Here is a 250,757-nt window from a genome sequence, read left to right as displayed (position 1 = left end):
TGTTTTTTAAAACACTTGCTCATTTCTACTACTTCTCTCATATATTTCAGCTCCTCAACATAAAATACAAATGATATTTTTCGATGAAACACATGTTTTCTCCACCCTTTTAGGTTCTCAACTGTATTCCAAGTCGGATTTGTTTTCCCGTTTTTTGTTGTTGTTGTTGTTGCTGCGTGTTTAACGAGGTAAAAACATGCCAAAATAAGACAAATGTCATACATTAAAACAATCATGGCGGAAAAACTCTGTTTTTCAGGCCCTCCGCAGCAGTTGGAGACCTCGGAAGGCCCTGATCCCACCTGGGAGGTCGACCGTAACAACTTTGATGGACAGATGGTTTGATTCTGTATTAAGGCAGCCTTATGTGTCCAGATGTTTCATTATTAGGAACAAGATAACATTTAATTATTCTCCCGTTCTGCAGTTGGGGGACACATCTAACCATTAAACTCCAGTCTTGACATATTTACCTTTTCCCCTAGAGTTGAATCTGTAAAGTTGATCACCTTATAAATTTAGCTTATCCTTCCAACCAGCGGGCTGCATATCCCTGGGGGTCCACAGAAGCTACAGAGGGGGTCCACAGCCTTTCCCTTCTGGCCAAAGTGTGGCCTGATCATCTACTAAGTGTCTTCATTATGCTCTGTCCTGATTTATGACTCACCCTCTGCCTGGTCACTTCCAGAAAAGATTATATAGACCTTGAATGAAACACAGTTGGTTGTACAGGTGTCACTAGACCCAAGTTTTGTTCTGCTGCACCATGCAGGACTCTGACACAACGCTATCGGTCATCTACATGTGATTCTTGCTCCAAATATTTGTTAGCGATGCTGAAATGCTCTGCGGTGGTGATTAAGCTTTTGGGCTCCATGCCTCGTCCCAGGTGATTGAGAAATCCCAGGCTCCAGGGCAGAGTCTGCCCTTACTTTTTTTATTCCATTGTCAATCCTGTTGAATTCAGATCGCTTTGAACTCGATTCTTCCTCTCCCCCCCCCCTCCTCATTGAAACAGGAAAGTTTTCTGCATGTGGTTAGGGTTTCTTTTCTTGAAGGGGGGAGGAGCCAAGCAGGGAGCCTCTTTTCTTTCTTGGAGGGGGGTCGGGGGAGAGGATCGAAAAAGGCAGAGGAAGGAGGAAAAATCCAGGACTGACAGAAATTGAGAGAAATTAGGGGCTTCTCCTTTAAGGCAATTGTGTCACATGACCAGGTGTAGCCTATCAGAGGTTCTCTACCACGGAGCTTTCTTTCCCAAATGGATATTGAGGATTAAAAGCACTCTGAGATATCGCAAAATAAAGGTAGGGTCACACCGGATCAATCCTTGCTTCAGAAGGAAATTTTAAATCGCCCCAAATCCAAACGGAAATCGCATTCTGTGTAGAGGGACTGAATCGACCTGGGGTTGGAATAAAAGCTCCGTGCAGTTTACACCTAGGGCAGAGTCTGCACTTACTTTTTTATTCCATTGTCAATCCTGTTGAATTCAGATCGCTTAGAACTCGAGTCTTCCTCTTCCCCCCCCCTCCCCATTGAAACAGGAAAGTCTTCTGCACGTGGTTAGGGAGGCTCAGAAGGGGGGAGGCAAATGGAGACTCTTTCTTTGTTGTCTTGAAGGGGAGGAGAGGATCCAAGAAGTCAGAGGAGGGAGGAAAAAATCCTTTCTTTTCTTGAAGGGGGGGGGGAACGAAGAAGGCACAAAAAAAAAAATCCAAGGCTGACAGAAGTTGAGAGAACTTAGGGGCTTCTCCTTTGAGGCAGGCTTGTCACATGACCACCTGTAGCCAATCACGGGTCCTCTACCACGGAGGAGAGCCCAGATTCAAAACAATGCGATTTTCTGAATATATTCAGGATTAAAAGCACTCCAAGATAAAGCACAATAAAGGTAGGGTGACTCCGGATCAATCCTTCTTGCTGCAGAAGGAAATTTTAAATCGCCCCAAATCCAAACGGAAATCGCATTCTGTTTGGAAGGCAGGGACTGAATCGATCTGGGGTTGGAATAAAAGCCCCGTGCAGTTTACACCTAGGTCTCCATGACCTATACACATTATGCCAAACTTCGTGACAGCTCTCGATCGCTCCCACCGGCCATCATCATCAGAGGGTGAAAAGAAATTGATTTGGCTCTTCCATTCGGCTTGCCAACTGTGGGTTGAGAAATTCCTGGAGATTTGAGGGGTGAAGCCTGAGGAGGGGCCAGGGTTTGGGGCGGGGAAGGGGACCTCTGTGAGTATAATGCCATCCAGTCCACCGCCCCGAAGCAGACCCCACGTGGGAGCTCCGATTTCACTGATTCCCAACCGAGATAAACTCTCTAAAAGCTATTTGGCAAACCACCCAATCTCTTTGCCAAAACGTGAACGGGCTTTCATCATTCACTGGCACGTTCTCTCCTATTGGCCTGCCCACTGACCCCACTAGTTCTAGCCAGAAGATCTACTAAAGCCCGGCCCATGGAGGTTGGCACACTGAAGTCTTCACGATGCATCTCATGCTCAGGAGCTGCAGGCTGACCATCGCCGGGCTGGCTCGCCAGGCAATGCCTAGATGCAGACCTCAAGCGTTGGCCTGCCGTAGGGCTTTGCTGGCTTCCGTTGTGAGTACCGTGAGGATCGGGAGGTGAACATGGGCTGTGTTTTGCCAGAGGCAAGGGTTTTGTCAAGGGCTTTGGGTGGTCCAAGAATGTCAGTGACCCAAGACGATTGTACTTCAATAAGAGAAAAGAGAGAATTGGCCCAGCAGGATGGACAGCTGGTTCTGATGGCTCTCTGGTCACTGGTACTCAGTGAGGCCTGAAGCCAGAACGTGGTCACCTGACCACACCGTTGCCTAAATCTTCCTTGGGGGGTAGGGGGGGCAGTTCTGGGATGGTGCTGCAGTTTGCAAATGATTCAACAATGGCTCTTTATTGAACTGGCAGTCCCTTGTATGGTGTGGTGGCAAAGAAAATTAGTGCAGCCTTCTGATTGATCATACAGTTATTAAGAACATCCTGTCCTGTCCTGGTTCAAGTCTTTGGATATCTTTATAGCACAAATATGAGAATATCTGTACTAACCCTGAAATATTTTTGTCATCTACAGCAGGGGTAGTCAACCTGTGGTTCTCCAGATGTTCATGGACTACAATTCCCATGACCCCCTGCCAGTGTTTGCTGGCAGGGGCTCATGGGAATTGTAGTCCATGAACATCTGGAGGACCACAGGTTGGCTACCCCTGAACTACAGGATGTTGTTCCCCCCTGATGCGTGATAGCCATTGTACATATGTATCTTTATGGGATCTGTGTTTTTTAAAATATTTGTGGGTGCTTAATACTGACCTCTGAGGTCAAGGACGTCTGTCAAGGTCGAAATATGACAGCTGGGTACATGTAACTCATGCACGTGTGACCTATAGGAATCAGTATCTGTCTGTTGTGAATTTGTTGCCAGTCAGCTTAATTTATACTCTGACATTGGGCTGTTCTGGCCGGTTTGTAATCTGGCAAGCCGGGATTGATTCCCCGTTCCCCCACATGCAGCCAGCGGGGTGACCCTGGGCTAGTCATAGCAAAAGCAACCTTCAAGATCCCTGGGCCAAAATGGGTCGAAAGGTGACATCAATGTTTTAAATAAAAAGGATTTAGCATTACATTCCAGATGCGCAAAAAGGAATTGCTTCTTTTCACACCGTTAAATACTCTAATACCATCTAATACTCTGCCTTCTAATGCTCGGATGGGGGTTCTTGGCATTTATCTCACTTTTAAAAGCTGGGGGTGGGGGAGAAGAGAAAAAACCTACAAAGAGTGATCGAGCAAGGGCCTGCAGAGAATAAGAGATTTTTTAATAAGGAATATTTGGAACAGGGAAGCAGTACGTGAGCATAATTAACACACAATACACATTCATGTTGGATCGCATAAGAGTTGTAAGTGACCATGTCCTCATTTGTTGTTGTTAGGTGCGAAGTCGTGTCTGACCCATCGCGACCCCATGGACAATGATCCTCCAGCCCTTCCTGTCCTCTACCATTCCCCGGAGTCCATTTAAGCTTGCACCTACTGCTTCAGTGACTCCATCCAGCCAACTCATTCTCTGTCGCCCCCTTCTTCTTTTGCCCTCAATCACTCCCAGCATTAGGCTCTTCTCCAGGGAGTCCTTCCTTCTCATGAGGTGGCCAAAGTATTTGAGTTTCATCTTCAGGATCTGGCCTTCTAAGGAGCAGCCAGGGCTGATCTCCTCTAGGACTGACCGGTTTGTTCGCCTGGCAGTCCAAGGGACTCGCAAGAGTCTTCTCCAGCACCAGAGTTCAAAAGCCTCAATTCTTTGACGCTCGGCCTTCCTTATGGTCCAACTTTCACAGCCATACATTGCAACTGGGAAGACCATAGCCTTGACTAAACGCACTTTTGTTGGCAGGGTGACGTCTCTGCTTTTTAGGATGCTGTCTAGATTTGCCATAGCTTTCCTCCCCAGGAGCAAGCGTCTTTTAATTTCTTTGCTGCAGTCCCCATCTGCAGTGATCTTGGAGCCCAGGAAAATAAAATCTGTCACTACCTCCATTTCTTCCCCATCTATTTGCCAGGATGTCCTCATAGAATTCCTTTTGAGATGGGGGAGGGGGGGCAATGAAGCTTGTAGCCAGACGCAGATGTTGGATTTTCGTAGGGCAAACTTTGATAAACTCAGAGACATGATGAGTGTCATACCATGGACGAGAATGCTGGAAGGGAAGGGAGCATGTGAAGGGTGGGCGCTACTCAAACAAGAGCTATTGCATGCTCAATCAATGACTATCGCAGAAAGACGAAAACACCGCAGGAGTGTCATGAACCCCCCCCCCCCGATTCATGCCATCCTGGCTCTTTCCATCTCTGCATATTCTCACACTTCCCTGCCTTCTCCGGCGGGCTCTGGCCAAGGCCGTAAAGCAATAAACCTGTCCTTTGAGAACTTCACTCCCTTCCTTTCCCAGTGGGTGAGGCTCCGACCGAATGCATCAATCTTACTGTAAGTGTCCTTGCGGAGACAACTCAAAGTCTCAACAAAGTGCCAACCGCTTGATAAGGTTCCTGGCCATCTGGTCGCTTGGGAACAGGCTTTCTCTTGTCACCTTTTCTGCTCTCCCGCCGAAATGCCTTCGGTCCCCCTCCCCTATCTGGTGAGCCCTATAACTACCCCGTTTATTCCTCTTGTACTTTGTTATTATCAAGATCTTTGCTTAGGAAGATCTTGGCCTGCTTTAGCGAACTGTGGACTTTTGCCTAATAAAGCCACTTTTGGAATTTGCAACTGGCTGTTGGATTTCGGATGCGCTTTCACCTGGGACTCCACGGGCTGATTCCTGACAAGGAGCTCTGAGAAGCCTATTTGGATGAACAAAGAACTTCAAGAGGAACTAAGAAAGAAAAGGGAAAGCAGAGGAAAGGACGCGCAGTAATGGGTTTAAACTACAAGTACAACGATATAGGCTAGATATCGGGGGGGGGGGGAAATTTCACCATCAGAGTAGTTCAGAGGTGGAATAGGCTGCCTAAGGAGGTGGTGAGCTCCCCCTCACTGGCAGTCCTACGTCCTTCTTGAAGTGAGGCCTCCAGAACTGCACACGGTACTCCAGGTGTGGTCTGACCAGTGCCGTATACAATGGGACTATATCCATCTGGATAGACGATAGGTTGATAGACCAGTGGTCGGATTCGGAACAGGACAACACGCTTTGTTCAAACGTGCTGAGCCTCGTCCCCCTTTCCCCTTCCCGTCCGGCTCTTGTTAGTGCTGACCTGTCCTTTCTCTCCCATCCCCAATTTTTCTTTTCAGGCTCATCTCAGTGAGTCCAAGGAGGCCAAGGACTATTCCCTCCCCAACTCTACCTGGAGCCCAGATCTGATGGCTCAGTACAAGAAGTACACGGAGATGTCCAAAGACGGGACGTGGGAAAGATTGCCCTCCTACAGGGACGTCCTGGATCATTTGCCAGGCAAGGACAGGTTGATTTACACACATGCCCTTTTCCGTCCCACTTAAAAGCTCCACATCCTATTTTCTTTATGCCCTCTTTTCTTCCTTATCAGGGACCCAGAGCTGCTTTTGAGTTCCCCCACCCCTTCCCCACCTAATCGTCACAACAGCAATCTTGTGAGGGTAGGTCAGGCAAAGAGACCATGATGGGCTCTAGGTCACCTGTCAAGCTTCCATAGGTGAGCGCGGATAGGTCAGGCCAATGGCCCAACCAGTCCCAGACATCACAATGTAAGAGAAGCCATATGGGCTCACATCAGTGATGTATCCTGACTGGGTCCAACAGGACATCCACCAGCAGGGCCCTCCCACTCTTGCCCCACAAGCAGCAAGAAGACACGAGAACATAAGAGAAGCCATGTTGGATCAGACCAAGGTCCTATCTGATCTAACACCCAGTGTCACACAGTGGCCAAATCCCAGGGGCCATCAGGAGGTCCACCAGCAGGGCCAGAACTCCAGAAGCCCTCCTGCCCCCCAAGCACCAAGAAGACAGAGCATCACTGCCCCAAACATGAGAACATAAGAGAAGCCATGTTGGATCAGATCAAGGTCCTATCTGGTCTAACACCCTGTGTCACACAGTGGCCAAAACCCAGGAGCCATCAGGAGGTCCACCAGCAGGGCCAGAACTCCAGAAGCCCTCCTGCCCCCCCAAGCACCAAGAAGACAGAGCATCACTGCCCCAGACATGAGAACATAAGAGAAGCCATGTTGGATCAGATCAAGGTCCTATCTGGTCTAACATCCTGTGTGACACAGTGGCCAAAACCCAGGAGCCATCAGGAGGTCCACCAGCAGGGCCAGAACTCCAGAAGCCCTCCTGCCCCCCAAGCACCAAGAAGACAGAGCATCACTGCCCCAGACATGAGAACATAAGAGAAGCCATGTTGGATCAGATCAAGGTCCTATCTGTCTAACACCCAGTGTCACACAGTGGCCAAATCCCAGGAGCCATCAGGAGGTCCACTAGCAGGGCCAGAACTCCAGAAGCCCTCCTGCCCCCGAAGCACCAAGAAGACAGAGCATCACTGCCCCAAACATGAGAACATAAGAGAAGCCATGTTGGATCAGATCAAGGTCCTATCTGGTCTAACACCCTGTGTCACACAGTGGCCAAAACCCAGGAGCCATCAGGAGGTCCACCAGAAGGGCCAGAACTCCAGAAGCCTTCCTGCTCTTGCCCCTTAAGAGAAACCATGTTGGATCAGGCCAGTGGCCCATGCAGCCCCTCACTCTGTGTCATACAGTGTTCCCAAACCCAGGGGCCATCAGGAGGTCCACCACTACGCCTCACTATTATCTCTTCTTCCTGCCTCCACAGAAAGGGTGAGGCTAGAACACGCACAGAAGATGAACCACGATAGAAGGATGTTCCTCCGAAACCTGGATGAAGAAGGCAAGGGTTTTGAGTATGTTATGTTCCTGAACTCCTTGGAGAATAAGACAATCTCTGTGTTCCAGCTGGGACCCTACCTGGAAGGACCCCCAGGGTAAGTCTTGATATGGCCTGAAATTCCTTAATTGGGTGGGGAGGGGGGAGGGGACTGGACTACCGTACTCCAGGAAAAAATTCACAATGTGGTATATATATAAATCCAACTAGGAACATAAGAGCTCTGCTGGATCAGACCTGCAGTCCATCTAGTCCATCTAGTCCAGCCTCCCATCTTACACAGGGGCCAGCCAGGTCCTCTGCAGGGCCAGCCACAGGGCAGAGAGGCCGAGGCCTTCCTAAAAACACCAGAAGAGCCTTGCTGGGTCAGACCAGGGGTCCATCCAGTCCAGCCTCCCGTCTCACCCAGCAGCCAGCCAGTTCCCCTGGAAGGCCAGCAACAGGGCAGAGATGCCAAGGCCTTCCTAAGAACATCAGGAGAGCCCTGCTGGGTCAGACCAGTCAGGGTCCCTCTAGTCCAGCCTCCTGCCTCATGCGGTGGCCAACCAGTTCCTCTGGACAGCCAAGAACAAAGCAAAGAGGCCAAGACCTTCCCCTAATGTTGCCTCCTGCCTCTCGGACTGAGAAGCTTAGCGACTTCAGTTGCCGTGGCCAGTAATCACCGATAGATGGCAGTCCATTCCATGTTCTTTTTTATCGCTCATTGCAAAAAGAAAGAATTCCTCTTTTGTCTGTTCCGAAATCTCCTTGTATTCAGTGTGCTTGGATGCCCCTTGCGTTACAGTATTTTGGGAGAGGAGGGGGAGGGAGAAAGTTCTCTTCGCCAGCTCTTCCCAGTCATTTATAAATCTCTCGCATGTCTCCTCCCACCCCTTCGTGATCTCTTTCCTAAACTGAAAAGTCCTAAATGCTCCAGCCTTCCCTCATAATAGCGAATTGCGACAAGCGGGGTATAAAACCCAACTCTCCTCCTCCTTCTTCTCTTGTCCTTTCCTTTCCCTCCTCCAGGTTTGCACACGGGGGCTGCATTGCTGCCATCCTGGACACCACCTTTGTGGGCTGCGCCTTGTCCTTCGTGGGCCAAATAATGACCGTAAACCTGAACATAAACTACAAGAAGTAAGGCCCTTTGGGGAGGAAGGGGGGTGAATGTCCTGAGCTGAGCCAAGAACTGGGGACAGACCAGGCAGAACGGAGTGGGGAGGGAGCTGTTTGAGTCAGCTTTCCGCATTTCCTGTGTCGAGATTATGGGTTGCTTGCAAGCCGTGACTTCTTCGGGATTATGGGTTGCAAAAGCCTTCCACTGTGCTGGCTTGGGCCGCTGGGGCAAGAGGCTGCTCATGAGCAAGGACTGGCTTTTGTAGTCCGGTTACAGCCGAGCCTTATTTGGCGTCCTCCGGAAGTGAAGCGGCCCAGCCTGAACGCAGCCCATCTTTCCGTGCCTTTTTGAGGAAATGGGCTGGAGAGAAGATGCAGCCGAATTACAGCAACTCCGTAAGGCTGGGATGGCCAAACTGTTGCTCTCTAGGTATCCATGGACTACAAGTCCCAGGAGCCCCCCTGCCAGCATGTGCATGAGAAAGGAGGAGTATAAATAAGGCAGATTCAAGTGGGTAGCTGTGTTGGTCTGAAGCAGCACAACAAAAGAAAATCAGAGTTAAATAGGTAGTCAAATAGGGTCAAAAAGGTAGTTAAATAGGGTTAAAAAGGTAGTCAAATAGGGTTTTCAAGGCAAGTTGGCCTCCTCTGCGTAGAATCACTGTTATTCCGTGGTGGCCTCTCTTCCAAATTCTGACCAGGGCTGGCTCTGCTTGGCTTCTGAGATCTGAGGATATCCAGGTAGCCTGGGCAGGCCAGAGTGGATGTTCCTGGCTATACCAAACCCCAGTCCTGAATGTTTTTCTCTTCCTCCTTCTCCACTGCTTGAGTTCCTTCCCTTTTCCTGATCCGGCCAGGACAGGAAGCCAGGTTTTATCAAGAAGGAGATGTGAATGTAGGCAGATGATGAGTGGGTGGGCAGAAGGGACTGTGTCAGTGCTTGGCTCTTGTGGCCCGTCACTTCCCAGGGCAGGCTGCCTAGGACAGCGATCCCATCCTTGTCCCAGTATTAAGTCTGCGGGTTCAGCGATCACAGACTCCAAGTCTTCAAAACAGCTCTTTTTGTTTAGCAACTCCAGCAACAGACTAAAACTACTGAACAGAGAAAAACAGGCAAACTCAGGCACTTTTCTACCTTCCAGGCAGCCAGCTGCTGCCTCTGATTGGCTCTAAGTACTGCACGAAAAAAGTGGACGATTCCAAAATTGTAACAAAGGAGAGACTGAATCTGTCCAGTGGCTTGATTAAGTATAAGAAGATAAAAAGTCTCTTATCTCATTTATTTAGACTTTGACTCTGCCAAAACGGTCTCTAGATTCATTTGTTTTCCGTTTTCAGTGTGGCTTTCGTCACTGGCAATGAGTCCGTCCTTATTAATGTTTGAAAATATAATGAGGCAAATGCTCTTGTATAATGGAGAGTCAAGGCTGTGAGCTCTTGGTTTCTGATTGGCTCTAAGCAGAGCAATCCGATTACAGAGCAATTTGATGGGCCCTAAGCAGAGCAATCAGGTTCCTTTGATTGGTTTGTTCCTTGGATGACAGAAGCCCTCATTTGCATCAGTAGCCAAATGCCCGCAGACATAACACCCAGGGGAATGCTGATCGCCAATTTGGGATCAGAAGTCGAATTTCCTCCAGCCCAGACTGACTTGGGATTCTGGTTTTCAGGGCATCAGCTGGGCATGAAATTGAAGTCACTGTAGATGAGCGGGTAGTTGTGAGTTTCCGGCCTTCTGTGGGGGGTTAGACTAGATGACCCTGGAGGCCCCTTCCAGCTCTGTGATTCGATGATTCCTCTTGCAGCCCTGTCCCGCTGGGATCGGTCATCCTGACAGAGAGCAAACTAGACAAGGTGGAGGGGAGGAAAGTGTTATTCTCTGGCCAGGTGTGGAGTGTCGATGGAGAGACCCTTCACGCAGAAGCCACAGGTAAGTGCTTGACTTCCCCCAAAGCTTGGATGGGTATAAAGATCAAAGGGGAGGCCCTCCTGACTGCTCCACCAATCAAAGAAGCTCATCTGGTGGGCGTGAGAGAGACAGGGCCTTATTGGTGGCTGCCCCATGACTGGGGAACAACCTCTGCATAGAGCTGTACTCAGCCCCTCCTTCTACCCGAAGGAGTCTCAAAGCGGCTTCCAGTCACCTTCCCTTTCCTCTCCCCATAACAGACACCCTGTGAGGGAGGGGAGGCTGAGGGAGCCCTGATATTACTGAAGAAGAAGAAGAGTTGGATCTTATATGCCGCTTTTCCCTACCCAAAGGAGGCTCAAAGCGGCTTCCAATCCCCTTCCCTTTCCTCTCTCCACAACAGACACCCTGTGAGGTGGGTGAGGCTGGGAGAGCCCTGATATCACTGCTCGGTCAGAACAGTTTTATCAGAGCCGTGGCGAGCCCAAGGTCACCCAGCTGGCTGCATGTGGGGAAGTGCATTATTATTGGGTTACTGGTACATTATTGGGCTCTCGTCAAGAACTTACGTATGTAAATGACTCGTGGCATTAGAAGCCAAATGGCTGGTTGCACAATTGAATATGAACCGCATACGAAGCTGCTAGAGCTCGCTGTGCCCTTGAGATTACACGATGGCGGGGGCGGGGTGAGTGAGAGGAGTGAGACAGAGCTGCCCAAGAACCAACAGGTTTTGAACCAGAGTTAAAGCACCTTTGTTTGTGTGCCTGCTAAATCAGCGGCCCCCAACCTTTTTTAAGGCTGGGGGCCACTAGCAGGGGTGGAAGGGAGAGGGCGGCCCGGCACCGCCGTACACGCATGGCAGCTCCATGCAAATGCGCATGCGCAGACAGTTGTGCGCAAACATGCATGCGCGAAGCGACGCGCCTGTGCGGAGCTCTGCGCAAGCGCGTTTGCGCCCGCTGGCATGCCAGCGGCCACACCTCCCTCCACGCAGAGTGCCACGCTGCGGAGGGGGAGGGAGGCGCCTCCCTCTCCTCCACTGCAGCCCGGTGGAGAGGCTTCTTTCGGACCACCACCGGGCCACGGACCGGGGGTTGACATCCACTGGTCTAAATGACCTGTTAAGTGAGACTTCAGATGGAATACGAACAGCTTACACTTGAATTTGAAGACATGAGCAGTGACTTAAAAAAGCTTCTACAGTTGGTTTGTCTTTCAGGCAGCTTTTCTCAACTTTCTTACTGTTGAGAAACGCTTGAGACATTCTTCCGGCTTTGAGAAACCCCAGCAGGGGCGCAATTGTGCAGAAATATGGTTAGGAAGCACAGCTGTGAACACGCCCACCCAGGGCCCTTCGCCTCCCCCCTCCTCCTCCAGGACCATCCTTGGCCATTTTGGGAGGAGAGGCAGTTCAACATGACCATAGATGGTCACATCACCCAGGAAATATTTAACAGTTGTAAAAGATAAAAAATTAACTCACTCGCACCCATTCGGGAAACCCTGGTTGAGAAACCCGGCATTAAGATGTTCCTGGATTCTTGCTCTTTTCCACTGCTAGGGACAGACTATCTCACTTTTTCTTTTTGCCTCTTCTCTCTCATTTTAGCACTGTTCATCCAGCTAGCTTCACAGGAGAGGTCCCAGCCGCCAGAGCGCTCCAAGTAACCCAACCGAGTACAACGGAGGGACCAGGAACCAGGTGGTTATGAACAGACCGAGGCACGTTCTCTGTCAAGATCTCTGCCCCTGCAGACGTCCTTCCGGATATGAACTTGCATAACGTGGCAAAGAATGCACCGTCTGTGCCTCTTTTGCCAGCCTGACTCCAGTTTATTCTGGCCAGGAGCTGTTTTCTGTTACACAAAGCGAGCATTCCAGGAGCTGAAATCCCATTTTTTGGCATGCTCAGATCCCCTCTCAGTCGTCTCCTCTCCAGGCTAAACAGACCAAGCTCCCCCAGTCGTCTCCTCTCCAGGCTAAACAGACCAAGCTTTCCTCCTACATTCAGAAATCTTCCCAATATCATCACCCAGAACCCAGGGACATCCCCACCCCCCTTGCCTAGATTGTTCACCAATCCAGTCAGCCACAACCATTACAATCAACCCCACCCTTTTATTCACCATATCACTGATATTACTGAAGGAGAAGAAGAGTTGGTTCTTATGTCTCACTTTTCTCTATCCGAAGGAGTCTCAGAGCGGCTTCCATTTGCCTTCCCTTTCCTCTCCCCACAACAGACATCCTGTGAGGGAGGTGAGGCTGAGAGAGCCCTGATACTACTGCTCTGTGAGAACAGCTTTATCAGTGCTGTGATTAGCCCAAGGTCACCCAGCTGGCTGCATGTGGAGGAGCGGAGAGTCAAACCTGGCTTGCTAGATCAGAAACCGCCGCTCTTAATCATGTCACCAAACTGGTTAGTACTTGGAAGTGAGGCCCCACTTCCCGCCCCTCCCCAAGGAAGTCCAGGGTTGCTCCACAGAGGCTGGAGATGGCAAACCGCCTCTGAAGCTCTCTCTTCCAGAAAACCCTGTGGGGTTGTCGTAAGCCAGTGGTGACTTATAGCACTATTCCACCACTGAAGTACAGCTGGACATCCAGGTAACACGCTATATGGTTAGGTTTCACCCGTTCTCTGGGATCTGAATCCACCTTTAGCAGCTGAGGAGCCAGCCAAGAATTTGCACTAGAGATAACATCAAAAGATCACTGCTTTAATATTAAGTACGATGCAAAAGAAACAGACAGCATTCCCTTGGCCCATTGTTTCTTCTGATGTGGGGTTGCCTGGGGAAGAGGGCCTGGTGGAGGGCAGGGGACCGAGGGGGATATAATGCCACAGAGCAGAGAGGGTCAAGGGCCTCTCTGGGTGCCCATGGACTACAATTCCCAGGACTCATGGGAATTGTAGTCCATGGACATCTGGAGGTCCACTGTTTGGCCCCCCGTGCCATAAAGTCTGCCCTCTAATGGAGCTATATTCTAGGAGCCTAGGGAGGGCAGAGACCTCTATGGAATATAATGGTATAGAGGCCACGGTCCAGAGCAGCCTTTCAACCTTTTGACCGAGGAGGCACTGCTGAAATATTGTTCAGGGTTCAAGGTACGGAGAAGAACGCTGGCCACGTTCTCCTGGAAGTGATGGAGTCTTGGCCAGGGATCCTCCCCTTCCAACGCCCTCCAGGAAAGTAACTGGCATTTTCAGAGAGTGTGGGTATACCTGCCCAAATAAGGGGAGAATTTTTTAAAAATTAAGAAACCCGTTTTCTTTCACAGGGTGGGAAGACCCTCACTGGCCGCCATTTTGAAAAAAACCGCCCCCGAGGTGACCATTGAGGGGTCTTCACGGTACTGCCTGGTACCTTAGTACCATGGTTGGGAGAGCCTACTCCAAAACATGTCTCTTCTCTTGAGGAACTGAACTTGGTAGTCTGGAGATGAGCTGTAAATCTGGGGGATCCCCAGGTCCCACCTGGAGGCTGGCATCCCTTTCCTCTAGGAACTTGCAAAATCAGATTATCTTCGGAGAATGCCTCTTTTTTCAAGCAGCGAAATTCAGTTCGGTGCTGGAGGAAGGAGGAGGTAGAAATCCCTCGGCCATCTCTGCAACAGCCTTAGCACATTGGAGACCGACGAGTTCGACTGGTAGTCCTGGAGTGGCGGGGGAGCGAGTGATCCACACTGGGAGTTTAGCAGGCTTCAACCAACATGACAAACTGCAAGTTTCAGGATGTGGCCCGGCAAACACTCACAGATGAGAGAACTTCTTTGAATCCAGTAGGATTACCAGAGCTAGACAGGGAGAGGAAAACGAGAGAGAGAGAGAGAGAGAGAGAGAGAATGAACATAAGGACCCAGTCCTGCTGGGTCAGACCAGAGGTCCATCTAGTCCAGCATCCTGTCTCACACAGTGGCCAACCAGTTCCTATCTTCCCCAGGTGTTGCTTCATACCTTTGGGGTTCAGCGGATTAGTGTCTCCGAATGTGGATGTTCCCTGTAAGACCACGAGGAGAGCCCTGCTGGATCAGACCTAATCCAGGATCCCTTCTTGCAAAGTGGCCAACCAGATCCTCCAGATGGCCAACCACAGGCTATAGAAGCCAAGAAGCCAAGGCTTTCATAAGAACCTAAGAAGAGCCCTGCTTCACACAGTGGCCAGACAGTTCTTCTGGAGGGCCAGCAACAGGGCAGGGAGGCCGAGGCCTTTATAATCCTCGGAAGAGCCCTGCTGGGTCAGACCAGGGAGGGTCCCTCCAGTCCAACCTCCCATCTCACCCAGGGGCCAGACAGTTCTTCTGGAGGGCCAGCAATAGGGCAGGGAAGTCAAGGCCTTCTCCTGATAGGAACCCAAGAAAAGCCCTGCTGGGTCAGGCCAGGGAGGGTCCCTCCAGTCCAGCCTCCCGTCTCCCCCAGGGGCCAGCCAGTTCCTCTGCAGGGCCAGCCACAGGGCAGAGAGGCAGAGGCCTTCCCCCGAGAAGACCCTCAGAAGAGCCCTGCTGGGTCAGGCCATGGAGGGTCCCTCCAGTCCAGCCTCCCATCTCCCACAGGGGCCAGCCAGTTCCTCTGCAGGGCCAGCCACAGGGCATGGAGTGCCTCTGAATGTGGAAGTTATCTGCTATACCTTGTAGTTTTCCCCAAATAACTGGAGCATCGCCCCAGTGTCCCCAACATCCCTACATCACTTTTGGGTCATGTTGAAATTTTGTAGCCACATCACTGATATGTTGGGTGTTCTTCCTTTGCTTTGGGGATAATTCTTCCCTCCAATCACCAGCCAGCTCATAAGCAGCCGAGGGGCAAGGGTCCCTGTGCTGTGCAGTGGCAGCTGCTGCCAAAGCAATGTTTTGAAGGAGAAAAAAAAACTGCAACGCCAAACAAATCTCCAAAGGCCAATCAAATGCCTTGCTGGGCAAAATTACCACCTGGCCCCACCCACTTCCTAAAGATAGGGAAATTGTCAGAGGGCACTGTGTGCTCACAGTACCATAGGGAGGAGGGTGCTGGAACCACTTACCTGTGGCTTCTGCATAGATGGTCTCCCCATCGGGGCTCCTTACTAGGCCGGAGGTAAACATTTTCTTCCCTTCCAATCTCTCGACTTTGCTCTCCACCAGGACTACCGTGCCCAGGGGGATGGGGCTGCAGGGGGAAAACACTTCCTTGTCACTCCTCTCCGTTTTCCTGTATCAAAGCTGAAATCCGCTTCCCATCCCCACATGGTGTCCTGAGGGTAACTCCTAGTTTTTCTGCCTTCTCCTTTTAAGTTCCTGCTTCTTGGAGGGAAGCAAATTTTCCATTCCTCCCTCCAGTGGTCAACTCAATATGACAACGGTTTGTGTCAGTCATCTCTTCCATCAGCTTTCAACTGCTGGTTTTTATGCAGGGCGTAAACCGATGTAATATCGAATCGGCCACTAGAGGGAGCGAACCTGATGCAGAACAGGAGGGGGAACCCCGTCCTCCCCAAAGAAATAGGAACTTACAAGTGAAGAAAATACAGGAAAGGCCTTAGGATGTCCTAGATAGAGATTTGGGAATGGAGCCTGGGGAGGGGGGAGTTTGAAAAGAGGATATGCCTCAGCAGGGACGTGGTGCAACAGGGTATACCATACAAAGCTGCCATTTTCTTCAGAGGACTCCATATCGTCAGCGGACTAAGGGGACATGGGAAAACTCCTCTCCATCTTAGCTATCTTGGCCGTCTGGTTCCAATACCAATGTTAGCAGAGCTCATCAATGTGCTCCAGAGTATGTAATATGTTGTTACCCTCCCTGAATGTTTAGGGAAGGGCGGGTTAAACATTCAAAAATATTCATTTATTCATTTATTCATGTATCTATTAGACTGGTCATCAATATTAACAGTACACCAGGATCTGCTCACCTCTTAAATGTGATGTTGAGATTAGCCATTAAAGCGCCACCAAAGGTTATGAACGCACACCCCATCAGGTTGTTATCAAGAACAGTTGCGACAGAACCACCATGCACACAACTGAAAAGGAACAGGAAAAGGAAGAAGAAGAAAAAGAGTTGGTTCTTAGATGCCGCTTTTCTCTACCCGAAGGTGTCTCATAGCTGCTTACAGTCGCCTTCCCTTTCCTCTCCCCACAACAGACAACCTATGAGGTGGGTGAGGCTGAGAGAGCCCTGGTATTATTGCTTGGTCAGAGCAGTTTTATCAGTGCTGTGGCGAGCCCAAGGTCACCCAGCTGGTTGCATGTTTGGGAGTGTAGATTCAAACATAGCTCGCCAGATTAGAAGTCCGCACTCCTAACCACTACACCATGCTGGCCAGTGGTGGCCAAACTGAGACTCCAGATGCCCATGGTCTACAATTCCCATAAGCCCCTGCTGGCACATGGGAATTGTAGTCCACCGATATCTGGCGAGGCACAGGTTGGCCACCCCTGAAACAGACCATCACACAGAGCTGGAGGAGAATGTTGTGCTCCCTCCAGTGGCTGATTCAATATTACATCGGTTTATGTCAACACCATACTTCTAAGCACGGAATAATTCCAAGAGTGGATTGCAGGTAAAACGGACAGAGGGGGATTGCAGGACCTTGAGACAGAGTTGGGTTCGACGGGCCAGCTTCTTTTGGAGACACAGATGGAAAAGAAAGAGAAAAGCCTGGCAAAATAGCAGAGAAGGAAGACGAAACTGATGTTCCCAATATTCTTGGCAGAAGATCTAATAAAACTAGAGTGTTCAGGCTAAACCTGACAATTGGTGGGAAGGTTGGAGTTCAGGTACATGGTGCAGGACAGTGGTGCAGGCATGATGAGGTCAATTCTGGGGGGGGGGACTTCTGGGGGTAGTTCTAGGAGTCACTAGAAACTCTATGGTGAATTGGTTCACAGTGGCGTTTCCAGCAATTCCTAGACCTACCAAACAACAGTTCTAGTTTTCCCCGGAAGTGACATTATCACACTTGCAGCGCTGCCCTATTTTGGTTTCCTCCCGACTCTGCTTGGAAATGGGAGTTCTGCACGAGAGGCTTCTCTGCCCCAACTAGGGGTAAATGGCAACACAAAGGCAGATTTCTCTAGAAGGTGGTGCAGAAGACCTCCACTGGTATCCAAAGGCAACCCATGAGGGCTATAAAGAAGGTGAGTACTCTTCGTTGGTGACACCTACGGTGTCTATAGTCAAGTTGTTCCTTGATTTCTCAATCCTTACCCTGGAGGCCCTTCTAGATAAGGACCCGGCTGGAAAAGGCACACCACCCTTTTCTCCGTGAAGTTGCAGAACATTACGTATTCAAATCCCAGGCCTTCGACGTCAATATTCCTACTGAACAGGCGGGCCTCTGTCTCCTCCTCCTCCTCTTCCTCGAGTTTCTTGCCTAGCCATTCTGTGGAGTTGTGAGAATCAACAGACAATGGCAGCGACTCAGTATTGGGACTCTCAGACTAGATTCGGTCCCGAGTCCCTCCTGAGAAAAAGCGCAGCTGAGTAACAGCATTTTGAAAATATGCAGTTATTAGTTACTTTGGTGGATGAGGCCCAGATCCAGACTCACAGTACTTTGAAGAAGAAGAAGAAGAGTTGGTTCTTATATGCCACTTTTCCCTACCCGAAGGAGGCTCAAAGCGCCTTACAGTCGCCTTCCCATTCCTCTCCCCACAACAGACACCCTGTGGGGTGGGTGAGGCTGAGAGAGCCCTGATATCACTGCTCAAACAGTTTTATCTGTGCTGTGGCGAGCCCAAGGTCACGCAGCTGGCTGCATGTGGGGGAGCGCAGAATCGAACGCAGCTCGCCAGATTAGAAGCCCGTACTCCTAACCACTACACCAAACTGGCTCTTTGAGATTTAAAAGAGAGAATCTTTACTGGAAAAATTACTTACAGAAAATATATCATATCCATCTGGTTTAGTCCCCTTACTGGAGCAGAGTACAAAAGCTTAAAGTTACAAAAGCAGTACATTGCAAGCCTCTTGTGGCTAGGCTGCAGACAGGTTACTTCTCACATGTCAACCAAGAGCCTTATAAAGGAGGACACTGTTCCTTGCTTCAGCCAATCACACATTAATCTCCTCTTCCAGAAGCAAGAAGAAGTAGGCAGGAGCCCATCTTAAACAAATCCCTAGGACATGTGATCAGGGTTTTTTCGATTGCAACCTCACCCGTGCCCACTTGATTTACTAGTGAGCACACTACATCTCCGCTGCTTAGACGTTTTAACACCAGCCCTTCAAGGTTGACTTCACCAGATTGCTTGCTGAGTGCAATTCTAGAACTCAGAGCATCTTCAAGACAACTCTCACTTTCTCTGGCCAATAAAGTTGTTGTTGAAGAAGAGTTGGTTCTTATCTCTACCAGAAGGCATCTCAATGTGGCTTACATTCGCCTTCTCTTCCCTCTCCCCACAACAGACACCCTGTGAGGGAGGTGAGGCTGATATTACTGAAGAAGAAGAAGATTTGATTCTTATATGCCACTTTCCTCTGCCTGAAGAAGACTCAAAGTGGCATCCATTCACCATTCCTTTCCCCAAAACAGACACCCTGTGAGGAGGGTGAGGCTGAGAGAGCCCAGATATTACTGCACAGTCAGAACTGTTCCATCAGTGCTGTGAATACCCAAGGGCACCCAGCATGTGGAGGAGTAGCGAGGAATCAAACCTGGCTCTCCCTGCCCCCGCCTTTTGTTCTAAACATTGCAGGGCTCCTAACAAGACACCGTATCGGACAGCAAACATTTCTGGTGGGGGAAAAAAATGTAAGGAGGCCTTGCCTGCAATATCATACTTCACATTTCGGTAAGAAGGGATCCTGATCCATGTCCCGTCTTTGCACAGCTCCGTAAACTTGTTGAACTGATCCATCATGTCCTGGCTCCAGCTGGGGTTGGGGAGGGCGTAATCCTTCCGCCGCCTGGACTGGCACAAGCAGGCCTGTCAATGAAAGCAGAGGAGGGGTGCACTTAGGAGAGGTGAGTAGATCTCCAGTGTCTCTTTGGAGTTTGGCCCCCTTTCTGACTCCTAGGCCTAGTCTGCACATATAGGATAATGCACTTTCAATGTGCTTTGGTAGCTGGATTTTCCTGTGCAGAACAGGAAAATCTACTTCTAAAGTGCATTGAAAGTGCATTATCCTATGTGTGCAGACTGGGCCCTAGTCTGTTTAAAGATCGCCCCAAAAGCTAGTAAGAGGGGTTTTTTTTCCTCTCAAGGCAACACAGGTGAGCTCTTTGTGATGTCATGTGAGTAGGTTCCAGTGTCTCTTTGGACTTTGACCCCTTTCTGACTCCTAGTCTGTTTAAAGATTGCCCCAAAAGCCAGTAAGAGGCTTTTTTTCCTCTCAAGGACCGTTTATGCACTGGAGGATTCATGCCGGGCTGCAGGCTGGAGTTTTAGTTGTGGCAGGTTGCCCCACCTCTTCCTGCACTCACATGGGGGAGTACTTGGCCTGGTGCATCTCATCCACCCCCGATCTGTGCTCCTGACAGAGGGGTGGGGCAGTGAAGTTGCCAGTGCATAAACGGTCAAGGCAACACAGGTGAACTCTTTGTGATGTCATCTCAGTAGGTCTCCAGTGTCTCTTTGGAGTTTGGCCCCCTGTCTGACTCCTAGTATGTTTAAAGATCGCCCCAAAAGCCAGTAAGAGGCTTTTTTCCCTCTCAAGGCACTAAGCCATGCACTTTTAACACACTCCCATAGAATCACAGGACAGAGTTGGAAGGGGGCGTACGGGCTGTCTACTTTAGAGGCTCCCATAGTGGGTGGTATGCCCCCCCCCCGGAGCAGTGGAAAGATCCAGGGAGGGGTCAGTGAGGACTTTGGGGGCATTCGTCTGATTCTTCCTGCTGTGGCTGCGTTCTCCTAGCGAGAGACGCTCCAAGATGGCTTCCATCGGCTTCCTTTGGGTAGCAGCGACCCTGGACTTACTTGGTGGTCTCCCACCACAGTGGTGACCACAGCCAACCCAGCTTAGCTTCCTGGAGAAAAAGACAACTTCTGAAGGAATGATGGGTGGGATCCTATTCCTGCTGGTCTCCTTCCCCTCCTCAGACTCTGTCCTTCCCAGAGGGCTGCCATGTTGGTCTGCTGTAGAAGAGCAAGCCCTGAGTTGAACACCTGCATTTCAGAGACAGGTCACCTCCAAGAGCCAGGAGATGACATCGAGGGAGACAGCCTCTAAGAAATGGCTGTTGTCCTTCCAGTGGAATTGGTTGGCCACTCTGTGAGGCAGGAGGCTGGAGGCTGGACTTGATGGGCCACTGGTCTGAACCAGCAGGGCCTCTCTATCCTGTTCTTGGACCACCAAAGGAACAGGTTGGCCACTGTGAGGGACAGGCTACTGGACTTAGATGGGCCACTGGTATGATCTAATGTTCTTATGAAGGCCTCAGCATCTCTGCCAGGTTGTTGGCTCTCTAGAGGAACATTTTGGGCACTGTGTGAGACAGGATGCTGGACTAGATGGACCCTCACTGGTTTGATCCAACAGGGTTCTTCTGGTATTCTTAGGAAAGCCTCGGCCTCCCTGCCCTGTTGCTGACCCTCCAGAGGGACTGTCTGGCCATTGTTTGATGCTGGACTAGAAGGACCCTCACTCTTCTGGTGATCTTACAAAGTCCTGGTCCTCTCCGCCCTGTTGTAGCCTCTCCAGGTGAATTGGTTGGCTACTATGTTTAAGGACAGTGGCACCTTTAAGATCAACAGTGTTTTATTAATGCATGCCCCCAAAAGCTTATACCTTAAATAAAGTGTTGTTGGTCTTCAATGTACCCCTAGGCTCAAAATTTGTTCTGCTGCTTCAGACTGACACAGCTACACACCTGGATTTTGCCTAGTGAGTTGATCAGGAACATCACAAGTCATATTCTTAACCCCTTCACTATACTCCAGTCCCCATGTACATAATGACTTCTTTCCATCTCTTCCTGACCTGCACTACATTTGCATCAGCAATCAACTGCATGATTGCTTTCTGAATCCATTGCATTACCGCCTTGCCCCTGCCAGGAATGGTGAGATATGAAGAAGAGTTGGTTCTTATATGCCGCTTTGCTCTACCCGAAGGAGTCTCAAAGCAGCTTACAATCACCTTCGCTTTCCTCTCCCCACAACAGACACCTTGTGAGGGAGGAGAGGCTGAGAGAGCCCTGAGATTACTGAAGAAAAAGAAGAAGAGTTGGTTCTTATATGCCGCTTTTCTCTACCCGAAGGAGTCTCAAAGTGGCTTATAATCGCCTTCCCTTTCCTCTCCCCACAACAGACACCTTGTGAGGGAGGAGAGGCTGAGAGAGCCCTGAGATTACTGAAGAAGAAGAAGAAGATTTGGTTCTTAGATGCCGCTTTTCTCTACCCGAAGGAGTCTCAAAGTGGCTTACAGTCGCCTTCCCTTCCTCTCCCCACAACAGACACCTTGTGAGGGAGGGGAGGCTGCGAGAGCCCTGATATTACTGTTTGGTCATAATAGCTTTATCAGTGCTGTGACTAGCCCAAGGTCACCCAGCTGGCTGCATTTGGAGGAGGAGGAGCGGGGAATCAAACCCGATTTGCCAGATTAGAAGTCCGCACTCCTAACCGCTACACCAAGCTGGCTCTCTACAAATAAGTAAACATAACGAGGATCATAAACCGACGGACCAGGCAGAGAAAATTTCATATACCGTCATCACTTAGGTGTTCTTATCTTTTAAACATATAAATTTGAAATAATACATACAACTTACTATTACCCTTATGACATCTTCCAAATGACATGTTACAACGAAATCATTTGCTACGTTCTACCATGGCTTGAAGAGCCTCTTGTGGCGCAGAGTGGTAAGGCAGCCGTCTGAAAGCTTTGCCCATGAGGCTGGGAGTTCGATCCCAGCAGCCGGCTCAAGGTTGACTCAGCCTTCCATCCTTCCGAGGTCGGTAAAATGAGTACCCAGCTTGCTGGGGGGTAAACGGTCATGACTGGGGAAGGCACTGGCAAACCACCCCGTATTGAGTCTGCCATGAAAACGCTGGAGGGCGTCACCCCAAGGGTCAGACATGACTCGGTGCTTGCACAGGGGATACCTTTACATTTACCATGGCTTGAAAAGAATCTGTTCCGTGGTTTTATGAAGCGTAATCTAAAATTTAATGCAATAGCTATTATGCCATCCGCTATATAGAATCATAGAATCATAGAGTTGGAAGGGGCCATAGAGGCCATCTAGTCCAACCCCCTGCTCAACGCAGGATCAGCCCCAAGCATCCTAAAGCATCCAAGAAAAGTGTGTATCCAACCTTTGCTTGAAGACTGCCAGTGAGGGGGAGCTCACCACCTCCTTAGGCAGCCGATTGCACTGCTGAACTACTCTGACTAGATGAACTACTCTGACTGTGACTATATAAAAAAGGAGGAAATATTCACCGCCAATCTTTTAAGTCTTCATTTAAGCTTAATTTTCCAATATTTTTATTTTTAAGGCCACAGCATTTGCCCCCCCCCCCCAATCCTGTTTATAATATCCCCAGTACTCACTGTAATATTCGAAAATGGCAGGCGGGCGGGAAACGACACAAACCTTCGACAAATTACGACCCGTGGACCGCATCTCAGAGTCACCCGCTGGTCCGGCTCCTTCGCCAGGTGACCGTGGCTCTTCAGTGCATCGTTCATGTTGGAGGCTTCGCCTGAATGTCTTGTGGAATAAACCTGTGCTGCAGCCACACTGCTCTTTATTTCTGTTTTGATTTTCTTCCACCCTTTCTGAAAAAGACTCAAGCCCAGAAACTGCCGGTAGGCAGGCGGATCCTCCCAGATGCGAAAGATTTCCCCACAAAACGTCACGTGTTCCCGTGAAACCGTTCTTGTTCTGCCGCTTAGCTGGACTTGCAAGAAAGCCGGAGTTTTGCACCTACTTTCCTGCTCTTCTATCCCTGGGGGAGAGCTCCAAGGCAGGTCCCCTAAGAGATGATCCAACTACCTTCCTCCCCAAGTAGTAATTTGAACCCAAGTCTCCATGCTGGGAGTCCCGAAACACTCCTCGGCGATGTTTGTTATCTTGGGCTCACTGACTGAGAAAGGCAGAAGGCAGCGAGATCCCTCAACATGTAACCACCTGCAGAACCTATACCTGGGTTGCTTAGCAGGCCAACCCCAACTCCCTGGCATGGGCCACGTCACGGAGACCGCAGTCATACGCCTTCAGGCCCCGTTTAACATCCTTGCATCAACGCGAGGCGCATAAATTGAATGCCAGCCGATGAGGTGATGCCTGGCCAGAGGAAATGGACCAATCAGGCCTCGGCCCCCAGTAATTACAGTCAGGCAGGTGGCAGGATTCGCATGAGATCTCCACGGGCAGATGGGGAAACCGGGTCCCGTTTCTGGCAAATCCTGACTCGCCAGAAAGCACAAAGAGCTTTGCATGCGTTTTGCTGGCTATGAGCGCTTTTAGTTATGTAAATCTTGGATGCATTGGGGGGGGGGGAGGGGGGAGGAGCTGGGTAGGCCTGAAGAAGCTGAGCACAGGTGGCGTCCAGAGGCACTTTGAAGAATGGAAGGCGGGTATTGTGGGTAAAGCTTTTCCACGTGCATACATATTCCTTCACAGAGAATAAACTTTGCGTCCAGATGACCCAGGAGGTCCCTTCCAACTCTAGGATTCTATGATTCTAAATTCCGCCTAAACCTCCGGAAGAAGTTCCTGACAGTCAGAGCGGTTCCTCAGTGAAATAGGCTTCCTCGGGAGGTGGTGGGTTCTCCATCTTTGGAGATTTTTAAGCAGAGGCTGGAGAGCCATCTGACGGAGAGGCTGATTCTGTAAAGTCTTAAGGGGTGGCAAGTTACAGTGGATGAGCGATGGGGTTGTGAGTGTCCTGCATAGTGCAGGGGCTTGGACTAGATGACCCAGGAGGTCCCTCCCAACTCTATGATACTATGATTCTTACCTTCCCCCATTATAAGGATACCCAAACATATTGGGATGACTCGCTGCCTACCGCATTGACCACCCGTGGGCATAGGCCCACAATAGGAAGCCTTCACTCTCCCACAGATGGCCAATGCTAGGTCTACCCTGTCCTGTCCCCGGTCGACTCCCCCTTCTTCCAGCCAGAAGAAAAACTGGCCCACTCGGCTGGCCCAACTTCGAAAGTTAAACAAGCCGGAGAGCAGGGGACAGAGGCTGGGCTGCAGGCCAGCCCCAAAGAGCCCTTGCATGCCTTCTACGGCTGTCTGGCTGCCTGAAATCCTTATGGTGGGGGTGGGAGGCCAGGAAATGGCCACCCGTTGGCCCAATACGACCCGCAGCTGCCTGTGGAGGCCTCCCCACAGCCCAGCCCTCACTGGGGCAACAGCAGGGGCCATTCCGCACTCGTCCAAAATAGCACAATGGTTACAAATTGAAATCGCTACAGTTTTGCCATTATGCTCAACGTCGTTGACAATCTGCAACACTCCTGAAACCGATCCGCAAAAAGTGCTTTGTTGTAGCGCTTTCAGGGAAATCCCAAAAAGTGGATTCACCCTCCGGAAACCGCTACACTCTTGCAACCAATCAGCAACACTAGCGAAAAAGTTCTGTGCGTTACCATTGTTGCGGTTTCTGCAAAGTCCCGCCCCTTAGCTCTCTCCTCTGATCTTCCGGCGAAGTGATAGCCATTTTTTTTTCTCCGAGTGAGCGGAGATCAACGCACCGGCAAGCCTTCGTTTACCCAGTGAGGCTTCCCTGGCTGCAGAGCTGTTTTAAGTCACTAAGCACGAAACAACACACAGCCCCGTTTGCTGGTTTATTTTCCCTTTATTTTTTACTGTATTTTTGGCCGGAAATCGTGCCAATGCCGGGGGGGGGGGGTTTCACTCGGGGGAGCGTGGCAATGATGAAACGGCAGCTCAAACACCACCTGCTACCTAGATGGGTTGCAATGAATCAACACAGATTCGTTGGAACATGTGTTTTTTCTTTTTTTAAACTTCCTTAAAGGGAAAGGGGCTGTTTGGGAGCATGCTAATGGCCGCCCATTGGCTGCTTGACGGCCGGAGGCGGGACGAGCTCGGCAATATCGCTTCCTGGCTAGCAATTTTTGCTGAGACCGGAACCCTGTGGGAGAAACGCAACTGGATTCCACTACAAAGGCAGGTATGCATAATGACGAATTCCACTATTTAAAATGGCATTTTTTCGTCCCGCAACCAATTTGCCACATAGATCCTGGTGCGGAATGGTCCCAGGAGTCTAGAAATGGCCACCCACTAGCCCAAGATCCTGCAAGCAAGGGCAGGAGGCCCAGGAGCAGCCTGCCCGGTAGCCAGATGGGGCTCCCAGTTGCCTGCAGAAGCCTCCCCATGGCCTGTCTCAGGCTGGGACGGCTGCAGGAGCCCAGGAAATGGCTGACTCAGTAGCCTGTAGAGACCTCTGCTCTGGGGTAGATTTGGGGCACTTCCCTGCTGCTCTCCTAACTGTGTGGCATCATGGGAAGCCTGGAAATGACCTTCTGCCAGCCCTATGGGTGCAACTCCATGGCCCGTGTGTGTCTGTGTGTGGGGGGGGGTCTTTTTATCTTCCTTCCTCTCTCACTTCCTGTTTTCCTTCCTTTTTTCTGTATCTCTTCCCTACTACTTGTTTTCTGTTTTCCTTCCTTCCTCCCTCCCTCCCTCCCTCCCAATATTCTGGACACTGCATCTTCCTTCCTTCCTTCCTTCCTTCCTTCCTTCCTTCCTTCCTTCCTTCCTTCCTTCCTCCCTCCCTCCCTCCCTCCCTCCCTCCCTCCCTCCCAATATTCTGGACACTGCATCTTCCTTCCTTCCTTCCTTCCTTCCTTCCTCCCTCCCTCCCTCCCTCCCTCCCTCCCTCCCTCCCTCCCTCCCTCCCAATATTCTGGACACTGCATCTTCCTTCCTTCCTTCCTTCCTTCCTTCCTTCCTTCCTTCCTTCCTTCCTTCCTTCCTTCCTTCCCTCCCTCCCTCCCTCCCTCCCTCCCTCCCTCCCAATATTCTGGACACTGCACCTTCCTTCCTTCCTTCCTTCCTTCCTTCCTTCCTTCCTTCCTTCCTTCCTTCCTTCCCTCCCTCCCTCCCTCCCTCCCTCCCTCCCTCCCAATATTCTGGACACTGCATCTTCCTTCCTTCCTTCCTTCCTTCCTTCCTTCCTTCCTTCCTTCCTTCCTTCCTTCCTTCCTTCCTTCCCTCCCTCCCTCCCTCCCTCCCTCCCTCCCTCCCTCCCTCCCTCCCTCCCAATATTCTGGACACTGCATCTTCCTTCCTTCCTTCCTTCCTTCCTTCCTTCCTTCCTTCCTTCCTTCCTTCCTTCCTTCCTTCCTTCCTTCCTTCCTCCCAATATTGTGAACAAGGCATCTTCCTTCCTTCCTTCCTTCCTTCCTTCCTTCCTTCCTTCCTTCCTTCCTTCCTCCCTCCCTCCCTCCCTCCCTCCCTCCCTCCCTCCCTCCCAATATTCTGGACACTGCATCTTCCTTCCTTCCTTCCTTCCTTCCTTCCTTCCTTCCTTCCTTCCTTCCTTCCTTCCTTCCTTCCTTCCTCCCTCCCTCCCTCCCTCCCTCCCTCCCTCCCAATATTCTGGACACTGCATCTTCCTTCCTTCCTTCCTTCCTTCCTTCCTTCCTTCCTTCCTTCCTTCCTTCCCTCCCTCCCTCCCTCCCTCCCTCCCTCCCTCCCTCCCTCCCTCCCAATATTCTGGACACTGCACCTTCCTTCCTTCCTTCCTTCCTTCCTTCCTTCCCTCCCTCCCTCCCTCCCTCCCTCCCTCCCTCCCAATATTCTGGACACTGCATCTTCCTTCCTTCCTTCCTTCCTTCCTTCCTTCCTTCCTTCCTTCCTTCCTTCCTTCCTTCCTTCCTTCCTTCCTTCCTTCCCTCCCTCCCTCCCTCCCTCCCTCCCTCCCTCCCTCCCAATATTCTGGACACTGCATCTTCCTTCCTTCCTTCCTTCCTTCCTTCCTTCCTTCCTTCCTTCCTTCCTTCCTTCCTTCCTTCCTTCCTTCCTTCCTCCCTCCCTCCCTCCCTCCCTCCCAATATTCTGGACACTGCATCTTCCTTCCTTCCTTCCTTCCTTCCTTCCTTCCCTCCCTCCCAATATTCTGGACACTGCACCTTCCTTCCTTCCTTCCTTCCTTCCTTCCTTCCTTCCTTCCTTCCTTCCTTCCTTCCTTCCTTCCCTCCCTCCCTCCCTCCCTCCCTCCCTCCCAATATTCTGGACACTGCATCTTCCTTCCTTCCTTCCTTCCTTCCTTCCTTCCTTCCTTCCTTCCTTCCTTCCTTCCTTCCTTCCTTCCTTCCTTCCTTCCTTCCTTCCTTCCCTCCCTCCCTCCCTCCCTCCCTCCCTCCCTCCCTCCCTCCCTCCCTCCCAATATTCTGGACACTGCATCTTCCTTCCTTCCTTCCTTCCTTCCTTCCTCCCAATATTGTGAACAAGGCATCTTCCTTCCTTCCTCCCTCCCTCCCTCCCTCCCTCCCAATATTCTGGACACTGCATCTTCCTTCCTTCCTTCCTTCCTTCCTTCCTCCCTCCCTCCCTCCCTCCCTCCCTCCCTCCCTCCCTCCCAATATTCTGGACACTGCATCTTCCTTCCTTCCTTCCTTCCTTCCTTCCTTCCTTCCTTCCTTCCTTCCTTCCTTCCTCCCAATATTGTGAACAAGGCATCTTCCTTCCTTCCTTCCTTCCTTCCTTCCTTCCTTCCTTCCTTCCTCCCTCCCTCCCTCCCTCCCTCCCTCCCTCCCTCCCAATATTCTGGACACTGCATCTTCCTTCCTTCCTTCCTTCCTTCCTTCCTTCCTTCCTTCCTTCCTTCCTCCCTCCCTCCCTCCCTCCCTCCCTCCCTCCCAATATTCTGGACACTGCATCTTCCTTCCTTCCTTCCTTCCTTCCTTCCCTCCCTCCCTCCCTCCCTCCCTCCCTCCCTCCCTCCCTCCCTCCCTCCCAATATTCTGGACACTGCATCTTCCTTCCTTCCTTCCTTCCTTCCTTCCTTCCTTCCTTCCTTCCTTCCTTCCTTCCTTCCTTCCTTCCCTCCTTCCCTCCCTCCCTCCCAATATTCTGGACACTGCATCTTCCTTCCTTCCTTCCTTCCTTCCTTCCTTCCTTCCCTCCTTCCTTCCTTCCTTCCTTCCTTCCTTCCTTCCTTCCTTCCTTCCTTCCTTCCTTCCTTCCTTCCTTCCTTCCTTCCTCCCAATATTGTGGACACTGCATCTTCCTTCCTTCCTTCCTTCCTTCCTTCCTTCCTTCCTTCCTTCCTTCCTTCCTTCCTTCCTTCCTTCCTTCCCTCCTTCCCTCCCTCCCTCCCAATATTCTGGACACTGCATCTTCCTTCCTTCCTTCCTTCCTTCCTTCCTTCCTTCCTTCCTTCCTTCCTTCCTTCCTTCCTTCCTTCCTTCCTTCCTTCCTTCCTTCCTTCCCTCCCCCCCTCCCCATTAAAGTCTATCAAGGGCACATGTGTTCAACTTCGCCCACATTTTTGAGTGAACCCCCATATTGTTTACCTCAGTGACTGCCTTTAGGTGCTCACTCAGTGCAGGGAAACAAGAACTAAGGTTCCTCCTCCCTTCTTTCTTCCAGGTGTTTTCTCTAGAGGAACTGGTGCCTACAGATCAGGCGTTATCCCCAAAGATAACGGGGAATTTGGAACGTGGACCTCTGCTCACCCCCCATCAACTTCCAGTATTTAGGCAACAGGCCTTTGGACATTCCCCCACCCAATCCCAACCCCCAAACATTTCTTAATTTAAGGGAGGGCCTCTGTGTCAGAATCGCCCAGCAATCTGTCATGATGATGGTGACTGATCCATTTATTGGCCTGCTTTGTCAGCATGTGATGCAACCCAGTTTATGAGCTGCTTTGCACCCAGACAAACTTGCATTCATAACCCATAGCTCAGCCTCCCTGTCCCACCCACACCTCTGTACTTTTTGTTATGATGTTATCCGTTCAGTCGTGTCCAACCCTACCCTTGGGGATTCTATAGGGAAGTCTTCACCATGGATAAGGAGGTGGATAAAATTGAAAGGGTACAGAGGAGAGCGACGAGGATGATCTGGGGCCAAGGGGCCAAGCACTGTGAAGATAGGTTGAGGGACTTGGGAATGTTCAGCCTGGAGAAAAGGAGGTTGAGAGGGGACATGATAGCCCTCTTTAAGGATTTGAAAGGTTGTCACTTGGAGGAGGGCAGGATGCTGTTCCCGTTGGCTGCAGAGGAGAGGACACGCAGTAATGGGTTTAAGCTTCAAGTACAACAATATAGGCTAGATATCAGGGGGGAAAAATTCACAGTCAGAGTAGTTCAGCAGTGGAATAGGCTGCCTAAGGAGGTGGTGAGCTCCCCCTCACTGGCAGTCTTCAAGCAAAGGTTGGATACACACTTTTCTTGGATGCTTTAGGATGCTTAGGGCTGATCCTGCGTTGAGCAGGGGGTTGGACTAGATGGCCTGTATGGCCCCTTCCAACTCTATGATTCTGTGATTCTATGACTATACGTTTCTTTTAATGTCTGCTTCTTTTAGTTGTTCCATGGTCACTTCTGTATCGTCTTTGATTGTGTCGAGCCAGCGGATCCTTTGGCGACCACGTTTCCTTTTGCCGCTGACCGTGGCGAGCATTAATGATTTTTCTAGTGAGTTTGATCGCATGATGTGTTCAAAGTAAGTGAGCCTTAGCCGTAATATCTTGCCTTCTAATGACACGGTTGGTTTGCTCCTCTCTAATACCGTCTTGTTGGTAGTTTTGGCTGTCCATGGTCTTCGCTGCATCTATTCTCCTCCTGTCTTCCTTCTTCAGGGTCCAGCTTTCACATCCGTAGGTGGTTACGGGGAAGCCCACGGCGTTGACTAGCCGGCTGATATCCTAACTCTTCCATATTCGGTTCATGCCTAACATTGCGTTCCGGCCCAGTCGTATTCGCCACCTGATTTCACAGCTGACATGATCTTGGTCTTTGAAGTTTTAGTTTGCACCAAATGTTTGGGCTCCTTTGAAATGCAGGCCATCACCTTCCCAAGGGAGGGGGTGTGTGTGCTTGGGCAGGGGTAGTCAAATTGCGGCCCTCCAGATGTCCATGGACTACAATTCCCATGAGCCCCTGCCAGCATTTGTAGTCCATGGACATCTGGAGGGCCGTAGTTTGATTAGCCCTGTGTTTGGGTTTATCAGAGGAGTTTTTTCCATGCTTCCCCATTCCTGCCTTTGTAACGATGTCTCCGAATAAAGGAGCTTTCTTTTAAAGAAGCTTTCCTGTTCAAGTTCACAAGCACGCTTACAACAAAACCAGTAGCACCTTTAAGACCAACAAAGATTTATTCAAGGCGTGAGCTTTCGAGTGCAGGATGCACTCGAAAGCTCACGCCTTGAATAAATCTTTGTTGGTCTTAAAGGTGCCGCTGGACTCTGATTTTGTTGTGCTACTTCAGACCCCCTGGCCACCTTCAGTTTTGCTTCTGCTCCCAGGTGTGCTTCTGCAGGTTGTCTGCCAAAGCTGGGAATCCATTTGCTCATGGAATTGCCCCTGGTGCCCTAAGGGCAGCCAAAAGAACAGCACACCCAAAGATGCCTTCAAGAACTGGCACAATTACTCTTATGAGCACGCTTGATCAGAGGCATGAAGCGTCGTGCTCCGTCAGCGGAAATGTGAAGGCCGGATCGTAAGAGGTTCTGGATGCCAGCCTCCACCCCAAAGGGGCACCCCAAAGAGAGATGCTGCGTGGCAGAAAATACTAATTACAGTACACTTCAGATAACCAGCTTGTCCTAGTTGTAAACTGCACGGAGCTTTTATTCCAACCCCAGATTGATTCAGTCCCTGCCCTCTACACAGAATGCGATTTCCGTTTGGATTTGGGGCGATTTTAATTTTCCTCCTGCAGCAAGAAGGATTGATCCGGAGTGACCCTGCCTTTATTGTGCGATATCTTGGAGTGCTTTTAATCCTCAATATCCGGATTGGGAAAGAAAGCTCCGTGGTAGAGAACCTCTGATAGGCTACACCTGGTCATGTGACACGCTTGCCTTAAAGGAGAAGCCCCTAATTTCTCTCAACTTCTGTCCGTCCTGGATTTTTTCTCCCTCCTCTGCCTTTTTCGATCTACCCCCCCCCCCCCCAAGAAAAGAAAGAGTCTCCCTGCTTGGCTCCTCTTCCCCCCCCCTTCAAGAAAAGAAAGAAAGAGGCTTGGCTCCCCCCCCCTTCTGAACTAGACTTTCCTGTTTCAATGGGGGGGGGGGAAGACCTGAGTTCAAAATCTGAATTCAACAGGATTGACAATGGAATAAAGAAAGTAAGTGCAGACTCTGCCCTAGATTCTTCTTTCAGGGAAACATTTAATTGATAGTGGGATTTGTTTGAAGAAAAAGAAACTGAAGACGTTTTCGTTTGTCCCTTCTGTTCAGTTCAGTAAATCTATTGACAAACAATTCTACAAATATACAATTTACAAAAACTTATACTAAAGGGGAGATTTTACGTGAGTACATAAGCAAAAAAAAATCACTATTCAATTTAGACTGAGATGAAAATAAAATGATTAATAACATCTATCAAATTATACGATAGATCAGGCTTTCTCAACCAGGGTTTCCTGATGGCCCTGGAAGGGTGGAAGTTGCAACCAGGAATGCAATGGGCACTAGGATCCAGGAGACACCGGCAGGCACAGATCTCTCTTTCTCTCCATCGCAGCAGGAGCCATAGGCGGTAATCAGGGCTGTTTGTACCAGGGAATAAGGGCTTGTTTGGGCAGCTCTCTCTGTCTCTTTCTCTCTCTCCATCACAGCAGGACACATAGCAGGTAATCAGGGCTGGTTTGCGGTTTGACAGGGTTCTCTGTCTCTGTCTCTGTGTCCCTCTCTCAGGTGTCTGAAAGCAAAGTGGCTAGCGTCCAGGGAGGGAGGGCAGGAGCTGTAGGTGCAACTCGGACAGCCAGGACAAGCTCCACCCCCAGGGCTGTTTCACAAATATTAAGAAGAGGAACAATGAATAAGGATGGAATATATATAAAATGTTAAACATATATTTGGTGATATGACCATATATGATCATGTCAACCTGCCCTCTCCCTCCCAAAACGGCCAAGGTTGGGCCTGGAGGGGGGTGGGGAGGGGAGAGGCCCCAGGTGGGCGTGCCCACGGCTCTGCTTCCCAACCATATTCTGCACAATTGCATCACTTCTGAGGTTTCTTGAAGCTTGAATAATGTTTCTCAACAGTAAAAACTTTGAGAAAGGCTGTAATAGAGGAAAACATCTTCTAGGTTGTTACATAGTGATGAAAATGTAAAGCGAAACCTCTTCAATACAGCAAAAACTCCCCCCACACAATATAAACTCACCAGAAATAGCTGCATGTTACAGTCAAACATGTAAAAGGTGGTTGAAAAATACCCATTAAAGCAGTGGTCCCCAACCTTTTTTAGGCTGGGGACCGGCAGGGCAAATGCCCTGCCCGCGCATCGTGCCCGCGCGCCATGCACGACCGAAATCGCGCATGCGTGGCACTTTCGCGCATGCGCGAAAGTGACTCGCATTCACGATTTCGGCCGCACATGTGCGCGTGTGCGCGTGTGCGCATGTGCGCGTGTGCGCATGTGCGCATGTGCAGCCCGGGCGCATGTGCAGCCCGGGCGCGCATGCGCAATGCGTGGGCGCAGCCCTGATTCCCTCTCCCCCCCTCCCGCAGTATGAAGCTTCCCGGGCCGCAAGCTTGCGGCCTGGTAAGTTTTTTACTGCGGGGGGGGCGGGGAGAGGGAACCGCGGCCTGCAGGTTGGGGACCACTGCATTAAAGTGAAAAATACCCATTAACGTCTATCAAGGGCACATGGGTTCAACTGCACCAAAATATTTGAGTGAACCTCCCCATATTTCTTACCTCAGTAACTTCCTTTATGTGCTCACTCTGTGCAGGGAAACAAGAACTACAATTTAAGAAAAATGAATAATTGAACCGGCTGTTGAAATGAGTTCATAAACTGCAGCTGTTCCTGCTTAGAAAGAGCAATCAGATCTACAAAGCCATACCCTGAATCTGCTACTATCAAAGGCCGGAGGCGTGTTCACAAACCACAAATGCTTAAAGGGGATGTGAACAATTAGCCAGGTATGTGGGTCCTCATTCAGTTTGTGTGAAAAATCACAAAAAGAACAAGTCAAATCCAGAGACCAGATTGTAAACCACGTCTTCTTCTGTTAGTAAAAATCCAGAGAACAGTCCCCCAGGAGAAAATGCGGCATTTTTCTGTGCAATCTGGAGGGGAGCTGTAATTCCAGGGGATCCCCTGATCTCACCTGGAGGCCGGCATTCCAAGGAGGGTGGGGTAGAGTTTCTAGTTCCAGGGATCCCAGTAGGTTACAATGCCATATTTTCAGCTTGGTGTAGTGGTTAGGAGTGTGGACTTCTAATCTGGTGAGCCGGGTTTGAATCTGCGCTCCCCCACATGCAGCCAGCTGGGTGACCTTGGGCTCCCCACAGCACTGATAAAACTGTTCTGACTGAGCAGGAATATCAGAGCTCTCTCAGCTCTCTAGAGAAAAGCGGCATATAAGAACTAACTCTTCTTCTTCTTCAGTAATCTCAGGGCTCCCTCAGCCTCACCCACCTCACAGGGTGTCTGTTTTGGGGAAAGGATAGGGAAGGCGACTGTAAGCCACTTTGAGCCTCCTTCGGGTAGAGAAAAGCGGCATATAAGAACCAACTCTTCTTCTTCTTCAGTAATCTCAGGGCTCCCTCAGCCTCCCTTCCCTCACAGGGTGTCTGTTGTGGGGAGAGGAAAGGGAAGGCGAATGGAAGCCCCTTTGAGCCTCCTTCGGATAGAGAAAAGCGGCATATAAGAACCAACTCTTCTTCTTCTTCCACCTGTCAAAGTGGGCATTTTCTCCAGGGGAACCGATCCCTGTACTCTGTAGATTTGCTGTGCTCTTAGGAAAGATTTCCCATCTATCCATAAAAAAAGACTTTGTGCAATCAAAGGAAAGTCCAAATTTAAAATGGAAGCAACATGAAGGAAAATGTTTTCTGTAAATAGGGTTGGGAGGTCCTTCCTGGCCACTGACGGGGAATGGGAAATAAGGCTGCCCAATCCAGGTTGGCAGATTCCTGGAGATTTGGGAGTGAGGCCTAAGGAGGACGAGGATCTCAGTGGAGTACAATACCACAGTCAATCCCCCCTCCCTCCCCAAGTAGTCCTTTGTTCCCGGGGAACGGATCTCTGTAGTCTGGAGATGAGCTGTAATTCCGGGGGATCCCCAGGTCCCACCTGGAGGGTAACGATCCCATTCATTTCGGGCCAGCAGAAAAATTCTGGCACTCTTTGGAACAAGACCTCCTTGGCGATATGAACCTAGTCTTGGCAAGGAAGAAAACGCCACACTCAGGAATCAAGTGGGTGAAGAGGAACAGGCTTCGGTTGAGGAATCTGAAGGCCAGAGTCACTCTGAAGGGAACAGACTCCAGGACCGAGGAGAGCAAAAGATGCCAGTTGTGAGGTTTGGTTCAAGACAAAGACAGCTGCTGCTCCTTAACCTGCTTGCTGAAGTCCAGTTGGAGGATCAGAGCTAAAACCAAGAAGAAGGAAGATGGTGGGACACTTCGGTCAAGTTATATGTCATAAGAACACGAGGACATCAGAAGGGTCAAACCAGAGGTCCATCCAGTCCAGCCTCCTGTCCCACATGGTGGCCAAGCAGTTCCTCTGGAGGGACAGCCACAGGGCAGAGAGGCTGAGGCCGTCTCCTAAGAAGAACCTAAGAAGAGCCCTGCTGGGTCAGGCCAGTGGTCCACCTAGTCCAGCATCCCATCTAGCACAGTGGCCAGCCAGTTCTGTTGGAGGGCCAACAACAGGGCAGAGAGGCCATCCTTCCCCTGAGGTTTCCTTCTAGCACTGATATCCAGTGGCTCTCTGTCATTATGTCCTACTGAAGACCCTCTTCTCCCCCAAACCTGAGCTTTCTCAGGCTGTCCCCACGGAATGCAACTCAGCAGCCGGTCCTCAGAACCAACACAGCGGAGTCCCAGGGAGAAGGACCAAAGAAGACATCAATCTTAACTGAAGGCACTTCACAGGACCAAGCACGAGCAGCAGGAACACACAGAACCAGGGAACTGGCAAAGACTGGGTACACAGGGAGAAGGGGTGGAGGTGGTTCCCAGGGATGCAACAGTTCAATCAACAAAGGTGCAAAACTTGGAGAGTAGCCGTCTGCTCCGTGCCTTTAGCAGCTTGTCTTGATGTTTGCACCTCAGAACAAGGCCACTCAGTTCACATTTCACAATTACAATTTACATTTCACAAGACCTAGCCAGAACAGCGGGTGAATGGGAAAACACAGAGGAAACCAGAGGGGAGGGATTGAGTGGAAGAGCCCAAATCCAGCCCTGGAGAATCCCAGGAAGGATTGTCATGTCACATGACACTTGCCCATCTTTATGGGGGACCCTCCAGGGCAGTGGTCCCCAACCATTCTGAGGCTGGGGACCGGCAGAGCAACTGCCCCGCCCGCGCATTGCGCATGCGCGGCCAGGCCGTGCACCGTGCATGCGCCACGCGTGGCCAAAATCGCGCATGCACGGCACTTTCAGGCATGCGTGCATGCGCAAAAAGTGCCGAGGATGCATGATTTCGGCCGCGCATGCGCAGTGCGCGGCGTGGCCCTGATTCCCTCTCCCCGCCCTCCCGCAGTAAGAAGCTTCCCGGGCCGCAAGCTTGCGGCCTGGGAAGTTTTTTACTGCGGGGGGGGGCAGGGAGAGGGAGCCGCAGCCCGGCGCCATGGCCTTTGCGGCCCGGCACCGGGCCGCGGCCCGCAGGTTGGGGACCACTGCTCCAGGGATCCCGTAATCATGGCAGCTGAGGACGAGGCTTGTTGGGATAAGCCTCATGAAACCTGCAAAACAGTCTGGGAGCGGACCTCTGTGTCCACCCATTCATTAGCAGAGTCAGGAAACCCCTTCCGAGCAGCCAAGGGTTGCGAACGCCCTCTATGCACCCTTGGGTCCAGCGCATCGGAGAGTCCGTCGTGAGTCTCCACCCCCATCATGACAGGCAGAGCATTGGGGTGCCACTTATTTGGGGCTGAGGCCTCCTTCAGGAGGCTGATGTGAGACACGGGGTGGACTTTGCAGGAAGAAGACGTCCGCCACCTCATCGATCCTCTCCGGGATTTTAAAGGGGCCCCACAAAACGTGAGCTTCATTTTTGGCAGGGCGGCTCGTTCTTGAGATACTTGGTAGAAATGAAAACCATGTCCCCTACCTTGAACCCAGGACCTGGGAACTGGTTCAGCTCTGCCCATTTCTTGTAGTCATCTTTAGCCTTATTATTATTATTGTTGTTGTTGTTGTTAGATTTATTAGATTTATTATTAGATTTATTACCTGCCACTCCCAGACAAACTGGCTCGTAGCAGGTGACATACAAAGTGCAAACAGTACAATCCCTAATTAAGGTAAAGGTAAAGGTATCCCCTGTGCAAGCACCGAGTCATGTCTGACCCTCGGGGTGACGCCCTCTAGCGTTTTCATGGCAGACTCAATACGGGGTGGTTTGCCAGCGCCTTCCCCAGTCATTACCGTTTACCCCCCAGCAAGGAAGCTGGGTACTCATTTTACCCACCTCGGAAGGATGGAAGGCTGAGTCAACCTTGAGCCGGCTGCTGGGATCGAACTCCCAGCCTCATGGGCAAAGCTTTCCGGGGGCTGCCTTACCACTCTGCGCCACAAGAGGCTCACCCCCATTAAAAACCCATTAAATTAGAGAAAGATATAAAACCAAATGGCGGAAAAAAACACACATTATCTAAGAGCCCCTACTGACAGCCAGGTGACTGGAGAGGGGTGTGACACCTAACCACGCCAAAAGACCAGCGTGGGAGCATATCTTCCAGGGGGGAGTCCCCCCAACTGATCTTCTACTAGGATTTGCCCTGACCTCAACCATAGACCTGGCGGAAGAGCTCCGTTTTGCAGGCCCTGCAGAAAGCTGAAAGCTTTCTCAGGGCCTGCAGCTTCTCCGGGAGCTCCTTCCACCAGGTAGGGGCCAGGACCGAAAAGGCCCTGGCCCTGGTCAAGGCCAGACGTACCTCTTTCAGGCTGGGAATAATCAATAAGTTGGAACCTGCAGAGCGCAAGGCCCTGCAGGGGCCGGAGGGTGACTTCCAAGATTCTACGTGACAAGCGGTCCCTCAGATACATGGGTCCCAGACCGCAAAGGGACTTGCGCGAGTCATGGGAGATTCCATCACCCCATCCCATGACTTGCACACCCTCACTGCCCACTCCTCCACGCCAGGGGGAACACCGCCAGGGCCCGCTGGCAGGGCCTCCAGTGCAGGAAAGGGCCACGAGGCATATCCATAGATGACTTTGAAAGGGGAAGATTCCGGTGCACTGATGGGGGACATTGTTGTATTCTGCTGTGGGGAGCACCGATGCCCAGTCATTCTGCTGTTGGTTAATGAAGCAACAAGCTGTTCTAGGCACTGTTTGACATGCTCTGTCTAACTATTAGTGGTGGGGTGATGGGCAGAGAGAAGCACTTGATCCCCCCCCCCCCCGCCAGCTTGAGAAGGGCACCGCAAAATTTGACAGTAAGCTGGGCTTTGTGGCTGGAGTGGAGGCAGAGAATGAGCTGCACAAACAACTCTTCCAGGCACAGGTGAGCAGGAAGGGAAGCACAAGGCATGAAATGAGCTTGTTTAGAGAACAGATCTACCACCACCCAAATTGTTGTTTTACCACTGCTGAGCATGAGATTTAGTTAGTTAGTTATACTTATAGTCCGCCTTTTTCCTTGGTGGAACTCAAGGCAGATTACATGAAAGCCCATCAAATCCCTGATCTTTTAAACCATACACTGGGCTTTTTTGCCTCCCCCTTCCCATGTTTTTTTAGGAGATCAGCCAGGGGCAGGGCAACCTGGGAGATGTGGGGTTGGAAATTGCGGTGGAAGTTTGCAAAACCAAGGAAGAACTGGAGCTGCCTGCAAGTGCAAGGTGAGACCCAGTCCAGGACATCCTGTACCTTGGCAGGGTCCATCAGGATGCCTTCTGAGGACACCCGATGCCTCAAGAGGTCTAGGCTCTCCTTGTGAAATTCACACTTGGTGAGTTTAGCATAGAGTTTGTTGTCTAAGAGGTGTTGGAGGACCTCCCACACAAGGGGCACATGCTCCTCCAGCATGCTCATCAAGTTAAACAACAACACCCCTGTAGAGTAGGTCATAAAAAACCTCATTGATTACATTCATCAAAATACCAGGCATGCCACTCAAGCCAAATGGCATAATGAGGTGTTCAGACTTCCCCATGGAGCATTAAAGGTTGTTTCCCCTTCATCCCTAGGGGCAATTCTCATCATGAAATAGACCTCCCCCAGGTCAGGATTGAGAAATACTTTTCTCCCCCAACTGTTCCAACAAGTCCTTGATAAGGGGGATGGGATATATGGCATTGATTACCCTGTAGTCCATGCAGAGGGTCCCATCCTCCTTGGTGAAGAGGACCGGAGTGGCCATAGAGGACGTAGCCAGGTGAATGAAATTGTGAGCAAGATTTTTGTCTCTGACTTTTCTAAAAGCTTGCTCGCTAAACAGTGGAGCCTCCATGTCCAGAAACAGTGCACCTTTGGCGCCAGTTAACACCCAGTTCCTTTACTTTGGAAGTGCAACATTACTTTGCTAGCGGAAGACTGACTTGGTCTTATCCTGAAAGGTAACCCATGGTAACCTACTGGGCTACATAATTTATATTATTATATGCTTTCTGGCCATAGGATAAATAAATAACTAAATTCCCTTGGTGAATCTTTGCTTCCCTCTAGTGGACAGTTCGTGCCATGCTCTTATCTATCATCAGTTTTAGTACAGGAACAAACTGCACAATATTGTAGAGTTGCCAGCTCTGGGTTGGGAAACCCCTGGAGATTTAGGGTTGGAGGCAGGAGTGGGTGGGAGTGGAGCATAATGCCATGGAGTCCCTCCTCCAAAGCAGCCATTTTCTCTGGGGGTACCGACCTCTTTGGAGATATAATTCCAGGAGATTCCCAGGTCCCACCTGGAGGTTGGCATCCCTGTATTATGGCCGATGCCATTTTTACAATGGAGCAGGGCCTCTGGCTATCTGATGGTACACCTGTCCCACAGAGGCCAGCCTTCAAAGCTCAGGAGAAGGACAATCCAGCATGTACCTGTAGCTTCTGCATGAAGAGTCCTTCCGTCCACACTCTTCACAGGACCCGAGAGGAATGCCTTTCTCCCCTCTACCCTGTCCACTTTGCTGTCGACGAGGACCACAGAGCCCAGCCGGATGGGGCTGCAAACAGAAGAAGTTGGGGCATCAGTACAATCTGGTGGGCCTCCCTGCTACTCAAAGCCCACCGTGCCTTCCCCACCTGGTTTTGAAGAAGTCAGCTGGGGCCTGCAGGGGCCAGCCTCCAAGCTGTGAATTCAGAGATATTCCATGCAGTGGAGAAAGTTGGGGATTCCCTGACACCATGACAACTGTCATTTCTGCAATAGAAGGGCAGTCAAATACTCCCACAGGTCAGAAAAGACAGCGAATCTCAATAAGGCAGCCCTTCTGCTGCATCAGACCTCCAGTCCTATTGAGGTCTGTATTGTCTACTCCAGGCTGTCTCAACCAGGTTTTCCTGAAACCCTGGGGTTTCTTGATGGCCATGGAAAGGTTTCCTGAATGGGTGTTACATTTTAATATATATATTTTTAATTATTAAATATTTACTGGGTGATATGAAGAAGAAGAAGAGTTGGTTCTTATATGCCGCTTTTCCCTACCCGAAGGAGGCTCAAAGCGGTTTACAGTCGCCTTCACTTTCCTCTCCCCACAACAGACACCCTGTGAGGTGGGTGATGCTGAGAGAGCCCTGATAGTACTGCCCGGTCAGAACAGTTTTATCAGTGCCATGGTGAGCCCAAGGTCACCCAGCTGGTTGCATGTGGGGGAGCGCAGAATCGAACCTGGCATGCCAGATTAGAAGTCCGCATTCCTAACCACTACACCAAACTGGCTCTCATTTGACCATTTATATGACCTTATGACCATATGACCATATGATCATTTGACCATATGACCATTTATGGTGATGTTGGCCTGCCTCTCCCTCCCAAAATGGCCACTGATGGGGCTGGAGGTGGTGGGAAGGGAAGGGACCCCAGGTGGGCATGGCCACAGCCCTGTTTCCCAACCATATTCTGCCTGATCACGCCATTTCTGGGGTTTCTTGAAGCCTGGAGAATGTCTCAGGGGTTTCTCATAGGTAAGAGCTGCCAGCAGCAATCTGGAGTTCTGGCCTCACTGGTGGACCTTCTGATGGTCCCTGGGTTTGAACTGGACGGGCCATTGGCCTGATCCAAGATGACTTCTTATGTTCTCATGCCCTGACCTAGATAACTTAGGCAAACCCAACCTCATTAGATTTGGGAAGCTACGTAGGGCTGACTATGGCTAGTATTTGGAGGGCAGACCTCCCAAGGACTTGGGTGATGGTTCCTCCAAGGAAGACTAGGGTTCATGACAGAGTCAAGCCATGCCAAGCCAGCTCTGCACATCCCTTGCCTGGCTTCCAGACAACCAGGGACCTTCTGCATGCCAAGCAGATTCTCCAGTTCCAGGTCCCTCCCTTGTCCCACTTACCTCTTATAATTTATGCTCAGGTTAGCCGTTAGGATGGCACTGGTGGCAAAGAGGGCACACAGCGACAATGTCGCGTCGAGAATGGTGGCGATAGACCCACCGTGCACAAACCTGGAAAGCAAACGCCAAACAACTAAGTGGAGAGGAAAACGGTGGTTTTCTGACCTAAAGGCAGAACAAGGCCTGTAAAACAGAGCTCTTCCACTAGGCGTTTGGCTGAGGCCAGGATGCCAGGAATATCCAAGAACACCCCCCCCCCCCTGATGAAAACACTCCCTCCTGTACCATCTAGTTCTAGCAACCCATGGGGGAGCAATGTGGGTAAGATGGAATCTTAGAATCATAGAGTTGGAAGGGACCTCCAGGGTCATCTAGTCCAACCCCCCGCAATATGCAGGACACTCACAACCCTCTCGCTCACCCACTGTCACCTGCCACACCCTTGAGCCTTCACAGAATCAGCCTCTCCGTCAGATGGCTCTCCAGCCTCTGCTTAAAAATCCCCAAAGATGGAGAACACACCACCTCTCGAGGAAGCCTGTTCCATTGAGGAACCGCTCTGACTCTCAGGAACTTCTTCCGGAGGTTGAGATGGAATTTAGAATCATAGAATCATACAGTTGGAAGGGACCTCCTGGGTCATCTAGTCCAACCCCCTGCACTATGCAGGACACTCACAACCCTATCGCTCATCCACTGTATCGCTACTTCCACTGTAGGAAGTATAGGGCGCTGATTTTTAGAGAATTTATAGAGTTGTTTTAACTACATTGGTTTTATTTAATGTATAGCACTGCGAGATGGCTGGGCCAAGAAGGGTGGTGGTGCTATAAAACCAATTATAGACTCCTGTAATTCGCTCTATGCTGGCCTACCCTTGCCTTTGACCCGGATATTACAACTGGTACAGAATACGGCTGTACAGGCCCTCATTAGATCATCGTGGAGGAACCATGTCCAGCTATTGCTGAGGCAACTGCACTGGTTGCCAGCCTGTTTCCGGATCAAGCTCAAGGTTTTGGTTCTGACCTTTAAGGCCATACACGGCTTGGGTCCTACTTAATGTGGGACCGTTTACCTCCTTATGCCCTCTGCAGGGCAATTTGCTCTGCAGGCATGAATTTGCTGATGGGCCCGATGGCCCAGGAAGGACGCGTGGCCTCAACCAGGGCCAGGGCCTTTTCAGTCCTGGCCCCTACCTGGTGGAATGAGCTCCCGGGAGAGCTGCTGGAACTCTCTGGGTTCCGCAGGGCCTGCAAGACAGAGCTCTTCCGCCAGGCATTTGCCTGAAGCCGGGCGTGATGCGTACTGGGGAATAAGATCAGCCCCCCCCCCTTCCCGGATTACAGGCTTAGGTATGTGACCAGCCTGGACCCACTGATTGATCCACCCCTTGGTTTCCTTGTGTTTTATTCATCTCCAGTTTCTTCCAGCCCATATTGGTTCAACTACATTAAATCTTGGAAGGAGTTTAATATTTATCCGCCATTTGGATATCTTTTTAAAATCTCTCTTGGGGATTATTGTTGTAATGTTAAGATGTTTTAAATCAGGGGTAGTCAACCTGTGGTCCGCCAGATGTCCATGGACTACAATTCCCATGAGCCCCTGCCAGCATTTGCTGGCAGGGGCTCATGGGAATTGTAGTCCATGGACATCTGGAGGACCACAGGTTGACTACCCCTGTTTTGAATGACTGCGGTATATAAATCCAGTTATAAGCGGTATATAAATCCAGTTATAAATGAATAAATAAATTATACGCCTCTCATTCCACAATGCCATGATTCACAAAGCCTTACCCAGGAGGCCCTTCCAGGTAGGGGCCCAGCTGGAAAATGCCCACCATCCTTTTCTGCGACGGGTTGAAAAACATCACGTATTCAAAACCAAGACCTTCACTGTCGATGATTCTGCAGAAGTACCGGGTGTCTCTTTCCTTGTACCGATCCTCCATTTTATGCTTCATGTATTCTGGGGAAGGGGTGGGGGAAGAAGCAATGGAGCAGTTAATGGCAGAGGCCTAATAATGTTAAGAACGTGCCTAAGAAACTAGATATTTCCTGGTCACTAGACTTTAGCCTCTTGTGGCGCAGGGTGGTAAGGCAGCCGACATGCTGTCTGAAGCTCTGACCAGGAGGCTGGGAGTTCGATCCCAGCAGCCGGCTCAAGGTTGACTCACCCATCCATCCTTCCAAGGTCGGTAAAATGAGTACCCAGCTTGCTGGGGGGTAAACGGTAATGACTGAGGAAGGCACCGTATTGAGTCTGCCATGAAAACGCTAGAGGGCGTCACCCCAAGGGTCAGACATGACTCGGTGCTTGCAAAGGGGATACCTTTACCTTTAGACTTTAGCACCCTTTGGAGGAGTTCCAGACCAATTAGGGCAGGCTTTTTCAACCATGGTTTTGTGAACTCCTGGGGGGGTGGGGATTTGATGACCCCGGAAGGGTTTCCCAAATGGGTGGAGTCAATTAATTTCTAATACATATATATTTAATTTGTTAAACATTTTTGGGGCGATGGGACCACCGATGGTCATGTCAACCTTTTCTCCCCTTCCCAAATGGCCAATGATGGGCCTGGAGGGGGTAGGAAGGGGAGGGCCCTGCGTGGGTGTATACACAGCTATGCTTCCCAACCGTTTCTGCACGATCATGCCCCTTCTGGGGTTTCTTGAAGCCTGAAGAATGTTTTAGGGCTTTACAATGGTTAAAAAAAAAAGTTGAGAAAGGCTGGTTTAGGGCTTTGAGGGTTAGAACCGAAACCTTGAGCTTGATTTGTTCCCCAATCTGGCGAGAATGCAACTCGGCAAACAACAGTTGTGTGCGGAATCTCCCTGTAAGGACCCGTGCAGAGTTAATTCTGCACCAGTTGGAGTAAGTTCGACCAGCTGGACCAGTTGGATCAAGTTACAATAATCCAGTCTGCAGGTGACCATTGTGGCTAGGTCAGGTGTCAACAGATTGGATGCTATCGATCACATGGGCACCTATGAAGAGCGTTTTTGCTCGACATTACGTGAGGATCCTGGATCAGACCATTAAGACGAATGCGATATCTTTCACTCAGACCGAACGAATCAAACCAGAGGTCCTTGCCTGGAGCGCTGTCCTCCACACGACGGTGCGAAGGGATCCTTCTCCACGTCCCACCTTCAGACATCGCCGTGAACTTGTGGAACTGATCCATCATGTCTGCACTCCAGGAGGGATTCGGAAGGGCGTAATCCCTCGGCTCTGAGGACGGAAGAGGCCTGACCTGAAGGTAGAGGTAGATATGCATTAGGGTTGGATCAGACCAACGTTGACCTCCTTCATGGGCAAGAAAACAGAAATTGCAACATTTCATTTCCTTTCACATGCATGTTCTTCTATTCCTAGCCTGTAAATCAAGGGAGGATGGGGACATAAGAATGAGCTTCAATTTAACACCATGGACCAGAAGTTCTTATGTCCTCACAGCTTCCCGCCACATGTGCTCTCTACGAAGATGAAGAAGAGCGGTTTTTGTGCTGTGCTTTTCTGTATCTTAAGGAGTCTCAAAGTGGCTGACAGTCACCTTCCCTTCCCCTTCACACAGCTTTCCCCCCACAATATCCAGAAGTAGATACAACCCTCGATATTTGAAAGAATCGCCATCAGTAAGTGTGCAGATTTCTGCTTTTTGCAAATTAACTTCCTTCCCTGTGCCTTGTAGCAAAGCAGACTTCCCCGATTGGCCAGGGCGTCAGTTCAAAGACTTCCTGGTTCCCAGTTACAAGGCTTGTCTTAAAGTGACTGCGCTCCAGAAGCCATAACTTCTCTCAGCAGACATTTGCCTCTTGGATTCATCCCCCCTTCCTCTGCTGTCTCCAATCCTCTCCCCCCTTCCTCTTCGTTCAAGAAAAGAAAGAGGCTCCTGCTGCACTTGGCTCCCTTCCCCTCTCTGAGCTTCCCCAATCAAGTGCAGAACATTTTCTGTTTCAATGGGGGGGGAGGGAATAGAGGAAGACCCGAGTTCAAATCGTTCTGAATCCAGCAGGATCCACAATGGAAAGAAAACAAATTAAGTGCGCAATCAACCCAGGTCTAGATAGATTCATGGGGGAAATGATTACCCCTATGAGGTCACTCAGTATTAACCTTCTGCAGGAGATGGCCCCTATGCTGTTGGTCCGCTTAGAGAAAATCCCTTGTTTTATGCTCTCTACAATGACTGTAATTTCCTTGAGGGCTTGGAACGGGATCTTCATCATTCGTAGGTGCTAGTCACCTTGGGTCCATGTTTTATGGGCTGATCTTACTTGGTTACGAGATAACCTTCCAGAGCTCCCTGTTCTTGTACGTTGGCACGTGGTCCTATCAGGTTTTCTGCCCCGAGCCATTTCTACGAGCCTTATCTGTCTGGGAGCAGTGGGTATCATCCTGGTTTGCAGAAAAGTGACATTTGCTCTCTCTCTCTGTCTCTCTCTGTCTCTCTCTCTCTCTCTCTCTCTCTCTCTCTCTCTCTCTCTCTCTCTCTCTGCCATATGCCATATGCAGAGATGTTGATGACACCATTCTATCTGTTATCAGACTTAACAAAGTAGTTTCTTACCACAAAGCAAGGCCTAATATTATATTTTTAGAAGAAGAGTTGGGTTTTATACCCCGCTTTTCACTACCCAAAGGAATCTCAAAGCAGCTTACAATCGCCTTCCCTTTCCTCTCCCCAGAACAGGCACCCTGTGAGATAGGTGGGACTGAGAGAGCTCTGACAGGACCGCTCTGTGAGAATAGCACGATCAGGGCTGTGACTAGGCCAAGGCCACCCAGCTGGCTGCATGTGGAGGAGGAGCAGGGAATCAAACCCGTATCGCCAGGTTAGAAGCCACCTCTCTTGACCCCTGGACCAAACTAGATCTTAGACTGTACAAGCGCATTTAAATTTATTTGGACGTTGAGGAAGAGCCCTTTAGGGGTCTAAATGTGTCTGGTTTTGGTTCCTTATCTGCTCCACGTGTTATTGCTCATTCTGTAATTGCTGCACTACCCAGTAGATAGAACTGAGATTTTATCAGATAGATGCAAGTGGGTAGCCGTGTTGGTCAAGTCAAGTCTTTATTATTACGGTACTAGACCAGTAGTCAAATTACAAGGTACATAAAAACATCTGGCATTAACAAGACAAAAGAATCATTGATAACTTAAATATTAGAAAAGATAAAAAACATTCCAGCTATAAGAATCATTCTGGTTTTAAAACTCACAAGCATAATCTCAAGCAATTGAGACTATCTCTACCTAAGTTGCTCCAAATCCACCCAGCTCTTCCTTGTTATGATTGCTCTCCAAGCAAATCTGGCCACAACAGAAGTTATTTCTGTGCTTTTGTCTGACAACATGTCTGTGATCGCCTCTGAGTTGGGCTTATTCTGTAGGGAAGGTATAAGTTCTCCCCTGAATTGATCGTAGAGCCTGCATTGGAGCAATACATGTTCAGATGTCTCAATCCTCCCATCCTGGCAGATGCATAAACGATCACAGATGGGTATTTTTTTGAATAAGCCTTCCCTAAAAGCGGATGGGAACAAGTTATATCGTAAGAGAGTAAATGATCTCCTATGTTCTGGGAAAACAAGATTAGCTAAATAAGGTAGTGGCCTCAAATTATTAAGTGGAGGCATTGGAAAAAGTGGATTTTTTACTCGATTGAAATCCTGTTGGCCTCAAGCAGCACAACAAAACAAAATCAGAGTCCAGTGGCACCTTTAAGACCAACAAAGATTGCACTCGAAATCCCACACCTTGAACAAATCTTTGTTGGTCTTAAACGTGCCACTGGACTCCGATTTTGTTTTGTTGAGATTTCGGGTCTCCTGAAACACGAATGGACTTTCTTGCTTTCGTTAGCAAAGGCTCGTGTGGAGTTTACTCAACTGGTTTTACTCAATTCCCCGTCACAATTTAGAAGTGGAATGATTAGGTTATGACCCCAGGACAAAGGTTATGCATTTATTGTCTAGGCGCAGGGGTAGTCAAAATGCAGCCCTCCAGATGTCCATGGACTACAATTCCCAGGAGCCCCCTGCCAGCATTCGCTGGCAGGGGGCTCATGGGAATTGTAGTCCATGGACATCTGGAGGGCCACAGTTTGACTATCCCGGAAGCAATTCTACGGCCCGCTGTGCTTTCAGGGCTTGGAAGTAACTTCCTGCTCTTTTAGAGTGCTTGCCCACAGATTAAAAAAAAAACTGGGTTTCTAATACCCACCTGTACAGTCTCCCCAAAGGAGCCCTCAAGCAGCTTATAAATACCTTCCTCTCCCCACGACAGACACCCTGTGAGGCAGGTGGAGCTGAGAGAGCTCTTTGAGAACTGCTCCACAAGAGCTGTGAGGACTAAGAGGGCTGGTATACAAATCCCACCCCCCAAATAAATAAATAAACATGGTCACCCAGTTGACTGCATGTGGAGGAATGGGGATTCGAACCCGGTACTCCAGATTAGAAGCTGCCTCCATTATTACATTTTGCAGCTGCAGGACATGCTCAATGTTCAACGCATGTGTCATTTTCTCCTTGTTGCTGTTTGCCAAAATCCTTACCACTTTGTAAGGTGGCTGCTTAAAGCCACGGAGTGCATTCAAAGCAGAAGAAAAACCAAAATTGAACTGGCCGCGTTCCAATTCACAGGCTCCTGAGAACCGAATTGCAGTTCTCTGAAACTAGGGGTGCCAATCTCCAGGTGGGATCTGGGGACCTAACAGAATTCCAAGGCTACGGAGAACAAAGAATCATAGAGTAGAAAGGGACCTCCTGGGTCATCTAGCCCAACCCCCTGCACTATGCAGGACACTCACATCCCAATCGCTCATCCACTGTATCCTGCCACCCCCTTGAACCTTCACAGAATCAGCCTCTCCGTCAGATGGCTCTCCAGCCTCTGTTTAGAAATCTCCAAAGATGGAGAACCCACCACCACCCGAGGAAGCCTGTTCCACTGAGAAACCGCTCTGACTGTCAGGAACTTCTTCCGGAGGTTGAGATGGAATTTCTTTTGCATTAATTCCATCCCACTGGTTCTGGTCCATCCCTCTGGGGCAAGAGAGAACAACTCTGCTCCATCCTCCACATGGCAGCCTTTTAAATACTTGAAAATGGTTCTCAGATCCCCTCTCAGTCGTCTCCTCTCCAGGCTAAACAGACCAAGCTCCCCCAACCTTTCCTCCTACGTCTTGGTCTCCAAAGTTCCCCTGAAGAAAAGGGCTGCCTTGAAGGGTAGACTCTGTACCATTAGACTCCCTGTCCTCCCCAGACCCTCTCCTTCATTCACCAGGAGTTCTCAACTTGGATCTGGCCATCCTGCACCCCCGTCCCCCAGGAATGCCAGCCTCCAGATTACACAGATCAGTTACCTTGGAGAAAAGAGATGCTTTGGAGAGGGGACTCTGTGGCCTTGCATCCCACTGAGGCCCCCAGGCTCCCCCCCAAATCTCCAGGCATTTCCAGCCTGAATTTAGCAACCCTGCCCCCATGCCCCTACGGAAGCCAACCTCCAGGTGTGACCTGGGGAACCCCTGAAAATACAGCTCCCCTCCAGACGGCAGAGCTCAGTTCCCCTGGAGAAAAGGGCTGCGTTGGTGGGTAGACTTCTGTCGCCTTGTACCCCACTGAGGACCCGATCCTTCCCGTCCTCCATCCCCAAATCTCCACGCTTTTCTCAACCTGGATCTGGCAACCCAATCCGGAACCTTCTATCGTTACCAGAATGTCAGTCTAACCAACCTGGCAGTATCTTTGGGGGCGTACAAAAAAAATAAATATTTCTCCCAACGGAGAAGATGGGATTGACAGTCCCTCGTAAAAGCAAGAGCGCTCCTCGCCTGTCTGATTCCGGCCTACGCCTGTACTCACCGTGGCACCGGGGAAGGACACGTCGGTGGGATGGGGCAAGACCCCTTGGGAGGCGGCCGCCCGGGAGCCCCATCTAGAGGCCCCCCAGCCCTCGAGAAGCTTTGCCAGGCAGCTATAGCTCCTCAGCATGGTCCTTGGGCTTCTGCACTTGTGGCTCAGGGCGAGGGAATGAGGAGAGGAGGAGACGTTGATCCCACAAAATGAGGCCTGGTGGGTTCCCCAGGGGACTTGGGTGCCAGCGGGCTCCTCCCAGAGACCGCAAGATTGACACCGTGGCAGGGAATCTTAGAATTGCAGAGTGGGAAGGGGCCATGCAGGCCATCTAGTCCCACCCCCTGCTCAATGCGGGATCAGTCTCCAGCCTCCAGGAGAAGGATCTGTCCAGCCGCTGCTTGAAGACGGCCAGTGAGGGGGAGCTCTCCACCGCCTTAGGCAGCCCCTTCCACTGCTGAACTGGACACCTAGAATCCTAGAGTGGAAACGGGCCATGCAGGTCATCCAGTCCCACCCCCTGCTCAATGTGGGCTCAGCCTCAGGCATCCAAGACAAGGATCTGTCCAGCCGCTGCTTGAAGACGGCCAGTGAGGGGGGATTCCCCACCTCCTGAAGGATTTTCTCCCAGCTGCTGCTACCTGAGACCCTATAACTAGAGAAACTGGGGCTTGAACCTGTGACCTCCCACATTCCAGGCATGTTTTCTACCCCTATGCCAAACCTTCTCCTCAGTCTGAAGCTTCTCTCTGGGTCTGATTTCAACTTCTGAGCAGGTCTTTTGAGCCTCAGGCAACACGTATCGATGGTGGTGGAAAGATCTGCCAAGTCACAGCCGACTTCTGGTAGACCCCAGAGGGTTGTTCAGAGGTGGGTTCGATTCTGCACTCCCCCACATGCAACCATCTGGATGACCTTGGGCTCGCCATGGCACTGAGAAAACTGTTCTGAGCGGGCAGTACTATCAGGGATCTCTCAGCCTCCCCTCCTTCACAGGGTCTCTGTTGTGGGGAGAGGAAAGGGAAGGCGACTGGAAGCCGCTTTGAGACTCCTTCGGGTAGAGAAAAGCGGCATATAAGAACCAACTGTTCTACTCCTTCTTCTTCTTAATTAATTTAATATATTTTTTTCAAAAATTGTTAAACCTTTATTGGATGATATGGTCATATATGGTCATGTCGACCTGCCCCCTCCTCCCAAAATGGTCAGTGATGGCCCTGAAGGGCGTGGGAAGGGAAGGGGGCCCGGGTGAACATGTCTACAACTCTGCTTCCCAACCCTATTCTGCACAATTGCGCCACTTCTGGGGTTTCTCAAAGCCCGAAGAATGTTTTGTGGGTTTCTCAACGGTAAAAAAGTTGAGAATTAGTGGCATATCAGAACCAACTTTTCTTCAGCTCCTCAAACTTGCCCTGAACTGCAAATCCTTGGAACAGGCAAGCCATTTTACCCAAAACCCTTGATATGAACCAGGAAGTAGAGAGAGCCTGTGAAACTTTTCTAGCTGAGCTCTCGGTTAGGGATTTGAGTTGTGCACTTTGGCTTTCATATGAATGTTTGGCTATAATTCATGTAAGAAATGCTACAACATGTTGTGCTTTGGTGCTTCAGGTCAAAGTGTTCTTGATCCTGAATTGCATTTTGAACTGTGCATACTTTGTGGATTGGCAGGTGAAACACACTCTTGGGACATGTGGGTGTTAAGTGTTGGCCACACGCTGGGCCAGAACGTTAGATGTGGAAATTTAAGCTGGGTAGGCCTGGATATCACAGGGCCACCCTACTGAGGATATGACCTTGAAATGTACCTGTCACTTTTCTCAGGTGCTCAGTGAGGTCGCCTATCATGGCCCAATGAGGCTGGGTGTGACATCCCAGACCCCCCACGTGAATCGAGCCCCTCAGTCACTTCAGTAACCGATTGAGGAGGGTCTCCTGTTCCTGCCTAGAGAATCGTGCCTGGAGATTTCTAGAGAGCCAAATTGGTGTCGTGGTTAGGAGTGCGGATTTCTCATCTGGCGAGTCAGGTTTGATTCCCTGCTTCCTCCACATGCAGCCAGCTGGGTGACCTTGGGCCAGTCACAGCACTGAGAAAGCTGTTCTGACCGAGCAGGAATATCAGGGCTCTCTCAGCCTCCCCTCCCTCACAGAGTGTCTGTTGTGGGGAGAGGAAGGGAAGGCGATTGTAAGCCATTTTGAGACTCCTTTGAGTAGAGAAAAGCGGCATATAAGAAGCAACTCCTTCTAGAAACTTCTGCATTTCCATGTGCCTCTTATAACCCTTGTCTAAGGCTTCTCTAACTTAATTTTTCTGTACAGCTTAAGAAGGTATTTCTCATTGCCAAAGGCTTAGCTGTTGATGCTGAGAAACTGTCGTGGTTCGGTCCTTGGTGGCTTGGGAACGGGACCGAACCCCGCCATCAGAGGCGCCCGCGATCACGGAGGTAGGGCATGGTGATCATAGGCAAGCCGGCAGCTGGGCGCCCCACCCGATCGTTGAGGTGGCAATGGCCGCTAAAGAACCTCAATGTCCCCCTCCACCTTTTGTCAAGGGCCCGGAGATGGCCCTTTGTTCCAGGAAAATGGGCCATCAGGAACCCCGGAAAACCTCGCATATGTGCATGAGTCATGATTGTATCAGCATGTTCCCTCCGCAAGTACTGGGTGGGGCAATACAGCCTAAGGAGGTGGGTTTTGTATAAAAGGGAGCTTCCACCTGGAGTTCGGTGGAAGCTCTTACTCCATACCAGCGGACTCCACGTTGCTGAAATAAAGCTTGTTCCTGTTGTATCGTTCACCAGGCCTGGCGTGACGTTTTCTTCAAAGGGGCACCCTGTTTTTTCAGTTAGCAAGCGGGTTCCCGACATCGTAAGAGCTTCCCTCCGAACTCCAGGGTCGGCATCGCATCCGAGCGCTTATCGGGACGGATCCAGAGATGGCGTTTTCAAGCAACGGGGCGGTCTCGACCCCCACGAACCCCGGGAACATGAGTTTAATGTCCCCGGGAGATTTCCTCCGAAAATCGGGGGGCCAGGAGCAGCTGTCCGGGACCCCGAGACCCTCGGCAGCGGCGGCCAAGGGAAGGCGCCGGGCCATGGGTTTCCCAAGCACGGCGGGGAGTGCGCCGAGGTCTGGGGGGTTGGCCCCAACCTGGGACACCCAGCTGAGGCAGGCGCTTCGCCCGGTAGGACCTGAGGAATCCCTAGAGGACCTGCGGCGGGCCATGGCGGACTTGGCCAGGCGCTTGCAGGCAGCTGAAGCCCGTGAGCAAGCTCGGGCCGGGCCCGGGGGGACTGGTAATACAACGGCGGAGGGGATCGCGTCGAGTGAGGACGTCTCCAGCGACGAGGACGAGCCCGGTACTGGTGAGCGGGCCCCGGACCCCGACCCGGAGCAGTTTTCAGTCCCGAGTAGGCGAGACGGCCAGCGGAGAGGCGAGATAGCAGAGGATCTCGGGGGAGCGGGTGAGCCGGCGGGGCGGCGAGAGCCGGACCAACGCAGGAGCGACGTGCAAGGCAGGGAGCGGCACGGCGTCGTTGGGCAAGTTGGTAGCCGGTGGAGCGGAGCAGGACGAGACGGCGGACGCCGAGAATCCCGGATCCGGAGGGGGTCGGACTACTCTCCCAAACGTTCCCCCCCAGAGCTTAAGGCGCGTTTCGACGGGACGCCGGACGACCTCCCGCAGTTCCTCCTCCACGCGCTGACGCATGCCCGGAGGTATGGAGACCGGTATGAGGACTCCGAGGACTTGGTCTGGGGGGTGGCCTCGTGTCTCCAGGGCAAGGCGGGTCAGTGGTACCTAGGGTTGGCCGAGCGCGGCGACCCGGCAACTCGGGACCTGCAGGACTTCGTGGTCGCGCTCCGCCGACGATTCCAGGACCCCCAGGCTGAGGACAAGGCAAAGAGTCGGATCAAGGGACTTCGACAGGGTACTAGGGGGGTTATGGACTATATAGACATTTTCCGGAGGGAAGCAGGCAAGGTGTTCTCCTGGAACGAGGAGACCCAAATCGAGTACTTCCGGGAGGGCCTTAACCCGAAGCTCAGGGAATGGGCCGTGATCAAGGGGACGGAAGAAGATCTGTCTACACTGGAGGGGTGGTGTTTTGTGGTCGCCAAGTTGGAAGCCAGCCTGGGTTGGGCCGCCGCACCCCCCCGGGAGGCCAAAGGCGGGTCAGCCGAGGCGCCGAGACCGGGCCCCGACAACTCTCGCCCCAAACGACCCCCGAACCCCGAGCGGGAAAGGAGACGCCGGGAAGGTCTGTGCCTGAAATGCGGGGGGTCAGGACATTTCGCAGCAGCGTGCCAACGGCAAGGGGGGGAGGACCGCGGGCTCTCCCAGGGGGGAGGTGCGACACGCCCCCAGCAGGCACGCCGGGCGGAGGACCTCCGCAACGAACCGGGAAGCGCCCAGGCGACGGGAAACGGCCAGGACCTGCTGTAGACGGCGCCGGGCAGCAGGTCCCGCGGTGCGAGGGAAAACCCCTGCAGCATGAGGCGCGACCTCCGAACGTGGTAATTTTAGAGCTCCGGAACCCGGAGAACGGACTAAGTTGGGTGGGGGAGGCTCTTTTGGACTCTGGATGCGACCACAGCATGGTCCACCCCCAGATAGCCCGGGCTTTGGGGCTACCGAAGCGCATTCGGAAGGTTCCCCTGGTTTTCGTCCAGATGGACGGCAGCCCGATTCAGGGGGGACCTTTCGGGGAGGAGGTGGGTCCTATCGCCATCCACATAGGGGACCACCAAGAGCTGCGGTGGCTGATCCAGGTCCCCGTAGCGGGATATCGGGCGGTGTTGGGCCTGGATTGGCTGAAGGAACACAACCCCGTGGTGGACTGGCGGGCGGGGACCCTGAAGTTCGACTTGACGGTGGGTGCACGGCATCGGGTCCCCCACGAGAATTCCAGCCACAAGAGGACGGCGGCGCGTCCCAGGGGAGCGGCGGCGGCGCAGCAGGAGAAACCAGAGCCCGAGGTCCCGCCAGAGTACCGAGACCTCGCAGCCGTTTTCAGCGAGCGGGAAGCGGACGAGCTACCCCCACACCGCCGCACGGACTGCGCTATCAACATCCCAGAGGGGGCGGTACTACCCAAAGGGCGCATCTACAAGATGAGTGAGGGTGAGCTCAAGGACCTCCGGGAGTTTTTGGATAAAAATCTGGCCCGAGGTTTCATCCGGCCCGCTTCCAGTCCCATGGGAGCTCCAGTCTTGTTCGTCCGGAAAAAGGATGGGTCCCGACGGCTGTGCCAGGACTACCGGGGCCTCAACGCCATCGCAGCGGGGAACGCTTACCCCCTCCCGCTGATCCCGGATTTGCTGGCCCGGCTGGGCAAAGGGACTCTGTTCACTAAGCTGGACCTAAGGGAGGCGTACTACCGGGTACGCATCCGGGAGGGGGATGAGTGGAAAACAGCGTTTAACTGTCAATTGGGACAATTCGAATTTAAAGTGATGCCGTTCGGCTTAAGCGGGGCACCTGGGGTTTTCATGAGTCTAATTAATGAGGTGTTGCAGGACCTTCTGTTTCAGGGGGTGGTGGTTTATTTGGATGACGTCCTGATCTACAGCCAAGATCCCCAAGAGCACGTGACCCTGGTGAGGGAGGTGTTAAAGCGCCTGCTGGCAAACCACCTATACGTGAAGCTGGCTAAGTGCGAATTCCACCGTCCCTCCCTGGACTATTTGGGCTACCGCATCTCAGCCCAGGGCATAGCTATGGACCCCGAGAAGGTGCAGGCGGTGCTGGCCTGGGAAAGGCCCCGCACCCGGAAACAGCTACAAAGCTTCCTGGGGTTTGCTAACTTTTTTAGAGGCTTCATCCCCAGATACTCCTCCGTAGTGGCTCCCCTCACGGACTTGCTAGGTACCAAGGGGAGAGGTCCTCGCGCCACGCGGCCCAGCGCAGCGCTCGGCTGGAATGAGAAATCGGAGGCAGCGTTCCTGGCCCTCAAGCAAGCTTTCGCGTCTGAGCCCACGCTACTGCACGTCGACCCAACCCAGCCGATGGTGGTACAAGTCGACGCCAGCGACGCAGCAGCCGGGGCGGTTCTCCTGCAGCGAGACAAGGCGGGACAGCTGAGGCCGGCGGCCTACCTCTCACGAAAATTCGCCGAAACGGAGCGGAACTGGTCTACCTGGGAGAAGGAGGCGTTTGCGATTAAGTTCGCCCTCACCGAATGGCGGCATTGGCTGGAGGAAACAGAGGAGCCGTTCGAGGTCTGGACAGATCACAAGAATCTGGAGGCGCTCCGGCAACCGCGATCCCTGAACGCCAAGCAGATGAGGTGGGCGGAGTTCTTTTCGCGGTACAATTTCAAGCTTGGTCACATCCCCGGCAAAGAGAATTTCCTCGCGGACGCCCTCTCCCGTCTGCCGCATTATGGGGAGGGGTACGCTCCCTGCACCAGGTCCGTGTTTGGTGAGGAGCAGCTGGGACGGGGGGTCGTCACTAGGCGTCGGGCCAGGGAGGAATGGGAGCCCGACCCGGCGACCGCCCCGCTCCGAGACCGCCTAGTGGCAGCCTACGGGACAGACGAGGAGCTGGCTAAGCTCCGGGACTCTTTGATTTTGGACTCCGGTCTCTGGCGGAGGGGGGAGGCTGTCTACGTCCCGGAAGGGCTACGACGGGAAGCCCTCAGCCTCTGCCACGATGCTAAGACCGCCGGGCACTTCGGTTTCGTAAAATCCTGGAAGTTGGCCCGGCGGCGGTTTTGGTGGCCCAGTCTGCGGCGGGACACAAAAGCTTACGTCAGTGGTTGTCCTGTCTGCCTGACCTGCAAGCCGGGGGTTGGCAAGCCGAAAGGTCTGCTGCACCCGCTCGAGGTCCCGACCCGGCCGTGGTCAGTGATCTCCATGGACTTTATAACAGACTTGCCTCCCAGCAAGGGGAAAACGGTGATCTGGGTGGTGGTAGATCTATTTTCCAAACAGGCCCATTTCATTCCTTGCGCCAGTGTCCCCAGTGCTTCACAGTTGGCTCGGATGTTCCTGGATCACGTGTTCCGACTGCACGGGCTGCCGGACAAGGTGATTTCCGATCGGGGCTCACAATTCGTGTCCCGGTTTTGGCAAGCTTTCCTGCGCCTGTTAGACATCGAGCAAGGGCTGAGCTCCGCTTACCACCCCCAGACGGACGGGCAGACCGAGCGGGTTAATCAAGTACTGGAGCAGTACTTGCGGTGTTTCGGTTCCTATCATCAAGACACCTGGGTGCCCCTGCTCCCCCTGGCCGAGTTCGCGTACAACAACGCAGACCACAGCAGCACGGAGATGTCGCCTTTTGCCGTCGTCTACGGGACAGACCTGAGACACTTCCCGGAGCTTGGAGAGGTCCCCGCCCGGGAATCGGCCGACCTTCGCGAGTGGGGGAAGCGTGCCGGGAGCTGCTGGAAGTCGCTGCAGGAGCAGCTCCACAAAGTCAAGGCAGCGCAGAAAGAGGACGCCGACCGGAAGAGACGACCAGCTGAGGAGATCCGACCGGGGGATCGAGTTTACCTTTCCACCCGGAACCTACGGTTGAATTTGCCCAGCAAGAAGCTAGGCCCTCGGTTTTTGGGGCCTTTCGAGGTCTTGGCCCCGATCAACGAAGTTTCGGTCAAGCTCAAGCTCCCCAAGAACCTCCGGCACATCCATCCCGTCTTTCACGTGAGCCTTCTAAAAAAAACTCCGGACGGTGACGTTTGGCACCCCGTGTTTTCCCCGCCAGCGCCCGAGGTCCTGCCGGGGGGGGAGCACCACGAGGTGGCGGATATCCTGGACTCTAGACTCCACAGGGGGAAGTTGCAGTACCTCGTGGAATGGAAGGACTTCGCTTTGGGGGACCGGGAATGGGTCTGGGCAGCGGACGTCCTTGCGCCTCGACTCACTGAACGTTTCCACAAGCGGTATCCTGGCCGCCCCGGGGGGTTGGAGAATGGACCTTTGGGGGGGCAGAATGTCGTGGTTCGGTCCTTGGTGGCTTGGGAACGGGACCGAACCCCGCCATCAGAGGCGCCCGCGATCACGGAGGTAGGGCATGGTGATCATAGGCAAGCCGGCAGCTGGGCGCCCCACCCGATCGTTGAGGTGGCAATGGCCGCTAAAGAACCTCAATGTCCCCCTCCACCTTTTGTCAAGGGCCCGGAGATGGCCCTTTGTTCCAGGAAAATGGGCCATCAGGAACCCCGGAAAACCTCGCATATGTGCATGAGTCATGATTGTATCAGCATGTTCCCTCCGCAAGTACTGGGTGGGGCAATACAGCCTAAGGAGGTGGGTTTTGTATAAAAGGGAGCTTCCACCTGGAGTTCGGTGGAAGCTCTTACTCCATACCAGCGGACTCCACGTTGCTGAAATAAAGCTTGTTCCTGTTGTATCGTTCACCAGGCCTGGCGTGACGTTTTCTTCAAAGGGGCACCCTGTTTTTTCAGTTAGCAAGCGGGTTCCCGACAGAAACGCCTGCAGAATTAGTTTGCTTGCTTTTTTAAACGTGGTTCTTGTTGTTTTTTAATCTGGAAAGAAGGTTGTGATCCGAAAAGTGAGGGGCCTGTGCTGACTCTGCTAGGAGATCTGATGGTCTGAAAGGAATTTTTCATTTATTATTATATCATTAATGTCCATTGCAATGGGGATTAATTAAGGGTTTTTTAAATGGGGATTAAAATGGGGATTCTTGTATTTTACCTTTCGGTCTCACTTGGAGTCCTGTGTTCAGTTTTGGGCACCCCAGTTGAAGAGGGATGTAGACAAACTGGAGCGTGTCCAGAGGAGGGCAACAAAGATGGTGAGGGGTTTGGAGACCAAGACATACGAAGAAAGGTTGGGGGAGCTTGGTCTGTTTAGCCTGGAGAGGAGACGACTGAGAGGGGATCTGAGAACCATTTTCAAGTATTTAAAAGGCTGCCATTTAGAGGATGGAGCAGAGTTGTTCTCTCTTGCCCCGGAGGGACAGACCAGAACAAATGGGATTAAATTAATCCAAAAGAAATTCTGTCTAAATCTCTGGAAGAAGTTCCTGAGAGTCAGAGCGGATTCTCAGTGGAACAGGCTTCCTCAGGAGGTGGTGGGTTTATTATTATTATTATTATTATTATTATTATTATTATTATCATCATCATCATCATCATCAACATCAATATTATTATTATCAATATTATTAATATTATTATTCGATTTATTCCCCGCCACTCCCTTGCGGCTCGTGGTGGGTTACAACATCTTAAAACCCCATTAAAAGTCCATTAAAACAATAATTACAGTTTTGACATTATTAGCTAACTAACTAACTAACTAAGATGGCAAGATCGGCTAATCATCTCCCCCCCCCCCCACTACTGGCAGGTGGAGAGGGGATCCTGATGGTTCCTAGTTCCAAATCCAAATCCCAAATCCCGGGGGGGGGGAGCATAGGTGTCAGCCTTGGCCTCAACCATAAACCTGGCGGAAGAGCTCCATCTTGCAGGCCCTGCGGAACGATGGAAGATCCTGCAGGGCCCGCAGCTCTCCCGGGAGCTCATTCCACCAGGCAGGGGCCAGGACCGAAAAGGCCCTGGCCCTGGTCGAGGCCAGGCTTGCTTCCCTAGGGCCAGGAACGACCAACAGATTTTCACCCGCAGAATGCAAGGCCCTGCGGGGGGCATAGGGTTCTCCATCTTTGGAGATTTTTAAGAAGAGGCTGGAGAGCCATCCGACGGAGAGGCTGATTCTGTGGAGGTTCAAGGGGGTGGCAGGTGACAGTGGGTGAGCGAGAGGGTTGTGAGTGTCCTGCATAGTGTAGGGGGTTGGACTAGATGACCCAGGAGGTCCCTTCCAACTCTAGGATTCTATGATTCTAAATTCTGTCTAAACCTCCGGAAGAAGTTCCAGACAGTCAGAGCAGTTCCTCAGTGGAACAGGCTCCCTAGGGAGGTTCTCCATCTTTAGAGATTTTTAAGCAGAGGCTGGAGACCCATCTGACGGAGAGGCTGATTTTGTGGAGATTCAAGGGGGTGGCAGGTGACAGTGGGTGAGCGAGAGGGTTGTGAGTGTCCTGCATAGTGCAGGAAGCTGGACTAGATGACCCAGGAGGTCCCTTCCCTCTATGATTCTACCTTTTATCTTTTGTAAGCTGCCTTGGGCCAACTTTGTTGGGAGGGGCAGGATATAAAATAAAGAATAAATAAAGATTAGTGACAGAACGGGTTTCCACAGAAGCTCCTTGTCTGCTCGCCTACAGTTGTTGGGTCGTCTACAATTTATGAGTACAGGTTTACGAAGCCAGGACACTTGTCTACTTGTTTTCGACTCATTAATTAAGTTGATCTGCAGTATCCTAAGGCTGGCTATTAATCACAGTGATTGGGTTTTTTTTGTTTTTGTTGTTCCAGGTTCTTATCTACTTTACCTGGGAAGTGGTAATTCTACTGTGATGTACCTGTGTGAATGTCAGGTCAGCACTAGGGATGGGCGATTTGGCTAGGATAAGCTCGAAAATACTCAAACCACTGTTGATTCTATGCTTCTATGAGCCTATAATCTGAGCCGAACCAAACATCCCATCCGTCCAAGCCAGCCGAATCGCAGAAGCCCGAATCGATTCGGGTTTGATTCGGCTGATTCGAAATCCAGGCATTGGGAAGGACCCTTGATCCAGAGGACAAGCTGTTTGGTGGAGTCTTTAATTGCCCCCCCAGACCTTTCCTAGGTTGTGGCTGGGAAGGAATGGCCCAGATATGGAAGCATGTCTCCCCTGCCAGGATGGGGGGCAATTAGAGATCTTGCTCTCAGCCAGGAATCCGGGGGTGATCTTTGATGCCTCCTTGTCAATGGATACGCAGGTAACAAGAGTGCCCCACTTGGGATATTTCCACATGCACCAAGCTAGGCTACTAGGACGCTACCAGTTACTCACATTTACCTGGCAGCAAAATAAAACCGCACCCCCTCCTTTCTCAGTCTACTCCTCCTCACTCAGCACCTCCATGAAATTTTTACAGAGTGAAAAATTGTGAAAAAGAGTGAAAAAATTTTTCACAGTCAGAGTAGTTCAGCAGTGGACTAGGCTGCCTAAGGATGTGGTGAGCTCCCCCTCACTGGCAGTCTTCAAACAAAGGTTGGATACACACTTTTCTTGGATGCTTTAGGATGCTTAGGGCTGATCCTGCGTTGAGCAGGGGGTTGGACTAGATGGCCTCTATGGCCCCTTCCACCTCTATGATTCTATGATTTTATGAATAGGCTGCCTAAGGATGTGGTGAGCTCCCCCTCACTGGCAGTCTTCAAGCAAAGGCTGGATACACACTTTTCTTGGATGCTTTAGGATACTTAGGGCTGATCCTGCATTGAGCAGGGAGTTGGACTAGATGGCCTGCATGGCCCCTTCCAACTCTATGGTTCTATGATTCTATGATTCTATGAAAAGTCAACCCAGCATCCCACCGCAGCAAAAGAAGGAACCAGAAGGTGGGAGGTACATTGAAAATCAAGAATGGCAACGGGACCACGTCCCAGTGTACCGAAAAATCAGAACAATGTGAAAAAACGCTGACAATCCTTACTGGACTTGTATAAACAGGTTATTTCTTCCATTCAGATGCAACAAGTCTCAGATAATCTCAACTTCATCATGCTGGATGAAACCTTCGACGTTAATGCAAGCCAGTGCATGTGCATACATACCCTCACACGTCAAACATTTACAACCATAATAGTCAAGTCATGGGTGTTGAAATTCCAACATGGCAGCCATCCCGCGAATAATTGCACATTATAGTGTGTGATACAAGAGCACACGGATACATTTGCATTTAGCATCAAAGGTTTCACTCCGGTATAAAGACATTTACATGGGGTGACCTATTTTGCCTCCACTGTTTGTCCCATTGGAAGGATTTATTTTCAGGTTTGCCTGTGATGATCTTGGCCACTTTTTAGAATTCATCCAACTGCAACTGCGGGAGAGTTGTTTTTCTTTTTAACTTTTCAATCCCCCCCCCCCCCCCAGAGCTAATGAAAGGCCCATATCCAATCAGTGCTGATTCAGCTCCATTGGTGGCCAGTTGCTGCCCGGATCCGGTTCAAGGTTTTGGTTTTTGACCTTCAAGGCCCTACACGGTTTGGGTCCCACAGATATGAGGGACAGCCTTTCGCCCTATGCCCTCCTACAGGGATTTATGTTCTGCAGTCACTAACTTATTGGTCATTCCCGGCCCCAGGGAGGCATGCCTGGCTTCAACCTGGGCCAGGGCCTTTTCAGTCCTGGCCCCTACCTAGTGGAAGGAGCTCCCGGAGGAGCTACGGGCCCTGCGGGAGCTTTCGGTTTTCCGCAGGGCCTGCAAAGTGCAGCTCTTCCGCCAGGTCTATGGTTGAGGCCAGTGTGGTGAGGAAGCAATGATGAGCCCCCAGGGGTAAGCACCCGCCCTTCCTCCTCCCATTCCTGTATTAGATTTTTGAGGGGCTACTGGGTGATTGACCGCCGTGGTTTTCAATTGTTTCAGGAGTCTGTTTTTTAGGAGTCTGTATTGATGAATGTCCAGATGTGTTTTAATGGGAGTTTTAATGGACTGTTGTAACCCGCCACGAACCAGTTATGAGAGTGGCGGGCAAAAGGTCCAAGCAACAACAACACCAACAACAACAATAATAATGCAAACACAGGCTTCATTCGTTAAAAGCTATTTTTAGTGATGGCTAAGCTATCATTTCAAATGGTGTTCTCTGTAGAATGGCTCTTCAAAATGGCAATTGAAATCTTAGCATACAGTTCCGTTTTCAGGTTCCAGGACGAGGGTCATCGGCACAAAAAATATTTAGGTAGCCGCACATCAATTGGATACACTGTCTATTTATTCTCGTCAGACGGAGGGACGGACCAGAAATAGTAGGCTGGAATTAATTCAAAAGAAATTCCGTCTAAAATTCTGGAAGAAGTTCCTGACAGAATGGTTTCTCAGTGGAACAGGCTTCCTAGGGTTGTGGGTGTCCTGCACAGTGCAGGGGGTTGGACTAGATGACCCAGGAGGTCCCTTCCAACTCTATTATTCTATGATTCTAAATTCCATCTAAACATCCGGAAGAAGTTCCTGACAGTTAGAACAGTTCCTCAGTGGAACAGGCTTCCTCGGGAGGTGGTGGGTTCTCCATCTTTGGAGATTTCTAAGCAGAGGCTGGATAGCCATCTGACGGAGAGGCTGATTCTGTGAAGGCTCAAGGTGGTGGCAGGTGACAGTGAGTGAGCGAGAGGGTTGCGAGTGTCCTGCACAGTGCAGGGGGTTGGACTAGATGACCCAGGAGGTACCTTCCAACTCTATTCTATGTTTCTATGACATCTCGTAGAGGCAACAAGCCATGAAATGGGGCCCCGTCAACTGGATGGCTAGGTTCCTATTTGTCTTACCACTCCGGCTCTCTAGTTTTGGACAGACCAGTAGCCAAAATTAATTACAAGAAAACAAGATCTAGCGGCACCTTTAAGACCAACAAGATTTACCCAAGGCGTGAGCTTTTGAGTGCAAGAAGATTGAGGAAGGGTGCTTGCACTTGAAAGCTCACGCCTTAAATCAATCTCTGCTGGTCTTAAAGGTGCCCCTGGACTCTGATTTTGTTTTGTTGCGCTGCTTCCGACCAACACGGCTACCCACTTGAATCTTATTACAAGAAATTCATTGTGACAGGAAAGTGTTTTGCAGCCGCACGGATGAGGCAACAGGCTAGGTTACCTCTGCAAGGAGTCACCTTCCAGATCTCAGGTTGGAGCTACCTGCCAAATTTCCGTCACCAGGCCTCTCCTCCTGGATCTGCCTCCCTTTAGTTGACCCCGGTGTATATAAAGACAGCAGAAGTTTCTTGCTTCACAGGTCATTGCCTGTGGAGACTCCGCGATGCACGCTTTGGGGAGGGGTTCTGGCCCTCTCGTGAAGGGACTCGGCCACTTGGGGGCCTCCAGATGTGTTCCACAGCTGGCAGCATTCAGAGGGGCTGCACACCATCCGACCCTCAAGCCGTTCTCAAACAATGCCGTGAGTATCGGAAGGGGCGTGCATAGAACTGTGAGATTCGTGTGTGTTTTTTTAAATGCAACTCAACAACTAATTGCTTGGTATCGAGTCCTTTTGTCTGCCACAGGAGAGAAAGAGCCACAGTCCAGGAGCCCCTTTAAGACTTACAAAATCTGTGGCAGGGGAAGAGCTTTCATGAGACTCTTGTCACTTCTTCAGATACAGCAAGAGGAGAGGGGTCATGTCTAAGATGGTTATCAGATCCCCTCTTGGTCATCTCCTTTTCGGGCTAAACAGACCAAGCTCCCCCAGCCTTTCTTCATACGTCTTGGTCTCCAAACCCCTCACCCTCTTTGTTGCCCTCCTCTGGACACGCTCCAGTTTGTCTACATCCCTCTTCAACTGGGGTGTCCAAAACGGAATGGTTAGGTTTCCAAAATCTAACTACAAAACCTGACTACAAATTCTATCTCGGGATCTGGCCATCTTCAAGTATTTAAAAGGCTGCCATATAGAGGATGGAGAAGAATTGTTCTCTCTTGACCTGGAGGGACAGCCAATGGGATGAAATTAATTTTAAAAAAATTCCGTCTAAACCTCCGGAAGAAGTTCCTGACGGTTACAGTGGTTCCTCAGTGGAACAGGCTTCCTCGGGAGATGGTGGATTCTCCATCTTTGGAGATTTTTAAGCAGAGGCTGGAGAGCCATCTGACGGAGGAGCTGGTTATGTGAAGGCTCAAGGGGGTGGCAGGTGACAGTGGAGGAGCGAGAGGGTTGTGGGTGTCCTGCATAGTGCAGGAGGTTGGACTAGATGACACAGGATATCCTTTCCAACTCTATGACTCTATGACTTTATGGTTCTGCTGTGAGATGCAGAACTCCCCTCTGGCCCTAAGAATCCAAGAAAGTCCTGTCTCCCAGGAAAGCTGGCCTTCAATGGAGAAGATGCTGCTGGTTTTTAAAAACTATTTAACTGTAATGTAGAAGCAGCCTTTTTTCTTATAATTCCTGAACAGCCTAATTAGAGAGGGAACTGACACCCTATCCTATAGTATTAGTAGGACTTTAATTTTCCTGAAATAGCCCCTCTTCTGTTTAAAGCCTATTTAGATGGGAAAACCTACTTAGGCACATTTTTGTCCCCAAACGCTAAACCAACAAGGCAGGCCCGGCCCCTTCTAGTGAAGCCACAACCTCTATCAAGACGGGGAGAAGAAAACAGAAACCCCATAAGAGCAACAGAAGAAGAAGAAGAAGAAGAAGAAGAAGAAGAAGAAGAAGAAGAAGAAGAAGAAGAAGAAGAAGAAGAAGAGTTGGTTCTTAGATGTTGCTTTTCTCTACCAGAAGGAGTCTCAAATGGCTTCCAGTCACCTTCCCTTTCCTCTCCCCACAACAGACACCCTGTGGGGTGGGTGAGGCTGAGAGAGCCCTGATATTCCTGCTCGGTCAGAACAGTTTTATCAGTGCCATGACGAGCCCAAGGTCACCCAGCTGGCTGCATGTGGGGAAGTGCAGAATCGAACCTGGCATGCCAGATTAGAAGTCCACACTCCTAACCACTACACCAAACTGGCTCTCAGGACTTCCAAAACAGATTAAGCAGGCAGCAGCCTGCAAAATCCAAAAGGAAAGAAGAAAACGGAGAATCTCAACTGCCCCAAAGAACTCCCGCCCCACCCACAGAAACCCAAAGAGTGATTGACATGCAGAAAAGTCAAAAAATAAGAAGAAAAGAGACAAGAAGGGGGGCGGGAGTTTCAAGGAGGGTCCCTCAAGCCCAACTGTTGGAAGTCTTCTCCAGTGATGAAATGAAGAGATATAGAGCTTCCAAGGTCCAGTGCAGCCAGCCAGCAAACTCTCAGGGAGTCAGAGAAGACTCTCCACTCTACCAGAACAACAGCAATTCAGCAAGCCTGGGGAGCAGCAATGGGGTCAGGTAAGATTCCCCCAAATTTGTACGATTCTCTGGCCATGCACAGATTTTCAAAAAGGAAAATCCTTATGTAATTAGCTAAGAGCTGTTCCCCCCCCCCAAAAAAACTGCCTCCCTATAAGCAAAAGCGTTCCTCCCTTCTCCCCCCCCCCCTTACCTCAGCTGACACCTGCAGCAAAGTTGACTTCATTGCTATACACTTGCAAAAATGCATTGCGATGATTGTCTAAGCCAGGGGTAGTCAACCTGTGTTCCTCCAGATGTCCATGGACTACAATTCCCAGGAGCCCCTGCCAGCGTTTGCTGGCAGGGGCTCCTGGGAATTGTAGTCCATGAACATCTGGAGGAACACAGGTTGACTACCCCTGGTCTAAGCTCCTCTAGGGACAGTTCCTGCTCTCTGTGTCCCTTTAAAATTTAAATGGCTGTCAGAAACAGCTGAAACCTGCCAAATTTGCCAGTTTGGTGTCGTGGTTAGGAGTGCGGACTTCTAATCTGGAATGCCCGGTTTGATTCTGCTCTCCTCCACATGCAGCCAGCTGGGTGACCTTGGGCTTATCACGGCACTGATAAAACTGTTCTGACCGAGCAGGAATCTCAGGGCTCTCTCAGCCTCCCCTCCCTCACAGGGTGTCTGTTGGGGGGAGAGGAATGGGAAGGCGATTGGAAGCCCCTTTGAGACTCCTTCAGGTCGAGAAAAGTGGTATATAAGAACCAACTCTTCTTCTTGAGGAATATCAGGGCTCTCTCAGCCTCGCCTCCCTCACAGGGTGTCTGTTGTGGGGAGAGGAAAGGGAAGGCGACTGTAAGCCATTTTGAGACTCGTTCAGGTAGAGAAAAGCGGCATATAAGAACCAACTCTTCTTCTTCTTCAGTAATCTCAGGGCTCTCTCAGCCTCCCCTCCCTCACAGGGAGTCTGTTGTGCGGAGAGGAAGGGAAGGTGATTGTAAGCCACTTTGAGACTCCTTTGAGTAGAGAAATGCGGCATATAAGAACCAATCAAGAGAGAGCCAGTTTGGTGTAGTGGTTAGGAGTGCGGACTTCTAATCTGGCATGCCGGGTTCAATTCTGCGCTCCCCCACATGCAGCCAGCTGGGTGACCTTGGGCTCACCAAGGAGCTGATAAATCTGTTCTGACCGAGCAGGAATCTCAGGGCTCTCTCAGCCTCACCCACCTCACAGGGTGTCTGTTGTGGGGAGAGGAAAGGGAAGGCGAATGAAAGATGCTTTGATCCTCCTTTGGGTAGAGAAAAGCGGCATATAAGAACCAACTCTTCTCCTTCTCCTTCTCCTTCTCCTTCTCCTTCTCCTTCTCCTTCTTCTTCTTCTTCTTCTTCTTCTTCTTCTTCTTCTTCTTCTTCTTCTTCTTCTTCTTCTTCTTCTCCTTCTAGAAACTTCTGCATTTCCATGTGCCTCTTATAGCCCTTGGCTAAGGCTCCTCTAACTTAATTTTTCTGTACAGCTTAAGAAGGTATTTCTCATTGCTAAAGGCTTAGCTGTTGATGCTGTGAAACGCCTGCAGAATTAGTTTGCTTGCTTTTCTAAACGTGGTTCTTGTTGTTTTTTAATCTGGAAAGAAGGTCGTGATCTGAAAAGTGAGGGGCCCGTGTTCCTCTCTATCGTGCTGACTCTGCTAGGAGATCTGATGGTCTAAAAGGAATTTTTTATTTATCATTATCATTAATGTCCATTGCACAACTGTAAACGCATTACGTTCTAATGGTGGGATGGTAACAAAGATATTGATTGTGACCTGTAGCTTTCAGAACGTGGTAGCTTCACATACACCTGCATGGGATTACTGGGGTGATTTTGTTTTAAGACAGGCAGCTTAGAGAGCGTTTTGCTGGGGGATGTTAGGAGGCATTGTACCCAATTAGGAAAAGACAGCTGGCTGGCTAATTAGATAAACAGTACGGTTATAAATAATAGGTAAGTCAATGTAAAGTAACTTATGTTCTCGTAGAGTTCTCATATTCCATTCAGGTACATGGTGTTTTTTTTAAGTTGCCATGATCCTAAAGCATTGCTTTAGGATGCTTTGGGCTGATCCTGCGTTGAGCAGGGGGTTGGACTAGATGGCCTGTGTGGCCCCTTCCAACTCTATGATTCTATGATCCTGCGTTGAGCAGGGGGTTGGACTAGATGGCCTCTATGGCCCCTTCCAACTCTATGATTCTATGATTCTATGATCCTGCGTTGAGCAGGGGGTTGGACTAGATGGCCTGTGTAGCCCCTTCCAACTCTATGATTCTATGATCCTGCGTTGAGCAGGGGGTTGGACTAGATGGCCTGTGTGGCCCCTTCCAACTCTATGATTCTATGATTCTATGATCCTGTGTTGAGCAAGGGGTTGGACTAGATGGCCTGGGTGGCCCCTTCCAGCTCTATGATTCTATGATTCTATGATCCTGCGTTGAGCAGGGGGTTGGACTAGATGGCCTGTGTGGCCCCTTCCAACTCTATGATTCTATGATCCTGCGTTGAGCAGGGGGCTGGACTAGATGGCCTGTGTGGCCCCTTCCAACTCTATGATTCTATGACTCTATGATCCTGCGTTGAACAGGGGGCTGGACTAGATGGCCTGTGTGGCCCCTTCCAACTCTATGATTCTACGATTCTATGATCCCGGTTAATTCTAGGAAGATAACCCCTGAGGAAGATCTAGGAAGAATAACCTCTGAGGAAGGTACAAAACATGGCTGCAAGGGTCCTCACTAGAACACCATGGAGGACCCATATCCAGCTGGTGCCAAAACACCTGCTCTGGTTACCAGTCTGCTTCCAGGTCAAGTTCAAGGTTAACCTGGCTATAGAAGAAGAATAAGAAGAGTTGGTTCTTATCTGCCACTTTTCCCTACCCGAAGGAGGCTCAAAGCGGCTTACAGTCGCCTTCCCATTCCTCTCCCCACAACAGACACCCTGTGAGGGAGGGGAGGCTGAGAGAGCCCTGATATCACTGCTCAGTCAGAACAGTTTTATCAGTGCTGTGGTGAGCCCAAGGTCACCCAGCTGGCTGCATGTGGGGGAGTGCAGAATCGAACCTGGCATGCCAGATTAGAAGTCTGCACTCCTAACTCCTAACACCAAACTGGCTCTCAGGGTCCTTCCTATCTGCGGGACTGCTTGTCTGCTTATGCCCTCCTGAGAGCACTCTGCTCTGTGGGTATAAATCGGTTGGTGGTCCCGAGCCCCCGGAATATTGGCCTAGCCTCGACCTGGGCCAGGGCCTTTTCAGGCCTGGCCTCAGCCGGGTGGAATGAGCTCCCGGAAGAGCTGTGGACCTATCAACGTTCCACAGGGCCTGTAAGACGGAGCTCTTCCGCCAGGCTTTTGGTTGAGGCTGGGGAGGAAGAGCTGTCCCAGGTTCTACGAACTGGAGCTCCCCCTCCCTGGAAGTCTTCAAGCAAAGGTTGGATACACGCTTTTCTTGGATGCTTTAGGATGCTTAGGGCTGATCCTGTGTGGCCGCTTCCAACTCTACGATTCTATGATTCTACGATTCTGAACCTCTTGTGGGTTCATCTACCACATATGCTCCAGTCCGGTGGAAACTGCTAGAGCAAGTGTGGAGTCCATCTGCAGGAAGAGAGCAGCGACTCTCCCCCGAAAAGACTGCTGTTGCCAGAGAGAAACTGCAGGGGAAGAAACCTCTGCGACACCTGGTGGTGGCCGGAGGGATTGTCTCTGGAAATAACATCTTGCTGCCATCTGGTGGCCAATGGACTGAACTTCAGTCTAGAAAGAAGATCTGTTAGGCTGTGCTGTTTCCTGGGATCTTGTGTTAGGGGAGAGGCCTTTTTATAGTGGGGGGTTAGCCTTAGTTTAGGTCACTGGATGTAAAGCCCAAGAGTGCCTCTGTTGATAGGTGGGATTTCTGACCCAGAAATTGCAATTGGTTCAGAATGCGGCCGCTAGGGTCCTCATAAGGTCATCTTAGAATCATAGAATCCTAGAGTTGGAAGGGACCTCATGAGTCATCTATTCCAGCCCCCTGCACGATGCAGGACACTCACATCTTGAGGGCCCACATCCAGCCTAGGCTGAGGTACCTGCATTGGTTACCAATTGGCTTCCGGATCAGGTTCAAGGTTTTGGTTCTTAACTTCAAGGCCATCGTTTGGCCACCCCTGCCCTATGGGGTCTCCATAAGTCAGCTCAGCTGTGACTTGACAGGAGTAATCAACACCAATGAAGCTGCTGAGAATTCATTTCATGCAGAAATACACTCACATGCATGTTCTCGGCATTGATCTTCAGGTCCACGTAAGCCCGACGGGTAACGTAAAGGATTACTCCTTTCCCAACTCCTCCTGGAACGAAGACATGATGGATGAGTTCAAGAAGTTCATGGAGCTGTGTGAAGACAGGACGTGGGAAAGGATCCCTTCCTATAGGGATTTGGAGTCGAATATCACAGGCAAGGGCCTCTTGATCCTTAATTTCTTGAAATATTTATCTTCAGTCTCTCTCTTTAATACCCAGATATCCACAAAACCTAGACCAAAAGGTGATGGGGAGGCATACTCTACTCCAGGGGTAGTCAACCTGTGGTCCTCCAGATGTTCATGGACTACAATTCCCATGAGCCCCTGCCAGCAAACACTGGCAGGGGCTCGTGGGAATTGTAGTCCATGAACATCTGGAGGACCACAGGTTGACAACCCCTGCTCTACTCTGCTTCATATTTAACTGCAAGGCCCTTGGCTTTGTACTTATCATAGAGTTTTACCATGGAGTTTCTAGATATCCCTAGAGAGGTATGACATCACTTCCAGGGAAAACCCAGAAGTGATTACACAGTCATCACCAGTGGCCCATTCAGTTCAGCACTCTGTGCCATGCAGTGGCCAAACAAACCCAGGGGCCATCAGGAGGTCCACCAGCAGGGACAGAACTCCAGAAGCCCTCCCACTCGTGCCCCCCATGCACCATGAAGACAGAGGAAGAAGAAGAAGAAGAAGGACCTCTGCTCTATGTTTATCCAGTCCCCTCTTGGAGTTTATTATTATTTTATTGATTACGTTTGTACTCAGTTTCTGTGTCAATAAACTAGAATGCAAGAATGGTAACAGCAACAACAATAACAACAACAACAGAAGATAACAGTAATAATCAAACAGGTCCATGGTTAAGATTCAGACCCATGGATTCCTGAGAGGCCCAGAGGGTGTTGCTGATTCTGGCCAACTTCAACCCAATGCCTGGCGGAAGAGCTCCCTTTCGCAGGCCCTGCGGAACTGTTTTAGCTCCGTCAGGGCCCTGATCTCCTCCGGGAGCTCGTTCCACCAGGTGGGGGCCAAGACAGAGAAGGCTCTGGTCATGGTTGAGGTCAGGCAGGCTTCTTTTGGGCCAGGGATCTCTAGCCCGTTGGTGTCGGTGGAGCGCAAGGGTCTTTGAGGGGCGTAGGCAGAAAGGCGGTCCCTCAGGTACCCTGGGCCCTGACCACGTAAGGCCTTGAAGGTGAGAATCAAAACCTTCCGTTGTCTAGTAGCCCCCGCCACTTCCTGAAGCAGACAGCCTCCTCCCCCCTCCAGCCGCCGCCAAAGAACCCTTGCTAACAACCACCCAAAAGAGCTTTTAAGGAAATCCAGGGGAGGGTGGGGGAGGATTCCCCCGAGACAAAACCCAGAACTACAGAAACGTGTGCCAGGATAGGAAATGAAATAAAGACTGTCGAGACACATGGACGTTTCAAAAGTGGTAAAGATAAAGGTAAAGGTATTCCCTGTGCAAGCACCGAGTCATGTCTGACCCTTGGGGTGACGCCCTCTAGCGTTTTCATGGCAGACTCAATACGGGGTGGTTTGCCAGTGCCTTCCCCAGTCATTACCGTTTACCCCCCAGCAAGCTGGGTACTCATTTTACCGACCTCGGAAGGATGGAAGGCGGAGTCAACCTTGAGCCGGCTGCTGGGATTGAACTCCCAGCCTCATGGGCAGAGCTTTCAGACTGCATGTCTGCTGCCTTACCACTCTGCGCCACAAGAGGCTCTTCAGAAGTGGTAGGAACACTTAATTGTTCAGCCAATTTGTCACAACAGGGGCAATCCATAGAGTTGCCAGCTTCCAGCTAGGAAATACCGGGAGATTCTGGGGGTGGAGCTGGAGGTGGGGGAGGTTTACGGAGGGCAGGGACTGCCCTAAGTATAATGCCGTAGTCATCTCTCTCCAAAGCCATCACTGTCTCTAGGGAAGGCATGGCCAAACTGTGGCTCTTGAGATGTCCATGGACTGCCATTCCCATGAGTCCCTGCATGCTGGCAGGGGCTCATGAGAATGGTAGTCCATAGACATCTGGAGAGTCGCAATTTGGCCGCTCCTGCTCTAGGGCAAGTGGTCTCTGTCAACCGGGTGTAATCCCAGGTGAACTGCAACCCTAAATTACATGTAAAGGTAAAGGTATCCCCTGTGCAAGCACCGGGTCATGTCTGACCCTTGGGGTGACGCCCTCCAGCGTTTTCATGGCAGACTCAATACGGGGTGGTTTGCCAGTGCCTTCCCCAGTCATTACCGTTTACCCCCCAGCAAGCTGGGTACTCGGAAGGATGGAAGGCTGAGTCAACCTTGAGACGGCTGCTGGGATCGAACTCCCATCCTCATGGGCAGAGCTTTCAGACTGCATGTCGGCTGCCTTACCACCCTGATCCACAAGAGGCTCCCAAATGATATGTAGGAGCAATCATAAGAATTCAGGTGAGAGAAAACTCAGGACTTCCCTTCGTCCCTAGCTGCCCCGTGACTGTTCCTTCTCTCGCTGCCTTCCACAGCATGGAAAGGGAAGATGCTCCAAGAGGAGGAGGAGAAAGCAGAGGAGGGGGGAGAAAAGAAGAAAGAGACCCGATACTTTTGCCGAAACATCGACGTCGAAGGCGTGGGGTTTGAATACGTGATGTTCTTCAATCAATCCGAGCAAAGGGTAGTGTGTGTTTTCCAGCCAGGGGACTACCTGGAGAGTTACGCTGGGTGAGATGTGAAAAATCCTGGCGTTCTTTGTTTCTTGAGATAATGCATCTTAGCTACTCACGTTTTCCCAACTAGGGGCCTGTGAGATCCTGGGGTTTCATGACGGCCTTGGAAAGGTTGCCCAAATCAGTGGGAACTTATCACATCTCCAAAGCTAAGAAGGGCTGGCCCTGGTTAGCACATTGGAGAGAGATCACCAAGGAAGCCCAGGTTAGACCTGAAAAGGCAGGCAACAGGAAGGCCACCTCTGTCCCCCTCTTTCCTTGAAAACCCTACAAGGTTTCCATAAGTCAGCGCAACTTGGCGGCACCCAAGATCTGGGCACTGTCAACTTTGCCCTGTGTTCTTCCCAACCTTCCCCCTAACAGCCAGATCTAGAAGAAGGAAAGTTGGTTTTTATACCCCACTTTCCACTGCCTGAAAGAGTCTCCAAGCGGCTTACAGTCGCCTTCCCTTTCCTCTCCCCACAACAGACACCCTGTGAGGGAGGGGAGGCTGAGAGAGCTCTGACAGGACTGCTTGCTCAGAATAGCATGATCAGGGCTGTGAGAAGGCCGAGCTCCCCCAGCTGGCTACATGGAGAGGAGCAGGGAATCGAACCCAGCTCGCCAGTTTAGAAACCGCCGCTCTTAACCATAACCACAAGCTAGTTCTCAATCTATGGCCCTACGAGAAACCCGTGGCCAGCTCCATCTTTGGATTTCAAGGCTTTTCCTTTTGCAAGGTCGTCTCCGTCCCTGCCTAAATATTGGATTCCCCTCCCTTCTCTTTCCAGTTTGGTGCACGGAGGCTGCATTGCGACTGTCCTCGATGGAGCTTTCACGGCGTGTGTCATCGGGCTGGCTGGCAAAGGCTTTTTGGCTAATCTCAACATCAACTATAAGAGGTAAGCAGATTCGGATCCACCTTGCAAGGCCACATTCATATCCAGTGAGCTGCAATGGCTGGAATGGGAATGAGTGTTTTCCGGGTATTTTCGAGGTTTTCCACTTTGCGTCGTTTCCCTTTTGCTACTGCAGCTGCCGATACGCGCAGAGCAGAAAGAGGGGTTCCACGTGGCAGGTTTTTCGTGTAGATCAGTGGTCCCCAACCTTTTTATCACCGGGGACCACTCAACGCTTGACAATTTTACTGAGGCCCAGTGGGCGGGGGGTAGTTTGCTCCTCTACTCTCAACCACTGCCCTAACGCTCTCTGATCGCTATGGTCATGTTTAAACATCCCTTCAAAATAAGATACAGACACGCCACAACAAGGAACATAAGGAACATTTTATTTTCATGGACATTTTAACTCATGACAATGACAAATCAATGGGAACCCTGAGCTTGTTTCTCTGCAACGAGATAGTCCCATCTGGGAGTGATGGGAGACAAGGACACCCAAAGTGTGTTGTAAGGGGCCGGGGAGGGGTGAAGTAAAGGGCCGGGGGGGGGGAGAAGGTGTCCTTCGCGGCCCACCTCCAGTTAGTCGATGGACCACATGTGGTCCGCGGCCCACAGGTTGGGGATAGCTAGTGTAGATTCTTCATCTCAGTCTCCTTCCAGTTTTGAACCAACTTGGAAGTTGAGTGTTTTGAAATATCAGTTGTTGTTCTGGATGTGAAACTATCTTGTGTCGGCCGAAGGGGAAAATCGTTAAGGAATGCAATGAGAAAATGCAACAGGAATCCATGGCGGAAGTCATCGGCGGGCAAAATTTAAAGGACTTAGAGACACGAGTTGTAAACTTCGCTCTGTGGGTATCAATCTGCCGGTGGTCCCGGCACCCGGGACATTCTCCTGGCCTTGACCAGGGCCAGGGCCTTTTCAGTCCTGGCCCCAACCTGGTGGAATGAGCTCCCGGAAGAACTAAGTTACCAGCTTTCCGCAGGGCCTGTAAGACGGAGCTCTTCCGCCAGGCGTATAATTGAGGCCGGGCTGAGGTCCCGGAGTTACCATCAGGGGGTCCCCTAGAACCAATGAGATCAGGACCCTCACTCCTCATGAAAGAGCTCCAGACTGGAAGCTGGATCGGGGAGGAGATGGGGGGGGGTTAATTTTATTGAATTGCCATCTTTCATGTCTGGGGATTTTAAGGGTTGTTGTTTTATTCTTTTATTGTAAACCGCCACAAGTCTTTGAGAGCGGTGGTATATAAGTTAAAATATAAACAAACAAACATCCAGGAGGTTGGGCATGGGGTACGTGCTTCACTGGTATGGTACGGCCACACAGCAAGCGTTGTAATGCTCCAGACTTGCACTGGGGTTGCACCGTTATTTTCCGGACCATTCCAAAACATTAAAAAAACAAAAGTTTTATCTCATCGAGATCTTTAACTGGACATGGAAATAATTTGGCAAAACAAATGAAAACATACATCACACGTGGAAAATCCAATTCTCCCGACTTTTTCAATTATTGTTTTAGCATTGTTTTTATATATGTTGTTACTCCCCAGAGCATTCGAGAAAGGGCAGATTAGAAATATATTATTATGATGATAATGATTAGTAGAATTACTACTGCTGCTGCTACTATATTGGTAGATGCCCTAAATCTGCACGGAGATGCAATTGACTTAAACCAATGCAGTATTGAAACGACCATTAGAGGAAGAATAAAAAGTGTGGAACAACTACAATGAGAATACAGAGAAGCCCAAATACACTACCGGGGCTTTAAAAATAATGTTAATTGAATATCATCATTCAACAGACGGTGTATCAGGATCTCTGAACTCTTAACTTTCATTTTTTTTAAAATGAAATCCAGGATTCTAGCCTTTTTTGTTGCTGAGATACAAGGGGAAAGGCATAACTCAACAAGAAAGGAGAGCTACGGATTTACTTTAAGAAACTGAATGCTGGGAATTCAAAGACAGAGTGCTGGAATACGGTTAGATTGGAGTAAGGATGGGCACAAGCAGCATTTTTGCACTTTGGTTCATGGCTGAACCACAAATGGAACCACAAAGGCCCCTTCCAACTCTATGATTCTATGGTTCTATAAACTGCCTCTTAATCAGGCCATGTCTCATGTTTAAACACCTGTTGCTCCTGGTCGACACAGTCCCACACGTGGCAGGGAAAGGGGCTTCAGTGATGGGACAGGGAGCAGGCTGTAATGAGAGTCAAATGACTTCTTTTTGCAGCCCCATCCGGCTGGGCTCCGTGGTCGTGGTGGACTGCAAGATGGACAGAAGGGAGGGGAGGAAGATGTTCCTCTCCGGCCTGGTGAGGAGCAAAGATGGACAGACCCTTCACGCAGATGCCACAGGTAAGCCCGAGATTCGACAAGAGGGTGTGCTTCGTAAGCCTTCCTGGTCTACCCAGTTCTGCTGCCACGGTGCTGCCGTCAGTAGTTCTTTTCATGTCACTCTAAAGCCATTGCTGTAAAAATAACATCAGACACTATGTAGGTGACCGTAGTCAGCAAACATTCGGCACAAGGAAACCAGGGAGTCACAGGGATCTTCTGGTTCTGGGTTTTGTTTTTTTAAGGATTTTGTTTTATTTATTTATTCATTTACTATTAGTCATACTTGTGTGCTGCTGCTCCCTCTAGTGGTCAATTCAATCTTAAACTGTTGTGCATCCGGCATAGAAACCAGCAGATTTAAACAGCAGGCTTTTATTCAAGACTTACAACAGTGTAATATTAAATCAACCACTAGAGGGAGGGAAAGACATGTGGGAAAGAAGGAGAATGAAGCAACTATTGCTGAATCTGCACGGAGCTTTTATTCCAGTCCCAGGTTGATTTAGTCCCTGCTATCTCCACTGAATGCGATTTCCACTTTGATTTTGGGTGCTTTAAATTTTCCGTCTGCAACAAGTATGATTGATCTGGAGTGACCCTACCTTCCCCCCATGATATCCTAGAGTGGATATAACCCTCCACCACATGGCAAGGAAAGCAAACAGGGAGACTTCCCACCTGACCTGAAAGGACCATTCCCAAAGTAACAAACACGAAACTGCCAAAAGACCTTTTGATATTGGACGGGAAACTAAGGCATGTAGGACTCTGCTGGAGTCTGTGCTCCCCCTCCCTCCTATCTTCTGGTGCTGTTTTAATTTGGCAAAGCCATTCCTTGCCTCAATATTACAGAGTTGCAAATATTATCATGTTCTAATCACAATATCAAAAGCAGTCTTTGCTGTTTAAAATTTGGTGCAAATTAAAGCTGTATCTCTCCCCCTGTCCCTTCCTGCCTCCCTCTCTTCCTCTTTCTTGCTTTCTCTCTCCCCCTGTCCCTTCCTGCCTGCCTGCCTCCCTCTTTCTTGCTTTCTCTCTCTCCCTCTCCCTTCCTGCCTCCCTCTCTTCCTCTTTCTTGCTTTCTCTTTCCCCCTCTCCCTTCCTGCCTGCCTCCCTCTTTCTTGCTTTCTCTCTCCCCCTATCTCCTTCCTGCCTGCCTCTCTTCCTCTTTCTTGCTTTCTCTCTCCCCCTCTCTCCTTCCTGCCTGCCTCCCTTCCTCTTTCTTGCTTTCTCCCTCCCCCTCTCCCATGCTGCCTTCCTTCCTCCCCCTCCCTCTTTAGCTCTGCTCATTTTAAGGGAGTCAAAGAAGGCCAGCCATCAATAAGAGTCAACTCCAGAAGTCCTGCCTGTCATCCTCTTGAAGTCAATCAGATTCTCATTGTGGAACCATTGGCCCTGACCTGGAGAGCCCAGGCAAGACCGATCCTGTCGGATCTCAGTAGCCAACCCAGGCCGACCCTGGCTACCATTTCGGCAGGAAACCTCCAAGGATTTGTGTGGCGGTTTCTCCAAGGAATCCTAGGGGTCATGACACAGAGGCAGGCGATGACAAACCGCCTCCGAACAGCCATCCTCGGATCTCCTGGCTACTCTACACACATGCCATACAATAAAGAAAGATAATATCACTTTCTTATGTTGGGGCAGGGGTGCTCTGTCTTCTTGGTGCTTGGGGGGCAAGAGCGGGAGGGTTTCTGGAGTCCTGGCCCTGATGGTGGACCTCTTGATGGCCCCTGGGTTTTGGCCCCTGTGGGACACAGAACGTTGGCCTGGAGGGGCCACTGTCTTGATCCAACATGGCTTCCGTAATGTTCTTATGTCTGGGGCAAGGATGCTCTCTCTTCTTAGTGCTTGGGGGGCTGGCAGTGGGGAGGCTTCTGGAGTTCTGGCCCCGCTGCTGGACCTCCTGGTGGCCCCTGGGTTTGGGCCATGGTGGGACACGAAAGAGTTCGACTGGAGGTACCAGGTAGCCATTGGCCCCTGCCATGATTTGCTTGACCAGATTCCCAGAACTGCCCATGGGGAACTGACCTGAAGCAGCCTTGCTCCCTTGTGTTCCCATACTCTGGGGCTCACTGTCACACGCTCAGTTCATGTGGCTGTGCCCTCCCTCCTGGAAGTATATTTGTTATTGTTGTCATTGTTGTTATTAAATTTGTTGCCCTAGACTCCCAAGCAGGCTCGTGGCGGGTTACAGGTGTCCAGTTAGAACTCCCATTAAAACCGCCATTAAAACGGACAAGAAATACTGATACAACAACCAACAACCCAGGAACTGTACAACCCTTTGATAAAAAGTACTGTACTGTGTGAAACTGAGTTGTGGACAGAAGGAAGGAGGGATTCTGCCTCTAGAATTGCTCAGGGTTTATCCTTGCCTTTATCTTCAGCGACTCTGAAAGATTTGAAAGGTTGGGGGAGCTTGGTCTGTTTAGCCTGGAGAGGAGACAACTGAGAGGGGATCTGATAACCATCTCCAAGTATTTAAAAGGGTGCCATGTAGAGCAGGGGTAGTCAACCTGTGGTCCTCCAGATGTTCATGGACTACAATTCCCATGAGCCCCTGCCAGCGTTTGCTGGCAGGGGCTCGTGGGAATTGTAGTCCATGAACATCTGGAAGACCACAGGTTGACTACCCCTAATGTAGAGGATGGAGCAGAGTTGTTCTCTCTTGCCCCGGAGGGACGGACCAGAACCAATGGGATGAAATTAATTCAAAAGATATTCCATCTAAACATCCGGAAGAAGTTCCTGACAGTCAGAGCGGTTCCTCAGTGGAACAGGCTTCCTCGGGAGGTGGTGGGTTCTCCATCCTTGGAGATTTTTAAACAGAGGCTGGAGAGCCATCTGACGGAGAGGCTGATTCTGTGAAGGCTCAAGGGGGCGGCAGGTGACAGTGGGTGAGCGAGGGGGTTGTGAGTGTCCTGTACAGTGCAGGGGGTTGGACTAGATCAGTGGTCCCCAACCTTTCTGAGGCTGGGGACCAGCAGGGCATCGGGCCGCGCCGGCGTGAGCCACACCCACGTGATTCTGTGTGATTCTGTGACTCAAGATCCCTGTGAAGCCGTTTGAGCTCTCCTGAATAGACTTCGATGTTTCTAGCCAGAACTTTGGGTCTGCCTTTTGGGGGGATATCTGCCACAGAGCATGACAAGAGAGGCCATCGGCCTGATCCAATATGACTTCTCATGTCACGCTCTTATGCCATCACCTGGAAAGTCCAGACCTGCCTGATCCTGTCAGATCTCGGAAGCTAAGCAGGACCGATCCTGGCTAGTATTTGGAAGGGAAACCTCCAAGGATTTGGGTGGAAGTTCTTTCGAGGAACACAAAGGGTCATGACGCAGAGGCAGGCCATGTCAAACCACCTCCAAATACTCTTTGCCTGGCTGTCAGACAATTCCTGGGTCTCCTGGCTCTACTACACACATGCCATAGGATCATAAATAAACAACAATATGGGACTATTCTTTCTTCTCCTGTTCTGGAACCCGTCGCTGTGAAAGCATTTCAGCCTCCTCCTGATTCAACCTCACATGTCTTGGCAAAGAAGACCTCTTGAATCCTGGGCTGAATTCTGCACTTATTTTGTTTATTCCATTGTCAATCCTGCTGAATTCAGATCATTTTGAACCCAGGTCTTCCTCATTGCTTTTCCCCGACTTGAAACAGAAAGTGTTCTGCACTTGATTGGGGAAGCTGAGAGGGGGGAGAGGGAGAGGAAGTCCAGCTGGCATGTTTTATTTCTCCTCTTTTGACTGCCATTGGAGAAGCCTAGTGCAGCAGGAGGGGGGAGCCGAGCCCAGGCAGCCAGCCAGAAGCAGCAGCCTCTTAGAGAATGAGGCAAATCTCTGCTGATTCTGGAGCACAGTCACTTTAAAACTGATTCCAGAGGGAAACAGAGGGAAAAAACGTATTTTGGGGAGAGGAAAGGGAAGGTGAATGTAGAGGCAATCTAGTCCAACCCCCTGCTCTTCACAAGATAAGGATAAAGCATCCAGGAGAGAAATAGTACTAACAGTCTAACTGACTTACTCTTGTTCTTCAAAACAAAATCAGAGTCCAGTGGCACCTTTAAGACTGTCGTGGTTCGGTCCTTGGTGGCTTGGGAACCAGACCGAACCCCGCCATCAGAGGCGCCCGCGATCACGGAGGCAGGGCATGGTGATCACAGGCAAGCCGGCAGCTGGGCGCCCCACCCGATCGTTGAGGTGGCAATGGCCGCTAAAGAACCTCAATGTCCCCCTCCACCTTTTGACAAGGGCCCGGAGATGGCCCTTTGTTCCAGGAAAATGGGCCATCGGGAACCCCGGAAAACCTCGCATATGTGCATGAGTCATGATTGCATCAGCATGTTCCCTCCGGAAGTACTGGGTGGGGCAATACAGCCAAAGGAGGTGGGTTTTGTATAAAAGAGAGCTTCCACCTGGAGTTCGGTGGAAGCTCTTACTCCATACCAGCGGACTCCACGTTGCTGAAATAAAGCTTGTTCCTGTTGTATCGTTCACCAGGCCTGGCGTGACGTTTTCTTCAAGGGGCACCCTGTTTTTTCAGTTAGCAAGCGGGTTCCCGACATCGTAAGAGCTTCCCACCGAACTCCAGGGTTGGCATCGCATCCGAGCGCTTATCGGGACGGATCCAGAGATGGCGTTTTCAAGCAACGAGGCGGTCTCGACCCCCACGAACCCCGGGAACATGGGTTTAATGTCCCCGGGAGATTTCCTCCGAAAATCGGGGGGCCAGGAGCAGCTGTCCGGGACCCCGAGACCCTCGGCAGCGGCGGCCAAGGGAAGGCGCCGGGCCATGGGGTTCCCAAGCACGGCGGGGAGCGCGCCGAGGTCTGGGGGGTTGGCCCCAACCTGGGACACCCAGCTGAGGCAGGCGCTTCGCCCGGTAAGACCTGAGGAATCCCTAGAGGACCTGCGGCGGGCCATGGCGGACTTGGCCAGGCGCTTGCAGGCAGCTGAAGCCCGTGAGCAAGCTCGGGCCGGGCCCGGAGGGACTGGTAATACAACGGCGGAGGGGATCGCGTCGAGTGAGGACGCCTCCAGCGACGAGGACGAGCCCGGCACTGGTGAGCGGGCCCCGGACCCCGACCCGGAGCAGTTTTCAGTCCCGAGTAGGCGAGACGGCCAGCGGAGAGGCGAGACAGCAGAGGATCTCGGGGGAGCGGGTGAGCCGACGGGGCGGCGAGAGCCGGACCAACGCAGGAGCGACGTGCAAGGCAGGGAGCGGCACGGCGTCGTTGGGCAAGTTGGTAGCCGGTGGAGCGGAGCAGGACGAGACGGCGGACGCCGAGAATCCCGGATCCGGAGGGGGTCGGACTACTCTCCAAAACGTTCCCCCCCAGAGCTTAAGGCGCGTTTCGACGGGACGCCGGACGACCTCCCGCAGTTCCTCCTCCACGCGCTGACGCATGCCCGGAGATATGGAGACCGGTATGAGGACTCCGAGGACTTGGTCTGGGGGGTGGCCTCGTGTCTCCAGGGCAAGGCGGGTCAGTGGTACCTGGGGTTGGCCGAGCGCGGCGACCCGGCAACTCAGGACCTGCAGGACTTCGTGGTCGCGCTCCGCCGACGATTCCAGGACCCCCAGGCTGAGGACAAGGCAAAGAGTCGGATCAAGGGACTTCGACAGGGTACTAGGGGGGTTATGGACTATATAGACATTTTCCGGAGGGAAGCAGGCAAGGTGTTCTCCTGGAACGAGGAGACCCAAATCGAGTACTTCCGGGAGGGCCTTAACCCGAAGCTCAGGGAATGGGCCGTGATCAAGGGGACGGAAGAAGATCTGTCTACACTGGAGGGGTGGTGTTTTGTGGTCGCCAAGCTGGAAGCCAGCCTGGGTTGGGCCGCCGCACCCCCCCGGGAGGCCAAAGGCGGGTCAGCCGAGGCGCCAAGACCGGGCCCCGACAACTCTCGCCCCAAACGACCCCCGAACCCCGAGCGGGAAAGGAGACGCCGGGAAGGACTGTGCCTGAAATGCGGGGGGTCAGGACATTTCGCAGCAGCGTGCCAACGGCAAGGGGGGGAGGACCGCGGGCTCTCCCAGGGGGGAGGTGCGACACGCCCCCAGCAGGCACGCCGGGCGGAGGACCTCCGCAACGAACCGGGAAGCGTCCAGGCGACGGGAAACGGCCAGGACCTGCTGTAGACGGCGCCGGGCAGCAGGTCCCGCGGTGCGAGGGAAAACCCCTACAGCATGAGGCGCGACCTCCGAACGTGGTAATTTTAGAGCTCCGGAACCCGGAGAACGGACTAAGTTGGGTGGGGGAGGCTCTTTTGGACTCGGGATGCGACCACAGCATGGTCCACCCCCAGATAGCCCGGGCTTTGGGGCTACCGAAGCGCATTCGGAAGGTTCCCCTGGTTTTCGTCCAGATGGACGGCAGCCCGATTCAGGGGGGACCTTTCGGGGAGGAGGTGGGTCCTATCGCCATCCACATAGGGGACCACCAAGAGCTGCGGTGGCTGATCCAGGTCCCCGTAGCGGGATATCGGGCGGTGTTGGGCCTGGATTGGCTGAAGGAACACAACCCCGTGGTGGACTGGCGGGCGGGGACCCTGAAGTTCGACTTGACGGTGGGTGCACGGCATCGGGTCCCCCGCGAGAATTCCAGCCACAAGAGGACGGCGGTGCGTCCCAGGGGAGCGGCGGCGGCGCAGCAGGAGAAACCAGAGCCCGAGGTCCCGCCAGAGTACCGAGACCTCGCAGCCGTCTTCAGCGAGCGGGAAGCGGACGAGCTACCCCCACACCGCCGCACGGACTGCGCTATCAACATCCCAGAGGGGGCGGTACTGCCCAAAGGGCGCATCTACAAAATGAGTGAGGGTGAGCTCAAGGACCTCCGGGAGTTTTTGGGAAAAAATCTGGCCCGAGGTTTCATCCGGCCCGCTTCCAGTCCCATGGGAGCTCCAGTCTTGTTCGTCCGGAAAAAGGATGGGTCCCGACGGCTGTGCCAGGACTACCGGGGCCTCAACGCCATCGCAGCGGGGAACGCTTACCCCCTCCCGCTGATCCCGGATTTGCTGGCCCGGCTGGGCAAAGGGACTCTGTTCACTAAGCTGGACCTAAGGGAGGCGTACTACCGGGTACGCATCCGGGAGGGGGATGAGTGGAAAACGGCGTTTAACTGTCAATTGGGACAATTCGAATTTAAAGTGATGCCGTTCGGTTTAAGCGGGGCACCTGGGGTTTTCATGAGTCTAATTAATGAGGTGTTGCAGGACCTTCTGTTTCAGGGGGTGGTTGTTTATTTGGATGACGTCCTGATCTACAGCCAAGATCCCCAAGAGCACGTGACCCTGGTGAGGGAGGTGTTAAAGCGCCTGCTGGCAAACCACCTATACGTGAAGCTGGCTAAGTGCGAATTCCACCGTCCCTCCCTGGACTATTTGGGCTACCGCATCTCAGCCCAGGGCATAGCTATGGACCCCGAGAAGGTGCAGGCGGTGCTGGACTGGGAAAGGCCCCGCACCCGGAAACAGCTACAAAGCTTCCTGGGGTTTGCTAACTTTTTTAGAGGCTTCATCCCCAGATACTCCTCCGTAGTGGCTCCTCTCACGGACTTGCTAGGTACCAAGGGGAGAGGTCCTCGCGCCACGCGGCCCAGCGCAGCGCTCGGCTGGAATGAGAAATCGGAGGCAGCGTTCCTGGCCCTCAAGCAAGCTTTCGCGTCTGAGCCCACGCTACTGCACGTCGACCCAACCCAGCCGATGGTGGTACAAGTCGACGCCAGCGACGCAGCAGCCGGGGCGGTTCTCCTGCAGCGAGACCAGGCGGGACAGCTGAGGCCGGCGGCCTACCTCTCACGAAAATTCGCCGAAACGGAGCGGAACTGGTCTACCTGGGAGAAGGAGGCGTTTGCGATTAAGTTCGCCCTCACCGAATGGCGGCATTGGCTGGAGGAAACAGAGGAGCCGTTCGAGGTCTGGACAGATCACAAGAATCTGGAGGCGCTCCGGCAACCGCGATCCCTGAACGCCAAGCAGATGAGGTGGGCGGAGTTCTTTTCGCGGTACAATTTCAAGCTGGGTCACATCCCCGGCAAAGAGAATTTCCTCGCGGACGCCCTCTCCCGGCTGCCGCATCATGGGGAGGGGTACGCTCCCTGCACCAGGTCTGTGTTCGGTGAGGAGCAGCTGGGACGGGGGGTCGTCACTAGGCGTCGGGCCAGGGGGGAATGGGAGCCCGACCCGGCGACCGCCCCGCTCCGAGACCGCCTAGTGGCAGCCTACGGGACAGACGAGGAGCTGGCTGAGCTCCGGGACTCTTTGATTTTGGACTCCGGTCTCTGGCGGAGGGGGGAGGCTGTCTACGTCCCGGAAGGGCTACGACGGGAAGCCCTCAGCCTCTGCCACGATGCTAAGACCGCCGGGCACTTCGGTTTCGTAAAATCCTGGAAGTTGGCCCGGCGGCGGTTTTGGTGGCCCAGTCTGCGGCGGGACACAAAAGCTTACGTCAGTGGTTGTCCTGTCTGCCTGACCTGCAAGCCGGGGGTTGGCAAGCCGAAAGGGCTGCTGCACCCGCTCGAGGTCCCGACCCGGCCGTGGTCAGTGATCTCCATGGACTTTATAACAGACTTGCCTCCCAGCAAGGGGAAAACGGTGATCTGGGTGGTGGTAGATCTATTTTCCAAACAGGCCCACTTCATTCCTTGCGCCAGTGTCCCCAGTGCTTCACAGTTGGCTCGGATGTTCCTGGATCACGTGTTCCGACTGCACGGGCTGCCGGACAAGGTGATTTCCGATCGGGGCTCACAATTCGTGTCCCGGTTTTGGCAAGCTTTCCTGCGCCTGTTAGACATCGAGCAAGGGCTGAGCTCCGCTTACCACCCCCAGACGGACGGGCAGACCGAGCGGGTTAATCAAGTACTGGAGCAGTACTTGCGGTGTTTCGGTTCCTATCATCAAGACACCTGGGTGCCCCTGCTCCCCCTGGCCGAGTTCGCGTACAACAACGCAGACCACAGCAGCACGGAGATGTCGCCTTTTGCCGTCGTCTACGGGACAGACCTGAGACACTTCCCGGAGCTTGGAGAGGTCCCCGCCCGGGAATCGGCCGACCTTCGCGAGTGGGGGAAGCGTGCCGGGAGCTGCTGGAAGTCGCTGCAGGAGCAGCTCCACAAAGTCAAGGCAGCGCAGAAAGAGGACGCCGACCGGAAGAGACGACCAGCTGAGGAGATCCGACCGGGGGATCGAGTTTACCTTTCCACCCGGAACCTCCGGTTGAATTTGCCCAGCAAGAAGCTAGGCCCTCGGTTTTTGGGGCCTTTCGAGGTCTTGGCCCCGATCAACGAAGTTTCGGTCAAGCTCAAGCTCCCCAAGAACCTCCGGCACATCCATCCCGTCTTTCACGTGAGCCTTCTAAAAAAAACTCCGGACGGTGACGTTTGGCACCCCGTGTTTTCCCCGCCAGCGCCCGAGGTCCTGCCGGGGGGGGAGCACCACGAGGTGGCGGATATCCTGGACTCTAGACTCCACAGGGGGAAGTTGCAGTACCTCGTGGAATGGAAGGACTTCGCTTTGGGGGACCGGGAATGGGTCTGGGCAGCGGACGTCCTTGCGCCCCGACTCACTGAACGTTTCCACAAGCGGTATCCTGGCCGTCCCGGGGGGTTGGGGAATGGACCTTTGGGGGGGCAGAATGTCGTGGTTCGGTCCTTGGTGGCTTGGGAACCAGACCGAACCCCGCCATCAGAGGCGCCCGCGATCACGGAGGCAGGGCATGGTGATCACAGGCAAGCCGGCAGCTGGGCGCCCCACCCGATCGTTGAGGTGGCAATGGCCGCTAAAGAACCTCAATGTCCCCCTCCACCTTTTGACAAGGGCCCGGAGATGGCCCTTTGTTCCAGGAAAATGGGCCATCGGGAACCCCGGAAAACCTCGCATATGTGCATGAGTCATGATTGCATCAGCATGTTCCCTCCGGAAGTACTGGGTGGGGCAATACAGCCAAAGGAGGTGGGTTTTGTATAAAAGAGAGCTTCCACCTGGAGTTCGGTGGAAGCTCTTACTCCATACCAGCGGACTCCACGTTGCTGAAATAAAGCTTGTTCCTGTTGTATCGTTCACCAGGCCTGGCGTGACGTTTTCTTCAAGGGGCACCCTGTTTTTTCAGTTAGCAAGCGGGTTCCCGACAAAGACCAACAAAGGTTTATTCAAGGTGTGAGCTTTTGCTTATATATTCCCACTGTCATGATGGTCAGTCCATAGTCTGACGAAGAGTGCTTGCTCTCGAAAGCTCACGCCTTGAATACATCTTTGCCGCTGGACTCTGACTTTGTTTTTTTGTGCTGCTTCAGACCAACATGGCTGCCCACTTGAATCTATCTAGCTCCTCATTCAATCTTCTGTTCTGGTGGCAAGCAGGCAGGAAGTGAGCTCAAAGGAGCAGGAAGTCTCCCACTGAGCCCATCACGACACTGGGGAGGAGATTATTTGAAAAGTTCCTAATCTGAATATACTAGCTACACATCTCCCCTGATACCCCCCTGCAGGACATTTTTCATGCACTCTTGAATCCTGCATGTATTGCATCTCATGGATAGAAATAAAATAAAATAAAAATAAATAAAGCAATAACCCAGCAACAGTTTTAAAATGCTAATAGAGATGTACAGGTGGACCTCCCAGTTTTCCGACCCAAGCCATTCGCTCTCCCTCCCTCTTCCGCCGTTGCTGAAGACTCAACTTGGCTCACGCTGCACCTGTTTACTCTGAAACAGCCTCTCCTCCTCCTCCAACTAAAAGCCAAGACAATGTTTGCTCAATGAGAGTCGGACAACACAACAGGCGTCAAACTTGCTATTAACCGTTCCAAATCTGCGTCTCATGGGATCAGAGCGGCGAGTTGCAGTCTCTGTGTTGTGGACCTGCCAGCTCTGGCTGTGGAAATTCCTGTAGTTTCGGGGAGGGAGCCATGGGGAGGGAGGGGTGTTTATTTATTTATAAAATGACCGAGTTATGCACAGGGAGCGTAGATTCAGAGGTGCAGCCGTGTAGATCTGAAGCATCTGAACAAAGTTTGAGTCCAGGGGCTGCTTGAAGACCAACAGAGTTTGATTCGAGGTATAAACTTCCGTGCGAATTGTATCTGACGAAGTGCACCTGCCCACGAAAGCGTATCCCTTGAATCACACTTTGTTGGTCTTAAAGGTGCCACTGGACTCCCGACTTTGTTGCACAGGGAGCGTGGAATAATACAAGACAGGGAGCCACGTTGGTACAATTATTACGCAGATCGATTGGGCAGGCCCCTTCACTCTCCATTGCAGCTGGCGAGACTTCAAAGAACTCTATTACATCTCTCTGGGAAGCATGACGCTCACATTCCTGCGACAGTTGGAAAAATAGTTTGGCAGGCTGCACTATAATTGTGTTCGTGACCTGGGATTGTGCCCCGTTTACAAAACAGGACTGCACCACTGCCAGAGCCTCTTCATACCTTACTGGCTGCCTTCCATGGCGGGTCAAATCCTGCAGGCCTCTTGTGGGTGTTTATCAGGTTCTGGCTATCGGGTGGAACTGATTTCAGCCATGTTTGCAAGCATTCATGCCCTAGATTGAAATGTATAATTGCAGGATTTGTGCAGATCTTGGTGTGGTGGTTAAGAGCAGCACCCTCTAATCTGGAGTGCCAGGTTGGATTCCCCACTCCTCCACATGCAGTCAGTTGGGTGAGCAGTCACAGTTCTCTTGGAACTGTTCTCTTAGAGCTCTCTCTGTTCCTTCTGCCTCCCAGGGTTTCTGTTGTGGGAAGAGGAAGGGAAGGTGATTGTAAGCCGCTTTGAGATTCCTTCAGGTAGTAAAAAGTGGGATACAAATAAAATGGCTGTTGTTGCTGGGTTTGATTCCCCACGCCTCCTCCACATGCAGCTAGTTGAGTGACCTTGGACTAGTCACAGTCCTAATAGAGCTGTTCTCACAGAGCAGATCTCTCAGAGCTCTCTCATCCCACCTACCTCACAGGGTGTCTGATGTGGGGAGAGGACGGGAAGATGATCGTAATCCCCTTTGAGACTCCTGGTAGAAAAAAGAAGCATATTAAAAAACAACTATTATTGTTGTTGTCGTTAAATCCGTGGGATCAGCTTGGAGACGGACACTGGTACTGATCTGAGCTCTTTATTAAAACCCCAACATGGTACGAGGAGAACTGAACTGAACAGAAGAAACCCACAGCCAACCCCCAGCAGCCACACAAAGGATCTTCTTGCCGGTGCACGCTATTGGTCGGTTTCGCTTCAAGCTGGCTGGATTTGGCAGAGGGGACCTGGCTGCTGATTGGTCAGTTACATTGCAGGCTTACAATCCTGCTTGGTCTTGGGCAGAACTGCAGACATCAATATTTTATTATTATTATTGTTGTTGTTGTTATTGTCGTTATTGTTATTACTACTACTATTACTACTACTACTACTACTACTGCAACTAGGTGTCAGGACTTGAAACTAGACGTGGCTGTCACAGATCTGTTTTGCTTCTGTCACTCGGTGTTCTCATGAAAACAAAAGTTCCTCTAAACTTTCGGCCGATTGCCCAAGCTGCCAAGCTGCAGGGGGACATCTGCTCCGACGCTCAGTTCCCCAGACGAAGTTGAGCGAAAACAAGTTTATTTACTGGAAATTGTTTGAGAACAAAGCGTTAAGGAGCACCCGCTAAGGAGTTAAGGCGCACCCTAACTTTTCACCCCCGTTTTCACTGAACGTACAGCCGTGCCGGGGATGTGTGGGTAGCCAGGGGGGGGCCTGCTTTTCCCCTGACACAACGTTCAACGAAAAATCTCAGCCTCTGAATTCAGTGGGGCAACGACTGATCTGGAATGTTTTGTTTTCTCAGCTTGGCCGCTTTTGCCAAGAAAAGTCCAATGGCACGCAGCAGTGGAGAAAGGAGGGGACGGATCCAGGTGTGCGGCCTTTTGCCACACGGGAGCAAAACAACGGCACGTGCAACACCTTATTTTCCAGGAGCTCCCAAAGGTCACCGTTTTCCAACACGTAGCGGATGGAAGATTATCGGGACTTGTTTTTCTCCCGGGGCACTGAAATCGCACGTTTGCTTTTTCAGTAATTTAACTAATTCGTCGATGAGTTTTAGACAGACCGTGAAGATCAGTGCTCAAAGGAGTTTCTTAATCTCGATCTGTTTTAAACAGGAGGCCCTGGGGCATGGGATGTGATGGGAACCCCCCTCCCCTCGTCTGGCCATCGAAATCCTTCCAAAATTTACTAAAAGCCCACCCCCACTCCCCACCCCTAAAATTTCCAATATAAATTGGAAAGAGAAGGATTAAAAAAAAATTTTTTGAAGCTAACCTTATAACTAATGGTTTGTTATATACTAGAATTAAAGCCCGTTGTAGCTGTAAGTACAGTGGGTGCTAGCATGGAGGGAGGGTGGAGTTTCCTGTTTGGAATTGTTGTGTCTGTGAACACGTGTGGTGTTTGAGGCAGAAGATCCTGCCCACCATTGGATTTCTGGGGCCCTGTCTCCAAACCTCAAGGGACATTCATGACTCAGGGGTCACCAACCTTCAGTTTTGGCCTGAAAAACTCCTGCAATTGGAGGTGGGCTGCAGAATACAGAGATCAGCTCCCCAGGGGGAACAGGATGTTTTGGACAGGGCATCCTTCTGCCCTTCCTCCCTGCCTTCCCCCCCCCCGGAAAGCAATAGGGCTGGTGCAGCCCCCCGCCCTAACTTTGGGCTGATCCTGCGTTGAGCAGGGGGTTGGACTAGATGTCCTGTATGGCCCCTTCCAACTCTATGATTCTGTGATTCTGTGAACTTCCTTGGGAACATAAACGTGCTAGCAGGGGCTCATGGGAATTGTAGTCCATGGACATCTGGAGAACCACAGTTTAGCCAGCACTGAGCTATAGAATGCCACCTTCCTCCCACTGAAGGATATCACCCTAATTTGGCTTTGGGGTACATATCCCTGCTCTACGGATGGGATTCTCCCTTTAGTTTTTGAGCCAGTGTTTTGAACATTTATGAAAGCATTGATTAAGGACTTGATTGTACAGCTTCAAGTGCCATGCCTACTCCTTGTCTTCAACCTCCTGGTGAGGCCTTGAGATCTCCCAGAATTGCAATTCATCTCCAGACTTGGGAAATCTGAAGAAAATAGCGGTTTTGGAGATTGAACTCTAGGAGGCGCTCTCCCCTGAAGTCCTTCCCCTCCCCAAACTCCGCCCTTTTTAAGCTCCACCCCCAAAGCTCCAGAAATTTCCCGACAAGGATGCAACAATCCTAGTTTCTGTTGGAGTATTCAAGATATGCATAATTCAATAGCATAATTCAACAGCGTATGAGGAATATCCTACAGGGGGCATCAGGAGAGATATGGGATTACCATATTTAGACTAGGAATTTCCCGATATCAAATAATCCCCTCCAGCTTCCTGGTGGCTCAACTGAAGACTCCCTGCTCCTGTGAGCACACTTCCTCCCTGATTCCCTCAGGAACACTAATCACTAATCTTGAAATTTTTATTCCGTCTACTATGTTTTTCGAACTGGAGTTGGACCCAAAGGGCTGATAACCTCATACTCCCCTTGATATTGTAGCAAGGCTCTGAAATCAGCTAAACACCTTTATTATACTGCAGATTTGTTGGATATTTCCATGATGCTGTCTGCTAATTAACTATCTCCTTAAATACACTGTGTAATCTGTTGATTTCCATTTCATTATCCAAAGAATTGGGCATGCCCATGAAAGCTCACACCTTGAATAGAACTCGGTTGGTCTTAAACATTTGTTATTTATTTATTTCTTGGATTTATATCCCGCCTCTCACGACTTTTGTCGCTGCAAGGTGGCCACCAATTAAAACCATAACAATTTCCCCATTAAAACCCCATGACATTCTACTGGACTCAAACTTAGTTCAACAGTTAGTCAGTTAGACATGACTCTCTCTCTCTCCCTCTCTTCTTCACAACAACTTTTTGCTTCTTGATTTTTTGTTTGATTCGTTGAGCAGTGTGGAGTTACACCCCTTCTTTTCATATCTTAACCTTGCCAGCGGTTTGGGCAGATGGTCTAAAAAGTCAAAACGTTCTCCACGTCAGTCCAGCTTTGTGTGGGTTTATTTCCATGTCTCCCAAGGCGTTTGCTTCCTCCTAAACTGGTTTGAGCTGACGGAATCGCACCTCTTGGCGCCAGACACTACCCGGTCTCTGCACATAAATGGCCCTAAGCTCCAGGCTGGGTCCTTCATGGATGGGGCGAGCAACGGCTAGCTCAGGTTTCCACACTAATCCCCCAGGAAGGGGGAAACCCGGCCGGCTGCCTCTCGGATAAGGGTTGTCTGCTGACTTGGCTGAGAGACAACTCCGAGTCAACAAAGTGAAGGAGTCTCAAAAGAGGCTTACATTCACCTTCCCTTTCCTCTCCTCACAACAGGCACCCTGTGAGGGAGGGGAGGCTGAGAGAGCCCTGATATTACTGAAGAAGATGAAGAAGAAGAATTGGTTCTTATATGCTGCTTTTCTCTACCCAAAGGAGTCTCAAAGCGGCTTCCAGTCGCCTTCCCTTTCCTCTCCCCACAACAGACACCCTGTGAGGGAGGGGAGGCTGAGAGAGCCCTGAGATTACTGAAGGAGAAGAAGAGTTGGTCCTTATATGCCACTTTTCTCTACCCAAAGGAGTCTCAAAGCGGTTTACAATTGCCTTGCCAGTAATCTCAGGGCTCTCTCAGCCTCATCTCCCTCCCACGGTTTTTGTTGTGGGGAGAGGAAAGGGAAGGCGACTGGAAGCCGCTTTGAGCCTCCTTCGGGTAGAGAAAAGCGGCATATAAGATCCAACTCTTCTTCTTCTTCAGTAATCTCAGGGCTCTCTCAGCCTCCCCTCCCTCTCAGGGTGTCTGTTGTGGGGAGAGGAAAGGGAAGGGGGTTGTAAGCTGCTTTGAGACTCCTTCGGGTAGAGCTGGCAATTTTAGCCCTGCCAGTTTTCATGATGTCATTTACTATTTAGTTTAGTTATGAATTATGTTTATCCACCGGCGATTAACTCTAACGATCTTTGCCTCTGCACAATTAAGGCAATCGTGTCATGTTTAATTGAGCAAACGTTGCATTAGGAGATTGTCCAGTGAAGGCACTTGGGTGACTTTTATTAGGTCGGGTCCACAAAATCAACCCCCGAAACCTGAAGTTGATTTATTAACGGCAGGAGGGTGACCGTGTGGGCCTGAAGTGACAGCACAACGTTTGAGCCCACTGGCACCGTTAAGACCGACGAAGTTCAATTCTGGGGTAGAAGCTTTCCCGTGCACAAGAGTGGAGAGGACGTTTTCTCCCTCTCCCAAAAGATTGCAACTCGAGAAGATCCAAGGAAGATGATGGGCAGTAGGCTCAGAACGAACAAAGGGAAAGAACACTTTACACAGAGGAAGGTCGAAACATAGAATCATAGAATCACAGAATCATAGAATCATAGAGTTGGAACGGGCCATACAGGCCATCTAGAGAGCCAGTTTGGTGTAGTGGTTCGGAGTGCGGACTTGTAATCTGGCATGCCAGGTTCGATTCTGCACTCCCCCACATGCAGCCAGCTGGGTGACCCTGGGCTCGCCACGGCACTGATAAAACTGCTCTGACCGAGCAGTAATCTCAGGGCTCTCTCAGCCTCACCCACCCCACAGGGTGTCTGTTGTGGGGAGAGGAAAGGGAAGGCGACTGTAAGCCGCTTAGAGACTCCTTCGGGTAGAGAAAAGCGGCATATAAGAACCAACTCTTCTTCTTCTTCAGTAATCTCAGGGCTCTCTCAGCCTCTCCTCCCTCACAGGGTGTCTGTTGTGGGGAGAGGAAAGGGAAGGCAACTGTAAGCCGCTTTGAGCCTCCTTTGGGTAGAGGAAAGCGGCATATAAAAACCAACTCTTCTTCTTCCTCAGTAATCTCAGAGCTCTCTCAGCCTCCCCTCCCTCACAGGGTGTCTGTTGTGGGGAGAGGAAAGGGAAATAAGCCGCTTTGAGACTCCTTTGGGTAGAGGAAAGCGGCATATAAGAACCAACTCTTCTTCTTCTTCAGTAATCTCAGGGCTCTCTCAGCCTCCCCTCCCTCACAGGGTGTCTGTTGTGGGGAGAGGAAAGGGAAATAAGCTGCTTTGAGACTCCTTTGGGTAGAGGAAAGCGGCATATAAGAACCAACTCTTCTTCTTCTTCAGTAATCTCAGGGCTCTCTCAGCCTCCCCTCCCTCACAGGGTGTCTGTTGTGGGGAGAGGAAAGGGAAGGCGACTGTAAGCCGCTTTGAGACTCCTTTGGGTAGAGGAAAGCGGCATATAAAAACCAACTCTTCTTCTTCCTCAGTAATCTCAGGGCTCTCTCAGCCTCCCCTCCCTCACAGGGTGTCTGCTGTGAGGAGAGGAAGGGAAGGCGACTGTAAGCCGCTTTGAGCCTCCTTCGGGTAGGGAAAAGCGGCATATAAGAACCAACTCTTCTTCTTCTTCAGTAATCTCAGGGCTCTCTCAGCCTCCCCTCCCTCACAGGGTGTCTGTTGTGGGGAGAGGAAAGGGAAGGCGACTGTAAGCCGCTTTGAGACTCCTTTGGGTAGAGGAAAGCGGCATATAAAAACCAACTCTTCTTCTTCCTCAGTAATCTCAGGGCTCTCTCAGCCTCCCCTCCCTCACAGGGTGTCTGTTGTGAGGAGAGGAATGGGAAGGCGAATGTAAGCCGCTTTGAGCCTTCTTCGGGTAGGGAAAAGCGGCATATAAGAACCAACTCTTCTTCCTCTTCTTCTTCTAGTCCAACCCCCTGCTCAATGCAGGATCAGCTATGAAACATGAACTTTGTTGCCAGGGGATGTAACGATGGCCACAGGAAATAAGACAGCTTTCAAAGGAGATTGGAAAGATTCATGGAGGAGAGGTCTATCAATGGCTCCTGGACATGGTGACTGAGGGGACCCTCCACATACAGAGGCACTAAGCCTCTGCATGCCGGACACAGGAGGCAACCTCAGGGAAGGCCTCGGCTTCCCTGCCCTCTTGTCTGCCCTTCAGAGCAACTGGCTGGATGTTGAGGAGCGGGGAACCATAGCCAGACACCTTCTTAGAAGCTGCTGCTCTTAACCACGACACCATACTGGACTGTCTATTCAGGATTCCCTACTCTGACTGGCAGCTGCCCTCCAGAGTCTCAGACGGAAGTCTTTCCCATCACCTGCTGCCAGGCCCTTCCTGGAATTGAACCGGGGACCTTCTGCACGCCAAGCAGAGGCTCTGCCATTGAATCATAGTCCCTCCTGCCTGATCTTTCTCATTGGAGCTGTTGGGGATTGAACCTGGGACCTCCTGCACGCACTGCAGCTATTCTATCACCAAGCCTTGAAGGAAAGTTTCGTTCTGTTGTGGGCGGGTGCCTTCATTTGAAGAATGGGGTTCAAGGGACCCGCCTCGAGTTCCCAACTCCAGGTTGGGAAATTCCTGGAGGTTTGTGGGCAGAGCCTGGAGAGGGTGGAGTTTAGGGGAGGAGACTGCAGGGGGAGGTCTAATTCAATGGAGATCCAGTTTGGTGTAGGGGTTAGGAGTGCGGACTTCTAATCTGGCATGCCGGGTTCGATTCTGCACTCCCCCACATGCAGCCAGCTGGGTGACCTTGGGCTTGCCACGGCCCTGATAAAGCTGTTCTGACCAAGCAGGAATATCAGGGCTCTCTCAGCCTCACCCACCCCACAGGGTGTCTGTTGTGGGGAGAGGAATGGGAAGGCGACTGTAAGCCGCTTTGAGCCTCCTTCGGGTAGGGAAAAGCGGCATATAAGAACCAACTCTTCTTCTTCAGTAATCTCAGGGCTCTCTCAGCCTCACCCACCTCACAGGGTGTCTGCTGTGGGGAGAGGAAAGGGAAGGCAAATGTAAGCCCCTTGGAGACTCTTTCAGGGAGAGAAAAGTGGCATCTAAGAACCAACTCTTCTTCTTCTTCTTCAGTAATCTCAGGGCTCTCTCAGCCTCACCTCCCTCACAGGGTGTCTGTTGTGGGGAGAGGAAAGGGAAGGCAAATGGAAGCCCCTTTGAGACTCCTTCGGGGAGAGAAAAGCGGCATATAAGAACCAACTCTTCTTCTTCTTCTTCTTCTTCTTCAATCGAGTCCACCTTAAATTTTCTCCAAGGGGGTCTGATTCTGTCGTTTGGAGGCCAGTTAGAATGCCTGGAGATCTCCAGGTCCCACCTGGAAGCTGGCATCCCTTGATAATCCAGTTATCTGCACACCACGCAGATGAGGAAGGGCTGTGCGTCGAATCGGGGAAGTGAGAGGCTCACGAGTAGAACTTGCGGGGGCGGGGGGGGGGTAAAGCCAAGCTGTCCATTTTTGCACGGCGAAACCGGAAAAGATCTCGCGCTACAAAATCTTTGTCAACATTCGCCGTGGCTGGGAAAGAATGCCCTCTTTGTGCAGGTCTTCCCGAGCCAAACCGCAGCGGAGAAACCCGAGGCACCGAAGAAACACAATGAGAGAAGGAAGGGGATGCACACACACACACACACACACCAACACACACAAAAACACCTTCCAGTTTGCAGCTCAAAGCCAAACCTGACAAACCAGGAAAAAGCGAGAGCCGCCAAAAAACTCTGGGGGCAAAATGCCACCTCTTTCTCACCTGGCTCATCTCTTGGCCCCTCCCCTGTTGCACACCTGAGCAGACCTGAGCAGACCTGTGACGCCGGTGCGCCTTTTGGGCCCCCTGGCGGACAAGGTGGCTTTCCCCCCGTGAGTCACAAAGATCGGTGTGACGTTGGAAAATCCGCGCTCCAAAGAGCACCGGAGAAGAGCGTTCACCTGGCGCCAGCTGGTATCCTGGAGACCCGAGGAAACATGAAGGGAAGGAAGAGACGAGGAGAGCCCCATAGGGCCCGAAGATGTCCCCCAGGCAAAGGGTTCAGCATCGGAGAAGGAGAAAGGGTTTCCTCGGTGACTGGAGGCAGAGACATCCTCTGAGTGTGGCCAGAAGGGGACATCGAGAAGAACTGCAGAGCTGAGGTTTGGATTTCAGGACCTCGGGTGAGTTAGGAAAAGTTTTGTGGTTTCTGTTTAGGAAACGGCTGAGCCGTGGCTCGTGAACACTCTGGCTGTGACTAGCCGCACAGCTCTTGGTTGTCTGGGCAGCAATTTGCCTCCTAGCTTGGTGTTGTGGATGAGGGCGGCGGCATCTAATCTGGAGAGCCAGGTTCGGTTCCCCGCTCCTCCCTGTGCAGCCAGCTGGGGGGCCTTGGGCTAGTCCCAGTCCTGTTAAAGCTGTTCTCACAGAGCTGTTCTCTCAGCCTAACTTTCAACTCTTTCCAAAAGCTGTTTTCTGGGGGGGGGGAGATTTGATGGGGGTTTTTTCTTCACTTCTGTTTTGTTTTACAAGATAGTAGTTTGATATCAATAATATGGTAATATGCAATGTATTCTTTTAAAATAAAAAATTAATTTATAAAAATAAAAAGGCGGCAGTCCCTAATCTGGAGACCCCGGTTCGATTCCCTGTTCTCTTCCATATGCAACCAGCTGGGTGACCTTGGGCTAGTCCCAGTCTCGTTAGAGCTGTTTTCACAGAGCAGTTCTCTCAGAGCTCTCTTGGCCTACCTTTTTTCTCTTTCCAAAAGCTGTTTTCTACAGTGAGCAAAACAATTTGATATGTGTGTGTGTGGGGGGGGGGGTCTTCAATTCTGTTTTGTATTATAAAATAGTAGTTTGATATCAATAATAGTCCTGTAATATGCCATGTATTCTTTTTAAATAACAAATTTAATTTATAAAAATAAAAAAGCGGCGGTCTCTAATCTGGAGACTCCAGTTGGATTCCCTCCTCCTCCTCCTCCACGTGCAGCCAGCTGGGTGACCTTGGGCTAGTCCCAGTCCTGTTAGAGCTGTTCTCACAGATCAGTTCTCTCAGAGCTCTCTCAGCCTGCCTTTTTTCTCTTTGAAAAAGCTGTTTTCTAGAGAGAGAGAAAATATTGGTTGTGGGTTTTTTTCTTCAATTCTGTTTTTTATTATAAACATAGTAGTTTGATATCAATAATAGTCCTGTAATATGCAATGTATTCTTTTAAAATAAAAGTCACAGTCCTGTTAGAGCTGTTCTCACAGAGTAGTTCTGTCACAGCTCTCTCAGCCTGACCTACTTCACAGGGTGTCTCTTGTGGGGAGAGGCAGGGGAGGCAAATGGAAGCTGCTATTAGTGAAAAGCAGGGTATAAAAACCAACTCTGCTTCTAATGTTATGCTGTGAATGTAATTCCTAAAGAACTAAAATGGAAATTTCCTTTGGGGTCCTCCAGTTCTGAGAAGAAAAATAATCTAAACCCAATTTTTTAAAAAATTGCTTCAGTCTTCCTGACCTTCTCCTTAACTTTTTCCCTATATGAGTATTTCTAAATAGATGGCAACCCCAATCCCAGGCTTCTGCTGCCACCTCTCTAGAGATGCCAGCCTCCAGGTGGGGCCTGGGGATCCCCTGGAATTCCAGCTCCTCTCCAGACTGCAGAGATCAGGTCCCCTGGAGAAGAGGGCTGCTTGGGAGGGGGGCTGAGGGATGCCAGCCTCCAGGTGGGGCCTGGGGATCCCCTGGAATTCCAGCTCCTCTCCAGACTGCAGAGATCAGGTCCCCTGGGGAAAATGCAGACCTTAGAGGGTGAACTCTATGCCATTGTAGAACAAATCTCGAGTCCCCAACCTGGATCTGACAAAGTTGTCCCCTCCTCCCCCCCTTACATTTCGAAAAGTTTTCAGAGCCACCTGAAGGGCACGGCGTCAACACCAAAGGGCTCCTTGGTCACGCTTCGGTAACCGGCCTGCTTAATGACCCGGTTGCTGATGAGATGCAAAACTCAGCCCTGGCTCGTGCCCAAGGCAGTGGCTCTCCAGAGAGCAGGCTTAGAGCGTCGGGGCATTCAGTGGGAGAGGAGATGCTTGGCTTTCGAACCCGGGACTGGGCAGCCTAGGGTGACCCAGCTGGGAATCCAAGGAGACTCGGGTAGCAAGAAGAGGAGATCTTATTAAGAACAGCTCTTTCCGATTCACCGCAAAGTTCAGGGATGGAGAAAGGACGAGCGGTTAGATCAGGAGGAACTGGGGACTTCTTAACTTGCTCAAGGTGAGTCACTGTAACCTGGAATGTCTCCTTCCCTTAAGGTTGCCAAGTCCACGGGAAGCTCCTGGAGATTTGGGGTTGGGGCCTGGGGAGGACTGGGACACCAGTGGGGTACAAGGCCCCAGAGTCCCCCCTCCAAAGCAGCCCTTTTCTCCAGGAGAAAAAGATCTCTGTAGTTGGGAGGTGAGCTGTAATTACGGGGAATCCCCAGGTCCCACCTGGAGGCTGGCATCCCCACCTCCCCCCATTTTTATTTGTAACTGTCAACCCAAGAGTTTTAGGGTTGCCGGCTCTCAGTTGGGAAATGCATGGAGATTTGGGGGATAAGCAGGAGTGGGAAACACCCTGCCTTTCCTTAGTCAGTATGTGGTTCCAGTTTCTCTTCTCTTTCTCCTTTCCTCCCTCCATGAGATAACTGGGTTCGATATCAAAAGAAAAGCCATTGGATTTGAAAGCCCAGAAGATTTATGCAACATCCCCAATCTGCCACAATTCCCAGTTAAGGGGACAGGCAGTCAGAACAACTGACAATGCTGATCTGACTACAGTGGTAGCGAGAGAAAGAAATTTTACGTGCGGAAATAGAAGCACATCTTAGGGGACATGTTCAGGTCGGACATTTAATTTATAGTGAACTGATTAACTTCAAAAAAAGTTAACCTGCTACAGTCCCAAGGCCAGGCAGGAGAAAGAGGACGAGAGGCCCTGCGTAAAATGAAAAGCAGAACGGAAGCCAAGGTCAGAGGCTCCACTTCTACTCGATTAGAGGATTTGGTCAACTTCCAAGGGTACCAGAGAGAGGAAGGAAGGAAGGAAGGAAGGAAGGAAGGAAGGAAGGAAGGAAGGAAGGAAGGAAGGAAGGAAGGAAGGAAGGAAGGAGACAGAGAGAGAAAGAGGAAGGAAGGAAGGAAGGAAGGAAGGAAGGAAGGAAGGAAGGAGGGAGGGAGGGAGGGAGGGAGGGAGGAAGGGAGGAGAGAGACAGAGAGAGAAAGAGGAAGGAAGGAAGGAAGGAAGGAAGGAAGGAAGGAAGGAAGGAAGGAAGGAAGGAAGGAAGGAAGGAGGGAGGGAGGGAGGGAGGGAGGGAGGAAGGGAGGAGAGAGACAGAGAGAGAAAGAGGAAGGAAGGAAGGAAGGAAGGAAGGAAGGAAGGAAGGAAGGAAGGAAGGAAGGAGACAGAGAGAGAAAGAGGAAGGAAGGAAGGAAGGAAGGAAGGAAGGAAGGAAGGAAGGAAGGAAGGAAGGAAGGAAGGAAGGAAGGAAGGAAGGAAGGAAGGAAGGAAGGAAGGAAGGAAGGAGAGAGACAGAGAGAGAAAGAGGAAGGAAGGAAGGAAGGAAGGAAGGAAGGAAGGAAGGAAGGAAGGAAGGAAGGAAGGAAGGAAGGAAGGAAGGAAGGAAGGAAGGAAGGAGACAGAGAGAGAAAGAGGAAGGAAGGAAGGAAGGAAGGAAGGAAGGAAGGAAGGAAGGAAGGAAGGAAGGAAGGAAGGAAGGAAGGAAGGAAGGAAGGAAGGAAGGAAGGAAGGAAGGAAGGAAGGAAGGAAGGAAGTTTTTTCCCTCCCAGATCCTCTTGCAGGGAGAGGTCCAATCTCCAATACAGTCTCCATGTGATCTATCACCATCCACGAAGAGTCCTAGGGAGGGCTGCTGGGGCCAGCCATGCTGAAGCAGGGTAGCAACTCCACCGCAGCCAAGCCGGGTTAAAATGGGGAATATTTTCCATCTTACATAAAGGATCAGAAAGGACAGAGGTCTTTTTCTTAGTTCTGAGCTGGTGCGGGGCGGGTGGGGGGTGGGGACTGGCACCTCCTCCTTGTCCTCAGGAGCCGTTAAGGCATTCCTCTTTCTTCCCCCCTTCCGTGCGTGTGTGGGCACTGGGCCAGTCCCACCTGTGGCGAAGGGCAGTCAGATCGCTGACCCTTGTCAACCTTGGCTGGCACTTTCGCTCCAGGGCTTCCGCCACAAGTACCTTAACAGCTTCCGCCAAGGGCACGCAATTTCCCCCACCTCCCCGCCACTACCACCACCGCTCAGTGGGAGAGGATGGTAGCCGGCCGGCCCAGCACCCAAAAGGACGAAGCTTGAACATTGCTGCTCTAATTGCAGAGTTCAGCCAAGTTCCCCAGGGTGGGTTCTGCGTATTCTTAATCTGAGCCCCATCTCATCAGGTTAGTCCTGGTGAGTTATTGTCGGGATATGCAAAATCTATAGTGGGCATGATTCAAAGGGATATGAAGACTATCCTCCAGGGGGCATCAGAAGAGATGTGTATTTAGCATAGTGGCATCCAGAACTTCCTCATATTTTTCAAATATTCTCCTCCTGTGTTCTGACTGGCTCTGTCGGAGATTTCCTGCTCCTTCTACCTGCTTGCCTCCAGAACTAATAGAATTAAAACAGAACAGTTAGACAGTTAGGTCTCTCTCTCTCCCCCTCCCTTTCTTTCAATGCAAAATTGTTTCTCTTCTAAAGAATAGCATTTTACTCTTTAAGCTGAGATCCTCTTTGCAGTTTGGTTTAGTGATTAGGAGTAAGGACTTCTAATCTGGTGAGCTGGGTTCGATTCTGCACTCCCCCAAATGCAGCCAGCTGGGTGACCTTGGGATCGGCACGGCACTGATAAAACTGTTCTGACCGAGCTGGAATATCAGGGCTCTCTCAGCCTCACCTACCTCACAGGGTGTCTGTTGTGGGGGGAGGTAAGGAACGGTGATTGTAAGTCTCATTGAGACTCCTTCCGGTAAAAAAAGCAGCATATAAGTACTGACTCTGGTAAAGTGGCATATAAGAATCAATTCTTCTTCTTTTTAATATCAGGCCTCTCCGCCTCACCCACCTCACAGGGTATCTGTTGTGGGGAGAGGAAAGGGAAGGTGAATATAAGCCTCTTTGAGACTCCTTCTGGTAGAAAAAAAGTGGCATATAAGAACCGACTCAGTTAGAGAAAAGTGGCATATAAGAACCAACTCTTCTTCTTCTTAATATCAGGCCTCTCCACCTCACCTCCCTCACAGGGTGTCTGTTGTGGGAAGAGGTAAGTGAAGGTGACTGTAAGCCGCTTTGAGACTCCTTCAGGTAGAGAAAAGTAGCATATAAGAATCTAACTCTTCCTCTTCTTCTTCTTCTACTACTACTACTACTACTACTACTACTACTGCTACTACTACTACTACTACTACTACTACTACTACTACTACTACTACGCAGAGGCAGGCAATGGCAAACTGCTGAAAATCCTCACAGCAGCCTTGTGAGGTATGCTCAGCTGAGAAAAAGTGTCTGGCGTAAGGTCACACAACAAACTTCCATGTCAGAGTGGGGATTCAAATTCAAGTCTCCAAGGTGCTTGTGCAACACTCTTAAACACTCCACCACGTTGGTGGCAGGCCACTTGGAAACATCTCTTACTAGCCTTCAGTTCCTCTCTCAAGAACTCTCTGATTCATTTTTCTTCTTATTCCTTTCCAGGTGGACCCAAAGGAATGTAGCCATTTTCCCTCATGTTTTGAGGGGATGGCCATCTTTGTACACTCCTGGATTTGTTCCTCCTGAGGTGTCCGTCTGCTCTGGGATGTTCTCCAGAAGGAAGCCTCCACACCCCTTGTCTGCCTGCCCCAACGTGCTCACCCCGGACAAGATCCCCACGTTTTTCATCCCGCCCAACCTGGCCACCCTTCAGGGTCGGCGTTCACAAAGGAATGAGAACCCCACAGCCGACGAAGTACAAACTTGTCCCAGAGAACAGCATATCGTCCAGATAGAAAGCTACGACCAGGAGGAAGGCTGGCCGGCCAGGCGTCTCCTGAACACCACCTCTATGCCTCACCTCTCCTGCCCGGAAGGCTGGGAGTTCTTGCCCGAGAGTCCCAACACACGCCGACGAGAGTCCCTCTTCCACGAGGAACGCCTACCCGCACGTTTGGCGGCCAAGTTCTCGTCTCCCTCGAGGCCTCTCTCCTGCCCTGTCACTGCATTGGACAGTGACACCGCCTCCTCCACGGACACGTCCCCCTACGGTTCCCCCCTACCATTGCGGTCCTTAGGGGGCACTCTGACGCGGCCGATGTACGGGCACCGGCGGAGATTCACATTTTGCTCCCCCAAACTCAAGCCAGGGCTTCGGCCTAGCTCCTTATCCACCGAGGACACCAGCTCCACGGACACCAGCCCCAGCGTCCTGCGTCGGGAGACTGAACCCTTCTGGGGGTCCTGTTCCGCTCTGTCCCCCATGCCCATCTTCCCGTTGGACTTCATCCGTTGCCGCGAACGGCTTACCAAGGAGGTGACGCTGACCATGAGCAAAGGGGGGTGTTTGCGGCTGTCCACAGAGTATCTGCTGCCCCAGAGGCGAGTCCGGGTGCGCCTCATCAGCGCGGAAGGGTTCTACCAGCCCCACTGCAACCCGCGGCGCATCAGCTGCTGCGTTTCCTTGTCCCTGCAGCCAGGGTCGGGGCAGCGGCAACGCAGCGCGCTCATTAAGAGAAGCCGCAACCCCATCTTTAACGAGGATTTCTTCTTCGAAGGGGTCTCGCCCGAGGAGCTGCCCCGGCAAAGCCTGAGGGTCAAGGTGGTCAACAAAGGCTCTGGCGTGCGGTGGGATGCAGTCCTGGGCGAATGGGAAGCCGTGCTCAACACTCTTCTGCCCCCTTAGCATAGCAGGGAGACGTCGCTGCTTGCTCAAAGGAAGCCACAACGCTGGGAGCCAGCATGGTGTAGTGATTAAAGGCTCAAGCAAGCTATCGTCTTGGAGGCCCGGGTTAGAATCCCCACTCTACCATGGGATATTTCTGGTTGACTGCAGGTCGGCCACACATTCTTGGCCGCACCTACCTTGCAGGGTGTTTGTTGAGGGTAAACCGGAAGAACAACATCAGCCACTTTGGGTCCTTGTCAGGGAGAAAGCGATAGATAAATTTTTATGGAGAGGTGCAGGCCCCGGGGAGGAATTCCTCCTTTCTTCTTGTCCTCTACGCTGACAGGTATTTTGACCAAAAGCTGGTTGTACGGTTTGGAATCAAGCTCTGAGAATTCGTCTTCCTCCCTTCTGGCGTTGCCAGCTTTAGGTAGGGATACTCAGGGGCAGATCTTGGGAAGGCTGAGTTTTAAAGCTATCTACTAACTTTACAGCCCACCCTCCAAGGCTGTCGTTTGTCTCACAGGATGGGACAGTCAACTTCATCTTTATAACAAAATGTGGGGTTGACAGCCACCTGCAGGATGCCAGCAGGCTAGGAGGGTGTTCTCCAGGGGCTCTCTGGGAGCTCCCAGGCATGCTGAGGTCGCCACCATGCACACTGTGGGGCCACATACTAACCTGAACATTCCGTGTGATGTTGACGTCACACGGAAATGATATCGGCATGTCGGAGACATCAGGAGCAACGGTCTGGCTTTGGGGAAAATTCTACGATAATTAAGCTAATTTTCGATAGAGTTTTGCTCCCCCAAACCAGAGCGTCATCCCCTTGGCTACCGTGGCCAGAAGCACTTCCGGATCTCAGTGTATATGTGGGAGTTTGCAGGGGAAAGGACCGGAGGGGGCAAGGATCACCATGAAAACAGTTGTTGGGGGGGTGACCCCCCCGGGTTTCTGAAAGCCCAAAGCAGGGGGGAGCCATGCCAAAAAGGGTTTTGCCCCCCACCCCAATGGGGAACTGGCAACCTCGCTACTAGGTCAAATCAGCCTCTGACAGAACAGCAGAAAACTCCCCTTACAGCGAGGAGAAGTATGCCGAAGCAACCAACATGTCAGGTGACCCAAGGGAGCCAATGAGGCTTCACCCGGCCCTATAAAACCCTCTGACTTCTTGATCCAAGCAAATAGTTTCTTCCGTCAGCAGATGCCTTAGGAGTTTCACCCTATTGCTTCTTTCCCTGGCAGCAGCTGGCCGCCTCTGCCCAATCTTTTCGCGTTGAAATTGTTTTTGGGGAGCTTCTCACTTCCATAAGAGGAGGTCACGTGTTTGTATATATTCTCTCAAGAACTTTTAATACATGTTCTCCTCCAGTCTATTTTTCCTTTTATTTCTTTTCTGTCTGGCCAGATTGTCGTTTTGCGAGGCCTGGCTTCAAGGGGAGAGACCGTGAAGGGCGATGGGGGCTGCCAGCCTCCAGGTGGGGCCTGGAGATGCTCCGGAACAATGGCTGGTTGGAATGACTGCTTGGCAGGGTGGGTTTTGTGGGACGTGTGGTTAATGCAGCAGAGCTGGCCCAAGTGCGGAAATGTGGTACGGAGCGCGGTGAATAAATCGTGCTAAAAGTGCATTGCAAATGTGAATTTATTCGGGATTTAGCTCACAGGCAGGTTGAAATCAAAGACAGAAAGGAACCTAAATCTGAAAAGTATTTTCCCTTTCACAAGTAGCCGGAAAACTAGCATCATGCGTACGAGAGGATGGAGACATTGAATCTACAGGAGTGTCAAGTGCTGGAAGAACTCACAACGTACTTCTATGAAAAGAAAGCTTTTATTGAGAAGTTACTTCAGACACTAAAACTAGCGAAGTCAATTCTGCCCAAAGATACATTTGCAGACCCTTTTCAAGAGGTTTCTCCCGCCCAAAACTTGAAGGTTCCCAAGGGAGGGGGGAGAGAGCACCAGGTGCAATAAACCAGGGAGTGTTACTTCTCACACGGCCTTGGGCTGCCTGGCGCCCACCGACAAGATAACTGTTTTTGTTACAAAGAGGAGGCCTTGCTGGCCGGTTCAAAAGACAAATAGTTCACAGCAAATCATGATAGCTGGGTACAGCATACAGGTTTCGATTTCAGGCAGGCAGCTAAATATAGTGGGTCGAGGTTACACAGAGACCCCAAAAGCGAAAGGTAAAACTAAGGCTAAGCAAACATGGAGAGACTCAAGCTAATATAGAGATTCATGGCAGAGAGCAGGCACTGATCCTGACAAGGAGAAGGAGAGGAGCTGGGGTTTTGTACCTTGCTTTGCTCTACCAGGAAGAGTCTGAAAGTGACACACAGTTACCAGGAACTTGGGCGTGGCTTTGGATGCCTCCTTAACAATGGAGGCTCAAGTCAGAAGCAATTTTCCACCTACCCCACGCCAAGCTACTAGCGCCCTATCATGCCCCTGAGCTCCTGACGACAGTGATCCGTGCAACAGTCACCTTGAGACTAGACTACTGCAACCCACTCTACGTGGGCCTGCCCTTGACCTTAATCCGGAGACAAGACTACCGCAACCACTCTACGTGGGCCTGCCCTTGACCTTAATCCGGAGACTAGACTACTGCAACCCATTCTACGTGGGCCTGCCCTTGACCTTAATCCGGAGACTAGACTACTGCAACCACTCTACGTGGGCCTGCCCTTGACCTTAATCCGGAGACTAAACTACTGCAACCCATTCTACGTGGGCCTGCCCTTGACCTTAATCCGGAGACTAGACTACTGCAACCCATTCTACGTGGGCCTGCCCTTGACCTTAATCCGGAGACTAGACTACTGCAACCCATTCTACGTGGGCCTGCCCTTGACCTTAATCCGGAGACTAGACTACTGCAACCACTCTACGTGGGCCTGCCCTTGACCTTAATCCGGAGACTAGACTACTGCAACCACTCTACGTGGGCCTGCCCTTGACCTTAATCCGGGGACTAGACTACTGCAACCCATTCTACGTGGGCCTGCCCTTGACCTTAATCCGGAGACTAGACTACTGCAACCCACTCTACATGGGCCTGCCCTTGACCTTAATCCGGGGACTAGACTACTGCAACCCATTCTACGTGGGCCTGCCCTTGACCTTAATCCGGAAACTACAACTGGTCCAAAATGCTGTTGGGCGTGTCCTCACTAAGGCACCCTGGAGGGCCCACATGACACCAGTCTGGTGGCATCTACATTGGCTCCCAGTGGGGTTCCAGGCTCACTTCAAGGTTTTGGTTCTAACCTTAAAGGCCATACATAGCATATCTGAGGCATACCAGAGAAATCTGACCGGCTTTGACCGGGGACAGGGACTTGGGGGCCCCAGCCTGGTGGAAAGAGCTCCCCGAGAACATCAAGCCCCTATCACAGTTCCGTAGGGCCTGCAAGACAGAGCTCTTCCGCCAGGCGGATCTGTGTCGGGAAATTTCTGGAGAATTGAGGGCGGGTCCAGAGAAGGACAGAGACTTCCAGTAGGGTCCAAGGTCACAGAGTTCACGCACTGTGGAGCACCGACTTTCTCCAGGGCTACCTTTCTCCGTAATCTAGAGATGAGCTGTAATTGAAGGTTCCATTCGGTTGTTGGAATTGCCCATCCAGTTCCATTCTTTGGGTGTTTCTATGCTCCAGCAAATCACAGAGTGGGCAGAACTGGTGTGTGTGTGTGTGTGTGTGTGTGTGTAGCACAAGTCGCACTTCCAGCTATTTCGGGGGGGACACGCATTAAGCTCAATTCCCTCCCTCTCGTTCCAGTATTTTTTATAAGCAGGACGGAAACATGCCTGACGCAGAATCAATATTTAAGTAGGCTTAGAGCATTTGTCCCAGAGCAAAACACACCTTCGGCCACTGCCTGTAGGAATGGACGTAAACATCTGGACTGCCTCCGAGCAAGCAGAAGAACCTGGATCTGGAAAACAGCTCCAAGATCTGAGACTTTGTTGTCTCACAACGTCCCTTTTTGGTATGCAGCAGGCCATTCCAAAAGGAAGAACACAAGGGATGCCATGTTGGATCAGACCAAAGTCCCCTCCAGGGTAACACTCTGTGTCACTGAGTGAAAAAAACCCAGGGGCCATCAGGAGGTCCACCAGTGGGTCCAGAAGCCCTCATGCTCTTGCCCCCCAAGCACCAAGAAGACAGGGCATCCCTGCGCCAGACATGAGAACATAAGAGAAGCCATGTTGGATTAGGCTAATGGCCCTTCCAGTCCAACATGGTATGTCAACATTGGCCAAATCCCAGGGGACATTAGGAGGTCCACCAGCAGGGCGAGAAGCACTCCATTGGCCTGACCTAACACAGCTTCTCTTATGTTCTTATGTCTGAGACAGTGATGCTCTGTCATCTTGGTGCTTGGGTAAGGTGACCAGATTTCAACATTGGTAGAGCAGGACACCACTGACCGGGGGGGGGGGGGTGTTTCTTGATTAAAATGTTGGTCTATATGGAGCATACCACTCTAATGGCAGAAAGTGGCAGAAAGTGAAGAGGAACTAAAGAGCCTGTTGATGCGGGTGAAGGAGGAGAGTGCAAAAGTTGGCTTGAAACTCAACATCAAGAAAACGAAGATCATGGCATCCGGCCCTCTCAATTCCTGGCAAATAGAAGGGGAAGAAATGGAGATAGTGACAGATTTTATTTTCCTGGGCTCCAAGATCACTGCAGAGGGGGACTGCAGCAAAGAAATTAAAAGACGCTTGCTCCTGGGGAGGAAAGCTATGGCAAATCTAGACAGCATCCTAAAAAGCAGAGACATCACCCTGCCAACAAAAGTGCGTTTAGTCAAGGCTATGGTCTTCCCAGTTGCAATGTATGGCTGCGAAAGTTGGACCATAAGGAAGGCCGAGCGTCAAAGAATTGAGGCTTTTGAACTCTGGTGCTGGAGAAGACTCTTGCGAGTCCCTTGGACTGCAAGGCGAACAAACCGGTCAGTCCTAGAGGAGATCAGCCCTGACTGCTCCATAGAAGGCCAGATCCTGAAGATGAAACTCAAATATTTTGGCCACCTCATGAGAAGGAAGGACTCCCTGGAGAAGAGCCTAATGCTGGGAGCGATCGAGGGCAAAAGAAGAAGGGGACGACAGAGAATGAGGTGGCTGGATGGAGTCACTGAAGCAGTAGGTGCAAACTTAAATGGACTCCGGGGAATGGTAGAGGACAGGAAGGCCTGGAGGATCATTGTCCATGGGGTCGCGATGGGTCGGACACGACTTCGCACATAACAACAACAACAATATGGAGCAACAAAAAGTTTCATAGAACGCGGAGAATGCAAAAAGAGTATTGTAATATATAGTATTTTAATTTCAACATAAGTACAATTTGCCCGGTACCCCCAGATGTCCCTCGAAAAGTGGAATCATAGAATCATAGAATCATAGAGTTGGAAGGGGCCATACAGGCCATCTAGTCCAACCCCCTGCTCAACGCAGGATCAGCCCTAAGCATCCTAAAGCATCCGAGAAAAGTGTGTATCCAACCTTTGCTTGAAGACTGCCAGTGAGGGGGAGCTCACCACCTCCTTAGGCAGCCTATTCCACTGCTGAACTACTCTGACTGTGAAAAACTTTTTCCTGATATCTAGCCTATATCGTTGTACAATCTGGTCACCTTATCTTAGGCGCATCAGAGTCCTGATAGTGCTGTTCTTGCAGAGCAGTCCTGTCAGAGCTCTCTCAGCCCCACCTGCCTCACAGGGTGTCTGTTGTGGGGAGAGGAAAGGGAAGGCGACTAGAAGTCGCTTTGAGGCTCCTTTGGTAACTGAAAAGCGGGGGTATAAAAATCAACTCTTCTTCTAGTATTCCCCATGCAAGAGCTGGCAGTCGTAGCTGTCACACTGAAAAGGTGAGGAAGGTGTGGCTACAGGGTTGGGTGGTGTTCTTGGCACCCCTGCAGGTAATTGTTATGGGGGAAGGCATTCAAGGAAGAGGATAGAGAGATATGACATACTAACTCACACCACCAGAGGGCAGGCTTGACCCAAGCTTTCCTGTTTTTGCCAGAGGTAGAAAACAGCATTTTCTCTCCCTGGCTTCTCTTTCTTTCTTTCTTTCTTTCTTTCTTTCTTTCTTTCTTTCTTTCTTTCTTTCTTTCTTTCTTTCTTTCTTTCTTTCTTTCTTTCTTTCTTTCTTTCTTTCTGTTGGTTGCTGCAGAGGAAAGGACACACAGTAATGGGTTTAAACTACAAGCACACCATATAGGCTAGATATCAGGAAAAAAAATTTCACAGTCAGAGTAGTTCAGCAGTGGAATAGGCTGCCTAAGGAGGTGGTGAGCTCCCCCTCACTGGCAGTCTTCAAGCAAAGGTTGGATACACACTTTTCTTGGATGCTTTAGGATGCTTAGGGCTGATCCTGCGTAGAGCAGGGGGTTGGACTAGATGGCCTGTATGGCCCCTTCCAACTCTATGATTCTATTAATTAAATTTATATACCGCCCCTTGCTGTGGTATCTGGTTTGCCATTGCCTCCACATCGTTCCAAGTTGAGCGCTATAGCACTAAACCTATACAGCATTCCTGCAGTTTAGCGTAGTTATAGAGATGCATTAAGATGAAGAGTTGGTTTTTATATGCCGCTTTTCTCTATCCGAAGGAGTCTCTAAGTGGCTTACAGTCTCCTTCCCTTTCCTCTCCCCACAACAGACACCCTGTGAGGGAGGGGAGGCTGAGAGAGCCCTGAGATTACAGAAGAAGAAGAAGAGTTGGTTCTTAGATGCCCCTTTTCTCTACCCGAAGGAGGCTGAAAATAGCTAACATTCGCCTTCCTTTTCCTCTCCCCACAACAGACACCCTGTGAGGGAGGTGAGCCCGAGAGAGCTCTGAGAGAGACTGTGACTGGCCCAAAGTCTCACAGCTGGCTGCATGTGAAGGAGAAGTGGGGAATTGAACCTGGCTCTTCAGATTCACCACCACACCCTTCTGGCTTCTCACTACCTGAAGGAGTCCCAAAGCAGCTTACAAATCTCCTTCCCTCCCACAACAGACGCCCTGTGTGGTAGGCGAAGCTGAGTGAGTTTGGAGAGAACTGCTCCGTGAGAACAGCTCTGAGAGAACCATGACCGGCCCGAAGTTCCCGAGCTGGCCGCGTATGGAAGAAGAGTGGGGAAATCAAACCCGGCTCTCCAGATGAGAGGCCAGTGGCCTTAACTACTACCCCAACGCTAGAGTCTGTCCTCCGAAGCGGCCCTTTTCTCCTAGGAATCAAATCTTCACAATCTGGAGATGGGTTGTAAAAGCGGGTGATCTCCAGGCCCCACCTGGAAGCTGGCATCCCTATGACACTTGCAGGGAGGATTGGCCGCACTCTGGGTGTTTCTGGACGTCAGCCAGCTAATTTTCTTGGAATGCGTCATCTGGGCCCAGCATCCTTTCTTCTGGAAGCCTCCCATGATGTAGAGATAAACGGGGCTTCTTGGATCTGACCCACTGTGCCAACCCTGCCCCGATCACCCTTTTCCTGCTCCTCGGGAACAATTCCTGTTTGCTCCTTCCTCATCTCGTGGGAATAGCCTTAGGCGAACTCAGCTTTTGGAGTTTAAAAGGAGATTGGGCAGGCATGCAGAGGGCAGGTCAATCAGGGGATACTAGCCGGGGTGAAGAAAGAGAACCTCCATGTTCAGAGGCAGTCAGCCTCTAAATCCCAGGGCCAGGCAGGGATGCCAATCTCCCCAAAGGGATACCCCAGATTCACAGTTTATCTCCAGACCACAGGGGGTCCGTTCCCCTGGAGAACGTGGATACATTGGAGGGAGGATTCTGTGTCATTGAACACCAGTGAGGTCTCTGTTCTCCCCAGGGTCCCTCTCAGGATGCCAGCCTCCAGGTGGGACCTGGGGGATCCCCTGGAATTACAGCTCATCTCCAGACTACAGAGATCAGATCCCCTGGAGAGAACGGCTACTTGGGAGGGTGGACTTTAGGGCAGGAGTCCCCAACATTTTGGGACATGGGGGGCACATTAGAGTGCACAGTGCTTAAAGAGGGCCGCATCTTAAACTAAAATGCAACAAAATCATTCATCTACTTATTTAGATCAAAAGTAAACATTCGAAGGTAGGGACGGACCAGAACGAATGGGATGAAATTAATTCAAAAGAAATTCCGTCTCAACCTCCGGAAGAAGTTCCTGACAGTCAGAGCGGTTCCTCGGGGGAACAGGCTTCCTCGGGAGGTGATGGGTTCTCCATTTTTGGAGGTTTTTACACAGAAGCTGGAGAGCCATCTGACGGAGAGGCTGATTCTGGGAAGGCTCAAGGGGATGGCAGGTGACAGTGGATGAGCTATAGGGTTGTGGCAGGGGGTTGGACTAGATGACCCAGGAGGTCCCTTCCAACTCTAGGATTCTATGATTCCATTATTCTATCTGAAAGGCCCTCGTAGAGACTGGGGTGGGGGACCAAACGGAGGCTCTCCAGGTGTCCATGGTCCACAGTTCCCATGTGCCCCTGCCAGAATGCTGCTGGAGAGGCACTGTTTGGGCACCCCAGATACAGATGGAGCAGAACTCCTTCCCTGGAAGGTCGGATCAGAACTGACGGATTGAAGTGAAACCGAAAGAGCTTCTGATGAAACCTTTGGAGGAAGTTAGAGGGGTTTCTCAGCATGACAGGCTTCCTCAACAGAGCCTCAGCATGACAGCCCTCCTTCAAGCAGGGGCTAGAAGGCCACCTGACAGCGATTCTAATTCTGTGGATTTGGGTTGATAGTAAGAGGGAGGGCAGGAAGAAGAGGAGAAAGAAAAAGAAAACCCATTTTTTTTACCCCACTTCTCACTCCCTGAAGGAGTCCCAAAACGGCCAACGAACACTTTTCCCTTCCTCTCCCCATGAGAGCTCTGAGAGAACAACACCCAGTGAGAGAGCTCTGACAGAACTGAGACTGGCCCAAGGTCACCCAGGTGGCTGCATGTGGACGAGAGTGGAATCAAGGAATCAAGGAATCAAACCCTGTGCACCAGAGTCAGGTCCACCACTCTCCACCACTCCACCACCAGTGCCCAGTTTTCATGACCGGGGGTTGGACTAGATGACCCCTGGGGACCCCGTCCAGCTCTCTGTTTCTATCAAAGGCAGGATGCCCGTAGGCGGGGAGTCACGCAGCACTGGTTCTTTCTGCCCCATAAGCCCGGTGCATTGGAAGGGCCTTGCCTGATTTCCCATGGCCCTCCCCACCACCTTCCCATCCGCGCAAACTCTGCCAGCAGCGATTCCAACCGGGCTTCCTGTTTCCCAAGGAGCAAAACTCTCCCGACAGGCAAGCAGCTGCCAGCGTGAGGCCCGATCCGTCCCCCACCCTTCAGGGCCGGCTCCTTACAAGTCTTCTGGAGCCCAATTTTTTTTTTAAGAAACAAAAATGCCCCACCCAGCCCTGTGATCAAAGGTACGTGACTCACAGGCCCTGTTATATAACCACCTGGCACCCTCTGCGGCCGTGATTCACCTGAGGAAGGACAGATCTTGCTGGGTGCACAAGGGCTGCCTCTCCACCAGGGGGCATGGTGGCAACGCTGGCCAAGGGTCAGCTGCTCACCGGGGCTCAGGGGAGCCAAGCCAGGTGGAGGGGAGGCGGGATGTACCCTAAGAATGGCGTGATTGACTTAGAAGAAGAGCTTTTCACCATGCAAAGGAGTCCCAAAAAACAGCTAACAACTTTCCCTCCCTCTCCCGCAACCAGCACCTTGGGAGGTAATTTGAGCTCAGAGAGCTCTGAGAGAACTGCTCTGGGAGAACATTTCTCAGAGAACCGGCCCTCCAGATTAAAGCCACAGCTAACCACCACACCACGCTGATGATAAATTATCTCTAGGCCACCTCTCTCACTTGGATTCAAGGCGGATCTGCAGAGGGAGTCAGTACAATTGGCCGGGTGGGACAAAAGTGTGTAAGAAGAACCCTGCTGGATCGGTTCAGTGGTCTGTCTAGTCCAGCATCTCTTCTCACACAGTGGCCAGACAGGTCCTCTGGAAGGTCAACAACAGGGCAGAGAAGAACATCAGAAGAGCCTTGCTGGATCAGGCCAGGGGTCCATCTAGTCCAGCTTCCCATCTTACACTTTGACCAACCAGTTCCTCTGCAGGGCCAGCAAAAGGGCAGAGAGGCCGAGGCCTTTATGACCCTCGGAAGAGTCCTGCTGGGTCAGACCAGGGAGGGTCCATCCAGTCCAGCTTCCTGTCTCACCCAGTAGCTAACCAGTTACTCTGGAGGGCCAACCACAGGGCAAAGAAGCCAAGGCCTTCATGAGAACCTAAGAAGATCCGTGATGGTTAGAGCAGTGGTCCATCTAGTCCAGCCTCCTGCCTCACACAAAGGCCAGCCAGTCCCTCTGTAGGGCCGACAACAGGGCAGAGAGGCCAAGGCCTTCCCTCGATGTTGCCTCCTGAATCTGAGATTCACAGATTGACTGCTCCTGAATGTGGAGTTTCCCTCTCCAGCCATCATGGTGAGTAGCCATTGATATCCTTAACAAATCTATCTAATCCCCTTTGACAGCTGCCCATTCCCGTGGCCCTCACTCCACCCTCAGGCAGCGCATGCCCCAGTTTAATGACTCCCTGTGCAAAGTAGTCTTTCCTTTCGTCTGTCCTGAACTGACTGCCCGCCAGATTCATCGGATGCCCTCGATTCTTGTATTCGGGGAATGGGAGGGAAAGTTCAATTTTTCAGCTCTCTCCACTCTACATATAATTTTATAAACTTGCTCAGGTCTTCCATCGCCTGTTTTCCGAACCAAGGAGTTCCGGATTCTTCAGCCTTTTCTCCCAGGAAAGGACAACGCAATTCGATCCAAGGTTGTAGAACCAAACACAAGTCTGTCTGTCTGTCTGTCTGTCTGTCTGTCTGTCTGTCTGTCTATCTATCTATCTATCTATCTAATTTGTTAAACATTTATTGGGTGATATGACCATATATGGTCCTTTTGATCGGCTCCCCCCTCCCCAAATGGCCAAGGATGGGCCTGGAGGGGATGGGAAGGGGAGGGGTCCTGAGTGGGCATGAACATAGGTTTGCTTCCCAACCGTCTTGTACATGATTGCGCCACTTCTGGGGTTTCTCAAAGCCTGAGGAATGTTTCAGAGGTTTCTCAATGGAAAAGAAGTTGAGAATGGCTACCTTAACTAATGCCACGATAAAAAAAGCAACAACCAAAAAACCCAAGTCCCCATATTGGGATCCGCGGTCCGGCGATCTCTACACAGTGGGGCCGCAGCCCCCCATAATGTATCCAAATAATTTTGTAAATCATTTAGTTCAATGCAACTTCATCAGCCGTGCCGGAAAACCCTCCTGAATAACTGAATAATAATTTAACAGGGTTTGAATCAACATTCCACATAGGTCGGACGATGCACTCCCAGTGGAGCAGATTTTCCTGTTCTGCCCAGGAAAATTCAACAGCAGAACATGGGAAGTGCATTAACCAACACGTGCGGGACGAAGAATCCAGTGGTTCCTTTAAGACCAACAAAGAGTGTGGCGATAGGAAAAGGGGAAGGAAGGGGGGTTTGCCTTTTCGGTCCTGGCCCCTGCCTGATGGAACAAGCTCCCAGAAGAACTATGGGCCCTTCAGAACTTCCTCAGTTCTGAAGGTCCTGCCAAACAGAGTTCTTCTGCCAGGATTTTTGTCGGGGCCCTAAATGACCAGCCCTACCATCAAGTCAGACCTCCCCAAGACTCCCCAGCCGTGAAGCTGCAGGGGATGCAGAAACGAACAATTCTTAGCTAATGAGGATCGATGCATTATAACAATTTTTAATCCGTAAATTGGAGAATAGTTGTGTATTATTGGATTTTCCTGAAAGGAGGTTATACTGGAAGGAGTGATATATAAATATTATTATAAATAAGTTTTTAAAAAATTAAACCATGAGGTTTGTTGAGACTCCTCAAGAGAACACAAGAGTGGCAATAGGAAAAGGGGAAGGAAGGGGTGGGGATTGCCCCCAGGGTCAGACCAGAACCAATGGGTTGGTGAGTTCTCCTTCTTAGGAAGGTTTTAAGCAGAGGCTAGAGAGTCATCTGGAGAAAATGCTGATTTTATTAACTTTGGCAGGTAGTGACTGGGTGGGCAGGAAGGGATGTGCCAAGGTTTGTTTCTTGTGGCCCTTCCTTGCACACCCAGGGAATTGCTGGTTGCCACTGTGGGATGGGAGGTGGATTTCCTCCAGGCCAGGCTGGATTCTGGAGATTTTTGGTGTGGGAGAGGATCACTTGGGCATAATCTTAGGGTCACCGTAGGTGGGCAGATGTTGTGAGTTCTTACATTGTGCCGGGGGTTGGACTAGATGACCCTGGAGGCCCCTTCCAACTCTTGATTCTGAGAAGGACGGACTCTATCAGGGAAGCCACGGTGGGCAGCACACCCACTTTCTTATACGTCTCTGAAAAGGAAGCAGTGTTCAAAATAAAGGTCTACGCCAGAAAAAGGGAGGAGCCTCACTGTCACCACCCATCGGCCACTTCCTGTGTCCGTGCGCCCCTAGTGGACAGGAAGGTGTATTGCCCCAGAGGACAACCGTGCCCAAGGGACGTCAGCTCAACGTTCGTTTATTGAAAGCCACAGGCTTCTCCACGCCACGCATTACTTTTTAATATGTGATGCAGCAACGACGACAAAAGAATTGCCAGCCTGGCTCTTCTGATCCAAACACTCTCGAAGTGACAGTGACTAAGGCAGGGCCGGGAAATTAAGCTACAAAAGCCCGAGGGAGGGAAGGGCTGCCCTTGGCATCGGAGGAGGAAATTGCCTCCCATCGAGAGTGGGAGAGCTGGCATTTCCACCTGACACCCCGGGTTCGAAGGCATCGTGAAGAACTATAATGCCGACGTCCAGCCCACAGCAAAGCTGGTGAAACTCTGAAGGCTGTTTGCCCAATAGTCCATCTCCAGGTGATGAGGCAAAGAGCCAGCTTGGTGTGGCGGTCAAGAGCTGCGGGTTCTTACCTGGAGAGCTGGCCGTGGCTCTCTCAGAGCTGTCCTCCTGGAGCAGTTCTCTCCAAACTCTCTCGGCCTCGCCAACCTCACAGGGTGTCGGTTGTGGGAGGGAAAGAGGTTTGTAAGGTGCTTTGGGACTCCTTGAAGTAGTGAGGTACGGGGTCTAAAAAATTCCTCTTGAGAGCCAGCAGGGTGTGCTGGTGAAGAGTGGTAAGCGCTAATCTGAAGAGCCAGGTTCAATTCCCCACTTCTCCTCCCCATGCAGCCAGCTGGGTGACCTTGGGCCAGCCATGGTCCTGTTAGAACTGTTCTCACAGAGCAGTTCTGTCAGAGCTCTCTCAGACCCACCTCCCTCACAGGGAGACTGTTGTGGGGAGAGGAAAGGGAAGGCGATGATCAGCCACTTTGAGACTCCTTTGGGTAAAGAAAAGCGGTGTATAAGAACCAACTCTTCTTCTTTTCTACCCCTTGGAGATGTGGCAGCTGAATATTCCAGCCAGGGTCTTCTTAGTGCTAGCCTCTTAAGTTCTGGAAATCTCTCCCCTATAGAATTCACCAGGCACCATTTCATTCTGTAGGGCCAAGAAATGTTAGAAGTTGCATTGTTTCAATCAGCGTGGACATCATACTGAGGTTGCCAGCCTACAGGTGAAGGCTGGAGAATTCTTGCTGTTACAATTCATCTCCAGGTGACAGAGGTCAGTTCCCCTGGAGAAAATGGCTACTGCATAAGGTCGACTCAGCAGCATCTTACCTAGATGAAGTCCCTCCCCTCTCCAAACCCGGCCCCCCTCAGGCTCCACCCCCAAAGTCTCCAGGTATTTCGCAAACCAGAGCTGGCAACATTAAGTTCATCCCCACCAATGTAGAATTACTGTGGTTTTTGAGATATATATATTTTAATAGCTTGCTGTATCATAATCTATACAAACCTTATGTGTTCTGGTGAGCTTCTGATTGGCCCTCACTGGGGGGCATGCCCCCAACAGAATGACTGCAGTCCCCCACTGAGTGCCAGTCAGAGGTTCTTTCCCACCCTGCTCCTCCTCCTTGCACAGAGGCACAGTTGGCAGGAGATAAACCAGGTAGTTGGGGACAACCATCCAGCGGTGATCCACCACACTCCACCACAGCTGTGCCACGCTCCCCAAAAGACTGCCTGGGTGCATTCTGCCACACAGCACTCCCCGGCCTCCTGTCCACTGGGAGAGCTGGGGGAGAACTGCCTGGCCATGTTCCGCCATGCTGCCCTGCCTTCCTCATCGGCAGACCCAGCTGGTCTGCAGGGCCCTTCTGCCCTCCCTCTGTCTTTCTACGGCCCATTTCCAAAATGGGCTTCCCTACGAATTTATTATATTTTTGTGGTCAACTCGCGGGGGTATTTTTACGCAGTTTGATGGCGACTTTGGGGGAGGTTGCCCATGGGGTCAAAAGATGAGGTTTAAACTGAACTCTGAACAACTGGCAACCAGCGAGAGTCTTCGGTGAGTGTAGAACAATATGCAGTGGAGTGATGTCACTTCCAGTTTGTACCAGGAAATGACATCACAACGCCCTAGAAATTCACTCTTCACTAGGTGGTGGCTGTTTTTTTTAAACCGTAGATTTTTGTGTATCATATCCTGGTAGGAACTTGAAGTGACGACGTATGTCAGTGTGTGATGTCATCCTTCAACCCTGGTCCTCACGCCTACTGGGGCGAAGAGGCCCAGTGTGGGGAGTGCACTGGTGTCCCACCACAGGTTAGCAAGCCTAACCTAGAGACGGTCCATGCCAGTCATTTGGCCCAGGGGAGCTTCGATCCTCATATTCGGCAGCTGTATTTTGGGCCAACGGAAGCTTCTGGACAGTCTTCAAGGGCAACCCCACGCAAAAGGCAGGAGAGCAGTCTAACCAGGATGGGATCAAAGCACAGCTACGTTCGTGTGGCAGCAGAGAAGGAAGGCTCCCTGGTTCCACGGGCTGCCAACTTTTCCGCTAACCTCTGCTCCTCTGCCTTGGCCATGCAGCCACAAGCACATGAGTTGGAAGGGACCTCCAGGGTCATCTAGTCTAACCCCGTGCACAATGCAGGAAAATCCTCTTTTCAATTCTCCACAACATGAAAAAGCTCTCTGTCTGGTTTCCACAACTGTTTCCCCCAACTTCCACAACACGCCAACTGGTCAAGTTTGCCTTTCTCCCCGTCAGTCGACAATTTCAGCAGCATCACGCCATCCCAGCTTTTCTGCGTATTGGCACGGGACGGCCGTCGACTGGCGCTCCAGTTGCTTCTCCGGCAAGCCCTCGTGGCTCTTCCCTGCAGAGCTGCTAGCAGCCAGGATTGGCACTGCCCACGCCGGGCGGTTGTTCCCCTCCCAGGCACCTGGCAACCCTGACACCTCACATGCCCAGAGGCCTCACGTGCCGGGGTGGACACGGAGCACGGCACACCCATTACACTGGTGCCACTCTGTCGTCCAAGGCCCAGAAGGCCGGCTCGGGCTGGGCGGAGGAGGCAGGTGGCAGAGATGCCCAGGAACGGGTACAGCCAGAAAGAGGGAGGAGTGAAATCAGCAGGGCACTGCCGGAGGGCCTGGGACGCACCGCTCTGGCTTCTCGCTCCCACTGTGCAGCAGTAACTCTTCCCATGTGCCGTTCCGCCCTGCCCTGCCGCCACCCCTGGGCAACGATCCATGTGCCCCAAAAATAAGCCAGGTAAACAATAATTACCCCAGGGCAGGACAGGGTGTGCCCCGCCGAAAGGGGGTGGGGAGAAGAATACAGACATCGTATCGTCCTACTGGAACGGGCTGGAGTCTGGGGTGCCAGCCTGGGTTTTCAGCCCGAATTATGGGGCAGGTGGACGTCCCTGGAGTCCGTAGCTTCCTGGGCCCTGCAGAGGCTGGACTCTACCGGCCATCCCCTGCCACACAAACACCCCTTTTGGCTGGTCCCCAGTGGCAGCCTCTGGTCTACTCCCAGGTAGACTATCTCTGTGCGTGGAGGTTCCACCAGGATGATATAACAGCTGTCACTGGACCTCGCCTCTCCCCGCCCTGGATTCATCACTGCCTTATGTAAGACTGCTGAAGGCCCAGACGATAAGAGTATGGTGGTTATGTCACCATAATTCTGGACTGTGTTGCAGTTTATTTTATTTAAAACTGGCCTTTCACAACCAGCTTTTTAAAGGAGGCGTCCAGTGGAAAGCGGGATCGCATAGAACGGACAATAAAAATCACCGGCACATTAATACCCTGTTTCTTACTCAAACTTACCTCCTTCCCATTCTTACTAGGGACTTACTACAAACATACTACGGGCATACTCCACCCGCTTGTGACAAACGTGGCTTTTCTTCCAGGCAGGTTTTATGACCCCTTTCGTAGCCTGAGAAAGAGGGGAAGTTTAAACAGGGTCGCTAAAATCCAGCAGGCGCATTACAGGGAGGCCGACGTGGGCATGATCCCCTGCCCGCTTACTCAGACGTAACCCCCCCACTGAACTTCACGGAGGTCACGCAAGCCAGAACACAAATCGGCCACGTTTGCTGGAGGCCGACTCAACAGGGAGGGGAACTTAAATCCGTGAGATTTAGCTGTCTGATGCCTCAATTTCACAAAAGACAAATGAGATAAATGAATCATAGAATCATAGAATCATAGAGTTGGAAGGGGCCATACAGGCCATCTAGTCCAACCCCCTGCTCAACGCAGGATCATAGAATCATAGAATCATAGAGTTGGAAGGGGCCACACAGGCCATCTAGTCCAGCCCCCTGCTCAGAATCAGAATCATAGAATCATAGAGTTGGAAGGGGCCATACAGGCCATCTAGTCCAACCCCCTGCTCAGAATCATAGAATCATAGAGTTGCAAGGGGCCATACAGGCCATCTAGTCCAACCCCCTGCTCAGAATCAGAATCATAGAGTTGGAAGGGGCCATACAGGCCATCTAGTCCAACCCCCTGCTCAACGCAGGATCATAGAATCATAGAATCATAGAGTTGGAAGGGGCCATACAGGCCATCTAGTCCAACGCCCTGCTCAGAATCATAGAATCATAGAGTTGGAAGGGGCCATACAGGCCATCTAGTCCAACCCCCTGCTCAACGCAGGATCATAGAATCATAGAATCATAGAGTTGGAAGGGGCCATACAGGCCATCTAGTCCAACCCCCTGCTCAGAATCATAGAATCATAGAATCCTAGAGTTGGAAGGGGCCATACAGGCCATCTAGTCCAACGCCCTGCTCAGAATCAGAATCATAGAATCCTAGAGTTGGAAGGGGCCATACAGGCCATCTAGTCCAACGCCCTGCTCAGAATCAGAATCATAGAATCCTAGAGTTGGAAGGGGCCATACAGGCCATCTAGTCCAGCCCCCTGCTCAGAATCATAGAATCATAGAGTTGCAAGGGGCCATACAGGCCATCTAGTCCAACCCCCTGCTCAGAATCAGAATCATAGAGTTGGAAGGGGCCATACAGGCCATCTAGTCCAACCCCCTGCTCAACGCAGGATCATAGAATCATAGAATCATAGAGTTGGAAGGGGCCATACAGGCCATCTAGTCCAACGCCCTGCTCAGAATCATAGAATCATAGAGTTGGAAGGGGCCATACAGGCCATCTAGTCCAACCCCCTGCTCAACGCAGGATCATAGAATCATAGAATCATAGAGTTGGAAGGGGCCATACAGGCCATCTAGTCCAACCCCCTGCTCAGAATCATAGAATCATAGAGTTGCAAGGGGCCATACAGGCCATCTAGTCCAACCCCCTGCTCAGAATCAGAATCATAGAGTTGGAAGGGGCCATACAGGCCATCTAGTCCAACCCCCTGCTCAACGCAGGATCATAGAATCATAGAATCATAGAGTTGGAAGGGGCCATACAGGCCATCTAGTCCAACGCCCTGCTCAGAATCATAGAATCATAGAGTTGGAAGGGGCCATACAGGCCATCTAGTCCAACCCCCTGCTCAACGCAGGATCATAGAATCATAGAATCATAGAGTTGGAAGGGGCCATACAGGCCATCTAGTCCAACCCCCTGCTCAGAATCATAGAATCATAGAATCCTAGAGTTGGAAGGGGCCATACAGGCCATCTAGTCCAGCCCCCTGCTCAGAATCAGAATCATAGAATCATAGAGTTGGAAGGGGCCATGCAGGCCATCTAGTCCAACCCCCTGCTCAGAATCAGAATCATAGAACCATAGAGTTGGAAGGGGCCATACAGGCCATCTAGTCCAACCCCCTGCTCAGAATCAGAATCATAGAATCATAGAGTTGGAAGGGGCCATACAGGCCATCTAGTCCAACCCCCTGCTCAGAATCAGAATCATAGAACCATAGAGTTGGAAGGGGCCATGCAGGCCATCTAGTCCAACCCCCTGCTCAGAATCAGAATCATAGAACCATAGAGTTGGAAGGGGCCATACAGGCCATCTAGTCCAACCCCCTGCTCAGAATCAGAATCATAGAATCATAGAGTTGGAAGGGGCCATACAGGCCATCTAGTCCAACCCCCTGCTCAGAATCAGAATCATAGAACCATAGAGTTGGAAGGGGCCATACAGGCCATCTAGTCCAACCCCCTGCTCAGAATCAGAATCATAGAATCATAGAGTTGGAAGGGGCCATACAGGCCATCTAGTCCAACCCCCTGCTCAGAATCAGAATCATAGAATCATAGAGTTGGAAGGGGCCACACAGGCCATCTAGTCCAACCCCCTGCTCAGAATCATAGAATCATAGAATCCTAGAGTTGGAAGGGGCCATACAGGCCATCTAGTCCAACCCCCTGCTCAACGCAGGATCATAGAATCATAGAATCATAGAGTTGGAAGGGGCCATACAGGCCATCTAGTCCAACCCCCTGCTCAGAATCATAGAATCATAGAATCCTAGAGTTGGAAGGGGCCATACAGGCCATCTAGTCCAGCCCCCTGCTCAGAATCAGAATCATAGAATCATAGAGTTGGAAGGGGCCATGCAGGCCATCTAGTCCAACCCCCTGCTCAGAATCAGAATCATAGAACCATAGAGTTGGAAGGGGCCATACAGGCCATCTAGTCCAACCCCCTGCTCAGAATCAGAATCATAGAATCATAGAGTTGGAAGGGGCCATACAGGCCATCTAGTCCAACCCCCTGCTCAGAATCAGAATCATAGAACCATAGAGTTGGAAGGGGCCATGCAGGCCATCTAGTCCAACCCCCTGCTCAGAATCAGAATCATAGAACCATAGAGTTGGAAGGGGCCATACAGGCCATCTAGTCCAACCCCCTGCTCAGAATCAGAATCATAGAATCATAGAGTTGGAAGGGGCCATACAGGCCATCTAGTCCAACCCCCTGCTCAGAATCAGAATCATAGAACCATAGAGTTGGAAGGGGCCATACAGGCCATCTAGTCCAACCCCCTGCTCAGAATCAGAATCATAGAATCATAGAGTTGGAAGGGGCCATACAGGCCATCTAGTCCAACCCCCTGCTCAGAATCAGAATCATAGAATCATAGAGTTGGAAGGGGCCACACAGGCCATCTAGTCCAACCCCCTGCTCAACGCAGGATCAGCCCTTAAGCATCCTAAAGCATGCTTTAGGATAATGGTTCCAGAATAATGGATGGCATACCGAAATCAAGCCTAAAATGAAAGTGGGAATATCCCAAGTGACTAATGCACCGTGGGGAGGGGGGGATCTTTTATTTTGGTATATTTTAACATTTCTAAACTGCCTTGTAAGCAGGAACACCCAAATCTGCATTGACTCTCAAGCAATAGCTCGGTCCAGGGCAATGAATGGGGGGATCACGAATTTTCATATTTCTTACAGGTTGGAGGGTGGACTTTATGACAGGGGTGGCCATGCTGCGGCTCTCCGGAGGCCCCGCGGACTACAATAACCATGAGCCCCTGCCAACGGCAGGGGCTCATAGTTATTGTAGTCCACGGGCCTCCGGAGAGCCGCAGCGTGGCCCCCAAGTCAGAGCTGAGCTTCCAGGCAGGCCACGCTGCCTCTGTCAATTTGGGGTGCCTGTCGAAACCCCAGCAGTTCCTTTCTGTTTTCCCCCACTTTCTTCTGGTCACGTTCGAGGTCCCGGAGCAGTTTGCCTCCCGTAATTAGAAGCTTCCTCCCGCCGCACGTGCCGATCGGCCACCTGCCTCGCTCTCGGCCAGGGCGAGGGAAAGGAGAAATGTGGGAACGTGATTACCGTCCAAACAGGGCGAGGCCGACGGCGGGTGGATCGGGGCCAGGACCACTCAGGGGAGAGGCCTGCAGGCATTCGGCTGACGGAGAACTGGTTCTTTTAAAGCACATTATAAAACACAATCCGTAGGGCGAACGCAAGGGGTTCACAAGCCAGCTCCTTGGTTCAGAATCTGCTCCAATCTGCTCCCGGATCGGGCAAGCCTCTGACCCGAGGAGCCGGGTTTGATTCCCCACTCTTCCTCTACGTGCAGCCAAGCTGAGTGACCTTGGGTCCGTCACGGTTTCCTTGGAACTGTTCCAGCAGAGCCGTTCTCTCAGAGCTCTCTCGGCCTCACAATCTCCAAGTGGTTTACAATCCCCTCCCCTTCCTCTCCCCACAACAGAGACCCTGGGAGGTTGGTGGGGCTGAGGGAGTTCTGCTCTGCGAGAACAGCTCTATCAGGACTGTGATGGACCTAGGTCACCCAGCTGGCTGCAGGTAGAGGAGCCGGGAATCAAAACTGGCTTGCCAGATTAGAAGTGAAATCTTATAGACCTCCCTCGGTCCCTGTTCAGAATATCCCATCACTGAAGAAGAAGAAGAAGAAGAGTTGGTTCTTAGATGCCGCTTTTCTCTACCCGAAGGAGGCTCAAAGTGGCTTACAGTCGCCTTCCCGTTCCTCTCCCCACAACAGACACCCTGTGAGGGAGGGGAGGCAGAGAGAGCCCTGAGATTACTGAAGAAGAAGAAGAGTTGGTTCTTAGATGCCGCTTTTCTCTACCCGAAGGAGGCTCAAAGCGGCTTACATTCGCCTTCCCTTTCCTCTCCCTGATGGTAGCCTATAGATACCGGTTGTATTTTTTCACTGTCTTATAAAAGCTACATTGATATTGAGAATTAAACATGTATACACCTGCTCTGCAGAGAGGGGCGGTTTCTAAATGAAAAAAAAAAAAAAGGAGAGAGAGAGAAATAACCCCGATCCAGAGAAAACATGCACTCTTGGCAGAAGGAAGACTCATCTACCATCTTGTGATTGTGGTTTTATAGTTTCGGAGTTTTAATAGCGTTTTTAATGGAGTACTGCTATGTAATTCGTCTTGAGTCCAAGGAGGAAGATGGACTATAAATGGAATAAATAAATATCTGTTCCACTCAATATTTCTGGTAAGGCCTTGGAGGAGGAGCCGGTCTCATGGCTTAAGTGCCACTCAGCGCTTAACACCCACTCAGGGCAGCTGTCCCGCCCCTGAGGGCCTCGTCCTCCAACCGGCTTGCCTGTCTGTCCAGAGGCCAGCCAATCGCCTTCCGTCCCCCACCCTGACCACTCCCTCCTCCTATATGGACATGTCTACTTGCCATTCTCTTCCCAAAATGGCCGATGATTTATTTATTTATTATATTTATGTTCCGCCCTCCCCGAAGGCTCAGGGCGGTTCACATAAAACAGAACGATAGAGGTGGCTTAGGTTAACAATAATGAAGTGAAACAACAAACAGAAGAAGGAAGGGGAGGGGCCCCGGGTGGGCGTGTCCACAGCTCTGCTTCCCAACCATATTCTGCACGATCCGTCACTTCTGGGGTTCCTCACAGCCTGAAGAATGTTTCTGGGGTTTCTCGATGGTAAAAAAGTTGAGAAAGACAGGCTCAGAATCATAGAGAATCATGGAATCATAGAGCTGGAAGGGACCTCCTGAGTCATCTACTCCAACCCCCTGCACTGTGCAGGACACTCCCAACCCTCTTGCTCATCCACTGTCACCTGCCACCCTCTTGAGCCTTCCCAGAATCAGCCTCTCCATCAGATGGCTCTCCAGCCTCTGCTTAAAAATCTCCAATGATGGAGAACGCACCACCTCCCGAGGAAGCCTGTTCCACTGAGAAACCACCCTGTCAGGAACTTCTTCTGGATGTTTAGATGGAATTTCTTTTGAATTAAGTTCTAGTCCATCCCTCCGGGGCAAGAGAGAACAACTCTGCTCCATCCTCTATATGGCACCCTTTTAAATACTTGAAGATGGTTATTAGATCTCCTCTCAGTCGTCTCCTCTCCAGGCTAAACAGACCAAGCTCCCCCAACCTTTCTTCATATGTCTTGGTCTCCAAACCCCTCACCATCTTTGTTGCTCTCCTCTGGGCACGCTCCAGTTTGTCAACATCCCTCTTCAACTGGGGTGCCCAAATCTGAACACAGGACTCCAAGTGAGGCCAAACCAGAGCAGAGTAAAGCGGTACCATCACCTCCCGTGATCTGGACACGATACTCCGTTTGATACAGCCTAAAATCCCATTTGCCTTATTAGCCATCAAGTCACACTGCTGACCCATGTTCAATTTATGATCTACTAGATCCTTTCGCCAAGTCTCCCCCATCCTATATTGGTGCATTTTGTGTCAGAGGCTTTGCTGTAGAAACAACCTCCAGTGAAATAAGGGAATACCGGCGCTTCATCCAGCACTGTTTGGGTGATATATTTGTGCAGCGTTGCTTTTTGGAAACATTTTTCTCTGAATAATTTCCTCTGGACATTTCTCCTTCCATATCAAGATCTAAACAGGAAATAAGGCAGACTTTTAATCACTTTTGCTTTATTGTATCGACATTGGCCACGCACAGATCGTTTCGGTTGTTTTCCATCCAAGTCCAGGAACGAGAGAAACAGAGGCAGTGTGCCCAGCTCTGGCAAACACCCCCAAGTCCCTTGGTGGTCTCCCATCCAAGCGCTAACAAGGATCTACCCTACTTAGTTTCCGAGATCTGTTGGGGACCAAAAAATTAAGAAACAGCTCCCGGACCTGGATTCTTCCTGCCTGAACCCACATGACTGCTGATACCAGTCAAGGGCCTGTGAGATGGTTTATATGCTGAAGGATTTCTCTGTTCACTGTTGTTATTATTGTTAATATTCATTTATTATGATCAGAGAGTTCAATGTCTTGTTCTGTTACCTTCCATGAGCCTTAGGGCAGGGGTAGTCAACCTGTGGTCCTCCAGATGTCCATGGACTACAATTCCCATGAGCCCCTGCCAGCATTGCTGGCAGGGGCTCATGGGAATTGTAGTCCATGGACATCTGGAGGACCACAGGTTGACTACCCCTCCCTTGGGGGAGGGCAGTATAGAAAAGCAATCAATAAATAAACAAACAAGCAAGGTTTCGAAAAATCAGCTGTCCAAGAGGGAGCCATGCATTCCTGCCCATATAATAATAATAATAACAATAATTATAATATAATAATAATAAATCCCAAATATTAAATCTGCACCGCTAAAGGGGACAGGGCAAGTCTTGCAAATGGAATTTCTGGGAGGGGGGGGGAGACCCTTTCTCTCTGTTTTCTCTCCCTCTTCTCCAAGGATGGGTGGGTGGGGCTAATTAGCCATTAAAATTGGTCCCTCTGCCCCACCCATGCCCACCTGCACGTGACTGGCGGAGGGGCGGGGCCGCGGCGGCTGACTGACAGGGCCGGGTCACGCGGCTCCGGCGTGGCTGCCTGCGCGGCTGTGTTTACCGCCCGGGCCAGGCAGCTGTTGGCCCCGATCCAGGGCCTGGGCTGGAATGACACCGAGCAGCAGCAGCAGCAAAAGGAGCTGTTGTGTAATGCGGCCGGGCAGGCACCAGCCCCGGCTAATCGAACGCTGCTCCTCGGAGCCGCCGGGGACAAGCAGGGGAAACTGGCCCGCGAGCTGAACCGGTTGGGTGTCTGCCTGAGGGCGCGGCTCTCCGAGCGACGAGAGACACGGGCGGGGTAGCCCTCCCCTCCCAAGAAAGAGTTGCAAAGTGAAGGGAGGGTGGATTTTGCATGCACGGCGAGGTGCACCGGTTGAATTTCGGCCTGAAGTCGCAGCGTTGCTAGCAACGGGAGACGAGGCGGAGTAGCGCCCCCCTCCCCTCCAAGAAGCGATTGCAGAGTGTTGGGTGCGGGGAGACACACTTTGCGTACACAGCGAGCTGCACCGGTTGCATTTCTGACTGAGGTTTCAGGTCTGATAGCTACGGGAGACGCGGTGGAGTAGCGCCGCCCCCCGAGGCGATTGGAAAGGGGGGCGGGGAGACACAAATCTTGCATGCACAGCGAGCTGCACCGGTTGCATTTCTCCCGGAGGACGCACGAGGCGAGGAGGGGAGAATTTCGCATACACGGCGAGCTGCACCGGTTGCATTTCTGGCTGTTATCATGGCTATGGGGTACTTGGGGGAGGCCATTCGGGGGGAAATTCCATAGGGACGTAGAGGGGCAGGATCGTGGAGAGGCGAGGCCCGGTAGGATTTCTGCCCGTCAGGGAAGCGGGAGGGGTAAAATAAAGCCACCCATGTACGAAGTGGGGAGTTCGAGTCGGAGGTCCCATTATCAGCTGAAACTACACCAGTTGAATGCCTGCCGTGTCCCGTTGCTTTGTAATAAAGAGATTTTGTGTGCCTTTCGGAGCCCGCTCCGTTTTGCCATAATAATAATAATAATAATAATAATAATAATAATAATAATCTGACTTCGCGGAGCTGGCTCAAGTGCTGTTCAAGGACCGACTTCTCCATTTTTAATCAAATTGCAGAGACTTTACCGAGGGAACTTCTGCCTGCGCGCTTACCCACCAGAGGCTTCGAGGAAAAGAGGCGGCCAGCCGCCCCAGGGTCACCGCGGGGATGCAAAGCGCGTTTCCCCCTCCCCTGGCCTGCAACGGCGGAGGAAAGGGGCAGCTTCACCTATTGGCTTCCGGCCTGCCTCCGGGTCCTGAAATGAAACCTGGAAATCTAGGGGATTGCCCATTGGATCGGTTGGCCACCCGAATTCAACTGGTGAAGCTTTCTCCCCCTCACCTGTCTGGCAACCCCGCAACGGCCCTCCTTGAGATTCGCTGCCTCCTCCAGCCAGGGATCCTGACCCGGGCGGGAGTTCAACAGGGAAAGCTTTTCCCCTGTGGAACGCTGCACCTGTTGAATTTCCTCCATGATTCTCCCAGCAGCGGAATAGGCGAGGCTGCAGAGAGAGGATGGGGCGCGACATGATGCGATGCGCTGAGCGGGGGTCAGTTTGGATGGTGGGGGAACCGAGGCAAGTCTTTCTCCGGTTGCCAACCTCCCTCCCTGCCTCTGCAGTGGCGCCTTTAACAGAAGCTGAAATCCCATCTTTAGAGGCTTCGGGTTAATCCCATGGAGGAGCAGAGGGGCGTGGCCAGTTCTTGACATCACCCAATCGAGCGGTGTTTAAAGGGGTAGGAGCATGCCCAGGGGGGCGTCTTGCAGATCAGTTGGCAACCGGTTCCAGCTACTAGGGCGCCGGCAGTGAGTTTGCGCCTGTCAAAAGAAACTGGGGGGATATTTCTTTAAAGGAGGGGTTGAACTCTTCTCGCTTGTCTTTGCTTAGAGGAGCTCACGGTGAGATACCGAACCCCCCCCCTTTAATTTTGTCCACATAACAACCCTGCAGAGCAGGCCCAGCGAAATGGCAAATGGGTTCGCTCAAGGTCTTCTCGCAAACCGATTGGGCTTTGAGAGCCTAACTGCCTTCGCGAGATCTCCCTTTCACGGTTAGTTAGCAGGCAGAAGTCAACAGGTCAAGCAGGGGAAGGCCTGGAGGAATATTGATGAGTCTCAGCATCACCTCTCTAATAGCTGCCTGCCCGCGGCTGAAAAGATGTATTTGCATGAGACTTTCAACGCCAGAGAAGGACGGCTAGAGGAGCCAGGTAGGGAAAAGTGACATCCGGGTTAATGAATATGTATGTGACAGTCAGAAGTCCACTAGGTGCACCTCTGCATTGAGAAGGAAAGCTACACCGGTTTAATTGCTGTCTGTTGCACATCTGCTAAGGGACCTGGAATGATCTCGGGAAGAGGTGAGGAATGGGAAGCCGCGGTCAAAAGAAAGGGACAAAGTGCAGCGAACACCAATCGGGGCAGGGTCGGGCGCAGGCGGAAATCCATCAGGGGCTGCTTCCCAGTTTCCGTCGATCCGCCCTGGGTACCTCTCAAGAAACTCCTTGTGGGCTGCAAAAAGCCGGCGCCGATGGTCCCCTCTCTGCGTGACAGGCTGCAATCCGTCAGGGTCAACTGACAGCCAAAGCGTCCCCCCGCTTAACCCGCGTCTATTAATAGTCCTAGACGCCGGAGAGGCATGAGAGGAATCCGGGCGGGGCGAGGCGGGGCCAGGCCCGGACAGGCCGCCATGCCACCGGTGCAGTTCCCCCTCCCCGCCGGAGAGAGAGAGAGAGAGCCGCGGTTGGCTACACCGGTGCGACGTCCTCCTGCTGCGAGCGAGCGAGCGAGGGCCCGTCCCCGGTCGGCGGGGCGGGGAGGCGGCGAGGCGGGTGCGCCCCTGCCGGCCGCGCGGGGACGCTGCAAGCGCCGCCGGTTCGGGGAGCCACTGCTCTCCCCTGCTCCGCCGCCGGAGCCGCGTCCGCAGCCCGCCCGGGTCCGCTCCGCTCCGCTCCCCGCCCGAGTGCCGCCGCGGCCGGCCACGCAGCGCCGCCTTCGCCCCCTTCCCGCCCGCATGGAGCCCGGCGACGCCAGCCCCGGCGCAGCCAAGCGCGGCAGAGACGGCGCGGCCAGAGGTGAGCATTGCTAGGCTGGGCTAGGCTGGGCTGGGCTGCGGGGGTCTTGCGGGGTAGCTGCGGGGTAAGGGGCGCGCCGGGGGTCGCAGCGGAGGAGAAGAGGCGCCGATCCCCCCTTCCCTTCCCGTCCTTGTCTCTCCAAGGGGTCTGGAGGGGGCTCCCCAAGTGCGGGGAAGGAGGGAAGCGGGGCTCAAGGGGGGTAAGTCCGGAGGAGGGAGCAGGGGGGCTTGGAGGAGTGAGTGACTCCCGGGGGGTTGGGAAGGGGGGTGACGCCAAGAGCCCTTAGGGTTGGGGGCCAAGCGGCCCGACTAGTCTCTTGCAAAAGGCGCAGGGGGTGTGAGTGTGGCATTTAGGGAGGGGGGCGTGGGGGAAACGACCCTCCCCCGTGGTCGAAGGCTCTTCAATCCCCCCTCCTTCCCTCCACTTCGGAGTAGCCACCCCTTTACACCGCGTTGCAACCTGCCTTAGAAGAGGACTGATTTGACCCACCTGGTGGATCGAGTGTCTTGAGAGGGGGGGATGACGCTGTGGGGGTCTTCCTCCCCCCCAACCATGGGGGCATTTGTCCCTGTTCTCCATGCTGCCCCCTAATGGAAAAGCCCTGCAATGCCTCGAGGAAGGGTCTTGCCCTCTGGTGTTGGGGGATCTAACCCCCTTTTGTGCCTTTCTTGGACCTGAAACCAGTTTCCTCCTTGACCCTCCAGCCCCAATAGAGACGGGGCTCCAAAACTGGGCTTTCTGGGATGTATCCTTGCCAATGCACTCACAAAGGGCAGGGGCGTCCTGCCTCAGTTTCCCCATTGTGCTGCTTCTCTGGATTCCTGGAAATCCAACCCCACTCAGGGGGTTAATGGGGAGCATCTTGTGTGGTCGCGTTTCCCCTGACGAGCGAATCGGTGTGTGTTCGCTTCCGGTGCGTGTGTGAACAGAAGTGGGTTTAAAATGGGTTGAACCAGCCCAGCGGGCATCAGGAATCAGGAATTTGCGGCTATGCAGCGTGGGGTTTCTGTGTTGCAGAGGGAGCCTGGTGTGGGATTTTTGGGTGAGACCCAGGTTCGAATCCCAGCTCTGACCTCTTGGAGGAAATGAAGGGGGACGTTACCTCTCCTTCCTGCTGCCGTCTGTCGTGTGGGGTGGTGGGATCTAGCTGGTCAGAAGGAGCATGGCTTTCGCCTTCGATGCCAGCGTCAAAGGTATGCGCCTTGGGGCAGAGGTCTGCCCTTTTCCATTACTCTGTCAACTGCAGTGGTTCGTGCTGACCAAATAGTCCACAAAAGTGGGGAGTTGCGCGTTCACAACCCCTGCTGTCCGTTGCTAGGTCAAAGACCCCCACTCTGTGGGATGTGTGTGGGGTGTGCATGTGGCGCATTGATCAGAGCCTCTGCTGAGAAAATCCCAGGTTCAACCCCCGGTGTCTCCCGCAAGGACCAGGTGGGAGCAGATCTGAAAAACCTCCGCCTGAGATCTTGGAGAGCGGCTGCCAGCTTGGGTTGACAAAAGCTCCCTTGATGGGCCAGGGGTCTGACTCCACGGGTGACAGGTCTGTGTTTTGGTGGCTCGGTGGCAGCGCCCCTGCTTGGCATGCAGAAGGTCCCGGGTTCGATACCTCCAGATAAAAAGATTAGGTAGCCGGACATGGGAAAGGCCTTGGCCTGAGACCTTGGTGAGCAGCTTCCAGCCTGAGTGGAAAATGCTGGCCTTGGTGGACCCAGAGCCCAATGGGATGAATGACAGGTCTGTGTTTTGGTGGGAAATTGTGGCCCAGCGGCAGAGCCCCTGGTTTTGGAAGCCCAGGGTCCCGAGTTCAATCCTCAGCACCTCCGGGACCCCGGAGAGCGGCTGCCGGCCTGAACGGGCAACACCGGCCTCGTTGGGCCAAGGGTCCGATTCGGTAGAAGCCGTCTGGCTTCCTGGATGCGTTCGCCTCCCCTCCTCCTGGCTGAAAACCAGAATGCCCCCTTGCCTCCCCAAGGAGAAAAGGTATGCTCCTTGGGGCAGGGATCTCCCCTTCTCTCCTGGCCGCCTCCCTCCCTCCCAGCCCTCTGGTTTGGCCTTTCTCCCCCCCACCCCGCCCCTCGGGGTTGTTGACAATACCTGGGTGCTCCCGCCGAAAGCCCCAATTAAGCAATTTGCACGGCGGTTACGGCAGAGCGGCAATTTCAACAAAGTGCCGAGCCAGCTCCCTCTTGCGCTCGGCAGAAAGAGAGAGAGAGATGGTATCTCTGGGCGCAGAGAGCGTTTCTAACGCCGCCCGTCCAGTTCCTCAGCACCTTCCCCAGGTTTCGCTCCCTGGCTGTTGCTCTCTCTAATGAGCACCTTCTCCCGGGAAGGAGGTGCTTTCTGCCAGGCCTGCCTGGATCTGGCCCCTTTGGGGGGAAAGATGGGCAGTCCCAGGGGGGGAGCCCGGTGGGAAGGCCTTGGTCCTGTCTATGCAGGAGTGCCCCACAATTACATGGGCGTCCAGCTGCGAGGGGCCAGCTGAAGTGGGAGGCGTTGTCTTCTGTTTCTTCTGCACAACGTCCCTGTGAGGTGGGGTCAGCGGAGACGGACTGGCCCGATGATTTATTGGGTTGATTTTGACCGTGCCTTTTTCTCCCGGGAGGGAACCCAAAACGTCGTCCGCGGTCTTCCTCTCTTCCGCTTTCTCCTCTCTTCCGTTTTAAATGCACAACAGTCCTGTGAGGTAGGGCAGGCGGAGACTGGCTACCAAGCTTTATTGGTGTCGTTTCTACCCGGTCTTTCTGCACGATGGGGACCGAAGCAGGTTGCGTTGCGCTGTCGTGCGTGCTAAAGAATGCTGTTTTGATCCACTTTGGTGACTGTTTACACGTGTGTTGCCGTTTCACGCAATAAAATTCAGTGCATTGAAAGTGGAGTGGAAGTGGAATGAAAGTGGATTGAAAGTGGACTGAAACTGCATTGGAAGTGGATTGAAAGTGCATTGTTTTAGTCTGTGTGAAAGTGTTTCTTCCTCACCTGTGTTTTATCCTCAACACACCCCTGTGAGGTAGGCTAGGCCAGGACTAGCCCAAGATAACCCAGCAAGCTGCCAGGAGAGAGAGGGGAATTCGAATCTGGGTCTCCCGCATCCCCGTCTGACACCATCCACTACGCCATGCTGGGTCGTTTCCTTATAAGGGGAGGCAAGATACTCTGTTCATGCTCAGAGGACAGCTCGCCTTTATGCGTGGCTCTGGCTGGTCCATGTGCTGAGCTTTCAGGACCAAAAAGGGGGCAGCTCCAGTTCTGCTCCCGGACCGAAGATTTCGGGTTCTCCAGACCTCTTTATCCAGGCAGGCATTAAAAAGAGCGACGGAAAATGTTTACTCCCCCATTGGGATTCAAAGCAGCTTTGCGGTTTTCTCGCCACAAACAGCCCTGCGAGGGAGGCCAATATGAGAATCTGTAACAGGCCTGAGGTTCCTCAGCGGCTTCCTTAGTACATGGGGGGATTTGAACTCTGGTTGCCTGGGGTCCTAAATCTGCCACTCTGTCCACTACATGCTGAGTCTGCTGTTGGGATTGGGGCCTGCAACACACCCCCCCCCCATTTTTATCTTTGAACATCCAGCCAGAAGAATAGTTCTGTAGAACTCAGAAACCTGCACAGTTTGTTACAGGAGACTGGGGAGAGGTTGTCCTAATAAGCTATAATTCCTTAGCGTTATTTCTAAAGCATGCAAAGTAGAAAGCTTCTCTGAGCATGTGCAGAGAGTTCTACCCTTGGATACCCCCTGCCAGCCTCTTGCTTTAAAGCTCTCACATTTTTCGAATTAACTACGGGGAGGGGGGGGGGGCAGGGGCAGCAAGCTAGAGAAACTTATTTTACTTCTTCAACAGTGTAACGTTGTTTCTCTTCCTACTCCACTCCTCCCTCCCTCCCTCTTTCCGCAAACCAGGGCACTGCTACCAAAATGCCCGAATTCTCAGATAGACTGTGCCTATTCAAAGCAGTTTAACAGGCGGGTGGGGACATCTGGCAAGAAACACTGCTTTTTGGGTTCTGTCTTCATAGCAGCACGTGCAGCCTTGAATCTAGACCGTGCTGTGGGTTTCTTCTGCCTAGCCAGCTGCCCTTACTAAGCCTCGCCACGGACGGCAAATCTGGCTTTGTGCCTTTTCACGTATCTCATTGGGGGGGGTTTCTTCGTTCATTCAGAGAAGCAGCCAATATATTCCAAAATCCTGTCCTGCTCCTCTCTGGGGTCTATTACTCAGCCCCCCCCCCACACCTTTATACCCCCCCCCCATAACCCTCCTCTGGCAGCTGTTTGCAGCCCAAGCTCCCCACCTTCCCTCCCTCCAAGGGCTCCTCCCTTGTATGCAAAATACTTTTATTTTTAACCCCCAGGATTGAGCTAATGTGTTAATGCTCCACATTGGGTGGCGCAAAGCCAGCTGATTGCTCTCGGGTGCGACGTGTAGCTCCTTGTTAAACCCTCGTAATCCTTCCTGCCCCACATGCACTTAACTCATGTTGCCCCCCGGATTAACGCATGCCGCTGTGTGCGTTTCTCTGGCCTGAGAAACCATGGGGGGCAACTGGTGTTTTTCAGGAAAGTTGTTCCCATGTGCTGTTCAAACACAAACTACAGGACTGGGGAGGGGCTGTGGCAGAGCCTTGGCTTGGCACGCAGAAGGTCCCAGGTTCAATCCCCGGCACCCCCAGTTAGAAAGGCCCGGGCAGCCTGGAGAAAAGGAGGTTGAGAGGGGACATGATAGCCCTCTTTAAGTATTGGAGGAGGGCAGGATGCTGTTTCTGTTGGCTGCAGAGGAGAGGGCACACAGTAATGGGTTTAAACTTCAAGTACAACGATATAGGCTAGATATCAGGAAAAACATTTTCACAGTCAGAGTAGTTCAGCAGTGGAATAGGCTGCCTAAGGAGGTGGTGAGCTCCCCCTCACTGGCAGTCTGAAGACGCAAAGGTTGGATACACACTTTTCTTGGATGCTTTAGGATGCTTAGGGCTGATCCTGCGTTGAGCTGGGGGTTGGACTAGATGGCCTGCATGGCCCCTTCCAACTCTATGATTCTATGATGGGAAAGACTCTGGAGAGCAGCTGCCAGTCTGGGTGGTCGATTCTGAACTTGACAGGCCGAAGGTAGGGAGCAGCTGTTGTATCTATGGGACGGGGTCTGCTTGGCATACAGAAGGTCCCAAGTTCAACCCCTGGGCCAGGCAGAAGTAGGTGATTTGAAAAACCTCCGCCTGAGACCCCGAAGAGCAGCTGCCAGCCTGAGCAGACAATACTGAACTTGACAGACCAAGGGTAGGGAAGGGTCGTGGCTCAGTGGTAGAGCCTCCGCTTGGCATGCAGGAGGTCCCTGGTTTAATCCCTCCAGTTAAAGAATCAGGCAACAATTTCTGCTTGAGACCCGGGAGAGCTGCTGCCGGTCTGAGTCGACAATACCTTGAAGGGCCTTTGTTCTGACTCAGTATAAGGCAGCTCCTTATGCCCATGTGACCTGAGTAGTGAGCCTTGAGGATCGGGGCCTCAGCACAGAGGGAAGAGAGAAGAGAGTCTGTCCGATCCGTTTCTTTCCCGATCCGTTTCTTTCCCGGAGCAAAGACTCCTGCAGGCTGCACAATTTGAAACGGGGTCTGGGGCGACGGAATTTGCCCCCCGAGACGGCGACAGCTCCCGTCTTGCTCTTGCGTCCTTGGGAAATGTGCCACCCTGTCTTCCGAGGTCTGGTGTGGCTCTGCAGGGGCACCGGCTGGCACCCGTGTAGCAGCCACGTCTGGCTGTTTCCAGGACGGGCGCCAGACTGTTGCGCTGTGAAAAGCCAAGATGTGGCTGCCGTCTCCAGCCTTCTATGCTCAGTGCTCATGCGCTGGTGCGCGCAGCATCGAGGGTATAAAAACAGTGGGAAATTCGGGACTTCAGTTATGCGCGCAGCCGGCAAGAGCATCTCCCTCCCTCGTGCGAAATGGACAAATCTGCCGCCGTTCCTAAAAATTTAAACGTCCTCCTTTCCATTTGCATCGGCCCCAGTTCACGGAAGGGTAGGGGAGCCCCCCAGATGCAATTTAATTCCTCAGCGGTCCCAGGGACAAAAAATAGTCCGTCGAAAGAGAGATAAAGTCGGCACTGGAACGAGCCAAAATGTTTACGGGTTAAATCCGGTAGAAATAAACCCGGTTAAAACTATACTTTGCCCAAAGGGGTTTCAAAAAAGGGAAGGAGGGGGATTCTTGATCACCTTTTTGTCCATCAGGCCTTGGTGGGAGGGGCTTGCGAAGGATGGTGCCACCCACCAATCAGGCCTTGGTGGGAGGGGCTTGCGAAGGATGGTGCCACCCACCAATCAGGCCTCGGTGGGAGGGGCTTGCGAAGGATGGTGCCATCCCCAATCAGGCCTTGGTGGGAGGGGCTTGCAAAGGATGGTGCCACCCCCAAACAGGCCTTGGTGGGAGGGGCTTGCAAAGGATGGTGCCACCCCCAATCAGGCCTTGGTGGGAGGGGCTTGCAAAGGATGGTGTCACACACCAATCAGGCCTTGGTGGGAGGGGCTTGCAAAGGATGGTGCCACCCCCAATCAGGCCTTGGTGGGAGGGGCTTGCAAAGGATGGTGCCACCCCCAATCAGGCCTTGGTGGGAGGGGCTTGCAAAGGATGGTGCCACCCCCAATCAGGCCTTGGTGGGAGGGGCTTGCAAAGGATGGTGCCACCCCCAATCAGGCCTTGGTGGGAGGGGCTTGTGAAGGATGGTGCCACCCCCAATCAGGCCTTGGTGGGAGGGGCTTGCAAAGGATGGTGCCACCCCCAATCAGGCCTTGGTGGGAGGGGCTTGCAAAGGATAGTGCCACCCACCAATCAGGCCTTGGTGGGAGGGGCTTGCGAAGGATGGTGCCAACACCAAAAGGCCCTGCCCAGGGATTGCAGCCGAGTCTCATGAAGAGGCGGAGGCACGTGAGGGAGGTGGGGCCGGATCGTGAGGCAACGCCAGTTAAAAGATAAGAGGAGCTTTCTTCAGCCCTCAGATGCTGACAGGCACCGGGCGGATCAATTTCGGCACAGGTATGGACCAAGGCCCAGGGACCAGCCCCGGTTGCCAAAGCAAGCTGACGCCTTCTGAGCCGGCTTCCGATTTGAAAGAGATCTCAGGTTTTATCAGGCAGGGTTCCGGAATCGACAGAAGTCTTCTTTTCGAAGAACAGTTCCTGCCGGGGTGGGAGCAGAGAGAGAGGTGGCTGCTTTTGATCCGACCAAGGGCGCTTTGAATGTGGAACGCTTACATCAGGGGTAGTCAAACTGCGGCCCTCCAGAGGCCCATGGACTACAATTCCCATGAGCCCCTGCCAGCGAACGCTGGCAGGGGCTCATGGGAGTTGTAGTCCATGGACCCCTGGAGGGCCGCAGTTTGACTACCCCTGGCTTACACGCTGGAGATCTCATTGGTTTTTGAGGCGCCCCGGGATTCGAATATCGCTCTCCTGTGTTGCTGTTGCTTTCCGTTTTGGTATGTATTTTGATTTTGAAGGTGCTCCCGAGAAATGGAGCGGGGTTAAAGTAAAGGCGAGTATTTTCAGAAACGGTGGGCAGCTGTTGTTTGAAAAAGAATTGTTGCTTCTTTTCTTGCGCGGAAGGAGATGTGGCTTTCCTATGGCAGATCCAGCCGCATGGAATTGTTGGAATGCCGGTGCTAAAACTGGCAGTCTTCAAGCAGGAGAGAAGAGTTGGGGGTTTTATATCCTGCTTTTCACCACCCAAAGGTGTTTCAAAGCGTCTTCCGATCGCCTCCCTTTCCTCTCCCTGCAGCAGACACCCGGTGAGGTAGTTGGGGCTGAGAAAGCGCTGAGAGAACTGCCCCGAGAGAACTGGGACTAGCCCAAGGTCACCCAGCTGGCTGCATGTGGAGTGGGGAAGCAAACCCGGCTCTCCAGATTAGAAGCTGCTGCTCTTAACCATTACACCAAGCTGTCTAGCAGCGGCTGGACATATATTTACCCTGTCTGCATGCGGCTGATCTTGCATTGAGCAGGGGGTTGGACTAGATGGCCTCTATGGACATTTCCAACTCTATGATTCTGTGGGGTTTTATTCTATAAGCTACCTTTGTTTGAACTAATTAAAAACTTAGACTCGGGTGAAGACCATGTTGATCTGAGAGAGGAGAACAAAGTTTGAATTCAGCGGCACTGTTAAGACCAATCAAGTCTGCTTCAAGGTATGAGCGTCTTCATGCGTGCGCATTATATCTGATGAAGTGGACTTTGACATAGTAGCTCATCTGTTCGATGTAATATATTTCTGGTAAGGCCTTGGAGGGGGAGCGTCTCTCATGGCTTAAGGGCCACTCAGGGCTTAACATCCACTCAGGGCAGCTGTCCCACCCCCAAGTGCCTCCTCCTCCTCCTCCAACCGGCTTGCCTGTCTATCCAGCAGCCAGCCAATTGCCTTCCACCCCCCACCCCTGACCACCCCCTCCTCCTTCCACTTCCCTCTGAGGCTCGGAGGCTGCAGATCCCTGCTGCGTGAGAGCTGCCCCTGCCGGAGAGTTCCCCAACAGCTGCCTGCAGCCTTTCCAGGTCCTGGGGGGAGGGAGAGGCTGTCCGCAGAGTTCTTCCACCCCCCCTCCCCTAATCTAGCACCCATTGTGTTCCTGAATGCCACGGGCTTGGTCCCTAGTACCTTGAATAAAACCTGGTTGATCTCATAGGTGCCGCTGCATTGGTTCTGATAGAATAATTTTAGGCCCTGGATATCACATACAAAACTCTTCATTGCCTCTACCCCTTCTCAATTGTCGGACCACCTCTCTCCCTAAGCTCCACCACCACAGCTTCGATGAAGTCAGGGTGCGCTTCCGTGGGGGCCAGCCTGCAAAGAGAACTCGCTTGGTGCCGTGGTTAAGAGCTTCAGCCTCTAATCCAAAGAGCTGGGTTTGATTTCTCCGCTCCTCCGCATGCAGCCAGCTTGGGTGACCTTGGGCTAGTCACAGTCCGGTTAGAGCTGTTCTCACAGAGCAGTTCTCTCAGGGCTCGCTCAGCCCCACCTGCCTCACTGGGTGCCTGTTGTGGGGAGGGGACGGGAAGGGGATTGTAAGCTGCTTCGAAACTCCTTCGGGTAGGGTGTAGCGGGGTACAAAGGGGGCAAAATTGACAACTTCCTTTAGATGTGCATTCACTGTTTCGGCTCTCTTGTGGAACAGCTTGCTTGTGGAGGCCCAGAAGACTCACGCTACCTTGGCTTTTTGCAAACTGCACAAAGCAGGACCTTTCAAGAGGGCTTTTCTGTACAGGTGTTGTGTTACACAAAACAGGTGTTGCAAACTTGCTCAGGTAGAGCATGAGGGACCGCAGTGGTGAGCTTACTTTAAGTTGGATCCTACCGATGTATTTTCTTCTCCCCTTTCACGTGTCGTGTCAGTCCGTCTGCGGTGCCTCAGTTCTTTCCGGTGCTTCCAGACCGCTCAAATCCTCATGCGCGGGCTACCGCATAGCCCCTTCGGTTGGTTGTTCGGACTTCTGCACACACTAAATTGGACTTTCTAAGGTTTTGCGGGGTTTCGCGATGACTCTGGAAGGTCTTCGCCAATGGGGTGGGAGTTAGGTAATGTTTTATACATTTTGTAAGAAAAAGAATTGGGTGATATTGACCATATATGGTCATGTCCCCTCCCCCCCCCTCCAAAATGGCCTGCAGAGGGTGGGAAGGGGAGGGACGCCAGCTGCTGGCCAAGGCGCATGGCACATGGAATTCAGAGAGAAGTGTTCTCATTTTAACTTGACTGCAGGGAGGGAGGGGGCAAAGCGGCATAGGCCTCCCCTGGCCCTGTTTCTGATATTGGGGAGGTGGGATCGGCCTGTCCCGGCCCTGTTTCTGCAGGCTCCCTTCGGTGAAGAAGAGTAAACTGAAACTAATCCTCTGAAACTATTTCTGCGCTGTCACTTCCTGTGCTGTGGGAGTCACCTGGTGATGTCACATCCAGGGGGAGTGTCCGGATGACGTCACTTCTGGTGTTATGCAACTTCCAGGGGGTGGGGAGAGGCAAACTGGTAGCCAGCCTATTGTGCAGGTATGGTTCTGTTCACAGATCCTCTGAAAACATTTCTGTGCTGTCACTTCCTGCGCTGTGGGAGTGGCCTGGTGAGGTCACATCCGGTGGGAACGCCCGGATGATGTCTTCCGGGGGCGTGTCTTCTGGAAGGTGTGGTTTGCCGGCATCACTTCCGGGTTTTACTCAGAGGCTAAAAAATGAGGGGTATCTCAACGGGAAAAAGTGAACATACATGAGACATGCAAGAAAGAATGCACTTTCGATCTGCTTTCACTGCACTTTAGCAATCTTTTGCAACGGATTTTGATGTCTCTCTTCCGCACACGTTGGACAATGTGCTTTTGCAGCTGGCTTTTCCTGGTCCTCATTTCGCGCACGTTGGATGGCGCACTTCCAGTGTCAGAAACCAGGCAGAAGACACCTAAGTAAAGTCACTCGAACAAGTAATTACCCGAGACCACTGTTGTAGCAAAATCCAGACGGAAGCTTTATTCAGCAGACTAATACAAGAAGGCATCAACAGTAAAAGTTCGATGAACAAACTCTTTGGCAGCGACAAAAGTTCAGTAGCCCCCACGAAGGTTCTTATACCTGGGGTTGAATAAAGGAGGGAGGAAAGACTGATTCTTAAGGCGGGGAAATACTGTGGTTCTCAAGAGAGCCATCTGGCCCTTACTTTGATCTACGAAGTTACAAGTGTTGAGACTTCACAGTGCCTAGCAAGGTCAGGAAGCGATAAGAGGTTTTAGCGGTGGGACGCTTTGGAATGCAAAGGGAGGAAAGGAACCAACAGGTGATTTGTGGCATTACAGAGGAGAGCGACGAAGATGATCTGGGGCCAAGGGACCAAGCCCTATGAAGATAGGTTGAGGGCCTTGGGAATGTTCAGCCTGGAGAAAAGGAGGTTGAGAGGGGACATGATAGCCCTCTTTAAGTATTTGAAAGGTTGTCACTTGGAGGAGGGCAGGATGCTGTTTCTGCTGGCTGCAGAGGAGAGGACACGCAGTAATGGGTTTAAACAAGTATAACGATATAGGCTAGATATCAGGAAAAAAAATTTCACAGTCAGAGTAGTTCAGCAGTGGAATAGGCTGCCTAAGAAGGTGGTGAGCTCCCCCTCACTGGCAGTCTTCAAGCAAAGGTTGGAGACACACTTTTCTTGGATGCTTTAGGATGCTTAGGGCTGATCCTGCGTTGAGCAGGGGGTTGGATTAGATGGCCTGTATGGCCCCTTCCAACTCTATGATTCTATGCATTCCCTGCCTCAAGTCCATCTCGACTGTAAATAAACTAAGTACATGAAATATTATATGAAATACATTTCATTACATGAAATAAACTAAGTAAATAAACTAAGTACATGAAATACACGGACTAAATAGTTACCGGCATGAAACTTCCAGCGTTTCTAAAACTTTTACGGATAGTTGCTGTTCTAGCAGACTGCCAGCGGGGAGTCCTGGATCGGGTCAGAGAGTCCTGGCTTCAGATGTGTGTTCTGCCTTTATTTTATTTATTATATTTATATTTGGAGCTCCCTGCGTGTTCGTGTGCTTCTCGCCCACACAAGTTTGCTGTGTGGATAAGATTTACACCGCTCTGATCTCCTTGGAGGGAGGGAAAGATTTTAAAAGTGGCAGTTTTACTTTGTGTCTGGTGTGCCCACCCCGCTTTCTCGCCTTGTGAATATAAACACGAAACTGCCTTATACTGAATCACTCTTTGTCCGTCACAGTGTTGTCTGCTCAGGCCGGCAGCTGCTCTCCTGGGTCTCAGGCTGGGGGTCTTTCCCCTCGCCTCCTGCCTGGTCCTTTGACTTGGAGATGCCGGGGATTGAACCTGGGACCTTCCGTGTGCCGAGCACAGGCTCTGCCGTTGAGCCACGGCCCCTCTTGCGATTGGACATACGTTCAAAGTTTTTTCATAGAAACAATAGAGCAGGGGTAGTCAAACTGCGGCCCTCCAGATGTCCATGGACTACAATTCCCAGAAGCCCCTGCCAGCATTCGCTGGCAGGGGCTTCTGGGAATTGTAGTCCATGGACATCTGGAGGGCCGCAGTTTGACTACCCCTGCAATAGAGGCTACCAGCCGTTTTGCAGCTGAAACGTTAAACGTGGAAGCAGTTCCGTGCCTGGATTCGGCAGGGTCGCCGTGCTGTGCGTGATGCAGTTTGAATCCAGTGGCTCCTTGAAGACCAAGGAAGTTTAATTCTGGCTGTACAGTTTCGTGACTCAGAATGAGAAGAAGAAGAAGAGTTGGGTCTTATGCCCCATTTTTGACTGCCCGAAGGAGTCTCAAAGCGGAGTCTTATTTATGTGGGAAGTGTTCCTTTTCTCTAGCACATTTTTGACCCGAGGGACAAATCTCTGAGCATGCGCCAGTGCAGGAGAGATTATGGCTGAGCAGACCGGTGCGATAGGTGGGGAATGGCCCTTAGCAATGCGTGCAGCGGAGGAATGGGCTGTGATTTCGGCATAAAACAACAATACGGTTTAAACACCGTGTAAAGAAGTGTGAGTTCTCTGTCCAAAGGAGACTCAAAGCGGATTGCAATTGCCTTCCCTTCATTTCCCCACAGCAGACCCCCTGCGAGGTAGGCGGGCCTGGGAGAGCTCTGAGAGAACTGCTCTGCGAGACATGACTATTGGGACTGGGACTAGCCTCAGGTCACCCAGCTGGCTGCAGGTGGAGGAGTGGGGAATCAATCCCAGCTCTCCATATTAGAAGCCGCCTCTGTTAGCCACGACACCACACTGGCTCTGGTTTGCATTGCTAAGTTTGAGTGGACATGGAAAAACTGTAGGTTTGGGGAAATCAAGGGAGCTGAGGCGATTCCTGTGGCCCAGCCGTGGCCAAAGAATGGCTCTCCAGGTACGCGTGGACCGCAATTCCCATGAGCCCCTGCCACCATGTCCAATTGGCAAGGGCTCATGGGAATGGTAGGCCATGAAAATCTGGAGAGCCATTCTTTGGCCACCCCTGCAGATGTTGGTGGCCAACATCAAAATGGTTCATGCCGCGGTGTTCTCTGTTACTATGTATGGGTGCGGAATGTATTTCTTAGTTAGCCTACATGTGTCCTACAGACCGGAGGTCCCAAGCAAGAGACATTCAGAGGAGATTTGCCATGGCCTGCCTTTGCATCATGACCCCTAGGGGTCCTTGGAAGACCTTCCACCCAAATCCGTGGAGGGGTCCCCTCCAAATGCTGGCCAGGGCCAACTCCGCTTTGCTTCTGGGATCTGACGGGGTCAGGATTGGGCTTCCCCAGCCTATCCGGATCAGTTGTTTGTGTGACAGCTGGACCATAAAGAAAGCAAGTGGATTCCACGGAAATGTGGCATTGGATGAAAGTTTTGCAGCTACCATGGATGGATCACCAGAAAGACCACGGAGTGGACCATGGATCAGATGAAGTCTGGAGCCTCCCTAGGAACTAAAGTGACTCAATCAACCTTTTGACTGCAGAGGTTCCACGGAAATATTTTCCAGCCTTCGAGGGACCAGGAAGTGATGTCACGTGACTATGCCTCCCTGTCACATCCCCCAGGAAGTGGGTGGAGCCTCAGCTGGCAAAGGTTTAAATGGCTGCAGCCCCTCCTCATCTCACCCCCTCCAGGTCCATCATTGGCCACTTTGAGGGAGGGGGCGGGTCAACATGCCCAAATAAGGGTAGAAATTTTGGGGTAACTTTTTTCTTTGGCAGGGTGGGAGGGCTCTCTCCAGCCACCATTTTGGAGAACCCCACACCCCAGTAACATTGAGGGGCCTTCATGCAACTGCTTGTTACTACTACTACCACTACCACCACCACCACCACCACCACTACTACTACTACTACTACTACTACTACTACTAAATTATTAATATATAATAGTATGAATAATAATAATTCATACTATTATATAGTGATAATTATTTATTATTGTTGACGACAACAACAACAACAATACTAATAGGAAACCACCCGTCCCTAATAGGCTCGGGATGGAATACGGTTTAAAGTTCTCCATAAATACGAGCTCTGAAAAAACAATAAAGCCAGTAAAATTATAAACGCTAAACATGAGTGACCCTGTTTTCCCGCCTTATAGGACAGGGGTAGTCAACCTAAGTCCTCCAGAGGTTCATGGACTACAATCCCCATGAGCCCCTGCCAGCATTCGCTGGCAGTGGCTCATGGGGATTGTAGTCCATGAACCTCTGGAGGACCACAGGTTGACTACCCCGGTTATAGGGCACGCTAAATAAAGCGCTCTGAATCCACTTTTCAGCTGGAATTTTAACGTTACGAAATGGCAAAATCCACACACAAAGAGCCGCTGCTGTTGCGTACATAGATCTGCTTGATGTCCACGTCAGGAATGCAATCCTGTGGGCGTAATTGGTCAACACGTGGCTGGATCCCAGGTTCCGGATCAAATTGGATTAAAAGGAAGCTGACTTACAGAACGCGCTGGAGGGGGATTTCCCTTTGTTCTCCACGGTATAGACTGGGACTTTCTCCCGGGATGCTTCAGTTCAGTTTTGGTTCTCTGTAGCTTTGAGCTGACACCAATCTCTGAAATAAACCCCCAGAATCCGGGTTTCCGTACCTACAGGTTTAACAACTAAAGTGGATGGAAACAGAATTATTGTGTGTGTGTGTGTGTGTGTGTGAACGTACCCTATGGGGAGACAAGAGGCACGGGAAAAGCTTATCTTGCGAGGAAAAGAGGAAGACCCAACAAGATGTGGATTGATTCATCTACGGAAGCCGTGACCCTCTGTTCACAGTTCTCCGCTGGCCCTCAGTTTAGTGAGCCAGCGTGGCATAGCTGTTAAGAGTGACAGCCTCTAAAATGGAGAGCCATCAGGGAGTGGCAGGCAATAAATCAAATTAATCATCATCATCATCATCATAGTTCCTCCTCCTCCACATGCAGCCATCTGGGTGACCTTGAGTCAGTCACAGTCTTGATGGTGCTGTTCTCCCAGAGTGGTTCTCCTAGAGCTCTCAGCCCCACTTCCCTCACAGGGTGTCTGTTATGGGGAGAGGAAAGGAAGGCGAATGTATGCCGCTTTGAGACTCCTTCAGGGGGGTGGGGGTGAGAAAAGTGGGAATATATAAAACTAACTCATGTCATCTCTGAACCTGGGCAAGGCTATTAACAATAGTGTGGTTTGGAAGTCAGTCAGTCATACAGTCACCATAAGTCGGAACTTAATGTTGTTAGGTGCGAAGTCGTGTCCAACCCATTGCGACCCCATGGACAATGATCCTCCAGGCCTTCCTGTCCTCTGCCATTCCCCGGAGTCCATTTAAGTTTGCACCGACTGCTTCAGTGACTCCATCCAGCCACCTCATTCTCTGTCGTCCCCTTCTTCTTTTGCCCTCGATCGCTCCCAGCATTAGGCTCTTCTCCAGGGAGTCCTTCCTTCTCATGAGGTGGCCAAAGTAGTTGAGTTTCATCTTCAGAATCTGGCCTTCTAAGGAGCAGTCAGGGCTGATCTCCTCTAGGACTGACCGGTTTGTTCGCCTTGCAGTCCAAGGGACCCGCAAGAGTCTTCTCCAGCACCAGAGTTCAAAAGCCTCAATTCTTTGACGCTCGGCCTTCCTTATGGTCCAACTTTTGCAGCCATGCATTGCAAAACTTAATGTTACTTGCACATAGATAGAGGGGAGTTTCTATACTTATGGAGTTTCTATACTTATGGCGTCTCAGAGGGGTTCAATGCCTCAGAGTCCCCCTCCAAAACACCCCTTTTCTCCAGGGGAACTGATTTCTGTCGCCTGGAGATGAGCTGTAATTCCAGGGATTCCCCAGGCCCCACCTGGAGGCTGGCATCCCTAGGGGGTGGGGGGTGAAGTTGCCAGATCCAGGTTGGAGAAATCCTGGAGATTTGGGGTGGAGCCTGGGGAGGACAAGGACCTCAGTGGGGTACAATGTTGTAGAGCCCCCCCCCCAAAAAAAGCATCCATTTTCTCTCCCAGGGGGTTGATCTCTATAGTCTGGAGGTGAGCTGTAATTCCGGAGGATCCCCAGGCCCCACCTGGAGGTTGGCATCCCTACAAGCTGAGTCCAGAGCCTCTGTCCCCTTCCAACCACCTTTAACACAATCTGCCATGTTACAGAAGAGAAAAGGGGGGAATCCGTGGGTGCCTCACCGATGCCTGGGCAAGAACTGCTGTACTTTGGACTCCTTTTCTCACTTTTCCAGGCTCTTCACAGCATCTTTGGTGTTCAGTCCTTCCCCTTCTTCCAAGGAACCAGCTCCAGTATGGATTCTAGACTGGCCTTGCTGGTCAAGCCGTGTTCCCCCAGCCGGTCTTGAAAGAACAGGAATCTTGTCTGTATAATAGCAATTAGGCGTCCCCGTTTGACTTTTTAGGAGCCAGCGTGGTGCTGCAGTTAAGAATGAAGTGCCGAGTTCGATTCCCCGCTCTTCCCCTGCATGCAGCCCGCTGGGTGACCTTGGGCTCCTCGCAGTTCTCTTGGAGCTCTTCTCACAGAGCAGTTCTGTTGGAGCTCTCTCCGGGGGCCTACCTCACGGGGTGTCTGTTGCGGGGACAGGTAGGCAAAGGTGTTGATCAGAAACCACTGGAAACCAGCTTCAGTGTGTCAATTCTCTCCGGTCTTTCTCTGGGAAGGGCGTTCTTGAAACAGGGTAAAGGTAAAGGTATCCCCTGTGCAAGGACTGGGTCATGTCTGACCCTTGGGGTGACGCCCTCTAGCGTTTTCATGTATCAGGTTGGTGTGACCAGTCTCGGGAGATTGGGGAATAGGTATTTTCTTTCAATCAAAAGTCGGCGTCTTCCCACCTTGTCTTTCCGCTGCTTTAGAATCGGGCCCAGCGGAACACCCGTCTCTGTTCCCCCCTTCCTCAAAATGTGGTGCTCCTTTTCCGGGCAGTCTCTCGGCCCCATTCCACCCGCGTTGTGTCTGTTCTGCCCCCGAGAACGTCTGACCAGAGTTTCTTCTTTCGTCATCGTACAACAGCCCTTCGCTGGAGGACATCCTGGCTTACCTCTCTGCCGCTCGGTTGTCCCCTCTCCTTTGCCTGAGCTGGTTGCAAACATGGATGGAATCAGTTCTGTCTGACATAACCCGATCAACACCCGCAGGATTTGACTCGCCGCAAAAAGTACGGAAGACAGCTAAGAGAGTACAAACAGCCCGTGGCAACTCTGCAGGCCTGTTGTTTAAGTGGGGTCAAATCCCAGGTCCCGTTGTGGTGCAGCCCGGCAAACTGTTTTCCATCTGTCCCAGGAACGTAAGAGTCGTGCTTTACGGGGAGGGATGGACCAGAAGGAATGGGATGAAATCAATGCAAAAGAAATTCCGCCTCAACCTCCGGAAGAAGTTCCTGACAGTCAGAGTGGTTCCTCAGTAGAACAGGCTTCCTCAGCAGAGGCAGGAGAGCCATCTGATGGAGAGGCTGATTCTGTGAAGGCTCAAGGGGGTGATAGTTGATAAGTGATAGGGATGTGAGTCGTTCTATGACCCCTCGTGTTCCTTGGAGGAGCTTGAATGTCTCCCCTCCGAATACTAGGGCATGTCGACACTGTTTAGCTTCCCAGTTCTGGTGGGATTGGGCCGGACTGGGCTATTTGGGTCAGGGGGTTGCGTTTTTACAAATTTGGGCACCTCCCACTATAAGCACCTTGACGCAGGTACAATCCGGCTTCATCTGAAGAAAGTTGACACTCTCGCCCTCTTCCCCTTTCCCTGCCCAAAACGAATTGCAAAAAGAGCGCTGAGGATGTATCTCCCCTCCGCCTCGGTTTTCTTCTCTGAGGCATTCTGAGCGTCATGCAGGATTGGGTCGCCCTCTTCCCTGGATCCACAGTCCATTCCGCACATGTTGACTAATGCTCTTTCAGTGTGCTTTGGAAGCAGATTTCCCTGCTTTGCATGGGGGGATCCGTCTGCAAAAGTAGACCAAAAGCGCATCAGCCAACATGTGCAGAACGGGCCCAGTTTTCTGGACAGCGATCGCCGGCCCGGTCGTAAAGACGGCCTTTTGCGCAGGAATGCGGAGATGTGGCTGGATGTCTTTTTATCAGGGAGCCATTCTCCAATCCCCACGAAAAACAGACTGTCTGTTGCGCATTCACCCAGGTGTGCAATAGCGAGGAGGTGGGTTGGCTGTTACAGCAAAGAGTATACCGGGCTTTGAAGGATTGAGACAGAATTTAGAATTGCAGAATCAGAGAGTTGGAAGGGACCTCCTGGGTCATCTAGTCCAACCCCCTGCACTGTGCAGGACACCCACAACCCTCTCGCTCATCCACTGTCACCTGCCACCCCCTTGAGCCTTCACAGAATCAGCCTCTCCGTCAGATGGCTCTCCAGCCTCTGTTTAAACATTTCCAAAGATGGATGAAGCTTTCCTGTGCAAACACACTGCCTCAGAAAGAGTGCGTGAGCACACCATGCACAAATCTTTTGTCGGCCTTCAAGGTGCTTTTTGGACAGAGAGCAGCAGGGAGAATTCGCCCACCTCTGGGTAAAACAAGTGGTCTATTGCACATTCACCCGCAAGAGAAATAGCAAGGAGGAATGGTTGGCCACTTTGTGAAATAGCATGCTGGTCTGTGTGGATCAATAAAATTACAACACACACAAAAAAGGAAAATTCACACTAGAATGCCAACAGAAAACAACAGAAAAACAAGGGACCTACCCAAGGCAATATTCATGTTCTAACAATCGATATATTCAATTTTAATACTTTGATATGCATGAAGAATCGACCATAACGGTTTCTAGATAATTTCCGTTTTCAATCTCTCTTCTTCGGGGGTTGAGTCCTCCAATATAAGGTTGTTGTAACGACAGCGAGAGATTAATGTGGAAAAATCCTTCAGCGTTTCCTTATCTTAGTGTTTTAATAATATCAACAGGCCATCGGCTCAAAGGTATCGGGGAACGTGAGCCAAAGGCCATTCCCAAAACGTAACAGTCATTGTTGTTGTTATGTGAGAAGTCGTGTCTGACCCATCGCGACCCCAAGGACAATGATCCTCCAGGCCTTCCTGTCCTCTACCATTCCCCGGAGTCCATTTAAGTTTGCACCGACTGCTTCAGGGACTCCATCCAGCCACCTCGTTCTCTGTCGTCCCCTTCTTCTTTTGCCCTCGATCGCTCCCAGCATTAGGCTCTTCTCCAGGGAGTCCTTCCTTCTCATGAGGTAGCCAAAGTATTTGAGTTTCATCTTCAGGATCTGGCCTTCTAAAGAGCAGTCAGGGCTGATCTTACCTGAATATAAATCAATCAATATCCTGCCAGCAGGATAGCTTATTTTGGAGGTCTCTCTGGATCGGCCGGGGTTCCCTTTTAGCTCGGCTCGAGTACAACGCAATCTCTTCCAGGGTGGTGTGCCATCTCCTGGCCCCGCCAGCAGCCCCGCACTTAAAACCTAAAATTGGACACTGACCGATTGCCCTGGAGCGCGCACAGAGAACAGAGAGTCCAAGGCCAACTCCTGCTGCCCCCAAGCCCTGGGATTCAGAGGTCTTTGGCCTCCACATTCCCCGGGGGCTACTAGCCCCTGATAGACGTACCCTCCTGGAATCTGTCTCAGCCCCTTTCACAGCCATGGGCTCCCGGATAGGACTACACCCTCCCGCAGTGAATTCCACTTTTATTTGTTGACTTCAGAGCTATTTCTTTATTTAAAACATTTATTAACCACCAGGCCGCCAATTTGCAATATACAGGACGGTTATTAAAACGCTCTCCTTTTTAGCTGGCAAGTCCAAGCCGGCCTATGGCCGACCCCGGAGGGGTTTCAAGGGAAAGGGCATTGAGACTGGTTTGCCATGGCCTGGCTCGGCAGAACAGCCCTGGTATTCCTTGGGGGTTTGCCATCCAAGTAGGTGTTGGCAGAGTTTAAATATGCAGATTGGGGATGAGCACCAAGCTGGTCAAAAGAGTGGAATAGTATTCTTTAGAAGAGAAACAGCTTTGTATCGAAAGGGGGTGGGGAAGAGACCTAACTAACTGTCTAACTGTTCTGCTTTAATTCAGTTCTGGAGGCAATTGGGGAGCCTAGTAGGAGATTATTTGAAAAACTAGCAAGAAATCCCATTGCAATCAGGAATGCAATGGGCGCTAGGACCCAGGGGACACCAGCAGGTGCAGATCTCTCTCTCTCTCTCTCTCTCTCTCTCCTGGCAGCAGGAGCCATAGCAGGTAATGAGGCCTCCTTGGCAGTTTGGGGCAGCTCTCTCTGTGTCTGTCTCTCTCTCCATCACAGCAGGAGCCATAGAGGTAATCAGGGGTTGTTTTTAGTAGGGAAGCAGGGCCCATTAACAGTTTGGCAGGATTCTTTCTCTCTCTCTCTCTCTCTCTCACTCATGTTGGGTGCTGCTGGAGCTTTTCTGGCACCACGAAAAAAGGACCCTTCGAAATGAATATAGTAACAGAAGAAAGAACCTATCCCAGGCTATAATAAAGATTTAAACAATTTAACAATAAATGTAAATAGAAGTCTTATCTCTTCTTTTAATAGAACAACCAAAACAGCCTCCAGATTTAAACAGTTTCTTTCGACTAAAACTTCCCCATACCTGTGAGCCAAAGGCCAATATATATATATTGTTCAAATTCTGTCAAGAAGAATAGATCCTAGTGAAGGACTTCACCAGCAAACACTAAGTTGAAAAAACAACCACTGATAACAACCACTGATGAAAATACCTTTGAAAACGGTTTAAATCTGGAGGCCGTTTTGGTTGTTCTATAAAAAGAAGAGATAAGATATTTCTATTTGCATTTATTGTTAAATTGTTTAAATGTTTATTATAGCCTAGGATAGGAGCTATTCTGGCTGCACCCTGATTGTCCCTATTCCAGCTCGGACAGCCGGACACGTTCCACTCCCCCAGGCTGTTTCACAAATATAAGAGGAACCATGGATAAGGATATCAGGAAGTTTCTATTCGAACTATGCTAAATACACATCCCTTTTGATGCCCCCTGGAGGATAGTCCTCATATCACTTTGAATCATGCCCACTGTAGATTTTGCATATCCCAACAATAACTTATCAAGGCCAGCCCTTCTTAACTTCTCTCTTCCGGTCTGACAAGACCGGGCTAGCCAGAACCATCCGGGTCAAGGTAGGAGGCGTACAAAGGTGATTTGCTGTTGCCTTTTTCTGTGTAGCCCCCCTGGGCTTCCTTCGTGGTCTCCCATCCAAGAATCCACCAGGATCAACTGCTTGGTGGGGGCTTTCTCTTCCTGCAGACCCTTCGAGGCTGTGCAGACCTCTCCCCCCTCTCCGCAGCTTCAGAGGGATCTGCTGGGGTGACATTGAAAGACCCCACCCAGTTGATTCGGGCTTCTCTGATTTGGCTGGTTTATACTGGAGTGTCCAATTCGGCTTGGATAAGCTCAAAAAGTACTCAAATAAGCATTCGGGCATTTTAGGGTTTTCCTGAGCTGAATATCCTATCCCCATTTGAAGAGGGGACCGGATTGCTTTATTGAAGTCTTAGAGCAGGGGTAGTCAAACTGCGGCCCTCCAGATGTCCATGGACTATAATTCCCAGGAGCCCCTGCCAGCAAATGCTGGCAGGGGCTTCTGGGAATTGTAGTCCATGGACATCTGGAGGGCCGCAGTTTGACTACCCCTTTCTTAGAGAATGACTGGGAGCAGCCGAGGAGAGGACTCGGAAAAATGGGTTTAAATTATGGGTGGAAAGGATTTATTATATTTCATAGTATCATAGAATAATGGAGTTGGAAGGGACCTCCTGGACCATCTAGTCCAACCCCCTGCACTATGCAGGACACTCACAACCCTCTCATTCATCCACTGTCACCTGCCACCCCCTTGAGCCTTCACAGAATCAGCCTCTCCGTGAGATGGCTATCCAGCCTCTGTTTAAAAATTCCCAAAGATGTAGAACCCACCACCTCCCGAGGAAGCCTGTTCCACTGAGGAACCGCTCTGACTGTCAGGAACTTCTTCCGGAAGTTTAGACGGAATTTAGAATCTTAGAGTTGGAAGGGACCTCCTGGGTCATCTAGTCCAACCCCCTACACTATGCAGGACACTCACAACCCTATCACTCATCCACTGCCACCTGCCACCCCATTAAAACTTCACAGAATTTGTCTGATATATAAATAATATGTGTGATTTTTAGTTCAGGATGTTATTTCATACAAAGGCGTTTCTGTTTTTTTTAACTGTGGTGGTGAGAGGACACATGCAGTATTTTTTTTGTTACCTGCGTGGATTTGTTGTTTAATACTTGGCTTGTGGACGGTCAGGCCTCTGAGCTCCGGGAGCCAGGGCCCAGGCAGTAGAAGCTCCCATGACTGTGGCCGTTACAGGGCCGCTGGATTTGGCTGGGCTTCCGCCTCTGGCTTTTCCAGATATCAAACCGGGTGTCTGTTGTGGGGAGAGGAAAGGGAAAAGATTTGTAAGCCACTTTGGGCCGTGAAAAGTGGGGTCTAAATATGCAGCTCTTCTTCAGCCCAGCTGTTCGACTAGCATCGTCCCACTCCTTCCTCTGGCTCCGCCTCCCAATTCTCCAGGCATCCCCGATCATGGGGGCAGGGGGGGGGGCAAGCCTACCACAAAGCTGTATCCCCTGTAAAATTGCCCTGCCACTTTTCTGCCCAAAGAGCGCCACGCGAACAGTTAAAGCAACTGTATGGCGTTCTGTTTTATTAAAACGATTCACCAAAATACTTTGAAAGCAAAACCTGGAATTTCATATGAAAAGCACATAAAAGGGCCGTGAAAGCAAAGGGCAGGAAGGAGGGATTGTAGAGGGAACGCCAGAGGAAACCACAAAATATACCCATTTGCCCTTTGAACACCTGAGGCTTCCTGGTACTGAATTAGAATCATAGAATCATAGAGTTGGAAGGGGCCATAAAGGCCATCCAGACCAGCCCCCTGCTCAACGCAGGATCAGCCCTAAGCATCCTAAAGCATCCGAGAAAAGCGTGTATCCAGCCTTTGCTTGAAGACGGCCAGTGAGGGGGAGCTCACCACCTCCTTAGGCAGCCTATTCATAGAATCATAGAATCATAGGGTGGGAAGGGGCCATAGAGGCCATCTAGTCCAACCCCCTGCTCAACACAAGATCAGCCCTAAGCATCCTAAAGCATCCAAGAAAAGTGTGTATCCAACCTTTGCTTGAAGACTGCCAGTGAGGGGGAGCTCACCACCTCCTTAGGCAGCCTATTCATAGAATCATAGAATCATAGGGTGGGAAGGGGCCATAGAGGCCATCTAGTCCAACCCCCTGCTCTACGCAGAATAAGCCCAAAGCCTTTTATCAGCAGCCTCTCTCCAGGGTCTCAGGCTGAGGTCTTTCCAATCACTTTTATTTCTTTATTTTATTTTATTTATTTAGATTTTTATACCGCCCATTTCTTTCCGATCACTGGGCGGTTTACCTGGAACATTATATAATACAAATTACATGGAACGATGTATAGTACCAACAGTATGTAACGTAAACTTTCATAAACAGTATGTAACACAAACCACATTGTAAATAACAATTAGCAGTAACATTGGGGGGTTGGTTCTTTCATGGGTTGGTTCTTTTAGTCTGGGGGGTTCAGCAGCTGTTCTACGTCAGTCAGCCTCAAGTGAAAGCCTGGAGATGCCGGGGGTTGAACCTGGGACTTTCTGCATGCCAAGCGGAGGCTCTACCCCTGAGCCATGGCCCTTCCCTACCGTTGGTCCATCAGGATTGGTATTTTTTACTCTGACTGGCAGCTGCTCTCCAGAGTCTCAGGCAGAGGTCTTTCCTGTCCACTCCTGCCTGGTCCTTTAAACCGGAGATGCTGCCTGGGATCGAACCGGGGACCTTCTGGCTGCCAAACAGAGGCTCATTCCACAGTTCCTTCTCTTAGGTTGCCGGGATCTGTGATGCTCCTGTAAAGCCCTTTCTCCACTGAGCTCACGGTCATGATAGGGTTGTGAGTGTCCTGCATAGTGTAGGGGGTTGGACTAGATGACCCAGGAGGTCCCTTCCAACTGTATGATTCTAAAAGAAATTCCGTCTATACATCCGGAAGAAGTTCCTGACGGTCAGAGCAGTTCCTCAGTGGAACAGGCTTCCTTGGGAGGTGGTGGGTTCTCCATCTTTGGAGATTTTTAAACAGAGGTTGGAGAGCCATCTGACGGAGGGGCTGATTCTGGGAAGGTTCAAGGCGCTGGCAGGTGACAGTGGATGAGCGAGAGGGTTGTGAGTGTCCTGCCTAGTGCAGGGGGTTGGACTAGATGACCCAGGAGGTCCCTTCCAACTCTAGGATTCTATGATTCTACCTGTGGCAGACAAACACCTCTCAGCCCCGACAGACTGGAGATGCCAAGCTCTGACCCTCGGCCCTGGAGGGCCACGTATTCGGAGAGAGGGGGGCAGCTATGCGGGGCTAGCGGATTGGGCAGGGTTCCCTTGTATCTCAACCTCCGGCTCGTCCAGGCACAACACAACCGCTTCCGGGGCGGCGTGCCATCGCTTGGCCCCGCCGGCAGCCACAGGGGAAAAGCGGAGAAGCCGGCAGAGGGCTGGGACGGGGTGGGCGGGCGGGGCCTCCACCTCTGTGGGGAGCAGAAAGGACGGGGCGTTGGGGAGCTCCCACCGCCAGGTCATCACTGTGGAATTCTAGGAAGGCTGCCATGGGAAGGTTGGCTGCAGAACCGCCTCGTTTCCAGAGGCCTGGGAAGTCTCAGGCCCTTCTTCGCCGGGCAGCTTTGGCCTTGCGCTCGGCTCAGGAGCGAGGTTGTGCCAACCTCCAGGCAGGGCCTGGAGATCTCCCGGGATTCCAACCAGTCTCCAAGGGACAGGCATCAGTTCCCGTCCCAGAAATAGATGGTTGCTGCAGAGGGTGGATTCCGGGGCATTTAACCCCACTTCCCTCCCCAAATGTCACACTTCCCGGTCTCCACACTGCAAGCCTCCAGGAATTTCCCGACCGGGAGGAAGACCTCAGCTGACTGTTCCCTGCCCCAGGGATCTTGCAGTGCAAGAGGCAAGAAAGGCCAGGAGCACCCCCGGAATAATTTGCGTGCAGTTTGGCCACTTAGTAGTTAAGAGGGTCGGGGAGACTCGAGTTCGAATCCTGCAAGCGCCATGGAAGGGCGGCCTTGGGCGGGCATCTCCTCTTGGCCTAACCTACCTCGCAGAGGTGGTTGTGAGGATAAAGAGGGGAAGGCTTTATAATGTTTCAGGTCTGCGTTCATTTTAAACCGGCCTGTTTTCAACTCCGCGCGTACGGCTTTTTTGGCCTTGCCCCCGCTGAGGAGAAAGGCAGGGCCAAGGGAAGCAAATAAATAGAAAAATAATGTCAGTTTTTGAAGAATATACTGCTCTTCTGATCAGCAAAATTGATAAGGGGGTGGGGTCAGCAGAGGCCCCTCCCTGATTTGCTTAACCACTCCCCTCAGCTGAAGCCCCACCCTTTACAAGAGGGGAAGAATGTTATTATTTATTTATTATATTTTATACTGCCCTCCCCTGAGGCTCAGTTTTCCAATTATTTACTTCTTGTAGACCCCTACCTTTCTCCACAGTGGGGGAGGGGCAAAGTGTCCTCAATTGTATCCTCACAACAACTTTGTCAGGTAGGTAAGGCCAAGAGTGCATGACTGACCCATTGTCCTTTAGTGCAGCTGTAGTCAAACTGCGGGTCTCCAGATGTCCATGGACTACAATTCCCAGGAGCCCCTGCCAGCATTTGCTGGCAGGGGCTCGTGGGAATTGTAGTCCATGGACATCTGGAGGGCCGCAGTTTGACTACCCCTGGAATAATGCTTGTGAGTTTTAAAACCAGAATGATTCTTATAGCTGGAATGTTTTTTTTATCTTTTATAATATTTAAGCTATCAATGATTCTTTTATCTTGTTAATGCCAGACTATCTATCTATCTATCTATCTATCTATCTATCTATCTATCTATCTATCTATCTATCTATCTATCTATCTATCTATCTATCTATCTACCTACCTACCTACCTACCTACCTACCTACCTACCTACCTACCTACCTACCTACCTACCTACCTACCTACCTCTTCGATTTTTATACCGCCCTCCCCTACGGCCCAGGGCGGTTTACATGGGAATGTTGTGGGATACACAAAACGTCATACACCCGTTACAACAGCCTGTCAGTAACTCTTCGAATAAATAAAAGTTTAATAGGATACCATAATTAACTCATTGAATAATTTCAATAGAAGTGCTTTAGCAGAACCTCTAGGGAGGTCAGAATCGATCAGATTGAGGAGGGCATGACGTGAGAGGGACTACCGGATGTTTTTAGGTCGGTTTAACCTCAGTCGAATGGTTGTTCCACCTGGTGGGGGCCAGGACAGAGAAGGCTCTGGCCCTTGTGGAGGTCCCATGCTGTTCTTTGGGGCCAGGGATTACTAGCCACTGGGTGATGACAGAGCGTAGGACTTTTTTGGGGGCGTTGGCAGAGAGATGGTCTCTCAAATACACTGGGCCCACGTATGGCCTCACCAAGGGAAAATGATCATGCAAGTCCGTAACTCGTCAAAAGGCCTGCTTCGGACAAAAATGTTGTCCCATCGAGTGCCCGGTTTCAAATGGGAAGAGGCCAGCAATGTATAAAGGGTCTGTGCTCTTTTGGCATCCTCGTCGGAGATAAACTGCCATGTGCCATGGAGGCTCCATTTAGGAGTCACAGCTGATAACCATCAGTGCAGCTGTATGAATTTTCTTAGGATTTGCATGGGGGTCTTGCAGTCTGATCTGTGGGGAGAGAAAAGGAAAAGCTTTGTGCAAGGGGAAAAAGAGCTATGTTATGTTTCTTTTGCTTTTTACTACCCCAGGGAGTCCCAAAGCGGTTCACAAACACCTTTGCCTTCCCCTTCCCACAACAAACACCCTGTTAGTTAGGTGGCACTGAGAGAGCTCTAAGAGAACTGCTCTGCAAGAGGACTGAGAGGACTGTGACTGGCCCAAGGTCACCCGGCTGGCTGCACGAGTGGGGAATCCAACCCGGTTCTCCAGATTCGAGGCTGCCGCTCTTAACCCCAGCACCAAGCAGTCAAGCAGGAGGCAGGAGCATTGGCTCCGTGTTAGAGCATCTTCTTAGCATGTGGAGGGTCCCAGGTTCGATCCCCGGCATCTCCGGCAGAAAGGACCGGTCAGTCGATGATGGGGAAGGCCTCAACCTTAGGGCCTGTAGAACGCTGCCCGTCTGAATACATAATGCTGGTTGTTGGGGGCTTTCTGAGCTGTGTGGCTGTGGCCTGGCAATTACAACATTTCGCCATAAGTGCAGCTGGCGGTTTCAGAGGTAGGACGCAGCCAGCCGGGCATCTCTCTGTGTCAGTGTGGAGTGCGCAAACAGTTGCCGTTCTGTACTTTCACACGGAGAGATTCCTTACTGTTTCTCGACTGGGAAGTCCCGGGCTGGGAAATTCGCTTGCCTTCAGGGTAGAAATGCGGGTGGGTTTGCTGCGTCTCCTCTGATCGGCAGCAGTTGTCCACGATCTCAGGACAAGATCCTTCTCCGCACCTGGAAAGCGGGGAAATTGGGGCCGAACCGGGAACGTCCTCCGAACCGAATTCCAAGGTGCAAAAACGCTCCCCAAGAGGAACCGAACCGAACACGGACCGCCTTGGGAACATCTTATGGCCCAGGGAAGCGTGCAAAGTTGAGAGCCTTTGCTCAAGAGGTTACAGTGTCAGTGCTGGTCTATATGTGCATTAATCCATCTGCTTAGTGCTTCCCCCCCACACACACACACAAACAAACACAGACATGCGGTTCCCCTAAGGAGCTTATGGGAGGCATTCTTGATTCTCTCTTCCCCCATGTTCATGTTTGCTTGCAACAACCCGGCAGAATTTGCTGAGGGCGCTTAGCCCAGGGTCACCTTGGAACCTTGGTGACAGAGGGGGGATTCGAACTCGGCTCTTTCGGATCCCGGTCCGACGCTTTAACCCCGGGGGCGCCTCACCTTCTGAGGCCTTCGGCAACCTTTGGAATTCTGACACAGAGTGGTGGCCGCCGCCACAAAATGGCTGCCGTAAGAGGCGGAGCTCCGATCTCCAGTGGCCAATCAGAAGCCACGCAGGCCACACCCACTTTCCAAAAACAACGCAGTGGGCATCGTCCGAGTCTGCATCACATTAGCGGCCTAACCCCCGGAGCGACTGGGCCCGATTTTAAAAAGCAGCTCTCCTTTTCTGTCCTTCCACCCCTACGCCCTCTGCGGTCCGGAGCCCGTACGCCTGGGAGTCAATGCTCCGTACGGACTCGGCTCAAACAGCCAGCGAAGCAAACAGCCGGCGAAATACCCGTGCTCGCTCGCCTAATTGCTACTCTGCCCTGTGCCAGGGCAGCCCCTCCCTTGGCAGAGCCGATGGAGTAACCGGGCCCAGCGTGGGGCGTGTGCCTGTGATGCGATGGGATGATCGGTCGTTATATAATCTCCTTGCCCAGGTAGGGTGTGTCCGTTGCTGTCAGTCCAACCTGGGTGGGGCGTTGCGTAAGTCCTCGGTGCTCCTGCCGGGGGAGAGAGAGCGAAAGAGAGAAAGCTCCGCTCCGGATTGTAGGGGAAGTGCTGGCAGGGGGGGAGAAAGCGGCTGGCTGGCCGGCCTCCTGAGAAGCCCCGGGGAAGGGGTGGTAAAGCCCGAGGATGCATTCCGAGTACTTTTACATGTTCTTTTGAGGCTGCCCAAAGAAGCCGGCAAGCTTAACGCAGACTGCATGGTTGTCGGTACTAGTATCGGACTAAGTCCCGAGTTCAAGTCCCACCCATCTGTCACGGAGCCTAATGTGATCCTGGCCTCCCTCGCAGGGGGGTTCTGAGAATTTGGAGGCAGGCCGTCAGTTTGTCACCCAGAAACAGCCCTTGCTCACCCACCGCCCTCTAGGAACAGAAATAGAACTCCCCCCCCGCCGCCCACCCCTGCCAGTTGCAGGCATTTATCGACGAGGGTTCATCGCCATTGGCTGTGCTGCTGTGATGTCACAGAAGCAGGGAGATCGGTCAGAGCAGCAATCTCTGTGATGCTGCGATCTCCTGCCAGTTCTCTCCCCTATCTCATCCAATATCTTTAGGCGCCCTCTTGCTCAACCGGTGCGGAGGTTCGGGCTGGGCTGCTACCAATGTGCCGATGACACCCAGCTCTTCCTCCTGATGGACGGCCGCCCTGACTCTCCTCCAGAAGCATTAGCCAGCTGCCTGGAAGCAGTGACGGGGTGGCTGAAGCAGAGTCGTCTGAAGCTCAATCCTTCAAAGACGGAGGTCCTGTGGATGGGCAGGAAGGGCCCATGCGAGGAAGCGCGCCTGCCTACCCTGGATGGAGTGCAGCTGACAGTGGCCCGGAAGGAACCTGGGGGTGATCCTTGATGCCTCCCTCTCTATGGAGGCTCAGATCACGACGGTAGCGAGGCTGGCATTTTACCACCTTCGCCAAGCCAAACTACTAGCACCCTACTTGGCCCCAGAACTTCTAGCCACAGTGATCCATGTGACGGTCACCTCTAGGCTGGACTTCTGTAACTCGCTCTACATTGGCCTGCCCTGATCCTTGATCCGGAAACGGCAACTGATCCAGAACGCAGCCGCCAGGGTCCTCACAGCAACATTAGGGACCAAGCCCTATGAAGATAGGTTTAGGGACTTGGGAATGTTCAGCCTGGAGAAAAGTAGGTTGAGAGGGGACATGATAGCCCTCTTTAAGTATTTGAAAGGTTGTCACTTGGAGGAGGGCAGGATGCTGTTTCCATTGGCTGCAGAGGAGAGGACACGCAGTAATGGGTTTAAACTTCAAGTACAACGATATAGGCTAGATATCAGGAAAAAATTTTCACAGTCAGAGTAGTTCAGCAGTGGAATAGGCTGCCTAAGGAGGTGGTGAGCTCCCCCTCACTGGCAGTCTTCAAGCAAAGGTTGGATACACACTTTTCTTGGATGCTTTAGGATGCTTAGGGCTAATCCTGCGTTGAGCAGGGGGTTGGACTAGATGGCCTGTATGGCCCCTTCCAACTCTATGATTCTATGATCTCGGAGGTTCCACATCCAGCCCATCCTCCACCAACCTATCGCTCACCCACTGTCACCTGCCACCCCCTTGAACCTTCCCAGAATCAGCCTCTCCGTCAGATGGCTCTCCAGCCTCTGTTTAAAAATCTCCAAAGATGGAGAACCCACCACCTCCCAAGGAAGCCTGTTCCACTGAGGAACCGCTCTGACTGTCAGGAACTTCTTCCGGAGGTTGAGACGGAATTTCATAGAGTTGGAAGGGACCTCCTGGGTCATCTAGTCCAACTCCCTGCACCATGCAGGACACTCACAACCCTGTCACTCATCCACTGTCACCTGCCACCCCCTTAAGCCTTCACAGAATCAGAATCTCCGTCAGATGGCTATCTAGCCTCTGTTTAAAAATTTCCAAAAAAAAAGCACAACTTGGAATTTTATGTCTTTATTCTTTATTATTTTTCCAGCACTTTTATCCAGACTGTCCTCACGGTTCAAAGTGGCTTACAAGAATAGTGAAAGGAAACATTTTCAGTTAAAACCAAGGGTAAAATAGCAAGTCCCAAATGTCTCCCCCGAAAAGCTGTGTTCTCCCAACACCCTTTGAGGGAGGCCAGGCTGAGAGACGGTTTGGCCCAAGACCACCGTTAGGCTCCACGGCAGATGTGCGGGACTCGAACCCGGGACTTAGTCCGTTCGGACCGAGTCCGATGCTGTTCACTACAGCAATACCAGCAGCACTAAGCCGGCAAGCTTAACACAGCCTGTATAGTTATCGGTACTAGTATTGGACCACGTTCTGAGTTCAAGTCCCACCCATCTGCCATGGAGCCTAATATGATCCTGGCCTCCCTCACAGGGGGGTCCTGAGAATTTGGAGGCAGGCTGCCAGTTTGTCACCCAGAAACAGCTTTGCTCCCCCACCGCCGTCTAGGAAACCATCTCCAAAATGTGGATATTTTCCCTGCAGTTCCGGGTTACCGCTGCTAGTGGATGTGTTGGGGAGACGGGAAATTTAGGGGGGCGGACGACCTTTGTGTTTGCCTCCCCCTTCCCCGATGCAGCCGGGAAAATCTCCGGTGTCAGGGGGAAGAGGGGAAGAAACCCACGAAGCACATTACATCAGGCCTCCATTGCGAAAGACCGATTGTTTCCCAGATGGCTTTTTGGTCAGAGTCAGGGTGTGTGTGTGCACATGCGCGTGTGTTGTGTGGCAGGATTTGCATACGAGTCGCCAGCACATCTTTGATTTCGGTCCTCGAGACAGCGTTGGAAATATTTCCGTGTTCTTTCCCCCCCGAACGTTGCGTAGGCTTTCCCTGAAAAGCCGGCGAAGGAGAAGCGTTGAGTTTTATAGGTCTGAAAAGGCCACCAGATCCTGTCCTGCAATCTGGAAAAATTGATCTGGATTGCAGAAGTGGGATCTAACGGGGTCAAGCTGGGAGTGTCAGAGCCCTGGGTTCAAATCCCCACTTGGCCATGACATTCGGGGGGTAACCTTGGGCCGGTCAGTTCCTTGGCCCGGCCCGCCTCCTGGGGTTGTTGTGGAAATGAAACGAGGGAAGAGAGAGATCTGAGTCTGTCTGTCTAGAACTTCTTGGGGGGGGGAGGGTAAGTGAGAATGGTAAGGGCCAAACTTGATTTTGCGTGAAAATAATCACGATTTGGAGGTGGAGAAGGAAATAGGATGTAAGAGATCTCGGGCTAATCAGGCTATGAAACCTTTGCTCCTCCCTGGCAACTAACATTCACAGGTGAACTGCTCTTGAAGCTGGAAGTTCCACAGCCAAAAAACCATTCCCATCTAACCATTAGTCAGCCCTCCTTTATGAGCCATATATTTTTAGTTGCTGTGGCCCCATCATGCAGCAGGGAGTCCCGCAGGTTAATGAGACATTCTGCTACTGAAATTCCTGCCCATCATTTTTGTTTTATTGACTCGGTTCACAGGATTTTGTCAGCCCAGACTCCGGGGATTGTGTGTGTATGTGTGTGTGTTTGGGGGGGCGGGGTTAATCCCTCTTATTTATTTATTTTAAAAATATTATCCCCCTACCTCTCTGCAAAATTCTCCCTGCAGTGGACGCCAAACTGTGTTTCTCCACACTCCAACATCTCCCTGTTTCGAATTCCACCCCCTGCAAAATTATAACTGTGCATTTTAAAGGGGGGGGGGGCTGTCATGAAGGAAAGACAGGCTCTCTGCACATGCTCCGTGGCACCTGGCCGGGGCACTGGGCATCCCACGGCACGTTCCCCGCCCCTGGTGACAAACCCACGGCTTCATCCTTCTGTCTCGGGGTGTCCCCTCCCACCCAACCCGTTGGGACGCCCCAGCCCGGCACCAGCTGCCTCCCCGGGCCCAGCTGTCGTCTCCGGCTCCCAAGCGGGCACCCCACCCGTCGGGCCGGCAGCTGGCCCTGAGTCAGCCGCGTCGGTAGCTCAGGAGGCGAGAGGCGTGCCAGGCGAGCGTCCTGGGCCTGGAGAAGGCGGCATGGGGGGGGGGGAAAGAAGGGGGGACGGGATTCTCTGCTCTGAACGCTCCTGCAGCCCCCTGGGCCCGTGGCTTTCCCCCCTTCTCCTCCTCCTCCTCCTCCCCATTGGCCTGGGAAGAGGGGAAGCCGCTCCAGGCCAGCGCTGGCTGAGTTGGCTGGCTGGCTTCCACCCGCTGGGGCCTGGCTCCATGCCCAGGCCTGGTAGCAGAGTTATGTAAGGCCCGAGTTCAGGCGAGGCCGGCCGGCTGAGATTTGGCGCCGGGAGTCCCTTAGCAACAACGCTTTCTTTTCTTTTTATTTTGAAACGGCTTCGGTGAAAAGACTTGGGGGGGGGGGGAGACGGCGGTCGGAGGGGACGCCGGGGTAGGCCAGCGGCGGCCCTCCAGAGGCCCGCGGACTACAATACCCATGAGCCCCTGCCGGCAGGGGCTCATGGTTATTGTAGTCCGCGGGCCTCTGGAGGGCCGCCGTTGGCCTACCCCTGCTCTAGGGGGGAGCCAAGGATTTGTGGGGTCTTTCCCCACGCTTCTCCCAGCCCCCCTCCGCACCGGACCCGCTGGTTTTAAAACTTTTTAAAACTCCCCCCCCCCCCCTTTGCTTCTAGGTTTCTCGCAAATCCAGCTCGAGGACTTTAGACTCTCTCTGGCTCCCCCCTCCTGAGTTTGATTAATCCAAACGCTTTAGGGTTGCCAACCTCCGGACGGGGCCCAGAGGTTAGCCGGCGTGCCGGCCGATCCCCAGGCGAGAGGGTTCAGTTCCTCTGGAGGAAAGGGCCCAGGTCGAATTCCGTGGCACCGCTCCGCAAGGGGGGCCTTTCTCTCCTTCCCTGCTCCTCTCCTGAATTAAGCGTCCCTCTGTTCTAAGCGTACATTCAAGCTGATTGTAGAAAGACCGGGACGGTTTAAATGTATTTAAGTGGCGTAAATGAATACACCGTGTAAAGGGATCGTGGTAGGGGAGAGCCGCGTCCCCTCATAGAATCGTGGAGCTGGAAGGGAACCTCCAAGGTCCTCTAGTCCAACCCTCCTGCTACGATTCAGACCGAGATCCGCAGTCTGGAGATGAGCTGCAGATCCAGGGGTTCCCCAGGCCCCGCCTGGAGGGTGGCATCCCTGTTCTAGCATTCCAAGGGACCCCGGGTGGCAGAGAGGAGTTTCCCTGGAGAAAATGTCGGCTGAGGTGTCCCCCCCTTTGGTTCCACCCCCCAAATCACCAGAATTTCCCTTGCAACCCTACCCGGGTCATTCTCTATTGGGCTTCGGATGGGAGCCTCCTTGGGGCAGGGAATCTTCCACCCTCTCAGGCCTCGTAGCCCAAAAGCTGCGGTGTTAAGGATTCTGCCGGCGCCAAATTTAGCCCCCAAATTGATTGTCCTCCCCAGGAGAGCAGGGAGCAGGGAGGAGAAGGGCGGATCGGCCGCCCAGTCGGAAGCCTATAAAAGTCCAAATTTAGACTATGAGTTGTTTGCCAGCTCAGACCCAGGGTGATGGGGCTCACGTCACTCTGCCGGGTGCCAGCTCTGGAGGGGCGGTGGCTCAGAGGCAGGGCATCTGCAGGGCAGGCAGAAGGTCCCAGGTTCGATCCCCGGCAGCTCCAGCTCCAAGGGCCAGGCAGGAGGGGATGGGTGAGACCCTGGAGAGCTGCTGCCAGTCTGAATAGAGCTGATGTGGCCTCTCATCTGGAGGGCCGGGTTCAGTTGCCCACTCTTCCCCCATGTGCAGCCAGCTGGCCGACCTTGGGCAAGTCACGGATCTCTGAGAATGGTTCCAATGGAACAGTTCTACTAGAGCTCTCTCAGCCCCACAGGGTGTTTGTTGTGGGGCGAGGAAGGAAAGGTGTTTGTAAGCTGTTTTGAGACTCCTTCGGAGAGTGAGCCAATTTGGGATTGTAGCTAGGAGAAGCCGCCTCTAATCTGGAGAGCCGGGTTTGATTCCCCACTCCTCCTCCACATGTACCCATCTGGGTGACCTTGCGTCTTGGCTCTCAGTCTATCAGTACAGATTCTAAAACTCTGCTGCTAATTCGGAACACCTCTCTCTTTCTCATTCAAGTGCTCCTGCTTGGGAGGGGGCTGCCCTGTGCTTCTCTGCGTGAGTCTCTGTTCTGGGAGCCTTGCCAGAAAAGGTCAGATTGTCTGCGCAGAAGAGCAGGGTGGCCTGTAAACAAAAGCACTTTGTACAAGCTCAGAAGCTTGGTGCCCCAGGACTTACCGCCGATGTGAGTCCCAGCTCGTGTCTTCACTCCTTCTCAAGAGTCCTGTGTGATGTTTTCGCCTCTCTGCATAGGACGCAGTTTTCCTTATCTGTGCACTTCCCAATGAGCCAGGTACAGAGCTACCTGCTCTTGGAGGAGGCTGGCTGTTGCCTCTCTGCATGATGTGCCACCCATACATACGTTTTCTCCCACCCGGTGCTGGATTCGCCACGTATCACAGTGCTGCTTGCCTCCCTTGGCACAGGCTGCCTGGTGCTTCTCTGCACGAGTTGCCGCTCTGAGGAAGACTGGAATGAGAGATTTATCCATGGGTAGGCCTCTCTCTTTCCCTCTCTTCCTGCTCCCCTCTAGCAAGAAGCCTTTTAAGGCAGAAGGTGCCGGAGCAACTGGGTTTTCATTCAAAATGCTGGTTTTCATAGAATCCTAGAATCCTAGAGTTGGAAGGGACCTCCTGGGTCATCTAGTCCAACCCCCTGCACTGTGCAGTCTCTGGAAACCGAAATGGACCCTTGAATTTGCACCAAAGGGTGCAAAAAATATGTAAAGTTAGCCGTGGGAGGCACGGAAGAGTTAGGACCTGTCTAGGGGTTCGAACTCTGTATTCGGAAATTCCTGGAGGTTTGTTTGGGGGAGGGGAGCCTGAGGGTGGCGCAGTTTGCCGAGGGGAGGGCTCTCAGTGAGACCCAGCGCGGTGTCGTGGTTAAGAGCCGTGGCCTCTAATCTGGAGAACAGGGTTCGATTCCCTACTCCTCCACATGCCGCCAGCTGGGTGACCTTGGGCCAGGCACAGTTATCTTTGGACTGTTCTCCCAGAGCAGTTTTCTTAGAGCTCTCTCGTTCCCCTTATCCCACAGGGTGTCTGTTGGGGGGAGAGGAAAGGGAAGGCGACTGTAAGCCCCTTTGAGACTCCTTTTGGTAGAGAAAAGCGGCATCTAATAACCAACTCTTCTTCTTCTTCAGTAATCTCAGGGCTCTCTCAGCCTCCCCTCCCTCCCAGGGTGTCTGTTGTGGGGAGAGGAAAGGGAAGGCGACTGTAAGCCCCTTTGAGACTCCTTTTGGTAGAGAAAAGCGGCATCTAATAACCAACTCTGCTTCTTCTTCAGTAATCTCAGGGCTCTCTCAGCCTCCCCTCCCTCCCAGGGTGTCTGTTGTGGGGAGAGGAAAGGGAAGGCGACTGTAAGCCGCTTTGAGCCTCCTTCGGGTAGAGAAAAGCGGCATATAAGAACCAACTCTTCTTCTTCTTCAGTAATCTCAGGGCTCCCTCAGCCTCCCCTCCCTCACAGGGTGTCTGTTGTGGGGAGAGGAAAGGGAAGGCGACTGTTAACCGCTTTGAGACTCCTCCAGATAGTGAAAGGCAGGGTATCAAAAATAGCTCTTCTTTTCTGATCCAGCAGAGCTCTACTGATGTTCTTCTGAAGGCCTGAGACTCTCTGCCTTGTTGTTGGCCCTCCATAGGAGCTGGTTGACCTCTGTCTTTGATGGGATGCTGGACTAGATGGACCTTCAGTGGTCTGGTCCTGCAGGACTCTTCTGATGTTCTGATTAAGGCTCGATTTTGGCCTCACTACTTTGTTGTTGGCCCTCCACTGGGTGAGATGGGATGCTGGACTAGATGGACCCCGGTCTGACCCAGCAGAGCACTTCAGAGGTTCTCATGCAATTCTCTGTAATCCCATGAGATCTCCAGCCCCCTCCTGGAGGTGGGCTAGCTGACCCCTGGAGGGGCCAAGCCTTGCCCTCTCCCCTTTCCCGCCCTGGCCCAGGCGGCCCTACGTGCTCCGTGTGTCTCCAGCCCCGGTTATAAATAGCCCCGGAGATAAAACAGTTAAGTCGAGGAGTTGAAGCGCGGCAAAGCGGCTTAGGCCTGATTTAGCTCCAGCCGATCTTGCGATTAGCTCTCCCCGGCCAAAAGCTCTCCGCGGAAGGGGCTGGGAAGATCCCGGCCTCCCTCCGTGAGCTGAGCTTGCCTTCTTTCGAGCCCCACCACAAAACTCTCCCTGCAGATTTGGGAGGGGGGCTTAGGGAGGGCAGGGACCTCATGGGAGGGGGTGCAAAGCCAGAAAGTCCCCCCTCCAAAGCGTCCCTTTTATCCGGGGGGGGGGGGAGCTGATCTCTGCAGTCTGGAGATGAGCTGCAATTCCAGGGGAATCTCCAGATCTCACCTGGAGGCTGGCATCCCTAGCCTGCCCCCCCTTGAGTATGCACCCCATTTGATCTGTAGTTTAGGAGAAAATGCATGCTTTGGATGCCGTGAACTGAGACCCAGGCTAATTTGATCTAGGAAACAGAGCCAGGCCCTGTTTGGTGTTTGGAAGGGATGCCCCCAAGGAAACCGAGCCTACCTCGCAGGAGCGACGCTTGAGTCCAACGGGACCTTTAAAACAAAGTTTTAAAGAAAAGTTAATATCTACGTTTATTACTCATTGGAAAGCCTTTGATGGATTTTTTGCGCGAAAAGGGGGAAAACGAACCGAGAATCTGTGATTCTGACGATTTTTTAAAAACTGAATAGATTTATAGATGATCTGGGGCCAAGGGACCAAGCCCTATGAAGATAGTTTGAGGGACTTGGGAATGTTCAGCCTGGAGAAAAGGAGGTTGAGAGGGGACATGATAGCCCTCTTTAAGTATTTGAAAGGTTGTCACTTGGAGGAGGGCAGGATGCTGTTTCTGCTGGCTGCAGAGGAGAGGACACGCAGTAATGGGTTTAAACTTCAAGTACAACGATATAGGCTAGATATCAGGAAAACGTTTTTCACAGTCAGAGTAGTTCAGCAGTGGAATAGGCTGCCTAAGGAGGTGGTGAGCTCCCCCACACTGGCAGCAAGCAAAGGTTGGATACACACTTTTCTTGGATGCTTTAGGATGCTTAGGGCTGATCCTGCGTTGAGCAAGGGGTTGGACTAGATGGCCTGTATGGCCCCTTCCAACTCTATGATTCTATGATTCTATTTAGAGAATAGGAAAACAACGAGGGGGTTTGGTTAGAATGATAAAATAAGCAATAAGTTGGTAGCTTTGCTTATATTTATGGTAGGTAGAACTGGACATCTTTCCTCTCTTATCTGCCTTTCTCAACTTTTTTGCCTCTCCGAAAAGGCTAGACTTCGAGGGCATCCGAGGAAGCTGATGGGCAGTAGGTTCAGGATGAACGAAAGGAAAGACCACTTTACGCAGGGAGTGATGAAATTGTCGGATTTCCTGCCAGAGGATGGAATGATGGCCACAGAGATGGACAGCTTTAAAAGGGGAGTTGGGTTGATTCCTGGAGGCTCATTCTCTCAACAGCGACTAGCCATGGTGACTGAGGAGAACCTCCACATTCAGAGGCACTAAACCTCTGAATCCCAGAGCCAGGAGGCAACGTCAGGGGAAGGCCTCTGTGCTGTGTTGTTGGCCCTCCAGAGAATCTGTTTGGCCCCTGGGTGAGATGGGATGCTGGACTAGATGGACCCTCCCTGGTCTGACCCAGCAGGGCTCTTCTGATGTTTTTAAGAGGGTGCCTGTTGCAACCCTTTGGGTGCCACTTCTTCCAAGATGGTGCAAGCTAGAATTGTTGTTTGGGAGAGCCACATAGATCATCCTGAGTTCCTCGACAGGTTGGGTTTAAAACAGACGGCTACATAGACCGAAATGCTTCTCTCCATCCCTGCAAAGCAAAGCGAGCCTGCCTTATTATGTAAAAATTCTGAACTTTTATTCTTATGCGATGGGGGTTAACATACGCACTGAATCAGTTAGCCAGTGAATAGAACAGCCCATGAAATCCTCAATTATTTAAACTCTTCAGAACGCGTAGGCCTGACTCTTGCGTAAACATGCCTAGGATTGACCTGCAAGAGTTCCTTGCATGAGTAGCAGGCCTACTAAATTCCAGGGGCGGGGATGGGAATGTAATTGCACCGTCTCTGTTCTGAAGAAAGGACTTTGCACGTGCTCAGAGGCCTTTTGCAATATCTGACGGGGTCGGAGGCAGGGAATCTCACTTTGCCGGGTCTGGGGCTTTGGCCTCTGGGTTTTAGCCACTGCGGGACACAGAGGGTTGGACAAGATGGGCCATTGGCCTGATCCAGCATGGCTTCTCTTAGGTTCTTACGCTCTCTTCTTCTTCACCCTCTTCCCAGTGGCTTGTGATCACTGGAACTGTTTTGTAGCTCTCGGGCTGGGCAGCTCCTTACCCCTTTCCTGCCAAGGAGGGAATGTGCTGTCGCCTTTCTTCCTGTCGCCTTTCATTAAGGGAACTCTGGCTTTCTCTAATTGTTTTGATCGAAACCGGATGGTTTGCCTTCTAAAGAAGCCGTGCTGTGCTCTGATGCCCTCCTGTGGCTGAAAGGCTGAACTGCAGCATTCCCAACTGGGTTCCCTGGTTTTGGGATCATGGGATCCTAGAGTTGGAAGGGGCCATAAAGGCCATCTAGTCCAACCCCGTGCTTAATGCAGGATCAGCCTAAAGCATCCAGGAGAACGATATGTCCAGCTGCTGCTTGAAGACTGCCAGGGATGCTTGCGTGCCACAGAATGCAGAGTATGGGACAGGAACACAGCAGAGATAAGCTCTCCTTCCTTCCTCCCTCCCTCCTCCCCTCCCTCCCTCCCTCCTTCCCCCTTCCTTCCTTCCTTCCCTCCCTCCCTCCTTCCTTCCTTCCTTCCCTCCCTCCTCCCCTCCCTCCCTCCCTCCTTCCCCCTTCCTTCCCTCCCTCCCTCCCTCCCTCCTTCCTTCCTTCCACCCTCCCTCCTTCCTTCCTTCCTTCCTTCCACCCTCCCTCCTTCCCTCCCCCCTTCCTCCCCTCCCTCCTTCCCCCCTTCCTTCCCTCCCTCCCTCCCTCCTTCCTTCCTTCCTCCCTCCCTCCTCCCTCCCTCCCTCCCTCCCTCCCCTCCATCCCTTCCTCCTTCCTTCCCTCCCTCCCTCCCTCCCCTCCCTCCCTCCTTCCTTCCTCCCTTCCTTCCTTCCTTCCTTCCTTTCCTCCCTCCCTCCCTCCCTCCCTCCCTCCCTTCACATGGCCTTCCACGAAGACACATGTCTCTACTGGCCCTTATAGCCCCACACACACAATGCTGGATAATCTGGCCATTTGTGATACAGAATATACCTTTTAGGTTAGGCTTCTCTGCCCCACCTCCCTTCTCTACTCTGTCCCTTCCCATGGCCTTCTATGAAGACAAATGTCTTTGCAGGTCTTTCCTGTAGAGAGAATGCCTTTATGCTCTCAGACACACAATGCTCAACAGCCCAGCCATTTGTGATTGGGAAAGTACTCTTTCAAAGAGGCTCTTCTCTCTCTCTGCCTTTGTCCTCTCCCTCTCTCCACATGGCCTTCCATGGAAACACATGTCTCTGCCAGTCTCTCTCACACAGTCAATGCTCGACAAGCTGGTCATTTGTGATAGGAAAAGGACTCTCCAGATTAGGTTTTTTCTCCTCCCTCTCCCTTTGTCCTCTCCCTCTCTCTACGTGGCCTTCCATGTCTCTGCAGGCCTTGCTTTCTCTCATTGTTTTGATCAAAACGGGATGGTTTGCCCTTCTCACCTTGCCTTCTAAAGAAGCCGTGCTGTGCTCTGATGCCCTCCTGTGGCTGAAAGGCTGAACTGCAGCATTCCCAACTGGGTTCTCTGTTTTGGGATCATGGAATCCTAGAGTTGGAAGGGCCCATAAAGGCCATCTAGTCCAACCCCGTGCTTGGGAAAGTGCTAGGGAAAGCACTCCGCAGATTCGGCTTCTCTTTCCCTCCTTTCGACCACAACCGGGATGTGAACTGGATCTCCTTGAATAAATCCAAGTTTACCTTTTTAGCAATATTCTTCTTGGGAGATTTGTTTATGGCACTCACTATCCTGATTCTGTGACGGGGCAGAGTCTTCTCTGTCGGGACCATCGGAGGCAGAAGATTGGGTCTTCCCATGTTGAAGGAGTTGCGCAGGGCTGGCGTTGGGGGCGGGGTCTTTCTTCTTGGGTGCTGAAAGAAAAAGTTAACCACAAACTCTGCTCTCCTGTTCTTTGCAGGGCCCTCGGCGATGAAGAAGACACATACGTGTGAGTACTGATCTTCTGTTGGGATTTCCTTTGCTAATTTGGGTCAAGGGATAGTGTCCCTGTTGTTATTACTTTTGTTATTACTTTCAGGGGTGGGTAAACTGTGGTTCTCCAGAAGTCCATGGGCTACAATTCCCATGAGCCCTTGCCGGGGCTCAGGGAATTGTAGTCCATGGGCACCTGGCAGGGGCTGGCAGGTCTTATGGGAATTGTAGTTCAGGGGCTGGCAGGGTTTATGGGAATTGTAGTCCATGGGCACCTGGCAGGGGCTGGCAGGGCTTATGGGAATTGTAGTTCAGGGGCTGGCAGGGTTTATGGGAATTGTAGTCCATGGGCACCTGGCAGGGGCTGACAGGTCTTATGGGAATTGTAGTTCAGGGGCTGGCAGGGTTTATGGGAATTGTAGTCCATGGGCACCTGGCAGGGGCTGGCAGGTCTTATGGGAATTGTAGTTCAGGGGCTGGCAGGGTTTATGGGAATTGTAGTCCATGGGCGCCTGGGCAGGGGCTGGCAGGTCTTATGGGAATTGTAGTTCAGGGGCTGGCAGGGTTTATGGGAATTGTAGTCCATGGGCACCTGGCAGGGGCTGGCAGGTCTTATGGGAATTGTAGTACAGGGGCTGGCAGGTCTTATGGGAATTGTAGTCCATGGGCACCTGGGCAGGGGCTGGCAGGTCTTATGGGAATTGTAGTTCAGGGGCTGGCAGGTCTTATGGGAATTGTAGTTCAGGGGCTGGCAGGTCTTATGGGAATTGTAGTTCAGGGGCTGGCAGGTCTTATGGGAATTGTAGTCCATGGGCATCTGGCAGGGGCTGGCAGGTCTTATGGGAATTGTAGTTCAGGGGCTGGCAGGTCTTATGGGAATTGTAGTCCATGGGCATCTGGCAGGGGCTGGCAGGTCTTATGGGAATTGTAGTTCAGGGGCTGGCAGGGTTTATGGGAATTGTAGTCCATGGGCACCTGGCAGGGGCTGGCAGGTCTTATGGGAATTGTAGTTCAGGGGCTGGCAGGGTTTATGGGAATTGTAGTCCATGGGCACCTGGCAGGGGCTGGCAGGTCTTATGGGAATTGTAGTTCAGGGGCTGGCAGGTCTTATGGGAATTGTAGTTCAGGGGCTGGCAGGTCTTATGGGAATTGTAGTCCATGGGCATCTGGCAGGGGCTGGCAGGGCTTATGGGAATTGTAGTTCAGGGGCTGGCAGGGTTTATGGGAATTGTAGTCCATGGGCATCTGGCAGGGGCTGGCAGGGCTTATGGGAATTGTAGTTCAGGGGCTGGCAGGGTTTATGGGAATTGTAGTCCATGGGCACCTGGCAGGGGCTGGCAGGTCTTATGGGAATTGTAGTTCAGGGGCTGGCAGGGTTTATGGGAATTGTAGTCCATGGGCGCCTGGGCAGGGGCTGGCAGGTCTTATGGGAATTGTAGTTCAGGGGCTGGCAGGGTTTATGGGAATTGTAGTCCATGGGCGCCTGGGCAGGGGCTGGCAGGTCTTATGGGAATTGTAGTTCAGGGGCTGGCAGGTCTTATGGGAATTGTAGTCCATGGGCATCTGGCAGGGGCTGGCAGGCCTTATGGGAATTGTAGTTCAGGGGCTGGCAGGGTTTATGGGAATTGTAGTTCAGGGGCTGGGAGGGTTTATGGGAATTGGAGAGCTGCAGCTTGGCCACCTCTGGTTTAGATACTGGCTGTCTTTCCCTTCTTGCACAGCACCATGGTTGCCAGCCCCCACCACCACCTTTTCGGGTCAGGCAAGGTAGGGAGTTTGTCCCAAAAAGGCTTCTGAGTGGCTACTGAAGATTCATTCGCCTGTGGAGGTTTTCAGAAATATTGATTGGGCAGCTGCCACCACCAAAGCGCAAGGATCAACACCGCATGTCTGAAGTTAAGCCATGACTGTCATGCAGCGTTCGAATTCCAAATGTGCCCGGCAGGCTCAAGAGGTTTAGGGACCCTTCCGTAACCACAGCGACCCCCTTGTTTCAGCCCCAATAGGGGGGTCACCTCTGGCCAAGGGGAGCTTCTAAAATCAGACTCCGATATTCTGAAACGTGTTGGGAGCATCAAGGAGCAGGCTGGTGCTGCCGAAACGTTGCCAAAACGGATCGAGCGCCGTGAAGAGAAGCCGAGGAAACCCCATATTCCTCTCCGGGCACGTTAGCGGGACTCCTGGGTCTGCCCGTTTCCGGAGCCGGCATTCAAAGTAGGTTTAGGGGAGTGCAAAAAACGACCTTCCCCATGGAGGAGTCCGCTATGGACTTCTGCTGGGTCAGCGTTCTAAACGCGCCATGGAAATCTCGGCTGAGCTGCTGCAGGGACTGATGCAGAGAGGCGACAGGCAGGCTCTTCCCGGGGTGGGCAGGCCCTCTTGGCATCTTGGCAACAGCAGAGATTGGAGGGCCGAAGGCAGGTGGGGAGGCCACCACAGGCCTCTGGAACCCGGGGCAGGGGCCGCATGGCAGGCCAAAGTCAAGGCACGTCCCTGGATGTCTCTGGGGCTGGGGCAAGGGCCACGCGGCTCCTGGGGGGCCGGGCCGTTGCCCTCGAGGCCTCCGGGGCTGGGCACATGCCACAATGCTGGCACTGTCCTCCAGGCCGAGGGGAGGCTGAGGCCCTCCTAGGAGAAGAGGTAAGGAGGGAGAGGGGGGGACTTTTTGTGTACGTGTGTGTGTGTGTGTGTCTGTGGGGGAGCAACCAGGGAGTGGGTCGGGGAAGTGAGAGGGGAGAGGAAAGTGGGGGGGGGGCAAGGGGTCTGCAAGGGTGTGTGTGAGAGACAGTGGGGGACAGAAGGGGTGATGGATCAAGGAGCTACAGTGCAGGGATGTGTCCCCACTTTCTTGATATTAGATCATAGAATCATAGAATCATAGAATCCTAGAGTTGGAAGGGGCCATACAGGCCATCTAGTCCAACCCCCTGCTCAACGCAGGATCAGCCCTAAGCATCCTAAAGATGCTCTATTAGATTTTAAATGTCATCTATTTGAGATGTTTAAAATTAAATTTCAGTGAACCGCTTCCCCTGTCGATGGAACCTGACGGACCAGCCGGTGTACTGCACAGGGCGGTATAGAACTAATTAAATCAAATAAATTAGTTTTATTTTCTGCAGCAAGGGTCCCCAACAGGGCGCCCACCGCAGTCTGAGGATCTTCCCCCTCCGCACGCCCCCCCACCCCCTCCCGAGGACCGTTAAGGGAAGTCTCTAAGTATTTGAAAGGTTATCACTTGGAGGAGGGCAGGATGCTGTTTCTGTTGGCTGCAGAGGAGAGGACACGCAGTAATGGGTTTAAACTACAAGTACAACGATATAGGCTAGATATCAGGAAAAACATTTTCACAGTCAGAGTAGTTCAGCAGTGGAATGGGCTGCCTAAGGAGGTGGTGAGCTCCCCCTCACTGGCAGTCTTCAAGCAAAGGCTGGATACACACTTTTCTTGGATGCTTTAGGATGCTTAGGGCTGATCCTGCGTTGAGCAGGGGGTTGGACTAGATGACCTCTATGGACCCTTCCAACTCTATGGTTCTGTAATTCTTGGTGGAACGTTGAATCTGGTGAGGGCCTGCAAGATGGAGCTGTAGTCCATGGACATCTGGCAGGGGCTGGCAGGGCTTATGGGAATTGTAGTCCAGGACAGGACAGGACATCACAGACGCTGGCCTCCCTGCCTGACAGTGTATCCCCCAATAAAATCCCTCTAAACTCTGACCAACCTTCAGAAGGGTCTAACTCAGTGGTTCTCAACGTTGCTAATTAATTCAAGGGGCAACCCTTGAATACAGTTCCTCATGTTGTGGTGACCCCCAACCCTAAAATCATGCAAGGGTTCTTTCTCAGAAATTAAACCAAAACAGACCTATGGCGTGAAGATCCATTGTTCATGATTGGATATATAAATTGGGTTTTTTTCCGGGGTTTCTCGGTTCAGTTCTGCCTCTTGTCCCACCATGCCGATCTTGCTCTTTTCCACTGATCCGGACAGGCGAACGCTCTCTCTCGATCTACCCCGCAAGGCTGTTGTGTGGATGGCGCCCTCCCTCCCCGGCCAAGCTGCTTGCCCTGCCGTGACCCCTGTGAAAGGGTCGTTCACCCCCCAAAAGGGTCCCGATCCCCAGGTTGAGAACCACTGGTCTAAATGATTAGGAGCAGGTGGTTTTTTTAAAATAATGTTATAATGTTGTTTAATGTTCAATTCTATGATTGTTTTATGTTGTCACCCACCCTGAGCGGACGGGGGAAGGTCGGGTACACGTTTATTGTTGTTGTTGTTGTTGTTATTGACTGTGTGACTGAAGGAAAAGTGCAGCAGGCATTTTGTGACAGTGTACACAATCTTGTGTCAGAGTCCCGAAGGTGCTTGCAGGTTCAAAAAGGTCAGGGACGCCCTATTCTCAGCGTTCTGTACCCAATTGATACTTCTGTAGGAAGGTCTAAAGAAGGGCGTGGAAGTGAATGCGTTCCCCACCTGGTTTTCCCCTGGCACGTGGTCTTCTGAGCTAGATTGCCTCAGTCCATGGAGGTTCAAATTCCTGGCTGACAACACAGGGACGAATTAACTTGAGAACGCCTGGCTACAGGATGTGGTAGGGGCCAACTGAGCAGGCATCTGTTAAAAAAGGAAATCAGGGCAGTTAGCCACAATGACCAAAGGGAACCTCCATGTTCAGAGGCAGTGTACCTCTGCATGTCCATTTCTCAGGACAGCAGGAGGGGAACATTCTGGGCTTTGTGCTCATTCTTGTAGGCCTTACATGGCAAGGATGCTGGGCTAGATGGCCCATGGGCATGATCCGGCAGGATGGTTTTGATGATCTGCCCACCATAAATTTGAGAAGCCACCTCAGGTCTTGGCCATTGCTGCACCTTGTGGTGGGGGATTCCACCATTCTCCTTTGCAAATGGGATTCTGGGCTGTATCAAACGGAGTATCGTGTCCAGATCATGGGAGGTGATGGTACCGCTTGACTCTGCTCTGGTTCGGCCTCGCTCGGAGTCCTGTGTTCAGTTTTGGGCACCCCAGTTGAAGAGGGATGTAGACAAACTGGAGCGTGTCCAGAGGAGGGCAACAAAGATGGTGAGGGGTTTGGAGACCAAGACGGATGAGGAAAGGCTGGGGGAGCTTGGTCTGTTGAGCCTGGAGAGGAGACGACTGAGAGGGGATCTGAGTACAATCCTCAAGTATTTAAAAGGCTGCCATGTGGAGGATGGAGCAGTGTTGTTCTCTCTTGCCCCAGAAGGACAGACCAGAATGAATGGGATGAAATTAATTCAAAAGAAATTCCATCTAAACATCCGGAAGAAGTTCCTGACAGTTAGAGCGGTTCCTCAGTGGAACAGGCTTCCTCAGGAGGTGGTGGGTTCTCCATCTTTGGAGATTTTTAAGCAGAGGCTGGAGAGCCATCTGACGGAGAGGCTGATTCTGTGAAGGCTCAAGGGGGTGGCAGGTGACAGTGGATGAGCGAGAGGGCTGTGAGTGTCCTACACAGTAAAGGGGGTTGGACTAGATGACCCTGGAGGTCCCTTCCAACTCTATTATTCTATGAGCCTATGATTCTACGTGAAGTACTTCCTTTCTCTCTGTCTCGAACCTACTTTTCGAGTCCTAGGTGAGCAGGGCGGAGGGGAAGCGGTGGTGAGGTTACGCTCTTTCCCCTCGGGCTGGTGCCTGGAAGGAGCTTCGTGCGAGCCACGATGGCGTGTGGTAGGGCGACCCCGTTTTGCTGCCGGAGCCCACCCGCCAACGTCATGGTTTCTGAATCTTTCCTCGCCCGGCGCGGTGCGGTCGGAGCCCTCCTCCGCCCTGCGAGGCTCGAGACGCCAAAAGGCGGTGTCCTAGCTGTGCATCACAATTTCCGGTGGGGAAATGGAATCGTCGTGACGTCCCAGCCGGAAGCCCTACCTGACTCACCTGCAAGGGTCTCCAGGTTCAAGAACAGGCAAGTCGAAGGGCTTCACTGGCCCGGGATTGCGTATTCCTTCCGAGGTCCTATCTGGACTCAAATCTCAACCCCCGACATTAAAATCTGCACATATCCTGCCCTCGTGAAATTTCGATCTAGGGGATGAACGGTTGCGAACGTGGGTGAAATCAGTTTCCCCAAATATCCCTAACTTGATAACTATCTACAAGAGACCTGCGGGAGTTGACTTGCTGCGTGAAGGAGAAGGAGAAGGAGAAGACGAGGAAGAAGAAGAAGAAGAAGAAGAAGAAGAAGAAGAAGAAGAAGAAGAAGAAGAAGAAGAAGAAGAACAAGATGAGGACGAAGAAGAAGAAGATGAGGACGAAGAAGAAGAAGAAGAAGAAGAAGAAGAAGAAGAAGAAGAAGAAGAAGAGTTGGTTCTTATATGCCGCTTTTCCCTACCCGAAGGAGGCTCAAAGCGGCTTCCAGTCGCCTTCCCTTTCCTCTCCCCACAACAGACACCCTGTGAGGTGGGTGAGGCTGAGAGAGCCCTGAGATTCCTGCTCGGTCAGAACAGTTTTATCAGTGCCGTGGCAAGCCCAAGGTCACCCAGCTTGCTGGGGGAGCGCAGAATCGAACCCGGCATGCCAGATTAGAAGTCCACACTCCTAACCACGACACCAAACTGGCTCTCCAGTATGGAAGGCGGCTAACAGAATATGAACAGACTTTGGAAGTTCTGCAGACCTTTCGTTTCAACGGGCCAAAATACCAGGTCGGAAATCCGATTGTGGTTGTGTTGTCCTCCTCGGCCCGGTGCTTGTGCCGAGGTGGAGGTCTATGCAAAGTCAGTCCAGTGCAGGAGGCTGGGAGCCAAGGGGAACAGAGTTCACACCAAGCAGGGTGGGGAGCAAAATCAAAGAACCGAAACGCGGTTGGAAGACGAGTCAAGGATCTGGAACCAGGCGTGAGAGGAACAGAGCTTCGCTGCAGCAAACCAGGAGTTGACTAGGAAGACATGGAGAGTAACACACACAATGTCCTCATGAAGAGCCTTGCCTCGAGGTCCTTCTGAAATAGCCAGAGCTTGGTGGAGCAGCCCTCATCCAAAGAGCTCCTCCTGGAGCTAAACACCATCGGAGGAAGGAGCTGCAGCTGGAACCCATCTTCCATGACAGCGTCAAGGGAGACTGCCTCCTCCGATGTTCCTCCGATGCTTGCTGGGACCTTGGCTTGCACCTTCCGGGGCTGCTCCTCCGGAGAGTCTTCCGGTCTGGTCGCGGCCTCGTCCAGAGGCTTGACACCGGAGGGCTGAGTTTCAGCCTGGCTGGGCCCAGGCTGTTCATACTCTGTTCCTGCTGGTGCTGCTGCTGGTCTGTGGCTGCCTCTGGAGCGCCCCCTGGTGCCAGATCTGAGGGTGCGGGCATGACAGTGGTGTCCCCTGCCAGATTATTGTCCATCGTTCATAGGAATCATATAATCATAGAGTTGGAAGGGACCTCCTGGGTCATCTAGTCCAACCCCCTGCACTATGCAGGACACTCACATCCCAATTGCTCATCTACTGTCACCTGCCACCCCCTGGAGCCTTCACAGAATCAGCCTCTCCGTCAGATGGCTCTCCAGCCTCTGCTTCAAAATCTCCAAAGATGGAGAACCCACCACCTCCCGAGGAAGCCTGTTCCACTGAGGAACCGCTCTGACTGTCAGGAACTTCTTCTGGAGGTTGAGACGGAATTTCTTTTACATTAATTTAATCCCATTGGTTCTGGTCTGTCCCTCCGGGGCAAGAGAGAACAACTCTGCTCCATCCTCTACATGGCAGCCTTTTAAATACTTGAAGGAGTGTGCATGTCGTGCTCTCCAGGGAGCTGTGATCTCCCCACTGCAATTAAATGGATTGAAAATTTAGATATTAGTATTTAGGGGGATTGCCCAGTTAGTCTGCCTAATTGTCGTACCTTCTAGACTGCATGTTTTATATCATGATATGCTTCCTGGGTGTATTTCTGCCATATGATAAATCATGGAGTCTGGAGGGGCCATGCAGGCCATCTAGTCTGACCTCCTGCTCCATTCAGGATCAGCCTCAAGCATCCATCAGTAACCCAAGCGCCACTGTGGCGTAGCAATTAGCATTTCGGTCTAAGACCCAGGAGATCCAAGTCCAAATTCCCTCAGCTCTGCCGTGAACCCTGGGCCGATTGCACGTTCTCGGCCTCGCCTACCTCGCAGGGATGCTGTGAGAATCAAAAGGGAGGCTGGGGGAAGGACGTGTGACCTCCTGACCTCCTCGGAAGAAGGGAGAGAGAAAAAAAGCAAATTCGGTGGAAAGATTATTCATCCTGCGAAAGTGTCCTTCGTTTTGTCCGCTTCTCGGGCGTGTTGTGAGAGGTCACAGGGGGCAGAGGCATTGTGGGAAGAAGGGTGAGATAGAGGATGTGGCCTTCAGGTTGGCGTTTGTCAATCTACCGATATATTTGTCCGTCGCAAGAATCATAAGGGAACACAGCATTCAGCCAAGAAGGAAGTCCCCTCGTTGCTAGATGGCAGGTCCTCCAGCATTGTATTAGGAAGATAGAGACCAGGCAGAGCAGATAGAAAGCTCCCTACAGGGTGCTAAGCTTCAGGTGGCTCGAGCTAGCGAGTCCAGCTGCGTTGTACTTCCTAAAGGGTCTCTGCTCATCTGAACCTTTAATGCAGTTGGGTTTAGGAGGAGAATAGGAGTTGCCCTGAGTCAACAGAAGTTACAATTTCTGCCTTCGAGGGCCACACATTGTTGAGTACCGCCATGGTGTTTGCAGTTCTTCTAGGAGGTGATGGGATGCCGAGGGGAAGGGGCAAAGCCAGAGGTCTAAGAGTCCCAGATTCGGATTCTGCCTTAGGGCACTCTTCCTTGTTTTGGTATAAAGGGGGAGAGAGGGAAATCTACAGATGGGGGGGGGAGAAGTCTTCCTTTGAGCGTGAATCTTAAGTGTACCATTTCCCCCCCTCCTTCCACAATATGGGGCTAATCCTACTGACCTACCTTACAGGACAGTTGCAAGTATTCCGCAGGGGATAATACATTTCGAACGCTCAGCGTGTGAACACGCTTTCTAAATGCTACCGAAGGATTGCAGGGCAGAATTCTTTCGTTCTGCCTTCTGCTGTTGCCGTAAAGCCGAGATAGCGTACCAATTGAATCGAAAACTTGCAAAACCCAGGCGAGCGTCTCACCTGGCTCGGTCAGACTGCCCCCTTCTCCAAGCAGACCCTCTCCCCTTGATCGGAAATGGAAACTTTTTTTTATCTTTCTTGTGGGTTCTTTTGTAGGTTTGGAACTTTCCAGCTTGCTGTGTCTTTTTCTTTCTTTCTTTCTTTCTTTCTTCCTCCCTCCCCACCCCACCCCAAATATGGCTGGTGTTTCTGATTGGTTGACAGAGGTGCCATTCGCCGGGGGTTCGTGGGTCACCTGTGCAAGCCCCGGCTGAGGTTAGCTTTTTAAAAACGCGGCCCTCCCCAGGCCCTCTGTGCTCTGAGCTTAGCTGCGGGTATCCAGACCCCTAAGAGAACACTGTCATGAGAGGTAGGTGGGTTTTGGGGGGGGGCGGGAGAGGGGGGGGGAGTCGTGACTGCTGCTTTATGCCATCGATGGGTTTAAAAAGGGCTCCCGGTAGTAGCATTTCTGACCAAGCCCCGGTCTGCTTGAAAAACTCTGGTGCTGATTGAGTTTTTTGAACTTGATACCTGGTGGGCGAATGCACGAATTTTCAGGGCTCTTGAAAAGGCCTGATTTCAAATGCACGAATTTTCGGTTTGCATCGGCTCCTTGCGCTGGCTTCGGGTGGCTCTCTGTGAGTCCCCGAAACGCAGTAACCAACGCCCCTCCCTGAAAGACTGGCCTTATCGGCTCGTTCTTGAAGCCCCCAAAACAGCGGGGAAGGGGGGCCCGCGGATAACCGGGTAGCCCCGCGTTCAATTTTTTGTTCCCACCAGCCCGAGCCAGGTGCTGTGTGCCCTTCAGAAGTGGCTTGGCAGCTCTCTGCATGACATTGCACAGAAAAGACAAAGTTCGGGATGGATCAAAGGGGCGCGGAGAGGTGCAGAGTCAAGAAGAGTTGTTTATCACCGGCAGCTGTGCAAAGCAGGTGGTGTCAGTAGATGGAGTTGCGATCTAGGGTTGACAAACAGCGCTGAAATAACACAATTGCAAGAAACCTTGAAATGGCGGGCAGGAGACCCAGAGGGGACATCGTGCATCTCCGCACGGCACATAACGAACTTATGGAACTTTATATTGCCACAAAGCCCAATTGGTAGTTTGGATGTTTTGCAGAAATGGGGTTGGGAAAATAGATAAATCAGAAGGCCGTCTGTAGGTGTTAGCTGTGGTAGCCAGCTTGGCATAGTGGTTAAAATGTGGAATTCTAATCTGGCGAGCCGGTTTGATTCCCCAGTCCTCCACATGCAGCCAACTGGGTGACCTTGGACTCGCCACGGCACTGATAAAGCTGTTCTGACCGAGCAGGAATATCAGGGCTCTCTCACCTTCCTCACAGGGTGTCTGTTGTGGGGAGAGGAAAGGGAAGGGGATTGGAAGCCGCTTTGAGACTCCTTCGGGTAGAGAAAAGCGGCATATAAGAACCAACTCTTCTTCTTCAGTAATCTCAGGGCTCTCTCAGCCCCACCTCCCTCACAGGGTGTTGGTTGTGGGGAGAGGAAAGGGAAGGGGATTGGAAGCCGCTTTGAGACTCCTTCGGTGAGAGAAAAGCGGCATATAAGAACCAACTCTTCTTCTTCAGTAATATCTTAGCTTTCTCAGCCTTTCTCCCTGACAGGGTGTCTGTTGTGGGGAGAGGAAAGGGAAGGTGACTGTAAGCTGCTTTGAGACTCCTTCGGGGAGAGAAAAGCGGCATATAAGAACCAACTGTTCTTCTAGCTGAATGGAACTTCCAATTCCACAGCAGTCTACCTCAGAATACCAAGTGTAGGGGACAAACTACTGTCCATGTAAGTTTCCGGGGAAGCGTCTAGCTAGCCAGTGCTGGAAACAGAGCACAGGTCTAAGGAGACATTGGTGCGTGATCTCGGCAATGTCGTTTTGTGGTCTCAAACATGCAAGGTGCCCTCTGTTTCATTTTCCTTTCCAATTTCGCTTTGAACCCCGATGTGAATCGTGGATCGTGACACAGTCAACTGCACGTATACTGAACCCCCACTCGAAATATTTATTTTCTTTTGCATGGCTAACCCCACAGAGCAATCAAATTTGCGGTGGCTGTGATTCTTTTTCCTTGACTGGGGGTAGATTTGACTCATTCTCCTGAGTCAGCAGTAAAACTTTCGTTGCATAACGGCCAGGGGTGAATTCGATCACTTGTTTGGGTGTCGACAGAATTACTCATCCTCGCCATGGAGAAAAACAGAAAAGGGGGGGGGGGAATGTGAATTGCATTTCGGAGGGCTCCCCCCTAACAGTATCTTAGTAGATCTTGAAAACAGCCCTGTAAGGTAGATTTAAAAGTAGAATCATAGAATCATAGAATCATAGAGTTGGAAGGGCCACAGAGGCCATCTAGTCCAACCCCCTGCTCAACGCAGGATCAGACCAAAGCATCCTAAAACATTATCTGTGTGGATACGAGCAATATAGGGGAAGCCCCCCGCACCGATCCTGCAAACTGATCCAGCGTACACAAGGAACCAGTTGCTTGTATATGCTGGATCAGTTTGTCACTCTGGCAGGATTTGCAGGGGGGGCGTATTATGCCCCACTGGTATGCAGTAAGTTTTTCACACTTTGGAAAGGGTAAAAACCAAGATGCTTTCCCTCCAGTGACGGCGGGTTGTTTTTATTTTTTAGGAAAATGTAGAGTTCTTGCACCCTATCGAATTAAACAGAGACTAATTTCAGTTCGGCTGTGCAGTTTTCTGAAGGGGGTCTGTCCAGTGGAGTCTGCCTTGTCGTGTTTATCCAGGATACCGTTTTGTGCTCATCCCCAATCTGTTGCACTTAGGTTGACCCTCCATCCCTAAACTCCTGAGATTTAGGTTTTACAGAACAATCTCGGGATTTAGACTTCTGGGTGGGGAAAAACAAAACTGATATTAATATGAAGCAAAATTTTTGGCAGGGGATGCTGACTTCATGGATGCTCATCCCCTGCCACAAATTTTCAGTTGGACTGCTGTGTTGATGTGCCATGAATTTAGTTAGCCTCGAAGGGTCTCCTGGACTCTGCTCCAGACAAACACGGCTACCCATCTTGATATTAAAGGGAGGTTTTTTTTTAAAATGTTGCGATGGCTTCTAGGCAGCCAGCCTTCCTTGCAAGGTTGATTTTAACCATTACAGGGCTGTCAACTGGGAAATGTTTAGAGGCTTGGAAGTGCTCCTGAAATGCTAGATATCAGAGTTTTAAAATTTAATACGCAAAGGACACCGAAGACTTTTCTTTTGGGATTAAGGTGTAAGCGATTCGGGTGGGGGGGGGACCATGGAATTTTGTTTTTTGACAATGACAACAGCAGCAAGACTAAAAAACGGTGAACGTTTGACATTGCCCTCAATAGAGGTCTGATCACCAGTGGTGTTCAGATCAAGTTCACGGTTCTTTAAGGCTATCCACGGTCTGGGCTCTGCATATCTCAGGGACCGTCTGTCTCCTTATGCCCCCAGCAGAGCCCTTCACTTTGCAGGTATGAACGGACAGGTGGTCCCTGGCTCGCAGGAGGCGTGCCTGGCTTTGGCCAGGGCCAGGGCCTTTTTGGTCCTGGCCCCTGCCTGGTGGAATGAGCTCCCGGACAAGCAGAGGGCCCTGTTGGAACGATCACAATCCCGCAGGGCCTGCAAGACGGAGCTCTTCCGCCAGGATTTTGGTTGAGGCTACAGCTGGAAGATCCTGGATCACCCCTCATCTCCCTCCCCCCAGGGGGTGGCTATTTCTATAGACATCAGCTGCCAACTACAGGGGACTATTGGGGAGGGCTTATGCCGCCACTGTTGGGCCTGTTGTTTATATTGCATATTTTAATCTGTATGGGGGGGTATTGTAATCGGGGCTTTTAATTTGTAACCTTTGCAAGGTAGTATTGCTGAGAGCAGCTGAAGGAGGGAAGGAAGGAAGGTGCTCTGGTTCGGCCTCACTTGGAGTCCTGGGTTCAGATTTGGGCACCCCAGTTGAAGAGGGATGCGGACAAACTGGAGCGTGTCCAGAGGAGGGCAACAAAGATGGTGAGAGGTTTGGAGACCAAGACGTAGGAGGAAAGGTTGGGGGAGCTTGGTCTGTTTAGCCTGGAGAAGAGACGACTGGGAGGGGATCTGATAACCCTCTGCAAGTATTTAAAAGGCTGCCATGTATGGCATCATTAATTGCTAGGAAGTTTGACCTTTGTCAGTTCTCTTAGAGCTCTCTTGGTTTCTGCTGTGGGGGAAAGAAGGGGAAAGGTGTTTGTAAGCCACTTTGGAATTCTTTTCGGTAGTGTAAGCAGGGTATTAATAATCAGCTCTTCTCTTTAAAAAAAAATTTTTTCCACGAAGGAACAGTAAAAAAGATGGTACCTAGTTTAAGAACTATTATAGGTTGTATAACGCAATAAATGATAAATTGATAAGCATCTAGATTGCTGCTTTCTCCTCCTCCTGTTTTGGATTCCAGCTATTCTTCTTCTCCTCCCAAAATTCTTGCCTCCATTCTCTCCATCTCCCCCTAATCCAGAGCTTGACGATATTTAATATTTTGCCAAATTTAACGCTGTATAACCGCTATGCCGGTACTTCAGTCACTGCCACTCATTTGGTTGTGCATCTTTAAGCCCCTTCGAACGCACTTTACGAATTGAACAAATATTTTTCTCCTGTAATTCAGAATAATTCTTCAGCATAAACCGGGTGCCATGAGGAATCATAGAATCATAGAGTTGGAAGGGGCCGCAGAGGCCATCTAGTCCAACCCCCTGCTCAACGCAGGATTAGCCCTAAGCATCCTAAAGCATCCAAGAAAAGTGTGTATCCAACCTTTGCTTGGGGACTGCCAGTGAGGGGGAGCTTACCACCTCCTTAGGCAGCCTATTCCACTGCTGAACTACTCTGACTGTGAAAAACGTTTTCCTGATATCTAGCCTATATCGTTGTACTTGTAGTTTAAACCCATTACTGCGTGTCCTCTCCTCTGCAGCCAGCAGAAACAGCATCCTGCCCTCCTCCAAGTGACAACCTTTCAAATACTTAAAGAGGGCTATCATGTCCCCTCTCAACCTCCTTTTCTCCAGGCTGAACATTGCCAAGTCCCTCAACCTATCTTCATAGGACTTGGTCCCTTGGCCCCAGATCATCCTCGTCGCTCTCCTCTGTACCCTTTCAATTTTATCTACGTCCTTCTTGAAGTGAAGCCTCCAGAACTGCACACAGTACTCCAGGTGTGGTCTGACCAGTGCCGTATACAATGGGACTATGACATCTTGTGACATCATAGAATCATGAAGACCGTAAGAGAAAGATCAATTTTGATAATACGGCTTCTGTTTCTACACCCAGTGCTTTCTTAAAAGTGTTCCTCCTTATATTCGGCTCTCCAAACTTTCCAACAATTGGTTTCTGGGTGTCTCTGTTTGAATACCTGGATTTGCATGTGTTTGTTCTCTTGCATGAGGAATGCCATCTCTTTGGCAAGTAGCCATTACTGGGGCCAGGTGGTTTGTGGGGAAAATAGCCTTGATGAGACAGCTGCACATGAAATTCCAGGGTGGCCTTTGGCCACTTGGGGTGTTCTGTGTTGGTGCGCTGTCAGAATGTACGAAAGAAGCATCTCTTTATTTCTTTAGTGGCTCCAGCCAGCTTGCTGTAGCGGTTAGGAGTGCAGACTTCTAATCTGGGGAGCTGGGTTTGATTCCCCACTTCTTCTCCATGTGCAGCCAGCTGGGTGACCTTGGGCTAGTCACAGCACTGATACAGCTGTTCTGAGCGAGCAGGAATATCAGGGCTCTCTTGGTTTCACTTCCCTCACAGGGTGCCTGTTGTGGGGAGAGGAAAGGGAAGGCGAATGGAAGCCCCTTTGAGACTCCTTTGGGTAGAGAAAAGCGGCATATAAGAACCAACTCTTCTTCTTCTTCTTCAGTAATCTCAGGGCTCTCTCAGCCTCCCCTCCCTCACAGGGTGTCTGTTGTGGGGAGAGGAAAGGGAAGGCGACTGTAAGCCACTTTGAGACTCCTTAGGGTAGAGAAAAGCGGCATATAAGAACCAACTCTTCTTCTTTAGTAATCTCAGGGCTCTCTCAGCCTCACCTCCCTCACAGGGTGTCTGTTGTGGGGAGAGGAAAGGGAAGGCGACTGTAAGCCGCTTTGAGCCTCCTTCGGGTAGAGAAAAGCGGCATATAAGAACCAACTCTTCTTCTTCTTCAGTAATCTCAGGGCTCTCTCCGCCTCCCCTCCCTCACAGGGTGTCTGTTGTGGGGAGAGGAAAGGGAAGGCGACTGTAAGCCGCTTTGAGCCTCCTTCAGGTAGGGAAAAGCGGCATATAAGAACCAACTCTTCTTCTTCTTCTTCTTCTTCTTCTTCTTCTTCTTCTTCTTCTTCTTCTTCTCCTCTCCGTTGCCCAGACCCCACCTCCCCCAGCCTCCAGAACTTTCCCACCCCAGAAGCGGCCACCTTCCCTGCGAGGGAGGCCAGACAGATTGCACCAAGGTCACCCAGCTAGCATCCATGACAGAGGGAGGATTCGAACCTGAGGCCATGCCAGTCCCAGCCTGCCATTCTGACCACCACGCTAGCATGCCTAGGATGTGGCTTGTGGCTTACAGATGCCTCTTTCACGATGAATACCTGGCTTGTGGGGGTTTTGTTTTATTATTTAGAGTGGACGCGTCCCATCTCGGGTTTTCCGAGGACGAGCTGAATCAATTCCGGCTTTTTCCGGCCACCGTTGTAAATAGGGTTGCCATCTCTGTGTTGTAAAATTCCTGGAGATTCTTTTGGGGGTGGATGGGAATGGAGGCCTGTGTTGGGTGGGTGCGCTTCAGCAACCGTGGATTTTGCTATTTCATGTTAAAATCTGCAAGATCTTTAGTGTGCATGGTTCAAGAGTATATGGGGAATGACCTACAGGGGGCATTGGACGAGATGCACATTTAGCATAGTTAGATTACGAACTTCGTGGCCTTTTTCCAATCATCTCCTCCCAAGTCCTGATTGGCTCCTTTGGATACCTCCAGCGCCTTTGAGGACACTTCCTGCCTGCTTGCGTCCAGAACAGGACGACAGAACAAATGCAGAACAGAGCAGTTAGACAGTAAGTTAGGACTCTCTCTCTCCTCTCTCTCTCTCTCTCTCTCTACACAACGTGGTTTCTCTTCTCAATAAGGCAGTTTTATTCTTTTAAACAGTTTGGTCCTGTCTCTATATTGAAACTCTGCCAGCGTTTCCCACCGTCAAATCCAGTTTCAGAGTGCGCTGAACATGGCTGAAAAGCACATTATTTAGCGCATGACAAAGCGCTACTAATTCACCTTACAAAGCTGCCAGTTTCTCCAGGGGAGCTTTATCTCATTTTCCCTGAATTCTGGTGGTAATTCTGAGAGATCTCCAGGCAGAAGCTGGAGACTGGCTGCCCCATTTATGAATGGGATTCAAAGCCCTTGGGGCGGGGAGGGGGTGGGGGTTATACCTTCCTTGCTTGTAAATAAGACTTTATTTCTTATATATATGATTTTGTACTTGTAGAGAATATAAACTTTCCTAAAAACCCAGATCATCACCCCTGACATCATTCACAAGGAAGAACTTAGCAATGTCCTGGTGTCATCCGGAAGTGACGCCAGCATGCCCGGGTTGTCAGGGGTTTGTGTGTGTGATGCTCTGGGGTTTGGGTCAAACTCTATGGTTTCAGGCCCATTTTTTTGCCATAGAGATGTCTATGATGTCACTTCTGGGTGACATCAGCATGCTAGAAGCTCTCATGGGTTTGGGTAAACACAGGAGCCCCCCCGCCCCACCAAACCCCGTCAGCAGCACGGTGGCTTCTGGTTACTTGTTTCTGGTGTCCTGCACGGTGCAGGGGGTTGGACTAGATGACCCAGGAGGTCCCTTCCAACTCTATGATTCTGTGATTCTGTGAGTGGGGGGTGAGGGTCCCAGCTAAAGCGGCTGTATGGGGGGGGGATGTCCCTCCACATTCTGAAACCCCCCCAAAACTGGGAGAACAATGCTAAAGCAGGGGTCTGATGTCATAGAATCATAGAATCATAGAGTTGGAAGGGGCCTCATGGGTCATCTAGTCCAACCCCCTGCTCTACACAGGATCAGCCCTAAGACTCCAGCCCCCAAACTCCTTGAAATTTCCATACCCAGAGATTGCAACTTGCCCTTCCTCTCCCTCTGTGCCTTCCGAAAAGTCCCCAAATAGGGAAGAGGGTTTCTGCGGCGAATATCTTCCTTTTGCAGCGGCTTCCTTGAGAATCTTGAGTCATGCCGTCCGAGATTTCGGAGGGGTGAGATCTCGATATTAGTAAGGACTTTGGTTTGGTTTGTTTGGCGGTGGGGTTGTCTCTTTTTAAATAACGGTGTGAAATGGATCTTCCGCCTCGCTTCCTTTTCTTGTTTTCGCCACGGAGGGGAGGGAAGGAATGGCTTTCATGCGTGTGACATAAGATTTTGTGAGCGTGGCCTTAGAGGCCGCCAAAAGGGGACATGGGAGAGGTTTATTAAAATTGCACACGGCCAAGGGGGGGAGAGGGACAGGTGCAGAGAGAAATGTTTCTCCCCCCTCCCAAAATACCAGAATTCACGGGCATCCGATGGAGCGGATGGGCAGTAGGTTCAGGGCGGGCACAAGGAAAGACCACTTTACGCAGAGAATTGTGAAGATGCGGAATCGGCTGCCGGAAGATGTCGTGGTGGGCCACAGGAGCAGATGGCTTTCCAATGTGCGGAAGAGAGGTTTATCGGTGGATACTAGCTGCCAGTTTGGCGGGCGACGGATTGGTTTGGGAACATCCCCAGCCCTTCAAAATGCCGGCAGCTTCTCCGCCTCGTAAGGAGAGGGTGGAGAGATGCTGTCAGCCTTGGCAGGTGTCTTTGAGGGTTCCCGCAGAGATGCGCACGAAGCCGGCTGTCACGCAGTGTCAAATGCGCACCTGGTAATTTCCCCCATGTAGCCAGGCGCATTTAGCAATCCACTTTCTGTTTCTCTGGAAGGGTCCTCAGGAGCGGGGAAACAATCGCCACACCAAGAAGGTGGCTGAAGGACAGAGATTTGCTTCACAGCCTTTGGCTTGGTTTGGGGGCTATGGGGGGCTATCTTCCAGGCGGGGCCTACAGGTGCCAATATCCAGGTGTGATCTGGAGATTCCCCAGGGATTATAGCTCATTTTGAGACCAGAGAGATGGGTTCCCCTGAACAGAGGGTGAACTCTGTGGCCTTGTGCCCCACTGAGGGCCCAGTCCTCCCCAGACCCCACCCTAGACTCCCCAAAGGGGGCAACCCCATGATTACCTGAACTGTCAAGAAAGAACAAAGCCTCCCCCCTTTAAACAGTCATTAAAGGCAGGGTCGCCAACCTCCAGGCAGGGCCTGAAGAGTTCTCAGAATTACTACTGATTATCGGACCACACACTCTAGTTTCCCCGGAGAAAAGTTCTGCTTTGTAGGGGGATTCTGTGGGGTTATATCCTGCTGGGGTCCCTGTTTCTGCTCCCCCTCTCCCCCGAATCTCCATGAATTTCCGTATCCTGAGCTGCGGACCTTACGTGGCACACAACCATGTTGGTTAAAGAGTAGGTTCAGTTCCCCTCTCCTCCACCACATATTTATGTATGTATTAATTTTTTAGACCGCCACTCTCTGCCAGGCCGGCTCGGTGACCTTGGGCCGGTCGCAGTTCTCTCAGAGCTCTCTCAGCCCCACCTACGTCACAGTGTGTCTGTTGTGGGGAGGGGAAGGGGGTTTGTAAGCTGCTCAGGGACCCCTTCGGGGAGTGAAGAGAGGGTATAAAAAACAACTCTGCCACAGAAATGGATGTAGCAAGAGTTTGCATGCTCCCCCTTGAAGGTTGCCATCCTCCAGGCAGGGCCTGGAGCACTCCCAGAATAAAACTGGATCTCCCTCCCCTCTTTCCCAGCAGGGGAAATATTAGATTTTTTAAAACATAAGGTAAAGGTAAAGGTATCCCCTGTGCAAGCACCAAGTCATGTCTGACCCTTGGGGTGACACCCTCCAGCGTTTTCATGGCAGACTCAATACGGGGTGGTATACCAGTGCCTTCCCCAGTCATTACCGTTTACCCCCCAGCAAGCTGGGTCCTCATTTTACCGACCTCGGAAGGAGGGAAGGCTGAGTCAACCTTGAGCTGGCTGCTGGGATCGAACTCCCAGCCTCATGGGCAGAGCTTTCAGGCTGCATGTCTGCTGCCTTACCACTCTGCGCCACAAGACTTAGCAGCCCATTAATTTATCCACAGGAACGCTACCCCTCTGGTTTTGAATTGTTTTCAATTCTGATTTTATGTGTTTTTTTAACTGTAGATTAAACCTCTGATGTAAGCCTCCCTGAGCTTTCTGTGCAGGCAAGGACAACCTAAAAACCCAAATTAATCCATTAATTAATTAATTCCACCAAACGTCCCAGGCGCCAGGGACCAGTTCCCCACAGAGAACATGGCTGCCTTGGAGGGTGGAGTCTGAGGCACTTTGCCCTCCTGGGATCCCCCAAACCAAGCCTTCCAGGCTGCACCTCCCCAATCCTAAAGAATTATCCCCTTCCAGTGGGCAATGCTAATTACAGGCGGGTCAACGTTGGTTCTCTCCCCCCCCCACCACCACGAGGCCACAGTGTTGGTGTTGGTCTCTCGCTGGTTCTTTTTTTCTGAGCCCGACAAGCTTCTGAGTAACACAGATCTCTAGGTGGGATTTGCGCGTTCCCATCACAGACGTTGGCGTCCTTTTCGGTTTGATTCATGTGGGGAAGGTGTTAACGAATCCCCCTCCCCCAGGTTGCGGCCACCCATGTGTCATGAGCGGGGAAGGAGGAGGTGCACCGTCTCCAAAAAGCTCTTGGGTGCTATTTTGCACCCTGTGGTTTTCTTAACAGGTGCTTTTGTGTGTGTGTGTGTGTGTCAAAGCCAACAGGCATGTGTACAGGGGAAGGTGTTTAACCTGTGCATGGTGCGTTTGCAAGAGATGGGCTGTGTCTGGTTGCCATCTCCAGGTTGGGAAATTCCTGAAGATTGGGGGGTTTGGAGAAGGGAATGCCCAAAACGGGATCTCATAGCCATCTAAAAGTATCTCGGAGGCTGCCATGTAGAGGATGGAGCAGAGTTGTTCTCTCTTGCCCCGGAGGGACAGACCAGAACCAAGGGGAGGAAATTAATGCAAAAGAAATTCCGTCTCAACCTCCGGAAGAAGTTCCTGACAGTCAGAGCAGTTCCTCAGTGGAACAGGCTTCCTCGGGAGGTGGTGGGTTCTCCATCTTTGGAGATTTCTAAACAGAGGCTGGAGAGCCATCTGACGGAGAGGCTGATTCTGTGAAGGCTCAAGGGGGTGGCAGGTGACAGTGGATGAGCGAGAGGGTTGTGGGTGTCCTGCATAGTGCAGGGGGTTGGACTAGATGACCCAGGAGGTCCCTTCCAAATCTGTGATTCTATGATTCTAAATTCCGTCTCAACCTCCGGAAGAAGTTCCTGACAGCCAGAGCAGTTCCTCAGTGGAACAGGCTTCCTCAGGAGGTGGTGGGTTCTCCATGTTTGGAGATTTTTAAGCAGAGGCTGGAGAGCCATCTGACAGAGAGGCTGATTCTGTGAAGGTTCAAGGGGGTGGCAGGTGACCGTGGATGAGCGAGCAGGTTGTGAGTGTCCTGCACAGTGCAGGGGGTTGGACTAGATGACCAGGAGCTGGTGGGTTCTCCTTATTTGGAGGTTTCTAAGCCGAGGATTGATAGTCATCTGGCAGAAATGCTGATTTTATGAACGTAGGCAGATTGTGAATGGGTTGACAGAATTTAGGCATATTCTGAAATAGGGATGTGCCAGTGTTTGTCTCTTATAGCACTTCCTTGCGTACCCAAGGAATTGCTAATCGCCACTGTGGGATGGGAGGTGATTCTGGGAGTTTTGTGTGGAGGGACCACTTGAGCATGAAATGGGGGTCACTGTAGGTGGGCAGGTAGTTGTGAGTTCCTGCATTCTGTGGGGGGGGGGTTAGACTAGATGACCCTGGAGGTCCCTTCCAACTCCTTGATTCTAACCTCTGCTGTGACTCAGTATTTCAGAATTGGTGGTATTCAAAGGGAAGGAAGCCTTGAAGAAGTTTCAGGATGTCTCATCTTGTTTATCGGTTTCGTGTTTTACATGAATATTTGTGTAAAAACGGCAATTTTAAAAAGGCGTGCAAAACAGGTTCTGTGTTGCTTGCCTTACACGAATGGGGTCTATCTATGCGTTGATTTGGGACTGCCTTGATTTGGGCTTAGAAGATGGTCTCAATATGGAGCTAACTGACCTGCTGAGATCCCCAGATTCGGGGGACGAGGGGGGGAGTTTTGTTAGCTGCAGTTGACATTCTGAGCTCCCATGTTCTACTGTCTGTGCCTTATCATTTGAAAGGCCTCGGGTACAGAGAGAAGAAACTGTGAGTCCATGGGTACACCGAGAGCAGCCTTTCTAAACTTTTTTGCCACTGAGAAACCCCTGAAACATCCTTGAGGCTTTGAGAAACCCCAGAACAGGGGTAGTCAAACTGCGGCCCTCCAGATGTCCATGGACTACAATTCCCAGGAGCCCCTGCCAGCATTCGCTGGCAGGGGCTCCTGGGAATTGTAGTCCATGGACATCTGGAGGGCCGCAGTTTGACTACCCCTGCCCCAGAAGTTGCTATGGTGGCCCCAGGAGCGGAACAGCTTTAAATGGGGATTAGATAGATTCATGCAGGATAACTCTTTCCGTGGTTGCGAGTCGTGGCGACTGATGGGAACAAAATTTCTGAATCTCAGAGCCTAGAGCCAACAACCAGGGCCAGGGCCTTCTCTGTCCCGGACCCCATTGGGTGGAACGTGTTCCATGAAGGGATCAGGACTCTGCCTGAATCTGTCAATTTTGCAGGGACTGCAAGAGGGAGCTCCTCCACCAGGCGTTCGGTTAAGGCTGACAGAATCATAGAATCCTAGAATCCTAGACTCCTAGAATCATAGAGTTGGAAGGGGCCATACAGGCCATCTAGTCCAACCCCCTGCTCAACGCAGGATCAGCCCAAAGCATCCTAAAGCATCCAAGAAAAGTGTGTATTCAACCTTTGCTTGAAGACTGCCAGTGACTTAACACCATTCAGCTGGCCCTAAAACTTACAGGAGGGTGGTGTAGAAATAAAATAAAACAAACAAACAAACATGATGCCTAAGCCCTGTTGTGAATCTCCAGTTTGGTCACAGGATAAGCCAGGATGCTGGACTAGATGGACCACTGATCCAAGGCTCTTCTTCCGTTCTTCTCCATGGAAGGCCTCAACCTTTCTGCCCAGTGGTTGGTGGTCCAGAGCAGGGATAGTCAACCTGTGGTCCTTCAGATGTTCATGGGCTACAATTCCCATGAGCCCCTTGGCAGGGGCTCATGGGAATTGTAGCCCATGAACATCTGGAGGACCACAGGTTGACTACCCCTGGTCCAGAGGAACTGGTTGGCCACCGTGTGAGACAATTCTTGTCTGATCCAGCATGTCCCTTCTTACGTCCTTATGAAAACCTCAGCCTCTCTGCCCTGTGGTTGGCCCTCCAGAAGAATCCATTGGCCTCCAGGTGAGATGGGACAATAGACTACATGGACCACTGCTCTGATCCAGGAAAGCTCTTCTTGCGTTCTCCACAGGAGAAGGCCTATTATTGGTCATCCAGAGGAACTGGTCGGCCACTGCGTGAGACAAGGTGCTGGACCAGGTGGACCCGTGGTCTGATCCAGCCAGGGTTCCTCTGATGTTCCTTTAGCCATTGAGAGTCCACAAGGACACGGGCTTATCATTGGGCCAGAAGTCTCTAGCAATAAATATCCGTGCCTTTGCGATGTCGAACAGCGCAAGGTGGGAAGGGAAATGAACACCCCCTTCGCCCCACCACCACATCTGATCTTATCAGCGCCTTTACCGGTGCACAAACGCACCTCGGGCCTGTCGCGAGCCATTTGAGCATTTGCTTTGTTGTTTCGTCGTTTTTCCTGTCGGGTTTCCTGGAAGCCAGCACCCAGCCTGGATTTCTAAAAAAGCCGACCCGTCCCCCCTCTCTCTTCCCCCCACCGCCTCCCCCTCGGTGTGAGCCCTCGGTTCCTCTTTTCGCCCCCCTGCCTGCCCCCTAATCGCAAACCAGAGAGGTGGGGAGAGAGATCAGGGTGCGCGGAGGGGAGAAACCACCTTGGTCGAGATACAGCTCACCCCATTTGGAAAATACTTCTCTCTCGTGCGGGGGCCGAGACACGAACCGGCAAGGAGGGAGAAAGCAGCAAGAGTTGGTCAGGAAATGGCGTTCCAGTAGATTGAAGCGGCGGGTAAATGTCTGCGGCTGACTCAGCCTGTGCCCCGGGAGCAAACGATCATTAAAAAATAAAAAAATCTGCATGCTTTCATCAAAGGCAGGCAAAATTGCACTACGAAAACCATGCCATTCATCCTTATCACAGGCTGGATCGCTAAAGGTGGCCCGTTTGTCTGGGTGCAGAGAGACTTTCGTGTCTCTTATGGCTTTAGGATGCTTAGGGCTGATCCTGCGTCTTTAGGATGCTTAGGGCTGATCCTGCATAGAGCAGGGGGTTGGACTAGATGGCCTGTATGGCCCCTTCCAACTCTAGGATTCTATGGTGGGGAAAGGTGACATCATATTTTTGGGTGTCTGCGTAGAATCATAGAGTTGGAAGGGTCATCTAGTCCAACCCCGTGCACAAGGCAGGGACTTCCAGCTACCTGCCCACCCACACTGACCCCAATTTCATGCCCGAGTGATCCTTCCACCAAAAATCTCCAGATTCCAGCCTGGCCTGGAGGGAATCCACCTCCCATCCCACAATGTCAATTAGCAGTTCCCTGGATATGCAAGGAAGGGCCACAAGAGACAAACACTGGCACATCCCTATTTCAGAATATGCCTAAATTCATAAAATCAGCATTTCTGTCACCTCCTGAGAAAGTCTTTTCCATTGAGGAACTGCTCTAATTATTTTGAATTCGTTTCAACCCATTGGCTCTGGTCCGACCTTCTGGGGGAACAGAAAACAACCCTGCTCCATCTTCTATATGGCACTCTTTTGAATACTTGAAGATGGTTTTCAGATCCCCTCTCAGTCGTCTCCTCTCCAGGCTAAACAGACCAAGTTCCCCCAACCTTTCCTCCTACGTCTTGGTCTCCAAACCTCTCACCATCTTTGTTGCCCTCCTCTGGACCCCCTCCAGTTTGTCAACATCCCTCTTCAACTGGGGTGCCCAAATCTGAACACAGGACTCCAAGTGAGGCCGAACCAGAGCAGAGTAAAACAGCAACATTACCTCATGTGATCTGGACATTGTACTTCTGTTGATACAGCCCAAAATCCCATTTGCCTTTTTAGCCACCGAGTCTCACTGCTGACTCATGCTCATTGTCTGGTCTACTGCGACCCCCAGATCCTTTTCACACATACTACTGCCGAGATGTCTCCCACATGTTTCACACATGTTTCACACATACTACTGCCGAGATGTTTGGGCTGATCCTGCGTTAAGCAGGGGGTTGGACAAGATGGCCTGTATGGCCCCTTCCAATTCTATGATTCTATGATTCTATGACTTAGTATGTACAGAGAGGTAAGAACCCTATATCTCTGTTAAGCCCTGGGGGGCTCCATTGTCCTGAGTGCTGTAATAATATCTAAAAACAATTTAGTGGTACTTCCTGAGAAAGCTCTGGGAACTGCACCCACACCAAACTACCATTCACAATATTCTTTGCAGGATTCCTTGACCGCTTATTTGTTGCGTGAAACCAGTGCAAGTCCGACTTGCAAATACAAAAACTGGATCATATTTTTTTGCTGAGAAATCTGAAGGCCAGATGTCTGTTAGGGTTGACATTAGCAGCCATAGTTGAGAAGCGTTTTTTTTTTTTTAATTATTATCATTTATACTCCGCCTGACTTTCATTTTTCTCACGTCTGTTTTATCTTCACAGCCCACCCTGTGAGGTGGGTCAGGGTAAGAGTCTACGACTGGCCTAAAGAGACCTAGAAAGCTTCCATGACAAGAGCAGGGCTTTGAACCAGGGCCTCTCAGAGCCAGTTTGGTGTAGTGGTTAGGAGTGCGGACTTCTAATCTGGCATGCCGGGTTCGATTCTGCACTCCACCACATGCAACCAGCTAGGTGACCTTGGGCTAGTCACAGCACTGATGAAGCTGTTCTGACCGAGCAGGAATTTCAGGGCTCTCTCAGCCTCACCCACCCCACAGGGTGTCTGTTGTGGGGAGAGGAATGGGAAGGCGATTGTAAGCCGCTTTGAGCCTCCTTCTGGTAGGGAAAAGCGGCATATAAGAACCAACTCTTCTTCTTCTTCAGTAATCTCAGGGCTCTCTCAGCCTCCCCTCCCTCACAGGGTGTCTGTTGTGGGGAGAGGAAAGGGAAGGCGACTGTAAGCATCTTTGAGCCTCCTTCGAGTAGAAAAAAAATCAGATTATAAGAACCAACTCTTCTTCTTCTTCTTCTTCTTCTTCGTCTTCTTCTTCTTCTTCTTCTAGTCTTATGCTCTTCGCCAGTAAATATGCCATGCTGCTGGCTCATGCCCAATGTGGTGGTCACAGGATACGACCAGCATCCCCAAAATCCCGACGGGGCCATAAATCTGTGTGGCCAGCTTTGGGCCTGTCCTTATGAGGATAAATTGATGAAGGAGAGACCTGTGTACCCCATTTTAAGATCCCTAGACCCCAGCTGGCAGAAAACAGTGTTTTCTGTTTGATTCTCAAGACAGCTTCGCAAGAAGAGCGTTCAAAATGGCGGCGGTTGGGGGAGGGACTTGCTTCAGGGACAAGCCCTGCGCCAGTTCCCCTAACATTAACGCCGTCGTTTCTCCTGACTCCCCGGCCCCTCTCCCCCACCCACTTGCTGCTTTAATCCTGAGATGGGGAAAGATGGCCGCCGTGAGAACCTCACTCAAAATGGCGCCCATTCCCAGTTTCCATGACAACCGTGCCCGAACTAGGCCTGGGTTGGTGCACGTCCCCAGCTTTGCTCAAGGGTGCCGGAGCTTTTGAGCCCTCCCCCCGGTTTCTAGCACACTTCCGGCCCTCCCCTTTCCGCCGGCGCTGCTCACATTTCCGTTGACGCCGTGGAAGCCGTGATGGGGGGAGGGTGGCCCGTCGACGGGAATTGTCACCATCGCAATGCCCGTTTCCTGGCCACACGAGGCTTAAAATGCACGTCATCTTCATTTTTGTTCCTTTTCATCGTGCATTTCCCCCCCCCCCCTCTTTGCTCCCCAATGGCTTTTGGCCTGAGTTCTGATTGACCCGGGTGTCGGCTTAGATTTACTGGCACGACCCGGGGTGTAAAAGTGAGAGTTTTACCGGCAGCCGCTCGGAGGGAGATCGGCACTGACTAATTTAGGAGTTGACTCAGTTCTCTGCCACGCCATTCCCCTCTCACTGACGGTGCAGCTTTGAGGTTGGGGGAAGAAACCCTCGCTCTCTGTGGCTTTGGTTGGAGCTTTTGGGTGTGTGTGTTGCTGGGTTTTTTTCCCCCCATTATTTGATGCGATGATGCGGGGATGGAGAAAGGTAGCTGCAGCCCAGGTGACATAAAGAGGCAACATAGAAGAGTTTCTAATGCCTGTAGAAGGGGCTGTGCATAGAAATGGAAAGGTAGAGCCGGGAGGGACCCCCAAGGGTCATCTGGCCCAACCACCTGTGCAAGGCAAGAAATGAAGAAGGAGGAGGAGGAGGAGGAGGAGGAGGAGGAGGAGGAGAAGAAGAAGAAGAAGAAGAGTTGGAGAAGAAGAAGAAGGAGGAAGAGGAGGAGAAGGAGGAGGAGGAGGAGAAGAAGAAGAAGAAGAGTTGGAGAAGAAGGAGGAGGAGGAGGAGGAGGAGGAGGAGGAGAAGAAGAAGAAGAAGAAGAAGAAGAAGAAGAAGAAGAAGAAGAAGAAGAAGAGTTGGTTCTTATACGCGGCTTTTCTCTACCCGAAGGCATCTCAAAGTGGATTCCTATCACCTTCCCCACAACAGACACCCTGTGAGGGAAGGGAGGCTGAGAGAGCCCTGGTATTACTTAAGAAGAAGAAGAAGAAGAGTTGGTTCTTATATGCCGCTTTTCTCTACCCAAAGGAGTCTCAAAGCGGCTTCCGATCGCCTTCCCTTCCTCTCCCCACAACAGACGCCCTGTGAAGGAGTTGAGGCTGAGAGAGCCCTGCCGTTGCTGCTCAGTCAGAACAGCCTTATTAGTGCCCAGGTGAGTCCAGGGTCACCCAGTTGGCTGCATGTGGAGGAGCGCGGAATCCATCCCGACCCCCCAGATTAGAAGATCTTAATTAAAACTGCACAGTAGCTTTCTGATCCAATCCTCTTCATCCTCAGCATATCTGAGGCTCAATAATCTTGGCACGAGGTTCCCTATGAAAATGGCATCTGGAAAAAATGTTTAAATTTGATTACTCTTTACGATGCTACTGGACTCTCGCTCTTTTCTACCACCCATGGGTTTGTCCTCTGTGGCTAAAGCCATCCTGATCCACTGAGGAACAGCGGGGTATAAGTGTCCATATATGTATATACTGCCTCTCTCTGCATCTGGTCGAACTGAGTTCCATAGAAAGGCTCCATCTGTGTATTAAATATAGAAGATTGTAGGCTTCGTAGCGCTGCATTGTGAACAACCTGGAGAATTAGGGGGCGGAGACTGAGGAGGGAGGGGTTTGGGGAGGGGCGGGGCCTCAGTGGGATATATAGTGATAGATTCCGACTTCAAAAGCAGCCATTTTCTCCAAGGAGAGCGATCTCTAAAAACTGCCTAGAAACTGCCCTGAGCCGTTTGGGCGGGCAGTATAAAAATTGAATGAAAGAATGAATGAAAAATTGTAGTTCCAGGAGAATGGACCGACAATACGAGAAAGGAAGAAAGGTTCAAAACACAAACAGAGAAAAACAGAACCTTTCCAAGGCAATTGGTACAATAAATTTTATATATCAATAATTTTTTTTAAGGACCAACCAAAACGGTTTCTGGATATACTCCGTTTTCACAATTTTTCTTCAGTGGTTGATTCCTGAATACAAAATGTATAAATTAATAAAATTAAATTTAAGTTTTAACAATGCAGTAAAGAATTACTCCCACACATTACATATTTTGTATTATACATTTTTTATTTAGGAATCAACCACTGAAGAAAAATTGTGAAAACGGAGTATATCTAGAAACCATTTTGGTTGGTCCTTAAAAATATATATATTGATATATAAAATTTATTGTACCAATTGCCTCGGAAAGGTTCTGTTTTTCTCTGTTGGAGAATGGACCGAAGCAAAATTCCATTTGAGGCTAGAAATGTCTTCAAAACGTTTAATGAGCTTTTTTGTCAAAGGAACGGGCCCAAAAACGAGTAAAACAAGCTGTGGAGAAGGGAAATGCTCTCTGTACATGGCCAGGAATATTTCTCAGTGACCTTTCCCCATTCTGGCTGGAACTGGAAGAAAGGTTTAACAGCGCAAGGGAGGGAAATGACCTGTAACCTTTGTGAACCAACATGGTATTGTGATTAGGAGTGACAGCTTCACAACTGGCGAGTTGGATTTGATTCCCCGCTCCTCCGCATGCAGGCAGCTGGGTGACCTTGGGCCAGTCACAGCCCTAATAGGGCTGTTCTCCCAGAGTGGTCATGTCAGAGCTCTCTGCGCCACCTACCTCACAGGGTGTCCGTTGGGGGAGAGAAAGGGGAGCTGATTGTCGGCTGCTTTGAGACTCCTTCAGATAGTGAAAAGCAGGATATAAAAACCAACTCCTGTTTTTAGGGTGAGAATGTCAGAGTAGAACCAGGAACCGAGTTCAAGTCCTCACTTAGCCATGAAGCTGACTGGTTGATCTAAAGCCAGTCATCTCTCTCAGCTGACCCACCTGAGAAGATTGTTGTGCATACCACTCTGAGTTTGAAAGAAGGGTTGGGAATGGATCAACTAGGGTCTGCACTGTGCCAGACATGCCTGTAGAAGGAAAATTTCCCACTTTCGGATCTCTAATATTACACAACGCCTTCTTCCTCATGTTTATTTGCCTCCTTTTTTTCAGAGCAGGGTCCAGTTTTTCTTTTCTCACGACATCCCTGCAGGGTAGGCAAGGCAGGGAGAAAGTGACTAGCTCCAAAGATATCAATTGAGTTCTGTGTTTTGAGCAACTATTCGAACCCAGATCTTTCCTCTCCTAGCCCAGCAGACTGATCAAAACATTCCTGTGTTTCGGTTTGACTCCTCTGCTAATCAAACTTGGAGGTACTGAAGGGATGCTGGCAGGTTCTGCCATATATCCTGAGAACTGGAAACATTGTCAAGAGCCATTAATATTGCTATAATTCTTATTTTAGGGAAAGGGGGAGGAGCTAACAGGGCTGTCCTGGCATGGTTTGCTGCCCTCTGACCCCCCTTAAAGCCGACAGAGTTAACGCTCCCCCTACACGCACACCAGCCGCCAAGCAAACCTGCTCAGTGGGATTTATTAGGGATCATCCAGCCACGTTATGTAAGGGTGCACATGGCAGTCATCTATCCTTAGAGCAAAAAGAAGAGAAGGGGGGCTGGCTCTTAAATTCCAGCCTGCAACCAAATTCCAGCCCCTTCCCCGTAGTCAAGCCCTCAGGAAAGTTCCAAAGACACCCCCCAACAGCTCCATCCCGAATACGGGAAGCATAGAAACGTGGAACTGGAAGGGGCCATACAAGCCATGAATCCCCTGCTCAATGTAGGATCAGCCTAAAGCATCCCTAATAAGTATCCGTCCAGCTGCTCCTTGAAGATTGCCAGTGAGGGGGAGATCACCCCCTTCTTAGGCCGCCTATTCCACTGCTGAACTAGACTCCTAGAATCCTAGAGTGGGAAGGACCCATAAAGGCCATCTAGTCCCACCCCATGCTCAATGCAGGATCAGCCTCCAGCATCCAGGAGAAGGATCTGTCCAGCCGCTGCTTGAAGACCACCAGTGAGGGGGAGATCCCCACCTCCTTAGGCAGCCGATTGCACGGCTGAACAACTCAGACAGAAAAAAAGTTCTTGACCACCCGGCATGCATGTCCATGCGGCGGGTACAATGGGACAAGCCTGTGGCCCCTTCTCAGCGTCTTGTGCCGAGAGGTAGACTGCCTCGGAACATGGAGGTTCTGTGTACGTGCCATAGCCGAAAGCCAATGGTAAACCCATCTAAGAAGGATGGAAGAATCGCCAAAGGAGTCAATGGAGTCGAGATGTCTCAGTAGTGCTGCTATAGCACTGAAGTGCTATATCAGTTTAGTGCTATAGCACTCAACTTAGAACTTAAAAAAAAAACCCTGCAAGGAAGAGCAACGCCATTAGAAATGACTGTAGTGCTTCACAGACAACTCATGGACAGAAGGCAATCTTCCACTGTATAAAACAGACCCTGGCACAGTATTTTTAAGGGGGGGGGAGGGGGGTTGTTACGATACATCCCAGAACCTTCATGAACCTTCTTAATTAGTTCTTTTTTAATTTTTCTTTAATTTTTAAACACTTTTTCTGTTATTTTTTCTCTCTTGTTCCATTCTTAATTTCATTGATTCCATAGCTTTTTGTACTATTTCTTTTATTTAATTTGCTGGGGGGGGGGGTTAAACCTCAACACGCACACACCCCTTGTGTACAGCCCTCTTGTGTTCATGCATTTGTGATCCAGGTCCATCATGGTTTGATGGAGTGGTTGGTGTCATGGTTAAGAGCGGCAGCTTCTAATCTGGCGAGGCGGGTTTGATTCCCCGCTTCTCCACATGCAGCTACCTGGGCGACCTTGGGCTAGTCACAGCCCTGAGAGTGCTGTTCTCACAAGGCAGTCCTGTCAGAGCTCTCTCGGCCCCACCTCCCTCACAGGGTGTCTGTTGTGGGGAGACGAAGGGAAGCCGCTTTGAGACTCCTCCAGGCCGTGAAAAGCAGGGTATACAAACCAACAATACAATGATGACTTCTTGATACCACTTTTACATCATTTCATAGAATCATAGAATCATAGAGTTGGAAGGGGCCATACAGGCCATCTAGTCCAACCCCCTGCTCAACGCAGGATCAGCCCTAAGCATCCTAAAGCATCCAAGAAAAGTGTGTATTCAACCTTTCCAAGTTCTCTGTATCCAAGTTCTCTGTTCTTCCAAATAGGCTTCTTAGAGCTCCTGCAGTGTTTTCGTCTTTCTGGGATAGTCATTGATTGAGCATGCAATAGCTCTTGTTTGAGTAGCGCCCACCCTTCACATGCTCCCTTCCCTTCCAGCATTCTCGTCCATGGTATGACACTCATCATGTCTCTGAGTTTATTAAAGTTTGCCCTACGAAACTCCAACATCCGCGTCTGGCTACAAGCTTCCTTGGCTCCCCATCTTAAAAGGAATTCTATGAGGACATGGTCACTTCCCCCTAGGGTCCCCACCTCCTTCACCTCATCCACCAACTCTTGCCTGTTGTTCAGTATTAAGTCCAGTATGGCTGAACCTCTTGTGGGTTCATCTACTATTTGATAAATGAAATTGTCAGCCAGGCAGGTCAGAAACTTGCATGACTGAGGACGCTTCGCAGAGTTTGTTTCCCAGCACACATCTGGGAAATTGAAGTCACCCATGATGACAAGGTCCTGCCGCTTGGATATTTTCTCAAGCTGCTCACAAAGTGCAGCATCCACATACTCTCATTTCTGATAGTCATGTTCTTTGTCGTCACCTGCAAGGACTTGATGGTGTTATTTTGCGCTGGGTGAACCACCTTGGCTCGCGGGGAGACAGGTGGGCTGGAGGTCACCTCAAACAGAATCAACATGCAAATGTGCCAAGCAACTCAAGAAGAAGTGTTATTCAAGACTGCCAGAAGGGATATGGGGGACTCATGCGCCGAAAACTGGGACCCCTTTGTGTCCTAGAGACGTGGGAGCCAGTTGGAGTTTACTCAGTGACCAGGAAATTGGTACTCTGTGCAGGCTCAGAGGTACAGATGTCTGAAGTCTTGTTTCGGAAGCATTAACGTGGTACACGGCTGCCATCTAGTGGTCCATCGATGGTACTGTATCCTGTGCCTTCTGGGAGAGAGAGACGAGTCTGACCTAGCAACTAGATTTCCTGTTGGGCTGCTACAATGTCTGGTGCTGGATGGGAGAAATCTCTCCACTCCAGCTATGAGATTTGACTCGCTGGCCTGTCTGTCTGTCCCCGTCTCCATATTAGAAGCCGCTGCTCTTAATCACGACACCAAATTGGAAAATGCCACTGGACTCCAACTTGGTTCTGTTGCTTTCTTTGCGTCTCTTTTGTCTGTACGTTAAAAACCATTTTTCCTTAAAACCAAAAATAGAATGGCCAACCCCAAATCTCTTCCCCCTTTGAAAGTGTTTTGCTTGATTAATTTGGCATCTCTCTGAATGAGTCAAAAGGCTGCCGTCCCATTATCTGATCGACTGAATAAAACTTTCTTCCCCGTCACCCAGAGCCATGCTGAATTTGACGGTGTCTCCATGGCCACCACCACCATTTTGTTATTTTAAAGTGTGCTCTTATATCCCCCTATGCCTTATCGTGTGCCAAAATAGCTGTACCTCACCTGCCCCTGCTTCTGCATGTGTTTTACTCCCTCTGGTAGTAGGTTCGATATTCAATCGGTGTATACCGGACATACAGCAATGTAATATAGAATTGACCACTAGAGGGCATGAAACGTGTGCAGAAAAGAAAAAATTATCTTCCCATGGCTGTTTCAGCCCTTAAAAATATATAGTAGGGTGAACAAGAGCTCGATACCTCAGGCTCAATCAGGATCAGGCCCGTGCAGCAATTGCAAATGACTTTAAAATACTGAGATTGTCTTTGTCAGGAGTGGCCAAACTGTGGCTCTCCAGATGTCCATGGACTACAATTCCCATGAGCTCCTGCCAGCACATGCTTCTGGAGAGGCACGGTGTGGCTAGCACTGAGGTGGCCAGAATAACCTCGTCGCCTCTACTTTGGCATTTCGGAGCACCAGATCTTGATGCAGAAAGACGCTTGGAGAAGCAGCATTCTCACAAGCGTGGGTCCTGTGTTCGAATTACAAGCATGCCGATAGTTTTAATTTTAAAACACTGTACAAAAATGTGAAACATGGGCACTCCCACCCTAACCTCCACCTGCTTTTTTCTCCCTCGTGCAGCCCAAATAGAGGTGATCCCGTGCAAGATCTGCGGCGACAAATCCTCAGGGATCCACTATGGCGTCATCACCTGCGAAGGCTGTAAGGTGAGTCCAAAAGCCTTTGATCGTTTTGGGTCTGGAGCCCTTCTTTTCAGATTGGTGACCCTGTGGTTTTTCTGTGCCCGTGGACTCCACAGGACTTACAGAGGCCTCTCCTTCTCCCCCCCCCCCACCCCAGGAACTTGTACTGCCAGTTAGTCAGTTACATATCCCAGGAATCTTTTTGCAGGATTAGAAGAACAAGCAGCATTGGTCTTTATACCCTGCTTTTCACAGCTCGGAGGAGTCTCCTGGCAGCTTACAATCGCCTTCCTTTCCTCTCCAGGGTTTCTTCCGGCGCAGCCAGCAAGGCAACGTGACGTACTCTTGCACCCGCCAGCAGAACTGCCAGATCGACCGGACCAGCCGGAACCGGTGCCAACACTGCCGCTTGCAGAAATGCCTCAGTCTGGGCATGTCCCGGGACGGTGAGCTCTCAGGGGCCCTGGGAGGAAGCGGTGGGGGGTCGAGAAGGTCGGGGCCGTCTGATTGGTGCAAACGCCGGAATGGGGGCGGGCAGAAGGGGAGGCGGAGGCTGATGGGTAACGGCCCCCGGATTTTCTAGAAAACGCTGTGTACATACAAGTCGGATTAACTTTATGAATTCGGTATTTAAAAGGTTTAATGAATTAAAGGGGAATGAAGACAGAGAGAAGGGGGGGGCAGTGAAATGTGTGCCTCCCAATTGTCCCCCAGGGTGGTATTTGGCCTTGTTTCTTGTAGGAAAGAGATGACTGGGAGGGGGCATGAGAGAGGTCTATAAAATCATGCGTGGGGAGGAGAGAATTGACCAAGAGAAATTTTTCTCCCTCTCCCAAAACGCTAGAAATTTTGGGCATCCGAGGAAGCGGATGGGCAGTAGGTTCATGATTGGACAAAAGGAGACACTACTTTACAGACTGAGTGATTCACATACGGAATCTGCTGCTAGAGGGTGTTGTGATGGCCACAGGGATGGGCAACTTTAAAAGGGGATCAGAGAGATTCATGGAGGACAGCCAGCCATGGTGACTGAGGGGAACCTCCACATTCAGAGGCACTAATCCTCGAACCCAGAGCAAGGAGGCAACATCAGGGGAAGACTTCGACCTCTGTACTCTGTAGTTAGCGTTCCAGAGGAACCGGCTGGCCAATGTGTAAGGCAGGATGCTGGGCAAGATGGCCCCATGGTCTGATTCAGCAGGGCTCTTCTGACACTCTTCTCTTGTGCTTGTGTGAACTGGGGACACTTTCCTTCCTTCCTTCCTTCCTTCCTTCCTTCCTTCCTTCCTTCCTTCCTTCCTTCCTTCCTTCCTTCCTTCCTTCCTTCCTTCCTTCCTTCCTTTAACCCTGGACTGATCTTCCTTCCTTCCTTCCTTCCTTCCTTCCTTCCCAGTCCACTTCCAATCTCCTTCCTTCCTTCCTTCCTTCCTTCCTTCCTTCCTTCCTTCCTTCCTTCCTTCCTTCCTTCCTTCCTTCCTTCCATCCTTCCTTCCTTCCTAACTGTCCTATTCTTCTCCTTCCTTCCCCTGAGCCCTATTCTTTTCCTTCCTTCCTTCCTTCCTTCCTTCCTTCCTTCCTTCCTTCCTTCCTTCCTTTAACCCTGGACTGATCTTCCTTCCTTCCTTCCTTCCTTCCTTCCCAGTCCACTTCCAATCTCCTTCCTTCCTTCCTTCCTTCCTTCCTTCCTTCCTTCCTTCCTTCCTTCCTTCCTTCCTTCCTTCCTTCCTTCCTTCCTAAGTGTCCTATTCTTCTCCTTCCTTCCCCTGAGCCCTATTCTTTTCCTTCCTTCCTTCCTTCCTTCCTTCCTTCCTTCCTTTAACCCTGGACTGATCTTCCTTCCTTCCTTCCTTCCTTCCTTCCTTCCTTCCCAGTCCACTTCCAATCTCCTTCCTTCCTTCCTTCCTTCCTTCCTTCCTTCCTTCCTTCCTTCCTTCCTTCCTTCCTTCCTTCCTTCCTTCCTTCCTTCCTTCCTTCCTTTAACCCTGGACTGATCTTCCTTCCTTCCTTCCTTCCTTCCTTCCTTCCCAGTCCACTTCCAATCTCCTTCCTTCCTTCCTTCCTTCCTTCCTTCCTTCCTTCCTTCCTTCCTTCCTTCCTTCCTTCCTTCCTTCCATCCTTCCTTCCTAACTGTCCTATTCTTCTCCTTCCTTCCCCTGAGCCCTATTCTTTTCCTTCCTTCCTTCCTTCCTTCCTTCCTTCCTTCCTTCCTTTAACCCTGGACTGATCTTCCTTCCTTCCTTCCTTCCTTCCTTCCCAGTCCACTTCCAATCTCCTTCCTTCCTTCCTTCCTTCCTTCCTTCCTTCCTTCCTTCCTTCCTTCCTTCCTTCCTTCCTTCCTTCCTTCCTTCCTTCCTTCCTAAGTGTCCTATTCTTCTCCTTCCTTCCCCTGAGCCCTATTCTTTTCCTTCCTTCCTTCCTTCCTTCCTTCCTTCCTTTAACCCTGGACTGATCTTCCTTCCTTCCTTCCTTCCTTCCTTCCCAGTCCACTTCCAATCTCCTTCCTTCCTTCCTTCCTTCCTTCCTTCCTTCCTTCCTTCCTTCCTTCCTTCCTTCCTTTAACCCTGGACTGATCTTCCTTCCTTCCTTCCTTCCTTCCTTCCTTCCTTCCCAGTCCACTTCCAATCTCCTTCCTTCCTTCCTTCCTTCCTTCCTTCCTTCCTTCCTTCCTTCCATCCTTCCTTCCTAACTGTCCTATTCTTCTCCTTCCTTCCCCTGAGCCCTATTCTTTTCCTTCCTTCCTTCCTTCCTTCCTTCCTTCCTTCCTTCCTTTAACCCTGGACTGATCTTCCTTCCTTCCTTCCTTCCTTCCTTCCTTCCCAGTCCACTTCCAATCTCCTTCCTTCCTTCCTTCCTTCCTTCCTTCCTTCCTTCCTTCCTTCCTTCCTTCCTTTAACCCTGGACTGATCTTCCTTCCTTCCTTCCTTCCTTCCTTCCTTCCCAGTCCACTTCCAATCTCCTTCCTTCCTTCCTTCCTTCCTTCCTTCCTTCCTTCCTTCCTTCCTTCCATCCTTCCTTCCTAACTGTCCTATTCTTCTCCTTCCTTCCCCTGAGCCCTATTCTTTTCCTTCCTTCCTTCCTTCCTTCCTTCCTTCCTTCCTTCCTTCCTTCCTTTAACCCTGGACTGATCTTCCTTCCTTCCTTCCTTCCTTCCCAGTCCACTTCCAATCTCCTTCCTTCCTTCCTTCCTTCCTTCCTTCCTTCCTTCCTTCCTTCCTTCCTTCCTTCCTAAGTGTCCTATTCTTCTCCTTCCTTCCCCTGAGCCCTATTCTTTTCCTTCCTTCCTTCCTTCCTTCCTTCCTTCCTTCCTTCCTTCCTTCCTTCCTTCCTTTAACCCTGGACTGATCTTCCTTCCTTCCTTCCTTCCTTCCTTCCTTCCTTCCCAGTCCACTTCCAATCTCCTTCCTTCCTTCCTTCCTTCCTTCCTTCCTTCCTTCCTTCCTTCCTTCCTTCCTTCCTTCCTTCCTTTAACCCTGGACTGATCTTCCTTCCTTCCTTCCTTCCTTCCTTCCCAGTCCACTTCCAATCTCCTTCCTTCCTTCCTTCCTTCCTTCCTTCCTTCCTTCCTTCCTTCCTTCCTTCCTTCCTTCCTTCCTTCCTTTAACCCTGGACTGATCTTCCTTCCTTCCTTCCATCCTTCCTTCCTAACTGTCCTATTCTTCTCCTTCCTTCCCCTGAGCCCTATTCTTTTCCTTCCTTCCTTCCTTCCTTCCTTCCTTCCTTCCTTCCTTTAACCCTGGACTGATCTTCCTTCCTTCCTTCCTTCCTTCCTTCCCAGTCCACTTCCAATCTCCTTCCTTCCTTCCTTCCTTCCTTCCTTCCTTCCTTCCTTCCTTCCTTCCTTCCTTCCTTCCTTCCTTCCTTCCTTCCTAAGTGTCCTATTCTTCTCCTTCCATCCCCTGAGCCCTATTCTTTTCCTTCCTTCCTTCCTTCCTTCCTTCCTTCCTTCCTTCCTTCCTTTAACCCTGGACTGATCTTCCTTCCTTCCTTCCTTCCTTCCTTCCCAGTCCACTTCCAATCTCCTTCCTTCCTTCCTTCCTTCCTTCCTTCCTTCCTTCCTTCCTTCCTTCCTTCCTTCCTTCCTTCCTTCCTTCCTTTAACCCTGGACTGATCTTCCTTCCTTCCTTCCTTCCTTCCTTCCTTCCTTCCTTCCTTCCCAGTCCACTTCCAATCTCCTTCCTTCCTTCCTTCCTTCCTTCCTTCCTTCCTTCCTTCCTTCCATCCTTCCTTCCTAACTGTCCTATTCTTCTCCTTCCTTCCCCTGAGCCCTATTCTTTTCCTTCCTTCCTTCCTTCCTTCCTTCCTTCCTTCCTTCCTTCCTTCCTTCCTTTAACCCTGGACTGATCTTCCTTCCTTCCTTCCTTCCTTCCTTCCCAGTCCACTTCCAATCTCCTTCCTTCCTTCCTTCCTTCCTTCCTTCCTTCCTTCCTTCCTTCCTTCCTTCCTTCCTTCCTTTAACCCTGGACTGATCTTCCTTCCTTCCTTCCTTCCTTCCCAGTCCACTTCCAATCTCCTTCCTTCCTTCCTTCCTTCCTTCCTTCCTTCCTTCCTTCCATCCTTCCTTCCTAACTGTCCTATTCTTCTCCTTCCTTCCCCTGAGCCCTATTCTTTTCCTTCCTTCCTTCCTTCCTTCCTTCCTTTAACCCTGGACTGATCTTCCTTCCTTCCTTCCTTCCTTCCTTCCCAGTCCACTTCCAATCTCCTTCCTTCCTTCCTTCCTTCCTTCCTTCCTTCCTTCCTTCCTTCCTTCCTTCCTTCCTTTAACCCTGGACTGATCTTCCTTCCTTCCTTCCTTCCTTCCTTCCCAGTCCACTTCCAATCTCCTTCCTTCCTTCCTTCCTTCCTTCCTTCCTTCCTTCCTTCCTTCCTTCCTTCCTTCCTTCCTTCCTTCCTTCCTTCCTTCCATCCTTCCTTCCTTCCTAACTGTCCTATTCTTCTCCTTCCTTCCCCTGAGCCCTATTCTTTTCCTTCCTTCCTTCCTTCCTTCCTTCCTTCCTTCCTTCCTTCCTTCCTTCCTTCCTTTAACCCTGGACTGATCTTCCTTCCTTCCTTCCTTCCTTCCTTCCTTCCCAGTCCACTTCCAATCTCCTTCCTTCCTTCCTTCCTTCCTTCCTTCCTTCCTTCCTTCCTTCCTTCCTTCCTTCCTTCCTAAGTGTCCTATTCTTCTCCTTCCTTCCCCTGAGCCCTATTCTTTTCCTTCCTTCCTTCCTTCCTTCCTTCCTTCCTTCCTTTAACCCTGGACTGATCTTCCTTCCTTCCTTCCTTCCTTCCTTCCTTCCCAGTCCACTTCCAATCTCCTTCCTTCCTTCCTTCCTTCCTTCCTTCCTTCCTTCCTTCCTTCCTTCCTTCCTTCCTTTAACCCTGGACTGATCTTCCTTCCTTCCTTCCTTCCTTCCTTCCTTCCTTCCCAGTCCACTTCCAATCTCCTTCCTTCCTTCCTTCCTTCCTTCCTTCCTTCCTTCCATCCTTCCTTCCTAACTGTCCTATTCTTCTCCTTCCTTCCCCTGAGCCCTATTCTTTTCCTTCCTTCCTTCCTTCCTTCCTTCCTTCCTTCCTTCCTTCCTTCCTTTAACCCTGGACTGATCTTCCTTCCTTCCTTCCTTCCTTCCTTCCCAGTCCACTTCCAATCTCCTTCCTTCCTTCCTTCCTTCCTTCCTTCCTTCCTTCCTTCCTTCCTTCCTTCCTTCCTTCCTTCCTTCCTTCCTTTAACCCTGGACTGATCTTCCTTCCTTCCTTCCTTCCTTCCCAGTCCACTTCCAATCTCCTTCCTTCCTTCCTTCCTTCCTTCCTTCCTTCCTTCCTTCCTTCCTTCCTTCCTTCCTTCCTTCCTTCCATCCTTCCTTCCTAACTGTCCTATTCTTCTCCTTCCTTCCCCTGAGCCCTATTCTTTTCCTTCCTTCCTTCCTTCCTTCCTTCCTTCCTTCCTTCCTTCCTTCCTTCCTTTAACCCTGGACTGATCTTCCTTCCTTCCTTCCTTCCTTCCTTCCCAGTCCACTTCCAATCTCCTTCCTTCCTTCCTTCCTTCCTTCCTTCCTTCCTTCCTTCCTTCCTTCCTTCCTTCCTTCCTTCCTTCCTTCCTTTAACCCTGGACTGATCTTCCTTCCTTCCTTCCTTCCTTCCTTCCCAGTCCACTTCCAATCTCCTTCCTTCCTTCCTTCCTTCCTTCCTTCCTTCCTTCCTTCCTTCCTTCCTTCCTTCCATCCTTCCTTCCTAACTGTCCTATTCTTCTCCTTCCTTCCCCTGAGCCCTATTCTTTTCCTTCCTTCCTTCCTTCCTTCCTTCCTTCCTTCCTTCCTTCCTTCCTTCCTTCCTTCCTTCCTTCCTTCCTTCCTTCCTTCCTTTAACCCTGGACTGATCTTCCTTCCTTCCTTCCTTCCTTCCTTCCTTCCTTCCCAGTCCACTTCCAATCTCCTTCCTTCCTTCCTTCCTTCCTTCCTTCCTTCCTTCCTTCCTTCCTTCCTTCCTTCCTAAGTGTCCTATTCTTCTCCTTCCTTCCCCTGAGCCCTATTCTTTTCCTTCCTTTCTTCCCAGTCTACTTCCAATCTCCTTCCTTCCTTCCTTCCTTCCTTCCTTCCTTCCTTCCTTCCTTCCTTCCTTCCTTCCTTCCTTCCTTCCTTCCTTCCTTCCTTCCTTCCTTCTCTATCCATCTTTTTCTCTTTCCTTTCTTCCTTATTTATTTATATATATCTTTCTTTCCTTCCTTCCCTCCTTATGTATTTATCACACAATGAATGAGTGAGTGAGTGAGTGAGTGAATGAGTGAATGAATGAATGAATGAATGAATGAATGAATGAATGAATGAATGAATGGTGTGATTTATATTTTGTCACTTCCATTCCAATGGCTCATAGCGGGTCACAAATTCCCCCATCAAAACCCATTCACCCCATTAAAATACAATAACACGGTAAAATAAAGTAGCGAACAACCCGATAAAACAACAACCTAATAACCCACTACAGGGGAGGGAGAGGGAGGCCCTGGCCAACAACCACCCAGGTGCCGGCACTTTCTCCCGATCTGAACTTCCTCCTCTCTGCCTCCCCAGCCGTCAAGTTTGGCCGCATGTCCAAGAAGCAGCGGGACAGCCTCCACGCCGAGGTGCAGAAGCAGCTCCAGCAGCAGGCCCAGGGGGGCGAGGCGGGGGCTTCGGCCTACTCCCTGGGCGTGGCCAACGGGCAGCTGAAGCTGGCCCCCTCCCCGGATCTGCTGGAGGCTTCGGCCTGCTCCACCGGCTTGCTGAACGGGCAGGCCCGCCTCAGCCAGTCCCCGGAGGAGACGATGGGGCTGACCTACGCGAACGGGCTGGGCAAGGGCCACAGCCTCCTGAGTGAGGACCTGCGGGCCCCCTTTGCCAAGGAGTACGGCCCCGAGCGCCTCAAGATGGAAGGCCGGGGGAGCGTCTTTTACGGCCTGGGGACGCAGACGTCGCCGGATCTCTTGCGGACGGAGGTCAATGGGGTCAAGAGGACTGCGGGAAGCACGGTCAGCAGTGAGAGCCTCGACTTCTACACCACCCCCAGCTTCACGAGCCTCCTGGAGTCCCCCAACTCCTCCTTGACCGAAATTGGTGAGTGGACCCCCCGGGAGCGGGCGGAGCTCGGCCAAGGGACTATTTTTTTTTATAGCCCCCCCTTTCCAGTTGGCTCAAGGCAGGTAACAGCCAGGCGCAGACAAGTCGTAAGGTTACACGGATTGTTGTTAAGTGTTTTAAATTGAAATATATTCATTATGTTATAAAACCGTAGAGAGACTCGTGGTTCTTTCGTGGAATGAATAACAATCCTCTCGCAAAGTGCACACCTGCGTGTTAGATCCTGCAAGGGGAATTGTGGGGGATTTGAATATTTTAGCAAGAGGATGGATTATGTCATCTTTTGACCAATGTTTACGGGGTCTAGATTGACCCAGGAGATCCCTTCCAACTCTAGGATTCTGTGATTTTAAATTCCGTCTAAACCTCCGGAAGAAGTTCCAGACAGTCAGAGCGGTTCCTCGGTGGAAAAGGTTTCCTTGGGAGGTGGTGGGTTCTCCATCTTTTGAGATTGTTAAACAGAGGCTGGAGAGCCATCTGACGGAGAGGCTGATTCTGTGAAGATCCAAGGGAGTGGCAGGTGACAGTGGATAAGCGAGAGGGTTGTGAGTGTCCTGTACAGTGCAGGGGGTTGGACTAGATGACCCAGGAGGTCCCTTCCAACTCTAGGATTCTGTGATTTTAAATTCTGTCTAAACCTCCAGAAGTTCCAGACAGTCAGAGCGGTTCCTCAGTGGAAAAGGCTTCCTCAGGAGGTGGTGGGTTCTCCATCTTTTGAGATTTTTAAACAGAGGCTGGAGAGCCATCTGACGGAGAGGCTGATTCTGTGAAGGCTCAAGGGGGTGGCAGGTGACAGTGGATGAGCGAGAGGGCTGTGAGTGTCCTGCACAGTGCAGGGGGTTGGACTAGATGACCCAGGAGGTCCCTTCCAACTCTAGGATTCTATGATTCTACTTTCTCAACATGAAAACCCTCCATGACCTGTTTTCCTCGTTGCCTTCCTCAGAGCATCTCACCCAGAATGTCCTCAAGTCCTACCGGGAGACCTGCCAGTTGCGTCTGGAGGACCTCCAGCTACGGCGCTGGGAAGTGTTCACGCGGGAAGAAGTCGGGAGCTACCAGAAGAAGGTGAGAGCCCCTTCGCCCTCGTCAGGAGGGGCTGGGTGGGAAGGGCTCCGAGGCCGACACCCGGCTGGCGAACTCTCAGTCCGTGAATCGAGCAGCCAAATCCACACACGTTTGCTTTAAAGGAAAACAGAAAAGAGCAAAACACCAGGAGCACCTTAAAGGCAGAAAAAATCTGTGGGCGGGGGTGAGCTTTCATGAATCACGGAGGCTTCAGTCCAAGATTAATGTCTACTTCCTGGTATCTAATGAACGGGAGCTTTGATTCTCGAAAGATCTCGCCCCCGAAATCTTGTTGGCCTTCAAGGTGCCCCTGACCTTGAATCTCGCTTTTCTACTGCGGATCAACACGGCCTTCAAATGGGAAATTCAGCCTTTGCTTTGGGAAGAACCTCCAGGTTTGAAGAAGAAGAAGAGTTGGTTTTTATACCCCGCTTTTCACTACCTGAAGGAGTCTCAAAGCGGACACGTTGTGAGCTGGACGGGGCTGAGAGAGCTCTGACAGAACTGTGCTGGTCCAAGGTCGCCCAGCAGGACTCGTGACTGAGGGGCTCACAACCACCTACCCTTCCTCTCCCGGCCACGGACACCCTGGGAGATAGGCGAGACTGAGAGTTCTGAGAGAACTGTGTCCATGGTCGCCCAGCAGGCATTTACGTGTTCAGTGGGGCTGAGAGAGCTCTGAGAGAACAGCTCTAACAGGACTCTGACTAGCCCAAGGTCACCCAACTAGCTGCCTGCGGAGGTGTGGAGACTCGAACCCGTTTCTCCAGATCGGAGGCTGCCACTCTTAACCACGACACCACGCTGGCTTTCCTTCCGGTGGGACTCTTTTCCTTCACCCCTGGCCATCGTAGGGACCTTGATTTATGGTGCTTTCTAAAAAATTAAAATTTTTGTCAACGGCAAAAATCGGATGACGGGGAGACGGGGAAAAATGCACTTTCATCTCAGCCCCTTGTGCAAGGCCATTAAGTAATGAGAACCTCTCTCGTTCTCCCTGGAATTGCTAAAGAGTGACTCAGACTGGCAGACGGAGCCAATTCCCTGCCAAGCGTCTGCCTTGAGAACATCGGGATGGAGAGTTTTTGGCTCAGAGGGTGCGCTGGGGGGGCGGGGGTGGGGAGAGAAATATATCTGTGGATGGACGCCAGGGCTTGGACCTCCGGCTTAGCTGTCTTCTCGTTAGGACAGGCGGTCTCAACTTTCTTACCACCGAGATACCCCTGAAACGTTCTTCAGGCTTCCAGAAACCCCAGAAGTGGCACAATTGTCCAAAATATGGCTGGGAAGCAGAGCTGTGGACATGCCCACCCAGGGCCTCTCCCCTTCTCAATCCCTTCAGGCCCATCATTGGCCATTTGAGGGGGTCAACATGAGCATATATAGTCATAGATAAGTGTAAAGTTCTGCATCTGGGTCAGAAAAATGAAAAGCATGCCTACTGGATGGGGGATACGCTTCTAGGTAACACTGTGTGTGAACGAGACCTTGGGGTACTTGTGGATTGTAAACTAAACATGAGCAGGCAGTGTGATGCAGCGGTAAAAAAGGCAAATGCCATTTTGGGCTGTATCAACGGGGGCATCACATCAAAATCACAAGATGTCATGGTCCCATTGTATACGGCACTGGTCAGACCACACCTGGAGTCCTGTGTACAGTTCTGGAGGCCTCACTTCAAGAAGGACGTCGATAAAATTGAAAGGGTACAGAGGAGAGCGACGAAGATGATCTGGGGCCAAGGGACCAAGCCCTATGAAGATAGGTTGAGGGACTTGGGAATGTTCAGCCTGGAGAAAAGGAGGTTGAGAGGGGACATGATAGCCCTCTTTAAGTATTTGAAAGGTTGTCACTTGGAGGAGGGCAGGATGCTGTTTCTGTTGGCTGCAGAGGAGAGGACACGCAGTAATGGGTTTAACCTTCAAGTACAACGATATAGGCTAGATATCAGAAAAAAGATTTTCACAGTCAGAGTAGTTCAGCAGTGGAATAGGCTGCCTAAGGAGGTGGTGAGCTCCCCCTCACTGGCAGTCTTCAAGCAAAGGTTGGATGCTCACTTTTCTTGGATGCTTTAGGATGCTTAGGGCTGATCCTCCGTTGAGCAGGGGGTTGGACTAGATGGCCTGTATGGCCCCTTCCAACTCTATGATTCTGTGATTCTATTATTCTAATCATAGAGAGAACAACTCTGCTCCATCCTCTACATGGCAGCCTCTTAAATACGGTTATCAGATCCCCTCTTAGTCACTTCCTCTCCAGGCTAAACAGACCAAGCTCCCCCAACCTTTCCTCCTACGTCTTGGTCTCCAAACCCCTCACCATCTTTGTTGCCCTCCTCTGGACACGCTCCAGTTTGTCTGCATCCCTCTTCCACTGGGGTGCCCAAAACTGAACACAGTAAAATGTTGAACAGATTTTAAAAATATATGAAAGATTAACCTTTCAGGGCTGTCAGGAAACCCCAGGGTTTCAGGAAACCGTGGTTGAGAAAGCCTGGGTTAGAGTAATATAAGAAGAATAAGAATAAGAATTTTGTTCTTATCACTTTCCCTTCCCTGAGCAGCAAACAGGGGGCGGGGGGCAGGGGGGACAACAGGTCTTAAACACCACACAGCGTCGGCAGGTTTAAAACAGTCAAGCGTCCGTTAAATAATTTAGCTTTTAAAAGCTTTAAAAGCTGGGTATCCACAATTAGAAATTTGTATCCTGAGGGCGCCAACCATGCGGAGAAATCTTCCTTTTTGATGGATGGATTTCCAGATAGAGGGATTGTTGGTATTCTTTCCTGGCTTCAACTATAGTTTGGGCAGAAGAGTTCTGGCTTACAGGCCCTCCGGATCTGCTGAAGGTGCCATCATCTTGTATCTGTAGCCCTTCCTTTGCACACAGAAGGTTCCGGGTTCCAATCATGGCATTTCCAGTGGGAGTTAGGAGAGAGAGCTGATTTTTTGTACCCTGCTTTTTACTATCCGAAGGCACCACAAAGTGGCTTATAAACAGACACGGAATCGGGGTCACTGTGGGTGAGCAGGTAGTTCTGAGATTCCTGCATTCTGCGGGGGGTTCGACTAGATGACCTTTGGGGTCCCTTCCAGCTCCATGACTGTATGATTCTACCCTTCCGCTCCCCACAACAGGCAGCCTGTGAGGTAGGTGGGGTGGAGAGAGCTCTGACAGAACTGGGATTGGCCCAAGGCCACCCGGCTTTCTGCATGGGGAGGAGGGGTGGGGAATCGAACCCGGTTCTCCAGATGAGAGGCCGCTGCCCTTCCTCAGGACACCTCGCTTGCTCACTAGCTGAGGAAGATCTCTGACGTCAGACTGCTGAGTCCTTCTACCGGCTGGCCTAGACAGTTCATGCAGAAATCCTACAGGAGAGGCCAATGTGAGAAAAGGATCTAGGAGTCTTAGTAGACCATACATTGAACATGAGTCAGCAGTGTGACTCGGTGGCTAAAAAGGCAAATGGGATTTTGGGCTGTATCAAACGGAGTATCGTGTCCAGATCACGGGAGGTGATGATACCGCTTTACTCTGCTCTGGTTCGGCCTCACTTGGAGTCCTGGGTTCAGCTTTGGGCACCCCAGTTGAAGAGGGATGTAGACAAACTGGAGCGTGTCCAGAGGAGGGCAACAAAGAGGGTGAGGGGTTTGGAGACCAAGACGTATGTAGCCTGGAGAGGAGGTGACTGAGAGGGGATCTGATAACCATCTTCAAGTATTTATAAGGCTGCCATGTAGAGGATGGAGCAGAGTTGTTCTCTCTTACCCCAGAGGGATGGACAATCCAATGGGATGAAAGTTCCTGACAGTTAGAGCGGTTCCTCAGTGGAACAAGCTTCCTCGGGAGGTGGTGGGTTCTCCGTCTTTGGAGATTTTTAAACAGAGACTGCATAGTCATCTGACAGAGAGGCTGATTCTGTGAAGGCTTAAGAGGGTGGCAGGTGACAGTGGATGAGCGATAGGGTGGTGAGTGTCCTGCACAGTGCAGGGGGTTGGACTAGATGACCCAAGAGGTCCCAACTCTATGATTCTATGACTCTATGATTCAGTGGCTCCGTGGCCCACTCTTCACTGACCCAACCTTGTTTTGTTTCTCTCTCTCTCTCTTGCCCAGTCCATGGAGGAGATGTGGGAGCGCTGCGCCTGCCGTATCACGGAAGCCATCCAGTACGTGGTGGAGTTCGCCAAGCGGATGGGCAGCTTCATGGATCTGTGCCAAAACGATCAAATCGTGCTTCTCAAAGCAGGTAAGGACTAATCCCGACAGGAAGACATGGGAAGGAGAACATTCAGGCTTTGCAGCCAGCTACAAAGTGAGGGGCTGTGGTATTGCAACTACAGACGTGATTCCCCAGCGTGGCGCCCGGGGGCACCGTGGCCCCTGCCACCACTTTCTTTGGCTCTCAGCAAGCTTTTCAGGAAGTGGGTGGGGCCATGGTCAGCAGGTGGGGCTTGTTAATGGCGCCTGTCATTCAAACAAAAACGATTTCCCACTGGTAGATGAGCAGGACTGGGGAGGGGCTTTCCTTAGCGACTGTGTAGTTCCGTTCCCCTTTCAGGTTCGGTTTCTTCCCAGGGGGTATTTGGAGGGAGGGGCTTCATCAAGCTCCGCCTCCAGAGGCGGTCCTTTTGGCTCTGGGGTGGTAGCCGTTTTTCAGTGGCGCCTTCCTGCCCCTCTCAGAGACCTAAAGGTTCCTTCCGGTCCATCCTTGAAACATATTTTCCTGTAGGAAGTAGAAAAGAGACAGAGTCCAAAATTTGTGGACAGGGAGGAGCTTTCAGGTACCCCAAGAAGTGGGCCATGACTCATGAAAGCTCGTCCCCTGCCACAAATTTGCTACATCTTTAAGGTGATTTCGGTTCTTTTTTTACTTTGTATAGGAAAAGCTGTTTCAAGGAGGGAGCGGAAGGAATCATGTATACACTTTTTTTAATCTTTGGGGGTTGCTTCCCCCACCCCAACCATCAGTTTGCACCAGGGAGAGACACTGGCTCAGTGGTAGAAGAAATGCTTGGCATGTAGAAGGTACCAGGATCGATCCCCGGGCTCTCCCAGTAAAAGGACCGGTCAGCTAGTAACATAAAAGATTTCCTGAGATTCCAGATCCCTGCCAGTCTTAGCTGACATCAGGGCTGATTCTGCACTTCGTTTGTTTTTTTCCGTTGTGGACCCTGCTGAATTCAGATCAATTTGAACTCGGGTCTTCCTCTATCCCCCCTCCCCTAATTGAAACAGGAAGTGTTCTGCATTTGATTGGGGAAGCTCAGAAGGGGGGAGGGGAGCCAAGTGCAGCAGGAGTATTTTTCTTTCTTTTCTTGAAGGTGGCGGGGAGAGGATTGGAGACAGCAGAGGAGGGGGAATAAATCCAAGAGGCAAATCTCTGCTGAGCGAAGTTAGGGCTTCTGGAGCGCAGTCACTTTAAGGGAAGCCTTACAACTGGGAACCAGGAAGTCTTTGAACTGTCGCCCTGGCCAATCAGGGAAGACTGCTTTGCTCCGAGGCACGGAGAAGGGAGTTAATTCGCAAAAAACAGAAATCTGCACACTTACTGATGGTGATTTTCCAAATATTGAGGGTTATATCCACTGCTGGATATCACGAGGGAAAGGTAGGGTCACTCCGGATCAATCATGCATGTTGCAGAGGGAAAATTTAAAGTGCCCCAAATCAAAATGGAAATCGAATTCAGTGTAGACGGGAGGGATTCATCCGAACTGGGAGTGGGTAAAAAGCCTCGTGCAGACTACACCCAGGTCTGATTTGGTATCAAGCGGTTGCATGTGTCCGTGTGTTCGCCCAGGTGCCATGGAAGTGGTTTTGGTGAGAATGTGTCGTGCCTTCAATTCCGAAAACCGGACAGTGTTCTTCGAAGGCAAATTCGCAGGACCGGAGCTCTTCAAATCCCTTGGTATGACAACGTCACATCCCCTTAGGACAGTTCGATGGGGAAAGACCTGGTAGGGTCCAGAAGGATAAATTAGTAAAATTCTTCCTATGCAGCACGAGAGAGGGGGGAGTGCCCTTAGAAACAAGTGAAAAAGGGGAGAAACCTAAAGGTCCCCCACAAAAGACCCACAGAAATTGTCACTGTCAAAGTTTATCTAAAAGAATAACAAAACCAGGTGTTTGGTGAGAATATTCACTGCATATTCCAGAACTTTCACAAGCGGTTATATGTTCTCAAAAAAACAGCAACAATTCTCCCTATAATACAGGTTTTGAAACAATCCGAAATGGGGTTCGTAGCCAGCCCCCTTTTTTATTTTATTTATTTTATATTTTGGGATTTCTAAACGGCCCCTGTTCAAAAATGTCGCCCACCACCCACCACCAGGCAGCATTTTACTCCAGCCAGCTTGGTGTAGTGGTTAGGAGCCTGGACTTCTAATCCGGCGAGCCAGGTTTGATTCCCCTCTCCCCCACGTACAGCCAGTCACAGTTCTGATAGCAGTTCTCTCAGAGCTTTCAAAGAGCAGTTCTCTCAGAGCAGTTCTCTCAGAGCTTTCTCAGCCTCACCTCCCTCCTCCCTGTTGTGGGGAGAGGAAAGGGAAGGCGACTGTACGCCGCTTTAAAACTCCTTCGGTTAGAGAAAAGCGGCATATAAGGACCAACTCCTCCTCCCCTCCCCCTAGTTTATACCGTTATACCGCTTTGAAAGCCTAGAAGTAAGATCTCTCGTTAACTTCTGTTTCTTCTGTTTCTTTTTCCTCCGAACAGGATGCAGCGAATTGATCAACTCCATTTTTGACTTTGCAAACAATCTCTGTTCTTTGCACTTCTCCGAGAACGAAATTGCCCTTTTCACGGCACTGGTGCTTATTAATTCAAGTAAGAAACATTCCTGGAGCATGTTGATCATTTGTCCTGTTAGAGCTGCTCCTTGGAGGGTCTCTCTTTGAGTCTCCTTCATCGGCGTCGCGAACTTACGGACCTGCCGTTAGAAATGTTGTCAGAGTGGCATTTCGGTCTGGGTTCTCGATTTAAATCGATATCCTTGCCGAATATTAAGAATATCCATATTAAGAATGTTAATATTAAATCCTTGCTGAATATTGAGAATCCGCATGATAACCTTTAGACCAGGGGTAGTCGACCTGTGGTCCTCCAGATGTCCGTGGACTACAGTTCCCATGAGCCCCTGCCAGCGTTTGACTACCCCTGGCTTAGAATGTTAAACTTCGTGCAAGACCTGCACGAGCAATGTCATCTAGGCCAGGGGTAGTCGACCTGTGGTCCTCCAGATGTCCGTGGACTACAGTTCCCATGAGCCCCTGCCAGCGTTTGACTACCCCTGGCTTAGAATGTTAAACTTCCTGCAAGACCTACGCGAGCAATGTCATCTAGGCCAGGGGTAGTCGACCTGTGGTCCTCCAGATGTCCGTGGACTACAATTCCCATGAGCCCCTGCCAGCATTTGCTGGCAGGGGCTCATGGGAATTGTAGTCCACGGACAACTGGAGGACCACAGGTCGACTACCCCTGCTTTAGCCCTCACAGTACCCCAGGCAGTTACGATCAGCTTGTTTTTCGCTAGGAAAGGTATTCCTTTTCTTGAAATAATTATTCGGTCTCACGCGTTCTCACTGTGAAAAAACTTGCTCATAACCCCACATGCTTCTTTTTGGTTACGGTCACTTATTGAGGCCCAGAAGCCAAGAAATTCGCTGGCAGAATGATGGAGAGGGGTTCTGTTAACCGACGCTGCCTGACACTAGCTGACGAAATGTGCAATAAAACAATTCATAAATAATAATAGATCTTTATTTTTATACCCTGACCCTTCCGGTCCAAATCAGAGCCGATCTGTGAACGGCTGCAAATCGGCATACAAGCACAAGAGTAAACAAACAGGCCCGAAAACAAAAGTTGCGATTTGTAGACTGCCCCATTTCTAGTGACAACCTCGGGGCGGTTAACAACATATAAAAACTCGTACACACGTAGTTCAAATCACAGAGTTGGAAGGGTCCTCCGGGGTCATCTAGTCCAACCCCCTGCACTATGCAGTCTCTGGAAACCAAAATGGACCTATGAATTTGCATCAAAGTGTGCAAAAAATATGTAAAGTTAGCCGTGGGAGGCACGGTAGAGTTAGGACCTGTCTAGGGGTTCGAACTCTGTATTTGGAAATTCCTGGAGGTTTTTTTTTGGGGGGGGGGTGGAGCCTGAGGGTGACGCAGTTTGCAGAGGGGAGGGCTCTCAGTGAGACCCAGCGCGGTGTCGTGGTTAAGAGCCATGGCCTCTAATCTGGAGAACGGGGTTCGATTCCCTACTCCTCCACATGCCGCCAGCTGGGTGACCTTGGGCCAGGCACAGTTCTCTTTGGACTGTTCTCCCAGAGCAGTTTTCTTAGAGCTCTCTCATTCCCTGCAGAAGGCAGGGAATCCACGATGACCTGCCCGCCCACAGTGACCTCAATTCAATATTTACAGAATAAGTTAAAAGCTAGTTTCGGTTTTAAAATAATCAAATGCTCCGACAGACTCACACCCCCCCTCCAAAACAGGGGGTTATACAATCTGAATTTAAATCTCGTGTCCCAAATTCTGATGGTGGGGGGGGCAGAGGGCCAAGAAGGGAGTCCCGTTCGGATGTTAACGGATGCTTACAGTGTCCTTTTGCCTGCTGGAAGAGTGCCATTTTACAGGCCCTTCGCAACTTCGAGAGCTCAGATAGGGCCCAGATCTCTTACCGAAAAGGCCCTGGCTCTGGTTGTGGCCGATCACACTTCTTCGGGGCCAGGTACCTCCAACGAGTTAGAGTTAGCAGAGCATAATGCTCTTCGGGGAATTTATGGACATATATATACATAAATATATATATATATATGGGAAACATCAAGAAAACAAAGATCATGGCATCCGGCCCTCTCAATTCCTGGCAAGTAGATAGGGAAGAAATGGAGGTAGTGACAGATTTTATTTTCCTGGGCTCCAAGATCACTGCAGATGGGGACTGCAGCAAAGAAATTAAAAGACGCTTGCTCCTGGAGAGGAAAGCTATGGCAAATCTAGACAGCATCCTAAAAAGCAGAGACATCATCCTGCCAACAAAAGTGCGTTTAGTCAAGGCTATGGTCTTCCCAGTTGCAATGTATGGCTGCGAAAGTTGGACCATAAGGAAGGCCGAGCGTCAAAGAATTGAGGCTTTTGAACTCTGGTGCTGGAGAAGACTCTTGCGAGTCCCTTGGACTGCAAGGCGAACAAACCGGTCAGTCCTAGAGGAGATCAGCCCTGACTGCTCCTTAGAAGGCCATATCCTGAAGAGGAAACTCAAATACTTTGGCCACCTCATGAGAAGGAAGGACTCCCTGGAGAAGAGCCTAATGCTGGGAGTGATTGAGGGCAAAAGAAGAAGGGGACGACAGAGAATGAGGTGGCTGGATGGAGTCCCTGAAGCAGTAGGTGCAAACTTAAATGGACTCCGGGGAATGGTAGAGGACAGGAAGGCCTGGAGGATCATTGTCTGTGGGGTCGCGATGGGTCGGACAGGACTTCGCACATAACAGCAACAGTAACAACAGCATATATGGAAAGAGAGAGATTTGAACCAGGAGCAGGGAGGCACAGTTTCCATGTGGTCGCCTGGAGGAAATTCTCCGTTCGCCCTAGGCGAGCGCCGTATTCTGTGCCATGTCATGCTTGTAGCAGATTGCAGCTAGCTAACTCCCCCCCCCCCCCTCTTCTTTTTTTCTCCTGGGCAGATCGTCCCTGGTTGCAGGAGAAGAACAAGGTGGAGAGACTGCAGAACAACCTGGAACTGGCCTTCAAGCACATGTTGCGGAAAAACCATCGGGAAGGCATCTTGGCCAAGGTGGGCGTTTTTGGTAGTCGAAGCCGAGACTGGTGCTGAGGGTAACAACAGACAGGATGAGGGGTTTAAATATGCAAAGAGGAGTCCAGCACCAACCTGCTTAAAAGGATAAGTTTTGTTATGAAGAGAAATGAACTTTGTGTAGAAAGCCCTCACTAACCGTTCTGTCGTCTGCAGTCATAGAATCACAGAATCATAGAGTTAGAAGGGGCCATAGAGGCCATCTAGTCCAACCCCCTGCTCAACGCAGGATCAGCCCTAAGCATCCTAAAGCATCCAAGAAAAGTGTGTATCCAACCTTTGCTTGAAGACTGCCAGTGAGGGGGAGCTCACCACCTCCTTAGGCAGCCTATTCCACTGCTGAACTACTCTGTGAAAATTTTTTTCCTGATATCTAGCCTATATCGTTGTACTTGTAGTTTAAACCCATTACTGCGTGTCCTCTCCTCTGCAGCCAGCAGAAACAGCATCCTGCCCTCCTCCAAGTGACAACCTTTCAAATACTTAAAGAGGGCTATCATGTCCCCTCTCATGTCCCCTCTCCCCTTTTCTCCAGGCTGAACATTCCCAAGTCCCTCAACCTATCTTCATAGGGCTTGGTCCCTTAGCCCCAGATCATCTTCGTCGCTCTCCTCAGTACCCTTTCAATTTTATCTACATCCTTCTTGAAGTGAGGCCTCCAGAACTGCACACAGTACTCCAAGTGTGGTCTGACCAGTGCCGTATACAATGGGACTATGACATCTTGTGATTTTGATGTGATGCCTCTGTTGATACAGCCCAAAATGGCATTTGCCTTTTTAACCGCTGCATCACACTGCCTGCTCATGTTTAGTTTACAATCCACAAGTACCCCAAGGTCTCGTTCACACACAGTGTTACCTAGAAGCGTATCCCCCATCAAGTAGGCATGCTTTTCATTTTTCTGACCCAGATGCAGAACTTTACACTTACCTTTATTAAATTGCATCTTGTTCTCATTTGCCCATTTTTCCATTGTGTTCAGATCTCGTTGAACTCTGTCTCTATCTTCCGGAGTATTTGCCAGTCCTCCCAATTTGGTGTCATCTGCAAACTTGATGAGTAGTCCCTCCACCCCCTCATCTAGATCATTAATAAATACGTTAAAAAGTACCGGGCCGAGCACCGAGCCCTGAGGTACCCCGCTACTCACCTCTCTCCAGTCTGATGAAACACCATTGACAACAACTCTTTGAGTGCGGTTCCCTAACCAATTCCCTATCCACCTAACTATCTGAATATCCAGATTGCAGTCCTTCAACTTATCCATCAGAACATCATGGGGAACCTTGTCAAAAGCTTTACTAAAATCCAAGTAAACGACATCAACCGAATTTCCCCGATCCAGCAAACCTGTTACTTAGTCAAAAAAGGAAACCAGGTTGGTCTGGCAGGACCTGTTGGAGACAAATCCATGCTGTCATTCTGCCTGGAGGCAAGCAGGGAGGAAGTGCGACCACCGTGGGTGGGCAGGTCGTTGTGAGTGTCCTGCATTGCGCAGGGGGTTAGACTAGATGACCCTGGAAGTCCCTTCCAACTCTATGATTCCATGAGAGGAGATGTTAGGCTGCCCAGGCTCATATGTCCTGCCAGAATTACCAGCTGTCCGCAGGGCCTGAAAGACGGAGCTCTTCCACCAGGCGTACGGTTGAGGCCGGGGCAGAGTCCCGGGGGAGGGGCTTTCCAACTGGTTCCCAAATTCATCTCAGCCCCGGCTCTCATTGCTTTAGATTAACATCAGATTAATATTAGATTGAGATCAGTGCCCCGCCCTGAACAAGGAGGGATTGTTAGAGATCATGGTCACCATTGCATAGTTGGTTAGTATGCAATTGTCATTTTGATGGGGATTTTATTGGGGTTTTATTCTTTCAGAATTGCATGGGTAAAATCTAGAAATCTAATCTAGAAATCTAGGAGAGCGACAAGGATGATCTGGGGCCAAGGGACCAAGCCCTGGGAAGATAGGTTGAGGGACTTGGGAATGTTCAGCCTGGAGAAAAGGAGGTTGAGAGGGGACATGATAGCCCTCTTTAAGTATTTGAAAAGTTGTCACTTGGAGGAGGGCAGGATGCTGTTTCCGTTGGATGCAGAGGAGAGGACACGCAGTAATGGGTTTAAACTACAACGATATAGGCTAGATATCAGGACAAAAATGTTCACAGTCAGAGTAGTTCAGCAGTGGAATAGGCTGCCTAAGGAGGTGGTGAGCTCCCCCTCACTGGCAGTCTTCAAGCAAAGGCTGGATACACACTTTTCTTGGATGCTTTAGGATGCTTTGGGCTGATCCTGCGTTGAGCAGGGGGTTGGACTAGATGGCCTCTATGGCCCCTTCCCACTCTATGATTCTATGATTCTAATAATAAATAAATAAAAATTTAAAATGCCACTGTTCCCCTCGAGCCCCCTCAGAGACTTGGCATGCCAAAGCGGGGGAAGGAGTGTTTGAAAGAGAATGACCTTTTTCTTCCCTCTTGTGTCTTCTTTGCACCAGCTGCCCTCGAAAGCCAAGCTCCGGAACCTCTGCCACCAGCACATGGAGAAGTTGCGTTCTTTCCGCCTGATGCACCCCCTCATCGTCCACTCCGTCTTCCCGCCTCTCTACAAAGAGCTCTTCAGCTCGGACTGCGACCCTCCCCACGGCACGGCGGGGGAGTAACGCCGACCCCCCCCCCCCAAGTCACACAAGGGGGGCAGCATCCGGAGGTCTCTTCCCATCTCCCTGCCTCTCTCCGATTTGCAGTGTTGGCTTCCGGGGCTGACGGCTACGGACCCGGGGCAGGGGGTACGGGAGGGCCGGAGAACCCGAGACCGAAATCCGCATCCCGTTTGCGTGCGTTCCTGCCCGAGGGGCAGGAGGGACGGGTGGGATGCCCGGGGGGTGGGTGGGGAGGGGCTCTGTTCCAACTTCTGACCACAGCTCCGGTACGTTGAGCACGGAGTCACTTCTGGCCCGAAAGGGGGGGAAGCACGTGACCGTCCCGCACCACAGGAACGGCGGGTGGAGGGGTGTAAGCCACATTGACGAAGCTGCTCAGAGGCTAGGCGCCGTTTGAAGCACAGACTTTGTTAGAGGAGGGTCTCATGGCCACAGGGTACTCCGGAGAGGAGGAATTTGGGGGCTCTTCTGTTTTATCTTTCTCCCTGCGGTGTGGTCTCATTGGACGGGTTAGACGCAGTCATTTTTGCTGACAGCGGCCTGAGACTCAACTAAGCTGTTCCGTACGTATTCTCCCGCCCCCCTCTCCCGAAACCAAGTTTCTAAGAAATAATATATTATATATACATATATATATATATTTTTGTGGACAGATGTAGTTCTATGAGATAGATCTCTATTTTTAAGTGTCTGACCGCTTCTTTATTTTGAAAACGAAGGAGTCCTGATTTCTCGCGCTCTTTTTTTGCTCCGAGTCGGCAAACCGATTTCTTCTAGGAGATTCTGACAACCAGCAGCTGTAACCATGACGACAACGGGCCCGGGGCCCTTGATTCGCTTTTTGTTCGTTTTTTTAAGATTGTGTTGGCTTTCCATAGATCCAGGTTCCCTTGCGCACACGGAACACGTGGTTATTAGTTGGAGCCAGTTCGGTGTAGTGGTTAGGAGTGCGGAATTCTAATCTGGCACGCCAGGTTCGATTCCCCGCTCCCCCACATGCAGCCAGCTGGGTGACCTTGGGCTTGCCACGGCACTGATAAAGCTGTTCTGAACAAACAGTGATATCAGGGCTCTCTCAGCCTCACCCACCCTACAGGGTGTCTGTTGTGGGGAGAAGAAGGGAAGGGGATTGGAAGCCGCTTAGAGACTCCTTTTGGTAGAGAAAAGCGGCATATAAGAACCAACTCTTCTTCTTCTTCTTCTTCTTTATAGGATCTAGCTCCATAATGAAAAACTCTTTCTTTTCTTCGCTCTCAGACAATCCTGCACAGAGCGGGTTCACCTGCTTCCATCCCCTCAGCCTAAGATATCAATGGCATAGCCCCACCCCTTGCACCGTCAATCAACATGGCCAAGTGCCCAAGCTTGACCTGGGAAGGGGCAGATGGTCATCCACGGAATGTTGATAAACGGCACAACTTCGGCAGGCGAAGTGAAAGTTCGGCCCCCCGAACCCGAAAGGGAGCCTTAGCCGAGCGGAACGGCTTGTCCCGTTGGCAGGAAGAGAATAAGCTGCCAAGGAAGCTATTAGAGATGGCATGATTTGAACTCGCCGCCGTCCATAGTTTTGTTTCTGGTTCATCCTTTAAGAAGCACTTTCCTCTGCAGGCCGTTACTGCGCCACTAAAACTGCATTAATTTCCTGCCAGGTTAATTGGCACGACGTCCCCCCCAAGGAATCCTAGGTTTAATAATTTCCTGAGAGGCTAAGAACTCGTCTTCCTTGGAAAGAGCAGGCAAGCAGTTCTTGAATTATTCCTTTTCCCAGGGCAGTCGCTTGAGTTTAGAAGGTGTGGTGGATTTCATTCTGTTTTGTGTTTTAAGTGACCGATGAAGCATGCTGCTGCTTGGGACATGAATAAAGCAACAGTTCCGAAGCAAAAAAAACCCAAACAAACCCACAATTCTTTGTTTTTAAAATTATGCATGCCTTAGCCATGGCAGTATAAAAACAGGCATTCTTTTATGAGAAAGTCACCTGCAGGAATGCCTCTTCTAAGAGGGTATCCCATTGCTCGTGGTTTGGTTACGACCCTCCATAACGGATCACCACTTTCTAAAGTTGATTAAGGCTCTTGATCAGCTGATTCACACCCCCTCCAGTTGTGCCAATCAATGATGTACACTGTCAACCCCTGGTCCGCGGCCCGATAGCGGGCTGCGAAGGCCTCGGTAGCGGGCTGCGAAGGCCCCGGTAGCGGGCTGCCGACGGCCACGGCCGCCTCTCCCCTCCCCCCCCTCAGCGAGAAACTCACCAGACCGCGAGAGAAGCGGGCGCCAATTCGGCCACTTCGCTCGCAGCCCGGCTAGCTTCTTGCTGCTACAGAGGAGGGAGAGGCAAGTGCGGAGGTGCTGCGCATGCGCGTTAGCGCCCCCTGTGGGTGAAAACGTGCATGTGTGGCAGCTCCGCGCATGCGCATTTTCACCTTTTGATGGTCAGGGACCACCTCCGGGGGTGGGGAAGAGCCGGTGGCCTGGGCGCTGCGCATGCGAGTTAGCGCCCCCTGGTAGTGAAAATGCGCATGCGCGGAGCTGCCACGCATGCACGTTTTCACCCACAGGGGGCACTAACTCGTATGCGCAGCACCCAGGCCACCGGCTCTTCCCCACCCCCGGAGGCGGTCCCCGACCATCAAAAGGTTGGGGACCGCTGATGTACACCATTTGGGTATTAAAAAAAAAAAGTCAAAGAACAGTGTAGAAATAGTCTTAATAAATTAGGGTTGGTGGAACCTCTCCCTACCGGTCTGTCTCTTCCTCTCTCCGTGTTATAGTATTTTGAGTTAAATAATTTGACTAAATTGGTTTAAAAGTCAGGCAGTATTAATTGTAGTAAAACACAGGCTAGCCCTTAGTAGTTGTTTGACTTCCGGTTACTTTGGAAGGGTACCTGGACACAAGCATGTATTCTTAAAACTTTGGCTCTCTTAGCTTTTTCTCTTTTTTTATTTCCCTCCATTTTAACGTTTCTATTTTGATATTGTGAGAAGATCTTTATTAACCTCAAAGCTATTTTGGAAAAGAGAAGATTGTATAGTTTTTAAAGAGACACGCAGTTTTCCTACAAGGGAGGCAAATACTGTGATTTTTTTCCTTCTGGAATGTGTATTCATCCAGGGTTGCCAACCTCAGCTCAGGAATTTCCTGGAGGTTTGGGATTGAAGCCTGAAGAGGGTTATAACGCTGTAGGGCAGTGGTTCTCAACCTGGGGGTCGCGACCCTTTTGGGGGCTGAACGACCCTTTCACAGGGGTTGCAGCTTGGCTGGTGGGGCACCATCTACACAACAGCCTTGCAGGGTAGATCGAGATAGAGCATTCGTCTGTCTGGAGCAGTGGAAAAGAGCGAGATCGGCATGGTGGGACAAGAGGCAGAGCTAAACTGAGAAACCCCGGGGAAAAAACCAATTTACCATATATACTCACATAGAAGCCAACCTGCATATAAGCCGAGACACTCAATTTTACCATAAAAACTGGGCATATAAGCCGAGGGTGGGAAATGCTCCATCATTACAGGCTCTCCCATCCAGCCTCTCCCCCCCCCCAACAAATACAGAAAAATCAAGAGGATGAATAGTTGCTTGTTTTTGTACCCTGCTTTTCACCTCCAGAAACCAAAAGAATAGTTTGGAAGAGGTGATGAAGAAGAGGAAGAAGTGAAGGAAAAAAGGGGGGGAAAGATCAGAGTCCCTCAGTCAAACCGTTGGTGTCCTACAAGCTGCCAGAGCAAGTTTGGCTGGCTGGAGCAGGCTTTTATTTCAATTACCGTATATACCCGCGTATAAGCCGAGGAGGGCTTTTTCAGTGTGAAAAAAGGTGCTGAAAAACTAGACTTATACGCAAGTATATAGGGTATATACAATCGTGAACAATGGCTCTTCATGCCATTGGTCAGTGTCAGCTTGATTTCTGTGAAAGAACCCTTGCATCGTTTTAGGGTTGGGGGTCACCACAAGATGAGGAACTGTATTAAAGGGTCGCGGCATCAGGAAGGTTGAGAACCACTGCGTAAAGGCCACCCATGCTCTCCAGGGGAAAATAACAAGCAATCCCGTATAATTTCTGTCTTAAAGTAATAGCAATAAGCTTCTGTACTTGGTAACGGAATATATTTTCTCAACCTTTTTCTTCAAATCGTTCTTCACAAAATACTTGAAGAAGCAACTCTGCCTGAATGATGCCAGTTGTTTTCCTTGAGGGGACAACAGAATAACCTAAAACGTCTTCAGAGAGTGCTTCCAAAAGTAACTTGATCCTTAACGAGACAATTGTTTCCCTTGGAAAAAAACGAGCACTTTAATAAGCGGCCAGCAATACTCCTTATGTTCGAGCCTTCCCTCAGAAATAGGTCGTTTGCCATGCCATGGAGTTGAATTTGAAAAGACAAACGCTTTTTCGTTTATCTCCAAAGGAGATCGGTTGTAATTCCAAGAGATCTCGCCTGGAGGTTGGCAACCCTATCTTCCTCCCTAAGTCCAGGGGGGAGAGGGATTTGAATGTAATTCTGTGTAAAAGGTGTTGCATGTTCCTTGTTCTTTGAGCTCTCTCTTGCCCCATAGGGAACAAACTTTTGTTGTTTCTTCCACTCTGGGGCAAAGAAGGCCTCAAGTCTGTAGTTTCTGATCCACGCTTTGAACAAATCTCGTAACCTTCTTGAGTACGGCACTTCTGTGCATGCGGGGTTTTCTTCAACTCGACAGGCAAATCCCGTGATGCTTCCGAAGCTGCCCTTCTCACTGAAACAAATGGGGAAACTGCCAGAAATTGAGGCAGGGGGAGCTTTTCAGGGTGTGCCAGGTTCCTCCGAGAAGATTGCAATAAAAATTGGAACACTGGAAGGATAACGGAGCTGAATACGTCCGTGAAGAGCTCCATTGGCAGGAGATTCCTGCCGAGGTGACCAGCTGTAGACGCAGAACAGCATCCCAATCGTTCCCGAAAATGCTCGTAAATGTGAACGTATATTCCCAGTACTTAGGATTTTTTTAGAAATATGCTCTCTTTTTTTGGAAAAATGATTGTTCTATTGGCTTAGTGATGAATTGCATTGCCGCTGCCTTCTGCGGACTTCTTGTTTGTGGCAAACATCCTGCACTTTAGCAATCCTTGGCTTTTAGGATTGACAGGTTTCCCCACCCCCACCCACCCCCACTCCAGCCAACAGCAGGGGATTTGGGGGGGGGGGGAGTGCCAGATCCAGATTGGGAAACTCAGAGAGATTTGGGGAAGGAGCTTGGGGATCCCTTGGAATTCTAGCTCATCTCCGGACTAAAGAGATCATTTCCCCTGAAGGAAATGGCTGCTTTGGAGGGTGAGCTCTGTAGCATTATACTCCACTGAGCCCCTCCCTGCCTCAAATCCCTCCCACTCCCAGCTCCACCCCCAAAATCTCCTGCCATTGCTCAACCCAGAGCCAGCCACCTCAAGCAGGGTTCCCCAAGCTTTTGGATCCTGATATGGCTGCCCCAGGAGGCAGAGCCAGCAACAAAATGGCTGCCACGACAGTGACGGTCCTTGTGCCATGGTGGCAGCTGCTGCCTAGGTGACATTTTGAAACTCCTGCACTGCCAATCAAATCTTCAGTAGCCAATTAGAATCCTCACTGGGGAAAAGGCCTTCCTGGCCACAACCGATTTGTAAAAACATTTGGCGGGTGCAGGAAAGGCGTCAACAGACACCACGGGTGTCACATTAAGGACCGCTGAGCAAGAGGCAGCACAGGAATTGGGATGAAAAGCTGCAGACTCAGGGATGTGGCTTAGGAGGAATCCGGCTGGAACGGGAGCAACACAAATGCATAATTGGACAGTATTTGAAATTTGTTAGCAAAATACTTGCCAATAAGGTGGCCAGGTGCCGCCATGCTGTTGGCAGAGGAGAAGGGCAATCTCTGGGAGCCCCCCTCAGACTTATCTGAACCCAGAAGAGTGTCTGGCATGCTGATGTCACCTGGAAGTGGCCTCAGGGGCAACACTCTGGCTTTTGCAGAAACTCTATGGTAAAAAAAAAATCAACCTCAACCATAGAGTTTTGCCTAGAGCGTCATCTCCCGATGACCCCAGTGTGCTGATGTCACTTCCAGGTGGCCTCAGTATGTCAGGATGTTCTTCCTGGTCCCAGTGAGTGCGAGGAGCAAGGATCGTCATGAAAGTGGCTTTTTTGGGGTGGGATATCTGCCAGTTTCTGAAAAACCCCCCCAAAAGTGGGGAGAGCAATCCTAAATTGGGGGTTTCCCTGGCTCCATTAGGGTCAAGCTTTTCTACTTGCTGGGGATTGACAATCCATGGACTTTTGTGACTTACTTTAGGGCAGGGGTGGGCAAACGATGTCCCTCCAGATGTCCAGGGACTCCAATTACCATGAGCCCCTGCCAGCAGGGGCTCATGGTGATTGTAGTCCCTGGACATCTGGAGAGCCACTGTTTAGCCAACCCTGCCTTAGGGAGAAATGGGGCAGGGGGAATGATATCAGACGCCTGGCACACTGTGTTTGGCTGACTGGACAACCGTTCCTGCCGGCCTGCTTCAAAAAGTCTTGTTGTCTTCTTTTCCTCTGTCCCGATCGTCACCTTTTTAAGAAAAAGAAAGAAAAAAAACCTCTGTAATTTTGTTTTTGTTTTGTTTTTTTGTCGCAAGGAAAAAAAATCTGTTTGAAATATTTAAATGGACTTTGGGGGGTCGTGTAAATATGTTTTAAAAATACGGTTTTTAAAAAAAGCAAGGTTTAGAGCAATTCTTCTTAAAAATATGTACAATGGAGAAGTTTTAGGTCACTTTTAATTTAATTAAATGACGGTGCATACGACGCGGTTGTGGTTCTTTGTCTCACACAGCTGGCTGAAGTTTGCTTGTGTCTTGTTTTTTTTTTTTTTAAGGTTGTGAGGAACATTTAGGAAAAAACGTGTCTTCGTTGCAGAATTTGGGGGCGGAGCCAGAGGAGGGCGGGGTTCGACAAGGGGAGGGGCCTCAGCAGGTACAGTGCAAGAGAGCAGGTGTGGGCAAACTATGGCTTCCAGATGTCCACAGACTACAATTTCCATGAGCCCCTGCCAGCTGCTGGCAGGGGCTCATGGGGATTGTAGTCTGGAGACATCTGGAGGGTGACGCTTTGGCCACCCCTGGCATAAAAACAAACAAACTCCAAAGTAGCCATTTTCTCCGGGGGACCTGACCTCAGTAGCATGGAGATGGAATTCCAGGAGAATACTACTTTACAAAGAGTGATTTAAATGCGGAATTTGCTGCCAGAGGAGGCCAATACAGCCACGAGAAGCAACAGATCCCTGGAGAAGCGTCTTGATGCCTACTAGCCATAGTGGCTGAACGGAACCTCCACATACAGGAGCACTCGATCTCTGAATCCCAGAACCAGGAGGAAATATCGGAAGGCCTCAGCCTTTCTGCCCCGTTGTTGGCCTTCCAGAGGAGCTGCTGTTTGAGACAGGAGGCTGGACTAGATGGACCCTCCGAAGGCTCTTCTGAGGTTCTTATGAAGCCCTCTGCCTCTCTGCCCTCTTGTTGGCCCTCAAAAGGAACTGGCTGGCCACCGTGTGAGACAGGATACTGGTCTGATTCAGCAGGGCTCTTCTGGTGAGATCTCCAGGCCCGAACTGGAGGCTGGCAACCCTCCTTCAAGAGCTGGATCCTAGGACAGCCTTCCTCTAATGGTGGAAGTTAATTGGGTGGTCACAACACCGCCTAATGCAAGAGGGTCTTTTCAGCTTTTGACAGGAGTCATGACGGCTCTCTTGAAGCACCCAAAAGGAGGGCAGGGAAAGGTTCCTGTTGGCAACAGAGGAGGGGGCCCACAGGAATGGCTTTAAGCTACGTGGAGATCAATATTGGCTAGATATCAGGGGAAATGTTTTCACAACTCCGAGTAGTTCAGCAGGGGAATCAGCTGCCTAAGGAGGTGGGGAAGTCCCCTTCACTGGCAGTCTTCAAGCAGCGGCTGGACAGATCCTTCTCCTGGATGCCTGAGGCTGATCCTGCATTGAGCAGGGGGTGGGACTAGATGGCCTTTAGGGTCCCTTCCCACTCTAGGGTCCTATGAATCTAGTTCAGCAGTGGCAGGGACTGCCTCAGGAGGTGGGGAGCTCCCCCTCACTGGCTGTCTTCAAGCAGCGACTGGACAGATCCTTCTCCTGGATACTTTAGGATGATCCTGGATTGAACAGGGGGTTGGACTAGATGACCTGTCTGACCCCTTCCAACTCTTCTATGATTCTATACATTTCTCTTTCGCTTTTGGCATGGCCGGAGCCACAAGACCAACATTTCTAACCCGCAAACATGGTGGACCAGTGGGTCCTTTCCAAGAACTCTTCAACGGCAGCCCCAGTTGGACATGTTGCAGTAGTCCAGCCTGGACCGCCCCAGGGCATGCCCCTGTGTGGTCAGGTCAGGTTTATGCAAGGTTACCTTGGCTCACGGCTCCCTTTCTAGAGCTGGCGTGAACATCTGCCCAAACCGAAACGCTGATCATCCGAGTTATTGTTTTGGCAGCCATGTTCGGGATCAGCTCAAAAGAGCCAAAGCTTTCACTTTGCTAATTTCAGGACAAGAACAAAACAAACCCTGAACTTCATCTCCCAGTGGGGAGAACACAGTTCTTGGGAACACAGTTTTAAAGAGAGATTTGAGGTCTGTAGGACTGTTTGAAGGGCTAATGCAGCCTCCCCACATGTACCTACCTCTGAGGATGGAACAGAAGAGAAGCCATGTTGGATCAGGCCATTGGCCCACCCAGTCCAACACTCTGTGCCCCACAGGGGCCAAAGCCCAGGGGCCATCAGGAGGTCCACCAGCGGGGCCAGAATTTCAGAAGCCCTCCCACCCTTGTCCCCCAAGCATTAAGGAGACAGAGCATCACTGCCCCAAACAGAAGAACACAAGAGAAGCCATGTTGGGTCAAGCCAAAAGACCATCCAGTCCAACAATCTGTGTCACACAGTGGCCTCCCACCCCCCAAGCACGCAGAAGATAGAGCATCCCTGGCCCAGACATTAGTACATAAGAGAAACCATGCTGTGTCAGGCCAATAACATATCCAATCTCAACACTCTGTGTCCCACAATGGCCAAAGCCCAGGGGCCATCTGTAGGTCCACCAGCAGGGCCAGAACTCCAGGACCCCTCCCACTCCTGACCCCCCAAGCACCAAGAAGACAGAGCGTCACTGCCCCAGATATAAGAAAATAAGAGAAGCCATGTTGGATCAGGCCAATGGCCCCTCCAGTCCAGCACTCTGTGTCCCACAATGGCCAAAACCCAGGGGCCATCAAGAGGTCCACCAGCAGGGCCAGAACTCCAGGATCCCTCCCACTCCTGCCCCCCAAGCACCAAGAAGACAGAGCTTTACTGACCCCAGACATAGGAACTTATCTCTGTTGTTGCCACAAGTTTAGGTCTCTGCCAGAGGTGGCCAGCCGGAGAGCTCTAAGTGGACTGCCGACTCTCTTTTTAAAAATAAATGAATCGTAGAATCTTAGAGTTGGAAGGGGCCATACAGACCATCTAGTCCAACCCCCTGCTCAGTGCAGGATAGAGCCTAAAACAGCCTTTCCCTACCTTTTCACCATTGAGGGACCCTTGAAACATTCTTCAGGCTTTGAGAACCCACGGAATTGATGTAAGCAAGCCACATCTCTCTGCCACATGCGCAGAAGTCACATGTCACCATGTGAGATCAAGTGACGTCACCCAGAATTTGCTGCCAGAGGATGTCTTGATGGCCACAGGAATAAACAACTATAAAAGGAGGTGGAAGAAGGTTAGGTTAGGGCTGATCCTGCGTTGAGCAGGGGGTTGGACTAGATGGCCTGCATGGCCCCTTCCAACTCTATGTTTCTGTGATTCTAAGGTAGATCAATCAACAGCTACTAGTAGGGATGCCAGATTCCTGTCAGGGCTGGGGGAAGCCATTGCTCTCCCTGCTTTGGGAGCTTCAGAAAGACTCCATGCTGTGTTGTTGGCCCTCTTGAAGAGTTGGTTGGCCATTGTGTGAGACGGGATGCTGGACGAGATAGACCTTCACTGGTCTGACCCAGCTGGGCTCTTCTAAGGTCCGTATGAAGACCTCGGCCTCTCTGCCCTGACGTTGGGTGTCTAGAGGAACTGGTCAACCACCATGTGTGACAGAAAAGATACTGGGCGGGATGGACCCTCCCTGGTCTGACCCAACAGGGCTCTCCTGATGTTCTTAAGAAGGCCTCGGCCTCCATACCCTGTTGTTGGCCCTCCAGAAGAACTGGCTGGCCATTGAATAAATTCTGAGACTAGTAGAACCTTTAAGACCATTGACTTTATATCTGAAGAGGTGTGAGTGCACACGAAAGCTCTTACCTTGAATAAAACTTTGTTGGACTTAAAGGTGCCACTTGAATCTATCTGGTTGGCCACTGGGTAAGATGGGATGCTGGACTGGATGGACCCCTGGTGTGAACCAGCAGGGCTCTTCTGGTGTTCTTGTGAAGACCTCAGCCTCTGTGCCCTGTTGTTGGCGCTTCAGAGGAATTGGTTGGCCCCTGGGTGAGACGGGAGGCTGGACTAGATGGACCCTCCCTGGTGTGATCCAGCAGAGCTTTTCTGACATTCTTAAGAAGTCCTCTGCCTCTCTGCCCTGTTGGTCTTCCAGAGGAACTGGTTGGCCTCTGTGAGACAGGATGCTGGGCTTGATGGGCCAATAATCTGATCCAGCAAGGCTGTTCTGATGTTCTTCTTATTGCTATGCTGTGCTGCCAACAAGAACAGCTCCCCGCTGCCCTCTAAGGCAGGGGTAGTCAACCTGTGGTCCTCCGGATGTCCATGGACTACAATTCCCACGAGCCCCTGCCAGCAAATGCTGGCAGGGGCTCGTGGGAATTGTAGCCCATGGACATCTGGAGGACCACAGGTTGACTACCCCTGCTCTAAGGGACAGCCTTTCGAAGACCCCAAGAGAGCAATCCTGCCCCCTACCCCAACTAGCAGGGCTAGGAGCTGAGGGGTCCACCTTTCACTCTGGGGTGCACCTTTCACACCATTTTCCAGGTCTCAGAAATATATATATTGTAGATGCTAAGCTATTCTACCTTCTCACATTTGCAGCCTTAAAAAAAATATTCTAACACATGCTGCTAGAAGAGGACGAAGAAGAAGAAGGGGGCTATTATACCCCCCTTTTCACAACCTGAAGGCGTTTCAAAGCAGCCTCCCCTTCCTCTCCCCACAACGCGCCCTGTGAGGTAGGTGGGGATGAGAGAGCTCTGACAGAACTGTAAGAACAGCGCTATCAGGACTGCGACTCGCCTAACGTCCTCCAGCTGGCTGCGTGTGGACGAGGAGCAAGGAATCATCCCCGGTTCTCCAGATTAGGGGCCCGTCACCCTAAACAACACAAAGCTGGCTCTCTATTCAGAGACTGGGTGGAACCTCCAGCGGCAGGAGCAGCTAACCCGACAGGGGTTAATAAGGGAAGGGAGGCTCTCAGACTCCCCGCCTGGCTCATGGAAACTGAAATCTGTTCCTGCTGGGCTAAGCAGTTGCCTTCTCTTTTCGCTGGAAGGAGGAAGGGGAGGGGGGGTGAATAAGAATAATGAATTTGCTCTCATCCATCCATCCATCGCTGAGGGTTTAAAAAAAATATATTAAAAAGGCAGCCCAAGGATGGAACGTTCCCTTGGCAAAGTGAGACCCACGTGGGTGACAGAGAAAGGGAGAGAGAGAAAGACAGAGAGAGAGAAAAGGAGAGGCACAGATCCTAGATCCTTCGGGGAACCTGAAGTCCCGGAGGGACCAGCACCTCCCTGACTCCCCACCTGCCCCAGGTAAGCAGCTCATCCCCTTTCTATTTACCTGTTGGGTGGCCTGCAGACAAACCACGCAGATTGCATGCTTAATATAGAAGGAGAGTTCCCTTTGGCCTTCACCGTGACATTTTCCCATGAACAGAGGCGAAAGCAGGATTGGAGGCTTGTCATGAAGGATATTTCAGGGCAAGGGAGGGGATAAAAGGGAGGTTTATAAGATGGGGGAGCTTCCGGGACGAGAGCCCACTGAGAGGAACCTCTTTCTCGTTGTAATCCTTGGACTGGGAAGTGTTTCACTCAATGTGCCGGCAGTGGGTTCTGCTGGGAGGGGAAGGAGCATCTCTGTGCATGATGTGCGCCAGGTGCTCACGGAATTCACTGCCACAAGATGCGGGGAGGGGGTGGTTGCGCCCCCCTACCCGCAATCCAGACGACGAGATGTGGGAGCGACTTGTTTATTGATTTGCTTCCTCAGTACCCCTATCTGTCTCTGCAATGGGGACCTCGATTGGCCGACCCTGTTCTTTTCTCCTCCTTTTCCCCCTCCCAACACCGACCCTGTGAGGGAGGGAGGTGAGCCTGTGAGGGTGTGGCTGGCCAGAGGTCCCCCAGCAAGCTTCAAATGGCACAAGCGGGGATTCGAACGTGTGTCCCCCAGATCCTAGTCCAACAGCCCAGTAGCATCAGGATTGGCCTCATTTGATTTGTGGGTGAGGGAGGTTGGACTAGATGGCCTTTGGGTTCCTCGGGACATTGCGGCTCTCTCAAAGTGGAGTTCTTGTGGGGAAACCTCTCTGGTTATAATTTATGGTAATACTTTTTCAACTAGAAGTCCAGCAGCCATGGTAGACCATCTCCTGTACAGAAAAATGATTTAACCAGACACCTGTCTTAGCCTGAGATGTCGTTTGTGTCTCTGCATGAATCTCTGCTCCCTTCCAATCTGCCTCAACAGAGGGGGAAGCAGGTCATTCTGCCTCTGTTGGTGCATCCTATTCATGAACCAACAGAATGCTCCCCTGGGTCGGAGAAGGCTTCCTGCAGCTTCTCTGTATGAGTCTCTGCTCTGGGCATGTCTCCTTCTGGTCAGCCTCCACTGCAGGCAGGCGGTTTTACTTCACTGCCAAATCCAACGTGTCTTGCGTCAAATCCTAAAACGCAGCCAAACGCTCTGCGGTCAGGAGAGGCAGCCTGTGGCATCCCATACCAGAACAGAGACTCAAACAGAAGCACGGAGTCCCCCACAAACAGTGATGCTCACTCTCAGTCACAATGAAGGGAAGGGGGGCTACGTGAGCTGAGCGTGCTTTTGGCCGGGTTTGGCTTAGGAAGTTTGGGAGAGGCTGAGCTAAGAATTATGGAGACGCCAGACTAAGGTTCAGCCCCCCACCTCTCCTGCCTGAGACCTTGAACAAGGTTACCTGCTCCAGGCGAGGAAATACCTGGAGATTTTTGGGGGGAAGCCTGAATAGGGCAGGTTTTGGGGGAGGACTTGAATGGGGTATAAAGTCGCAGAGTCCTCCTTCCAAAGAACCATTGGTATCCCTGGAGATCTCCAGCCGCCGCCTGGAGACTGGCATCCATGCTACAGAGGGTCCTCTGTCCACATGCCGCTGAGGTACCTGTCACCTCCAACAGGCTGGGAAAGAAACAATGGCAGAAAATGGGGAGGGGGGAGATAAGTAGTTAGAATAGAACAAAATCGCAGAGTCGGAAGAGGCCATCTAGTCCAGCCCCCTGCTCAGTGCAGGATCAGCCTCAAGCATCCGGGATCAGGATCTGTCCAGCCGCTGCTTGAAGACGGAAGTCAGATAGTTAATGAACCAAATTACTCAGTGGGTAGAGAGTCGGTGATTCTTACGGTTTTTAGTATTTTAGTTACGTGCTTCAAGTACCTTGCGATGTGTTTTCCTCCATCCCAGTGGGATGAATCATCATCAACATAGGGTAGTGGGGGTGGAGCCAGGAGTGGATGGGATTTGGGGAGGGGGGGCCTCAGTGGGGTCCAATGCCTGACAGCTCCCCCCTCCAGGTTCCAGGAGGACTGATCTCTGTCATCTGGAGATGGGCTGTCATTCCGGGGGATCCCCAGGTCCTGCCTGGAGGCTGGCATCCCTCGGTCTAAGCAGGAAAGTTCCTGGAGATTGTCCGGTTGGGGGAGAGTTCGGTGCCACTGATCCTCCCCCCTCCCTCCCAGGCAGCCCCTTTCTCCAGGTCTGTGTCGTCTGGAGCTCCCCTGCAACAGCGGGAGGTCTCCAGGGCCCCCCTTGAGGTTCGTAAGACTGGCTTCTGCTTGGAGCGGGTTGAGAAAAGCCACTTTCCTGGGAGACAGGAGAGCACTGAAATCCAGGTGCCAAAGGAGGGGGGGGGCTGAGAAGCAATCTGGTTTATTTTAAGTTCACTTGTTCTCTCTTCTCCCCCTCCCTCCTTTTTTTTAAGCTTTGACATTTCAAGGTTTGAGAATGTATACAATTAATAATAATAATAATAATAATAATAATAATAATAATAATAATAATAATAGTTGCATGCAAAGCCCCAGTTCCATCTGCAAATTCCCCTGGCCACTGGTGGGGAGCAGGGTTCCCAAGCTGGGAAATTCCTGGACATTCATTCATTCATTCATTCATTCATTCATTCATTCATTCATTCATTCATTCATTCATTCTATTTATATACTGGCCTCCCCGAAGGCTCAGGGGCTTCAACATTTGGGGGTGAAGGATAGGGAGGACAGGGACCTCTGGGGGGGGGGGCAATGCCTGAGAGTTCCCCTTCCAAAGCAGCCCTTTTCTCCAGGGGGGAACTGACCTCTGGAGTCCGGAGAGAAGCTGTAATTCCAGGGGATCCCCAGGCCCCACCTGGAGGTTGGCATCCCTAGGACGATGAGGATAGGGTTGCTAGTTCCAGCTTGGGAAACCCCTGGAGATTTGAGAGTGGAGTCTGGGGAGGACCCCAGTGCGGTACAATGGCCCTACAGTCCCCCCTCCCAAGCAGCCCTTTTTCTCCAGGGGAATGGAGGGTCCGGCCAGAACCAATGGGATGAAATTAATTCGAAAGAATTTTCAGCGGAACATCCGGAATAAGTTAGAGCAGTTCCTCAGTGGGACAGGCTTCCTCGGGAGCTGGTGGGTTCTCCTCCTTGGGAAGTTTTGAAGCAAAGGAAAGGCTGATTCTGTGAACTTAGGCAGATGGTGACTGGGTGGGCAGGAGGGATTGTGTCTCCGCTTGGCTCTTGGTTGGCACCCTTTCCTGCATAGCTGCAGGGGGTTGGGCTAGATGACCCTGGAGGGCCCTTCCGACTCTGTGATTCTATGATCTCTGTAGTCTGGAGATGAGCTGTCATTCCAGGGGATCCCCAGGTCCCCCCCCCTGGAGGTTGGCATCCCTATGAGCCAGGCAGCAGTAGCAATCCCCAGGCTTTTTAAGGCCAGACAGAATTCGGATCCCTCGTTCATTCATTCCTTTCAGGCGGAGGACATGTGATTTCCCTCCCACCCACCCCACCCCTCTCTGCTTTCTGCTGCCAAGTTTCTCGGGTCGCTTCCCGGCCTCGTGGGCAGATTTTCACAACTTGCGGGCAGGCGTCGGATTGCTGAATACAATTCCCTTCTGCAAGTGCGTTTCTCTGCTCTTTCCCTCCCCCCTTCACAAGAAGAAAAGGCCAGATCAGAATAGTTACAAAGACAAACCCATTTTTCTAAAATATATATATATATTTCCAGCCAGATGGAGTAATTAAAAAAAAATAGATAAACCTATTTATGACAACGGTCCAAGAAACGGTAATTGGATTGGATGAATAAATCAGAAAATTCAGGGAACGGACAAATGATTCCGTCCTCCTTCTGGATGTCCACGACTCAGGCCTCTTGGCGGCTGGAGGCAGCCAATCGAAACCTGAGAGGTAGGCGTGCCAACCTCCAGGTGGGGCCTGGAGATCTCCCAGAATGCCAGCTGATATCCAGATGACAGAGAACAATTCCCCTTCCAGAAATGGCCCTTAATCTATCTAGTTCCACTGCCCGTTTTTCACGCCAAACAAATAGGTCAGAGGATCCCCGGCCCAAAGGACGTGAGACTGACCTCGAACAGGGCCTTTTTGGTCTTGGACCCAACTTGTTGGAACGCTCTACCGAAAGAGACCAGGGCCTGTAAGAAAGATCTAGTAGGTCTACAGTTGAGGACCATCAAGACCATCACGAAGTTGAAGCAGAAGAAAGTTCTGCCCTCCAAGGACTTGAACCCCCGCCCCAGCCTAAATTAGTTGGGGGCTATTGGAATTAGATAATGTTTAGCTGGTTTATATTTGATTTTATTGCAACTGATTGTCTAAATTTTACTGTTGAGAAACCCGTGAAACGTTCTTCAGGCTTTGTGCATAATTGGTGCCATTGTACATAATTTGGTTAGGAAGCAGAGCTGTGGACACGCCCACCCGGGGCCCCTCCCCTTCCTGCCCCCTCCTGGCCCATCATTGGCCATTTGGAGGGGGGGCAAGCAGATCGACACGACCATATATGGTCATCTCCCCTGATAAATGTTTAACAAATATTAAAAATCCTTTCCCATTGTTGTTCCTCTATATATTTGTGAAACAGCCTAGGGGGTGGGACGTGTTCGGCTGTCCAAGTTAGAATAGGGCCAATCAGGGTGCAGCCAGCTTTCCCCTGATTGGCCCTGCCCCTGTGGCTCCCGCCCTCCGTCCCTGGACTCTAGCCTCTTTGCTCTCAGATGCCTCAGTGCCTGGAGCCAGCAGCAGGTAAGGGGAGAGGCCCTGGGCAAAGGGTCGTGGTGGAGGACCTGCTAACGAGAGCCTCTTGGCCTGTTGACGAGGGCCTCCCGGCCTGCTGACTGCCTGCTAAGGAGCTCTGTCCCGGCCCTGATAATGAGCTGCCCAACCCCCACCCGCCCCACTTGATCTGGTTGCAAGCTGCATCCCAAAGCCACCTTAAGCTGCCTGGCCAGGGGCCAGGGGAAGGGACCCTTTCAAGGCCCGGTCTTAGGAATGGGCTTTGAAGCTTGTTGTTGTTGTTGTTGTTGTTATGTGCGAAGTCGTGTCCGACCCCATCGTGACCCCATGGACAATGATCCTCCAGGCCTTCCTCTCCTCTACCCTTCCCCGGAAACTCTATGGACAGTTCCAAAAGGCTTTGAAGCTAGTACATAATAAATTGACGATGTGATGATGTTATCCGTTCAGTCGTGTCCGACCGTCTGCGATTCTATAGGAAAGTCTTCGCCACTTGACTGCTTCTTTTAACATAATAAATTAACTCCCACCAATTCAAGCAACCCTTCCAGGGTCATCAAGAAACACGAGGAATTCACGAGACCCTTGCTGTGAAATCCTGGTCTATGTTGTTCCAGAGGAGAAGAAGGGAAGCCAGTGTTGTTCCTTTTGTGGTGAAAGGAAAGGAAAATATTTGTTCCTGACATCCAGCCGGTACCATTCCACACATAATTCAAACCCATGACTGCAGGTCCTCTCCCCAGCTGCCAACAGGAACCTTTCCCTGCCCTCCTCCAAGGGACAACTTTTCCGATCCTTCAAAAGAACCACCGTGTCCCCTCTTCACCTCCTCTTCTCCAGGCTGAACCTTCCCAAGTCCCTCAGCCTTTCCTCACAGGGCTGGGTCCCCAGGCCGTGGATCACCCTCCTTACTCTCCTCTGAGCTGCACGCAGCACTCCAGGGGCCGTCTGACCAATGCGGTAAATAAACTAATTTGTTTTGCCTCTGGCCGTCAATCCAGACCGCTCCACTCTGCTCCGTTCCCTTCAGATTTCATTTTCTCTTCCGTCCGACGCACTCGCATTAGCGTAATTACATTTCCTTTATTAGGATACATGAACGGTCTTCACCCCGGCCCTCCTGACTTTCCATCAAGGCATCTCCTGTGCCTTCCTGAGAAGTTTAAGAACCTTTAGACCCTCCTCAACAAATCACTTTGTGCGCCCGACAGCCTCTGCGCATCGCACGATAATCCGGATGACGTTTGCCGGAACGCTATCCCATGCGCCCTTCCGTAAAAGGAAGATGAAGCAGACACATGGTTGCATCCGGCAGAGGAGGGCAGGGAATGAAGCATCGCTGAGGCGCATGGCTCTTGACCTTTGGCATGATGTCCAGAGCCATTCTGAAGGCCCACGTCCTTTCCCGGTGGCGCCTCTTCCCCATGCTGCTTCTAGATCCTTCTTTACTTTGATGGCTCCATTTTAATGCGCTGGCTGGACGGGAGCCAAGGAGACACTTAGAGGGAATTACGTTTGGCTGCCCGGCTGGGAGAAGCATGCCAAGACGGGCAGAGAATGGAGGAGAAGATCATAGAATCATAGAGTTGGAAGGGGCCATAGAGGCCATCTAGTCCAACCCCCCGCTCAACGCAGGATCAGCTAGAAGCATCCTAAAGCATCCAAGAAAAGTGTGTATCCAACCTTTGCTTGAAGACTGCCAGGGAGGGGGAGCTCACCACCTCCTTAGGCAGCCTATTCCACTGCTGAACTACTCTGACTGTGAAAATGATTTTCCTGATATCTAGCCTATATCGTTGTACTTGAAGTTTAAACCCATTACTGCGTGTCCTCTCCTCTGCAGCCAGCAGAAACAGCATCCTGCCCTCCTCCAAGTGACAACCTTTCAAAAACTTAAAGAGGGCTATCATGTCCCCTCTCAGCCTCCTTTTCTCCAGGCTGAACATTCCCAAGTCCCTCAACCGATCTTCATAGGGCTTGGTCCCTTGGCCCCAGATCATCCTCGTCGCTCTCCTCTGTCATAGCCCCACTGCACACCCCATTGGTCAGACCCCTGTGTGCAGTTGTGGAGGCCACCCTTCAAATTGGAGATGTGGACAAAATGGGGAGGGTGCAGAGGAGAGGGATGAGGAGGGGGGCTGAGGGACTGGGGCATGTTCAGCCTGGAGAAGAGGAGGTGGAGAGGGGACAGGAGGGCTCTCTTGAAGGATCTGAAAGGTTGGAGGAGGGCAGGGAGTGGTTCCTGTGGACAGCAGAGGAGAGGAACCATAGTAATTAGGTTAAACTACGTGGAGAATGATACATATCAGGAAAAAACTTTTTGACTTCAGAGTAGTTCAGCAGGGGAAGGGGCTGCCTGAGGAGGTGGGGAGCTCCCCCTCACCGGCAGTCTTCAAGCAAAGGTTGGACAGATCCTTCTCCTGGGTGCTTGAGGCTGATCCTGCATTGAGGAGGGGGTGGGACTGGATGGCCTGCATGGCCCCTTTCAAGTCTAGGAGAAAAAGGACCACCACCACCACCATGCTGGATCCGATCAGTGGTTCATCTAGTCCAGCATCCTGACCCACACAAAAACATAAGAAGAGATTTTTTATAAAATACTCTGCTTTTTGCTACCCAAAGGAGTCCCAAAAGACCTTCCCTTTCCTCTCCCCACAACAGACACCCTGTAAGGGAGGGGAGGCTGAGAGAGCCCTGAGATTACTGAAGAAGAAGAAGAGTTGGTTTTATATGCCACTTTTCTCTACCCGAATGAGGCTCAAAGCGGCTTACAGTCCTCTTCCCTTGGGCTCACCACAGCGCTGATAAAACTGTTCTGACCAAGCAGTAATCTCAGGGCTCTCTCAGCCTCCCCTCCCTCACAGGGTGTCTGTTGTGGGGAGAGGAAAGGGAAGGCGAATGGAAGCCCCTTTGAGACTCCTTCGGGTAGAGAAAAGCTGCATATACGAACCAACCCTTCTTCTTCTTCAGTAATAGGGCTCTCTCAGCCTCACCCACCTCACAGGGTGTCTGTTGTGGGGAGAGGAAAGGGAAGGCGAATGGAAGCCACTTTGAGACTCCTTTGGGTAGAGAAAAGCGGCATATAAGAACCAACTCTTCTTCTTCTTCAATAGTCTCAGAGCTCTCTCAGCTTCACCCACCTCACAGGGTGTCTGTTGTGGGGAGAGGAAAGGGAAGGCGATTGGAAGCCGTTTTGAGACTCCTTCGGGGAGAGAAAAGTGGCATATAAGAACTCTTCTTCTTCTTCTTCTCCCCACAACAGACACCCTGTAGGCTGAGAGAGCCCTGAGATTCCTGCTCGGTCAGAGCAGTTTTCTCAGCGCTGTGGTGAGCCCAAGGTCACCCAGCTGGCTGCATGTGGAGGAGGAGCGGGGAATCGAACCCACTCCTAACCACTACACCAAGCTGGATTTGGGGATTCATCCCCTCCTTGCTGTCAATGAGGAATTCAAGTTTCTTCCTGTCGTATCTCTCAGCCCTCGTCAAGAGAACACTATAAGAGGGATTTGGTGTCATGGCTAAGAATGGAGGCCTCTAATCTGGTGAGCCAAGTTCGATTTCCCACTCCTTCAGTCATACACAGTTCTCTCAGAGCTCTCTCAGCCTTAACTACTTCACAGGGTGTCTGTTGTGGGGAGAGGTGAATATAAGCCCCTCTGAGACACATGAGACCTCCTGGGTGACCTTGGGACAGCACAGTTCTCTCAGTGCTCTCTCAGTCCCACCTACCTCGTGGAGTGTCTGTTGTAGGGAGAGGAAAGGTAAGATGCTTTGAGATTTCATAGAATCATAGAATAAGAGTTGGAAGGGACCTCCTGGGTGATCTAGTTCAACCCACGCACTATGTAGGACATTCACAACCCTCTTGCTCACCCACTGTCACCTGCCACGCCCTTGAGCCTTCACAGAATCAGCCTCTCCGTCAGATGGCTCTCCAGCCTCTGCTTAAAAATCTCCCAAGATGGAGAACCCACCACCTCCCGAGGAAGCCTGTTCCACTGAGAAACCACTCTTACGGTCAGGTACTTCTTCCGGAGGTTGAGACGGAATTTCCTTTGAATTAATTTCATCCCATTGGATCTGGTCCATCCTTTTGGGGCAAGAGAGAACTATTCTGCTCCATCCTCCATATGGCACCCCTTTAAATACTTGAAGATGGTTCTCAGATCCAGTCGTCTCCTCTCCAGGCTAAACAGACCAAGCTCCCCCAACGTTTCCTCCTACGTCTTGGTCTCCAAACCCCTCACCCTCTTTGTTGCCCTCCTCTGGACAAGCTCCAGTTTGTCAACATCCTTCTTCAACTGTAGCACCCAAAACTGAACACAGGTCTCCAAGTGAGGCCGAAGCAGAGCAGAGTCAATAAAATCAGAGTCCAGTAGCTCCTTTAAGACCAACAAAGATTTATTCAAGGCGTGAGCTTTCGAGTGCAAGCACTCTTCCTTCAGACTAAGAGTCATTTAGTAAAAAGCAGAGTACAAAAAAGGTCTTCTTCTCTTGAGCAGTAAACCATGAAACGATGTTGTATCACGTTGTGTCTGTTTTGTTGCAAGAGAGCCGCAGATGGGGAAAGAGACAGATGGGAACCCCTGAAGAATAAACAGGCTGGATTTGGACTTTCTGGAGACATCAGGCCACCGGGTATCCCGGAACGAGTCCTACCCTGTTCCTGACCAAAGGTAAGCCTTTGGTAAAACCGGCTGCTGAATTTTGGCTGATCAGGTACTGATCCGGCCCTGGGGTCTCATAGGACCCCAATTTGGTTGTAGCTTCCAAGGTAATGTTGAGATGTTTCTCCAGTACAATGTGAAAACTGGAAACGTGCATTCAATATCAGACAGAAATCCGGGGGCATAACCGTGGTATCTATAAGAAGAATATTAGAAGAGCCCTGCTGGATCAGACCAGTAAAGGCCCACCCAGTCCAGCATCCTGTCTCACACAGTGGCCAGCCGGTTCCTCTGGAGATCCAAATACAGGGCATAGGGGCCAGTCCCGGTTCTCTTGGAGCTGTTCTCATAGAGCAGTTCTGTTGGAGCTCTCAGCCCCACCTGCCTCACAGGGTGTCTGTTGCAGGGAGAGGAAAGGGAAGGGGTTTATAAGCCGATTTGGGGCTCCTTTCAGTAGGAAAAAGCAGGGTATTATTTAAAAATCTGTTCTTCTGTGTGGGACAGGATGCTGGACTAGATGGACCCCTGGCCTGATCCAGCAGGGCTCTCCTGATGTTCTTAGGAAGGTCTTGGCCTCTCTGCCCCATTGTTGCCCCTCCAGAGGGATTGGCTGGACACTGTGTGAGGCAGGATGGTGATGAGATGGACCCCTGGCCTGATCCAGCAGGGCTCTTCTTAGGTTCTCCTCAGGGGAAGGCCTCGGGCTCTCCACCCTGTTGTTGGCCCTCCACATTTACTCCGGTGTGAGGCTAGACTGGAGGGACCCCTGGTCCGATCCAGCATGGCTCTTCTGATGTTCTAATCTCTACCCACCTTGCACATGAATGCTTCAGAAGGAAACAACAGCCAATGCGGCATAGTGGTGAGAGTACGATTTGTCAGAGTAAGATTTGGGAGACCAGAGTTCACATCCTTGTTTGGTGAAGCATGTTCTCTAGGTCTAAACTGCCTCACAGGGTTGTCGTGAGGATACCCTAGAGAAGAGGAGAATAACGTGAGTCTTTAATGGGGGAAGAAGGGCACCGAGCATATTTGAGCTACAACCCTTCTTGATTGCTTGTTTGCAAAGCCCGTATTTCTGTTGGTATAAGCATGATTCAAAAGCATATGAGGAATATCCTGCAGGGGGCATCGGAGGAGATGTGTAATTAGCATAGTTAGATTAGGAACTTCCTGTTATTTACAAATAAATTCTTCCTGTGTTCCGATTGGCTCACTTGGAGACTCCGTGCAAATTTGAGCCCACTTCCTTCTGCTGTCCTTCCGGAGAACATTTAGTCAGTTAAACAGTTAGGACCGTCTCTCTCCTCTGTCTTGCTCACAAAGCTTGTTTCTCTTCTCAACGAACCAATTTTATTCTTTTAAGCCGCTTCTGCTCCGCTCCCCTGCCTGTTTGCACTCTGCCAACAATTTGACAGCCAGCGGAAACGTTGTCCTTTTTCGTTTCAGATCCAGACCAAGAAGTTTGTCCCACTGTCCCATAAGCAGACGAAGAGCTGGGAATATGTTTATGGGCCGCAGCTGCGGCTTCAGGTCTGTTTGCTTCTCCATGCGCATGCTTACCCCGCAACCGAGGAGAAAGCAAGGTATGACGGCAGGAAGTGTTCGGTGAATAGAGCAGAGATTTGCCCAGTCACAGAAACATGATCTTGAGTGCAGGAAATAAATCTCCCGAGAAATATATTGCAAAAAAAGGTAAATTATTTTGGGTACATCCGGTTCACATTGCAGCTGGAAGAAGACAGAGAAACATAATCCCGATCACCAATGGCTAGTTTATCCGGCATCATGTGTGTTTGAGTATGAGGCCCTTGTATCCACAGGAGAGACCTGCAAAGACATGTGTCCCATCTCCCGCCCCATGGAAGGCCATGCGGGGTGTAGGAGAGGACAAAGCAGGAGAGAAAAGAGGGTCACAGGGAAGATCCCAGGTTAAAACAAAGAGAGGTATCATGTTCGAGGAGAGAACACCTACACACCCTTAGAGTGAACATTTATGGACTTAGGCAGATTGAGAGTGGGTGGGCAGGAAGGGATGTGCCAAGGTTTGTCTCTTGTGGCCCACCTAGCATGCCCAGGGTATTGCTAATTGCCGCTGTGGGATGGTAGGTGGATTTCCTCCAGGCCAGGCTGGATTCGGGAGATTTGGAGGGAGGGGAAATCATTTGGACATGAAAGTGTGGGTGGGCAGGGAGTTGTGAGTGTCCTGCAGGGGGTTGGACTAGATGTCCTTGGAGGTCCCTTCCAACTCTATGAGAGGAGATGTTAGACCTCCCTGGCCTCAAGCACAGGCCTAGCGGAAAAGTGCTCTTTTACAGGCCCTGCAGAACGCTGGCAGGGGCTCATGGGAATTGTAGTCCATGGACACCTGGAGGGCCGCAGTTTGTCTACCCCTGCCTCACGCATTATCCCAAATAGTGAGCTAGAGCAATCTACCAAAATCCACAAGCAAAGCATTCTTGTTTTACAGCAGAGCGGCTTTTCCCCATCCCTACCCCGAAATCAGGAGATGGCTTGACGATTTCTGCCTCCCATTAATTCCAGGGTCTTCTTCCATTGTTGTTTCCCTCCAGAAAACAAGTAAGATGGTTGTTGGACCCCCGCTGGATTTCCCCTCTGTCCAGTCGAGATGGACTCCCCTTTTTGTCCTTATCCTGGCAGCCCCTATTGTGGGATTTGGCCAGGGCTGCCCTTCGAAGTGCGACTGCTCCTCCCAGAAGGCGGTCTTCTGCAACGGCCGGCGTCTGACGTCCACGCCCGGCGGGATCCCTCCCGAATCCGAGCTGCTGGACCTGAGCCGCAACCGTCTTCACACCCTGCACCAGGGCATGTTCTCTCGCCTCCGGGCCTTGAAGGAGCTGGACCTGAGTGAGAACGCCATCTCCAACATCGAACCCGGAGCCTTCAACGGCCTCCCAAAGCTGATGACCCTCCAGCTGAAGAGGAACTCGTTGAAGATCATCCCGGTCGGCGTCTTCACCGGCCTTCCTAATCTCACCGTCTTGGACATTAGTCGGAACAAGATTGTGATCTTCCTGGACCACTCGTTCAAAGATCTCGCCAACCTCCGGAAGCTGGAGGCAGGAGACAATCACTTGGTCTTTGTTTCCAGCCGAGCTTTCGGAGGTCTCCACCGGCTACGGCATCTCACCTTGGAGAAATGCAACTTGACGGGCATCCCGACGCCAGCCCTCTCTCACCTTCACCACCTGGTGGAGCTCAGATTCAGGGTCCTGAACATCAGCGTGGTCCCGAACTACTCTTTCCGTAAGCTGCACCACCTGAAGGTTCTGGAGATCCACCTGTGTCCTTTCCTGACGACCCTCGAGTCCTACAGCCTCTTCGGCTTGAACGTCACCTCCTTGTCGATCACCAAGTGCAACCTCAGCATCATTCCCTACGAAGCCTTCAAGCACTTGGTCTACCTCCGGTTCCTGGACCTCTCCTACAACCCCATCTCCGTCATCCACGGGAGGAAACTGAGGGACCTCCTGCGACTTCAGGAGTTCCACCTGACCGGTGGCCGGCTGGCCACAATAGAGAACAAAGCTTTCCAAGGCCTGTTCTACTTCCGCCTCCTCAACGTTTCCGGCAATGTTCTGCAGACCCTCGAGGAAGGGGTCTTCCACTCGGTGGGGAACCTGGAAGTCCTCCGCCTGGACGGGAACCCCCTGGCGTGTGACTGCCGTCTCCTCTGGATCATCCGCAGGAGGCGGAGGCTGAATTTCGAAGCCCAGCAGCCGGCCTGCGCGAGCCCCTCGACGGTGGAAGGGAAGGTCTTCCGGGAATTCTCGGAGGTGCTGCCCGACCACTTCACTTGCCGGAAGTCTAAGATAATCGATCAGACGCTTCAGAGCGTGAGCATCGAAGAAGGAGGGCAGGCAATGCTGCGGTGCAGAAGCGACGGGGATCCGGCACCGACCATCTCCTGGGTGACCCCTCGCAGGATCCACTTGGACGCCAAGCGGAAGGGGCGAGTGAGGGTCCTCTCGGATGGCTCGTTGGAGATCCAGTATGCTTTGCCTCAGGACTCCGGGCCGTACCGTTGCATCGCGAGCAACGTGGCGGGAAACGACACGCTGCTAGCCCACATCCAAGTCCGCCCGTTCTCCGTAGACCTGCCAAACAGCTCCGGTCTACCGAGCAACGTCAGCTTCATCAACACCACCGAGGCCTTCCACCTGATCCTCGTGGACATCAACACCTTGGTGGGGGTCCTTGCCATCGGCGTCATGCCCTTCCTCTGCTCTGTCACCGTCTGCTTTCTCTTCATCTTACTCTGGAGTCGAAGCGGGGGAAGAGTGAAGCGCCAGGCCGATGGGCGTTCGCCCTGTTGCTCCCGCAGTTGCAAGGCTGGAGCCAGCAAACCGGGGACCGCAGTCCAGAAACCGAGATGAGGAGCTCCCAAGACGGGATTCAGTCTGGTTGGTGTGGGGAAGGGAGTGACGGAGCGGAGTGGTTCGAACCACTTCGGACAGCAGGAGGCTGTTTCCAGTTCTTTGTTTGTGCTTTTAAAAGGGCTCCCTGCAACGGAAACCTAGCACTGCAGGGAAAGAGGTTCTGTGCCTTGTGTGCTGATTTTCTAGCTGCAGGGAAGTGAGCATTCCTCCACCTGCGAACTGAAAAAAAGCAGGGCTTTGCCACCTCAATATTGCTAACTTATCCATTTGCGCATATGAAGTTGCCTGGTGCTGAATCACGCCCTCATTCCATCAAGGTGTATTGGCTACACAGATTGGCTGCAGCTTTCCAGGGTCTCAAGGTCTTTCACATCACCTATGACCTGATCCTTCGGATGTAGTTTCTGGGAATTTAATCTGAGACTTTCTGCATGCCAAGCAGATGCTCTTCCACTGAACTTCTGCAGGGATAAAGGATATTTTTCACTGTGTTCTACTGCATAACTGGTCCTGAGCAGTCCACTCGTAGGTCAAATTGGAGATTTTTGATCTGAGCCTCCCATCTCTAAACACCTCCAAACACCAGCAGTTGGTGGGGCAGGGATTTAGGACCACAGTCTTGGGCAAAACCCGGTTAAGTCTACTCTCCCCATGCTGTATGAACACAAGGAAGAGGAATAGTTTCTGTTTACCAAGGGCAATGTGTTCTTCATCTTGGGAGTTTCAAAGCAAGGACCAATGTCCCTCTGGCATATAAACATTTGTATTTCAAGGCAATTTTGGTGACTTGGGCTCTATGCCCTCCAGAGTTTTCCCAATACCTAGCACGGTTTCTCTTTTTCTCTCAGGTAATTTGCTGCCATCACCTAACCTTTGTATGGGAGGATCCTGTCCTATATTCTAAGATCTGATAGTGAGAAGGACAGAGGAATGGCTTTTTACCCATTTCTTTTGGCTCCCTTGCTCAATCTAGTGCTGTGCTGCAAGTATGCTTGTGAATATTTTCTTTTTAAAAATACTTTATAACTTCTGATGCTGGTAGTGATCCTCTGTACCACATAGACCTTCACTGTCTCGGAAATGCTATTGTAAAAGGAGCACCAGGGGGAAGACCGAAATTTGGGAAGCTGCTATTCCTCCAGGGGTACACAAGCCAGTAAACCAAGCCTTCTCAACCAGGGTTTTGAGAAACCCTGGGGTTTCTTGACAGCTCGGGAAAGGTTTCCCAAATGGGTGGGAGTAAACTTTTGGCTCCCTTGCTCAATCCAGTGCTGTGCTACAAGTATGCTTGTGAATATTTTCTTTTTAAAAATACTTTATAACTTCTGATGCTGGTAGTGATCCTCTGTACCACATAGACTTTCACTGTCTTGGAAATGCTATTGTAAAAGGAGCAACAGGGGGAAGACCGAAATTTGGGAAGCAGCTATTCCTCCAGGGGTACACAAGGCAGTAAACCAAGCCTTCTCAACCAGGGTTTTGAGAAACCCCGGGGTTTCTTGACAGCTCGGGAAGGGTTTCCCAAGTGGGTGGGAGTAAACTTTAAAAATATTTTTAATTGGTTAAACATTTATCAGGTGATGTGACCATATAT

The 250,757-nt window shown here is 51.3% G+C and overlaps 7 protein-coding genes and 1 long non-coding RNA gene across 10 annotated transcripts; 6 read left to right on the top strand and 2 right to left on the bottom strand.

Moving 5' to 3' along the window:
* The first annotated feature begins 4,987 nt into the window (after positions 1-4,987).
* LOC143820619 (acyl-coenzyme A thioesterase THEM4-like) lies at positions 4,988-13,231 on the top strand. Its single transcript, XM_077304060.1, has 6 exons — positions 4,988-5,003; positions 5,767-5,970; positions 7,336-7,504; positions 8,416-8,526; positions 10,311-10,435; positions 12,027-13,231. The coding sequence occupies exons 1-6, from the start codon at positions 4,988-4,990 to the stop codon at positions 12,083-12,085; spliced, it is 684 nt and encodes a 227-aa protein (XP_077160175.1). The 3' UTR covers positions 12,086-13,231.
* An 838-nt stretch (positions 13,232-14,069) lies between these two features.
* Positions 14,070-23,660, bottom strand: LOC143829562 (acyl-coenzyme A thioesterase THEM4-like). The gene is made up of 6 exons (XM_077320692.1): positions 22,902-23,660; positions 19,168-19,327; positions 17,607-17,781; positions 16,306-16,416; positions 15,436-15,560; positions 14,070-14,212 (listed from the first exon to the last, which is right to left on the bottom strand). The coding sequence occupies exons 1-6, from the start codon at positions 23,037-23,039 to the stop codon at positions 14,169-14,171; spliced, it is 753 nt and encodes a 250-aa protein (XP_077176807.1). The 5' UTR covers positions 23,040-23,660; the 3' UTR covers positions 14,070-14,168.
* Positions 23,661-31,660: 8,000 nt separating this feature from the next.
* Positions 31,661-49,303, bottom strand: LOC143829546 (acyl-coenzyme A thioesterase THEM4-like). The gene is made up of 6 exons (XM_077320657.1): positions 48,873-49,303; positions 44,098-44,257; positions 42,798-42,969; positions 40,996-41,106; positions 39,530-39,654; positions 31,661-34,905 (listed from the first exon to the last, which is right to left on the bottom strand). Exons 1-6 carry the CDS (start codon positions 48,999-49,001, stop codon positions 34,844-34,846), a joined length of 759 nt encoding a protein of 252 aa, XP_077176772.1. The 5' UTR covers positions 49,002-49,303; the 3' UTR covers positions 31,661-34,843.
* A 9,931-nt stretch (positions 49,304-59,234) lies between these two features.
* On the top strand, positions 59,235-69,166 carry LOC143829557 (uncharacterized). The gene is made up of 3 exons (XR_013228184.1): positions 59,235-59,271; positions 62,678-62,839; positions 69,013-69,166. It is a non-coding gene; the product is annotated as an uncharacterized LOC143829557 (long non-coding RNA).
* Positions 69,167-71,522: 2,356 nt separating this feature from the next.
* On the top strand, positions 71,523-76,589 carry LOC143829554 (acyl-coenzyme A thioesterase THEM4-like). The gene is made up of 4 exons (XM_077320671.1): positions 71,523-71,717; positions 72,493-72,603; positions 74,852-74,976; positions 76,239-76,589. The coding sequence occupies exons 1-4, from the start codon at positions 71,536-71,538 to the stop codon at positions 76,280-76,282; spliced, it is 462 nt and encodes a 153-aa protein (XP_077176786.1). The 5' UTR covers positions 71,523-71,535; the 3' UTR covers positions 76,283-76,589.
* Positions 76,590-94,532: 17,943 nt separating this feature from the next.
* Positions 94,533-103,259, top strand: C2CD4D (C2 calcium dependent domain containing 4D). Of its 2 annotated transcripts, none has more exons than XM_077320644.1 (2): positions 94,533-94,965; positions 100,499-103,259. In XM_077320644.1, the coding sequence occupies exon 2, from the start codon at positions 100,602-100,604 to the stop codon at positions 101,679-101,681; it is 1,080 nt and encodes a 359-aa protein (XP_077176759.1). In that variant the 5' UTR covers positions 94,533-94,965; positions 100,499-100,601; the 3' UTR covers positions 101,682-103,259. The 2 variants fall into 2 exon arrangements, with proteins under 2 accessions (XP_077176759.1, XP_077176748.1); XM_077320633.1 differs by lacking the exon at positions 94,533-94,965 and adding an exon at positions 96,893-97,041.
* Positions 103,260-128,180: 24,921 nt separating this feature from the next.
* On the top strand, positions 128,181-223,724 carry RORC (RAR related orphan receptor C). 2 transcript variants are annotated; one of them, XM_077321924.1, is made up of 11 exons: positions 128,181-128,364; positions 169,071-169,100; positions 202,338-202,423; positions 202,704-202,845; positions 209,446-209,967; positions 210,938-211,059; positions 215,176-215,308; positions 216,863-216,970; positions 217,780-217,890; positions 220,766-220,875; positions 223,391-223,724. In XM_077321924.1, exons 1-11 carry the CDS (start codon positions 128,304-128,306, stop codon positions 223,553-223,555), a joined length of 1,590 nt encoding a protein of 529 aa, XP_077178039.1. In that variant the 5' UTR covers positions 128,181-128,303; the 3' UTR covers positions 223,556-223,724. The 2 variants fall into 2 exon arrangements, with proteins under 2 accessions (XP_077178039.1, XP_077178127.1); XM_077322012.1 differs by lacking the exons at positions 128,181-128,364; positions 169,071-169,100 and adding an exon at positions 185,245-185,262.
* An 11,526-nt stretch (positions 223,725-235,250) lies between these two features.
* On the top strand, positions 235,251-250,048 carry LINGO4 (leucine rich repeat and Ig domain containing 4). Its single transcript, XM_077321792.1, has 4 exons — positions 235,251-235,361; positions 244,647-244,772; positions 246,213-246,296; positions 247,337-250,048. Exon 4 carries the CDS (start codon positions 247,349-247,351, stop codon positions 249,158-249,160), a length of 1,812 nt encoding a protein of 603 aa, XP_077177907.1. The 5' UTR covers positions 235,251-235,361; positions 244,647-244,772; positions 246,213-246,296; positions 247,337-247,348; the 3' UTR covers positions 249,161-250,048.
* Positions 250,049-250,757: the final 709 nt, after the last annotated feature.

Source organism: Paroedura picta, chromosome 1 (assembly GCF_049243985.1).
Source record: "Paroedura picta isolate Pp20150507F chromosome 1, Ppicta_v3.0, whole genome shotgun sequence".
In the NCBI taxonomy this organism is placed as follows: Eukaryota; Metazoa; Chordata; class Lepidosauria; order Squamata; family Gekkonidae; genus Paroedura; species Paroedura picta.
The sequence above is the reverse complement of the archived record's forward strand: the minus strand, read 5'-3'. Positions and strand labels throughout refer to the sequence as shown.

Bases quoted from the DNA above. Each gene is read 5' to 3' on its own strand.
- LOC143820619 (XM_077304060.1), top strand. The intron at 8,527-10,310 runs GTAAGGCCCTTT...TTCCTCTTGCAG, and splicing joins CTGAACATAAACTACAAGAA to CCCTGTCCCGCTGGGATCGG. The intron at 10,436-12,026 runs GTAAGTGCTTGA...CTCTCATTTTAG, and splicing joins CCTTCACGCAGAAGCCACAG to CACTGTTCATCCAGCTAGCT.
- LOC143829562 (XM_077320692.1), bottom strand. From the start codon at position 23,039: ATGAACGATGCACTGAAGAGCCACGGTCACCTGGCGAAGGAGCCGGAC. The intron at 19,328-22,901 runs GTGAGTACTGGG...TTTCATTGACAG, and splicing joins TGCCATTTTCGAATATTACA to GCCTGCTTGTGCCAGTCCAG. The intron at 14,213-15,435 runs GTAAGTGGTTCC...CTCCCTGTCTAG, and splicing joins CATCTATGCAGAAGCCACAG to CTCTGGTAATCCTACTGGAT.
- LOC143829546 (XM_077320657.1), bottom strand. From the start codon at position 49,001: ATGCTGAGGAGCTATAGCTGCCTGGCAAAGCTTCTCGAGGGCTGGGGG. The intron at 41,107-42,797 runs GTAAGGCTTTGT...TTTGCTTTCCAG, and splicing joins TACCTGGAAGGGCCTCCTGG to GTTTGTGCACGGTGGGTCTA. The intron at 39,655-40,995 runs GTAAGTGGGACA...TTCTGTTTGCAG, and splicing joins CTGAGCATAAATTATAAGAG to CCCCATCCGGCTGGGCTCTG.
- LOC143829554 (XM_077320671.1), top strand. From the start codon at position 71,536: ATGCTCCAAGAGGAGGAGGAGAAAGCAGAGGAGGGGGGAGAAAAGAAG. The intron at 71,718-72,492 runs GTGAGATGTGAA...TTCTCTTTCCAG, and splicing joins TACCTGGAGAGTTACGCTGG to TTTGGTGCACGGAGGCTGCA. The intron at 72,604-74,851 runs GTAAGCAGATTC...TTCTTTTTGCAG, and splicing joins CTCAACATCAACTATAAGAG to CCCCATCCGGCTGGGCTCCG.
- C2CD4D (XM_077320633.1), top strand. From the start codon at position 96,983: ATGGAGAAAGGACGAGCGGTTAGATCAGGAGGAACTGGGGACTTCTTA. The intron at 97,042-100,498 runs GTGAGTCACTGT...ATTCCTTTCCAG, and splicing joins GACTTCTTAACTTGCTCAAG to GTGGACCCAAAGGAATGTAG.
- RORC (XM_077321924.1), top strand. From the start codon at position 128,304: ATGGAGCCCGGCGACGCCAGCCCCGGCGCAGCCAAGCGCGGCAGAGAC. The intron at 202,846-209,445 runs GTGAGCTCTCAG...CTGCCTCCCCAG, and splicing joins TCTGGGCATGTCCCGGGACG to CCGTCAAGTTTGGCCGCATG. The intron at 217,891-220,765 runs GTAAGAAACATT...TCTCCTGGGCAG, and splicing joins ACTGGTGCTTATTAATTCAA to ATCGTCCCTGGTTGCAGGAG.
- LINGO4 (XM_077321792.1), top strand. From the start codon at position 247,349: ATGGTTGTTGGACCCCCGCTGGATTTCCCCTCTGTCCAGTCGAGATGG.